The sequence below is a fragment of the Mustela nigripes genome, chromosome 13 (genome assembly GCF_022355385.1).
Source record: "Mustela nigripes isolate SB6536 chromosome 13, MUSNIG.SB6536, whole genome shotgun sequence".
NCBI lineage: Eukaryota > Metazoa > Chordata > Mammalia > Carnivora > Mustelidae > Mustela > Mustela nigripes.
The window spans coordinates 62853450-63056133 of NC_081569.1; the positions used below are offsets into that span (position 1 = coordinate 62853450).

At 36.6% G+C, this 202684-nt stretch overlaps 2 protein-coding genes across 4 annotated transcripts; both read left to right on the forward strand.

Annotated features, from left to right (window-relative positions):
* Positions 1-3905: 3905 nt before the first annotated feature.
* GOLM2 (golgi membrane protein 2) lies at positions 3906-109136 on the forward strand. Of its 2 annotated transcripts, XM_059372715.1 has the most exons (10): positions 3906-4552; positions 36006-36060; positions 42756-42858; positions 44570-44660; positions 48359-48503; positions 49021-49101; positions 65255-65353; positions 67389-67559; positions 98710-98877; positions 107048-109136. In XM_059372715.1, exons 1-10 carry the CDS (start codon positions 4226-4228, stop codon positions 107116-107118), a joined length of 1311 nt encoding a protein of 436 aa, XP_059228698.1. In that variant the 5' UTR covers positions 3906-4225; the 3' UTR covers positions 107119-109136. The 2 variants fall into 2 exon arrangements, with proteins under 2 accessions (XP_059228698.1, XP_059228699.1); XM_059372716.1 differs by lacking the exon at positions 98710-98877.
* A 7864-nt stretch (positions 109137-117000) lies between these two features.
* On the forward strand, positions 117001-200334 carry CTDSPL2 (CTD small phosphatase like 2). 2 transcript variants are annotated; one of them, XM_059372718.1, is made up of 13 exons: positions 117001-117582; positions 144456-144665; positions 164915-165053; positions 166555-166701; positions 171822-172037; positions 176147-176225; positions 176514-176625; positions 179019-179105; positions 189339-189401; positions 189505-189584; positions 192587-192713; positions 194626-194721; positions 195329-200334. In XM_059372718.1, the coding sequence occupies exons 2-13, from the start codon at positions 144480-144482 to the stop codon at positions 195392-195394; spliced, it is 1398 nt and encodes a 465-aa protein (XP_059228701.1). In that variant the 5' UTR covers positions 117001-117582; positions 144456-144479; the 3' UTR covers positions 195395-200334. The 2 variants fall into 2 exon arrangements, with proteins under 2 accessions (XP_059228701.1, XP_059228700.1); XM_059372717.1 differs by having other exon boundaries at positions 117003-117582; positions 166552-166701.
* The last annotated feature ends 2350 nt before the right edge of the window (positions 200335-202684 follow it).

Consider the following 202684-nt stretch of genomic DNA (forward strand, 5'->3'; position numbering starts at 1 on the left):
TTCCTGCCCCTCCCTGTTCTTTCTCTTTCTCTCTCTTTCTCAAATAAAATCTTTAAAAATATATATATATATATTGAGGAATAAGATACAAAATAATCCACTCCTTTGGTCAACTGTAGCACATAAATTTTTTTTTTTTTTTAAGATTCATTTATTTTAGAGAGAGAGAGCACATGTGAGAGAGAGAGAATGGGAGGAGGGGCAGAGGGAGAGAATCCTCAAGCTGACTCCCACTGAGCGTAGAATTCATTGTGGGGCTCCAAAGCACGACCCACAAGATCATGACCTGAGGTGAAACCAAGAGCGGGACCAGGTACACCAGCACATAAAATTTTTTGAGTCAACATAAAATGACATATGCCAAATAGTGTTCTGAGCTCAAAAAAGTGTCTGGATTGCACAAGAGAAATGAACAATGTGATTTTTGCCCTTGAAGAAAACTCCATTTAAACACAAAATTCCCACTATTCAACCTCATTTGTCCCTTTATAATAGATGCTTATTCAAATAAATCTCTTTTGTGTTTTAAAAGACTTTAGGGGCACCTGGGTAGCTCAGTGGGTTAAGCCTCTGCCTTTGGCTCAGGTCATGATCCCAGGGTCCCAGGATTGAGCCCCGCATCGGGCTCTCTGCTTAGTGGGGAGTCTGCTTCCTCCTCTCTCTCTGCCTGCCTCTCTGCCTATTTGTGATCTCTGTCTGTCAAATAAATAAATAAAATCTTTTAAAAAATAAAAATTAAAAGGTTTTCTTTATTTATTTGAGAGAGAGAAAGTGCACATGAGCAGGGGGGAGAAGCGGAGGGGGAGGGAGAGGGAGGGTGAGACTCTCTCAAGCAGACTCCATCTTAAGTGTGGACCCTGAGGTAGGGCTCCACCCCATGACCCTGAGACCTTGACCTGAACCAAAACCAAGAGTCTAATGCTCAAACAACTGAGCCACCCAGGTGCCCCTACCCCTCAAATAAATCTTAAAACATAATTTCTCAGTGATTATACTGCCTTTCCAGCTATGTGAACATATTTGTCTATACATGATAACCTAAAAGATATCCCAAAAGATAGAAACTGATGATTTAAAAATAATTTTGGAGTGTTAGAAATACAGGAAAAGTGAAAATGGTACAGAATTCCTACATACCCCACATCGATCTCCCCCATTATCAACATGCTATATGAGCATGGTATATTTGTGATAATTAATTAATATATTATTAAATGAAGTCCATATTTTATTCAGATTTCCCTCTTTTACCCCTAATGTTTTGGTTTTTGTTGTTGTTGTTGTTTTTCTGTTCTAGGGTCCTATCCGGGATGCCACACTATATTTAGTAGTTACGGCACCTTATGATTCTTTGCTTGTGGAAGTTTCTCAGATTTTCCTTGTTTTTGATGACCTTAATAGTTTGTAAGATTACTGGTCAGACATTTTGTAGACTGTGCCTTAACTGGAATTTGTGTGATATATTTTCTCATAATTAGACTAGAGTTATGAGTTTTGAGAAGGAAGACCACAAAGTGCTATTCTCATCACATCATATCAAGGATATATACTAATAACATAATTTATCGGGGCACCTGGGTGGCTCAGTGGGTTAAGCCTCTGCTTTCGACTCAGGTCATGATCTCAGGGTCCTGAGATAGAGCCCTCCACTTAACTCTCTGCTCAGCAGGAAGCCTGCTTCCCCCTCTCTCTTTCTGCCTGTCTCTATATCTACTTGTGATCTTGTGATGTCTCTCTCAGTCAAATAAATTTTTAAAAAATCTTTAAAAAAAAAAACATGGTTTACCAATTTTGTTATGAATCTTCTGCCTTAAGGAACTGACTTTTACTTCCATTTATTTAATGCCTAACCCAGAACCATCTTTAGGAGAGAACTCATACAGTGTCTTGATGGTATGTGGATTGGGCTCTTTTTATAGGAGAATGGGTTGAAGAGGTAACCACAATGGAATAAAAACTTTTTCACTGGGGGAAGAGTGTGGAAAGAGGACTGATTTTCAAGATTCAGCCCTGCCACCTACTAGACATGTAACTTTGGACAAGTTACTTTTGCATCTGTAAAATGGAATAATGGAACAATAAGTACCAAATAGTTCTTTTAAGCATCTGCAGAAAGAAATGTATGTGAATGTGTTTTATAAAATATTAAGCTTTTACAGGTCAGAATCCCATGTAAAAATGAAAACATTTTTGAAAGAGTGACATCTTAAGCAGTTAACTCTACTTTATAGTTAATTTTCAACTGCTGGCTACACAAAGCAAGGCCATTATGAAGTTGAGGAAAGGATATGTGGGAAGGTTCGTTACAGTCAGTGATTTCCCATTATTGCTTTGTTCCCTCTTGTCAAATTCTGTTTGCCATTTGAGACTGGCAAATGTTTGCCATTTGATCTCATTATTTTTTTTTTAAGATTTTATTTTGTTTTATTTTTGAGAAACCACACAAGAGCATGGGAAGAAGGAGGGGCAGAGGGAGAATAAGACTCTTCCCTGAACTGGGATATGCCTCAGGTGCCCTGATTTCTTTGATCTTAGGAAACCAGAGCAAAAGGCTCAAGTGTGATGTGAACTAAAGATTAATAATTTTGGTGTTACTTGTTTTTCTGTATCTATGACAGAGAAATCATCATTCTCTGAAGGTGCAATAAATCTTCCAGGCTACTCTGGGACCATTAGACAAGTAACTTCATTTTTGAAATGGACAGGAAGCAAAGAATAATTATTTAAAGATGACAAGTCTTCTTTCCTCAAAACCATACCACTCTGACTTGAATGAAAACACCAAAGCTTTTTTGTTCTTGGGGTTTTATGCTCATGGAAGTTCTTGAACCTAAAGTTTGAAAAATAAAGCAATTCCATCTCCTTAAATAGGACAGAGCCAATGGTTTCCAATTTTTTTTTTTTTTTTTATGTCAGGACAAAGGAAACCTGCAGGAAAAAATCAGAATGAGGTGGGAGCTTTTTCTGCATTATTATGATTAATGCTGAACATCTAGTAATGGTTAGCCTGGTATAATGCAAAAAGCAATGAAGTTTGAGAACAGTGATCTGCATCCAAGCTGAACTCTGCCTCAAACAAGATATGGGACTTTGGGAAAGCTTCTGGAACACCCTGTGTCTTGGATTCCTCATGTGTAAAACTGTGTTGAGAGGGAACATGAGAGTAGGCATGCAAAAATAATTTGGAAAAGAGCTGTTATTTCTAACCCAGAGTGTTTCAGCTGTCAGTAACAGCATTAGTTACCATTTATTGAGGGCAGGTTCTGGATATTCTGTTTGGAAGCCTGGCTCAAAGCAAAAGCAGCAGTGAGTTTAAGAAAAGAGCTCACACATTCTTAAATTCTTCTCTTTCTTGAAAGCAGTAACCTTGGAAACCAGGCTGGCACCACCCCCGTCAGTCATAAATCTTAGTTTCTCTTGATTTTTCTCTGTAATGTTTGGGGCACGCTATCTTATGGTCTTTTTTTGTTTACTGTCCACATCATTAGCACAAACGAGAACATCTCTTTTTACTGAATTATGTACAAAACCCTTCTAGTCGCCCTTTCTGCCCGCAGCTCACCTACCGTTTTCACTACAAAACGGTCGCAGCCGCAGAAGTCTTCGAAGACAAAAACTCTCACAAGGACCAGGGTAAGGCTGACACTCTCTAAACCCTGGGTCAAAGGAACCGAGAGCGCAAAAACTGGAGGGACTGGAACTCGGTTCCAAGGGCCAACACAAAGCGCCAAAATTAACACAACACTGCCCAACAGCGATAATACTCGCGAGATAAGAACGCAAAGGGCGAGAGAAACTCACTATCTCGCGAGAAGAGGGGGCGTCGGCGGAAACTAGGCAATGGCCCCCTAAGCGACCCGGACCCAGCCAATGGGCGGAGCCAGAGTTAAATCCGCCCCCTTCCGGCACCTTTCCCCGCCCCCCAACCCTGAGGTGTTGGGCTCCGGGTTCTGGCAGCTGGGTTCTCCTGCTTCCACCCGGCTGGTGCGGGTCGTTTTCAAAGCCTAGGGAACGCGCTTTGGCCGGATTTGAGGAGGGGGGGCGGGGAGGGGCCTGCGGCTTGCGGCCCCGCCCCCTTCTCCGTCTCGCCGGCAGGCAGATTGGCCCGCCTCCTCCTTCGGCCGGCCCTGGGGCCGCGTCCCCCGGGCAACTCAGCTTCTGAGGCCTGAGCTTCTGCCCGCAGGTGTCTGCGCCGAGGCCCCAGGGCACAGCTTAGTTCGACCCCATGGTGGGTTTTGGAGCTAACCGGCGGGCCGGCCGCCTGCCCTCCTTCGTGTTGGTGGTGCTGCTGGTGGTGATCGCGGTCCTCGCCTTCAACTACTGGAGTATCTCCTCCCGCCACGTCCTGCTTCAGGAGGAGGTGGCGGAGCTGCAGGGCCAGGTCCAGCGCACTGAGGTGGCCCGTGGGCGCCTGGAGAAGCGCAATTCCGACCTCCTGCTCTTGGTGGACTCGCACAAGAAACAGATCGACCAGAAGGAGGCCGACTACGGCCGCCTCAGCAGCCGGCTGCAGGCCAGGGAGGGCCTGGGGAAAAGATGCGAGGATGACAAGGTAAGGACGAGCTCTCTCCTTTCAACCCCCATAGTTTCAACCCGGGGGTTGGGGGGCGGTTAGCCCGCCGCGGCTGCTTTTTGCCTTCCAGGATCGCAGCCCTGGAGGCTCCCCTTACCGTCAACAACCCTGTTTCTGTCAGACTTTTCCCGGTTTATCGCTGCCACGTTCTCCACTCTCTACCAGACGAAACTGGCCGTAAGTTCTGGTTCTCTAGAGTGGCCTGTGTATGGATGCCGCCTTTTCTCCAAGCTCAGCTGCTGAGCTGGCAGTAGTAGTCGTCTGGCCTATGTGGCAGCCTTAGGTTTACACAGACACCAGTCTGGAGATTGCCAGATTTGGTGTTGGTATTGTTGCCTTATCCTTATTCCGTGCATACAGATCAATATTAATTTCTTTAATTAATTAAAGAAACCTCTAACTCCTGTTCTTACATATTTTTTAAGCAGTATGACTTTTCTTAAACTGTGTAGGTTGGTATGTTAAGTAGTTGAAGAATCAGATGTTACTACATTTTTTGTATCAAAGGGTTACAGTAAATGGGCTCTGGAGCCACATATGAGCCAGAATTGTGACTTGGACATAGTTAATACAAAATTATGTACTCAATTTGAATTGTTAATGAAATTAGCCAAAAAAGGTAGAATCTATAATTATGTTCTAAGCAACAGAATCTCATGTCAGTGTCGTTGTTGAGAGAATAAAAATGAAAATTTTTATGCTTAAGTGGCTCTTAGGGTTGGTGTTTTATGTAAATGGAAAGCCATACAAAGTTTAAATTTAAAAAGTTTGAGGTTGGACGGGAACTAGACCTGCTACTGAGTAGTCTTTTTTTCTCACTCACCAGCATATTGGAGATACATTATTAATTTATGACTTATGCAACTTCTGTTGGTACAGCAGAGTTGTGAAAATTTCTGGGTAGGCTAAATAGATGCCTTTTTTCTGGACCCTTCTACGGTAATCTTCACATTTTTTGTGTGTGTTCTATTATTATTGTAAGTTTTTATTTTGTATGTCAAAATCTTTTATACCAAGGCATTATAAATTGGAGCTCCAGCTTCCATATTTTCATCTTCCTCCACCTGACTGACTTCATGCAGATTGGGGCCCTCAGGTAACTGCTGCTCTATAACCCTCTTCTTTTGCCCACAATGTAGACGTCCTCTGAGAGGAGCAACACATCAGCAAATTTATATACATGCTACACACTGAACTATAAAGATTGAAAAATTCTCTTGGGTGGAGTATGCAGAAATCTATGAAATTTTGGAGTATTAAAATAAGGTCGTTAGACTTGGCTAGGCATTGCTCTTCAAATTCTCTCCAATCTAAGAGGAAAGATAAGTTTTTTCTAGTCATTATACTCTGTTCCATTTCTTCCAACTACTAGTCTGTGATTATGTTTCAGCATGTTTTCCCTTTTACCTTCAGCCAGGTATAGGTGTCTCCCATTCCAAATTTTTTTTCATTCTACTATATACTACCTTTTTCCAACCAACCAATTTCTTTTTTTCTTTAATTTTTTTTTAAGAGTCATTTTCACTTAAGGATGTCTTTTTCTTTTTTCTTTTCTTTTCTTTCTTTCTTTCTTTTTTTTTTTTTTTTTAAAGATTTTATACATTTATTTGGCAGAGAGAGCACAAGTGGAGGGAGCAGCAGAGGGAGAGGGAGAAGCAGGTTCCTCAAAGCTGGGAGCAGTGTGCGGGGCTCCATCCCAAAACTAGGATCACAACCAAGATGAAGAAAGATGCTTAACGGACTGAGCCACCCAGGCACCCCACCAATTTCTCTATTTTTTTTTTCCTTTCACTGCTAAACTACAATTATTGGTGGTCTAGAAATGCTTCATCTACTTCTTTTATCATTTCCATCCTAACCTTTTTTTATTATGCTTGCCAGCCTTCTTTCCTCCCCTTTTTTGAAGCTGTTGTCTTAAAGGTCACAAGTGACAGTTTTCCTAATCCAATCCAAAAATTTTTTTTTATCAATCTATTTAATCTCTCAGTAGTCTGGTTCTGTTGACTCTTTTTAGAAACCATCTCCTTTCTTGCCTTTATAATAATGAACTCTCCAGATTGCTTCCTACCTTCTTCACTGTGTTTCTTCCAGCTCCCTAATAATGGACTCTGTTCTTGTGCCTTTGCTTTCCCTGTAGAATAGTGTTTCTCAAAATGGTGTTAAACAGAATACTCTCCTAAGAATTGTTTGTAAGTGGTCAGGATTAAAAAGGAAAACTATTTTGGAGGGAAATGTTAAACATTTTAAGTAGAATATACTCTTCTTGGAGTTCATAATGCTTGCTAGCATATAAAGGCTCTCTTGGTAAATAAGCCTATTTGATTTTGTTTAACCTGATCTCTCAGTTAATTTGATCACAGATTACTATTTTCATGGCCTACTTGTTAGCATGGTACAGAAAAATCCAGCGAAGCACAATAGTTTGGGAAATATTACCATAGGTGTCTTTACTTTTGTTTCGAAAATTTATGCGGCTGGCTCATGCATCTAAATCTCTCACTTGTATGTCAGTTCCATATTTTGAGCTAGCTACAGCAACTTTGTTGGAATGCTTGTGCATGTTTGTTCTTGGGGTTGAGGGGGCTTTGAGCCGCTAATAGGCTAGTTTTGGTCTAGACGAGCTGTAGATGAAAGTTCTCTTTTAGAGGTGTTTCCTTTATATATATCCGGGGAAGTATATAGTAGCTTAGAAAACATTTTAAATTTTGAAGACTACAATATAGCTTAGAATTGTGATTTAGTTTCTAGCTATGTGATGTTGGGCAACTTGTTTAACTACATTGGGTTCATTTCCTCATCTGTAAAATGGGGATCATAATACCTACCTACGTATTGTACAGATCTGAGATCACATATATGGATATATCAAACTTAACACACAAATCAGACTGTAGAAAAAACAAAACCCTAAAGCTTTATTATTTTCTATAACTGATGTAAAAATTGCTCTGGGTGGTGATAGTGTTGGAGGAAGAAGTAAATTAGTCAAAGAAAAGTGTCTTGTTCATTTTAAAACAGGTGTGTTCATTTAATGTAGTCTCTTGAATAGAGGCTCTGCCTTTTAGGATTTTTACTTATAGACACTGGTGGTGGCCTGCTCAGTGTCCACTCACACCCCACTTCATTTTTGCAGACCAGCCCTATCTGATCTATATCTTTCCCTTGTGACTCAGGGCTAGATCCCGATAGATCTAAACTGATTATAGTAATTTCATTTTTCTTCCTAGTGATTAATTTAATGAGGGGCTTTTGATGTTGCTGGTGAGTTGTGAGGGGAAGTTTTCCTTGCTCCTTAAAGAATGACATTCTAAAATATTCTTACCCCAAATCTAAAATCCCCAGTCTAATCATGAGAAAGCATCAGACAAATTCATACTGAGTGACATTCTGCAAAATACCCGACAAGTGCTCTTCAAAAGAGTCTCACTTAGGTGTCTGGGTGGCTCAGTTGATTGAGTGTCTGCCTTCAGGTGAGGTTGTGATCCTGGGGTCCTGAGATGGAGCCCAGCTTCTGGCTCCCTGCTCAGCGGGTAACCTGTTTCTCCCTCTGCCCCTCCCCCAGCTTGTGCTCTCTCCCTCTCAAATAAATAAATAAATAAAATCTTAAAAAAAAAAAAAAAATCCCAAAACAAAAAACCCAAGAGTCTCACTTCTGTCAGATGTTTCTTCTGCATGTGATACCTGAAATAGAGAGGTCAAGAGTGCCAGGAGAGTTAACCTGAGGAATGGCTGAGGCACGGAAGGTTATAGGGTAAAATATTGTAATAGAATAATTGGCACTTGTTACTTGAGATAAAAAATGTTCCTATTGTTTGAGATTTCCTTAACTGCATCCTAAGTTGTCCTAGTAACATTCTTATTATCACGGTAGTCTGAGGTGTAAGTTAAGTTTTATATGTTCCCAGAGCAGTGTGGGCAGTGACCTCAGAATTGCTTGTCATTTTGGGGGTCTTCTAGAGTCTTTTTCTTAAGTGTCAACAGTGGTGTTTGGATGCCTGATGAGGCATTTCTTTTATAGTCTTTTGGAGACCATGATCCTATGGAGGCATCACCCCCTATATGCCCACCTCCTTCCAATAGATGTTTCACACCAAAAATCCCTTTGCCCTACTGAGTTGCTTTAGTTAGTATGCATGTGTAGGGGGTGTTGGCAAGGCAGTTCTTGCTCAGGCTTTTTCTTTTCTTTTTTTAAATAAACTTTTAGAGGCGCCTGGCTGGTTCAGTTGGTTGAGCAGCCTACTCTTGGTTTCAGCTGCTGTCATGAACTCTGGGCCTCTCAGAGGGATGGGGTGGGGCCCCCTCCTCAGGCTTCATGCTCAGTAGAGGTCTGTTTCCCCTCTGCCTCTGCCCTTCTCCCCACTCACCACACACTCTCTCTGTCTCTGGAATAAATAAACAAATCTTTAAAAAAATTAAATAGGGCACCTAGGTGGCTCAGTTGGTTAAGTGTCTGCCTTCAGCTTAGGTCATGATCCTAGAGTCCTAGGATGGAGGCTGGCATCTGGCTCCTTGCTAGGCAGGGAGTCTGCTGCTCCCTCTGCCACTCCCTCTGCTCGTGCTCTGTCTCTCAAATAAATAAATAAAATCTTTAAAAAATAAAAAGATTAAATAAACTTTTTATTTTATAACAATTATAGATACATGAAATTACTGCAAAGATAGTGCAGAAAGGGCACCTGGGTGGCTCAGTGGGTTAAGCCTCTGCCTTCAGCTTAGGTCATGATCTCAGGGTCCTGGGATCAAGCCCCACATTGGGCTCTCTGCTCAGTGGGAAGCCTGCTTCCTCCCTCTGCCTGCCTCTCTGCTTACTTGTGATCTTTCTCTCTATTAAATAAATAAATAAAATCTTAAAAAAAAAAGATAGTACAGAGAGTTTCCATATACCCCACACCTAGTTTTATTATTAACATCTTACATTGGTATGGTACATTTGTCATAATTAATGAACCCCTGTTGATACATTGTTATTAACTAAAGTCCATACTTTATTCCAGTTTCCTCATTTTTTCCCTAATGTCCTTTTTCTGTTCTAGGATCCCATCCAGAGTACATTTAGCCTCATGTCTCCCTAAGCTCCTTTTGGTCGTGACAGTTTTTCAGGCCTTTTTTTTGATGACCTTGGCAGTTTTGAGGAGTACTGGTCAGTTGGGTTTTGTCTGATGCTCTTCTAAGGATTAGAAAAGGATTATGGTTTTTATGGTTTTGGGGAAGAAGACCACAGAGGTAAAGTGTCATTTTTATCACATCATATTAGTAGTACATCTCTCAAAATGACTTCTCACTGTTGATGTTAACCTTGATCACCTGGCTTGAAGTGGTGTTTGTCCTGATTGTCTACCATAGAGTTACTCTTTTTTTCCTCTTTTTCCACACTGTACTCTTTGGAAGGAAGTTACTATGTGCAAACCACACTTAAAATGAATGGGAGTTATACCCTTACCTCCTCAAGGTCAAAGTATCTGTATAAATTATTTGAAAACCTTCTGCATGGACCTTTGTCTCTTTTTCCTTAATTATTTAATTAAGTCATTTACTTATATTATATTATATTCTTCTGTGTATCTTATATCAAAGCTGTGTGGTCCAAATGAGCCATGGATATTTATTTTGTACTTCAGGTTATAATCCAATGTCACTTTATTTTTTTGCTCAAATTATTCTAATTTTGACCATTGGGAGCTCTTTGAGTTGCTTCTTGCATCCCTTTGACATAATACCCATTGCTGTGACATGCCCCTTCCTTACTTTCTGGCAATAAAAGATGCTCCAGGTTTACCTTGTAGATTTCCTGCCCCAGTCCTTGAATTAGCAATTTCTTCAAGAAGACTTGGTTTCTTTCATTGAAAAATGGTATTAGAGACAAAGATCTAGGTGCTAGGTGTGCTACTGTCAGGGTAGCTTTGGGAGTCCAGAAATCCCAGCTCCAAAGGAATCAGAAAGGTGATATTGGACATCTTCCAACTTATTGTACTGTCCTCCCATTTTCAATCTGTTACCTCTGTTATCTGAGCTGATAGAACACAGAAATAACTTAAGGGAGCATAAGTTGTCTGGGAAAGTAAGAAACAAGGCCCACTTCTGTGGGATTCCCCCATATTTATCTTATTTTTTGCCATCCTCTAAAGGAGTTTCCCCAGAGGGTTCTGTTAGTTTGCTAGGACTCCCATGCAAAATACTGCAGACTGGATGGCTGAAAACAACAGAAATTTTATGTTCTCACAGTTCCGTAAACTAGAAATCCAAGGTTGAAGTACAGAAGATTTGTTCCTTCTGGAGCCTCTCTCCTTGGTTTGCAGATGGCTGCCCTCTTGCATCTTTGTTAGCACATGATTGTGGTTCTCCCTCCCTGCCTGACCTGCTTTGCACACAAATCTTTAGCGTCTCTTCCTTTTCTTATAAGGACATGAGTCATAATAGATGCCGGGCCCGATGCTAATAGCCTCATTTTAACTGAATCACCTCTTTAAAGACCTTATTTCCAAATAGGTTACATTCTGAGGTACTGGAGTTTGAGACTTCAATATGTGGATTTTAGGGGGAACACAGTTCAGCCCATCAGAAGGGGAATCTATGATATGCACAATACCTTTCTTTCCTCTTTGCATCAGAAAGGACTATCCTTCTGTTTCCTGCGTGTAGGGTATTTCTCTTATCTGACCTTGAATAATTCTTCTGTGTATCTTATATTAAAGCTGTGTGGTCCAAATGAGCCAAGTTAGGTTCTTGCAAATTAAAAGGAGCTGTTAGAATTTACTCCCCCAAATTGTTGTGTTATTACAAATGCAAAAAAAAAAAAAAAGGTCAGTTTTGAGGTTTGGAGCTGAACAATAAATAATCTCTTTTGCTTTTAACAACCACAGTCTTCCCTGAGGTAGTATATACCTGTGGTTAAATAGGGAAAAAATTATGTGCCAGAAAGGAGGATGGGAAGCATATTACCTTTTTACCCAAAAAATATGCTCAGTGTGTGTGTGTGTGTGTGTGTGTGTGCGCGCGTGCATGCACACACACACACACGTGCACATAAAACCTTGGCACACAGTGGATATTTATTGCTGTGGACTCAAATCCTGGTGCTGCCATTTAGTTATGTGTGTAACTTTGGGCAAGTGATTTCTCTCTGCCTCACTTTCCTCATCTGTAAAATGAGGATAATAATAGTTACCTCTTTTTTTTATAAAGTTTAAATAAATAAATTTATTAACATGTTCAGAATAATGCATACCATATATTGAGAAAGAAAGAAAGATCAACAGATAGATAAATTGGTTCAGTAAGTGTTATACTAGCTATTTTTCCGCAGCTACATCCTGTCTTCTTTTCAGGATGTAGAGAATTACTGCCTAGAATTGGTCCCACCTCCAGCCTGCCTGCCTCACCCATTGCCCGTGGTTATTTGACTTTTTTTTTTCCTCCCCCATTTCCTGGTCCTTTTTAAATTAGGCTTCATTGACTCCTCCCATATTTTTCTTAGCTGACTGCCCTGGTGCCTGCCAGTTCCTCTGTGATTTGAGGATCAACCTTCTACAGGTCTTATAATATGCTGCACAAAATAATTCCTGTCTTGGCCTCTGCCTCATCAGTCATAATCTGGCCAAGTTCTAGCTGTAATTTAATTGCTACCTCAAATTATTCATAAACCATACAAAATTCATACCTCCTCTCCAAACTGTATCACTTTCATATTTTCTTGGCCATGCAACCATTATTAAGACTAAGGTTAGAAATTTTGGTGTCGGGGCACCTGGGTGGCTCAGTGGGTTAAAGCCTTTGCCTTTGGCTCAGGTCGTGATCCCAGGGTCCTGGGATTGAGCCCTGCCTCAGGCTCTCTGCTCAGTGGGGAGCCTGCTTCCCATTCTCTCTCTGCCTGCTTGTGCTCTCTATCAAATAAATAAATAATTAATTAATTTAAAAAATTTTGGTGTCATCTTTGATACCTAGCATCTGGTATTCAGTGATTTAACATAAAGAGGTATTCCTTGATCAGATTGAGTTAAAAAACATCTTCGTGGTTGCAGAATAAAGAATTGACTGGAAAGGAAACAGCAGTAGCTTCCTAGCTAGTCTCCTTGCCCAGGTCTGTATTTCTTTCAGTCGGTTCCTACCCTTAAAGCAAATCTGATCTTCCTCAAAACTTACATTCAGAGTGGCTATTTCACTGCATTAATTCTGATGTCTAACTTTTAAGGACTTCCTATGGAGTGGCTTCAGTGGCCTTTAGCTCCCATGATCTCCTGAAATTTGGGTTAAAGATGGAAGCACAGGATATATAAACATTCAATAGGAGACAGATATGATGAGAGAGGAATAGGTGCTATTAAAGACAAGGGATAAAAGTTTGAAGAAGGGGGGCACCTGGGTGGCTCAGTGGGTTAAAGCCTCTGCCTTCGGCTCAGGTTATGATCTCAGGGTCCTGGGATCAAGCCTCGCATCGGGCTCTCTGCTCAGCAGGGAGCCTGCTTCCTCCTCTCTCTGCCTGCCTCTCTGACTGCTTATGATCTCTGTCTGTCAAATAAATAAATAAAATCTTGAAAAAAAAAATTTGAAGAAGGAAGGAAGGGCAGGACAGATCAGTACAAAATGCTAAGTAGGGTCAAGTTTAAGTGTGAAAAATGTTAGTTGATGAGGTCTGTGTTAATCATTTAATGAGAGACAGTTTTGCCCCAAGGTGAATTTAAATTAAATTAAATATATAGGATTGAAATTATAAGGTACAAATATATCATTTTATATTAAATAGTAAAGGCTTCCTGTAGATAAGGTTTGAATTCATCCTTAGGGGAAGGACCTAGTTGGCCAGAGACAAAGAATCAGACATGGAAGGTAACAGGCAACATTGTTCAAAGGAGGACCTATCTGGCCAGGAAGAAATAATGGCAGGAAAGTTAGATAAAGTTATTTGGGAATCAGAAAGAGAACCTTGAGGCAGTGGGGGAAGCTGGAAATAGTATATACCTAGCTAGCTGTGTCTCAAGGGAACCTTGGACTTTCAGTCAAAGGAAATGTTAATTTTCATCCAAGGAAGAAGCTAAAATGGAGAAAATTTAGGTCTTCAGCCACAAAAAAATTAGTTCTTCTTGTTTAATGAAGTCACAATCTACAAAGTTCTCCTTATTACTCAGAGGACAGTATCATACCACACAATTAAGGATTGTTTCTCTTCCTCTATCAAGCAGGTGGAAGGAAGCTCCTGGAATGTCCTTTTACCTTTTCTCTGCATAACTAAATCGTAGCCATCACTTTCTTTTCTTTCTTTCTTTCTTTTTTTTTTTTTTAAGATTTTATTTATTTGAGAGAGCACGTGCAGACCCAATTTGAGGGGAGGGGCAGAAAGAGAGGGAGAAAGCAGAGTCCCCACTGAGCAGGAAGACTGGGTCAAGGCAGACACTTAACTGAGCCATCCGGGCACCCAATGTAGCGATCATTTTTCAAGGATCAATTTATGATCTCTTTGGAACCTCTTGGGGATCACTGTTCCTTAATATGGAAGCAAAAGAAAGTGGAGAAATATGAAAATAAAAGGAGACAAAAAAGAAAAATGGGGATAGGTTTCAAAGATCTTTTTAGTATAGAGTAAGTGCTCAATATATTTTTGTCAGTTTAATTAATATATTAAAGCTGAAAGAGAACAGTACAAGACTAACTATACCAATATACCCAGGAAAAAAAAGGAACTAACATTACTGAATGTCATACTCTGTACTGGACAGGTGTTAACATATTTTATTTCATTAATCTTCTCATTTTATGAATGAAGAAACAGGCTTAAGAGGTAAGGCAGAATTCTAAACTCAGGTCTTTGATTACGACAACCCTTGCTCTTTCCAGTAAACTGTGTTGCCACACAGTATTTTATATGTATGTTTATAAGTATATAAAATTAGGGGTGCCTGGGTGGCTCAGTTGCTTAAACCACTGACTCTTGGTTTTGGCTCAGGTCATGACATCAAACTCTGCACTGGGCTCTATGCTTAGTGGGGAGTCTCTTTAAAGATTCTTTCCCTCTACTCCTGCCCTGTCTCTTTCATGTGTGCACCCACTCCCTCAAATAAATAAATAAATAAACAAACAAATCTTTTTAAAAAAGAAAATCCAAAATTATATAAAATATATTACGTGATATTATATAAGAGCAGTATCTCACCAACAAATAAAATAACTTTAGAGTATTCACTATGTGTATTAGTTGCTTAGGTCTATAACAAAGCACCACAAACTGAGTGGCCTAAAACAACAGAAACTTGGGGTACCTGAGTGCCTCCAACTCTTTGTTTGGACTCAGGTCATGATCTCATGGGTGGTGGGATCAAGTCCCACAGGGGAATCTATACTTAGCAAGGAATCTTCTTGAAAAGTCTCTCCCTCTGCCCCTACCCCACTTTCTTTCTCTTTCTCTGTCTTCTAAAATAAATAAATCAATCTTAAAAACAACAACAACAACAAAAAAAACCAACCCCAAACCCAGAAACTTTAAAAAACCTGCAAAACTTGTTATCTTACAGTTTTGGAGAACGGAAGTCCAAAATTAAGGTGTTGTCAGCATCATATTCCCAGTGGAGTCTCTAGGCGTAAGATTCTTCTAGCTTCTGATAACATCAGGTGTTCCTTGGCTTATGGCAGCAGAACTCTGGTCTCTGTTTCCATCTTCTATAGCTGTCTTCCCAATATGTCTGTATATCTTTTGTCTCTTCACATGGTGTTTTCTTCCCTAATTCTGTTTTCTCTTCTTCTAAAGATGCTAGCCAAATTGGATTAAACTCTGCCTTAATTCAGTATGACTCTGTTTTAACTTGATTACATCTACAGTGGCTCTCTTTCCAAGTAAGGGTCATTCACAGGTACTGGGAGGTTAGGACTTCAACATATCTTTTTGGGCACACAATTCAGCCCATAGTAAATCTAGAAATCAATTTGGAGTGAATTGAATCTTAATAATATAGAATATTTCAATCCAAGTATGTGGTGTTTCTCTATTTTTTAGCCTTCTTTAAACTCTTGCAGCAGCGTTTCATAATTTTCAGTGTATAGCACTCCTATGTATTTTACTACATTTATTTCTAAGTATTTTGTGTACTTGTGCTATCAAAAATGAAATTATATCTTTTGTTCTACTTGTTCTTTGCATAGAAATGTGGTTAATTTTTGTATATTGATTATTTCTGTGCATTAGAGCTCATTCTAGTGTTAATGGAATCCAGGGAATTCTAAGGAATCTACCAGTAAAAAGCCACAATACTCATTAGTAATAGGTTTTTTGTAGCCTGCTTAGAATTTAGAATTCTTTATGTGTATCATTGTATCATCTACATATAATTCCTTTTTTTTTTTTTTTAAGAGAGAGGGAAGGGGTGGGACAGAGGGAGAGGGAGAGATAGAGAATCTTAAGCAGTCTTCACATCTAGTGTGGAGCTTGATGCAGGGCTTGATCTCACAACCCTGAGATCACAACCTGAGCCAAAATCAAGAGATGGATGCTTAACTGAGGCACCTGGGTGCCCCTCTCCCCTTTTCAGTTGCATGATTTTTATTTTTCCTTGCCTTACTACAAAAGCTAGGACCTCTAATACAATGTTAGATAGAATTGGTGAGATTGGATATCCTTGGAGAAAATGCATTTGACAAAATTTAATACCCGTTTATGACAGGAAACTCTAAGCAAAAGAGGAATGAAAGGAAACTTCTTCAAATTCATAAAGGGTATCTATCAAAGCCCCCAGAGCTAACGTTTTATAGTTTTATATATATACATATATATATATATATATATATATGATTTTATTTATTTACTTATTTGACAGACAGAGATCACAAGTAGGCAGAGAGGCAGGCAGAGAGAGAGGAGGAAGCAGGCTCCCCGCTGAGCAGAGAGCCTGATGCGGGGCTATGCGGGGCTCCATCCCAGGACCCTGGGATCATGACCGGAGCCGAAGGCAGAGGCTTTAACCCACTGAGCCACTCAGGCGCCCCCAATTAAGATTTTATAATACATTTGATGTGTGATGGGGATTCAAAGATGAATCCCTTGATACTGGTTTGTGCAGTCTAGCTGATGGTGGCGCTATGACCTGAGGTAGGAACCTTAGATTAGAAGTTAGTTTGAGAAAAGTACAAATTTAGGTAAATTGCGTTTGAGGAATCTATGAAATATCAAGTAGTTATTGGAAATACAAGTCGGGAACTCAGTAGAAATGATGGGTTAGGGACAGATTTAAATCTGTTATGGTTGATAAAATCATAGGAATGGTAGGTTGTGGAGGAACCGGCATATATAGTGCAGAGCTTTGCAGCAGATAAAGGTTTAGTAGAGGAGGAACAGGTTTAAATGGTTGATAAAGATTAGCCAGACAGAAAGGAATGAAAATCCCCAGATACTGTCGTGTCATGGAGGCCAAGGGAAAAGAGTTTTGAGAAAGAGTTGTCAGTGTTAATTGCCATATTTGTTTATTATAATTGTCTCTCCATATTTAGACTGGAAGCCAGGCATGGCTGTATGTTCTGTTCATCTGTGTATTTACACAGTTCTTGGCATAACATTACTTAATAAATGTTTAAGGTTTTGGGGGGCAGGGTCCATTTCTTTTTATCTGCTGTGGTTAGAGTATCTGGCTAATACCCACTTAATAATTGTTGAATGAATGACCAGATCTACATGTTTATATAGCATGTCCTTTTTTTTGCATCTTTTTTTTTCTGTGTCTTCCAACTTTATATTATGAATTTCTTAACTATAAAAATCTAGACTAAAGCATGTAAACATGTACATATTTAGTATTTTACCCTGTAGGTATAATACTTAATAAGTAAATATTTGGTGATTGATTGAGTAGTTTGCACTGGCTCTCAAAGCATGCATAAATATGTGCTAGGGCTACCATAGATATCCATATACCTGATTACACTACTTTTCTGGAAGGCATGGTCAAAATTGTCTGATGTAAAACTACTCATTATTAACTAATTTTCTTTCTAGACAGAATGTATCTTCTCTTTGAAATGTATGCTAGTACATTTATTTTTTTTTAATTTTTAAAGTTTTTTTAAAAGATATTATTTGTTTATTTGACAGACTGAGAGATCACAAGTAGACAGAGAGGCAGGCAGAGAGAGAGAGAGAGAGGGAAGCAGGCTCCCTGCTGAGCAGAGAGCCTGATGCGGGCGGGACCCGATCCCAGGACCCTGAGGTCATGACCCGAGCTGAAGGCAGCGACTTAACCTACTGAGCCACCCAGGCGCTCTGCTAGTACATTTAGATTAGTATTTTGTTCATGTAAAAACCCAAAAATAGGGGCGCCTGGGTGGCTCAGTGGGTTGAGCCGCTGCCTTCGGCTCAGGTCATGATCTCAGAGTCCTGGGATCGAGTCCCGCATCGGGCTCTCTGCTCAGCGGAGAGCCTGCTTCCCTCTCTCTCTCTCTGCCTGCCTCTCCATCTACTTGTGATTTCTCTCTGTCAAATAAATAAATAAAATCTTTAAAAAAAAAAAAAACCCAAAAATATTTTTCTGGTTCAATTTAGCATCTAAAAGAAGAGAAGAAAACCTTGGGATTAATTTAGTGGGAGTATAAAGAAAAAAATCATTATATATTGCATATCTTTAGGGACTTGTTTTGTAAACTGGAAGCTAACTTGAATAAATTCACAAAGAATAAAATGAAATAAGTCCTTTTCCTGACATAGTACTTTTGATTTTTTCAAAGCATGATATATACATAAGTCATTTATTTGGGAAAGTTGAGTGTCTACCATGGGTTATGTGCTAGGTATAGAAAGATGGTAAGATTCAGTACTTGTTCTTAAGGAACTCAATGTAATCAAAGAGATGCGTGTCAAGAAATAATCCAGGGGTGCCTGGGTGGCTCAGTGGGTTAAGCCGTTGCCTTGGGCTCAGGTCATGATCTCAGGGTCCCGGGATCAAGTCCCTCATCGGGCTCTCTGCTCCGCATGGAGCCTGCTTCCCTCTCACTCTCTCTGCCTACTTGTGATCTCTCTCTGTCAAATAAATAAATAAAATCTTAAAAAAAAATCCATAATGCATTTTTTAAATGCTACAGTAGAACTATTTACGAAGGGATTTGAGAGTACAAAGGAATAATTAACTGCTTCAGGAAGTCAAGAAGGAAAGGATTCACTGAAGAATGAATCCTGATGGATGAAGAGTAGTTCACTAAACTTGGAAAGGGGTAAAGTCAAAGAAACATAAATGAAGCCAGGAAAGATTGAAAGTCTGTTGTACCTTCACGGGTGAGGCAGTTTAGTAGGAGAGTGGCATGCAAGGTGGTGAAAAGGAAGGGAATTTGTAGCTGGAGATAAAGCTATTTAGGGTCAGACTCTTTATTATCATTTTTTTGTTGTGGTGGTAAAATATACTTAACATAAAATTTATTATTTTAGGATCTTAGGGATGCTTGTGTGGCCCAGTTGGTTAAGCGTCACTTTTTTTTTTTTTTTAAGATTTTATTTTATTTATTTGACACACAGAGAGAGAGAGAGAGAACAAGAAGGGAGAGTGGCAGGGAGAGGGAGAAGCAGGCTCTCAGGGATCATGAACTGAGCTGAACGCAGACACTTAACCGACTGAGCCACTCAGGTACCCCAAGCATCCAGCTCTTGATTTGGGCTCAGGTCATGATCTCAGGGTTCTGAGATTGAGCCCCACACTGGGCTTCATGCGGGGCATGGAGCCTGCTTCAGAATTTGCTATTTTGACCATTTTTTTTTTTTAATAAGATTTTATTTATTTATTTGACAGACAGAGATCACAAGTAGGCAGAGAGGCAGGCTGAAAGAGAGAGAGGAAGAAGCAGGCTCCCTGCCCAGCAGAGAGCCTGATGTGGGACTCGATCCCAGGACCCTGGGATCATGACCTGAGCCGAAGGCAGCGGCTTAACCCACTGAGCCACCCAGGCGCCCCCTTGACCATGTTTTAAAAGATGTTATTTATTTATTTATTTGACAGACAGAGAGAGAGAGAGAGAGACTGTGAGAGAGGGAACACAAGAAGAGGGAGAAGGAGAGGGAGAAGTGGGTTTCCCGCTGGGTAGGGCGCCCAGTGCGGGGCTGGATCCTAGGACCCTGGGATCATGACCTGAGCCAAAGGCAGACACTTAATGAGTGAGTCACCCAGGGACCCCTGTTTTAACCATTTTTACGTTTATAATTTAATGGCATTAAGTACATTAATGATGACAAATACCCGTTACCACTATCTATTTCTAGAACTGTTTTTATCATTTCAAACAAAAACTCTGTACCCATTAGGCAATTCCCATAAACCATATTCCCATAAACCAGCTCCAGATAACCTCTATTTTACTTTAGTCTCTATGAATTTGTCTATTCCAGATTCTTCATACAACTGGAATCATACCATATTTGTCCATTTCTGTCTGGCTTATTTCACTTAGCATAATGTTTTCAGGGTTTACCCATGTTGTGGCATGTATCAGAACTTAATTCCTCTTTATGGCTGAATAACATTACCATCTTTTTCTCTCTGTGTATATATATCATTCTGTTTATGCATTTATCTGTTGCTGGATACTTGATTTGTTTCCACCTTTTGGCTATTGTGAATACTACTACTACTTTGAATATTGATGTAGAAGTATTTGTTTGAATCTGTTTTTAGTTCTTTTGGGTATTTACCTAGGAGTGGAATTGCTGAATCATATAGTAATTCTATGTTTAACTTTTTGAGGAAGCTCCAAACTGTTTTTCACAGTGCCTGCACAATTCTACATTCTTACCAGCAATGTACAGGGGTTCCAGTTTCTTTTTATCCTCATCAACGTGTTTGTTTATTTTGTTTTTAATAATAGCCATTGTACTGGGTATGAAGAGATACCCCACCTTATTTGCATTTCTCTCTAATGATGTTGAATCTTTTTTCATGTGCTTCTTCGTCATTTTTATCTTTGGAGAAAGATCTGTTCAAGTCTTTTGCCCATTTTTAATTGGATTATTTGTTTTTAGCTAAGTTGAAGGAATTCTTTATTTACTTTAGATGTTAAACCCTTTTCAGGGACACCTGGGTGGCTCAGTCTGTTAAGCAGCTGCCTTTGGCTCAGGACATGATCCCAAGGACCTGGGATTGAGCCCTGCATCAGGCTCCTTGCTCAGCAGGGAGCCAGGTTCTCTCTCTGCCTGCTGCTCTTTCTGCTGTGTGCTCTCTCTCTCTGACAAATAAATAAAATAAAGTCTTCAAAAAAAAAAAAAAACCTTTTCAGATACATGATTTGCAGATGTTTTCTCCCTTCAGTATGTTGTTTTTTCACTCTGTTGATAATATCCTTTGATGCAGGAAAGTTTTTAATTTTGATGGAATCCAGTTTCATCCATTTTTTTCTTTTGTTGACTTTGCTTTTGGTGTCATAGTTAAGAAACCATTCCCAAATCAGAGGTCATGAAGATTTCCCCCTATATTTTCTTCTAAGAATTTTATAGTTTTAGCTGTTAAGTTTAGGTTTTTGATCCATTTGAGTTACTATTCCTGTATGGTGTAAGGTAAGAGTCCAACTTCATTCTTTTGCATATGGTTATCCAGTTGTCCCACCACCATTTGTTGAAGAGATTTTTTCTCCCCATTGAATGGTCTTAGCATCCTTATTGCAAAATCAGTTAACATATATGTGAGGTTTTATTTCTGGGCTCTCTGGGGCCAGACTCTTAAAAGTCTTAAATGCCATACTCTAAGGAGTTCTAGTTTCACCTTCTAGGTGATAGAGAACAATATAATCAAATTTGTATTTTGAGAAGATAGTTACGGGTATAGTATAGAGGATAATTATAGAGGAAAGAAAATGAAATCAGGATCAGTTCAGAAATATGTTGTTGCAGAAGTTTAGGCAAGAACTGTGGATCCGTATTTCAGACAATGGCAGCAAGAATAGAGAATAATAGAGTTGAAAGACCGGTGCATTTGATCTTCATAGCTAAACTCCAGAGTAGGTAGGACTTGTAGTTCCATTTTATAGATGAGAAAACTAAAACTTTTTTGTTAAAGATTTTATTTATCTATTTGAGAGAGCGAGAGAGAACGTGCATGCACACATGCACAAGTTGGGGGAGGGGCAAGAGAGAAAGGGAAAAACAGACTCCTTGCTGAGCAGGGAACCTGATCCTCGGACTCAATCCCAGGACCCTGGGATCATGACCTGAGCCAAAGGCAGACGCTTAACCACTAGGCCACCCATGTCCCCCGAAAACTAAAGCCTTTAAAAGTTATTTGCCTCTGGTCTTTAGTACCTGATGTTGGATCTAAAACCTTGCATCTTCTGATTCCTAATGCCATAGTTTTTTTTAATGTATCATGGTTACTTTCTCAGATGGAGAATTATAATAAACATGGGACACAAGGGATTACTTTTGGCACTGGTCATACTTAACATTTTTAATGAATGACTTAGAAAAAGTTCACAGTCTATAGGTGGCACTCTTTTTTTTTTTTTTTTTTAAGATTTTATCCATTTATTTGACAGAGAGAGAGATCACAAGTAGGCAGAGAGGTAGGCAGAGAGAGAGAGAGAAGCAGGCTCCCTGCCGAGCAGAGAGCCTGATGCGGGACTCGATCCCAGGACCCTGGGATCATGACCTGAGCTGAAGGCAGAGGCTTTAACCCACTGAGCCACCCAGGTGCCCCTACAGGTGGCACTCTTGAAGGGGAAGGGTTATTAACAAAAAGATCATTAACTGAGTTGGGAAAAAAGTTGAAGCATTTAGGAGAAAATAATCCAAAATGTACTTACTTATAGAGTAAGTAGCTCGGCACCAGCAAAAAAGGAATCGGGAATAAAGTAACATGTTAGGAAATTCTTTGAAATTCCCAGTTTATGATTTGAGGGACCACCATGTTAGGTACTGGGAACTGTAAAAAAGATATTCTACTAGGTAACATATGTTGAACACTTACTATGTGCCAGGCAGTGTTGTAAACACTATTTGTTTATCTCAGTCCTCTGAGGCAGATAATATTCTCATTTTACAAATGAGGAAACAGAAGCACAGAGAAGTTAATAAGCAGTTTGGCCAAGGTAATAATAAGTTATGAATTCAGAGTTCAGACCCAGGCAGCTTAATCTTAGAGCTGTTCTTTTAAGCACTATGTTATTGGGCTTTCCATAGTCACGGTCTTTCCTTATGCACAACACTAATCAGTATTAATTACATGAGGGAGGTTTAATAAGGATACAAAGAACAACTGAAATCAAGGAATGAAAGGTCAGTTACTAAAGAACCATCTAAAAAGACCTGAAAGTGCATATGACTAAAAATATGGATAGAAACTTTCCATACCAAATTCTCCAAGGCGGTTTTGTGCTTAGACACATTCTGCTTATTAGTGACCCATTCTGGTAGCCACTTGCCTAATGCCATATGCTATCTTTTACTGTAACTGGAAGAAAGGAGGAAACTATTTTAAAGCTTAGAGGAAAGAGTTTCTTAACAAGTTTTACTTCTTTAAATAGTACTTCTCCCCCAAAACAAAATTCAATAATTGAATAAATTAAATTTCTCAAATGTTAACGGTGCCTGGAATGCCTTCAGTTCAAGATTTGAGTTAACAGCATAGTGTCTGTATTTTCCAAATTGAAAATCAGGACATCATGTCTGAAAAAGAATTTTAAAAAACCCCCAAAACAAAAAACTATTGAGAAAAACTGCATAACATAAAATTGACCACTTTAACCATTTTTAAGTGTATAGTCATGTTAGCAATATACATATTGTTGTGCAGCAGATCTCTAGAACCTTTTCATCTTCAAAATTGAAACTCTATACCCATTGAACAAGCTCTCTTTTTTTCCCTTCCCCAGCCCCTAGCTGAAAGAGAATTTTCTTCATTTGAGAAAAAAATTTAAAAATTATTGCTGTGGCATGAAATTACATGTTTTATTGCACATATAAGGAGTCCCTTTCATTAACAGAAGGAAATTATATTAAATTGGAACCTTTAGAAAATCTAGGACATATACTCACTCAAGGTGCTGAGGACTGAAGTGAGCTTTCTAGTACAATGACTTCTGGGGAATTAGTATCAGAAAACTAAGGACTGATTCTACCACCATCAGTTTTTTCATTTGGAAGTAATGAGTATGATCACTTGAGATAACTTTCGTAGAAAGGGAGGCTGAAACCCAGTTTTGGTCTTCTGCTATGTAGAAGGATTATTGCTGGAAGTAAGTCTGGTAGCTTATTCTGAAAACAACAATATATTCCCTTAAATTCACTCTAATCAGGCTTTTGCCCTCATCATACCAACTGCGGTCTAGTATTTGAGTATTGGCTAAAATCCAGTTATCAGTTCTTAGTCATTATTTTACTTCACCTATGAGCAGCATTTGATACAGTTGTTTACTTTCTCTTCTTCCTTGAACCATGTTCTTCATTTGGGCTTACAGGAAATACTGCTTTCTTTCCACCTCACTAGTCATTCCTTCTCATTCTGTTTTTCTGGTTCTTCCTCAAATAGAATACTCCAAGGCTTAGTCCTTGAACCTCTTTTTTATCTACACATAGTTCTTTAGAGAGTTCACCCTGCCACCTCTTTCAATACCATTTATATACTGATGATTTCCAAATTTATAGCTCTAACCCAGAGTGTTCTCTTAAGTTCCAGCCTTGACATTTAACTCTCTACTCATCATCTTCTCCTGGATGGCATATATGGTTTTGGACTTAACCAGTCCGAAGCCAAATTCCTGATCTTTCCCCTACCTCAAAACTTCTATGCATAGTTTTTCCTAGCTCAGTTAATGGCAACTCCTTCCTATCAGTTTCTCAGGCCAGAAGCTCTGGAGTCATTCTTGACCCTTTCTTAGCCCCACATCCAATTTACCAGCAAATCTCGTTGGCTTAGCTTCCAAATAAATCCAGCATCCAGACACTTCTCTCTACCTCCTTTACTACCTTTACTCTGTCTAAATTGTCACCATCTCTTGCCTAAATTATTGGTGATAACTTAACTAAATTCCTTTCTTCTTGCTCCTTGCTCCTACTTCAGTCTGTTTTCAACATAGCACTATGTTAAAATGCCAGTTAGGTTATATTCCTTACTTGCCTAAGATGCTCCAATGGCTTTCATCTCAATTGCAGAAAAAGTCCTGAGTCTTTCCAGTGGTCCACAGGCCCTAGACCCTCTGCTTCCCTTACATTTCTCTGACCTCTTACTACCCTTGTTGCTCATTTCATTCACACCATGCTGGCTGTTTTGATCAGTTCTTTGATGTATCAGTCATTTTCCTGTGATGATGTTTTTGCACTGGCTATACCTTCTGTCCTGGACCCACTTTCTCCACGTAGCTTCATGGTAACTCTCATTCTTAAAAGTTTTCATTTAAATGACAGGTTTTTGTTAAGGCCTTCCCCCCATTTTCCATCTCTAATGTATTTTCTCCACAGCACTTACCACTTTCTATGCTATTGTATGACTCCTTTGTTTATTGTAATAAACATTACACTTTAAATATTATAATCTTCTAGCAAGAGCAGGGATTTTTGTCTTTTGTTGTGATTTGCTATATCCCCAGTGCTTAGAACAGTGACTTGCATGAAATAGCTGCTCAATAAATATATGCTGAATAAATTAACATAGGAAGAAATTAAAAGCACACTTAAGACCTAAAAGGGAATTTGACAACCCAACACTGGGTAGTTCTGGTAGGAGGTGGCTAGGATATGACTGAGTTAGAGGGGACCTGGAAGTGGAAGCTGTGACTAGGGCCTAATAGCACAAAAAATTGGGAACATGTTGGAAGGATGGGAATAGTGAATATAATGAAATTCTTAGTTATAGAAATTAACATTATGATATTGTAGAATCAGCTTAACTCTTGGTTTTTAATTTGTAGTGGTAAAAAGGAAAGGAAAGGACAGTCTGATGAACTATGGACATAGGAAAAAGTAGTTTAAATTAGAGATGGTTAAAACTAGCTTGACTAGGGGCACCTGGGTGGCTCAGTGGGTTGGGCCTCTGCCTTCGGCTCGGGTCATGATCCCAGGGTCCTGGGATCGAGCCCCACATCGGGCTTTCTGCTCTGCAGGGAGCCTGCTTCCTCCTTTCTCTCTGCCTGCCTCTCTGCCTACTTGTGATCTCTGTCAGATAAATAAAGAAAAAATCTAAAAAAAAAAAAAAAAAAAAAAAAAACTAGCTTGACTATGTCAAGGAGACCATTTTTGATAAATGGATAAAGTGGTTCCCACCTTTTGGAAGGCATTAAATGCTTGGTAGAAGAGTTTTAGATTTCACACTATGGGTAATAGTATTCTATTATTGGATTTCGACTAGAAGAAAGATTTTTATGGAAAACAAGTTTTTGCCAAGATGTTTGTCACTACCATATGGAAATAGATAAAAGTGGGAAAAAGACTGGTGATAGGTTAGATTTCTTCATTTATTTATTCTGTCATAATGTTGAGTGCCTGAATTGTGCCAGGGGATAAGGGGTGACCAATCGAATAAGATCTCTGCTCTTACAGAGGTTCTGTTCTAGTCCACCTAGATGAAAATAGTCCTTGTAGTTTAAGGTGGTTGCCATGAACATTAAAAGAGTTAAGGGTCAGATCTGAGAGAAATTGCAAAAGAAGAATTGTCTGGACCTGGTGAAAGCTTGTGTGGAGTGTGAATGCATGCAGTTCTAGGCACTAACAGGCTGGTTAATAAGATGAAGAGAGGGAAGAGGCAGGAGAACCAAAAGATAAACCGAAGGTAGTGCGGAAGCGGAGAAGGGTTGCTACTTTGTGGAGAAACTATTTTTATTTTTTATATTTCAAGTTTTAAGGTTTAGTGAGGTGTGTAAGTAGAAATGCTTTATGAACTAGAAACGGCAGATGGGGAGGAGACTCTTCCTCTCATACCTTAAAGTCTGCCTTTCTTTCCCTACCAACCTCTCCTTCTCTCCTTTCTGTTTCTTAGTCCTCCATCTATATCATCTTATGTGGCTTAAAATTTATCACTGACTTGTGGTATCTGACTGGCTCAACTGGTAGAGCATGCAGCTCATTCTCAGGGTTGTGAGTTCTAGCCCCACACTGAGTGTGGAGCCTACTTAAAAAAATCAGCTGGTTAAGCATCTGACTCTTGGTTTCAGCTCAGGTTGTGATCTCATGGGTTGTGGGATTGAGCCCTGCTTGGGGCTTCTCTATCAACAGGGAGTCTGCTTGAAAGAATCTCTCCCCATGCCCCTTGCCCCATTGGTGCACACTTTTTCTCTCTCCTCAAAATAAATAAATAAATCTTTAAAAAAATTATCACTCACTCAACATGCTCTTTGTGGTTTGACTGAAGATATGGCTCTACATCTTCCTCATTCTAGGAACTAGGCAGACGGAGCAGCCCCCATCTGAAATATCAGTTGCGATGGTAGAATGAGAGAGTAGTGAATTATGCTCCTTGTAATTTCTTATATCTGGGAGTGATTCATGTTGTTTTGCTCATATTTATACAACTCTTGATCTTGGGATTGTGAGTTTGAGCCCCATGTTGCATGTAGAGTTTACTTAATTAAAAAATATTAAAGTTTGTGAACTTCAGACTTGCATATTCTTGGGAGAATATATCAAAAAGAAATTGGGGGGGGGGGTTGTGCCTGGGTGGTTCGTCAGTTTGTGGAGTGTCTGACTCTCAGTTTTGGCTCAGGTCATAATCTCCAGTTGTGAGATTGAGCCCCTTGTTGGGCTCCACACTCAGCACTGAGTCTGCTTGGAATTCTTCCTCTGCCCCTCTTCCCGCTTGCATGAGCACTCCCCCCAACCCCCAAATGGGTGAATAAATAAAATCTTTAAAGAAAAAAAAGATATTAGAGCTGCCGTTGGACTATATTTGTTTTTCAGTTTCACCTGGACCACTTATCTTTTTCTTCTTTTCCAGCAGACTTGTTCATTCTTTACTACCTATCTAGCTGAGATTCTGTGATTGGTTGTTTCAGTTCAGTTTCTCTCTTGTACGTGCCATTATTCTCTCTTGTACATGTCTATTTTAAGCATAGCTGGAGAAAAAGTATATAACCAGACTGGTACTTGTAGAAATTTATGCTTAGCTGCCTCAAATGGGTTTTCAGCAGCCCTTACAAATTACAATACTCTCTAGACAGCGTTATCTATTCCAACAGCTTTCAAACTTCTACCCTCCTCAAGCCTTCCGCACCTTCTTTCCCCCATTTAAATTCCTCTTTCCCTTCCTATAGCCCAGCAGGTGATCTTGTCTCCTTTTTGACCAAGAATTGGACAGGAACTGATAAATTTTTATTACCAAATCTGTAGGCATACCTACTTCTCTAACCATATGTTTTCCCTCCTTGTTGGGGTTAAAAAAAAAAGTTCCTACTTTCTCTAGGCCCAGCCTCTGTACCTGTTTTCTGGATTTAATTCCCTCCACCTTTACAAAGACCTTGTAATATTATTAATCCACTCTTCCTCTTATATTCAACTTCTCTCTACTTGCTCCTTGGCACTTAAAAAATGCTTGCATCTTTTCTTCCTTTCTGAGTTACATTTCTTAAAAAGAGAATTGTCTTTGTTCACATTTGGATTTTCTCTTCCTACTCCTGATATCTCACCATCTTTTCACCCAGCTCTCTGTGCTCTTGGCTTCCATGACACCAGACTCTTGTTTTTCTTCTCTCAGTTCTTTTGTCTTTTCTGATTTTATTTCTCTAATAGAGAGAGCACATGAGCAGGGGCTGAGGAAGAGGGAGAAGTAGGCTCCCTTGCTGAGCAGGGAGCCTAGTGTGGGGCTTGATCTCAGGACCCTGGAATCATGATCTGGGCCCAAGGCAGACACTGAACTGACTGAGGCACCCAGGCACTCTGTGAAGTTTATTTATGTAGTTGATCTAGTATATGCACAGTGTCATGAGCACAGACTCTTGCGTGGCACTGCTTGGGAGAATATTCAGAATCTACTGTAGGCATATGAAATAGAGTACAGTTTCCTTATATGTAAAATGTAAAGCCTACCTCATAGGATGTTTGTGAGAATTAAATGTAGTATACTTATAAAACACTTAGCACAAGAACCAACACAAAATAAACATTAAAAAAAATTTACACCCATCAGTTTGTATCAATATCCCATTTTGATCCAGCTGGTATACGTGCCGGCCAAAGACATACTATAGATTACTCAATCACTAAACCTGGCTGCTTATCAGAATCACTTGAGCTCTTAAAAAAAGATTTCTGGGCCCAATCCCAGACTACTAAATCACACTGGAGTGAGGTGGAGGAGGTAAGAATATGTATTTCTTACAGCTCTCTAGGTGATTCTGAGCATGATCCAGGTTTAGCAGTTACATTATAGAAGATAGAATTGCCTCTAGAAATCATCTGAGTATGAGATATAAGGAAAAATGTTTCTGGTGTGGAGAAAAAGGAGCCAGAAATGACATCTGTAAAAAGCCAATTATATATAGCCTTTTGGATCAATGGTCAAAGTTGTGCTGATTGCCCAAGAACAGGTCATAATGAAAGTGAAGCACGCACAGCTGAGCCATTTTCAAGGTCCGAGAATGAAAAGAGAAGCAGAGCAACTGAGCTGGTAACAGCTGCCAAAATTAATTCAAAGTAGCCATATGGGATGGGGAAAGCACTAAAAGAGCTTCAGAAAGAGTTGGTAAAAATATAAAGATTAAGTGTTAGGTATTGGAGGAAGAAAAATTAGAGGAAAATAGATGAAATAGCTGGGGATGAGTGAGAAGTGCTATAGGAAACTATCAGAAGATAATTGTTACTAAAGAAAGAGATAAAGAACATATGTCTTGGAAGACAGAAAAAAATGTTTCATGAATGATAGTAAACACATTTTAAGAGATTAATATGGGAAAGGCCAAAGACAGCGTACATAATCAGCCAATTATAGATCGACTTCAAATCCCAGAGAAAAAAGCATTGCAGAAGAGGAGAGGGAAACTAAGGCCTAAGGCAATGAAGTTGATAACAAGGGGAAATAAATGAGGGAGTTTAGAAGTTAAGTTATTGGAGGATAATTAGAATTATACAAACACGAATAAAGTACAATTTAAGGTAGAAAACTATGTATCACAGAGAGTGTGGAGCATGAAGATCTAGGGAGTCATTCAGCAAACATTTACTGAGATGGATGCACAGGGGTGAGTGAGAGACACAGTCACTGTTCTCATGGAATTGTCATTTCTGATAAACCTTGGGAGTAGAAGACAAGGTGACATTCTTATTGGAAGTAGGACGGTGTGTGATAAAAGAATGTTTAGTTTTTGAAAGGATTGAATATGAGGTTCTTACCAGAGGACTTGAGTCAGGCAAGGTATTTTGAGTATTGTGGGTTTTTGAAGGATATGTTGGAATCCAGGTTGGAATCTATCTGATAGATGTAAATTAGGCAAGGGCATGGGGTTGTGTTTGTGTGCACACGTGCATCTGTGTGCATGCATGTCTAACACATACTTCTTATCCCCAAAGAAATTTGATAGAGAAATTATTTGAGATCTTGCATATTGTAAAAAAGGAAGTTTTGGCAAAAGTCTGAAAGTGACCAAAAGGGACCTGTATAGCCAGACAATGAGAGTCCTTTCATAAAATAATGATTAAATAATACTTCTTAGAGTTTATGTACTATTACCTGTCTGGAATATATTTAGGGGGGGAAAGTATTCCTATAGCATTGCCAATTCCAACAGAGTTTTTGTGGTAAAGTGAAATGTCTTTTTCTGATCATGCAATAGTGAGAACTTAAATTAGTTTCAGAACAATTGGGAAGTTTTATCAGAGTCATTTAAAGGTAAGCAAATTCATGTTAGAATACCAGAAAATTAAAACTATGAGGAGGAATAATCAGAAGGGAAGCCAAACTTCCTTTTGAAGGTGATGAGATGGTTGAAGTATTAAAGAAGTGAAGACTCTCAGAGGGTTAAAGCCAAAGGAGTTAAAGAACTGATTAATGAGAAGCTTAAAAGGAAAGGAAGACAGAGTTGAAGAAATTAGTGCAAATAAATCAGAAGCCAAATAGGAAAAGTCTTCATAAACAGACTCAAGATAGTAGAAAACATAAGATTAAAGCCAAAATTAAGTCATTGCTTTATATTAGATTTTGCAAGAATACAAAAAAAGTTTCATGTTAGCTGAAAACACATTCAGATTTCCTTGAAAGGATAACATTGAATGTTAGAAGGATTCTTTATGAAAATATTTTAGAAGCTAGGTAAGAACTGAAGGGGGTGATGAGGTGTATATATGGAGAGAAGAGACATCAGACGCCTATGATATTGCAATGTCAAAAAGATGAACAGATTAGTAGCAGACATCAAGAATCTGAAAGTGAGCAATACAGTAAAATTGCTGTAGAGGGAAGAGAACTTCTGGGTTTAATGATCTACCAGCTGGGCTCTGCTGAGATCTTTGAGCAAATCCTTGGCACCTCTGTTCAAAGGCATGTGGAAGGTGTGATAACTTGCACAATGAAACTACTGTTAATAGGAAGTGAGAGATATTGGGAACTGGTACTTGCCGGTAATACTAAACATTAAATATAAGATTATTGTGAGACTCCTGCTGGAAAGATTGACAGGAATAATAGAGAACATGAGATGCGAAGGGAACACTGTGCCATAAGGGGGAGTGGGGTCTGAGAAGCTAACTGAAAAATTCTTCATGGCAAAGGAATGGGGTAGAAAATTTATTATGCTTGGAGTAAGTAAAGACTTATCTAGACAAGCTATGATTTTCTCTTTAATACCATGTAAAATACATTATTCCAGAGCAGCTTTTGAAATGTGAGGACTTGATATATATGCCATGGGATCAGCATCTCCGTTCTCAAAAAAGAATATTGAAGAGAAAATTAAAATGATAAGAATAAAGCAGTACTGTTCATATAATCGTGTACTATTTTTGTGGTCTGTAGACTGAATTTTCTTTCTCCATTAAATTTTTTTTTAAGTATATAAGGATACAAAAGAGACAGTTTAGGGAAGCTGAGCACTCATAGCCTAGCATTTAAGAACAGCATCTCTCTAGCAATTTAAAAAGCAAGTAAAATAGAGTGTAGAGAAGTTGGAATAACATCATAAAAATGGATAAAAAACAAAGTCATGCTAACTTGTTGAAAACAAGAAAAAAAGATGGTTATGTTCTTTGGGGGGGCAAAAAAATGCAAAGAAAAAGGAGGGGGATCCTGAAAATAAAGGAAGTGGGAAAGAATGTAAACACAGGCTAATTACAAATGATTGAAGAGTAGTTCTTAGTGATCAGCTGCAGAAATTGGTATCAGTTTATCCTGCAACCTCTGCACCTTTCCATCAGTGATCTCACCTTTAGTCCCCTTGGCTTTAATTGCCTTTCATATGCTAATAAGCCTCAACTCAGTGGTGCAGAAGCTCCAGCCTTTTCCAGATCTCTTTTGGGGTGTGTCACAAGTGCCCTCATATTCAGCAGGTTCAAACCTGAAAAAAATCATTCCCCCACTTCTTCCCACCCCAAGTCTATTTTTCTTGCTTCCCTATTGGGGAGTATTCCATCCTTACTCATTTAGTGTCCTACTTTAGAAATCTAAACATTGTGCCTGGTGTTTCTTCTTTTACCGCTGTTATCTAATCAGTCAGCAAGATTATTCATTCATCCTCTTTCATATTTCCCACATATATTTATTTCTCTGTTATTCTATTAGTTTAGACCAGAGGTTGGCAAACTTTTTTTTTTCCATAAAGGGCCATATTGGAAATATGTTAGGCTTTGCAGGCCATATGGTCTTTGTCACAATCACCATAGCTCCAGCCAGAGATAATATGTAAATGAATGGATGTGGCTGTTTCCCATAAAACGTTATTTATAGACACTGAAATTTCCATTGCATTTAATTCACAAAATATTATTCTTCTTTTGATTTCCCAACCATTTAAAAATGTATAAACCATCCTTAGCTTGACATCCCTCCCAAAACAGGAAGCAGGCCAGATTTGGCTCACAGGCCATAGTGTGCCCTTCCCTGGCCTAGACCATCATTTTCTTACCTGAAATGCAACAGTGGTCTCCTTCTCTCCTACTTTCCTTACCTGGTCTCCCTCGCTTGTCTTGTCCCTCTGGTCCATTCATCACACTGAAACCAGGTTGCAAATTGGATCTCTTTACCTTGCTTGAAGTCCTTTAAAGGTTGACCATTGCCATTGGAATTTTTTGGCAAGACCATTCATAATGTGGACCTTGCTTACGTTTGTAGGCATATTTCTTGCTATTTCCTTCTGTCTGTTACAGCTTTTTAGAACTGTTTGAAGTTTTTGTAATGTATAGTATTTTTCACTTCAGAGTTTGGACACATGCCTCGAATATCTTTCCTCCTTACCCTCAGCCCACTTCTACCTGGCAAAACTTTACTCTTCCTCCTGGACATATTTTAGCTATCATCTCCAGAAACTACCCCTCATTCCCCTAAGACATTTCATCTAAGGAGTTAATGTTTCTACTAAGTTTTCCTGTCATGTCTGTAGGACCTAATAATAGCATTTATTTTACTGTATTATAATTGACAAGTTACTTGACTGCCTCTCCTAAATAATAAACTTCTTGGGTGCCTGGAGTTTGTCCATTATTTTATCTCCAGTTTCATATCCAGTCCCTGTAATACCTTTGGCATTTTCATTTCTATTTTTTTGCATTAAAAATTTGACAAACAATTTTTATTTCATAAAACTTTACATTTTAAGATGTACAGGTCAGGTTTTTTTCTCCAGTTCAGTTTGGTTTTTAATAAATTCACAGTACTATGCAACCACCACTAATTCCAGAACATTTTCATCACCACCAGAAGAAACCCTATGTTCTTTTGCAACTGGCTTCTTTTACTTAGCATATATAATGTTTTTAAGGTTCATCCATACTGTTGCATGTACAAGTACTTCATTCCTTTTTATGACTAAATATCAACATCATATTTTAAACTCCATTCTTCAAAGCTACCAGGACTCTAGGGGAAAAAGAGAGAGAGACTCCTAGATTGCCACTTCCGTTTCAACTAGAACAGGTATGCTTTTATTAGTTATTTGTTATGGATAAACTTTCACTTGAAATTTGAAAGTCACTGGCTCTCCGTTTGAAGAGTATACTCTTCTTAGGGCTAAAGGACTTTTTCTCCAATCTTCTTTATCACTGTTTTTTCCCCTTTATTATGTCTTATAACCAAACAGTATTTTGATCAGGACTTCATATGTGCCTCATGCTTGCTTGCTTGCTTGCTTTCCTTCTTTCTTTTTTAAAGATTTTATTTATCTATTTGAGAGAAAGAGAGAGATATCGAGAGACAGCACAAGTCGGAGAAGCAGACTCCCTGCTGAGCGAGGAGCCTGATGCAGGACTCAATCTGAGGACCCCAGGATCATGACCTGAGCACCGAAGGCAGCTATTTAACAGAGTGAGCCACCCAGGCGCATCATGCCTCATGCTTTCTTTGCTCTTTAACATTTCTAATGCAATCCCCTCTATCTAAAATATCTTTTTCTACCAATTTACAATTTTACTTAGCCTTCATAGCCTAAGTCCCTTCCATAAAGTTTTCCCTGATCACATCAACTAAGATTCATCCCTGAATTCCTACAGTAATTATACTGCTTTAGGTGCTGCCTTGTCTACTGATTCCTTGAGGCTGCTCTCATGTTTTCCAGTTGTTTTATATTTTCCCGTCCAGTACCTTGGCATAGTAATTTTTTTAAAATGAGAATGAAAGTGACATGGCCTTTAAAAAAGGAGTAACCTCACTCCTGGGCATTTGTCTCAGAGAAGTGAAAACTAATGTTCATGTAAAAATCTGTACATGATTTTTCATAGCATCTGTATTTGTAATAACTAAAAAGTAGAAACCACAAAAATATATAGTAATTTTTTTAAAAAACAGTAGTACATTCATATCATGGAATACTACTCAGCAATAAAAAGGAATGAACTATTGATATATGCAACAACTATGTGTTATGCTGAGTAAGAAAAATCTTAGAAGTTCACATGTTGGGGCTCCTGGGTGGCTCAGTGGGTTAAGTCACGGCCTTCAGCTCAGGTCATGGTCTCAGGGTCCTGGGATCAAGCCCCGAATTGGGCTCTCTCTGCCCAGCAGGAAGCCTGCTTCCCCCTCTTTCTCCTGCTGCTGCTCTGCCTACATGTGGTCTCTCTCTCTATGTCAAATAAATAAATAAAATCTTTTTTTAAAAAAAGATCATGTTACATGGTTCCATTTATATAAGATTCTTGAAATGACAAAGTTGCAGAGATGGAGGACAAGTTAGTAGTTACCAGGGATTAGATATGGTGTGAGGAAGGAGGATAGATTTGAATATAAACGACAGGATGAGGGACATCTTTGTGATGATAGAGTATAGAGTATTCTGTATCTTGGTTTTGGTGGTGGTTACATGAATCTGTACATATGACAAAATGACATAGAATTAATGCTTACATGTTGTACCAATGTCAGATTCTTGGTTTAGATGTTATTCGTGGTTATATAGGATGTACACACTGGGGGAGTTGTGTGACAGGTACATGGGACTTCTCTGTGTTGTCTTTGCAATTTCTTACAAATCTATAATTATTTCAAACTAAGAATTTTAAAGCTTTCTCTTCAGAGATTGAGGAGGTATTTATCATAATCATTTTGGTACTCATGGAGCTGCTTCTATCAATATGAATCTGTAAAGTTACTCTTGAGGGTGACAAGGGAACCTGTTTGTAGCGATATTTTAGTTGCATTTACCAATTCAATGAAGCCTTTTTAAGCAAGAACTGGTACAGTAGTTCTTTGTGGGTGAATCCTAGCTCTCCAAAGCCTTTTTAAAAAACTTTTTTTAATTAAGTGCTGAGCCTGGGGTGTCTGGCTGTCTCAGTTGGTAGAGCTTGCGACTCTTGATCTCAGGGTCGTGAATTGGAGCCCCATGTTGGGTGTAAAGATTACTTAAAAAAAAAAAAGATTTAAATAAAGTTCTATGCCTTAATTTGAGTCATATTTTGGTATACTTCTAAGTTCTTATTGTTCTTTTATATTGGCTCTTGAAGGGCAGTGAACACAATTATAGGTCCTGTGTAGTATATGTTATCTTATGGGAGCTTAATAAGCATCAGTTATTTTTGATTTGCCATTAACTGATTCAAATAATTAGTTCTTTTCTTAATACAGAGTTAATAAGAGGTCTCTTCTGGTAAGATTTTGAAAAATCCCATTAAGCAATATTCAACTCAAACTTTTAAATGTTTGAAAGTTAATAGACTATATAGTAAGTAAAATGAATATCCTTTTACAAATTTAAAATGAGTATTACAAAATCAGAATTTTTCTCTTAATTCTTTTTGGAAAGGGGTAGATTTGTAGAAGTTAAGAATTTTTCTTTTGCATTTATGATCAAGCTCAAAGTGCATATGAGCCAAAAAAAGGAAATATGAGCAAAACTATATATTCTATAGTAAAATGAAACTTAATTTTTTTTTCAGGTTAAACTACAGAGCAACATATCATATCAGATGGCAGATATACATCATTTAAAGGGTAAGAAACTTAATTGCAGATTAAAGATAAATAAAGTTCACAAAATGTCTAAAATCCTTAAGAATTAAATAGTTAGAAAATGATATAAAATTTTTTGAACAGAGTGATTCCAAGGCATTTATCCTTCTGTCTTAAGATAGAATAAAAGATTATAATGTTGCTTTATATATAATAAATACAAGTTAAAATTTGCATTTAAATCTTGTGTGGTAGACTTATTTCATGCAATGAAATGTTGTTAAAAGAAGCATCAGAGAAAATTGAGCTGTAGCTTCAGAAGCTATCAGATTTCTAGGGAAAAGGTTAAGGGATAATCCCTTTGTACTATTTCCAGCTGCTAAAATAATCCATTCAGGTCTAGAGGAGCTTTGGACAGGTCCTCCATGCTTAGTGTTTTAGATACCCTGGGAATAGAAAGAAACTTAGAACAGAAAGAAAACTTGAAAAGAAAGAAGCCAGGAAGGAAGCATCTGGGGGATTCAGTTGGTTAAGTGACTGCTTTCGGCTCAGGTCAAGATCCTGCATCCCAGGATCTAGTCCCACATCCTGCATCGGGCTCCCTGCTCAGCAGGGAGTCTGCTTCTCCCTCTGACCCTCCCTGCTCTTATGCTCTCTCTCTCAAATAAATAAATAAAATCTTTAAAAATAAAAAAAAAGGAAAGAAATAAAGAAGCCAGGAAGAAACCTGGAGCTGTATGTATATATTCCCCCCTTAGGTGAAAAAATATATCACTAAAGCTTTTATAAAAAATAATAATAGTTAAGGAGAATAAACTCTATATACATTATTCCTTACATTACTTCACACCGTCACTGGCCTTTGGAATTTGGAGTCTGAAGAGCACCCCCCTTCCCTCCCACCCTTTTGTTACAGCACTATATTATTTTAAAACTTTGCAACAATGACTCTAAGATTTTGTATGTGGTTAATAAATGCTTTGTAATTTCAAAAATGTATCTTTATAACCATTTTAATACTCTTTAGGTAGAATTAGATGTTACATTTTTTTTTAAAAGATTTTATTTATCCATTGGACAGACAGTAGTAGTAGACACAAGTAGCCAGAGGGGCAGGCAGAGAGAGAGGAAGAGAAGCAGGCTCCCCGCTGAGCAGAGAGCCCGACGTGGGGCTCCATCCCAGGACCTTGGGATCATGACCTGAGCCGAAGGCAGAGGCTTTAACCCACTGAGCCACCCAGGTGCCCCTAGATGTTACATTGTTATTGTCCTCTTGAAGAAGCTAACCTGAGCTGGCTTTGTAGTTTATTGAAGTTTTGCTCTTCACCTAGCAAAACCATCATTTTGTGTATGTGTGTGTGTGTTGTAACTTGAAAATAGAAATTATTTTTTACTATCTGTGATTTAGAACAGCTTTGATGTTCTCTTAGAAATTTACTTCCTGGGTGGCCATGTCTGTTTTTGTTGCCTTTGTGTCCATGTTTTACTCTTTTTGACTCACAGCAGTACATCAGGAAGACACAGAAGATGCCACTCTGTCAGTGCTGCTTTCTGCTTGCTATTTTCTTAAAAGATTTATTTATTTGACAGACAGAGATCACAAGTAGACAGAGATGCAGGCAGAGAGGGGGGTGGGAAGCAGGCTCCCCGCCGAGCGGAGAGCCCGATGCAGAGTTTGATCCCAGGATCCTGGGATCATGACCTGAGTCGAAATCAGAAGCTCAACCTACTGAGCCACCCAGGCACCCCTCTGCTTGCTATTTTAACAAATGATTCTGTTTGTCATCAAAGTACTTTCCTATTAAATAATCATAGATCAGTTGAATGAGAAGTCCAGTGGCTTCTGCTAGTCAATGCCAAAGTAAATGACAACCCATGTGACTGAGTAAAAATATTTATTTATTGTATTGTGTGCAATGATGTAGATCTTGAGATGTTCAGAAATTTTCTGTGATAATCTTTAGTGGTAAGAAAGGCTTTGATTTGAACTCATAACTGTACAACTTTTGGTCTTAGTGCAATTACTAAAGCTTGGACTCTTAGGAGTGAATATCCTTTTAAATGGATTTTTGCACTTTAGGAAGTATTTCTACTGAAAGAAACTTCAAATCAACTATAAAATTCAAATTGGACTCTTTTCATTGAAATTAATATTGGGTATAATGGAATTAATACACACTAAGACTAAAAAACCTTATGGTAGTTAATATTTTTTTGGAAATGAAAGGAACGAGAGTTGGTTTTTAATCCCTGAGATAACAAAGTAACATTTTAGTATACACCCATTTATCTTGAATAGCTTGCCTTATTTTTATGCCTATTACTGAAAGGAAATTTGAAATAAAATTTTTCTAGAAGTAAATTTATTTATTTATTTATTTATTTTGCCTTAAGTGTTGGTTCTAGGCAACTCATTTCTTAACTACATCTCTCTTTTTTTTTTTTTTTTTAAGATTTTATTTATTTATTTGACAGACAGAGATCACAGGTAGGCTGAGAGGCAGGCAGAGAGAGAGAGAGGAGGAAGCAGGCTCCATGCTGAGCAGAGAGCCCGATGCGGGGCTCGATCCCAGGACTCTAGGATCATGACCTGAGCCGAAGGCAGAGGCTTTAACCCACTGAGCCACCCAGGCACCCAACTATATCTCTCTTGAAGGAGTATGGCCATGCCTTTCTGTAATATACCCTGGTGTTACTGTCAGAAGTAGAACATTCTGCATGATCAGCTATAGACCCGATCTCTTGTTAAGTTACTCTGAGAAACCTGCTGTGGTTTTCAGGGGGAGCCACAGTAGACATAGAGTATCTTTGGGTTTAAAATAAAGAAAACAAGGGGTGCTTCGCTGGCTCAGTTGGGTAGAACATGCAACTCCTGATCTTGGGGTTGTGAGTTTGAGCCGCATGTTGAGTGTGGAGCCTATTTAAAAAGTAAAATAAAATATACTGCAAGAAAAAAGGTAGAATAAAGACAATTAAAAAAATTTAAAAACACGCCATCAGCTGAAGGTAAAATTGAAATATAGGAAAGATTTTTCTTTAGTTTTGCTCTCCAATCTATTTACTTCTCCCCTTTTCAGGTCTTTGTATTAAAGCACCAATTAGCTCCCGGCTTTATAATCCTTTCCCTGTATTCAAACAGAAAAGAATCTGGTAGTTCACATGGACTGGAACTCACTGGTGTTTTATTTTTCTTTGTCAATTATATTTTAAGCCTTTTATTTCCAGTTAGAAATAAAACTTTAGTTCTTTATAAAGGAATTTCCGATGTAGTTAGGGAAAAACTGTATGGGGAGGAGGAGAAGCCATCCCAAATCTTTTTTTTTTTTTTAAGATTGTTTTTATTTATTTGAAACAGAGAGACACAGCAAGAGAGGAAACACAAGCAGCGAGACTGGGAGAGGGAGAAGCAGACTCCCCGCTGAACAGGAAGCCCAATGTGGGGCTCGATCCCAGGTCCCTGGAATCATGAGGGATCATGACCTGGGCCGAAGGCAGATGCTTAACTGACTGAGCCACACAGGTGCCCCTCAAATCTTGAAATCATACTAAGCCTTAGGCTCATTCTGAAGATAAACTTAGCTACTTCAGTTATTTTACTGTGTGGGAGAATAGAAGCCTAAAGACCACCAGTTGAAGTACATTCTCTAGTGGCTAGCTACTTAGTGGTGCTCATTTTTTTTAATTGCAGTAACTTTTCAGTTTCCTGCCTGAATACAGGTTCACTGAACTGGCTGACCATAAGCTACAAGGCTTTTTTGCCTCTTGCTGAGATCTCATTGTCTCTGTAGAATCAACATCCGTAGCTGAGGCCAGAGTTTGTCCTACCTCTAGTCCTCTGTGTCTTAGGAGATGGGGCCAGGGGTCAAGTAATAAGCAGAATGTGTTATTCAGGGATACCTGACATCAAATTTGCTATTTTTATCTGAGGTGGTTGTAACAGGTGAAAAACTATGAAGATCAACCATGTTTACATATTGGAGAATTAATAGAGTAAAAAGAAAGTTAAAATGTGGCTTGACTAAACTTACAGAAACAGAATGGAATGGTGGTTACCAGGGGTTGAAGTTGGGGTTGGGAAAATGAAGAGATGTTGGTCAAAGTGTACAATCTCTCAGTTATAAGATGGGTAAGTTTGGGGATCTAATAAACAACATCGTGATTATAGTTAAGAATACTGTATTGTGTACTTGAAAATTGCTAAGAGTGTATCTTAAATGTTCTCACCACAAAAAACAAATGATGATTATGTGAAATGATGGAGGTGTTAGCTAATGCTTTAGTGGTAATCATTCACAGTACATAAGTGAATTAAATCAACATGTTATACATCTTAAACTTATACAGTGTTCTATCTCAAAAATATATTTTTTAAAGATCTTATTTACTTACTTGACAGGGAGAGAGAGACAGTGAGAGAGGGAACATAAGTAGAGGGAGTGGGAGAGGGAGAAGAAGGCTCCCCAATGAGCAGAGAGCCCAATGTGGGACTTGATCCCAGAACCCTGGGATCATGACCTGAGCTGAAGGCAGATCCTTAATGAGTGAGCCACCCAGGTGCCCTCAAAAAATTTTTTTTAAATAAAAAATGTGGCTTGAATATATAAACATAATTATCAATTACAAACATTTTTATGTGAATCATTAACTTTTCACCCCTGGTTATTATAGTATACAATAACTATTAATATGCATGTTTTAAATGTTTTATTTATATACTTCAGCAAGTGTCCATCTGACTTTAAAATTTTTATTTGTTGTCATTGTCACAGTTATGATTCCACAATAAATTTAGAAAGTAGAGAAAAAAATATGCTCAGAATCTCACCATTATACATGATCACTGGTAGCACTTTGGTATGTTGTTATTCTAGTCCAGTTTTTTACATGTATATAATTACATTATAAATATATTTTACCGCTGCTTTTTGAAAACTTAAATCCCAAGCATTTTTGGAGTGCCTTTAAAGTAATAAGACTAATTTTAGAAGCCTTCCATGAGAAGTAGATGTTATAATATTGGTACATTATGATTAGATATATTTAGTCTTAAGAAATGTTACTTTATATAGAAAAGACTTCTGTTGCCATTTATAAAAATTAAGACTTTCTTAACTACTACTTTTGCTTACTGCTAAGGCTGTTAGCTAATCTTTTTTAAAAAGATTTTATTTATTTGAGAGAGAGAGAGTGTGAGCATGAAAGGGGCAAGGGGCAGAGGGAGAAGCCGGCTCCCTGATGAGCAGAGGGCCTGATGTGGGACTTGATCCTGGGACTACCAGGATCATGACCTGAGCCGAAGGCAGTTGCTTAACCAACTGAGCCACCCAGGTGCCTGAATTTTTTTAATCCTCTGTTTAAGAAACTGACGTTTCTCTTCTCTGGCTGCATTTCTTTTATTTGTAGGGTCATGTGAAGAGGGAGCAATCTACAAAATATGGGGCCAGTGATCGTGGATTAAATGTCAACAAAAGAGTATCTGGGGCATCTGTGTGGCTCAGTCCGTTAAGCTTCCAACTCTTGATTTTGGCTCAGGTCATAATCTTAGGGTTGTGAGATCAATCCTGGCAGCGGTTCCTACTCTGCATTGGGCATGGAGCCTACTAAAGATCTCTTTCCCTCTCCCTCTGCCCGTCCCAGCCTCCCCTTCTCTGGGGAGCAGGGGGCAGGGAAGAGTATCTGGTCCCACTTTTAATCTACTCTTCAGCTTGGAATTTCATGTTATTCATTACAACTAAAACTTTCAGCTCTTGTCCAGAAATTATAAGCTTTGAAAATATAATTATAGTATATGTGGACCTAGCATTAGTAGCAGAACTAGAAATGAGATCCATAGTGATTGGCATTTAAATTGGGAGTCAATGGGCACCTGGGTGGCTCAGTGGGTTAAGCCGCTGCCTTCGGCTCAGGTCATGATCTCGGGGTCCTGGGATCGAGTCCCGCATCGGGCTCTCCGCTCAGCAGGGAGCCTGCTTCCCTCTTCCCTCTATCTCCCTCTCTGCCTGCCTCTCCATCTGCTTGTGATATCTCTCTGTCAAATAAATAAATAAAATCTTTTAAAAAATAAAAATAAATAAAAAAATAAATTGGGAGTCAAATGTGATTTAGAATGAAAAAGAAACCGTGAATTCTCTATCCATAGCCAACACATTGATTCCCTGCTCCCCTTTTATTTATTTATTTATTTATTTATTTATTTAAGTTTTATTTATTCATTAGACAGAGGTCACAAGTAGGCAGAAAGGCAGGCAGAGAGAGTGAGGGGGAAGCAGGCTACCCACTGAGCCACCCAGGCACCCCCCCAACTCCCCTTTTATAAAGCAGATAGGTTTAAAGAGTTAGGGTTTTTTGGTTTTTGTCTTAGTTGCTATTAAGCATCTGACTCTTGGTTTCATCTCAGGTCACGATCTCAGAGTCAAGAGAAGAGCCCCTATCTTGGGCTCCTGCTCAGTGCAGAGTCTGCCTGAGATTCTCTCCCTATCCCTCTCCCTCTGTCCCTCCCCCTGCTCACTCTCTCTCCCCACCACCTTAAATAAAAAAATAAATCTTTAAAAAAATTTTATTGCCCATGCTTGTGTTATAAAAGACAATTAAATGTGGTACTAATTATATAATTTAACTGCCCGAGAGTCTGAGTAAAGAAATTGAGAAGTGTATATAAATTTTTAAAATCCTGTAATTTCTTGATAAGAAGCATTAGAGTGAGTAAATTATATTCCTTTGATTGTTTGTGTGGCTAGAGCAACTGGCTGAACTTCGTCAGGAGTTTCTTCGACAAGAAGACCAGCTTCAGGACTACAGGAAGAACACTACTTACCTTGTGAAGAGGTTAGAGTATGAGAGGTGAGATGCTATATACAACAAATAGTTATAAATCTGGAATATTTGTCCAACTTTTGGACAATATCTTTCTTTCTTTCTTTCTGATTTGTTTTTTTCTTTCATTTCCTTAGGTCTTTTAAATTCCTTTTCTGTTCTATTTCTATGCCTCTTTGAAATCTACTCTCTTTCATTTTGATATGTTAAACACCATGAAAATATCTTTTACAAGATATGTTTAGTCTGCACGTATAGAACAACTCATTGTCAGCCAGAAAATCTCGCAAGGCCTGAATTTCATTGCATTAGATGTGCAAAGACTGACAGGAGAATCTGTGGTTCTCTTTGAGGGGCATCCAGAAGACAAAGCCCATGCTGGGAGGTGTCCCCAGAATGGCTGAGGGATTGAGTTCCAGCAGCTCCTGCTCTGTATTTCAGTCTTCTTGTGTACACCTCTACACTCAGTTGGTGAGGAGGTCAGGGAATGTCTTTCTAGCAATCACTCTTTAAAAATTTGTTATTTCTTTAATCAATTTTATAATGAAAGTTATCTTTTGGATCTGCATACCCAAAACTAGAAAGATGAACCATATTTTAAAGCACCATGTATCCATTTCTGACTTCTACTCTTGTAGGTAATCAATATGTATTTACTTACATACATGTATTTTAACTCGGTAGTATTCAGTAGTTTTCAATTTATAGAATTAGAGAGTTAGCATATTCAAGGGTAATATATTATTCCAGCATGTTAGTGTACAAATTGTTAGTGTACCAATTGTTAATCTCTCCTAATTGCTGGACTGTTGTAGTTTTCCTTATCTTACTGTAGTAAACACAAGTTATAGAAATTTTAATGCAAAAAGGATTTCTCTCTCATGTTATTTCATTGGTATATATTCTCAAATACAGTATTCCTGAGACAAAATGTTTTATTGGTTTTGTTTGTATCACATTTATGAAAAATGGTTGTACTAATTTATAATGTAAATATTTTCCCATACCCCTACCAATGTTGGCTTTTATAATTCAGTCTTAATTTTGCTAGTATAGGAATAAAGTACCATCATATATACATAGAAGAAGTTTAATTGTACTTTTAATGGTTAAAGTTAACATTTTTTGTTTATTTTACAACTATTTGTTTCTTTTTGCATGAATGATGTATTTGTATTCTATGACCATTTGTCCAGTGGAAATTCTCAATCTTTATCTCTTCTGTTCTTTCACGTTTTTCTTGATGGCTCCATTCTATCTTATTTATTTGTTCCTTCCATTCTTGTTCTTCTTATGGTTTAGACTCTTACTGTTGTGTTGAAATGCTATCTTTTGGATGAATCATCTGCTGCTATTCCTTATCAACTCATAATTCTATGAGTTGATAGTAACAGATGAGAAAACATAGAATTATGTCTCATGGTTTTCTCTTCTGTGATGTTTTTTCTCTTCTGTGTTTGAAGTTGGTTTTGATGGTTGTTTCTTTATAAATGTAATTTATAAAAACAATTTTTCATCTTTCTAATTTCTGTTATTTTAATTAGCTTTATAGTATTCTTTATCCTAAATATTCTCAGAATTTTGACTGTGAACTATTTTTATGTCTTTTCTTTGTCCTGTGCCCACCTTCTTGCTAACTGAATGCTTTATCTTTATAAATGTATGTTTTCAACTTCTAGACAACTTTGAGAAGTCAATGCAAGATAATATAGCTTAAAAGAATGACTCTGTGATTTAGTTTTCAGTGTGGACAACAGATCAAGGAGTTAAGAGCACAACATGAAGAAAATATTAAAAAGTTAGCTGACCAGTTTTTGCAGGAACAAAAGGTAAATTTAACAAATACTTAGAATACATTCTTGTTATAAATCTTGTAATTTAGAAATTAAAATATGTACTTTTGTCATAAAGCATTGTGTTTTTAAGTATTCTAGCTTGCCAGTATCTAAAATTGACTTGCAGTGTTTTTATTGCTGAGTAAATTAGACATTTGCAAAAATATAACCTCAACTCTTATAACTAGTTAAATATTTTTTATCTGACTTTCAAAAATAATTTTGCTATTAATATATTTCTCAGATTGTAAAGTGGATATTCCATCAGTTACTTATTTTATGCTTTTGAGAAATAGAAAAATTTGAGACACCTGTTCATAAAGTATTAATCTCTGTTACTTTAAATTCTTTTCTTAAAACACAGAAATGAAACATTAGTCATTTTGATTCATATTTTTGGGGGTGGCAATTTCTTTTATTAATTTATCCATTTTCATTTGCTATATGTTATGAAGGCCCTGCTAGAAATGGAAGGAATTTGAAAATTACTAGACATTAGGACATGCTTTTTTTTTTTTTGCATCCTGTAATCTCATCTGATTAACCATGACTTGTAAAAAGTCTTGGGATTTAAAGAGAGATGGAATAGTGAAAAGTGTTAGCATCTTACCTACAGGACTAGAAGTTAAGGAAACCAAATTTGTTCTTGGCTAACTCACTATTTTATAGCATAATATCGAGGGCATTGTTCTTTCTGTTTCATTTTTTTGAATCTACAAAGTGGAGTAGCTGCTGCTCATCTGCAGTCTGCCTTGAAGAAATGTGAGCATAGATTGCTGGAAGATGACAGTGAGTGACTAAGTGAGCTACTATCTTAGCATAGAGGCATTGAAGGCAGCTAGAGGTATTATTGAGACACAAGATGGCTAGAGGGGCATAGTAGAACACAAAAGAAAGGGATTTGCTGTTGCAATTGAATTATTATAAGACCAATATATAAATAAGGGGATAAATTTACTCTCTTCTGTTCTCCCAAGAAGCACGGGTGAGACCTTTTCCTTTTTTCTGGGCATGTGTGTACTAGGCTATTTTTATCTTATTAGTTAACTAATGTTCTCTCCAGTTTTTATTTACCCTTATTTTGCCCTAAATGGAACAAAGAGGGGAGGAACTTCTTTCTAGGGTAATGCACCAGCCCTTACCCTTCAGGCCAGCTGCTAGTCCTACTCCCTATCCTTCATTCCCTGTTCTACTATCATAATAAATTGATTCTGTGAAATTTCAGTTGTTTTTTTCATTGGAACAAATCTAATGGAAACTCTATGAAACAAACATAAGTTGTATTCAGGGATTTTTCTTTTTAACCAACCACATGCCTACCTTAGAAATTACTGTGATGAAGAGGTCTACAAACTAAATCCAACCTGCTCCCTGTTTCCCTATGACCCATAAGTGAAACATGGTTATTACATTTAAAAATGGTTGAAAAAGGGGTGCCTGGGTGGCTCAGTGGGTTAAAGCCTCTGCTTAAAGCCTTTGGCTCAGGTCATGACCTCAGGGTCCTGGGATCGAGCCCCGCATCAGGCTCTCTGCTCGGCGGGGAGCCTGCTTCCCCCTCTCTCTCTGCCCGCCTCTCTGCCTACTTGTGCTCTCTGGCAAATAAATTAAAAAAAAAAAAAAAAACTTAAAAAAAATGGTAGAAAAAACCTAGAGAATATTTTATGACATTGGAAAATTAAAAGAAATTCATATTTTAGTGTCTGTAAATACCATTTTTTTTGGAACACAGCCATAGTCATTTGTTTACTGCTTTCATGCTATGAAGGAGGAGCAATTGCTGTAGAGCAGAGAAAACGAAGACCTGAGGGCTTAAATGAAATCGAGTATTCTAGATTGGATCCTAGAACAGAAAAAGGGCATAATGGAAAAAGAAGTGAAATCTAAATAAAGTCTGGAGTTCTGTTAATAAGGTACTAATGCTGGTTTCATAGTTTTGCAAATGGACTGTGCTAACATAAGATGTTAACATTAAGGGAAATCCGGTGAGGAGTAGTAACTTCTCTGTAAGTCTAAAATTATTTCAGAATAGAAAGTTTTATTTAAAAAACATTTAGGTGGCCCTCTTACCACATCACCAACATTGCATTTAGAAAGCCATCTAATTTTATTAAGAATATTTGCTATTGTCCAATCATATCAAGGTACTATCTTTAATAATTCATCTTGATTAACTATTTTAAATGGGAAAGTATTTTTGAGCAGTAATTTGTTGACTTTAAGTTTTGCTTTATATTAATTTTTTTATCCACCTCTACAAAGAGTACTATAGAAATAGCCTTATGATATAATATTATAGTTAAATGCACAGAGATACAGCCTGGCTCTTCAGGAAACCTCATGGATTTTCTTACCCTCAGCCTTCCTATTGACATGTTCAAAAATTTCAGTGTTATTCTTTCACTAATCGATTATTAAGCTCAGAATTGGCTCCTAGGAAATGTGGGAGTGAGGAAGACTGTGGTTTGAATCCTTTCTCTGTAACTCTCTATCTTGGTAATCTTGAATAAGCTACTGAACTTCTTCAAGCCTCAGTCTGACTTCATTATTCCCAAAGCTGTTCACTTTACTAGAGGATAGATTTGAAAGCAGTTTGTAAACTATAAAGCACAGTGCAAATGTTTATTGTTAATGTTATCTACCAGCCCCACTGGAATACCTATACCTGATTGTCAAAACACCTTTTCTTCTTCATTGTGACAGATTTTTATAATTTGACTTGTTTTTCTAGATTTCCTTTAGATTTTTTGGTACTATTGTTTTTTATTGATTTCCTTTAGATTTTTTAGTACTATTGTTTCTTATAATGAATTTTTATAATTTGACTTGTTTTTCTAGATTTCCTTTAGATTTTTTAGTATATTGTTTTTTGTAACATTGCATAGTGCTTTAGAGTTGACAAAGCATTTATATATGCATTAAACATTAAGTAGAAGGACCTAGGTGGCAACACAAGTATGTGTATTTAACTCCTTCCTCTCTCAATTTTCTACTGAGGCCACTCAACCAATATGAAAGGCAAAACTGACCCACCAATAAAATTGAGTCAGGCCTAACCAAGTATCTGAAGATTCAAGTTTCCAAAGAGATGATTGGATTAGAAGCATGTTAGAATACACTGACCTGTGTATTGTTCTGCCATTACTTCCTATGCTTGGGTGGCCAGTACACCTAGAAAGAAGTCTGCTGTTTTCCACCCTTGCTGTTTCTGCTTCTGGAAAAGCCTGGCAGGGTCACTAGCCATCTGTCACACTTGAGTGGGCACCCATGTGCCAGCCTCCTGTAGCCCACCATCCTGCTTGATCACACCATAGGCCTTTAGAGAACCCACCCTGCCCATAGCACCTAGAATAATGCCCAGCTGTAGTCCTCCACAGCAACCTACAGTGATCAGCAAGACTATCTTGCAGCATCACTCCCTCAGCATGGCCAAAGAAAATTACCTCTGCCCAACACTTAAGACCACTTACTATAATTAGAGACTTTAAAAATTGTTATTCTTTTATTTCATATTAGGTCTAAAAACTGAACAGAAAATAGTATTATATCCCACATCTCCCAAGTGTTTGGAATTTGGAACCATAGTATATGCTTCAGAAAATGAACTGTTTCAGAACATTTAATTGGTAGTTGTGTCAATTGCTTAATCTTTTGAACTGAAAAATATTTACTATTACCAAATCTTTATTTAACAGCAAAACTCAAACAAGTTTGAATCAAAAGATGAAAATGATTTGGGTATAAACAATCATGCAGTACCTAAAAACATTCCCAAAGTAGCTGAGAATGCTGCAGATAAGAACGAAGAACCATCAAGCAATCATATTCCACATGGGAAAGGTATTACTATTTTGTTTTGTGTTAATAGTATATTAACTTTTTCTACTCACTTTGAAGTGAACATTTTCAGTCAAAGAATATTGCTTGATTTTAGCTCAGTTATGATTAGGTGTCAGTGTTGTTTCAAATTTGGATTTTTTGATAGAAAAGAGAAGAGAGTAAATTGTTTTAGAGTTACAACGGTGTCCAAAGCAAGATATAACAATATGCAGTCAATGTAGCCTATTGCTTTAGAAACTGATTATTACATTTGTTCAAAACCTTTTCAATTATGTAAGGGAACAAAAGAATTATTGGGATGGCTCAGTTGGTTAAGTGGCCAACTCTGAATTTTGACTAGGTCATGATCTCAAGGTCACGGGATCAAGCCCTCTCTCGGGCTCCACCCTCAGCGTGGAGTCTGCTTGAGATTCTCTCCTTCTTACTGCACCCTTTCCCATGGTTGGTCTCTCGTCTCTATAAAATAAATAAATCTTATTAAAAAAAAAACAAATTATATCTTTTGTTACTTGGGCAGAACAAATCAAACGAGGTGGTGATGCAGGAATGCCTGGAATAGAAGAGAATGACCTTGCAAAAGTTGAAGATCTTCCTACTGGTAAGTAAAAGTCATCAGAGTATTTACCCTACCCTCTTTCAGTAAAAGTCACAGTCATTTGAGAAAAGTCATAGATCTCTGGAAGATTATATTTTCTGTTAATTAACTACCCATTAATTGCCAGGACTTGTTTAGGATCCAACTGCTTTGAAAAATCTTGCTAAAATTTTTTTGTGTTGATAAGAGTCAGCCATATTTGAACATTTTCTTAACTCAATTATTGCTCATGACAGTTACCCTGTATTAGATCATCTGTATTTACTAAAAGTCTATATGGCTCATATCTTTGAGACAAAATGTTCCCAGATTGCTGTGTTGTTGGTGTGCTTTAATATGGCATGGTAATACCCTTTTATAGGTTTTTAGGACTTGGCTTGTCCTTTCAGTTAATTACCCCACACTTTAATAGTTTATTCTCTACTTTTCTTTTTCTTCTTTTATGGCCATTGCTGTTCAGTGTCTGCTTCTTTCTTCATTAATGTGTCAGCTTCTTACCATTTCCACTTGAAGTCACTTCTGGGTGACTTCTAGTCTTGTTCAGTGGTTGTTTTTGTTTATTTGTTCACATGTCTCTTTGTTTTTCTTGCTATTTCTGTTTCTTGGTTGTCATAAGCACCTCTTCCTGCTGACTCCAAATTACTGTGGTGAAAAATTGGAAGTAACAGCATGTCTTTTATTCTTCCTGGCTATTTTGATTCCTTTTCCAGTCATAGGGATCAATTCTGTGGTTATAGCTCATTGTGTGTGGCTCAAATTGCCAAGTGTCCAAGATCCAAATGAATGAATATTGGTCCTTTTATTTGTATAGTTTCGTCATCTTTTCAAATTCTTTTATGTCTTTTCTTTTGGGTTTCCACTTCACAGTATATGCCTCTAAAATAAAAGCAAGGACAAGAGCAGTAACAGGAATTTAAAAATACAGAGTTAGTATAAACATGATTTGTTTGTGAAGTAATGAAGTCATCCAGCAGTTCTTAAAGTGTGGTCCTTGGACCAGCAGTATCAGCATTACCTAGGAACTTGCTAGAAGCAAATTCTTAGGTTCCATTTCAGACACTAAATGAGAAGTTCATGGGATGGAGCCCAGTAATCTGTGTTTTAACCAGCTTTCCAGGTGAATCTGATCTATGCTAAAGTTTTAGAACCACTAACTCAACTTTAATTTAATATTGAGAACAAGGACCATGTGTTATTCTGAATTTTGCAGCACTTACTCCAATCCTAGACTTACTGAGCTTTAGCTTGATTAATCTCTTTCACATTGCCCTTGATTGTTTTTTAAGTTTCACCCAAAGTTTCACCAAGGATAAATGGTAGGTTTTTAGTATATAGAAGTACCCTATTCAGATACGAACAAGGGTTGTTTACCAACTTGCATGTATTTTCTTTTATTAACATATAATGTATTATTTGTTTTAGGGGTATAGGTCTGTGAGTCATCAGCCTTACATAATTCATAGCACTCAACATAGCACATACCCTCCTCAGTGTCCATAACCCAGCCATCCTATCCCTCCTCCACTCCCACCCCCCAGCAACCCTCAGTTTATTTCCTGAAATTAAGAGTCTCTTATGGTTTATCTCCCTCCCTGGACCCATCTTGTTTCATTTTTTTCCCTCCCTTCCCCCCACGGCCCCCCCTCACCTTGTCTCTTAAACTTCTCATATCAGAGAGATTGTATTAATATTGTCTTACTCCTGTTGACTTATTTCGCTTAGTGTAATACCCTCTAGTTCCATCCATGTCGTTGCAAATGGCAAGATTTAATTTTTTGATGGCTGCATAGTATTTCAGTGTGTTTGTGTATATATACATTCATACATATGTATATATATATATATATATATATATATATATATACACATATGCACATATGTGTTTGTACACATACATATACCACATCTTCTTTACCCCCTTATCTCTTCATGGACATCTAGATTCTTTCCATAGTTTCCATAGTTTGACTATTGTGGACACTGATGCTCTGATATAAACATTCAGGCGCATGTGCCCCTTTGGATCACTACATTTGTATCTTTGGGATAAATACCCAGTAGTGCTATTCCCGGGTCTTAGGGTAGCTCTATTTTCAACTTTTTGAGGAACCTCTATACTGTTTTCCAGAGTGGCTGCACCAGCTTGTGTTCCCACCAACAGTGTAGGAGGATTCCCCTTTCTCCACATCTTCACTGACATCTGTTGTTTCCTGACTTGTTAATTTTAGCCATTCTGACTGCTATGAGGTGGTATCTCACTGTGGTTTTGATTTGTATTTCCCTGATGCTGAGTGATGTTGAGAACTTTTTCATGTGTCTCTTGGCCATTTTGATGCCTTCTTTGCATGCATTTGTTTTTGATGTCATATATAAAAAAATATATGCATTGAAATTTATAATTTTTAACCTTTTTGTGTATAGTTTTCAAGTTAAAATTATATCATTGCTATTCTATGTATGAGTGTCTTCATTTATTTTCTTATTGGTCCACTATCATAATTTATTAGCTGGCCACCAAAGAATTCCAGAATTAGAATTATATGATATTAAAATTATAGAGGTCTTCAGGATCTTATCTTCACCATTTTTAGGTATATTGTGCTTATCAGACAGTGGTTTTCAGATGTCTTGCATACATGAACCCCTTTAGTAGGGCAAAAATCCTGTCTTGCTACTTTTGCTTGATTACGAAAATCACACAACCATTTCATTAGAATGGAGATGAATAATGATACTTTTGATGAGATGCCAACAAATTCTTGTCTGACTTTTACAGTATGAATTTGCTATCTTGATTCATATAATGGTTGCAGCACTATAGCTTAGAACTGGGAAGAACACAAAAAAATGGTATACGTTTTATGTAAATTTAGCATTAATGCCAAAAATACCTGTGTAAGTAGACACTGTCTACACTGTTAGGGATCTTCTTCTGGATTAATTTTTCTTTATATTTGATTTTCTGTAGTTTGAATGTGATATGCTTTCATGCCGGTTTCGGGGGGGGGGGCACTTATGCTTAGTATTCTCTGAGCTTCCTGGACCTGCAATTTAGTGCCTGACATTAAATTGGGGGAAATTCTTCATCATTATTGTTTCAAGTATTTCTTCTGTTCTTTTCTCTGTTCTCCTAGTATTCCCGTTATGCATTATGTTATACGTTTTGTAGTTGTCTTAGATAGTGGCTTTCCCCCCCCCATTATTCTCTTTGCTTTTTAGTTTTTGAGGATTCTTTTTTTTTTTTTTTTTAATTTATTTGTCAGAGAGAGAGCGCGTGTGAACACAGGCAGACAGAATGGCAGGCAGAGGCGGAGGGAGAAGCAGACTCCCTGCCAAGCAAGGAGCCCGATGTGGGACTCAATCCCAGGACGCTGGGATCATGACCTGACCGAAGGCAGCCGCTTAACCAACTGAGCCACCCAGGCGTCCCAGTTCTTGAGGATTCTTTTGATAGATCCTTTAGCTCACAGCTCTTTGCTCAACTTCGTGTGGTTTACTAATGAGCCCATCAAAGGTACTCTTCCTTGCTGTTACAGTGTTTCTTATCTCTAGCATTTCTTCTTGGTTCTTTCTAGGATTTCCATCTCTCTATTTACATTGCCTATTTGTTCTTGCATGCTGTGTACTTTATCCATTAGAGTCTTTGGCACATTAATCATAGTGTTTTAAATTCTCTGATGCTAGGTCTATCTCTTCAAATTGTGCTTTTTTGCCTTTTGGTATGACTTGTAATTTTTTTCTTGATAGACATGATGTACAAGGTAATAGTTATTGCTGTAAGTAGGTCTTTGGTAATGTGTTAGTGAGGTATGAGGTAGTGGAAAGTCTGAAGTGTTCTTTAGTCCTATGATTTCTATTCTTTTAGAGCAACTCTATGTCTCTGGTCTATGAACTTCACAAGTTTTTTTTTCAGTTTTTTCCTTCCCCTTAGGTGGGACAAGATGGCTAGAGTGGGCTGAAGTTGGGTATTTTTCTAATTGTGGTCACTCGCTCTGATAATACCCTAGCAAATTAGGCTCTATTTGCCTAGTTTCTCCTGAGGGCAGGCCTTGTTAAGAGCAGAGTGCTCTGGTATATTTCAAAATGGTTTCTTTTTCCTTTCCTCATGCCTGAGGGGATTCTACCTACCCCCGCCCCCAATATTTCCTTTGGGAATATAGTTGAGCTCCTGGAGGTAAATCTCACAATATTGTGGGGATCCTCCCTGTGACTGAGTCCCCCTAGAATTTTTAACTCTCTGAGTTACCACACTGAGCCTCCAGTGAGCTGTTCACACTGAACATCAATTACAGTTCAGGTTTTCCTACCCTGCCACTGGCTCCTGTGGCACTTTCTGCTTATGAGTCTTTTTTGCAAGCTGTGATTTCCTGTATTCACCTTTCTGTCTCTCCATTCTTAAGAACAGTGGTCTGCCCTGTGTCCTCTTCTCTTTTATCCAGGAAGGGTTATTGATTTTTCAGCCTGTATAGCTTTTTACTTACTAGGATAGTGTGGCAACTCCTAAGCTCCTTACTTGTAGAACCAGAAACCAGAAGTCCTATAGATTAATTTTTGAACTTCATTAAACTGTTGGTGCTTTGCTTTAAAAAGCATGATAGTTCACGATAGTTACCCTTAATTATTTAGATTTGTATCTTGAGTATAAAGATTATTTTGATATAGTAACTGTTGAAAAGAAACTTTGAGGGCGCCTGGGTGGCTCAGTGGGTTAAGCCGCTGCCTTCGGCTCAGGTCATGATCTCAGGGTCCTGGGATCGAGGCCCGCATCGGGCTCTCTGCTCAGCAGGGAGCCTGCTTCCTCCTCTCTCTCTCTCTGCCTACTTGTGATTTCTCTCTGTCAAATAAATAAATAAAATCTTTAAAAAAAAAAAAAAAAAGAAAAGAAACTTTGAGCTGTGTAGTCAGTCAGATGCACACAGAAAGGAAGGCATTTCATATTTTTGTACCTTGAGCTCCTAGCTTGATGCCTTAGATGTAACAGGGTCCCAATAAATGTGTCTGCTGAATTACCAGAATATCCCCACCTAGATGGGACAGTGGTATCTGGAATTAAACTGCCAGGATTCAAACCCTTTGCTCCCATCTTTTAATAGGTGTGTGATGATCATTTATTTGCTCTTTACATTATCTGTAAAATAAGATAACAACAGTTCCAACCTTGAAGCGTGAATGTGAGATTTCAGTGTGAAGTGGGTAGGACAGGGCTTGGCTTATTGCCACAGCTATATAAATCTTAGTTACTATTGTTATTATTATGATTATTGCATATCATTAGAAACATATTCTTGTCACTCTTTTTACTGAGTGTTGTCTTTTTCTTTCTGAAGTAGTCTATGCTGAAATTCTTAATGCCAGTGCAAGTTCTGGTATATATATGGAGTCCCTAATGGCTGTAGAGGTAGTAACCCCACAGAAGAAGTAGAGAAAAGAACACATCCTTGTCATTTTAAAGTAGATTTTTATCTGTTAATGACTGTTTTATTTATGATAGCCAAGGCTCTTCCAGAAACTATAACAAAGCAGGGCTGAACTGTCTTAAAATAGAGCTTTGAAACAGTCAAGGGGTATATAACATGTGACTATGATTAACATGACATTTCAGCTTCTGAGCTCCCTAAACCATAGAGCTAAACCTCAGTGGATTTTGTTTGTTTTTAATGTTGATTTAAGTTAGTCTCCAAGATTTTATGGAGTCTTAGAATTTAATCCTTTACCACACCCTTACCTGGATATTTACCTTTATGCTGTTTTAGGCACCTGTTATGCTAGACAGCTATATATTTATATCACTAGTTTTTAAAGCTTTTTTAGATTTAAAAAAAATCTAAAAATACAGAAAAACAGGATAATATGATAAATAGCCAAGTACCTACATCCCCCCAAAAGAAAGCCACAAAAATAACATAACATTTTGCCACATTTGTTTCAGATATTTCTGTTATTGATGTTATTATTAAAGAAATAAAACATTACTGATAAGTTGAAGCCTCCTTGTGTACCCTCCAGATCCTATTCCTGTCTCTTCTTCCCCAGAGGTAACTACTATGCTGAGATTGGTGTGTATCAATTTCCATACATGTTTTTAGACTTTTACTATATTTGTAAGCATCTGTAAAACTATAAAGTATTGTTTTGTTTGCTGCCTTAAGCTTTAAATAAATGGTGTCTTATTGTGTATATTATTCTATAGCTTGTTTTTCCTCCCTCAATTTTATGCTTTTGCAACTTACCCATGTCATACCTGTGGCTTTTCAACAGTTATAATTATTTCATTGTATAAATATATCATGATTTATTATTCACATATAATAAACATTAAGACTGTTTTTAGTTTTTTGTTATTTCAGACAATACCACAGTGGATGTTCTTGTTTACATCTTCTTATGCACATGAGACTCTCTGGATTCTAATATTTGAGTAGTATATTGAGTTACAAAGATGAGCCCGCTACTGGCTAGAATACGTGACTAGGGATCTATCTGTCCCAGGCCCTCCTCAGTCACAGAGTTGTGGGGATCAATAGCTCAGCACACTGGTAACGCATAAACAATTCTCAGCATAGTGGTTGCAAAACTGTGTATAAGGGTATGAACTTAAAAGTAGAATGCTTGCATGATAGAATATCTTCATCTTCAGTAATATCAGTTGATACTTCTGCTGGTAATATAGGACAGTATCTGTTTATCCACGTCCTCACTAACATTTGGGTTTGCTATACTTTAATTTTTTGCCATTCTGACAGTTTTAAAATGCTATCTTATTTCAACTTAAATATGCTGTGGTACTAGTGACATTAAGCATCCCTTCATATATTAGCCATTTTGGTTGCTGCCTTCTATAAATTACCTGGTAATCAATTTTACCCAATTTTCTCTTGGATTGTTGGTATTTTCTTTAAGAGTTCTTTAGAAGTATGTGATGCAAATGTTGGTATTTTCTTTAAGAGAGAACTCTTTAAGAGTTCTTTAGAAGTATGTGATGCAAATGTCTTCTCCATGTCATGTGTATCAACAGAGAGAAAAATCTTATTTTTTACATGGAAACTTTTTTCTAGTTTTAAGATCCAGTTACTCTTTTAGTAAAAATTGCCTCTAATGATTTACTTTGGGGAAAATCCTGGTAGATACAAAGATTTTTAGGTTCCTAAACAATTGGAAGTTCTTTTCTAATTAATAACTTAGAAAGAAAAAATTACTTCTTTTGGTTTATACATATATATTAGATAGAGCTACTCTATGTGTAAGATACTTAATTTTCTGAAATAGAGGCTTTTGACCTTGTCTGTATATTGGAATCATTGGGGAGTTAAAATAAAATTATGTCTGGGTCCCACTCCAGAGATTTTGATATGTTTGGTCTGAGATGCAGCTTGGGCACTGAATGTGCAAGTGTTCTGTAGGTGATTGTATTATGTAACTAAGGTTGAAAAACACTTCTCTTGGTGGAATTTTCTAGATCTATACTGTCTAATACAGTAGCAGGTGGTCACATGTATTTATTTAATTTCATTAAACTTAAATAGAACTAAAAAATCAGTTCCTAAATCTAGAGATACTTCAAGTGCCTAATGGTTGCCTGTAGCTAGTGGCTACTGTACTGAGCAGCGCAAGTATAGAACATTTTCATCATTCCAGAAAGTTCTATTGAACAGTACTGCTCCACATGATAATAGTGATTACTCTTGGGAAAGAAGACTGAGGACAGAGATAAAAAGGTAACTTAGTTTTCAATCATACAATCTTTTGAACTTTTTGGATTTTGGTTTCAAAATTTCATAAGGTATAAATTACCTATTAAAAATAAATATTTTTTAAAAAATTAAAGAGAGGTAATTATAGTGATGTTTGAGAGGAGGGAAAAAAAGATTTTTTTTAAAAGATTGTATTTATCCATTTGATTTTATTTATCCATTTTTCTATGGTGTTTAGACTATTTTTCAAAGCCTATTCAGTGATTTTTCATTTCAGACATGTTTTGAGTTCTAGAATTTCTATTTGGTTTTTTTTTTTAGTTTCCATTTCTCTACCCTCTATCCCAAGCAGAGGGAGTGATAAGCAGAAGGAGAGGGAGAAGCAGGCTCCCCGCAAAGTGGAGAGCCTGACATGGTGCTCGATCCCAGGACCCTGGGACTATGACCTGAGCAAAAGGCAGATGCCCAACTGACTGAGGCACCTAGGAGCCCCAGAAAAGATTATGTTCTAAAGAAGCAATGTAGGAGCACCTGGGTGACTCAGTTGATTAGGTGTTCAACTCTTGATTTTGGCTCAGTTTGTGATCTTGAGGTCTTGAGATCCAGTGCTGCATCAGGCTCTGCACTGAGCATGGTGCTTGCTTGGGATTCTTTCTCCCTCTTCCTCTGCTCCTCTTCCCCTCTCTCTCTAAAAATAAATAAGTAAATAAAAAGGAAGGAAGAAAGAAATAATGTAGTTATTATTATTATTATTTATTTTGGTTAAGATTCTTAAATGATTAGAGCTTTCAGAGGAAATATCTATATTTATAAAAATACATTAAAAGTTTTTATCAAATAACTGTAGATATACTTAATTTTTTCTCTTAGGCATCCTTTAAGACAGTAGTGGGACACTATAGCTTTGTTGCTGGTTTTAATAAACCATTTATTGAAACATTATCTTGCTTATTTATATTTTGTCTATGGCTGCTTTTGTGCCAGAACAGTTGAGTACGGCCTCCAACCCTAAAATATTCACTAACTGACCCTTTAAGAAAAAGTTTTCAAAGAAACAAATTATATAAAATTGGGCAAGGTTTTGGGGGGTAGGAAAAAAATACTTAAGTTAGCATAATATCAAATTGTATTACTGGAAATTGCTACTAAAGATGCAAAAACTTCTAATGGTACATTGGTTTATAATTTCTTTTGTTGTCATATTTTATGGGGCCACAATTAAGAAAAAAGGAATCAAAATAGGGTCTTGAATTAGAAAATACCTAGGGAGAGTAGGATAGTTAGTACTCACTGGGTTTGAGGGTTTAAATGGTATCTGTTTCTCTCACTTTTTAAGAACTATACTTAAAAAGTTCTGTGTTTTAGTGGTTATTCCAGGGATTACTGTTTGCATCCTTTCTATAGCAAGGTCTATTTAGAAATAATCTTGTAGTCCTTCATGTGAAATATAGAACTTTACCGAGGTGTGATGCCATTAGCATTGCTTCATCTTCTGTTGTGTATTTTATTTATATATAAATCCTAATACTTTTAGTATTATTTTGCTTTAAAAAACTTTATTTTAAGAACATAAGAGAAATGGGATTGGGAAGGAGACAAACCATAAGAGACTCTTAATCTCGCAAAACAAACTGAGGGTTGCTGGGAGGAGGGGGGTAGGGAGAGGGTGGTGGGGTTATGTACATTGGGGAGGGTATGTGCTATGGTGAGTGCTGTGAAGTGTGTAAACCTGGTAATTCACAGACCTGTACCCCTCGGGCTAATAAAACATATGTTAATAAAAAATAGGGGGGAAAAAAAGAACATAAGAGAAGAATATATTATGGTCTCTTGTATTTACCATATTCATACCTTTTCTAGTGCTCTTCATTCCTTCCTAAGGATTCTAGTTTCTTTTCTTTTCTTTCTTTCTTCTTCTTTTTTTTTTTTTAAAGAGGGAGAGTGAGAGAGAGAGTGTTTGTGAGTTGTGGGGGCAGGGGCAGAGGGAAAGGGAGAGAGAGAATCTTCTTTTCTTAAAGATCTTAAAGATCTATTTATTTATTTGAGAGAGAGAGAGAGAGCAGGGGGAGGGGTAGAATGAGAGGGAAAGACTCTTAAGCAGACTCCTTGCTGAGTGTGGAGCCCCACTCATGGCTCGATAGCACAACCCCAAGATCATGACCTGAGCCAAAACCAAGTGAGAGGCTTAACTAACTGAGCCACCCAGGTGCCCCTAGGTTCTGATCTCTATCTTGATTATTATTTTCCCTTCAGCTAGGAGAACTTCCTTTAACATTTCTTGAAATGCAGATCTTCTAACAACACATTTTCTTCAACTTTTATCTAAAAACATTTTTATTTCATAATCATTTTTGAGGTATGTTTTTACTGAATATAGAAATTCAAGAGACCCCTGGGTGACTGGCTTGGTGGTTAAGTGTCTCCCTTTGGCTCAGGTCATGATCCCAAAGTCCTGGGATTGAGTCCTGCATCGGGCTTCCTGCATAGTGGGGAGCTTCCCTGTACCTCCGGCTGCCTGTACTTTCTCTCTCTGACAAATAAATAAATAAAATCTTAAAAAAAAAAAAAAAGAAATTCAAGTTGATTTTTTTTATCATTTTAAAAATACAATTCCACTGTTTTATAGACTTTGTTGATTCTGAGCTTGCCATCCTTATTTTTGATGTGCCTTTGTATTACTGTGTTTTTGTTTTTTTTGTTTTTTTTTTTTTTAAAGTAAGCTCTATGCCCTTGTGAAGCTTGAACTCCTACCCTGAGAATCAAGCATTGTGTGCTCTACTAACTGAGCCAGGCAGGTACTGATAGTATGCTTTTTTTTTTTTTTTTTGATAAGTGCTTTTAAGGTTTTTTCTATAGCTTTGGTTTTCATGAGTTTCACTAAGATATACATTGAAATGGTCTCCTGGGTTTTTTGTATTTGTCCTGCTTGAGATTCCCTGAGGTTCTTTAGTATGTGGGTTGATGTTTTCCACCAAATTTGGGAAATTTTCAGCCTTCATTCAAATTCAGATGTTATTCAATTTTTTTCTGCCCTGTTCTCTTTTTTTTCCTTCTGGAATTCAAGATACATACATTTCAGACTGCTTTATATTATCCCGTAGTTCACTGAAGTTCTGTTTAGTTTTTTTGCAGTACTTTTTCTCAATCAGTTTGTTTAATGTCTTTGATCTGTCTTCAAATTCATTGACCCTTTTTCTACGGTGTTTAGTCTGTTGTTCAAAACCCATCCAGTGTATTTTTCATTTGAGACGTGTTTTGAGTTTTAGAATTTCTGCTTGGTTCTTTTTTTAGTTTCCATTTCTCTACTGGATGTCTCCATTTTTTCCTTTAAATTGTGTGTGTGTGTGTGTCTGTGTGTGTGTGAAAAACGGTTGTTTACAGTTCCTTGTATGTAGTTTCAGCAGGTGGGTCATCTCTGAGTCTGTTTCTGTTGATTGTTTTTTTTCTTTGATTATGGGTATTATTTCCTGCTTCTTTCTATGTCTAGTAATTTTATTGTGTCCTGTATGAATGCTATAGTATAGAAGTATGGGTTTTGTTTTTTAAAGGGTGCTAAGTTTTATTCTGGCAGAAAGTTAAATTACTGGTGAATGCTCTTGATTTTATGCTGTCAGGACAGGTTAGTTTTTGATTTTGTTTTTCATCTGAAGGCATGACCCTTAACTATACGGTATGATCCCTACTTCTAAAGTAGGCCTTGTAGCATCTCATCTGAATGCCCACGATGGTCAGTAAAGATTCTCTATTGTGGCTGGCCCAAAGATGCATTGTTTCCAAGTGCTTTATGACCTGTTTCTTTTCAGCTCTCAGCCCTGCAGCAGCAAGTGCTTTCTGTTAGCCCCTCTAGAGTCTTATCCTGTGTGTGTATTAGCTGAGGCCTCAGCCAAAGACCCAAGTGGAATATCCATGCAGATCTCTCTCCTCCATTTCACCCCACACGGCTTCTTTCTCTGTAGTATTCTGTCTTAAAAATTCCAACCATCTTAGCAGCCCAAACTCTGATGATCTCTGCCTCCTTTGCTCACTGAGATTGCCCATCTCATGTATATAGCCCTTCTTTCAAGAGTTAGTCTTGTGCTGCTGGTTGTCCAATGCCTAAAAACTGTTGTCTTAAATATTTTTGTCCATATTTTAAAAAGTCTGCGGTGTGAGAGGGTAAGTCCAGTGCTGACTTCTATGTCATGGCTAGCAGTGGAAGTTTGTGTTGCTCTTTTGAAATTATATAAATGGATCTCCAAATATGAAGGATGTGGAGTTCACAGGCCAGGTCTTACGAGCTACATGAATATATCATTTTGGGACGCCTGGGTGGCTCAGTTGGTTGGACGACTGCCTTCGGCTCAGGTCATGATCCCGGAGTCCCGGGATCGAGTCCCGCATCAGGCTCCCAGCTCCATGGGAAGTCTGCTTCGCTCTCTGACCTTCTCCTAGCTCATGCTCTCTCTCACTGTTTCTCTCTCAAATAAATAAATAAAATCTTTAAAAAAAAAAATGAATATATCATTTTAATAGTCTCTTTAGATATGTATCTATATTGCTCAGAGGGTGGGGATGGTTCTACTGGCTCGTATTTGAACAGTTTACAAGCATGTTATATCTGTTTGTATATGCAGAACAAAGGAACATTAAAATGTTGTATCATTGTTTTATATTTAATGTTCATGCTTCAAGATGATTAATATTTTTATGGGCACTTACCAATTAGAGTTTCATAAATTCCCAAAGCATTACTGTAAGTAAACATTCATCAGGATCCCCTGAATATGAGCAAACTATGTATTCATGAAGCTCAATATATTGGCTAGAGCCAGTAGTTCTACATTTCAATGTTTTTGTTTTTTCAGCAGGAATCTTGGATTCTTTTTTCATTTAAGGATTAATACTCAACTTTGACAACTTCAGTATATATTGAACACCTACTATTTTCCGACTTATATCATAATTCTTTAGTTAATATTCTTACTTAGCCTCCAAAACAATCATGCAGGGTAAATGGCATTATTCCTGTTTTTTAGATGAAGACTAGGGCTTTCAGAAGTCACTAACCCAAAATCATACAGTTAATAAATTACAGAATCATGATTTAAGTCCTGGTCTAATTCCAAAGCTTATGCTTTTTATTCTGTCTTTTATTCTCTTGGCTATGCAGCAGAACCACTTTTGGAGCTTTTAATGAACATAGATATCTGTGTACCACCTCCATATGCAGTATGTCCAGGGTGGTATCTGTAAGGCGCTGTGCTTCCAGAGTTGAGGACTGTTGCCTATTAGTGCCATGTAACTTCTCACTAGTCATAGTCACTGGATTGTGATGCCCTGTAAGACAAAAACTGGAAGGTTTGAACATTTTTGAGGTTGTAGCCCTGTTGTTGGAAAAAGGAAATGCGGACAGTTCTATTTTGGCTCTCAGAGTAGGGACTGCAACTGAGGTCCAAGAGAGATGTGAAGGAGGATTAACCCTAAACTTTCTATCATCTTTTATAAGCATCTCAGTGATTTTCTCCAGAAATGCTACTTTGAATTTTTCAATCAAATGAAATGTATATCTTCTGTCATGAGTTTCACTTTCCTCATCTGTGAAAGGCATATTTATCTCACATAGATTTGAAAACTGTTGTCTTAAATATTTTTGTCCATATTTAAAAAAGTCTGGGGTGTGAGAGTGACATGAGATTAGTGCCTGCTTTATACCAAACAGTCAGAAAATAGGAGCTACTGTTATTATTAGTAGTACATTATTGCCTCCTTTGGAATTACCAAATATAGTCCCAGCCATCAGCCCCCCATCCCTCTAACCAATTCTTCCTAATGTTTTAACTGTTATGTCTCTAATATAGATCCTTCTTTCTTCTCTGACCTCCTTTCTAACACTTCTCCCTCACTCCTTTCTTTGCAGTTCCTCAGATATGCTATGCATCTCCTGTCTCAAGGCCTTTGTGTGTACTTGATGGTCTTTGCCTGAATGCTTTCCCTCCATGTTGGTTCAAACATGATTTAAAGTGATTTAGGGACGCCTGGGTGGCTCAGTTGGTTAGGCAGCTGCCTGCGGCTCAGGTCATGATCCCAGCGTCCTGGGATCGAGTCCCACATCGGGCTCCTTGCTTGGCAGGGAGCCTGCTTCTCCCTCTGCCTCTGCCTGCCATTCTGTCTGTCTGTGCTCGCTCTCTCTCCCTCTCTCTCTGACAAATAAATAAATTTAAAAAAAAAAAGTGATTTAAACACTCTGCTTAAATGTCTCTTCTTTGAAAATGGCTCCCCTGACCAAGCTATATAAAGTAGAATCTTCCACCACTCCCTGTCATATCTCTATCTTACTTTATACATAGCAGTTTTCACTCTGACATTTATATTTTATACATATTCTTATTTACTTATTATCTACCCAACAAGAATGTAAGCTTCATAGGGATAGTAACTTGGTCTATTTTGTTCACTGTTGAATCTCCAGCTTTTTATAACAGTGTCTAGCATATAATAGATACTTAATAGATATTGTTGAGTGATTGAATTTTCATACAGATAGCTCTCCTTTATAAAAAATATAAAAGGCAGAACCCGAGTAGTAGGGTAAATACTCTGTGCTACAATTTTATTTCCTGTGTTTTGTCTTTATCAAACTAGGCTTTGTCATTTTATCTTTGGTACTTTTCTTTACTAATGGCTTTATCAATGATATATCTTTTAGTAGCCTAGTTATTAATATTATCTGATGGCAGCATGGTATTTTCTGTTGATTTATCTACTTTCCCCTGGCTCTTAATGGTCCTCAATGGAGAGGACCAGGGTAAAATACATAGAAAGTTAGAAATGCTTTGATATAAATTATTGTTTGTCTTGCCCTACTGCTTAGTACTTCCCTGAGAATTTACTCTATCGTGTAGATGTAAAAAGGCATAACACAAAATTGTTTATAATGACAAACTGAAAGTTATATGTGTTATACGGAGGGTTAATTCATTAAATTTATTATATCCATAAAGTATGGTATGTAGTTGTTAAAAAATGATAATGTTGAACTGTATTTATTAACATACAAATATATTTATGATTTTTAAATGAAAAAATCAGAAAAAAACAAGAAAGCAAGTATAATATCTCATTTTTGTGGAATAAACATTAGATACATGTATATAGAAAAAGAATTTGAAGAACTCTGTAGAAATTGGAGAGTGAGATTAGCACTGTCACTTATCTTCAAGCCCACTAGTAGTTTTCTAGGTCATCATTTGTTCAGACCCTTGGGAGAAGCCTCTAACTGTCATATCCTAGGTCATAATCTCAGGGTCATGAGATTGAGTCCCATGTCTGGCTCTGTGCTGAGCAGGGAACCTGCTTAAGACTCTCTCTCCCTCCTCCAAAAAAAGAGAGAAAGAAAGAATTCATCAGGTGTGTTATATTAGCAAACAACCCCCAATTGCAGTCACTTTATTTATTTATTGTTCATTTTACAGTCTGATATAGGTTGGATGATTATCTTGTAGCTGTCCTCCCAAGTAGTGTCTCTTTCATTATTTGATAACATTTATCTTCTCATGTAGCATCCTGAGTTGCAGCAGAAAAGGGAGAGAGGTTGTGGGTGATTTGCACAGATTTTATTGCCATACCTGGAAGTGGCACATTCAGTTTGCTTATGTCCTCAAATCAGAACCTAGTCGTATGGTCCTTAACTGTAAGGATGGCTGATTTTCCTCTGATGAGATAAGAACACATTATCTCTGCCACCAAAGTTTTAGAAGAATAAAATTTGCCACTAATCTATCTTACAGATGGGTTCTCTGTTTTTTTCTTCTTACCTGTTTCCGCTCTCTCTAGTTTCTTTGTTCTCTTGTTTCTATCTTGTTAAGCTGCCCAGGGAAACTGTAGCGTTAGTGGCAGTGAGTGGAAAATGATTTTTCATTATTGCCTTCATTTCTTAAGGGAGAATAAGGTCCCCACTAGAAGATGTACATCTTTCTTAGTAAAGCTCTTTGTACAAAATATAAATTTTCCCTCTTCAAAAATAAAATGCATTGTTCCATCAGTCATATTTAATTTTTATTTAAAATCTGAGCAACTTAGAGTAGCATATTCTCATTGCTTTACCTAATCTTTAAATGTCGATTTTTATTTGTACTATCAATAGAAAAAGATCTTGCTGTATCTGAAGAGATTCATTTGTTTTTTCATTCATCAAATCTTAGTTGAGCTTTTGTTATGTGCCATTTATTCTGGGTGATGGGGATATAGTGGTGTCCAAAACATATGAGTTCCATCTATTTTATATCCTGGTCAGATTTATTGGTCACCAAAATCTGTGATGGATAGTACAGTGTTTCACTTAATTAAGTTAATTAGTTAATATATCAACTATAAAGATTATAAAATTAAAATAAGCATCATAGGATTAGTGCAGTGCAAATAGATTCATGGTGGTTGGTTTTTGGAAATCATATTGTCAGGAATAATATGGATATCTTTTCTTTTAGCTCTAAGGAAACCCTCTATTTCTGTTTCTCAATATGAAAGTCATCAAGCAATCTCCCATATTCCAACTGGACAACCTCTCTCCCCAAATATGGCTCCAGGTATGAAGTCATATTCTTAAAATTCCATTTGAAAACCAATTTACTGGTCGAGTGTTGTTAGATAGTGAATAAAACATGTCATTTAGTAACATGGTGAAGTAGCATTCATTCTAGTTAATGTTACATATTTCCCAGTGATTGATCAAAATTCAGGAATAAATAATCCTTTAAAAGTACACTTTGTCTGAAGTGTTCTGAAGAGCAGAAGAATTATTTGTTCTGCCTGTCTGGACTATGTTCCCTTTCATCTCTGCCAGTCTGTTTGTGTTTACCCTTTTCAAAATGTGTTGAAATTTATCTCACAGAGTCCTTCTATTAACAACTACATCCATCTGTATTCAACTCCCTACTCCTTACTTATAAATGTATTTGTCTTCTACTGAATATGTATTTCATTTTATAGAAATGTTCCTCTAAAATGAGAATTGATATGATTAAAATTAATTATAGTAAGGATCTAAATCAGGGCTTTGATGAGGAAGAAAGGGAGTGGGGGAAAGGAAAGTTTTATCCAGGAGTTAACTAATAAAGAATCAAAAGTTAGCATGGGGGCCTGGCAGGTTCAGTCGGTAGAGCCTGTGACTCTTGATCTCTGGGGTTTATGAGTTTGAGCCCCAGATTGGGTGTAAAGATTACTTAATAAAACCTTTATGGGGTACCTGGGTGGCACAGTCCACTAAGTGTCTGCCTTTGGCTCGGTCATGATTCTAGGGTCCTAGGATCCAGTCCCACATTAGACTTCCTGCTTAGAGGGGAGCCTGCTTCTCCCTCTCCCTCTGCCTGCTGCTCCCCCTGCTTGTGCTCTTTTTCTCTCCGTCAAATAAATAAAATCTTTAAAAAATATTTAAACAATCTTTAAAAAGAAAGAAAGAAAGAATCAAGATTTAATACTGGCTAACTCAGTCTGTAGAGTCTATGACTCTTGATCTTGGGCTCCTGAGTTTCAGCCCCACATTGGGTGTAGAGATTACTTAAAAATATGAACTGGAAAAAAAAATTAACAGTTCTGAGTTACTGTGTAGATGAAAATGACTTAGAGATGGGATGCCTGGGTGGCTCAGTTGGTTAAGCATCTTCCTTTAGCTCTAGTCATGATTCCAGGGTCCTGGGATCAAGTCCCACATTGTGTTCCTTGCTCAGTGGAGAACCTGCTTCTCTCTCTCCCTCTCCTTCCTCTCCCCTGCTTGTGCACGCACACCGTCTCTCTCCCCCACCCCCAGCAAATAAATAAATAAACGCTTTAAGAAAGAAAAGAAAATGACTTAGAGACCAGAGATTTCTGATAGCAATACAGAGTTTGAAGGGAGAAGAAGATACAGGTCTTTTTTTCCCCAATTTTTAAAAAGATTTTATTTTTTTATTTGACAGAGACATAGTGAGAGAGGGAACACAAGCAGGGAAGTGGGAAAGGGAGAAGCAGGCTTATTGCTGAGCAGGGAGCTCAATCCTAGAACCCTGGGGTCATGACCTGAGTCGAAGGCAGATGCTTAACGACTAGGCAACCCAGGTGCCCCAAAGATACAAGTCTTTTTTTTTTCTTTTTTAAAGATTTTATTTATTTATTTGACAGAGAGATAGAGAGAGCACAAGTAGGTGGGGAGGAAGGCAGAGGGAGAGGGAGAAGCAGGCTTTCTGCTGAACAGAGAGCCTGACATGGGTCTCAATCCCAGGACCCTGGGATCATGACCTAAGCCCAAAACAGATGCTCAACCAACTGAACCACCCAGGCACCCCCAAAGAAACAGGTCTTTAATCCCATTAAAATCTTTGGGTTTCTATTATATATCTCTCTGTTGGATATGTCTATAAAATCAGTACCAGAGATACTTAGCTAGGAATGATTAGTCAACTTCTCATAGCTAAAATCACATTAGCTGTCAGATTTGATTAAAGAAGTTAGAATAAAGTCCCCCTCCCCCCAAAAACCCTGCCTGAGTATGCAGTTTCAAACAACAGTTGTCTTACCTTTTCTAAAGCAGGTCTTGTGAAATTCCTCAGCAAAATATGACTTTGGTTTGATGTTTTTATGCTATAGATTCTCATGGACATCACAATGGAAATGCTGGAACTTCAAAACAGAACCCTTCCAACCCTCTTCAGCGTTTAATTCCAGGCCCGAACTTGGAGAGTGTACCCAGAATTCAAGCAGATATACTAAAGCAGGCTACCAAGGATAGAGTCGGTGATTTCCATAAGTTGAAGCAAAGTAAGAATCAGTTGATGAATGTTATGCTGAAAAGATTTAAATATAGTATGTTTACAAGGATTAGTTAAGATCTTCATTATTATAGTCTCTAATGAGTGTGAAGTTATATGCATATAGAGAGAAGGTGTGATGGTGGTGAAATTAAAAGGAAAGCAAGTTTTAAATGGATAGACATATATTAAAGAAAACTTTAAAAAGCTTCTCTTGTTTTCCATTATTAAATAATGAACTTCAGGTGAGTTGAATTTTTAAAAAATGCTGTTCTTATGACTATAAAATTTTTTGGAGAAGTGAAAAAAGATATGTTTTGTTAGGCTAATGAATGAAAACTTTGCTTAGGAGGAGAAGATAAGTAGTTTTGATAAACGGATTCTGGGAGATATGCAGATCTGGGGAGACAGCCATAGTAGAAGGCTCAATGGTGCTCTCTTTTCTCTTCCCTCCAGTTGCAATTTGCTTCATTTAAGTGTTAGGAGAGAAGTGAAAGGAATTGAACAAATTTGTAGTACCATGTAATGACTTATCACTGCTTAATTGTTTCAGGGGTATCAACTTTAATAAGTGGACAGTAGCTGTTAATCTGCGTAACTCTCTAATTGGCAGGTTCTTAGGAAGTGCGAGAAATTCCAATAGCAAAGTTTGAACAGGACATATCTCTTAGGTCAGTTCCTTAAACTATACTTTTCACTACTTTTGCTTTATAAAGCTTTTTCCCTTCACCTTCTGAACTTCAAAGCTGCAATTGGCCTTTGTTGGCTTTTTATGATGGCTTCTATGGCAACAACTGTTTAGAGCAGTGTTTAGGCAGGTACTTCTGCACAGGTTCCTTGTACAGTGAGGACTGCATAGTGTTATATTTTTTAATCTATTCAACATTTTTATTGGTCTTTTGACAGTTGTTCATATTTCTTCATCTATATGAATATATAGTTTGCATATATTGTTTCCTCGGTCTTCGTTTTTTTTTCCCCCCTAGTGATAGTTTTTATTTATTTATTTATTTATTTATTTATTTATTTATTTATTATGTACACTGGGTGTTATACTTTGCATACGTTTAACTCACTTTCTCCTTCCATGATATTTTAAAGTGTATCCAGGTAGACTGAATGAAGTATCATCTGAAAAACATTTTTTTAAAAAAGACTTGCTTATTTTATTTTTGGACACATGTCAGAAAGAGAGATTGAGAGAGAACGAGTGGAGGGAGAGGGGCAGAGGGAGAAGCAGACACCCACTGAGCAGGGAACCCAATGCAGAACTCGATTCCAGGACCCTGGGATCATGACCTAAGCCAAAGATTGTTGCTTAACTAACTGTGCCACTCAGGCACCCTGAATTTTTATTAAACAAATGTGGCTAATTTTTTTGAAGATTTTATTTGCAGGTAGTCTCTACATCCAGCCTAGGTCTCAAACTCAAAACCCTAAAATCAAGAGTTGCATGTTTTTCTGACAGAGCCAGCCAGGTGCCCCTAACGTTTAAATTCAATGAAGGGTGCTTGAGTGGCTCAGTTGGTTAAGCATCGGACTGTTGATTTCTGCTTGGGTCATGGTCTCAGGGTCATGGGATTGAGGCATGACCCTCTGAAATAAATAAGTCTTTAAAAAAAATACACTGAAAATATTTTCCTCTAAGTCTTGTTGAGGAATTGGCCTGAAAACTTGTATCTGAACAGAAAGAGATAGCGTAAAACAAAATACCTTTATTCAATATCTTAATTCATTTAAGACTTTATTCTAAGCTTATAGTTCATCCTGAAAAACTTTTTATTTTTCCCATATCTGTATTTTTTTTTTTACTGATCTTTGAATAAAGAATGTGATTGGAAAATAATTGCCAGGAAATTATTATTTTCTACAACTTACTTAAAAGAGCCTGTTGAGTTTTAAAGTCTTATTCCAAATTCTTTTCATTGTATATATAGAGTTGAAATCAGTGGGAGCACTGTTTTGTGCTTTACATTAGCATTATCTTTACTTACATTTTAACCTATCAAATAGTTACACAGTTGTCATATTAAATAGATACATACATATACACACATGTATAGGCGCATATATTCCATTGTGCTTAAGCAATAATAAAAGTTCATTTAGCTTAACTCTTTTTTATTGACTATACAAATTATTTCATATTTTCTCATGTTAGTTGTCATGGCTGTGAATATCTTATCTTCAGATTATTTCCTGCTTCTCCTACTTTGAGGGTGTTCCTTTAAAAGTAGTCCCCAAACTGAAATTCCTAGGTCAAAATATCTGACAACCTTCTTTATAGTTCCAGTTACATATTGTCTGTCAGATTGTTCTCCAGAACAGTTTCACTATGTCACTAGAGATTTTAAACTTACTTATTTCCCTGTGGCCTGACCACATTTGGTTTTTAACTCTTTTATGAGACATTTAGAATATAATGATTCCTTAAAAATGTTTTAATAAACATTTACTTCCTAGTAGCTTCTCCATTTTCATGTGAGGAATTTTACTGTAATTATTTCTTGGTATATAATCCATGTATCAGTTTGACCACTTAGCCTGATAACTTTAGATATTGATCCTATATCTTTGTGTCAAATCTTTATATGTAATTTCAGATATTAACCTTTTAAAAATTACCTTTGCCACAGTTTTACTCTTCATTGCCTTTCCTGATATGAGAATTTATTTTATTTTATCATGCAAGAATTTTTTTAATTAAAAATAATTTTTAAACTGTGGCAGAATGCACATAAAATTTACCAAAGTGTACATTTTGTGGCATTTAGTACATTCATAATGTTGGGCGATCATCACAATTATCTAGTTCTAGAACATTTTCATCACCGCAAAAGAAAAACCTGTATCCATTAAGCAGTCACTCCTGGTTCTCTCCTACCCACAGTCCCTGGGAAAGATTAATCTGCTTTCTGACCTGAGGGGTTCACCTATTCTGAATCTTTCATATAAATGGAATCATAATATGTGACCTTTTGTGTCTGGCTACTTATACTTACCATGATGTTTTCAAGATTCAGCCTGTTATACCATGTATCAGTATTTTATTTTTTATGGCTAAATTACATTCAGTTGTATGAATACCTTTTGTTTATCCATTTATCTGAATTTCAGTTGTTTCCACTTTTGGCTATTATGAATAGTGCTGTATGAACATTGATTTGCAAGTTCTTGTTGAACACTTGTTTTTTTGATTCTTTTAAGTGTATATGTAGATATTGAATTGCTGGGCTATATGGTAATTCTATGTTTAGCTTTATGAAGGAACTGCCAAACTATTTTCCACAGTAGCTGTATCATTTTACAGTCCTACCAGCATGTAAGACAGTTATTTCTCCACATCCCTGCCAAAACTTAGTACTTTCTGGGGTTCGTTGTTTTATTTTTCACTGTTGTCATCCTAGTGGATGTGAAGTGGTATCGCACTGTGATTTTCTTTTCTTTTCTTTTTTTAAAGATTTTGTTTTCAAGTAATCTCTGCATCCACTGTGAGGCTCAAACTTACAACACTGAGATCAAGAGTCTTATGTTCCACTGTCTGAGACAGACAAGTGCCCCTCATTGTGATTTCCATTTGCATATCCCTAATGACTAAGGAAATTGAGTATCTTTTCATGTACTCATTGGTCATTTGTATAAATCTTTTTGGGAAAATGTCTATTCAAGTCCTTTGCCCACTTTTTTTGTTTTGTTTTGTTTGACAGACAGAGATCACAAGTAGGCAGAGAGGCAGGCAGAGAGAGAGGAAGGGAAGTAGGCTCCCTGCTGAGCAGAGAGCCCGATTCGGGCCTCGATCCCAGGACCCCGGGATCATGACCTGAGCCGAAGGCAGAGGCTTTAACCCACGAGCCACCCAGGCGCCCCTTTGCCCACTTTTAAATTGGGTTGCTTGTCTTTGTTGAGTTTTGAGCATTCCCTTTTTTTAATTTCTAATTTTTTAAAAGACTTTTAAAATTTATTTATTGGACAGAGACAGTGAGAGAGGGAGCACAAGCAGGGGGAGTGGGAGAGGGAGAAGTAGGCTTTCTGCTAAGCAGGGCTTGATCCCAGGACCTCAGGATCATGACCTGAGCTGAAGGCAGACATCTAATGACAGCCACCCAGGGGCTCCTTGAGCATTCTTTTCTATATTCTGATACTAGACCCTCATCAGATACATGATTTACAGTTATTTTTGCCCATTCAGTGGGTGGTCTTTTCACTCTTTGGTAGTGTCCCTTGATGCACAAAGTTTTTAATTTTGATGAAGTCCAAATTATCCCTTGTTTTGTTATTCATGGTTTTGGTGTCCTATCTAAGCTTTGCCTAATCAAAGCTTATCAAGATTTCCCCCATGTTTTCTTCTAAAAGCTTTATAGTTTTGTCCTTTATATACAGGTTTTGATCTATTTCTTATATTATTTTTAATCTAAGTTTTATATATGATATGAGGTAAAGATCCAGCTTCATTATTCTGTATGCAGGTATTCGTTGTCCCATACTATTTGCTGAAGAGACTTTTTTTTCTCCATTGAACACTTGTGGCATCCTTGTTCAAAGTTAATGTATGAGTTTATTCTGGACTCTCACTTCTGTTCCCCAGATGCCACTACCACACTGTTTTGTAACTTCGTGTTGTTTTGAAATCAGGAAGTATGAGTCCTCCAACTTTGTTCTTTATAAAATTATTTTGGTGATTTGGGATCTCTTACAATTCCATATGACTCTTAGGATCTGCTTGTCTACTACTAAAAAGGCAGTCGGCATTTTTTTTTTTTTAAATTAGCATAAGCTCTATACCCAATGTGGGACTTGAACTCATGAACCTGAGATTGAAAGTCACATGCTCTACTGACTGAGCCATCCAGGTGCCCCAAGACAATTGCTGAATCTGTAGATTAAATTGAGGAATATTGGCATCTGAACAATCATAAGTTTCCAGTACATGAAAATGGGTGTCTTTCCATTAATTAAAAGTATCTTTAATTTCTTTCAGCAATGTTTTATAGTTTTAAGAGTACAAGTCTTTTGCCTCCTTGGTTTATTCTTAAGCATTTTATTCTTTTTGATGTTATTGTAAATTTAGTTCTTTTTCCTTTTCAAATTACTCGTTGATAATGCACAGAAAGATGACTTTTTTCCCTTGGCTTTTGAGGTTTTAATTTTTATGCAAATTTCTAGAAATATGTAATATTTGGTTTCATCTTAAAAATTTAGAATGTGGTATTTTATTTTTATTATTGTAGCAATATAGCTCTGGATCAGTGTTTTTATATATATTATATGTAATTATACCTACATCATAAACGTGTGTGCATGTATATATACACACACACAAAGTCAGTACTTTAAATAGGATTTAAAATTTTTGTGCCTATTTTCTATCAACTGCTTTTGTTTTCTTTAGTTTGTTTTTTCTGTTTTGCCCTCCTTTGCCCATTTTTCCCATCACAACTTCCACCTCTGGCAACTACTTATCTGCCCACTCTTATCTATAAACTTGGGTTTTTTCCTTTTTAAAAAATTTATAAGAGGGGTGCCTGGGTGACTCAGTGGGTTGAGCCTCTGCCTTCGGTTCGGGTCATGATCTCAGGGTCCTGGGATCGAGCCCCGCATCGGGCTTTCTGCTCAGCAGGGGGCCTGCTTCCTCCTCTCTCTCTGCCTGCTTGTGATCTCTCTCTCTCTCTGTTAAATGAATAATGAATAAAATCTAAAAAAAAATTATAAGAGAAATCATGTGGTATTTGTCTTTCTCTGACTTATTTCACTTAATATAATGCCCTTGGGTTACATCCTTATTGTCCCAAATGGCAAACTTTCCTTCTTTTTTATGGTTGAATAATATTCCATTGGATATCCATTTATCCATTGATAGACACTTAGATTGTTTCCAGCTCTCCCTTTAAAAAAAAAAAAAATTTAGTGGAGAGAGAGTGAATGTGCGTAAGTGGGGGAGGAGCAGAGGGATAAGCAGATTCCCCACTGAGCGCAGAGCCCAGCATGTGGCTCAGTCTCACAACCCTCTCATCATGACCTGAGCTGAAATCAAGAGTTGGACATTAATGCACTCAGCCACCCAGGCACCCCTCCATCTGTTGAGTATTATAAATAATGCTGCAGTGAACATGGGGGTGCATATATCTTTTTGAATTAGTGCTTTTGTTTTATTTAGATAAATACCCAAAGTAAAATTGCTGCATCATATGATAGTTGTAGTTTCAATTTTTTTTTTGAGATTTTATTTACTTATTGACAGAGAGAGATCACAAGTAGGTGGATAGGCAGGTGGTGGGTGTGGGGTGGGAACAGTCTCCCTGCTCAGCAGAGAGCCCAATGCACCGGGCTCAATCCCAGGATTCTGAGATCATGACCTGAGCTGAAGGCAGAGGCTTAACCCACTGATCCACCCAGGCACTCCTAGTTTTATTTTTCTGAGGAACTTTCATACTGTTTTCCATGGTGGCTATACCAATTTACATTTCTACCAACAGTGCTCAAAGATTCTCCTTTCTCCACACTTCTCCAGTTATGGCTGATTTTTGTTTATTGATCTAATATCCTGCCCCTTAGCTGAATTTAATACATTAGGTTTTTATTTGTATATATTCAGGTATATCTATCTTGACTTTTATGAGAACCTTCATTTCTTTTAATCATCTATTCTTTATCTGGGCATAATGTACTCTACTCAGTCCAGGTTGTTGTCTCTGCTTCTGACCAACTGATGATAGATCTGAGGTTCCAACAACCCCTCCCGTAAGTGTGATTAATTTGGTAAAGTGACTCACAGAACTCAGAAACATTTTATTTCCTAGATTACAGGCTTATTATGAAAGGATAGAACTCTGGAATAGCCAGACAGAAGAGACATATTGGAAGGTATGGAGACAAGGTAGAGTTTGGCTTTCCTCATTTAGAAAATTCCAAATGTTTTAGGAGCTCTCTGCCAGAAAAGGGATGAAGACAAATACATATTTCTTAGCATAAATCAGAATATCACATATGGATTTGAAAACTGCTTTATAATAATTTGAACTTAGAAACTTTAAAAAAAAATCTAATTTTTTCTCTATTCTTCCAGAATAATTTCACTAAATAGTCCTCAGTAACCTTACTGTAGGGGTACCCAGGTGGCTCAGTCACTTAAGCATCTGACTCTTGATTTTGGCTCAAGTCATGATCTCGGGGTTGTGATATATAGCTGCGGGTAGGGGCTTTGTGCGAATATAGAGTCTGCTTGGGATTTTCTCTCTCCTTCTGCCTCTTCCACCCCCTCCCTCTCTGAAAAAATTTAAAAGAAACAAACAAAAAAAGAAATTGTATTATTTGCTATCTTTAGTCTTTACATCTAAGCCTCCATTTATTCATGCTTTATTGTAGTCTTATGCTTTTCTTTGAATAAATATCTGACTTCCCAAGTTATACTGATGTCCGAATATTTAACTGTTTTCCCTCATTATTTAAAAATGGGATTGTTTTTATGTTTTTAAATTGTACATAATTTACTTTTTGGTATTTCTCATTTCTCACACCTTTAAATTGCTTATTCAATATGTCCAATAAATTCTTTTTATAAAGATTTTGAGAGATATATTATCATGTTAGTTGTGAAAGTGATTTTATTAAATATTTTTCAGAGAGTAAACACTATTTAGTCATAAAGGAAAATACTTTTTAAATATAGTTTTTGCCTTATAGTTTTCTTTCTTTTATTTTTCTACCTTGTAACTTTCTTCTTTACTTTTATCCTTCTCAAAATCATATTTGCCTAAAAAATTTCAAAATAATAGAAAAATGATTTGAAATAAACTTCTAAGATACAAGGAACATGTGGAGATGACCTAATGCCCTATTACACGAAGTATATAGATCAGTGATTAAGAGCATCCATATCACCTGTTAGGATTTCAGATCTTACCCTAGACCTTATTTATTTATTTATTTGTTTGTTTATTAAAGATTTTATTTATTTATTTGACAGACAGAGATCACAAGTAGGCAGAGAGGCAGGCAGAGAGAGAGGGGGAAGCAGGCTCCCTGCTGAGCAGAGAGTCCGATACAGGGCTCCATCCCAGGCCCTGGAATCATGACCTGAGCCGAAGACAGAGGCTTAACCCACTGAACACATCGAGGCGCCCCATAGACCTTATTTTTATTTACATTATAGTTTGAGACTCTTCTCTAATATATGAGTCCCTCATTTCCCAGAAAAGAAAAATGAGGTCCCAAAAGTTTAATTTGCTTAAGATAAATAGTGGAACAGTCAGAACTATTATCTAAGTCTTCAGAACTATTATCTAAGTCTTCAGGTTCACTGTTTTCTGCTTTATCACAGCTCCTCCTCTACCTTTGAAGTTTTAGAAAAATTCTTCAATATTTCCTTTTCTTGTTCTTTTTCTAAGAAGTTCCTAATCATACTTTAAAGCCATTCTCTGCTGTCACCTTTTTGGTAAAGTCCTTCTTCATATTGTTACTAATCTTGACCATGTTAATTACTCCTTTCTCATATTTTTTCAGTCTATTGAACATACGTTCACTAGTGTATTTGCCACACTATTCTGTAATAAACTGCTGTAGGGGAGGAAAAGTTTTCCTTGACCTTCTTAGGGTCTATGATCAGGTCTGAAATTTAAACTGACAAATATTAATAAGAGGAAAGCATATAAATTTATTTAATGTAAATTTTAATGATGCAGGACACTTCATAAGAAAATGAAGACCTGAGAAATGGTTAAACCTGAGTGTTTTTATGCTAGGTCAGATGAAAAGTGGAAAGTTGTAGAAAGATGTAATAAGACAAAGGGTATGAGGTAAGTGTAGTAAGCTGGGGGAAATGTAACAAGGCCTTTTTGTTCAGATTCTTCTTGGTGTTGCTGTATCTTGGATATAAAAATGTTCCTTTCCTCTAGGTCCAGGGAGGACATGAGGGTTTTATGACCTGCTTCAGGAACAGGAAGTCCTTCCTTCACATACCATTTCTCATATTCCTTCAGTTTAAAATATTTAATATGCCAAGGTATTGTATTTGGGGGTGGCATGTCCTGAATCCTGTCATTCCCCCATCTGAAACTTCAAGAAATAACATTCCAGAAACTGAGTTGATAGACTGTCCCATAACCCATTGAACCTGTCTCTGTCCTGAGTATTTCTAGGGAAACGAAAGAAAAATAACAGTTAATGATTGGAACCAGTTTTTAGCCCAGAAGACAGTCAGTTAAGAAGATTTTCTAGATGTTGGACTTGAAACATGTTCAGGTGAAATAAGGACAAGGCACTGGAACTATGACATATTTTTCTGGTTTACACTTTGAATGTCTCTGACAGTGTCATCAAGTGATCTGGTGAATTTTCTTTCTTTTTTTTTTTTTTCCCCTTTTTAAATATTTTATTTATTTGTTAGCCATAAGCAGGAGAAGTGGCAGGCAGAGGGAGAAGCACTCTCCCTGCTGAGCAAGGACCCCACTGTGGGACTCCATCCCAGGACTCTGGGATCATGACTTGAGCTGAAGGCAGACACTTAACTGACTAAGCCACTCAGGCGTCCCGATCTGGTGAATTTTTGAGGTGACACACATAGGAATGCACAAAATTTTTCTATATATGAGCTCTTGTGGTGATTTCTCTGAAGTTTACATTTAAGTTGTCCAGCTTCAGTTTGCATGGCTTTGGGAAAAGGACACTTTGAATTTTTAGTAATTCAAAATCAGAGGGTGAGGAAAAATTAGAAACTAGAAGGATTCAAGATGCCGTCTGGTTAACAAGTAGGTAACAAAATCCACCCCCCCTTTTTTTTTAAAGATTTTCTTTATTTATTTGAGAGAGAGAGTGAACAAGTATGAGCTTGGGATGGGGCAGAGGAATAGGGACAAGCAGATTCCCAGTCAAGCAGGGAGCCCAACACAGGGCTCTATCCCAGGATGCTGGGAGCATGACTTGAGTTGAAGTCAGATGCTTAACTGACTGAGCTATCCAGGTACCCTAGTAAGTAACAAAATCTTAAAGACAATGAACAGGATTAGAATTAATACCCATGAGGGTGTGCTATGGTTTTTTGTTGAAGCATCATTTTTTCCTCTATAGTCACCACCATTTCTATCAAAGTAAGACTAATCTGTTTGCAAAATAAAGCTAGTCTCATTAAAATTGATCTGATTATTTATATAAGTACAGCAACAATAGTGATTGCCCACATAGGTCTTTTGAGTTTGTTTGCTGGGACTTTTCATAAGGAATCTCAGATTCGAATTTTAAAAGCCTTTAGAGGTTAGGAAGCCAAGCCAAGGAACACCCAATAAATAAATACTAACACCTGCAGTCAACCTTAGGTTTGTGAAGCTGGTCATACTGAATTTTAAGCATCATTCTGAAGTATGACATTTAGTCAGATTCTTGGTAATATAACTAAAGTTTCCAAATATGTCCTTATACCAGGAGAACAGATTCTTACTGAAGTTTCCCAAAGAACTATATTGCATGAAAATAAGATTACTCTGTTTCTGAATTTTCTAGTGATCAGGTAGGGGGGAAAATTACTTCATCTTTATTAACAAAGGTATATTTTTACAAATTGCTTTAAGTTATAGATTGCTTAAGAGAAAAGAGAAAAAGTTTTCCTTAAATCTGAAAAGCAAAACCAGCAATGTTGGATAGTTTGTCACGAATCCTGTAACTGTTCATTTACCCGCATTCTGTATTAAAGTGGTAACTTGTTGAGGGCAGAACTGTGTCTTACTCTTTTTTATTTTCCCAGACTTCATATACATAGTAAGCATTTGTTAAATACTTACTAAACTTATTTTATCAGTTTTGGGATTTTTATTTATAGATAGTGACAATCAAAATGATAGCTTGATCATAAATTATATCAATATATAGTTATGAGAATTTCTACTTTTAATTTCTTCATTCTAAAATTCTTAGTCCTAGAACTATTATAGTCACTCTTTTTTATTTTATTTATTTTTAAAGATTTATTTATTTATTTATTTGACAGGCAGAGAGACAGAGAGAAAGGGAACACAAGCAGGGAGAGTGGGAGAGGAAGAAGGTTTTCCACCAAGCAGGGAGCCTGATGTGGTCCTCGATCCCAGGCCCCTGGGACCATGGCCTGAGCCAAAATCAAGAGTTGAATGCTTAACTGACTGAGACACCCAGGTGCTCCTGCCACTGTTTAATTTCTAATCTGTCTTATACTTATTTTATTCTTTGCTATTTGTGACTTGTCACTTTTTTTTTTAAGTTTTTAGGTTTTAAACTTTTATTTATTTATTTATTTTTTTTTTTTTTAAAGATTTTATTTATTTATTTGTCAGAGAGAGAGTGAACGAGAGCGAGCACAGGCAGACAGAATGGCAGGCAGAGTCAGAGGGAGAAGCAGGCTCCCTGCGGAGGGCAAGGAGCCCGATGTGGGACTCGATCCCAGGACCCTGGGATCATGACCTGAGCCGAAGGCAGCTGCTTAACCAACTGAGCCACCCAGGCGTCCCGGTTTTAAACTTTTAATTTTTAGTTTTAGATACTTAAATCTTCATATTTATTTTTCTTACTAATACATTTAAACTAACTTTTCTTGAATGCCTGTTAGGCAGAACCTTATGCATTTATAGCTATAATTTTTCCTGACTAGATATAGGAGGAATAATCTTAGATTTTATTCAATAATCACCACAAATTTTTTGGCACTTTAAAATTCAGTATTTTTTTGTTTTTTAGGTTAGCATATCATATTTTTATTGATATATTTTTATAAATTTAATTTTGTATTGCCACATCATTTGAAAATGGCTATGTTGGCATGTTTCATTAAATTTGGAAGATCTCTTTGGGTTGGTTTAATTTAAAGTGTAGAATATAGGCTATGTTATGACACAAAATATAGTCTAGGGGATATTTCAAAGTATCCTGGAGGCATATTCCCAGGAAGGAGTCAGATATTCTCCAAGGTAGTTAAAACTGAAAATTCATGTAAGACCTACCTATTTGCCAAGAAGGAAGGGCATATCCTGTATATTTAGATGTCTTGAATAGAAAAATCTGTTCTTTTTAAATGTCAGCTTTATCCTGAAAGTCAGAAAGACAGTTACTCAAAACAGTAGGCAATGATCACGCTGCCTTTCTTATGGTTTTTTTCTGTATAGCATGTGTCAGAGTAAGTAGCAGCAGGAGTTCATTTATTTAACCAAGGTTAATGATTCTCCTGAACAACACTGGAGAGACAAGCTAGAGTATCAGAGAGTATATGATTTATATATATATATATATATATATATATATATATGGATTTTTTAAAAAAAGATTTTATTTATTTGACAGAGATCACAAGTAGGCAGAGAGGCAGGCATAGAGAGAGGAGGAAGCAGGCTCCCTGCTGAGCAGAGAGCCTTATGTGGGGCTTGATCCCAGAACCCTGAGACCATGACCTGAGCCAAAGGCAGAGGCACAGATGCCCCTATATATATATATATATATATATATATGAATTTTTAAAAGTTTTCAACCTCTGATCCTCATGGTTTAGTGAGTTCACCTTTGATATATCCACTCTGCTCACACACGATAAACAAAAATATTAAAAAGAGGACTAAAAAGTTACAGGTAATCTCAAAACAATGCTAACATTTCGGTGGTCAAGAAACAAAAATACTAGATAATGAAAAGAACTGAATTATTGCACCTATGATGCTCCGGTCTGGAAATGTAGGTTTCTAGGAATTCAGCTTTTAAAAGCAACCAGAATAATACAGGAGCCTCACTTGTTGCTTAAAGCCAAGACCTGGTTATTGCTCCATTTCACTTGGCCAAGGAAACAGAAAATAAAGCTATTGCTGGCTGTTATCAACAGTATCAGGTATCTGATAGTATCCACTGCTATCAGTATTTAGCAACCTGAAGGCTTACGGAGACAGGAATTTGGGGATGCAGCCTTGTAACCATGCTACATGGTCCTACCACACCATCATTGGTTTTATACTGAATTTGTGCTATCCCCAGTAGCATCATGCAATAGAAACTCTGAAATGTCATTATAAATCTCATTCTAGACTGGGGAACTGGGTAAAAATATCTTTAACCTTACCAGATAATATGAGTTGACATAGAGAAGGAAAAAGAAAAAACGTGAACAAATACCCCACCTACATGGAAAATCAGTCAGCAAACCAAAACTCTAAAATGTATGAAAATATTAATGCTAACGGACATAGCCACCATATCAACAATTGAAATGTGAAAACAATTTTATCTAATAGCCTGCTAGAAACAAAATATGTTTAAGGATGCTCAAAGAGGTAAATAAAGAGATAATTTACTAAAAAAAGAAGAGGGGTGTCTGGGTGGCTCAGTGGATTAAGGCCTCTGACTTCTGCTTGGGTCATGATCCCAGGGTCCTGGGATGGAGCCCTGCATAGGCTCTCTGTTCAGCGGGGAGCCTGCTTCCTCCTCTTTCTCTGCCTACTTGTGATCTCTGTCTGTCAAGTAAGTAAATAAAGTCCAAAAAAAAAAAAAAAAAGGAGAGAGAGAAGAGATTAAGAAAGAGGCAGAGGTAAAGCAAAATCAGATTAAAAGCCAGTTTTATGTTTTAGAAAGTCAAAATATAATCACTGCAACAAAAATCAGTCTATGAGATGCTAGACCATGAAAATAATTGACTGAAATAAGTGATTTGGAAATTTGTACTGAGATTTTTTTTTTTTTAAGGATTTTGTATTTGACAGAGAGAGGAATCACAAGCAGAGGGAGTGGGAGAGGGAGAAGCAGTGTTCCCACTGTGCAGGGACGCTGATGCAGGGCTCAATCCAGGACCCTGGGATCATGACCTGAGCCAAAGGCAGAAATTTAACCAACTGAGCCACACAGGCATCTGTGTATTGAGATATTTATCAGGAATATAGCACAGAATGGCAAAGAGGTAGATACAGAGACAAATACATGTAATATGTATATATGACAGATGTTAAGACAGAAGATATTTGTATATCTAATAAGAGTTTAAGGTAGAGAATGGAGGAAATGGTAGGTAATCAATACTTGAAAATAATTTTGAAGAATTTGAAGAGCTCAGAACTTTTGCAGTTGAATAAGGACATGCATGTGTTCTCAGAACAAATGTGCCTACTGAGTGTCAAGTAGGATAATGAAGAAAATCTTTGCTTTTAGGCACTGTAGGGAAACTTCAGAGTATCCAAAAATAAAGGGAAAAAGTCTTAAATGATACCAGAAGATATAGATTATTTCCAAGGAATAACAGTTACATTGACAGTAGACTTTTCATAAGCAACTCAAGTGACAAAAGAAAATGGAGTAATATCTTCAGTGTGATGAGTGGAAAATAACTACCAGTGTAGAATGTACCAGCTAATGAGGACAAAGAGGATAAAATGAGGACATATTCAGTTCCATAAGACTGAGTTTACATCTCATAAACACTCAACGAAGGATAAAACCTACTCTTTAGTAAAAAGAAAATTGAAGAGTGCTAGTAATAGCTACAAAAAAAATGGGATCTCAGATTGATCAAACCTGTTGGTAAATTTATTGACTTAAAATTATTTTTGTGTTAAGACAACACAAACAGCAAATAAGGGGTGCCTGGGTGGCTCAGTAGCTTAAGCCTCTGCCTTTGGTTCAGGTCATGATCTCAGGGTCCTGGGATTGAGCCCCGCATCGGGCTCTTTGCTCAGCAGGGAGCCTGCTTTCCCCCCTCTCTCTGCCAGCCTCTCTACCTACTTGTGATCTCTCAGTCAAATAAATAAACAAACAAACAAATAAATAAATAATAAGAGAAGGTATGCAGGGGTAAAGTGAAAAGGTTCATGTCCTGCTCAGAAAGAGGATAGAAATATTGAATACTTTGTAATGTTTAAAATATGTATAAATTACGTATGTTTAAAATTTAAGGGTTAAGGTGCCTGGCTGGCACAGTTGGTAAAGCATGTGACCCTTGATCTCAGGGTCATGTGTTCAAGCCCCATGTTGGGGATGGAGCCTACCTTAAAAAATAACTAATTAAAAAAGAAAAACTTAAAAATCAAGGGTAATCACTTAAAAAAATACAATGTACCACTTCCCTCTCTCAGTGGATAGAAAAGGGAAAGGAGATAAATTAGAAAGAAGGAAGAAAATTTAAGGGCGCCTGGGTGGCTCAGTGGGTTAAGCCTCTGCCTATGGCTCAGGTCATGATCTCAGGGTCCTGGATCAAGCCCTGCATCAGACACTCTGCTCAGCGGGGAGCCTGCTCACCCACTCACCCTCCCCCCCCACCTCCCTCTGTGCCTGCTTGTGACATCTCTCTCTGTCAAATAAATAAATAAAATCTTAAAAAAAAAAAGAAAATTTAAAGAAGAAAATCCTAACAGTAAAATCAAAGAAATAAGGTCAAATATTACAAAAACTATAATAAAGATAACCAGGTTAAATTTATCAAAAGAGATCATTAAAGGATATAAAAGCAGAATCTAGCTATAAAAGGTTTACAACTAAATCTTAAATACACAGAAAATATGAAGGACTATGAAAGCTATTTCTCACTTCTTGAATATGTGTGTACAAATCTCTGCTCAAGTTCCTTGTTTTCTGTTCTTCAGAACTTGAGCAAATATTTGTACACACGTATTCATAGCAGCATTATTCACAGTAGCCAAAAGGTAAAGCAGCCCAAGTGATCATTGCTGAATGAATGGATAAACAAAATGTGGTTTATAGGTACAAAGGAATACTACTCAGCCAAAGAAAATAAGGAAATTCTGACATGTTACAACATGGATGAATCTTGAAGACATTATACTGGGTGAAATAAGCCAGTTACAGAAGGACATATACTGTTATTCTACTTATTTGAGGTGTCTAGAGTAGTCAAATATACAGAAACAGAGAATGGTAGTTGCCTGGCCCTGGGTCGGGGAGAGGATATTACTGTTTAATGAACATGGAGTTTTCATTTGGGAAAGATGAAAAAAGATCTGGACATGAATGGTAGTGGTGGTTGCACAGCAGTGTTAATGTATCTAATGCCATTGAACTGTATACTTAAAAATGGTTAAGATGGTAAGTTTTATATAATGTATGTTTTACTGTAATTTCAATAATGATACTCCTTAGTGAAAACTAAACAAAGTTGATGTAAAGTTTGGTGCATAAGCAATGAATTTTGGAACACTGAAAAAAAAATTAAATTTTAAAGAGATACCACTTAAAAAAAAGAAAAAAAAAGTATTAACAAACGACAAAATAGATTTTAAGGGAAAAAGAAAAAGGTTACTCCATAATAAGAGGAACAACTATAAAGATTTATTTATTTATTTATTTTGAGTGAGGAAGAGCACAAGCAGTGGGAAAGAGGGAGGAGGTAAAGGGAGAGGGTGAAGCATACTCCTCTCTGAGCAGGGAGTGTGACTTAAGGCTCAATCCTAGTACCCTGGGATCATGACCTAAGCCAAAGGCAGACACTTAACCAACTGAGCCACTCAAGTACCCCTGCTTTATTTTATTTTATTTTTAAAGATTTTATTTATTTATTTGACAGACAGAGATCATAAGTAGTCAGAGAGGTAGGCAGAGAGAGAGGAGGAAACAGGCTCTTCACTGAGCAGAGAGCCCCATGCGGGGCTCGATCCCCTGCAATCATGACCTAAGCCAAAGGCCGAGGTTTTAACCCACTGAGCCACCCAGGCGCCCCTAGGTGCCCCTATTTTTAAAAAGATTTTATTTATTTATTTTAGAGAGAGCGGGATGGGGGAGTGAAGCAGTGGGAGAGGAACAGGCAGGCTTCCCACTGAGTGCAGATCCCCACTTGGGGTTTGATTTCAAGACCCCAAGATCATGACCTGAATGGAAACCAAGAGTCAGCGGGCTAATCTACTGAGCCACCCAGGTGTCTCAGATCCCTACATTTAGTAGAGAGACTTTTTTAAAGTATACATAGAACAATTACAGAAATTGGCTAGATCCTAGGTCACAGAGAGTCTTGATAAATTTTAGAAATTTATATCATGAATAGTATCTTAAAATCCCTGTATTATAAACTTAAAAGTATTAGTCAAGAACTTTTTTTTGAGGGGGAATGAATAATCAGCACTTTAAAAATTGTACAATAACATAGTACCACACATATCAAAATATGAGAAATACATACAATAAATTTATGGCCTTGAAAGCAGTAAGAAAAAAGCCCTCAAAATTAAATGAGTTGAGGAGCACCTGGGTGGCTTACTTGGTTAAGCCTGCAACTCTTGGTTTCTGCTTAGGTCATGATCTCGCTATTACGGGATTGAGGCCCAAATCAGGCTCTGTGCTCAGTGCAGTCTGCTTCAGATTCTCTCTTCCTCTCCCTCACTTTCTCTCTCTTTCTGTCTCAAACAAATAAATAAAATCTTTAAAAAAAATCAAATGAGTCAAATTCATAATAGTAATAATAGTAGTAGAGGTTGAAGTAGTTATCCTGTTACTACTACTAATGATGATGATACTAATATAATAGCTAACTTTGGAGTGGTTAGTATGTGCCAGTTTTTGTTCTAAAGGTATTTGTATGTATAAACACATAACAAATCAGTGTGTAGATTTTATTCCCATTTTACAGACTGGAAGCAGACACAAAGAAGATTCATAGTACTTTTAAGATTGCTTAGCTAGGGGCACATGGGTAGCTCAGTCAGCTAAGCATCTCCCTTTGGCTCAGGTCATGGTCCCAGGGTCCTGGGATCAAGCCGCACGTCGGGGGCTCTCTACTCAGCAGGAACCTGCTTGTCCCTCTCCCTGCTGCTCCCCCTGCTTGTATTCTCTCTCTGTCAAAGAAATAAGTAAAATCTTTAAAAAGAAAAGAAAAGAAAAAAAGGATTACTTAGCTTGTAAATAGCTGAATCAGGGTTAGACCAACCCTTACCTCAAAGATAAATCTGACCTCACAGAAAGGAGAAAAAGAATAGCAGCAGAAATAGAAAGAATGTAGAAGAGAGGGAAAAAATAGTAATAGCAATCATAAGTGAAGTGGAAAAGGAAGAATAACTAGGAATAAATATAAAAACAAATTAGATAAACCTCTAGTAATACTAATGAAAAAAATAGAAAAGATAAAAATCAGTAATATTCAAAAAAAACAGAGATTAGGGACACCTGGCTGGCTAGGTCAGAGGAGTATGAGACTTGATCTCAGGGTCATGAGTTCAGGCCCCATGTTGGATGTAGAAATTACTTGAAATCTTAAAAAAACAGAGGGTATACTTCAGATCTTTAAATCACAAGAAATTTTTATCTAAAACTTGACAATAAATTTGAAAACTTAGATCAAATGGGTAATATTCTAGAAAATTAATTACCAAAATTGGCTCAAGACAATTTGAAAACCTAAATAAACTAATGACCATTAAGTAAATTGAATAATCAAATCTCATCACACCCCAAAAGAGACTAGTATGACTAATAAGAGAGTTTAGCTAGATAACTAAATTCAGGATCACTATATGAAATCAGTAATGAGATCAATAAAATGAAGTTGGTTTGTTGAAAAGACTAATGAAAATAAGACCTCTAACACAGATCAAGACAGAAAGAGATGGCACAAATTATTATCAGGAATGAAAAAGAGCATCCATATCAGCCCTATGAATAATATTAGAGGATATTTAGTGAGCTATTATTATGAATTACTACCAAAACATTGGAAAGTGTAGAAGTGGATAGTATTCTACAAAAACACCTTTGTATAAAACTGACAGAAGAAGATACAGAAAATCTGAATAGTTCCATGTTTATTTAAGATATTGAATCTGGGGGCGCCTGGGTGGCTCAGTGGGTTGGGCTGCTGCCTTTAGCTCGGGTCATGATCTCGGGGTCCTGGGATCAAGTCCTGCATCGGGCTCTCTGCTCGCCAGGGAGCCTGCTTCCTCTCTCTCTCTCTCTCTGCCTGCTTCTCTGCCTACTTGTGATCTCTCTCTGTCAAATAAATAAATAAATAAAATCTTGAAAAAAAAAAAAGATATCGAATCTGGGGCGCCTGGGTGGGTCATTTGTTTAAGTGCCCAACTCTTGGTATGGGGCTCAGGGCATGATCTTGGGGTCGTGAGATCTACCTAGGGCTCCACGCTCTGGGCTCTGCGTTCAGTGGGAATCTGCTTGTCTTCCCTCCTCTGCCCCTCCCTCGATTCTTGCACACTCATGCTCTCTCTTTAAAATAAATAAAATCTTAAAAACAAAATAGATATTGAATCTGGAGACACCTGGCTCTCTCAGTTGGTGGAACATGTGACTCTTGATCCTGGGGTTATGGGTTTGAGCCCCAAGTTGGGTGTAGAGATTACTTAAAAATAAAATCTTTTTAAAAAGATTTTACTTATTTAGGAGAGTGAGCAAGAGAGAAAAGGAGCAGGGGAAGGGAGAGGGTGAAGGAGACTCCCCACTGAGCAGAGAGCCCAGCATGGGGGTTGATCTGGAACTCTAGGATCATGACCTGAGCTGCAGGCAGATGCTTCACCCATTGAGCCACCCAGGTGCCCTTAAAAGTAAAATCTTTGAAAAGAATAGATCCTTAATCTGTAATTTAAAACCTTGCCTTAATGAAATTTTCATGCCCAAATGGTTTCATGGTTGAATTCTTCCAAATACTTAAAGGAAGAACTAAAACCAATCTATCATGAACTTTTTCAGAGAATTGAAAATGAGGTAGCACCTCTCAACTCATTTTATGAAGCCAGCGTAAGTTGGATGGCAGAACTAAGTATTTTATGAAAAAGGAAAATTACAGGACAATTCCTGCCAACATAGTACATCTAAAAATACTGAATAAAATATTAGCATATCAGATCCAGAGATAGATAAAAATATATACATGATGACCATGTTGTGTTCTCAAAATACAAGGTTATTTAATATTTGAGAAGCAGTTTATGTAATTCACCATATTTACAAAATATATGAGACAGGTCGAGTAGGTGCATCTCAATATGTGCAAAGAAAGCATTTGAAGAAATTCAACATATATTCATGATAAACAGCAAACTCTAAGCAAACTAGGAATAGACAGTAATTTCCTTAATCTGATGAAGACTATCTACAAAAATCCTATAACATCAGTTAATGGTGAACTATCAAAAATTTTCCTTTTGAAATCATGAACACCAACATAACCTCTATCATCACTTATTTTCAGCTTTTCACTGTAGGTCCTAGTAAATGATATAAAAAGAAAAAAAACAAACAGTATAGGGATTTAAAAGGAAGAGATAAAACTGGTAAGTTGATATTATTTGCAGGTATAATTTTATATGTGGAAAACAAAACAGTCTACAAACTATTAAAGTAAATAAGTATTAAATAAGCATTTATCAAAGTTATTAGAAGACTAATATAAAAATTAATTGTGTATGTCAGCAAAAAAAGTGAAATTTTTAAAAGAAAAAATTTTTTTAGATTTTTAAAAAATTTTATTTATTTGGGCACCTGGGTGGCTCAGTGGGTTAAAGCCTCTGCCTTCAGCTCAGGTCATGATCTCAGGGTCCTAGGATCGAGTCCCGCATGGGGCTCTCTGCTCAGCAGGGAGCCTGCTTCCCTCTCTCTCTGCCTGCCTCTCTGCCTGTTTGTGATCTCTCTCTCTCTGTCAAATAAATAAATAAAATCTTTTTTAAAATTTTAAAAATATTATTTATTTGACACAGAGAGAGACACAGCAAGGGAGGGAACACAAGCAGGGATAGTGGGAGAGGGGGAAGCAGCTTCCCGCCAAGGGGGGAACCTGATGTGGAGCTTGAGTCCAGGACCCTGGGATCATGACCTGAGCCAAAGACAGACGCTCAACGACTGAGCCACCCAGGCTCCCCAAAAGAAACTATTTTTTTTAAAGATTTTTATTTTAAGAAATCTCTACGCACAGCCCAAACTCACAACTCCGAGATCAAGAGTTGCATGCTCCACTGACTGAGCCAGCCAGGCACCCCAAAAAACTATTTTTAATAGCATAATACATCAGATTCTTGAAAAAAATCTAACAAAATATTCACAAGAACTTCTATAAGCTACAAAACATTATTGACAGATATTAGATGATATATAAGTAATTCATGTTGATAGATTGGAAGGCTCAGTGTTTTGAAGATGTCAGTTCTTCTCTGATCTAGAATTCCAGTTCTATCCCATTCATTATCCATTTTTTTTTTCTTTTTGGTGGAAATTGGATGGAATTTGGTGGAAATAAAGTTATTCTGAAATATGTATGGTAATGCAGAAGACTTAAGAATAGCCAGGACAATCTATAAGAAGAATGAAACTTAGTGACTTCTACTATCAGACATCGGATTATTATAAAACTGTTATTGATGAGGTAATTAAGACAATATGGTATTGGCACAAGAATAGAGGGTAGACCAGTGGAACAGATTGAAGAATGAAGAAGTTAACCACACATATATAGTCACTTGATTTATGACAAAGTTGATAATATAATGCAATGTGTGAAAGGATAGTCTTTTCAATAACTAGTACTGGGTCATTTCAGTAGCCAAATGGGAAAATATTAACCTTGGCTCTCCTACCTCCACAGTATACAAAATTAAAATCAAGATAGATGGCCGAGCTTTTTCATAACAGGTATTCTGCCAGAAAACAGGTGTTGTGAATACCACCGCTAAACCTAAACCAAAATGGGAAAGGAAAAGACTCACATCAACATCATTGTCATTGGGCATGTTGATTCAGGCAAGTCTACCACTACTGGTCATCTGATCTACAAATGTGGGATCGACAAAAGAACTATCAAAAAATTTGAGAAGGAGGCTGATGAGATGGGAAAGGGCTCCTTCAAGTATGCCTGGGTCTTTGGTTAACTGAGAGCTGAACATGAATGTGGTTATCACAACTGATATCTTCCTGAGGAAATTCAAGACCAGCAAGTATTTTGTGACCATCATTGAAGCCGCAGGACACAGAGACTTTATCAAAAACATGATTATGGGCACAACTGAGGCTGACTGCTGTCCTGATTGTTGTCGCTGTGTTGGTAAATTTGAAGCAGGTTTCTTCAAGAATGGGCAGATCTGTGAGTGTGCCCTTCTGGGTTACACACTGGGTGTACAACAACTAATTGTTGGTGTTAACAAAATGGATTCCACTGAGCCACCCTATAGCCAGAAGAGATAAGAGGAAATCGTTAAGGAAGTCAGTACCTACATTAAGAAAATTGGCTACAACCCCGACACAGTAGCATTTGTGCCAGTTTCTGGTTGGAATGGTGACAACATGCTGGAGCCAAGTGCTAACATGCCTTGGTTCAAGGGATGTAAAGTCATCCATAAAGATGGGAATGCCAGTGGAACCATACTGCTTGAAGCTCTGGATTTCATTTTGCTTCACCTCGTCTACCTGACAAGCCCTTGTGTCTGCCTGTCCAGGATGTCTACAAAATTGGTGGTATTGGTTCTCCCTGTGGGCTGAGTGAATACTGGTGTTCTTAAATCTGGCATGGTGGTCACCTTTGCTCCAGACATTGTTACAATTGAAGTAAAGTCTGTTGAAATGCACCATGAAGCTTTGAGTGAGGCTCTTCCTGGGGACAGTGTGGACTTCAAGGTCAAGAACATATCTGTCAAAGATGTTTGTTGTCACATTGTGGCTGGAGACAGCAAAAATGACCCACCAGTGGAAGCAGCTGGTTTCACAGCTCAGGTAATTATCCTGAACCATCCAGGCCAAATTAGTGCTGGATATGCACCTGTGCCGGATTGTGACATAGCTCATATTGCTTGCAAGTTTGCTAAGTGGAAGGAGAACATAGATCATCCTTCTGAAAAAAAGCTGAAGATAGTCCCAAGTTCTTGAAGTCTGGTGATGCTACCATTGTTGATATGGTTCCTGGCAAGCCTATGTATGTTGAGAGCTTCTCTGACTATCCTCCTCTGGGCCCTTTTGCTGTTCATGACATGGGTCAGTTGGTTGCTGTGGGTGTCATCAAGGCAGTGGACAAGAAGGCAGCTGGAATTGGCAAGGTCACCAAGTGTGCCTAGGAGGCTTGGAAGGCTAAATGAATATTATCCCCAATACCTGCCACCCCAGTCTTAATCAGTGGTGGAAGAATGGTCTGAGATCTGTTTGTGTCATTGGCCATTTAAGTTTAATAGTAAAAGACCGGTTGTTGATAACTGCATTATAAGACCTTCAGGAGGAAAGGAGAATGTTTTGTGGACCATGTTTTGTGTGTGTGTGTGTGTGTGTGTGTCAGTTTTAAGTTGTATGTTTTTATTTTATTCTATTTTATTTAAAAGATTTTATTTATTAGAGAGAGAATGAAAGAGAGAGAGCACAAGATTGGGGAGGGTCAGAGGGAGAAGCAGACTCCCCACCAAGCAGGGAGCCTGATGCAGGACTCAATCTCGGGACTCCAGGATTATGACCTGAGCTGAAGGCAGTTGCCCAACCAACCGAGTCACCCAGGCACCCAAGTTATATGTTTTTACAATCAGTTCTTTTTAGTGGAAACAACTTGACCAAAAATGTATCACCCATTTTGAGACCCATTAAGACAAAAGTTTAATGAGAAAAAAAGATTGCAGATTTAAAATTAAAACTAATAAAACCTCTTGAAGAAAACAAAATGGTATCTTCATAACATGGGATAGGGAAAGATTTCTTAATCTCCCCTCCCCTAAAAAAGCTAACCATGAATTTTAAAAATGATAAATTGGAGTTGATTAAAATTAAGAACTTTTGTTAATCAGAACATCAATCATAAGAGTGAGAAGATGCACATACCCTACAACTTAGTACCTAATATGTACTTAAAAACACTGTATAAGAATATTCTTTGTTTATTACATTAATATTGGAAATGAATATTCATCAGTATGAAAATGGATAAATCATTGTGTATACAATGGAATTATACATATAATGGAATTATATATAGGAATTCATATGAATGAACAAAACCACATTTATCAACATGGATAAATGTAAAACAGATACATTATCCTAACTATCCTAAGATCACCCTCAGGCTTGATGATTCACTAGAAGGGCTCACAGGACACAGAAGAATTATACTCACAGTTACGGCTTAGTACAGTGAAAGGGCAGAGACTGGAATCAGCAAATGGGAAAGGCTCATGAGGCAAGATTCAGAAGAAAGCTGATGTAAGCTTCCCGGTGTCTCCTCCCAGTGGAGTTGCATGGAGATTTGTTTAATCTTTTGAGTGAACATGTGTGACAAAACGTGTGAAGTGTTGCCAGCTCAGGAAACTCACTTGATCCTTGGGGTCTAGAGTGTTTATTGGGGGTCAGTCATGTAGTGCCCACATGTCATGTGATGCCCTTATGACTGAGCTCATACTCTAGCCCTTATATCCTCCACCTAGCAAGAATAAATATACACCATAAGTTGCTTTGTTAGGATAAACTTATCTAATCATACTGGTATAGCATGGCCCAAGGCCTCAGCCATACAAAAATGTTTATCAGGCAGAACATTCCATAGGCTCAGAAGTTCTCTGCCAGCTTCCAGCCAACCACCAGTCCCAAAGACAAACCTTTCTTTGGAATGTACCAGTTTGAGCAAACCAGGCATGGCAAGTTAACTCTTTCCTACCCAGATGCCATGTATTTAAGGTTTAGAGACTGGTGAATCAAAACTACTTATTAATGAATACATAAACTTTCATAGGGATGTTTAACACCCAGTTTAAGATAGAGGTTATCGTTGGAATAGGAGGAGAATACTAGGGAGAGATCCTGGGGAAGTTCATGTATCTGTAATGTTTCTTTTATTAAAAGTTCTAAAATATGTCTAAATTAGACAAAATTCTGCATGATGGAAACATGGATATTCTCCACACTTTTGTGTATATTTAAAAATATTTAATAATAAAAAATAGAAAAATCTGTCAAACTTTTTGTAAAGTATGGAACATAGTACTACATTATAAAGAAAAATTCAGAACAAAAGAAAAAAAAGAAAAAAAATTTATAATGGCGCCTTGCTGGATTAGTTGGTAGAACATGGGACTCTTGATCTCTGAGTTGTGAGTTTAAGCCCCACGTTGAGTAGAGAGCTTACTTTAATTTAAAAAAAGAAAGAAAGAAAAAATTTTCAGGGTACCTGGGTGGCTCAGTAAGTTAAGCATCTGCCTTTGGCTCAGGTCATGATCCCAGGGTCCTGGGATTGAGTCCCACATCTGGCGCCCTGCTGAGCTCCCTGCTTTTCCCTCTCCTTCTGCAGCTCCCCCCTGCGTATGTTTTTTTTTCCTCTCTCTCTCAAATAAATTAATAAAATCCTTAAAAAAACTATTAAGAATATTTGAATACCAAAGCTGAAATGAAGTGTCCCAACTATTTAATGTATGTAAGATTAATGTGCTTGTCATAAATATGTTACCATGTGCCTGGTAAAAAGTTAGCAAATTTTTTACTTACTAAAAGTAATTACTTCTAATTACTTACTAAAAATTGGCAAATTGGTTCCTGCCTCTGGCTCCTTTATTTTAGGCTGGTTCTGAGACTAGTCCAGTAGGTTTGGTGGAGGATAAAAGCAAAAGGTAAAGGAGAAGAGCATTTGACCTTGATGCGAATCAAATTGTTTCTGTTCTCTTCTTCTCCTTCTCCTCATAGAATTAGTCTTAAAAAAATAACAAAAGCATAGCCTGTGGGTAATGTAAAGAAGGGGAAAGAGCAGTTGAACCTCTTTCCATTGGGAATGGGAGTGAAGGAGTGATGAAGGTCAGGTTACTCATATGCTGTTAGACATAATTTCCAGCTACCATGCTTCTTTCATTTCCCTGGTTTCTCTTTACCTTCCATAAGTCCACAGTCAATTAACAGATTCTTTCCTGTGCCTACTACATGCAGGTCCTATACTTTGAGATGTAAAATAAGTATGGTCTTTTTGCCCCATAATGTGCCTCGTAATGAAGTCAAAGTAAGCTGTTCAAAAGCCATTTGGTAGTTTTCCCTATGCATTGCTTGGTGGGGAAAGCCTACAGTAACATTTTTATCCAGTTTGCACACCTCACTCTTCCAGCATTCAAACTCTAACTAATGTCTCAACAGATTATAAATTATCACATGCCAGGGACCCTCAAGGATACTTGAAGTAGTCAAAACTGTAGGTGTCATTTGAATGCATTGATTTCCAAATGAATGGTACAAAGTGGATACCAGGAGTAGATAAAGGCTAGAAAAAGAGGTTGCCGTCCTTAGAGTAAAATTTCCTTTACTTTCTCTCTCGAGTTACTATGACCAGCTCAGATTGATTCATTTTCTTTATAATAGTGATAATATATTAAAAGAAGGACTAGAAAAACATAAAACCTGTTTTTCATACAATATTGTTTTTTAAACAATATTTGTTTTCTCAACAATAGTTGAGAAATTGAAACCTATAAGCAATCCTTGAGCTAATGAAGCAAAAAAGTGACTTATCTTAGTTTGATTTCTATTATGGGATTAAAACTTAGGTTCTCGGGGCGCCTGGGAGAACCGCTGCCTTCGGCTCAGGTCATGATCTCAGGGTCCTGGGATCGAGTTCCACATTGGGCTCTCTGCTCTCCAGGGGGCCTGCTTCCCACTCTCTCTCTCTGCCTGCCTCTCAGTCTACTTGTGATTTCTCTCTGTCAAATAAATAAATAAAATCTTTTAAAAAAAATAATAAATAAAAAAATAAATAAAACTTAGGTTCTCTTGGTTGAAATGCCTTGTTGTGATTGAGAAATGTTATCGTTATTTGTTGTCAACCTTTCGTTTTCTACTGGTATTGCAAGTTTACAGTCTGATGTTTAAGGAGTTTTACAGAATACTTGTCATTCTGTATGAAGTTCTGATGTATTGTTTAAAGTGAACTGAAAAGTGTATCAACAATCTCTTAGAATTTTTTTTTACAACTTGATACCACCCAAAGACTTTTCAGTAGCTAGAGTGTATATTGCTTCTTTCTTCATGTGCTCTTGTTTAAACTGTTGAGATGGAACTAGTATCTTGTTACCGATAGGCTGTAAGTTAATCATTTTCAAGCAGCCACCAGGATGAAAATAATATTCAAGTACACAATTGAATTTTGCAAAAATATAAGGGGATTTGGGGATCCAAACTAAATATAATTACTGTCTTACTCACCTACCTGGGCACAGTTTTAGCATTATGGTTTACTAAGAAATAGGATAGAATTAAAAAATCTTTAAATGGGTAAAATGCTTCAGAGATAAAATACAATATTTAATTCTTGTTGAACATATCACAGTTTTACACCATCATGTGATAACTTTACCCTCATTACTTCCTTTTTCCCTTCTTAAATTCAGTCATTACCCAAGATCACTCCTTCGATTTATAGCTGTTGTCTGTGAATATTCATTTCCTAATAGAAATTATCTTGCCATAATTTAACATGTCATCTTTATATTTATGAATCTTAAATCTATACAACTAGCCCTCACTTTGTTCCCAACAGTCTAGTTCTGTATTTCCAGGCATCTATATTTTCATTTGGACATCTTACTGTAACCCTAAGTTCAGTATACCAAAAGCATTTGCTTTCCCATACATTCTCAGTTGTTCCATTTGGGTGCAAATATCTTTATTTTTAGTTTCCAGGCTAGGATTATAAACTCATTCTTTGAGTCTTCCCATTCCATTGTGCCATGTATTCAGTTTGTCATTTTTAAGTTTATTTGATTCATTCATTCCTAACTACTTTCTGTTATATCTTCCTAGTCTAAGTCCTTAAAACTCCTTACCTGAATAGATAGTGGAGTTTCTATGGTACATGAGCCGGATTAGAATCCTGTTCTCAGAGAGCTTAAAAGAAATCATGACAACTGCCTATTGACTCCTGCATAAAGTCCAGATTTCCTCTATCCAGTGGTAGTGATAGTCTCCGTGTTCAGATGTCACTTTCTAGGTCATTGGGTATAGCACACACAACATTGCTTTCTAAATATTTGTTTACATATTTGTCTCCCTTACTATAATATATAGAGAGATGGTAAGTTTATTTTTGCATCACAGTGCCCAGTGCAATACCTTTCACATACATTAGTGGGTCTTTGTTGGATGAAAAAGCCTTGTAGATAATTTCATGTACTTTGTCATTCATTCTAACATGAACCTTGTGAAGTGGATATAGGAGGCTCTTTAAAGTCTCTAACTTTAAAGGTTTTCCATAATTATTCCTAATTTTCTTGTCTAAACTTCCTCTTTCTACAGTCTTAAATAAATCCAGTCAAATTAATCTCTTTACTGTCTCCTGAATACTTCATCTACCTTCTTAACTTATCCATTGAATATTTCTTTTCTTTGCTCCGTCACGGTCCAATATATTTACCTCTTCTTTGAAACCTTCCCTTCTAGCTCCAACCGATACAGATTTCTCCCTTATATAACTCTTTCTGCAGATATGTTGCCTGACAATCATACAATTTAGCAGCCTGTTATATTTATTATTGTTAGGCATTTTAATTTATTTATTTAATTTTAATTTATACTTCATATCTATTCACTGTTTAATGTGAAGTTTGATGTCCTGACTTGACTGGCAACTGGTTCTTTTTTACTCTATTGTTTTGGCTATCATAGTGTTAGAAACCCTATATGAAGGGTTAGCTCTTTCTCCAAAGATAAAAATTCTGTATGTATGATAGCACAGAATACTTATTCAGCAAAGGACAATGGTGTGGTAATCCGTTCTTTTTTTCTTTTTTCTTTTTTTTTTAAGTAATCTCTATGCCCAAACTTAAAACCTCGAGATCAAGAGTCTCACACTCCATTGACTGAACCAGGCAGGTGCCCCTGTGGTTGATTTTTTAAGCATTCTTTTTATTGATTTTCTAGTTGTCTCTAGCGTCTCATGTCACTAATTGTAGTATTATAATTTTAGGAGTGAATTCACTTTAGTCAGATCACCAAACACCTATAAAGGAAAGAAACTGTAAATTGTTCTGTTGGAATATTATAATAAGTATAGGAGGACGATTTTTTTGGTTAGTATACCATGTCTGATAATATTAACTATATTTCACAGTAACTTTAAACTAATTTTTTAGCCTTCTATATTTTATAACTTATAAAAAATTAAAAAAATTCTTAGAGGAAATGGTATACCTTGAGAAATTTACTGGTAACTACCATATTAAAATGTTTATATATAAAACAGCAGTTTCTGGGACGCCTGGGTGGCTCAGTTGGTTGGACGACTGCCTTCGGCTCAGGTCATGATCCTGGAGTCCCGGGATCGAGTCCCGCATCGGACTCCCAGCTCCATGGGGAGTCTGCTTCTCTCTCTAACCTTCTCCTCGTTCATGCTCTCTCTCACTGTCTCTCTCTTAAGTAAGTAAATAAAATCTTTAAAAAAAAAAATAAAACAGCCGTTTCTTATTGCATAAGGATGATTTAACTACTCCAGGTACTTAGATCATAATAAATATTACATTTAAAAGAAAGGAAAATAGAGGGCACCTGGGTGGCTCAGTCATTAAGCGTCTGCCTTCAGCTCAGGTCATGGTCCCAGAGTCCTGGGATCGAGCCCCACATCGGGCTCCCTGCTCTGGTGAGCCTGGTGAGCCTGCTTCTCCCTCTGCCTGTTCCCCCTGCTGTGCGTGCTCTCTCTCTCTCTCTCCTCTCTCTCGCTGTCCAATAAATAAACAAAATCTTTTTTTAAAAAAAGTAAATACAGATCTCTATAAATCTCCCTTTTTCCTTGCTTACGTTGCTGTCATCTCTTTTATTGTTAGTGAAATAAATAATAACAAAAGCCACCAAGATGTTTTATATTACTATCCTTAGGAGACAAGATGTCTTTCTCACAAATTAGCTTACATATTCTTATTGTTTCTGTTTTTTTTTTTAACTCTTTTATATCCATTTCTTTAACTCTATTTTATCAACTTTTCCTTTTTTTTTTTTTTTTTGTTAAGTGTACATATCCAACCTTACATCTGGAATAGATGTAAGATGACTTTGTGCTCTTTTCACTGTCCCCAATTCCTTAAGTCTCCTGTTGTAAACATGCCCCATCCTTGAAAACCTATGTAAGAATGACCTTTTCTTTAACTATTTTCCTGATTAACTCTTTACCCAGCAAATAGAAATATATTGGCCTAATGATGTGGTGAGCTATTTGTAGACTTGACCAATACCTCCATAATTCTTCCCATTTGTACTTAAACTTTCTTTTCAAGAAAAGAAGTCATTAATTTTTTTTCCTGAATGTCTCATTGCAATGTAATTCTTAAAAATATAATTCAAAAAATTTTAGACTTATCATAGAAAGTTTTTACAGTTTTTTAAAGTCTTAAATTCTTTCATTATCAGTAAGTTGCTGTTATTTCATTTTAGGGATTGGAATAAAATTTACTTTTATGATACTTAAATTTAATGTCAAATTAGAGATTAACTTGTGTTTGTGAGTCAGATCTTAGGGTGCCTAACATTTTTATTTTCAGTATTTAGTTATTGAATAGCTTACTACAGTAGGTGCTATTTCTATTGCTCTTTTTTATTTATTTTTCTGAATTTGTAACAGTCTCACATAGATCAACTTAAGCTTTCTTAAGCTTAACAGGACTTAAAAGTCTTGTTTAGGATATGGGAAATAATAAATCAGAATTAAATGGGGTGTTTTTTCAAAACACATACCACTAGGAATTCTGATGGTTTATTCTTTCTGCCATCTCTCCTTAGAAATCCAAGACTATAGTGAGTCACTGTCACTGAAGAAACCTGAGATAGCCCTCAGTTGTGTTAGCTTAGCATCCAAAAAGAAACTAATCTGCATAGTACTTGTTTATTTTTACAAAAAACATTATCAAAATTATTCATAGAAAGTGGTATTTTATAAGCAATAAATGACTAGAGATTCCAAATATGTATTGTATCTAGTAATAAAATTATTTATTATTCTTCTAAAGTGGTAAATTAGACAAATAGTTATGTTGGAAAAGTTGTCAGTTACTAGGAAAACAGCCCTGAAAATATTCAAACCTTAAGTAGCAAGTACTAAAATTAACACAAAAGAGAAATTATTTTTAAAAAAGTTTTCAATCTTCATTCTTATTTCTTTTTTTGTCTTGGATAACTTTCACAAAATTTATCTTTTTTATAACCCGTACCCTCAAAGTTGCCAGGTTTCACTTGTCTACTTTCTGGTCTGCCTCCAGTGTAGGTCCCTTCTTTTCTTCTCTCTTTACTCTTGAATTAATCCTCTACCTACTTCACAGGCCGATTCTTTGATGAGAATGAATCCCCTGTTGATCCGCAGCATGGCTCTAAACTGGCGGATTATAATGGGGATGATGGTAACGTAGGTGAGTACGAGGCAGACAAGCAGGCTGAGCTGGCTTACAATGAGGAAGAAGATGGTGATGGTGGAGAGGAAGACGTCCAAGGTGAGCGTGGGCCTGGCCTCCATGCTGTGACCGTGAAAACCACCTCTAAATTTTTTGGTTGAATTTGTGTAGAATTTTTCCCACTTCCTAGTGGCATTACAATCCTAATACAAAGAGATCCTCTGTGGTTTTTCAGTTTTATTTTGAAAACAATTTTATGATAGTCATATTTATAAATCTTAATTATTTTATTTAAGTATTTTCATTTTAGTTATCTTGCATATATTATTGATACAATTTGAAACTCAAGAATATTCAGAAATTTTAGATTTAAATTGCTTGAAATAGCTCTAGAGTTAATCTGAGGCAAATACTCCCAGTAAATAATTCTTTTCCAACTTCTCATTTGAAAACATTTCATTATTCCAGGTACAAATATAGACCAGACAACCTTTTTGTTATAAGGGAAGCCCCAAAAGTAATGGTCTCCTCCACAATGAAGATGATTTCACTACTGATTCAGTATAGGAAGGCTGTTTCTGAAATTTTTTCTGAGCAGCTGAAAATTTATTTTTAATGGTTTGTAAAGATTTGTCTGCTTTATGTTTAATACACAGATTCAACGCATTTACCTTGTTAACTGTGTAACTTCTGAGCTTTTAAGTTATTAAAAGTTCAGAATTTACCTGTGTGCATGCAGCCCTCCCCATGCATGCGTATCAGAGTATGTTGTATTATTCCAAGTTTTTAGGCTTGTTTTTTGCCTGCTAATATCATTTAGTAGTATTTGTGGAACTTTTTCTGTTTTCTGTAAGAATTGATCATGAATATAATGTCTGACGTATTTGATTTTATAAAGTGATGCATGAAATATTTTCCAATGTAAACTGTTTTGATTTCCTTAACTCTTTTTTTTCTTCCTTTACTCTTTTTAAAGTAATCAGATGTTATTTAGGTTCATGACAAGGGTTGTTTTTATAAAAACTCAAAATATAGTTTTCCTAGAATACTGCGTAGTTAATAGAAAAAGGGAAATTAGAGACTCAGTCTTCCATGCAGGCATTGTTTCAATAGTACATTCTAGTTTTGGAAGAATGGTTGTTGTAAATAGAAAGAGATAATAATCATTCTAGGAATTATTTAAGGATGCATTAATGAGAACTCAAACACTGTTTGAATAAATTACACCACCTTTTCTATAATATCCATTTTTCATAAATTCTACCATTTTTTTTCTTATTGCTTTGTGATTTGCCTGGATTATATTTTTTTGCAGTTATTTATAACATTGTTTCCAGGCATTTTCGTGCATGTACATTATATCACCAGTTAGATTGTAAGCTCTTAGAGGGCAGGAATTTTCATTTCTTTTGCCTTGTATTTTGTTTTTATCCTTTTCTGCCTTCACCTTCACCCATCTACCCCTCACAAAGTACTTAGCATACATAGGGCCCTGAGTAAATGTTAACTGATAATTTTATGCTTTTTCATTGACTTTTTATTTTATAACTGTGACTAGAATAATAACCTTTTAACGTCTGGTCTTACAAACTTAGTTTATACTTTGTCTAGTTTTCATTCATAAGAGCTGCTGTCTATCATGTCACTGGATAATTTTGAGGTTTTTATTAGAGCAAATAATTTCAACTATAATTGAAAAGCATTTCTTATGTTTTAGGGTATCTTAAAGTTAATGACTTTTGTCACAAAATTTCAGTTATTTTGTATGGCTTTTATCCATAGTAAGTACATTTATCTTCAGTGTCCTCTCTCTCTCTCTCTCTCTCTCTCCTGTACCCTTCTCCTTCTCTCACCCCTAGTTCTCATTGCCATGTTAGGTCTCCAGTACCCTAATGCTGCTCTGCTGCTTTTCCTTCCACAAGGAAATAAATGCACCAGGTCTAAGGAATATGAGGAAATAACCTAAGATGATACTCTCATGAAGTAGGGAGGGGGTTGTTAAATTTTAGGGTTTTCTCATTTTCAGGTGAAGCTTACTTGACCTGGGGGTTGCCACTTTTTTTTTTTTTAAGATTTTATTTATTTATTTGACAGACAGATCACAAGTAAGCAGAGAGGCAGGCAGAGAGAGAGAGAAGGAAGCGGGCTCCCCGCTGAGCAGGGAGCCTGATGTGGGGCTCGATCTCAGGACCCTGGGATCATGACCTGAGCTGAAGGCAAAGGCTTTAACCCACTGAGCCATCCAGGTGCCCCAACCTAACTTTTTTTTGATCCTATTTTGGGGTTCACTAGATTACAGCAGCAGGAGGATGGGATACCTTTATCATAGGGAACAAGGATTCAAGAACATCAGCTGCAGCAAATGAAGAGGGATAAGTTTGAGTGAACTGACTAAAAAAGAATATTGTAGACCCAAATAATTTTAAACATGCTTTCGGGGATTCTTTAGGTGTAGTATTAACTGTCCAAAAAGTGGGAAGGGGAAATTATAGGTGTTCCCTTGTTTATCAATAATTTGGATTCTTAATGTTTATTGTTAAGTTAGAATATTTAGAATTTCAAACCATAAATGACTCTTTTTTTTTTTTTAAGATTTTATTTATTTAGGGGCGCCTGGGTGGCTCAGTGGGTTAAAGCCTCTGCCTTCGGCTCAGGTCATGATCCCAGGGTTCTGGGATTGAGCCCCACATCGGGCTCTCTGCTCAGCAGGGAGCCTGCTTCCTCCTCTCTCTCTGCCTGCCTCTCTGCCTACTTGTGATCTCTGTCTGTCAAATAAATAAACAAAATCTTTAAAAAATTTAAAAAAATATATTTTATTTATTTATTTGAGAGAGAGACAGTGAGAGAGAGCATGAGCAAGGTAAAGGTCAGAGTGAGAAGCAGACTCCCCATGGAGCTGGGAGCCCGATGCGGGACTCGATCCCAGGACTCCAGGATCATGACCTGAGTTGAAAGCAGTCGTCCAACCAACTGAGCCACCCAGGCGCCCCCCATAAGTGACTCTTAATCTCACAAAACAAACTGAGGGTTGCTGGGGGGAGGGGGGTTGGTAGGGGGGTGAGGTTATGGACATTGGGGAAGGTATGTGCTATGGTGAGTGCTGTAAAGTGTGTAAACCTGGCAATTCACAGACCTGTACCCCTGGGGATAAAAATACATTATATGTTTATTTAAAAAAAAAAGAATATTTAGAATTTAAAAGCATTTCTTCGTAGTTTTAATGTAGAAATAGTGGTTGGATTTCCAGGCCAGTTTGCATTTGTAGCCAAAGCAGGCAGTAGAATAGAAGGAATTTCTTTTCTAAGAAATAGGCATTATTCTGAGTTAGGAGACCAGCTGTGTATTGCTTATCAAGTCACTTAAACTCTGTGGGCCACAGTTCTTCATCTGTAATGTGAGTGTTGAGCTACAATAGATGGTCCTTCTCAATTCAAAAATTCTGTGGTCACATTCACAGTGGAAGGACTATATTGAACAACAGGTATCGTGGAAAAATGAAAAATGTGTTTCAGATTTGAAACACACCTTCCTCCAAACCCAGGAGAGAAAGTGGAAACTTCACTACCACCATGGAGACTGCAGCTAGAGAGATATCAAAAATTGAAACATGATAGTAACAGATGGCTCCTACACTTTGTGGTGAACCTAGAATAATGTGTGGACTTGTGGAATCACTATGTGGTACACCTGAAACTAATGGAACATTTTATCAACTATACTTCAATTTAAAAAAACTGAAATATGCACTTCAGAAATACTACTAAAGTTCTAGCATTAGGGGCTCTTTTCTGCTTTTTCTAATATTAGAAGTAGTTTTTTCTCAGTCTGTTGGGTTTTTAAGAGGATTCCAATTGTGGTACTGAGATTCTGGATTCAGCTAAGGACATTCTAGCTTTGGTGCCACAAATTCTAGATTATGAAAGGAGATTTTGGCATGATCTCTGCCATTAGAGAGCTAGAGGATTCCAGTTTTACCTCTGATGCTTGTTCATATGTATTGATCCTTTGGGACAGTACTACCTGTAGAGTGTTTCCTTGTAGAATTAAATGAAGCCTGTTTTTCCTGTGTTTATAATCCTGGTTTATTTTGATTTTTTAATTCCTGTTTTCATGAAGCATTCTTCAAAAAAAAAATTAAAGAAATATTACTTTATTTGCTTTAGTGTAAGACATTCTTTTTCCTGCTTTTAAGTGACCCAGTGAATAGATTAACTCTGGAAACTGTATACATCTGATGGATATGTCTTTTAATTCATCTTATTGTAATAAGGGGATGGAAGTTTGCAAATTCTCTTTACTCTTATTTTTAATCCCATAGAAGTCCCAAGTTTGCTTAGTAGAATATGACCTGCATATAACAGGGTATATTTGTGGAAGGAAGCTTAACATAATGCTTAAGTGCTTGGATTCTGGAGCCAAATTGACTGGATTTGATCGTAGCTCCACCACTTATGAGCTCTATGACCTTGTGAATAACCTAACCTCTATACCTCAATATCCTTATCTGTAGAATAGGGATATACTTACCTGTTGTTGTGTGGATTATATGATTCACATATTTGTTCAGTACTTAGGACAAGTCTTCTGCACTGCAAGCACTACGTGTTTGTTGAATAATAATTTTTAAGAAGTAAAAGCAAACAGAATATTTTTCTTTGGATTGCCTGCTTTAGAGGATAACTGCACTTTGGCCTGTGGATTAATTTGTACATTTTAGTGGAGTCTCACTGCCTTATTACCCCAAGATATTCTTGCTTGGTATAGCTTGCTTTATGGAGGTGGTCGTTTCTTGACTTCAGAGGGAATTTAGGAATTATTTAATAAATTATGAATGTTTTTCTGTTTCCTTTAATAGTCATTTTGTTGTTAATGAAGTATTTATGTTAATGAAGTATTTATAGATGTTGCTGCTTTGTAAAATGAAATAAAATACAATTATATTTAGTGGTTCTCTAATCTGTATCAGATTTGGTAAGGTAATTTCATCAGACTTTACAAATACATGCAAAAAGTTTGTGAATAGAAATTTGAATTTTGGTTAAAATAGCTACGCTGAAAATGTACTCTAGTTAACATAAATAATAGTTCAATGTAAGAAAAATTCTAAAAGTCCTGTGGAATTTTAAAAAATAATGTGAAGGCACCATATTAAAATTTGATTTAAAGCATAACTTAATAGAATCAACAAACTCTTTATATTTATAGACGACTTTGGAAGTAAATGAAGGCAGTAAAGACTACCTTCATATGCACTATTTTATTTTGAGATAGGAAAAACAGTTGCTATCTGTACTCTACTGAGAAGGTAATTAAAGGTCTAAAGAGATTTGGAAACTAGCTCAGGTTTGTTCATAAGTGCCTGGGTCAGGACTAGAATTCAGTTTTTCTATTCCTAGAGTTTTGCTCTTATTTTCTCTTTATAATCAGCCACTTAAACATCCTCCAGCATATCTCCTTTTTCCTTTTAGTAACTTTCCTGTTAAATTTCTAGGAATTCTCTTTTGTATAGCTGCTTTCCCCGCTGCTCTCCAGTGATTAAATCTTTGTTTAATTACTGAAGCCCTGAAAGATGTATTTATAGCCATAACGTGATGTCCTATAACATAGATCCTAAGGAGAGCTTTCTGGAGAGGTGCCAATGACTATTTTCCTTTTATTTTATTTAATTTATTTATTTTTTTCCAAAAGATTTTATTTATTTGTCAGAGAGAGCTCACATACAAGCACGGAGAGTGACAGGCAGAGAGAGAGGCAGGCTTCCCGCGGAGCAGGGCACTGAACTCAGGACTAGATCCTAGGACCCTGCGATCATGACCTGAGCTGAAGGCAGATGCTTAACCACTGAGCCACCCATGTGTCCCTATTTTCTTTTTCTTTCTTTCTTTTTTTTTTAAAGATTTTATTTATTTATTTGACAGATAGAGATCACAAGTAGGCAGAGAAGCAGGCAGAGAGAGGAGTAAGCAGACTCTCTGCTCAGCAGGGAGCTGTGTGGGGCTGGATCCCAGGACTCTGGGATCATGACCTGAGCTGAAGGCAGAGGCTTTAACCCACAGAGCCATCCAGGCTCCCTAACCTATTTTTCTTTTAAAACCAAAGATAATTTTGGGGCACCAGGGTGGCTCAGTCTTTTAAGCGCCTGCATTGGGCTCAGGTCATGGTACCAGGGTACTGGGATCCAGTTCCACATCTGGCTCCTTGCTCCACCGGAGGCAAAGGGCAGGGGAGAGGCTGCTTCTCCTTTTCCCTCTGCCTGTGGCTCCCGGTGCTTATGTTCTCTGTCATATAAGTAAATAAAATCTTTAAAAAAAAAAAAAAAGTGCTCGCTTCGGCAGCACATATACTAAAAAAAAAAAAAAGTAATTTTTAAAGTATAAAGAGTTCTATGATAAGAGATTGATTAGCATATTTTCAAAATACGGATGTGTTTATGGATACAATTTCAGCCTTTACTTGTAAAAGATTTGAGCTTATCATACCTAGTGGATTACCTATTGGAGATGTGAGATCATTTTGTTAGTTTATGATGCAAAATGGTCGCCTACAATTCTATGTGAGAATTTCTATAAGTTTAACAGGAAAGTTATTGGAAGGAAAAAAGAGTTCATTTATTTGGCATTTTTTTATGAATAAACATAAAGAAGAAATAACACATGATTATGTGAAGTTCATACATACTACATACACCATATGGCATCTTTCTTGGACAAAATTTTACTATAGGATATGCTAGAGAAGCTGAGAATAGAAAACTTACCAAATCTAAAAGAACAGATTTCAGAAAGTTACAGTATACACGTGAATTTGAATTCTAACCTATAACTCTTTAAATCATATGAAATTATATTTCCAGACAATTATGATAGTATCACCTCAGTCTATCAAAAACTAAGCTGTTGGGTAGTTGGTTTTTTATTTTATTTATTTATTTATTTGAGAGGGAGAGAGAGAGCACAAGACGGGGAAAGTCAGAGGGAGAAGCAGACTCCTTCCCAAGCAGGGAGCCCGTTGAGGGACTTGATCCCAGGACTCCAGGATCATGATCTGAGCCGAAGGCAGTTGCTCAACCAACTGAGCCACCTGTTGGGTAGTTGTAACTGTCGACCAGAAAGTATGAAAAATCATGTTTTAAGGCTGTGGAGGAACCAAAACATGTTATTAAATATGTCATTAAAGCCTTATACTAAGAAAGAAGCCTTTTGCTTTGATTAAATACTTTTCATTCTTGTTCTAACATAAATTTTGTGTTCTGAACAGTCTTATTTCAAAACCTGTAGTTTATAACAAAATTAGATAGGGATTGCTACTGGCAGATAAGCTAACAGTAATGTGGAGTGACAGGTGATAACCAAGAACAACCCAGAAAAACCTGTCAATGGCTTAAATAAGTCAAACTCCAAGGTATTATAAGGAGTTGCTTAATATAGTTACTCATAGTGGCCTTGAGGGTCTTACTAACAATATTATGTAATAATTTTTTTCTTTTTGATAAAGAAAAAGTTAAGTTTTGGTTAGTATATTTCACTTAAGAAGTTGCTGGTAAGCTCTTTGCAGAGGAGCAGAGAAGTTCACTATAATGTTAAGTACTGGGATTCTGAGTGATTTTTATTTTCCTATCATTTATTTTCTAATTCTTATGTGATGAGTATGGATTCATTTTGTAATTAGAAAAAAAAAAAGCTGTTTTTTAAAGGCATGAAAATGTATACAGAATGGTTTCTACCAAAACTTTAAAGGACTACTTCATCTAGTGGAAATAATATACTTGTGGGTTCCTGAAGTTTTGCTAACTATATCTAGCTCTACTTCTTTCTAATTACATATCTGACTACCATCAAGATTTATTAAAATTAAGTAATCTTCGGGGCACCTGGGTGGCTCAGTGGGTTAAGCCTATGCCTTCGGCTCAGCTCAGGTCATGATCTCAGTGTCCTGGGACTGAGCCCTGAATCGGGCTCTCTGCTCAGCAGGGAGCCTGCTTCCCCTCTCTCTGCCTGCCTCTCTGCCTACTTGTGATCTTTCTCTCTGTCAAATAAATAAATAAATAAAATCTTTTAAAAAAAATTAAGTAATCTTCCAATATACTGGAAGACAGACTTTTCACTGTTAAGCTAAGCTACTAAGAAATAGAATGCTTTTTAGAAGGCATAAAATAACAAGCAGAAATCTACCCTAAGACCAAGAAAAAAAACTGAGGCATTGTTTAATTGGTTTTCTGCAAATAATTTTTAAAATAAATGTTCTTGATACATAACTGTTTCCCTTACAGATGATGAAGAACGAGAACTTCAGATGGATCCTGCAGACTATGGAAAGCAACGTTTCAATGATGTTCTTTAAGCCCTAAAGGAAAACTTCAGAAAACCTAAAGTGCTGTAAAATGGAATCATTTCTACTTTGTTGTTTTTGACTTTTGTTGTAAAGATCAGTTGTAAAGATACATGAGATAGATTTAAGGAAAAACTTTAATGAAGAAATGTACCCATGTACATAGGTGAACTTTTTCATATTGTATTATTAAAGCAGAGATTTTTTTGGTTGTATTACAGTTGAGCCAAAAACAAAATAAGCAAAACTGTAATCTTTGCGTTTAAAATGAACTAATATATATTTTATATTTTATTGAGCCCAATTCTTTCCACAAATGAACAGATAGGAAAAATTGGTTGTACAGTTTATATGTTGCACATAGCATAACCCCAGTGAGAACAGTTACTCAGATGAAAAACTTTTTATTCACTAATATATTCTTGCTAGCCCAACAACTGTTCTGTTCTATCTACCCCTCATCTCATGCTTTTCATGGAGTTATACCTAGAATAGTTACATAAAAGAGGGGTTGGAACCTGAAAGCCAAACACTGGGCAGCATGTGTGCAAAATCATTTCCCTCCCCTACTTCTTTTATTTTATAGAGTGCTGATGTGTTCCGGCAGATTAGCTTTCAGCTGGTGCTTGATGGAAGTTGAGGTAACCTACAAAGACATATTTATGAGTTATACCTTACTTAATTCATGAAATTGTGAAATGCATGATTGACAATATACTTTCAATTTTTATTTTTTCCGCATCATACTAGTACTGTTTAACTGTCATTGGCTAAAATTTTTATATTTTCAGAGTCCACGTTGGTGAAAATATTCATTATTTAAATGCCAGATTCTGAAAGAAGATAAATCAACTTTGAAATGAATCTGTAATCAGTATTTCAAAGCTTCTCTGGTAGTTATAGTGATCTTATTTGACTAGAATTTTTCAGAAGTACTAAATAAGGAGTTTTAACAGGTTTTTATTAATGCACAGATAGGTAGAAGTACAGTGAGGTCTACAGCCATTTTATTAAAATAGCTTAAAAGTTTGTAATAAAGATGAAGAATCTTTGTAATTAATATGTTAAGAACCCATAAACCTCATATTTGCTAGACTTACAAAATTATTTTAAATCCATTTGTCTTTTCTGACACTATTCCATAAAATGCATAAGCTAGTTATAGTTAATCCCTGCTTTTGGATTTAAATCTTTTAAATTTTCTCCCCCACCACAAAATAAAAGGTTTGATCATAAGGAGAAATTTAAGGTTGTTAACTCTGCTTTTTCAGAAAGACTTCTGTTAATTGTACATAAACATGAAATCCACCACCACCCCTCACTTTGTGCTCAGGTTCTAGTAAAAAATTCAGATTTAAAGAGGTAAAAAAGGTGTTCACTTATTAGTGGTGCAAAAATTCTTGGACTTCAGTTTGAAATTATTTACTAACCAGGAAAAGATAGTGATTTACTAAAATTATTATTTCTACCAAATCAAAGTAAGCAATTCATGCCTTTGCTGAGTGTACTCAGGCCTATAATGAATAGGTATGCTAATTCACAGAATTTTAAAAAATGGAGTTAAAGGGAATTGATGTACACTATTTGGGTATTAGGGTGGGAAGATGAATCTAAAACATACTTCTAGTAATACTTTATATTTAATACTGTAAAATCTTTACAAATGAAAACCATGAAATTTCCTGCCTTCGTTTGTCATAAAAACAATCACTTAATTATATGGTAGCTATTACTTATACAACAAAATTTCTTTAATTAATCTATACATTTTATAAACAGAAATCTTGGACCAATTGATAATATTTCTGACTGTATTAACATTTTAGTGCTATAAAATACTATGTGAATCTCTTAAAATTCTGACATTCTACAGTCTGTAATAGACATGCCGGTTTTTATAATATTTTACTTCTGCCTTAAGATTTAGGTTTTTTACATGTATTTTTGCCCGGAATTAAGTGTTAATTTGATGGAAACTCTGCTTTTAAAATCATCACTTACTGGGTTCTAATAAATTAAAATTAAACTTGTTTTACTATTTTGCTGATTCTGATACATATACACATATCACACTCATGTGATGCAAATAGCTACACTTTAACACTAAAATTTGAGCAAATTTAGAATACATTTTAGGCTAAGCTAAATGAGAATGGCAGAAAGATTTATATTGGGGTTGTTTATTGTAGTGCTAGTATATTTAACAAATGCTGAATGCTTCCTATGTGCCCAGCATTGTCTTACATAATAATACTGTAATGGATAAGATAGACCAGGTTTCTGTTCTGATGGAGCTTTGAAGTTGGGAGCTGTCAGACAATATATAAGTAATTACATGAACCAGTTAGTTTTAAATAATGATAAGAACTATTAAAAAATAAAGCAAAGTTCCAAGGCTTCAAGGTGTCTAAGTTTCTAAATAATTAGGTTTCCACTTAACTGAAACATTATAATTGTGAAGCTAGAGTATCATGAGCAAGGAGAGAGAAATGTGACTGAAGAGGTATGGAAAGGATATGGGAGGCAGAAGCTTGTAAGTTCAGGTCACTTGCTACTGACCCATAAAGAGAAAATGTAAAATGAAGTATACGTGGAGGGATGATTCTGGGGAAATGTAAATATGACTTCAAAATCATTTCTAAAATATGTAACTTTATCTTTAAAAAATCTCAAGATTGTGTGCCTTTTTTACTTGTCCTGTATATGCCTGTAACAAAATTTGCTAGAATGAGGAAAGAGAATCTGCAAGAAGAAAAAATAAAACAAAAACTGCATAGTTATTGAGGGGAATAGTTACTTCCCATAATAGCCAGCCTTGGAAACTTCTGTTCCTTTACATACATGTGTGACCCTGTAGTTTCAGTAAGATAATCAAACTGTGTGACATATTCCCAACATCTAGGTTATTGAGTCTTCACATCAATATTCACTTTCAATTGGGCTATATCCAATTCCTTTTAAGACTCTCCTCACTAAGGGTTCCAAATGAAAATTAAACAACTATCCCAAAGAAAGGGGGAAATTTAATGGCCCATGTGAGCAAATGGCATTAAGGACAGGAATCTCCTGGATCTGTGGACAGTTGACACAATTAAATGCTGCTCACTTTGTTTCATCAACTCCCATTTCTGCCTCTGCTTGTTATTTTCTTTCATATAGACCCAGCTTTCCCCTCAAACCTCTAACCATGACTTCCAGCAGCTCATATTTTCTTAGTTGGTCACTTGCGAGCAGTTGCTCCTCTATCCTTAATAACACTCCCAAACAATCTGAGGGAAGGGAGACTTTTGTTTCTGGCTATGACTGAGTAATTTGACTAGCTCTCCTGAATTAGTAGCAACTATGAAACTGGACAGTATATATGAAGTGACTGTTTTGGGGTAGCACAAAACTGAAACTTTAGAAATAAGGGAAATTAAGCAGTTGACCCCCACAATCACCCAGCTTCTTGTGGTGTCAAAAGGCTGAGCTGAGAAGACAGAAATCATGGTGGAGAGCAGCTGAAGCAGCTAGAATCAATGGTGTGGGCATCAAGAGAGAGTTAAATGGTTGGAATCAATGGGGTGAGCATCAAGAGGAAACTATACAAAGAGGTAACCTGAGAAATCCTTGGGGATGTCCACAAATCCATGGCTGAGGGCTGAGCTATACATAATTAGAGCAAGACCACCTAATGCTTACCAGATAGCAGTTGCCACAGAGTTGAGAATGGAATGTAGATACTAGAGGTCAAGAAGTGTTGGCCTAAAAGCAGTAGTCAGGGTACCAAGTTTCCGGGCCTGCCAAGGTAGAGATTATAACAGTTGTGGCATCAGGCTGAAACATTAGAAAGGTTGTACCTTGGGAGTAAAGACCATGCCATAGTGTAAGAACTTCATAGACCTGCCCAAACATGCTCTGACAAGGTTATAAGAGAGATTATATGGAGATTGAGTCCTGCCTGCCAAGTTAGAACTTAATGAAAGTCCTTGGGCTTCTCATAGATAAAAACTAGTAACAAAGTGTAAAACCGAGCCTGTAGTTGTTTAAATGATTACTCACTAACTGAAGAATCTCCTAAAACAAGAATCATCACTTTTCAGAAGATAACAGAATCCAGAACCTGTATAACATATATACAATGTCCAATACTCAATAAAATGTTACTAGACAAATACTTGAAATGTGTTCCATAGCTAACAAAATTAGATGGTTATTGTTATGTTAATATAGGTTTTAAAATTTATGTTTAAAAATCAAATGGAAATGTTTTATTTTTTATTTTTTAAAGATTTTATTTATTTGACAGACAGAGATCACAAGCAGGCAGAGAGGTAGACAGAGAGAGAGGAGGAAGCAGGCTTCTGGCTGAGCAGAGAGCCCAATGCGGGGCTCCATCCCAGCACCCTGGGATCATGACCTGAGCTGAAGGCAGAGGATTTAACCCACTGAGCCACCCAGGCACCCCAGATGAAAATGTTTTAAATGAGTGAACAAATAGAGGATCTCAGCACAGAAATGAAAATTATAAAAAACCTAATGGAAATTCTAGACCTGCAAAGTATAATAATTGAAATGAAAAATTCATTGGTTGGGCTTAATTGCAAATTGCAATGGTGGTAGAATGACTGTGAAGACATACAAATGTACTTTAGGTATTTGAAAATAGAGGGTTAAATGTTGAGATACCCAGAAATGTGGATTTGGGGTTCATTCAATATTTGGTGAGTGCTCAAGATGTCCACCCCACCCCCTAACACATAAGCCTAAAGATTCCATTATGAAAGAACAATGATCATTCTTTCAATTAGTTATTGCTTACCTAATATATATGGAGAATCGTTTTGAGTACTAGGGTTACAACAGTGATAAAGTCTCTGCTTTCATGGAACTTATATGCCAGAGGGAGAGATCATTATTTCCTATACTCATATTGATAAATTCAAAAGAAAAGTCAGAATAAAGGAATAGTGATGGAGGAGTGCTATTTTGAAAGATTTTACTTATTTTAGAGAGTGGGAGAGAGAATGCAAGCAGGGGGAAGAGCAGAGGGAGATAATCTCCAGCAGACCCCTTGCTGAGTGCAGAGCCTGATGCAGGGCTTAATCCCACAACCGTGAGATCATTACCAGAGCTGAAATCGAGAACTGGACATTTAACTGACTGAGCCACCCAAGTGTCCCTAAGGGCTGCTATTTTAGATAGGATCATCACGTGGTAAGAGAACAAGCCACGTGAATATCCTGTGCAACACTATCCAATAGAAATATACAACAAGCTACCTATGTAATTTTAAATTTTCCAGTAACCACATTTTTTTTTAAAGATTTTATTTATTTATTTATTTATTTATTTATTTATTTATTTGACAGAGAGACATCACAAGTAGGCAGAGAGGCAGGCAGAGAGAGAGAGGAGGAAGCAGGCTCCCTGCCGAGCAGAGAGCCCGACGCAGGACTCGATCCCAGGACCCCGAGATCATGACCTGAGCCGAAGGCAGCGGCTTAACCCACTGAGCCACCCAGGCGCCCATCCAGTAACCACATTTTATTTTTATTTTATTTTTATTTATTTTCCCTCCCTGGCTCTTCCCTCCCTCTCTCTCCCTTCCTCTTCCTCACTTCCTCTCCCTCTTCCTAGTAACTGGATTTTAAAAAACTGGTGAAATTTTTATATTTAACCAATATATCCAAAATATTACCGTTTTAATAGGTAATCAACATAGAATACTGCTAATGAGACATTTTATATTTTCTTTTGAACTAATCTGAAATCTAGTATATATTTTACATTTATAGTACATCTCAGTTTGGACACTAAATTGTCATTGGAAATATTTGATTGGTATTTAGCATTATTAAAATTTATGTTTGAGTATGTTCACAATACTTATGTTCCATGCATACTTAAAAGTTTTCCAATAACTGAAACAAGTATTACATTTTTTCAATAGACTTTACTTTTTAGGGCAGTTTCAGGTTCACAGCTAAATTAAGTAGAAAGTAGAGAATCCCCACATACTCCATTCCTGCATACGCATGTGTATATGTGCACACACACACAGCTTCCTGCAGCAGTGTAAAATTATTTGTTAAGATTGATAAACCAACGACTGTACAAATTATCAACCAAAGTCAGTTTACATTAAGATTCATATTTGGTATTGTAAATTCTATGTGGGTTTGGACAAATGTATAATGATGTGTATCTATCATTATAGTATGCAGATTAGTTTAACTGTCCTAAAAATCCCATGTGTTCCACTTAACTCCTTCCTTACCCCTACCCTGGCAGCCACTGACCTTTTTACTGTCTCCATAGTTTTATCTTTTTCAGAATATCATATGATTATAATCAAACAGCATATAGCCTTTTCAGATTGGCTTTTTCCACTGAGTAATATGCATTTAAGATTTCTTAAGATATGCATTTATGCATATGCATATTTAAGTATATGCATATTTAAACATATGCATATGCATAGATGCATTAAAATTTCCTTTTAGCTGATTACTATTACATTGTATGGATATATCACAGTTTACCATTCACCTATTGAAGGACATCTTGGGTGATCCAAGTTTTGGCATTTACGAATAAAGTTGCTATAGACATTCATGTGTAGGTATTTGTGTGGACTTAAGTTCAACTTCTTTGGGGAAATACCAACAAGCAATTGTTTTTATTGTAAAATACACATAAAAAGTAAAATTTATCATTGTACATTTACATGTAAAATATACAATTCAATGGCATTAAGTACATTAACAATATTATGTAACCTTCGCCATTAACTAGTTCTAGATAGAACTGTTTCATTATCCCAAATGGAAGCTCTATTAATTATGCAGGTATTAATTTTAAAGTTTAAGCTGATTAGGGGCACTTGGGTGGCTCAGTGGGTTAGGGCCTCTGCCCTCGGCTCGGGTCATGATCCCGGGGTTCTGGGAATGAGCCCTGCATCAGGCTCTCTGCTCAGCAGGGAGCCCACTTCCCTTCCTCTCTCTCTGTCTACTTGTAATCTCTGTCTATCAAATAAATAAATAAAATAAATAAAATCTTAAAGTTTAAACTAATTAAAATGAAATAAAATTAAAAATTGATTTCTACAGTCACACTGCCACATTTCAAGTGCTCAGTAGCCACACATGGCTTGTGGCTAGGGGCTGTTGAATAGCATAGGTCTAGGGGAAGAGAATTAGAAGCAGAGAAACAATAAATACAAAATCCTTGATACAGGAATATATTTTTTCAAAGAACAGTTAGTTGGATGGTATGGCGGGAATCCAAATAGCAAGAGGTAGGGAATATAGTAAGGTAACCAAGAGTGAGCTAATGAAGGGCTTCACGTGTCATAATAAGGATTTTAGATTTTAAGGGTGATGGAAAATTTATAAAGAGGTTTAAAATGATCAGTTTGGGTATGTGTTAGATTGAAGGAGGTTCAAGAATGGAACAGGAAGACTTAGAGTATTTCAGGTCAGAGATGATGGTTCTTGACCTAGGGAGATGGCTGGGGTGATAAGTGTTTGGATTCAAGATATATTTTCAAGGTTTAGTTTATTGCACTTAAAACAGAAAGGATGAAATATGAAAAAGAAACTGCATTCTATAAGGTGGAAAATACTAAGAGAGAAGCAGGTTTGAGAGAAAAGAGCTTAGTTTTGACAATGTTATGTTTCACTTGATCATTGCCATCAAGTCACTGCAATATTAGAGCAAAATGGCAGTCTGATATTTCAATATTTATTATATTACTTCCTTAATGAGTTGTAGTAAGAGTGATAAAATTTATCTCATAGAGAATTAATATAGGAGTGGATTGTGAAGTACATATGCCTTATCAGATAAATGGTAAATATAGTCCATATACTGTGAAATAAGGGTCTCTTTGAAGGATTCTGTTGAATATCCAAGATACTTCTTCTACATTGCTTAGTAAACATCGTATTTCATTAATGTTTTCATATAGTAATAGTTACATATAGTTTAGAAAGGATGAATGTCACTAGGTTTTTGCATTAATTTTTTCCCCTATGGCTACCACTTTGCATCTTAACACACTTCAGTTTTTTTAAAGTTCATATTTTTAAACCTTTATTTTATTCTAAAATCTTGGACAAGATTTTTACTGAAGCTTAATGACAATAACAACCATCAGATAAGGAGCAACGAAAACACCCTGTTAAGTGTTTCCCATAAATCTCATTTGATCTTCACAACAATCCACTTAGATACTGCAGAAAACTGTCTAGTAGAGACTATTAGATGTAAATAAAGGTAAAAATCAGAACATAATACAGTTATCCTCTGTGAAAAAATGCTGTTAAAATGTTAAATAAATTGCAAAGACATTTCAACTTGCTACCAGCAGCCTTACTAAACTTAACATCTAACAATAACAACATTGCCACAGGAGACAGTTGGATATGGTGTAATGAGCAGAAGGAGAGCTTGACTCCTGATTGTGTTTCTTAACTAGTGGATTATTTTTTTGTATAGGCATCTGTTTTTCCTTTTTTCTCCCCTATCCCCACCATCAAAAAATTTCAATGGTTTCAGCTGAAGAGTTGGGGGACTAATATCACCTATTCTACTTATTTCATAGAGTTGTTAGGAAAATCAAATTGCATTTAAAAGCATTTTATAAATAGTATAATTAAGTTTTAGGAGAGAACACTGGGAAGTTACTACTACTGGCAACATTTTTTTCCCAGAAATATTTCCAATTTTTATCTAATTTAAAAATTATTTTGGTAATCAATTGGGTAATTGTTTAGTCTGTATTCTATTGCTTTCCATGATACAGACTGGATAATCAGTAACTGTTGATTTCCAATTAGTTTTTCAGTAATCTATTATTTTGTGGACTAATACCAGTTCTGCACGCTGTTAGTCAATGTCTCATTCAGAGCATTCTTGTATTATGAAGATACCGGGTGCAAATGAACTCTGGATCTGCAATACATAAAGCTTTCAGGAGACAACCCACCTGCTCCACACCTTGAAAAACCAGATTCACAAGGGTTTTCTGCTAACCTTCGTCTCATCTCTCTCCACTATCTTCCCCTCAACTCCTGTATCCCTGGTTCACAGAACTTTTCCCCTAACTGATCAATGCAATCTCATTTTTGGATTTTTCCATTTGTTTCCATCCGACACCCTTCCTTTGTAACATCAAATCCTCATGTCATCTCATGAAAGCCCTCCCAGACCCCCAGTTGTACGCCTGTCAAAACTTCTTGTGGTCATTCTAACACATTGTATTTAAATTGTTTACATGTCTCTCTCCTTCAATAGACTGTGAACTCTGGGAAGGCAGGGTCCGTGTCTGCCTTGTTGTATCCCTCGCATCTAGTATGGTCCTCATACTGTTTTTTCAATAAATAGTTCTTGATTGAATAATGTGAATGGTCCGGAGTTTTAGTAAACAGATGATACTCTTCCAGCCACTACGCTTGGTATTCTGATATTCTACTAGGGCTGGACGCTTGGATTGACACATTTTCACCCCGTGAGGCTGATGCTAAATCTTTAGACCCAGGCATGCAGGTAGGAACCCATTTGTCTGAATGATCAGACTTCTTGGCAGAACCACCGTCGACATCGTTTGAAGTCGTATGACAGATCCACAAGCGACTGCAATGCTCTCTAGGCAGAGAGTTGGAAAGAGGACCTTTAAAGGGCCACTGGGATCCCTGAAAAGATGGAAGGACTCATCTCACCACGGCCTCGGGCAGCGCTCTCTGCACGCTACCTTCTCCAGCGCGCCAAGGCGTTAGTCCCACCCGGTCCCACTTGGCTCCACCCACCTGGCGCGCCTGAGTTACTAAACCCTAGCGGCCAGGGTGAGCGACGCGTTCCTAAGCCCCGCCTCCGGGACGAGGGCGCGCTCCCCCTCCCACCTGCCTAAGCAGTTCCGTTAGCCGCGGGAGGAAAAACCGTCCTTCGGTTCCCCGCCTCTTCACTCCCAACGCTTTACTCCCTACTCCCCCTGCAATCACTACACAACCAGCTACGGAGGCCCCTAAAGTACAAATAACCCCCAGGCCCTGGCGTATCCTGATTGGTTTTGTCCTTGTTCCTCCATTCGGTCCCAGGGGCCTGCGTTCAATTTTTGTCGGGAATCTGGCTTGTGTGCTTCTTCTGGCGGCAGGAACTCCAACGCTCTTCACGGAAGTAAAAATTGTTTGTTTTTTGTTGTGGGTTTTTTTTTTGTTTTTTTTTTTTTGCCTCTGAGGCCTCCCGCATTCCTTCCCTCCCACCACGCGGAATTGTGGCGGGAGGGGGAGGAGGAAGTCAAGGCGCCTGCGCGGAGAGGCCGCTTTCCATCCGGGTCTCTGTCCGTGCGGTGCAGCAGGTCGGTAGGCGGGAAATGGCGACTGGCTGAAGGAGCTGGTTCTGTTGCTGCTGCGGGCTAAGCGGGAAAGACACCACACATTGCGCAGTCGGGACCATCGCCGGAGCCTGAGGACACTTCTCTGTCGTCACAGTTAGGTAATCCCCCTCGTCCAGACACTGCCGTTGCTTCCAACCTTAGTCCTCCTCCTCTTCCAGGGCCGTCTGCCGGGGTCTCCTCCCCTTCTTAACCCGGTTCTCCAGCGGCTCCGGTGCCTTGGTAGGCATGCACTATTGGCGCCTTGTAAGTGCGCCTTGTGGAGCCGCTCTTCTCTGGACTTTCCCCTGGGAACAGAAAGGGAGCTCACTTCCCGCCAGCTTCAGCTCCCAGGCTGCGGCCTGTGTTGTGATTTCTGGGGTTAGATTTCACTTTGCTACCCACCCCCACCCCGATCTCGCGTTCCTAGTCCCAAACCCTGTGGTCCCTCCCGGTAATTGGGTTAGATCAGCTTTTCTAACCTTGGCCCACCTAATGTTTTCGGTATTTTATTCTTTCTAGTAGGGCGCTTTTAGGGGGGCGTTGCTCTTTCTCAGTTTTTATAAACATCTTTTAAGGATCTGGAATTAGAAATTTCATCAAGTTCTGTTTATCTTCTGTACTGATAAAATGTTGAGTTGACATTGTTACTTTCTCGAATCAAGAGTGGTAGTAAAGGACAGCCCATGTGGAAGGCCTGTGGTTTCTGTAGTGGTCAATTAAGGGTGAATGTTACCGGCCGTAGTATTCGACGCTTTCTCTGGGTGTTAAATGACTATGTGGATGTTTACTCTTTCATTCTTGACTAGAATTCTGTGGTAAATAATTGCATAAGTAAATCGTGTTTATTTACTTCTCACCCTAGTGGTGGCTGGATGTGTGAATGATGTTAAGCACTTTAGAGTACCTTAGGGAAGCCTAAAGAGATACTGCTCGTAAACTGCCCTAAGATCCTGAAATGAAATGTACTTAGTAAATGTTCCTCCAAGGCAAGGATTTATTTTTCTAGTGCCAATAAAGCGGTACAGTGATTACTGCCCAATATGGGTATACAAATTAGTGGTTTAAATGATAGATTTATCTTAGTAGTTTTCAGATTGTAGATTTCTTTATATACAGTTTCCCCATTCTTTGCCAAGTTTTTAATTTTCGTTTGTTGTCCAAATGTAATCCTTATAAAAGCAAGAAAACTGCTAGTTAAAGCTAGTTTTATAGCCCCCCACTTTTAACCTTGCAGACCAGTTGTCCTAAAGAGAAGAAATGAGGAGGTTGTTGGTGTTTTCAGAATTTGTTTTCCATCTTGCAGAATTTGGGGCATTGATAGGTTTTTTTCCCCCCTTTAACTAGTCAAATTAATTTTTTAAAAATATGGTTCATGTTACACATCAGTTGACGTTTATAACTCAAAGGTTTTCAGTTCTCTAGGTTCAGTTTAGAAGACTTCACTAATGTTAGCATACTGGGGTTAAATTTCAGTGATAAACAAGAGCATGCCAACTTCATTATAGTTGTCATTTGGTAGATTCCCCCCCAAGGTCATAAAGAAAGTCAAGGCAAAAGTAGCTCTTAGGTGAAGCAGTCTTTTAGGATTGACTTGAACCTCATACTTGTCTTCTAAGACCAAAAGAATAGGGGATGGGAAGTGAAGGTGAGGGCATATTGAATACTTGCTGAGCCTATTTGTTTAAAGAACAGGGCCAAATATGTGACTTAAAGTAATGTAAATTATTGGACGGGTGTAGGTTTTATCTCTATTTTAATGACCTTTTTGGGTAGTTGATAAAGCACCGTTTTAAGTAAAATTTGATTTATAGATAGCTGAGTTAAGGAAATAGATTTTGTAATTGTAAATAGGTAGTAAATCTATTAAATAGATTAAATAGATTGTAAATTGTAAATAGATTTTGTCTTCAAGAATTCCCCCAAATTGTTTTAATTCTGCATTCATTCAGTACCTGTGCTCTTTTCATACTCTTCTCAGTATGGGTTGAAAGGTTGTAAGAGCTCTAAGTGGTATAGTCTTTAATCTCTGTGGACTTGTAGCTGTATAGAAATTCCAAATAGGATTGTACAGAAAAATAGGATTGGTATGTTTTATAATATTCTACATAATGTTTCCAGCATTTCATTTGAGCTAGTAATGCTATTCTTTTTCCACTGTTAAGAAATGAAGAATTGGGGAAATTTTTTCTCTCCCAAATTTATTTAACTATTCTCATGTTTGAGATTTCTGGTCTAGAGGTTTCTTCACAAGATTATTGCAGAACAAAATCTATACAGTTCTGGTTTAAAAAATAATAACTTGGACCTGTTGTTCAGAAAGATGTACTAAGCTCTAGACTTGTAACTATAGAATTAATTGCAGATTGAATGAAATGGTATTAAATTATCTTGGTCATAGGAGACTGTACTTTGGATTAATGCAATAAAGAATAAAGTGGTTTGTTAGAATTTGAAATAAACAGTCTGTAATTATATTTGAAACTTACCAAGCTGTTGTGAAAAGCATAAAGCAGAAAAGACACTAAGTCATAAATAGCAAATGTTCTGAGAAGGTCTCATATATGGTATGCTCAAGTAATTATTCTGGGTAGGTTAAAAAGTTATCTGACCATTTTAGGGGCACCTGCTTGACCCAGTTGATAGAGCATGCAACTCTTGATCTTGAGGTTGTGAGTTCAAGCTCCACATTAGAGGTATATAGAGATTACCTAAAATTTTTTAAAAATTAAAAAAAAATTACCTGACTACTTTAACTGGATTAAATACAAAGTGTCATTTGCTCTGCTTTGAAAATGAGAAAATTTAACAGATATAGGACTTATGATAAAGCCATACAGTTGTAGTTTTAGTTTTCACTTATTTGACATTTCTCATGAGGTATATATCTAAGCCAGACGTATAGTCAGTACTGGTTGTATAGGACTACATTAATTTTTAGTTTAAACTGTGTTAAATTGTAACTGAATCTACATTACAGATAGATAGATTAGGTGGTTGACTGTAGTATGAGAATTGCCAATGCCAAACTTTGTGTCTCTCCTGTGTTATGGAATTCTTTTTAAAATGATCTGTTTAAAATCATAAATTCTCTGGAAGAGAAACTTTAAGCTATTATCTTTTATTGGCAATATTATCCCATATTAGTTTATCAAATAAACTTGCTGATACCACAAACAGGTGAGGGTTCAGAGGCAGTGGCATGTAGAAGTAACCTTTTAGGTACTCACTGATCAGGAGAGGTGTGGCATATAGGAACACTGTCTAGCAGAGAAAGGCATGGTGGGGGTTGAGTTGTAGTGAGAAGCTTGGGTTTCTTGGGGTCCTTTAGGAATCTTGTGAATTTGACAGTAATGAGGGGTGAGACTAAGTGTGGTCTAAAGAAGAATGGTAGAACCATAAAGATAAATAGGCTTGTAGGCTTGGCCAGCCCTTTTGTTTGTTACCCTCATCTGCAGGTCCCCCAGTTAGTATGGTATTTTTAGAAGAGTGAAGGGAAACTCTGGTATGCCACTAAAAAAAAATAGTATTGTAAAATTTTTACAAAATGAGTCTTTTAACTTTATTATAAGGTCACTATAGGCCATTTGAGTATATTTTGGATCCCCTATTTTATGGTATTCATAAACTCTCCTGTATTAATTTAGAGAGATTGTAGGAAAAGAAGTATGTCTAGATTAAACATGAATCATCAGCATACTTTGGCTTGAGGTTCTAGCAATCAGGTTTTTGTAATATGTGTTTACTACTTTAAAGAAACATAAAGCTGTGCTATTAGAAGGCTCTTAAATACTTCAGAAATAATTGAGATTAATATTTAGTAGTAGTTGCTTATATAGTGTAGGAAGAATTTTTTTTCTTTGGACTAAGTACTTCCATATCGAGAAATTCTTCGGGGGACGGGGAGCGCCTGAGTGACTCAGTTGGTTAAGGGTCTGTCTGCCTTTGAAGCAGGTCCTGATCCCAGGGTTCTTGCTCCTTGCTCAGCAGGGAGTCTGTTTCTCCCTTTGCCCCTCCCTCTGCTCATGCACTCGAGCTCTCTCTCTCTCTCTCTCTCTCTCCAATAAATAAAATCTTTAAAACAAAATTTTTGGGAAGTAAAAAAGCAGAGCTGTGGCTAAAAGTAAATAAAGGGAAGATTAAGACCCTGTTAGCAGCATAACCTGATATTTTAAGTTTCTCGTGTTGACCAGTTTAAGTAATCTTTAAGTAGGAATTTAAAAGAATGCCTTATTTTTTTTTTTTTAAGATTTTATTTATTTATTTGAGAGAGCACGCATGAGCAGGGTGTGGGGGAGGGCAAAAGGAGAGGGAGAAGCAGATGGGGGCTCAGTCCCTGGACCCTGGGTTCATTACCTGAGCTGAAGGCAGACACTTAACCAACTGAGCCACTTATACCACTTATACCACAGGTGCCCTGAGTATATTACTTGTTAAAAATATCCAGAACATGTATCTTTTTAGTTGAGAAAAAAACTACAGTTATTTGTTTTAGTAATAATTGCTTTCTTCCTGGTATTCCCCAAATATGTATGATTAACCTCTCACTGATATTACAAGTGTCTGCTTTAGTGTATTTTGTTAAATAAAATAATTATACAATCCTTTAATTTTCTGAGGTACTGATAAAAATTATTTGAAAAATATTTACAGTCACATTTCAAACAATCATGCACTTTTTCCTTATTAGGACATAAGGAAATATACCTTTTTATTTTTTAAGTCACAGCAAACAAAAGGTATTTCTGTTAGAGAATTACGATTATACCTTGCCTTTGACTAGTCACTTATTTATTTACTTTTAAAGATGTGGGACTCAAACTCATGACCCCAAGATCAAGAGTTCCATGCTCTACCTACTGCCAGCCGGGTGCCCCTATTCGTGATTTAAATAGAAATTCACTCTGGGTGCCTGGGTAGCTTCAGCCCATAGAATATGTGACTCTTGATCTTGGGGTTGTGAGTTCAAGTCCCATGTTGGGGGTAGAGTTTACTTTAAAAAAAAAAAAAGTTCACCCTTCTTCATAGAGCTTGTCTTTAGTTTCTTTCCATCAAAATGACTAGTTTTTATGTTGTAGATAGTATAAGAATAGTAGGGATTATTTGAGATACTATAAATGTATTTTGGGCAAAGGCCTTGGTGTTTTTACTACATAATTTTAAAGATTTTTAGTTATTTTCCTTTTTGTCAACATCTCATTGGTTCTTTATAAATTAATGTTTTCTGCAGGTTTCAGATTTCTACTGGCCTGAGAGTAGGTTTAAATTTTCTTTAAATAGAAGTTTTAATCAGAGAGTATAAATAAGTAGCTGTATGTTTCCTCTTTCCCAGTTTTGGTGAGAACTACTTAAATAAAAAGCACTCTGGAAAATACTGCTAAAATTAAATTCACTTTTTTAATTTTCCAATTTTCCTTGTTAATGTATCTAATAAGTACATTACAATGTAGATGTATACAGGTGACCCAGCAAATTAAAAAGCAAAAATGTTGGAATATATAAATGTTCTCCAAAGGAAGTAATATGGAGAAAAAATGATAGAATAGAGTGACAAAATTCATATGTGCTTTTTGAGGAAAAATAGAAGTTTCTCATGAATATTATGGTACTCAATTATTAAGAATTCAGAAATTTTAAAAAAAGAATTCAGAAATTATATTTTTGCTAGCACATTATGTTATAAAGTCTAATTTAGGGAATTTCTTTCATAACCATGTAGTTGAATGCCGTTTTTACAGGATGCTTAAAGTGTATTTATTGAAGGTAGTTAAAATTGAAACAATCTCCAGATTATTGTTCTGTTAAAGATTAGGTTAAAGAAATAAAAATGTTCTCAGCAGAACATAACTACCTCATGCTCTCCATAACATACATTGATTTTGCCCCAAGGATATTTCTACTGGGGAATATACTAGGTTTTAAGTTGGGGTACTGTTAGTAGTATTTTAAAACATATATCTGAAAAACTGTGCCTTAGTATTTTCAGTGATTAACAAACTGAATAATGTTCTCTATTCTCATAGAGTCTTTTAATCATCACTAATTTAACAGTCCACATATTTTGTTTCTCCAGAGAAAAATAATTGATCATGGATTTAGAAAAAGCATTCTTTGTTGTTATTGTTCATCAAAGAAAACTTTGAGAGGAAATAAACAATTTTATTAACGTAACTCAGAAGCTCTTTTATTTTTTGTATTCTCTCTGTATTTTGAGAAATGCTTTTGACTATAAGTTTATTAATTTTTGTAGTTTCTGAGGAGTCCTGTAATGTTAGCTAACAGAAAAAGATGAAGTCAGGGGTGCCTGGGTGGCTCAGGTCATGATCCCAGGACCCTGGGATCTATTCCTGAATCAGGCTCCCTGCTCAGTGGGAAGCCTGCTTCTCCCACTCCCCCTGCTTATGTTCCCTTTCTCGCTGTCTCTCTCTCTTTGTCAAATATGTAAATAAAAAATTAAAAAGACCCGTCAGGGGCGCCTGGGTGGCTTAGTGGGTTAAAGCCTCTGCCTTCGGCTCAGGTCGTGATCCCAGAGTCCTGGGATCAAGCCCCACATCGGGCTCTCTGCTCAGCAGGGATCCTGCTCCCCACCCCCCCACCCCCACCCTGCCTCCTCTCTGCCTACTTGTGATCTCTGCCTTTAAAATAAATAAATAAAATCTTAAAAAAAAAAAAAAAGACCAAGTCATGTATAAAAAATAGTAATAACTCCAAAGACCACCTATCTTTATCACACACTTTTTTAGAGAAGGATTTGAAGAAAACTCTCCTTGTATTAGAATTGATGCTTATATAATACCCTCTACTTAACTCCTTCTGCTCTAGTTGACTTTTGACTTTTATTAGGTGATAAGTGAGAGAGACAGAGAAATCTCTTCCTTCTCTGAAGTCTTTTAATGAAAGCTTAGGGAAGTAGTGGAGATTAAAGAGGACAGTTGTAATACCTGAAGCTGTTGATTTCAGCTTAGTCAGGCTAGAAATATAGACCTTGAAAACCAATGCTGACACTTTTGAAAGTGTTATTTGGTATCAGTGAAGGTAGTGATTTTAAGCTTTTTCTTTCATAACATAATTTTTAATATAAATTTAGTAGTGATACCGTTTGTAATAGTATAAATTTAACAAACCCATAGAACTCTAGAGCTAATGGAGACCAAAGGGGTCATCTAGTCCAGTAAAGTCTTTGTTTTATTAATGATGAACTATTTTGAAGTTTTTTAAACATGTAGTAAATATTTGTCTTAATTAGGGTGCTGTGGGATGGACTGTGGACTGTATGTAATACAAGGATGAAAATAGCTCAGATGAATTAATGACTCACTTCCCATTTTGGCAGCCTTTTTTTTTTTTTAATTTACATGTGGTGAAATGCACAGATCTGATGTCCGGTAACAATTTCTGCTGTTGAGGAAATGAAATGCTAGAATGATTGTATGACTTAATCATTGCCTGATCAGTGTCACAGCTAACTAATAATAGATTCGGGACTGGTACCTCCCTGTTACCCCTTCAGTATCTCCCTGAGGAGGCTATTCCATAACATTGCATGCATTTATTCTTTATATAGTTGGCATATTATTTATATTTACCTAAATTTTATGGGAAAACCAGACTTTTCCTTTAAAGTTTGATTTCTGATGTTTTTAGTTTTCTTTATATTTATTACCTACTTTTATTTCCCTCTTCTCTGCTTTATTCAGCAAATACTTGTTTAAAGGATGTACATCCATTTAGTACTGGCTGATTTGTTAGGAATCCTTTATATATGTAGTGTGCTCTTTTGTTGTTTTGATAGAAATTTGTGAACTCAAGACCTCAGTAGCAAATGATTGAGTTTATGCTTGTAACATTATTATAATCTTAACGCAAGATAATTTGTAACTGTAATTGTTTGCTTCATATATTGCTTGGAATCAGGAATTTTGTGAAGAGGAAGGAAATCTTATGAGGAAGGAACATTTTTAGTTTTATTTATAGGCCTCTTTTTGTGAGCAGGAATTGATTGCTGCAGTGAGGATTGTTTATGTTTTAATGACATAGTTTTTTTCCCCCATTCTCTCGTCTCTGAGGAAAATGAGAAAAATTATGGTTCAGTTCAACAGAGATTGGGTTTTCTTTTGTACTAGGTTACTGGAGTTACAGATAAGATTTTTGCGTTCAAGACTCTTACAGTCTAGGGGCGCCTGGGTGGCTCAGTGGGTTAAGCCGCTGCCTTCGGCTCAGGTCATGATCTCAGGGTCCTGGGATCGAGTCCCGCATCGGGCTCTCTGCTCAGCAGGGAGCCTGCTTCCCTCTCTCTCTCTCTCTGCCTGCCTCTCCATCTACTTGTGATCTCTCTCTGTCAAATAAATAAATAAAATCTTAAAAAAAAAAAAAAAGACTCTTACAGTCTAGTGGAGCTAAAGATATTTGGATTATTTCAGTAGGATTTGTGGAGAGTTTAAATAGAGATACTCATAGGTTTACTTTAGGCTTAGGGATGTGGAGGTGTTTACTAATCTTACCAGGGTGCATGTTACTAGAGCTGAGCTTTCAGTGATGAAGATAAGAATTAGTTTAGTTGGAAGAATGTTTGAGGTAGAGAAAAGCAGAAGCGAGATACAGCACATTGTGGACAGGAAACTATTTAATCTTCGGGGCACATACAGTGGGGCAGCAAATAGCAATGAAAAAACACTTGGGGGAGGTGTATTGTATAGGGTTTTACATATAATACCAGGGTTTGATCTTTATTTTGAAGGTAGTTAATGAGAAGGAGCAGGCAGATTTGTGGAGTGTGGAGGAATGGATTTAAAGGGGGACAAGACTAAGAAATGTTTCAGAGATTAAATAATAAGGATGTGGTGATTGACATAGGAGACAAGAGAGAGGAGGAATGGGTGGGATGTCTAGGATGATTTCTGGTTAGGTAGATGGTAGAAGCATTACTTGTGATCAAGAATATAGGAGGGGCTCCTGGCTGGCTCATTCTGCAGAGCGTGTGGCTTTTGAACTCGGAGTCAAGAGTTTGAGCCCCACATTGGGTGTAGAAATTGCTTAAATAAACTTAAAAAAAAAAAAAAGGAATATAGTAGAAAATATATAGTAGGAAGAACAGGTTTGGGTTGGATGTGGGGGTTGGGTGGGAAAGTGAGTTCAGTTTTGGGTAAGTTGAATTTGAGGTGCCACATGATGAGTGTGTTGAGAAGTGTTGAGAAGGCTGCTGGATGTGAGTCTGAAATATAAAAGGGATAGAGAAACTAGCAGAATTAATTTTGTAATTGATAGTGAACATTTGGAATAGGCTTTCTCTGCCCCCACCCACTTTGCCAAACCTTTTAGCTGGCCTGCAGGTAAATAGAAAGCAAACTTCATTGCCTAGTTTTAGATTGCTGAGCAATCAGCTTTTTCTGTTCCTGTAATGAGGTCTGGTTTAAATGTTGAAAAAAGGGGTGCCTGGGTGGCTCAGTGGGTTAGGCTGCTGCCTTCGGTTCAGGTCATGATCTCAGGGTCCTGGGATCAAGCCCCGCATCGGGCTCTCTGCTCAGCAGGGAGCCTGCTTCCTCCTCTCTCTCTCTCTGCCTGCCTCTCTGCCTACTTATGATCTCTGTCTGTCAAATAAAATAAATAAAATCTTTTATAAATAAATAAATAAATAAATAAATGTTGAAAAAAGTGGAAACGTTTTACATTATATACTCCCTCATCCCCCACCCCAAGGTCATGAGTTCTTAGGCTTAACATGTCATTGCCCCCATTGCTATGTTTGTTTTATGACGTAATTTACTTAAATTGTGCCATTTTCATTCATTAATTGTGGATTTATTTCCCTAGTGTACTCATTTCCCAATCTTTACTTGTTTTATTCTGTATTACTTATAATAGAAAAGAACATATTTAGTGGAACTCCACAGAAGACCTAGAGGATATATTAAATTCTAACATAAATAAAATTACTGGGATGAAGCAATATGTGCATGTTCAGAACTCTTTCCTTTATATTTTAAGTTTAAATAATATTACTAGGTTATAGCAGGTGTAGTATTGGCAGTTTCTTACTGGTATTTGGCCCAGTTAATATGTATCATTTAATTTTGTTATTAGGATGATGCTGACCTCATAAAATGAGTTGAGAAGTGTTCCCTTCCTTTTTCTAAAAGAGTTTGTGTTAATTCATTGTTTTGTTTTTGTTTTAAATGTTTGGTAGGACTCTTCAGTGAAGTCATCTTCACCCCTGTATTGGACACTTTTCCTATAATTTCAGTTTTTTTAAATAGATATAGGACTCTTCAGGTTACCTATTCTTTTTTTTTTTTTTTTTAAGATTTTATTTATTTATTTGACACATCACCAGTAGGCAGAGAGAGAGAGAGAGAGATAAGCAGGCTCCCCGCTGAGCAGAGAGCCTAATGCAGGGCCCGATCCCAGGACCCCGAGATGACCACCTGATCGAAGGCAGAGGCTTAACCCACTGAGCCACCCAGGTGCCCCTAGGTTACCTATTCTCCTGTGAGTTTTGTTGGTTCATGTTTTTTGAGGAATTTGACCATTTCTTCTGAATTGTTGAATATATGGGCATAAAGTTCTTTGCAATATTCCATTATTGTTCCTGTAATGTCTGTGGGATGTGTAGTGATTTTCACCTTTCCATTCCTGATATTTGTAATTTGTGTTTTTTTTTCCCCCTCAGTCTTGCTGGAGATTTATCAGTTTACTGATCTTTTCTAAAAATTAACTTTTGATTTCATTGACTTTTCTGTTTTCGTCCTCAATGATTTTTGGTTCTGTTGAATGCTTTGTCTCTTGACAGTGGGATATATATTTCTTCTTTGTGTGTCTTGCAGTATTTTTTTTTTTAAGATTTTATTTATTTATTTGACAGAGAGAGATCACAAGTAGGCAGAGAGGCAGGCAGAGAGAGAGGCGGAAGCAGGCTCCCTGCCAAGCGGAGAGCCGGATGCGGGACTCGATCCCAGGACGTGAGATCATGACCTGAGCCGAAGGCAGCGGCTTAACCCACTGAGCCACCCAGGTGCCCCCTCTTGCAGTATTTTTATCAAATGCTAGATATCATGAATAGGACAGTAGAGACCGGGCTTCTTAGTGTAGGGGTCTGGATTAGTTGAGTTTTGGTTTTGTTGTTGCAAAAATTTTTTCTTTGCAAAGAATATTTAAAGTGCACCATTGATTTCAAACCTCTCTAGTGGTACTTTGTCCATTAGCTAGAAATTGAGGCATAAAAAAGTGTTTCTTAGTTTTTGACTTTCCTTGTGCATGTCCCCTCTATGTGGACTATAGATATTCCTGATTCTTTTCCAGTGGGAGATTACTGTTACGTTAATCTGTGCTCGCTCACCTGGGGGTGGAATCAGGAATATGTCTGTTGTCCTGGTCCAGTCTCAACGTAGGGTAGGCCCTATGTCTCTGGACGTCAGGAATGGGGCTCTGTCAGTGATAGCCACTCTGTGCTAAATTAGGCCTTTTCAGGTCTTGTTTAGAAATGTGTTTCCCAAGCCTTGCCTTAGTGGTAGGAGATCTCTGAAGGCAGTGATACTAAGATTCTGGGCCCAAAACTGTTTCCTGCCCCCTCCCACAGTGGTCAAGGGGTTTTTCTTTGACTCTACCCTTATCCTTAATAATGTCTTCACTTACGCCTTGAACATGACTGGACTGGCTGCTCTTTCCCCAGCTTTAAAGTTTTCTTTCCTTAGGGGAGAAGAATCCAGTTAGGGCTTTGATATTTTTCCCCTGGTAGAAGCTGCTCTTCTCTTAAGCCCCGCTCCACAGAAGATTTTTTCTAATCATATGTTCCCATATATTGTGAGTACCTGGTGGAGGTCTGTGGCAAAGATACTGCAAATATAGAGCCCTATTGTGTCTAGGGCTTCCAGGAGTACTACATTCTATGCCAGCCCACTTTGCCTTAAGGAGTTTATTAACAAATTTAGATGAATTATTTTTACCTGCTTTTTTGGCCCCACTGTCTTTTCTCATGCTCTGCTGTAGGTGAGCCAGAGCTTACATTCTGTCTTTCCTAGGAGGGAGTTGTCTTTTCTTGAATATTTATTTGGTTGTCCTGTGACCTTAGCTCTCTGATGGGTTCAAGAAAAGTTTGATTTTGTAGTTTACCCAGTTTTTTAAATTGTTAGGCTGGTAGCATTTTCCTCAAAACTTTCTGTTGTGTAGGCAGAACCCAATTAATGTATAAAAATGGATCTTTAGGCAAAACTCCACAATTAGAGGAGCTTTCCTGTCTGTCCTACAAATTTTTTGTTCTCAGGTTGCTTGGGATAAACTCCCTCTGCCTTTTCCATAGTTTAGTCCCTGTTGGGGGGTCTGGTGCTGCAGGGTCCGCCTGATGATAGAACACTGTAATCATTGCTCTGACAGCCAGCCAGGGCAGAAGGTTGAGGTGCCGGATGGAACATGCAGCGGGAAGAGCAAATTTTTTCCTCTTCCCTAAGTATTGTGGTTACCCCCAATCTACCTTATGGTTAGCCCTTCCTTTACAATTTTTTTATCTTTCCCCCAAACCTATCTTTCTCCCAATCCTGCTTATCCTGTTATGAAAGGCCCAGAAAAACCAGGTAATATTAAAATTTTTTTGTCCCAAATTTAGATGAACTGTTTCGGTACTTTATATCTGACAACCCCACCATTTTTTGGTCTACGGGTTATTTTGTCAGTTCTTAAAAGTAGTAAATATATAAACAGCAGAGTATGGGGGCAGATTTTACTTGTCCCCTTTTCTGTACTTTCCTTTCCCCTTTTCTGCATTTCTGTTCTTCCCCGTGTAGTTTGTTAAAAAGTTAAAAAATAAGGGATTTTGTTTTCCTATTCCAGAGTCCCCATCTCTCACTCTCTTGGAATCCTTTACCTTACATTTTCATAGTAGCTCAGAGAAAGGGATTAGATGGAGACCTGTAGGGTTCCCCACCCCCCTTTTAGTTGTGGTAAAATATAGAAAACATAAAATTCACCTTTGAAACCTTTTTTTTTTTTTTTTAAAGATTTTATTTATTTGACAGGCAGAGGCGGGTGAGAAGCAGGCTCCCCGCCGACCAGAGAGCCCCATGCAGTACTCGATCCTAGGACCCTGGGATCATGACCTGAGCTGAAGGCAGAAGCCTAACCCATTGAGCCACCCAGGCGCCCTTAAATTATTTTTAAATGTACAGTTCAGTGGTACTAAGTACATTCATCTTGTGCAGCCATTACCACTGTTTATCCATCTCCAGAATTTTTTCTTCTTCCCAAGGTGAAACTCTGTATCTGTTAAATAATAGCCCTCTTTCCCTTCCTTCCTCCAGGCTCTGGCAACCACTATTCTACTTTTATCTCTATTGAATTTGAGTAGGTATCTCATGTAAGTGAAATCATATATTATTTGTCCTTTTGTGACTGATTTATTTTCCTTAGCATAATGTTAACAAGTTTCATCTATGTTGTAGCATATTGCTGCATTTACTTCCTCTTTGGGGCTGAATAATATTCCATTGTATATTCGTATTGCATTTTATCTGCTTACCTGTTTTTTTTTTTTTTTAAAGATTTTATTTATTTATTTGACAGAGAGAGAGCACAAGCAGGGGGAGCAGGAGAGGGAGAAGCACGCTCCCCACCTAGCAGGGAGCTGAATATGGGACTCCATCCCAGGACCCCGTGATCATGACCCGAACTGAAAGCAGATGCTCAACTGACTGAGCCACCCAGGCACCCCTCCACTTCTCTGTTGATAGACACTTTTGCTTCCACTTTTTGGCTATTGTGAATAATGCTGCTGGTAATATGGCTATACAAATGTCTGTTTGCTTTCAATTCTTTATAGAGTATATATCTAGAAGTAGAATTGCTAGATCATACAGTAATTCTATTTTAAATTTTTTGAGGAACTGCCATAGTATTTTCCACAGTGACTGAACCATTTTGCATTCTTATCAGTTCACAAGAGTTCCAATCTCTCCATATCCTTGTTGACACCTCTTATTTTCTGGTTTTTTATTATAGCCATCCTAGTGGGTGTGAAGAGGTATCTCATTGTGGTTTGGGTTTGCATGTCCCTAATGATTACTGATGTTGCATTTTTTTTTTTTTTAAAGATTTTATTTATTTATTTATTTGACAGAGAGAAATCACAAGTAGATGGAGAGGCAGGCAGAGAGAGAGCCCAATGCGGGACTCGATCCCAGGACCCTGAGATCATGACCTGAGCCGAAGGCAGCAGCTTAACCCACTGAGCCACCCAGGCACCCCTGATATTGCATTTTTTGATGTGCTTATTTACATATCTTCTTTGGAGAAATATCTGTTCAAGTCTTTTACCCATTGTTTAAAAAAAAAATATTTTATTTATTTATTTATTTGATAGACAGAGATCACAATTAGGCAGGGAAGCAGGCAGAGAGAGGAGGAAGAAGCAGGTTCCCTGCTGAGCAGAGAGCCTGATGCAGGGCTCAATCCCAGGACCCTTGGATCATGACCTGAGCCGAAGGCAGAGGCTTTAACCCACTGAGCCACCCAGGTGCCCCTCTTTTACCCATTTTTGAACTGGGTTGTTTGATTATTTGTTGTTGTTGTTGTAGAAGTTTTTCAGATATATTCGGATATATAATATTCAGATATTAAGCCCTTATGAGATACATGGTTTGCTTATATTTTCTCTCATTCCATTGATTGCCTTTTCACTGTTGATTGTATCCTTTGGTGCATAAAAGTTAATTTTGATGTAGTTCAGTTATCTTCTTTTTCTTTTGTTGCCTGTACTTTGGTGTTACAGCCAAGAAATCTTTGCCAAATTCAGTGTCATGAGCTTGTCCTCTTTTTCTTCTAAGACTTCTATAGTGTTAACTCAAGGTCTTTGATCCATTTTGAGTTAATTTTTGTATATAATGTAAGAATCTAGTTTCATTTTTTTATTTGGATGCTCAGTTTCCCCAGCACTAGAGATGGATAATTTTACTATCAATAGGCTTGGTGTAGAAATATGGAAGGAATATAGTTTTCCACACTGTTGGTATAATTGTTTAGGTTCAAAATTTTTTTTCAAAATTTATTTTTAGAGAGAGGAAGGGAAGGGTAGATGGGGTGGGTGTAGAGAAAGAGAGAGGGAGAGAGAATCTCACGTAGACTTCCCAATGAGAACAGAGCCAGATTTGGGGCTGATCCCAGGACCTTAAGCCAAAACCAAGAATCAGACACTTGACAAACTAAGCCATCAAGACTCCCCTAGGTTTTTCTGTTCAGTTACACTGTGGGTAAAAATATGCCATAGGACCTACACTGGAACTGTAATCCCCATTTGTAACACTATTTCTATGAGAAATTTTATTTTGAGCTTCCAACTGCCAATTTGTAAACACAGCTGTTTGTAAGTTAACCCTATTTTAAGGCTTTGTATAGACAGGGGTTCAGCAGGAAAATCACTTATGAATGACTGACTATGTATTTAGAAAAGAGCAGAGGGAAAAACAAACTTGAGAGGCTAATGGGAAATTAGAATCATTAAAATTTTTTAGTTTCTTGGTGGTAAATAAACCATTGTCGCTTATTTTTATTGAAATTGCATGGAAATTGTTACTTAGAACACTTCTGCCATTTTTTCCACCTCATTTCCACTTTATGTTGTTGAAAGATTAAAAGTGAAATAATGTATTAGAAAGCACTTAGGACAGTGCCCTGCACCTAGTAATTAATAAAGGACAGATGTTTGTTAATATATTTAACTTTTTCCATGTTCAGGTAAATGTGGGTACTTTATTTTTGAAAAGGATAAGTTAAGGGTTGGTTTTCTGGAGTGGACAGGAGACTTACTAGAAAACTAACACAATACTTTTTACAGTGCTTTGGTAGTGTGGTTGTTTAGATTATGTTTCAATATTCAGGTAAGATGGGCATTTGAACCTTTATTTTAGGATTTTATTTTATTTTTTATTTTATTTTATTTTTTTAAGATTTTATTTATTTACTTGACAGATAGAGATTACAAGTAGGCAGAGAGTCAGGCAGAGAGAGCGAGGAGGAAGCAGGCTCCTTCTGAGCAAAGAACCCGACGTGGGGCTCAGTCCCAGGACCCTGGGATCATGACCCGAGCCGAAGGCAGAGGCTTTAACCCACTGAGCCACCCAGGCACCCCTACTTTAGGATTTTAGTAATTTGCAAGAAATGCCAAGAGATTAAATTAGCAAATATTTATTGAGATATTTGAATATATAAGTGTTTTTTGAAGTATTAAATATAGTTCCATTATTTTGAGGAGTTGGGGCAAATAATGCAAATATCTTCCTCTAAATTAAGCCATAATTGGCAAATAAAAAAGTTATATAAAAATCTTTAAGTTTTAAAATGAAAAAATTTCAAGCTTTGGACTTACAACAAGGAAAGTTACGCTTAGCCAATTGCTAGAGTTAAATTCTTTTTAAAAATTCTTTATTTTGTTTGTTTTCTAGGTAGGTTGTGGGCCCAGTGTAGAGCACAGTGTGGGGTTGAATTCATGACCCTGAAATCAAGACCTGATGTGAGATCGGGAGTCAGAAGCTTAACTGACTGAGTTACCCGGGTGCCCCTAGAAATTCTTCTTTATTAAATAAGGGAATTATTGATAAATTGCATTTTTTTTTTAAGATTTTATTTATTTATTTGAGAGAGAGAGAAAGAGGTCAGCAGGAGAAGCAGGCTCCTTCAGGGAACCTGATGTGGGACTCAAACCGGGGACTCCAGGATCATGACCTGAACCACCCAAGCACCCAAGTATATTGCAGGTTTTATTCAATTCACTTTAAAAGTTTTTTTGGTTAGACCTCATTTAACATTTTAAAATACTTGTATGGGGAAGTAGTGGACTTGATGTCTCCTTAAGTATTTGAGCACATTCTAGGTTATCTTTAGACAGGAAGACTACCTGAAAGATTACTGCTTTGGTTGGGGAAGTTGAACTAAAGTCTTTTTCAACTTTCGCGTTTTGATCCTTAGAGGAAAAAATGAGGAAAGGGCATACATAGGCGTTTAACAAAATGGGAACTAAAGGTAGTCCATACATATAATTAAAACATTTAATTTAACCAGTCATTATGACAATTTAGTGTCATTTTTTACTTTCACTTAGCAAACATTTTACAAATTAAAAAATTCTGATGTGCAAGATTCAGTATGTGGATAGGTGGGGCCCTCTTTGGTCTCTGTTGTGCCTGTGTACTACCTTAGCCAGAAATGTGATTGTCCAAACACCCCTGCAACTTCAAGCTATTAGAGCTGTTGGCCCTCATAGTTTGCCTGCCATAGAAATTATTACTTACACCAAAACTGTTACTTATACTGGTGACCACTGAGTGTGGTCATTGCCCAACTGCTTTAAATCTTGTGAGTCTCTTTTTATGGTGACCTCAAAGTTGGCGGTCCTCTCAGCCTGACAGACCATCTGAGTTTGGAGGTGGAGGATTCAGGAATAGAGCAGCCCCGGATAAGAATGACACAGACTCCTAAGGTTCTTACTCAAAGTTGAGCAGTTTTATAAGCATTCTCAGAGTGTTAAAGTGTCTTGATTGGTTTCTAGAGTACTGAAATGGTGGTTTTTGTTATTTTGTCTAACTGAGTGCTTGCTTTTTGGGGAGATTTATTGACCATAGTCAGAATTCCAGGGATTTTATTTTTAACTTCCTCTCTGTCTCTTGTCTTCTTGTTCCATACTGTGTCTAGGTTCCTGAGGACCCAGTAGATGACAGACCTGGAATTAGAAATCTAAATACTAAATTAGATTTATCTCCTAATAGTCTCACAATAGCAATGCCAGTGCTATTATCCTATATATGATTATTGAAGCCATATATATACCCTTTGCTGTGTTCTTCCTATTCCCCCCTCACTTTTTTAAGTAGGTAAGTATATTTACATTGTCAGAGAATATACATACTATATTTTCTCTCTTTCAACCTTCATTTTATTTTTGCTGTATGAGTAACTACATGTTGTATGTTTGATAGTCACCATTAGTTCTTGTGCAGTATCTGTATCAATTGGGTTTTCTCAAATGCTCTGATTTTTTAGCAAGGGCTCCATAGGCCCAGCATTCCTAGAGTTTTTGCTCATTGATAATAGTTTTTGGCCATTATTCTTGTTATCTTTGTTGGATATATGTTCTTTTCTTGACTATTTTAAATATGTTGCTCCATTCTTTGGCATAAAGTGTTGCTATTGAAAAATTTAGAGTAATGTTTTTTTCCATTATAAAGTCATTTATAAGGCATGTCTACATCAGGGTTCTGCATACTGCTGCACATGGGCTAATTGCCTGTGTTTGTAAACACAGTTTTATTGTATGTAGCAGCTATGCTCATTCACTTACATACTGTTTTTGGATGCTCTTGCTATGCAGTGCCATAGACAGTATTGAAACCAATGAGCATGGTCTAGGCTGATATTGGAATTTCATTTAACCTTCACCCTGTGGTCTGCAAGCCTAAAATATTTACTGTGTTTTATAAGAAAAAGTTTGCCTACATCTGGCTTAGATGATAAAGGATTTTTCCCTCTTTAAAGTTCAGTAAAGTTCTGTAATTCGTATCAGACTGTTTCTTCACATTTGCTATTCTCCGTTCTGTTTCTTTCAATACATGGTTTCAGACTTTTTCTATTTCTGGAAAGTTCTCTTGTTTTTGAGTATCTGATCTGTTTTTCAGTATTTACCAGTTTCTCTTGAATCTTTTTTTAAAGTAATCTCTTCACCTAACATGGAACCTGAACTCACAACCCTGAGATCACGAGTTGCATACTTCACTGACTGAGCCAGCCAGGCACTGCTTGAATCTTTTTTAATGTGTGAAAATATTCTTTCTTTTTTGTGTTCACTTAATTCTTTGTTCCTTCTTTATTGGCCTATTTCTGAAATGATTTTTTTCTATTTTTTCACTTTATTTCCCTCTCTTCAAATCCTGGTTAAGTGGTTTAGTATCAATGTCTTTAAGGTTGCTTGGAAATAGTATGTAGTTGTGATCTGTTTTTGTGGACTTAACTTTTATAGTCTTATTGTCTGTAGAAAGTTAGGGGTTTAAAAAATTTTCTTTCAGTATTTTATTTATTTTTTTAAAGTGGGCTCCACACCCAGTGTGAGGCTCGAACTCATGACCATCCCCAGGGTTAAGAGTCAGATACTCATCAACTGAGCCAGCCAGATACCCCCCAAAAGTTGGGGGTTTTATTCTGCTCTCTCTCTCTCTGTTGTTGCTTCTCTCTTTTTTTTTCTTATCACTGTATGGGATCTGACTAATTTCTGTAACTATTTATTTATTTATTTATTGACAGAGATCACAAGTATGCAGAGAGGCAGGCAGAGAGAGGCCCCACTGAGCAGAGAGCCTGATGTAGGGCTTGATCCCAGGACGCCAGGACCATGACCTGAGCCCAAGGCAGAGGCTTTAACCCACTGAGCCACCCAGGCGCCCCTTCTGTTACTTTTTAATGTGTAATTTGTTTTCTTGAACTTTTAGGGGGACTTTTGGCTCAAGACAGTTTTTTGACTTACTGAAGCTTTCTGTTACTTTCTATGTTCAAAAATATGGAGGATTGCTCTCTTGAGGTTGCTTAGTTTATGTTCCTCTGCTTCCCTTTTCCTAGATTTTCTCTTTGCTTTTCTCATTTGATCCTGTCCTACTCTATTTTGACTTAATTCAGTTTTCTCTCAGTGTTGAATCCTGTTGGTAGCTCTGGTAGTCCAGGTTTTTGTTGTTGCTTCTCTCTTTTAATGGAAAATATCAAACATATGTACAAAGTAAACAGAATGGTATTATGAAGTGCCATATGACCATCACTGGGTTTGAGTACTACTAACATTTTTGTCTGTCTTTTAGATCTGTATCCCCACCCGCTCCGACTTCCTGCTACCCGGTATTGTTCATAAAAACTTTCTGCACGTGTTTATTTTGTTAAAATTTACATACTTGGAAATAAATAGGTTTTAGCTCTAAGTTTTGACAGATAGATCCACACTCCATCACATATATGTCATTTCTTTTCCCCAAGACAGCTTCTATTCTGATTTGTTTCTCCTAGATTATTTTTGCCTCTGACAGAATTTCTCTATTGGTGTATTCAAATATGTATTCTTTTGTGTCTGCCTTTGCTCAGCATTATTTCAGGTTCTTTCAACTTGTTAATGATAATAGTAATTGTTTTCTGTTTTTGATTATTAATACATGAAAACACCACAGTATTTGCTTTTCTGTCTCTTTTTCCAGTTTGAGGCTACTGTAAATAAAGCCTGTCTAAACATTTTTGTAAAAGTATGGTGTGGACCCTTTGCATTTCTCTTAGATAAAAACTTGAAGTGAAAAAAATTATTGGATCAAGGGATGAGGTGTTGTTGAATAGAAATTTACCAAAAACCTAACATTCCCACCAGGAGAATATGAGAGTGCTTGTTGTTCCACACCTTTGCTACCATTTATTATTGTCAGTCTCTTTAATTTTTGCCTTTCAAGTAAATGTGGATTAGTATGCTATTTTAATTTCAGCTTCTGCTTCTGATGGTGAATTATATGAGCATCACTTCATAAGCCTTTGGCCAATCATTTAGCTTTTATGAAGTGTCTTCTCAGGTCTTTTTAATTTTTATGAAGTCTAGTTATCTAGTTTTTGCTTTTGTGGTTTCTCCTTTTGTGGTTGTTCATACAATATGATGTCCTCTAGATATAGTTTTACTTTTTTCTTTCTAATGTGAATTTCTTTTACTTCTTCTTTATTTGTCTTTCTAATTCCATGGCATAGATCTCCAGTAAAATGTTGAATAAAAGTGGTGAGAGTAGATAACCTTGTCTTTTTCTTGACCTTAGGTGGGAAGCATGTAGTTTTTCATTATACAGTATGATGTTAGCTGGGGGTTTTTGTAGATGCCTTTTCTCAGGTTTAAGAAGTTCTCTTCTATTGCCAGGTTTTTTAGTATTTTTATTGTGAAAATGTGTTGGGTTTGGTCAAATGCTTTCTTTTTTTTTCCCTGCATCTTTTGAGATGATCATATGGAATTTTTTATTTCCTTAATAAGGTGTATTATCATTCATTTTTCATAGTTAAACCAGCCTTGCATACCTGGGATAAATCCTACTTTGGTCATGATGCATCTTCCTTATTCCTTTTTTAAATTTTCTTTCTTGCTTTTTATTTATTTATTTATTTATTTTTGATGTGTATTCCTTTTATAAAGCTGCTGGAGGGATGCCTGGGTGGATCAGTCAGTCAAGCATCTGCCTTCAGTTCAGGTCATGATCCCATAGTCCTGGGATGGAGTCCTGAATTGGGCTTCTTGCTCAGCAGGGAGCCTGCTTCTCCCTTTCCCTCTGCTTGCCTCTCCCCCCGCTTGTGCTCTCTCTCTCCCACTCTCTCTTTCTCTGACAAATAAATACAATCTTTAAAAATAAAGAAAGGAAGAAAGAAAAAAAATGGATAAGATGAAGAAAAAAAAGTTGTTTTTTTTTTTTTTAAATCTGCTGGATTTAGTTTGTTAGTTTTTTGTTGAGGATATTTGCATCTATGTGCCCAAGGAATACTGACTAGTAGTTTTACTTTTTTTGTAATGTCTTTGTTTGACTTGAGTATAGAGTAATACTGACCTCATAGAATGAGTTGGGAGGTGTTCCTCAGTTTTTTGAGAGAGTTTGAGAAGGATTGGTGGTCTTTAAACGTTTGATAGAATGCACCAGTTAAGCCATCTGGTACTGGACTTTGCTTTGTAGGTGGTCCCTGCACCCCTCAAGATTTTATTTTTAAGTATTTTCTATACCCAAAGTGGGGCTTGAACTCACAACCCAGAGATCAAGAGTTGCATGCCAGCCAGGCATCGCTGTGAGGTTTTTTAAAAAAATCATCACTAATTCATTCTCTACTTATTATGAGGCTTCGGATTTTTTTTTTTTCCCTTGAACCTGTTTTACTTTTGTCTTTATAGGAATTTATCCATCTCATCTAGGTTATCTAATTGTTGGTGTACAGTTGTTCATAGTATTCCCTTAAAATTGTTTTTATTTCTGTAGGTTTGGTATTAATGACCCATCTTTCACTCTTGACTTTGATAGGTTGAGGCTTTTTTTTTCCTTGGCTCATCTAATTTAAGGTTGCCAATTTTATTTATCTCTTCAAAGAACAAATCTTTGTCTTCATTAATTTCTTTTTGCTTTGTGTTTTTTTTTTTTTAAGATTTTATTTATTTATTTGACAGAGAGAGAGATCACAAATAGGCAGAGAGGCAGACAGAGAGAGAGGAGGAAGCAGGCTCCCCGCTGAGCAGAGAGCCCGTTGCGGGGCTCAATCCCAGGACCCCGAGATCATGACCTGAGCCAAAGGCAGAGGCTTAACCCGCTGAGCCACCCAGGGGCCCCTGCTTTGTGTTTTAAATAATCTATTTGACTTATTTCTGCTTTATTCTTTCTTTCTTTCCTTCTGCTTGCTTTAGGTTTAGTTTGTTTTTCTCTTTATAGTTTCTTATGCTGAAGTGTTTGTTATTGCATTGAGGTCTTTTTTCTGATAATAATCATTTACATAAATTGTCCTCTGAGCACTGTTTTGGGAGCATCTCATAAGTTTTTGTATGTTGTAATTTTGTTCATTTCTTCCAGAAGAATTTTCTTTTTCTTTTCTTTTTTTTTAAAAGATTATTTATTTATTTATTTGTCAGTGATAGAGGGAGAGAGAGCGAGCGAGCACAGGCAGACAGAATGGCAGGCAGAGGCAGAGGGAGAAGCAGGCTCCCTGCCGAGCAAGGAGCCCGATGTGGGACTCAATCCCAGGACGCTGGGATCATGACCTGAGCCGAAGGCAGCCTCTTAACCAACTGAGCCACCCAGGCGTCCCTCCAGAAGAATTTTCTAATTCCCCATGTGATTTCTTCTTTGACACAGTGCTTACATATTTAGTTTGCTGTTTAATTTGTGCGTATTTGTTAATTTCTCAGGTTTCTTTCCTTGTGATTTCTAATTTCATTCCAGTGTGGTTGGAAACCTTATACTTGTATGATTTCAGTCCTTTTAAGGTTATTGATACTTGTTTTGTGTCCAAACATGTAGTCTGTCCTGGACAATGTTATAGATTCTGCTGAGTGGAGTGTTCTGTATGTGTCTCTTAGGTCAAGAGACTTGTTCATGTCTTTGATTTCCTTATTGATCTATTCATTATTGAAAATGAGGTATTGGGGCACCTGGGTGGCTCAGTGGGTTGAGCCTTGCCTTTGGCTTGGGTCATGATCTCAGGGTTCATTCATTGTACTGCCTTTGTCTGAGGTGCAATCGCTAAGACCACTTTAAAGAGTAGAAGGTAGCTATATAGACTTGATTTGCTCCCTGGCTTTATCCAGAGGTTTTTGTCCCGCTGTCCCTGATGAACAAAGCAAGTGAATACCAAAGCCACACTCATGATAGCCCCTTCAGATTTCCAGAATATGTGTTTTTCCATCAGAGCTGAGTGGCAGCTTTTGAATTCATTTCTGTTAGATGAACTGCATGTGTTTTTCTCCACATACCCTGTGGTACCACACTTGGGTCGTTGTAGCCTGCAAATTAGAACACAGAACACATTCTTCTGCCACCACAAACACTTCGACCGGTCAGCACTGTGCTCACTGATGGCTTCTCTGCCCATGCAAGGGCCTCTGCTTAGCAGAGCTTGAAGGTGAAAGCTCAGAGGAACCAGGAGAGGTGGCCATCGTAGGAGGTTGTGCCAGTAGGCATGGAATGCTCATTGTCGCACCTGTCAGGACGGAGGACCTGCTTGACTGGCCTTGTGCCATTGGCAGCCCTCTGGAGGTTCAGGGTCAGGGCTGTGAAATGTTGGAATTGCCTTTTAGGGCAAAGGCCTTACTGGCACATCTCCATGGCCATGGCAAGAAAAGACAACATGCCTTTGTTGGATTGGGCTGTGAACTTACTTGTTTGCACCGCACAGCCCTCAGGAAAGGTGTATGCTCTGGCACCATGTCACCTCCAGGGCTGTCCCTCTTATGGCCATTTTGCCTCCCAGAGGCCTTTTAAAAAGATCTATCAAGTACACCTTTTACAATTCACTAATGGAATGGACAAAAACCTACTTTTCAGCTCCTTCTTTGAATGTCTTTCTTTCAAGTAAATGCCCACTGGTTATTTTTGAGTTTAAAGGACCTTTCTCCTAGTCTTTCCTAGAACTGTCTTCACTCTTTTCATGTGGAGTGATCTAGGACTTTATATATACACTATGATATGTATACTTACTTGCCAGACTTTTTGATTCTCATGGGCAGAGGTTATAGTTTTCATTCTTACCATTCTAGTGGCAGGTGACCGTAAGTATTTAAATTTTAATCAGCCAAACTTCATAAGACTGGACTTACTTATAGGCCTCTGGTCTTTTGAGATCTACTTTAGATCAATGTATTATTTCATAAAGTTTATAATTTCCATTTAATGATTCTCAGCTTAAGATAGATTAATTCTTAGGTTGTTTTTTTTTTTTTAATTTTTTTATTTATTTATTTGACAGACATAGATCAGAGAGCGAGGAGGAAGCAGGCTCCCCACCGAGCACAGAGCCCGATGCGGGACTCGATCCCAGGACCCTGGGATCATGACCCGAGCTGAAGGCAGAGGCTTAACCCACCGAGCCACCCAGGCGCCCCCTTTTTTTTAAAGATTTTATTTATTTATTTATTGAACAGAGAGAGAGAGAGCTCACAAGTAGGCAGAGAGAGAAGGAGAAGTAGGCTCCCCACTGAGCAGAGAGCCCGATGTGGGGCTCGATCCCAGGACCCTGAGATCATGACCTGGGCTGAAGGCAGAGACTAGCCACTGAGCCACCCAGGTGCCCCTTGGGTATTTTTTAAAAGATTTTATTTATTTATTTGACAGACTGAGATCACAGGTAGGCAGAGAGGCAGGCAGAGATAGAGAGGGGGAAGCAGGCTCCCTGCCGAGGAGAGAGCCCAATGTGGGGCTCGATCCCAGGACCCTGGGTTCATGACCTGAGCCGAAGGCAGAGGCTTAACCCACTGAGCAGCCCAGGTTCCCCAATTCTTGGATATTTTTGAAATAACTTCAAAAATTAACAGAAATTGATTAAACATAGTTTTGAGAAATTCCCTTCTTGCATTTTCTATATGGGAATTTTCCTTTTCTAAGGCATGCTGTACTCAATAACTAAGGAATTAAGGCAACATTTATCCACTCTAAATAGGGTTTTAAAGTAAATAATACATGCCTTGAATGATAAATCACTTTAGAGGTTAACATGGACTCTAGGAGAAAAGGCAGTATTTTTTATTTTGGGATGGCAGCTTAAAATTGAGCACCATTTGCTGCTAGGAAAAAAGCGGTTGTTTTATTTAGGGACTCCTCTGGTGAATCCTTTGAATTTGAGTTTTTTTGTTAGAGTAGATTATATATATATATATATATAACTTTCAAAAAGTTTCTTTTTTTTTTTTCTCTGTGACTGTTAACTTTGGACATTGTGTAAAGATACAATGTCTTAAGCTTCTTAATTGGTCGGTGAAGACCCTATCCTTTGCAAGGAATTTCTGCATCCTTAGGAGTTTAGAATGCTTAAGTGGAGTTAGACTTTTCTGTGAATGCATTCACTGTTGTGAATAGCATTATTGTTCTCTGCACTTTATATAGCCTTTTCTAATTCCTTTTCATTTTGAGGCTCAGGATGCTAAGGTGAATATATTCTTTATACAGGTGAAAAAACAACTGACTGTAGTTTAGCTATGATTGAAATAGGATTAGAATTCACATTTCTTAATTCTTAGTGTGGTAATTTTTGTATTTCTACTTCAGATTCTAATTTAGGGTATGTACTTAACCACTTCTGTGTCTTCCTACAGTTTTGCCAGCCATTAATTTTCTCATCTATAAAGTGAGAGAGTTCTAACTAAATTGCCTCATATTTTCTTTCTAACGTGAATTCAGTTTTTAAAGTTTCATTATGTGTGGTAAGATCGATTGATCATAATAAATTGAATTATCCAACTGCTCTTTTTACACTTGTATGATTGTTGATGATTAGAATCATGCTCATGGAGGGAGGCGCCTGGGTGGCTCCGTAGGTTAAAGCCTCTGCCTAAGGCTCAGGTCATGGTTTCAGGGCCCTGGGATGGAGCCCTGGCAGCAGGGAGCCTGCTTCCCCTCCCACCCCCGCCCCCAGCCTGCCTCTCTGCCTACTTGTGATCTCTGTCTGTCGAATAAAAAAATAAAATCTTAAAAAAAAAAAAAGAATCATGCTCCTGTAATTAATTCGTTCATTGAGGGCTTTTCCACTACACTGTGAGAAGTCAGAACCTTCCATATGTTGTTTACTATTTACTAGGTGCTCAGCCTAGCTCAGTGCCTTGAATGTGGTCAGGTGCTTAATAAATACTTGTTGAGTGAATGATTCAATGAAAGATAATGTCAGCAGGGGTGGAGGCAGTATAGGCCTGTGAAAAGAGTATGCCCACTCTTGGTGTTAGTCTTTTTTTTTTGGGAGAGGGAGAGAGAGGGTCTTTTTTTTTTTTTTTTTTTTTAAGGTTTTATTTATTTGGTGGAGAAACACAGCAAGAGAGGGAGAAACAGGCTTCCTGCAGAGCAGGGAGCCTGACGAGCCTCACATGGGGCTTGATACCAGTACCCTGTCATCATGACCTGACCCAAAGTCAGCCGCTTAACAACCGAGCTGTCCCGGTGCCCTGGAGAGAGAGAATCTTAAGCAGGCTCCATACCCAGCACAGAGCATGACATGGGGCTCCATCTCACAACACTGAGATCATGACCTGAGCCAAAATCAAGAGTTTGGTGCTTAACTTTTAAGACTGACTCACCCAGGCACCCTGGTGTTACTCCTATTTTTATTTTAGAAGTTGGGGGGAAGGTTACTTGGGATAATGTGTAAAACTTTAAAGCAACCTTTTGCTTAAAATGTTGCTTCCTCATTTTAATCCCCTAGAGACTTGGACCAAGAAATTTTTCTTATATAAGCTGGGCCACATTTTGGTGGGCTAGGTCTAATTGTAATAACCCTTGTTATTTTTCTCTTACAGTTTTATATGTGGCACTCATAAAAAATGAGGCTGAGAACACGTAAAGCTTCTCAGCAGTCAAATCAAATCCAAACACAACGCACTGCTAGAGCAAAGAGGAAATATTCAGAGGTCGATGATAGCCTGCCTTCAGGGGGAGAAAAAACACCGAAAAATGAAACCGGCTTGTTGTCTTCAATTAAAAAATTCATTAAAGGAAGCACACCCAAGGTAATGGTTTTACCTTGTACTTACATCATTAAAATTAAAGTTTAGATTGTTTTCTTTAGGCATGCAAAGATGAGAAGTTTAATATTGCTAGTAGATTAAGAAATGTGTACATTTTGATGTCATTTTAAGAGTAATATGAAAAATATTTAAAGAATTCAAGAAAACATTTATTCTACTTAACTGATCCTTTTAGCCTTTTTTCAGCATAGTATCATGAAAAGTAAAAAATTTTTCCATATTTATGTGAGTTCTCTCACTTTTATTTTTTTCATTTCAAAGAAAAGTTAAATTTTCTTGTTAATATTAATACAGTGTTTAGGGAGGTGATTTCTCTTTCTGATTTCTAACACTTTACAGTGACAATGTATTACTTTATTCAAGAGGAAAAAGTTATTAAAGAAAAAATGGACACTGACTAAGAGTCACATTTTCCACATTCATACTTTGGACCAACTTGATCTGAGGAAACTCGTTTATCCCTCTGAACCTCAAGAAGACAGTAAAATGGGACTAATTCTAACTGCTTTATCTGTTTCAGAGTTGTTTTTACATTAGATGGCAAACAGAAAAAGCAGTTTGAGAAATTTTAATATACTCTATATATAAGATAGCGTTATTGTTATTCATTGTATGTATTCAAGTAGACATTAATGAAAAATGGAAGATTTTGGTTAAAAAAAAAAAGTCTGGATGGGTGGGTTTTTCCTCTGTCTTCTGATTTCTAATTGTATTAATGTGGCACTATCGTATAACATATCATGATTTTTTTTTCTCCTTTAGTAGTAAGATACATCTTTGTTGGTTAGCAGATTTTTGCCCATATCAGCTACACATTCAGGGTTTTCGTATAGAAATTACTGTCAAGTTTCTTTCTTTTTATTTTTTTTTAAACCAAAATCTTGCATTGTTCATTAATGTCTACTTAAAGATGTTAAATAAGATAGGGCTACTAAAAACCTGTTTGCAAACTTATGTCTGTTCACTAATTTGGGGGGCAAGAGTTTTCCTGCAGCTTCAAATTCATTTAATTGTACTGTTAATCATTCAGATTTTTTTTCCTGTAGGGTTATTATGAAAATTAATATTGGAATGTCTTGCTAAAATCAGGTGCACTGTCATCCCCTCTCCCCCGCCCCCTGTTTACTAACCCTGTGTTAGAAGTAAATTAAATGATTAGTTTGTCCTGTGTTATTCCTATTGAGATTATACTGGCTTCTGATTGTTATTTCTTTCTTACCTCATTGTCATTAAATCATCTCTTTGATAATATATTCTAAAGTTTTATTGAGAATCTATACAATGCTTGCTTATGTTCAGTATCTTAAGTAGTGTTGTCTTTTTCAAAATTTGGGTAGGGTTTGGCAGGTAATGTTTATTAAGTATATTTATTCATTGCTTTATACCTTTTATCTCCTTAATTCATATAAGTATTTTTTGGTAGTTTATAGAAGAGAAAAATTTAGGCTTAGTGAATTTAGGTAACTTGCATATGTCAGTAACAATAATAAGTGTAATAAATGTACAGGAATAATAAAAAAATAATAAAAACGAATAATAAAGAATAAATGGAAGGTAATTACTACCAGTTATTGAGCAATTAGAATGTGTCATACAGTGTTCTCAGTGCTCTAAGTGTAGTAACTTCTTTAAACTGTACAAACAAAGGAAGTAGCTTGTATCATCTGTGTATTACAGGTAAGGAAACAAAAGCACAGGAAGATTAAATAACTTGCACAGGGCTACTTAGTTTTAAGTGGCAACACTGGAATTGAAACCCAAATACCCTGGCTTCAGAGCCTACACTTTTAACCCACTATGCACTTTTGCCTCTACAATAAGTGATGATGCTGAGATTTAAATCCAGGTTTATTTGATTCTGATACTTACGTTCTTTGTCCTATACCATTTTGTCTCAGTAGCTAGGTAACGTCTTAAGAGCATCACCCATCTTGTGTAAGGAAAACTCTTCATGATGAAAGCAAATAAGATTGAATCTCTTATACTACCTTCTTACTTTGTTGTTTATTTATATTCTGTCATCATTTCAAAGCTTCCTGAAACTTACTCTTTTTATAGGAACTTTTTTCCGCAGTACTTTATGCATATATCTTCATCTCCTTTAGTCTGAGTAGATGATAAACTACATTTCTTATCTCGACAAGTGTCCTTTTAAAAACCAAATCAGTTAGACAACTCCCTGTGCTGCCTTTTTTGTTTCTTTAATACTGTTCCTTTTTGTCTGCTTTTGGACTTTTAAAGTTACATGGCTAGAATTGAACTTTTTAGACAAACCTTCTTGATTTCTCTTTTGAGCTGTAGTCGTTTCTAAGGTATCTAACATGGCTTTCATCCCTGTTTCAGGAGTCTGACTTTTTGAAACTTGCTCGTGTTGTATCACCCTACTTTACTGCTCTCCTGTTACTATTACGATTTCTAGGATCAGTGGCTCTTAGTGCTTGCCATTTTATCACCACTGACCCGTTTTTATATTTTTATATCGTTAACAAGTTTTAATCTGTATTCTAATCTTAATTTTGTATAAATTAGCCACGAGAGTATATAAGTAAACCAAACATAGGTTGTTAATTTATGAATATAAGGGTTTGTATAATTTTGCCCGGACTGTGCATAAGAAAATACCAAGGACTGGGTGGCTTAAAAAACAAATTTTTTTTACAGTTCTGGAAGCTAGAAGTCCAAGATCAGGGTGTCATCAGGTTGGTTTTTTTCTGAGGCCTCTGTCCTTGATTTGGACGGCTGCCTTCTTGCTGGGTCCTGCCATAGTTACCTCTCAGTCCTTTGTGTAGTCTGTGTTGTAATCTCTTCTTATAAGGACACCACTCAGAGTTGGATTAGGGCCTACCCTAATGATGCCATTTGAACTTAATTACTGCTTAAAAGCCATATTTCTAAATATGGTTATATTCTGTGGGTTAGGGCTTCAACATATGAATTTGGGAATTGGGGGGAGGGGCATGACACAAATTCAGCATATAACAGTGTGAATGGAATCTTTGGTCTCTTTCAAAACCAGATTTTATGATTCAAATGTTTATCACTTCTCTGATTTCAGAATATGAAATTGTCAGTAAGAGCACTCAAGAATTGTTGACATGCAGTCTTTCTGCTTTATAATGAGATTTTTTTGAGAGAGAGAACGAGTGGGAGGGGCAGAGGGAGAGGGAGAGAGAAACTAAAGCAGACAGACTGTGCTGAGTTTGGAGCCATATTGGTGCGGGGGTGGGGGAGGGGGGCGGCGCTTGATCTCATGACCCTGAGATCACAACCTGAGCAAAACCAAGAGTGAGACACTTAACTGAGTATGCCACCCACACACTCTAGCATGAGATATCTGATACATATTTGAAGTGAAGACCTCACAGCTAAACTATATATGCTTTATATCAGAAATCTCTCTATACCTTTCCAAATAGGTGGTTACTAGAGTTTTCCCATAACAAAATGATCTTTTCCTCTGTTCTTATCTAAATACTGTTGTGCGGGCGCCTGGGTGGCTCAGTGGTTGGGCCGCTGCCTTCGGCTCAGGTCATGGTCTCGGGGTCCTGGGATCGAGTCCCGCATCGGGCTCTCTGCTCAGCAGGGAGCCTGCTTCCTCCTCTCTCTCTCTCTGCCTGCCTCTCTGCCTGCTTGTGATTTCTCTCTGTCAGATAAATAAATAAAATCTTAAAAATAAATAAATAAATAAATAAATAAATAAATAAATAAATAAATACTGTTGTGCTCTTGCTGTTAAAGTTTTATTTATTCATTTGAGAGGTAGAGCCAGCATAAGAGGGGTTGGGGGTTGGGGAAGAGGGAGAAGCATACTCCCCACTGAGTGAGGAGCCCTACACAGGGCTTGATCCAGGATCCTGAGATCATGACCTGAGCCAAAGGCCTGAACCACCCAGGCACCCTCTTCCTTACCTGTTATATTAAATTAGTGTTTTAAGATCTTCTAAGTATAACCCTTAGAAAGAAATATGTCTTCCACTATAGTCATACGTGTGAAACAAAACTCACGCTTAGTATATTTGATATGTCTGATTTTTCTTCTCTTTTGTTTCTTATTCTCCTTTTAAAGGTGATTTTAGGGGCACCTGGGTGGTTCAGTCGGTTAAGTATGATGCTGGGATCTTGGGATTGAGCCCCACGTCAGGCTCAGGCTCGCTGCTCTGCAGGAAGTCTGCTTCTCCCTATCCCACTGTGTGCTCACTCAGTGTCTCTCTCTCTCTCAAATAAATAAATCTTTAAAACAAATAAAGGTGATTTTAATGCTTTAATTTCCGCATCCACTGATGGGTTGTATCCCTTGGTTTGAAAAATGTGGTTAGATGAAAACTTTGTTGTAACTCTAACCTTTGTACTACTACCAAGCTTCATGGTTTTATTGGGAATTTTCTTCCTTCCTCCCAAAGTTAATATAAGTCAATCTCTCTAGATGTGTTCTTCAACAGCTAGATTAATAAGTACTTTACCATTTATTATGGCATGAAAAAATTAGAAGTTCAGATTGGATGCGTATACATACATAATCATAAAATAGACCAGATAACTACAGTTTTACTTATTTTACCTAATCTCTAGGTCTTTTATTTCTTTTTCTTTCTTTATTGCATTAGTTAGGGCCTCTAGTACGATGTTACATGGAAGTGGTGAGAAGTAACACCTTCTCTTGTTGCTGATCTTAGAGGAAAAGAATTTATTTACAGTTAGGTATACTGTTAACTAAATGTTTTTCATAGTTATCTTTCATTCATTTGAAGAAGTTCCCTTTTAGTCCTAGTTTGCTAAAAATTCTTAACATGTTGAATTTTCTCTAAGACTTTTCTGCATCTTTTGAGTTGTTCTTCAGATTTTCTTTTCTTTTCATGTGGAGTAGAGCAGAAATATTTTTTAATGGAAAAACCAAACTTGTATTGCTGGATTTGCTTTACTGTGTTTTTTTCGAAGGGATTTTTACATCTGTGTTCATGAGGGCTTTGGTCCGTAGTTGCCTTGATTTGTCATATTTTCAGATTTTGGAACTAAGATTATTATGCTTGGATCATAAGGCAAGTGAAGAATTGTTCCCTCTGCTTATTTCTGAAAGAACTTATATTGTCTTAGTATTATTTTATCCTTAAATAAGTTTTTTTATCCTTATTTTTTATCCTTAAATGAAGTTTTTGTGAGAGAGCTTTTATTGTAAATTGGATTTCTGTAAAATATACAAGGCTATTTAGCTTTTCTGTTTCTTGTTTCAGTCTTGGTCGTTCAAGGAATTGGCTCACTCATTCAAGTTGTTGAATTACTTGGTGTAAAGTTTCGTGATATTTACATAAATATCAGTGTCTAATGGATCTGTAATGATGTATATCTTTTCATTCCTGATATGGATAACTTACAATTTATCTTTGTTTTGATCTGTCTTGCTAGAGCTTTGTCAGTTTCATTACTCTTTCAAAGAATCAACATCTTTGTTAATTTTCATTTTTTCTATTTTCTATTTAATTGATTTCTACTTGTTATTTTTAATATTTTCTTATACCTTCTTTTTGATTTACTTTTACTTTTTTAGTTTCTGGAAGTGGGAGCTTAGATCAGGAATTGGTAAACTTTTTCTGTAACTGTTTCTGATATATATTTTAGGCTTTGTGGACTATATTGTGTTACAGCTACTACTCTACTCTTCAGGTAATACATAAATGAATGAGCATAACTTTGGACACAGATTTGAATTTCATATAATTTTTCATATGTCATCAAATAAGGTTGTTCTTTTGATCCTCCTCCATCCCCATTTATAAATATAAAAAACCATTTTTGGAGCTCCTGCCTGGCTCATTCAGTAGAGCATGTGACACCACTTGATCCTGGGCTCATGAGTTTGAGCACTGTGTTAGGTGTAGAGCTTACTTAGAAAAAGTAAAATCTTTGAAAACAAACAAACAAAAAAACCATTCTTAGTCTCCTGGGCATACAAAAACAGCTTGCTGGAGTTGGCTTCTGGATTGTATAGTTTGCCAGCCCCTTGCTTAGATCACTGATTTTACACCACCCATCCCCCAATAAAAGTTTTAAAGCTGTGAATTTCAAAGTACTAATTTCCCACATGTTCTCATTATATATTCTTTTAAGTTTTTATTTTAATTACAGTTAATGTACACTCTTAGATTAGTTTCATGTGTACAATACAGTGATTTAACAATTCCATACATGTATTACCTGGTGCTCCTCTGATTATATTTTTATTAACTTTTTTGTGGGTGTGTGTGATTTATTCTCGATGCATGGATTATTTGGAAATTTGTTATTTAATTTCCAGATATTTGGGCATTTTAAAGATACCTTTTAATTGTTTATTTATAATTTATTATCAGTGTTATCTAGGAGTATACTCTGTATGATTTCATTTCTTTGGTCTTTTTTGGTATTTTCTAGCATATAGTCTATCTTGGTGAGTGTCACATGTGTATTTGAAGAAATGTGCATATTCTAGAATTTTTCAGTGTAGTATTCTGTAACTACTAATTAGATTAAGTTGGTTGATAATATTTCAGTCTTCTATATCTTAAACTTGTTTTATCAGTTACTAAGCGAGGGATGTTAAAATCTCCAACTATTATTGTGTCTTTGCCTTTCAGTTCTGCCAGTTTTTTTCTTTATGTATTTTGAAGTTCTCTTGTTAGTTGTATACACATTTGTGATGAGTATAAATTGTTCTTGTTACCACTGTGAAATCTCTCCTTTCTAGTAATACTTGCTTTGAGGTTTACTTTGCTTAATATAGCTATATAACTTTCCTAGCATTTTCATGATTATAATTTTTTCCCTCCCATGTGTAAATATACCCTGTGTATTTATATTTAAATTGACATGTTTAGTTTAGTTAGGTTTTTCTTATCCTGCCTTCTTTTTGTTAAACCAGTTATCTTTTAGAATTTCATTCTATCTTTTGTATTGACTTTAAAAATTAACTTTTTGAGTTATAATTACACACAACAAAACACACCTATTTAAGGTATATATTGTCATGAATTTTAACATATTTATGCACTTATGCCCAAAAAAGTATCCTTATAGTCTTTGCAGACAGTTTCAAGCATCACCCTAGACAACCATCAACATACTGTTATTATAGATCACATAAATCTTTTCTAGAGTTTCACAATTGTAGTCCTACAGCATTTCTTGCATTTTTCACTCAGCATAAAGCTTTTGAACTCACTTGTGTTATTGTGTGTATTCAATACTTTATTCACCCCTCTGCCCAGAATTCTATTGTATGAGTATACTAGATAACATATTTTGTTTATCCATTTGGATTGCATATGTTTTATGGCTATCCTGAATAACGGTGCTATGAATATCTGTCTTGAGTCCATGCATGGACATATATTTAAGTTGGATAAATAACTAAGATTGGTATTGGTGGATCATACAATAAATGCATGTTTATTTTTTTGTGGTAGCTTTATTGAGACATATAATTAGCATATAATAAAACTCACCCATTTAAGATATAAATTTAGTCTTTTAGTATATGCACAGAGTTCTGCAGTTGTTACCACAATCAATTTTAGACCCCTTAAATCATCTTCAGTGGCTGTCACCCATCAACTCTCCCTTCCTCCCTTGCCCTGAGCAACCAATAGTTGATTTTCTGCATATAGGTTTGCCTATTCTGGACATGTCATATAAATGGAATTCTACAACATATAGTCTTTTATGTCTCGCTTCTTTCACTTAGCATGTTTTCAGTGTGCATTTGTGTTGTAGCATATATCATTTCGTCATTCCTTCTTATTGTGAAATAATATTCTATTGCGTGGATATTTTCCATGTTATCAGTTGATAGACATTTGGGTTGTTTCCACATTTTGACTGTCATTAAATGAGTACTGTGAGGGGCGCCTGGGTGGCTCAGTGGGTTAAAGCCTCTGCCTTCGGCTCAGGTCATGATCCCAGGGTCCTGGGATCGAGCCCCGCATCGGGCTGTCCGCTCCACGGAGAGCCTGCTTCCTCCTCTCTCTCTCTCTGCCTACTTCTGATCTCTGTCTGTCAAATAAATAAATAAAATCTTTTAAAAAAAAAATGAGTACTGTGAACATTGACATACGAGTTTCTTTTGTGGAAATCTATTAACATTTCTCTTGAGCATATACTCAAGAGAAATACAGAATGATATGATAATTCTGTGATTAGCTTTTCAAAGAGCTGTAGATTGTTTTCCAAAATGGCTGCACCATATTATAGTCCCACCAACAAAGTTGAGGGTTCCAGTTTCCATGTCCTCAACAGTAACTTATTTATGTATTTTTAGTTTGCCCATTTTAAATTGGGTTTTGGCATTTTATTTATTTAAAAGAATTTATATATTTATTTGACAGAGAGAGATCACAAGTAGGCAGAGAGGCAGGCAGAGAGAGAGAGGAGGAAGCAGGCTCCCTGCTGAGCAGAGAGCCCGATGCGGGACTCGATCCCAGGACCCTGGGATCATGACCTGAGCCGAAGGCAGTGGCTTAACCCACTGAGCCACCCAGGCGCCCCGGGTTTTGGCTTTTTATAATTGCATTCTAAGAGTTCTTCTTTAGATACAAATCCTTTTTTGACATATGATTTGTAGATAGTCTCTCCCATTCTTTCAGACCCCTTTGAAGCACAAAAGTTTTCAGTTTGACCAAGTTCAGTTTATTTTTGGTTATTATTGCTTATATTTTTGGTGTCATTTCCAAAAGCTATTGCCAAAATCAAGATTTGGTAAAGTTTTAGCCCTGTGTTTTCTCTAGAATTTTTTCTTATAAGCTCTAAGTTTTTTTTCTTACATGTTTTAGAGTTTTAATTCTTATTTTCAGCTCTTTCATCTATTTTGGATTAATTTTTGTAGGTAGTATATGGTCCAACTATTTTTTTTTTTACATATTAATGATATCCTTTGGTCCTAGCACCATTTGTTGAAAGACTGTTTAACTTTTAAGAAACTGCCCAGTTGTATTCCAGACTATTTGTACCATTTTATATTCTATCCAGCAATGTCTGGCAATTCCAGTTGCCCACATTCTTAGCAATATTTGGTATTGTCAGTCTTTAATTTTAGTCTTTCTATATGGGTGGGGTGGTTATCTCATTGTGTTTCTATTTTGCATTTCCCTGATGATTAATGAGGTTGAATATCCTTTCATGTGCTTATTGACTATATAGGGATTTTTGTGTTTGTGAACTGACAGTTCACATTTTTTCCACCATTTGTGGAGGGTGACTTCTTTTTTCCTGTGATTTCATTAGTAATTCCTCTTGAGCAAGTGATTCTTAAACTTTTTGATCTCGGGCTCCTTTACTTTCTTACACATTATTGGAAACCCTAAAGAACATTTGTTTATGTGGGTTATATGAAAATCTATCTCATTAGATATGAAGCTGAGGAATTTTGAAAATGTTTATTCATAATTCGATTATAAACTCACTGATATTAATACAGACAACATTTTAACTTCCTAAAAACAAAAAGGAAATTAATGGGAGGCATGACATTATTTGTAATTTTGCCAATGTCTTTAATGATGGCTTCATACATAATTTGTTATTAGTGAAGCTTTCTTTTTTAAAAGATTTTATCTATTTATTTGACAGAGATCACAAGTAGGCGAGAGGCAGGCAGAGAAAGGGGAGGAAGCAGGCTCCCTGCTGAGCAGAGAGCCAGATGTGGGGCTTGATCCCAGAACCCTGGGATCATGACCAGACCTGAAGGCAGAGGCTTTAACCCAGTGAGCCACCCAGGTGCCCCAGGTGAAGCATTTATAGAAAACTGTACTCACATGTATTTGTTAAAGGAAGGATTATTTTAATATCCTTTTAAAATAATTGTGATATCCTATTGATACTATACCAAAGCTTAACAAATGTAGTTTCTTAGGTTCTTGTTCCAAGATGGAATCTGAAAGAGCTGCAGTGATCTTTTTGTTAGTCTATCATGCACCTGGAATGAGTGATGTACCATGTATGATTTTCTAACACTATGCACTGGTTATTTAGAAGATACTGGTTTACTGAATTATGTAGCTATTCTACATATTAATATATTTCATTATTCAGTATTTAAAAATCACATTTATGAACATCCCCATTGATCTCAGTAGGATAGTTTGTTTTTATTTATTTATTTATCCATTTATTTATTTGAGAGCGTTATTTGAGCAAGCCGAGCAGGGGAAGGTAGAGGGAGGGGAAGGAATCTCATCGCTGAGTGCAGAGCCCAATGCTAAGTTCAATCTCAGGACTCTGAGATCATGACCTGAGCTGAAATCCAAGAGTCTGGTGTTCAGTCAACTGAACCACTCACATTCCCTGCAACAGGATAGTTTTGGGAATCTGTCAAGCTCATGGTGCTGGGTCCAACTTTTCTTTTCTTTTTTTGAAGATTTTATTTGTTTATTTATTAGAGAGAGAAAGAGTGCGCAAGTGTGGGCTCGCATACCTAAGCAGGGGGAGTGGCAGTGGGAGAGGGAGCCTGATGTGGGCTAGATCCCAGAATCCAGAGATCATGACCCGAGCCCAAGGCCAGCCACCCAACCAACTGAGCGAGTCAGGTGCTCCTGGGTCCAACTTTTCTAAAATTATGACTTTTGCTTGAAAGCTCTCACATTTTATTGTTGGCAACAAAAAGTTTTTCTTGAAGTGATAAATTTGCTTTGTTCACTTTTCAGAAAATACCTACTTAAAAATAGATTTCCATTGGAAAAGGGGTCTAACTCTGCTTATAATAACTTAAACACTCAGTTGCTTTTTCTTTTTTTCTTTTTCCTTTCTTCTCCCCCTCCCCCCACCCCTTAGGGAGTGAGGGGCAGAGGGAGAGGGAGAGAGAGAGACTTATAAGCAGGTTCTGTGCCCTGCATAAGCCTGAGGTAGGGCTCAAACACACAACCCTGAGATCATGACCCGAGCCAAAATCACAAGTTGAATGCTTAATGGAATGAGCCACACAGGTGCTCCAACTCAGGTGCTTTTTCTCAAGACAACTGTGGAAGCACAGGTTTGCAGCCCATCATACAGTGTTAAGACATATTTAAGAGTTGAGATTTAATTAATTTCACAGCTTTATCAGAAACATTCTTAAGTCAAACTGGCCTTTTCCCCCCTCTAGTGCATGGCAATAAATAATACAGTGATTATTGGGTATCATTGCCTTAATTTGTGCTAAGTGATAGTAGTTGTATCTATGATTGCTTTTGTATAGTCAGCACAAATATTCAACAGAAGTTATTTCAAGGTAAACTGAGATGCAAAAGAATTATTTACCACTTGTGTTTGTTACCATTTACAGTAAAAATCTTTGATGATTAGTTGATGCTAGTATCAGATATAGTCAAAACAGAAAGTCGGCCATATCCATAAGGCAGAAATATAACACTGTAGACCAGATATTAACTCATTTCCTGTATATGCAGATAAGTTATCATTTCAGTTCCACTTTATCTTTGGGAAGTGGAAGAGCCTGTTTCTTTCACTGACTTTATCCAGCAGGGTTGCAGCAATGTCTGCTGTGCGGGAGTTTATAAGTCTTTCAGATATTATGTATACTTTTTCAGCCAATGTAATAAGATAAATTACTCTTTAAGATATTTCATTGACTTTTTAATTTTTAGTTTGAAAAACTGTAATGATTATTGGCTTTTAAAGAATTCATCATGTATACATTTAAAGTACATTTAAATTCCTTTTTTTAAATGCTGAGTGTTCTCAAATGATAGTAAACTGAATCGGCAACATAACTTTATTTGGATATGTTTTATTACATAAGGCATGAGAGGACAACGTAATAGTATTTTTGCAGCCAAAGGGAAAATAGCTTATCATATTCTCATTTGTAATTTATAGTTTGATTCAGATTCTTTGGAGTAGTTTTCCCCCTTTTTTGAGTCAGAATTTGGATATGTCAGTTTCTTTTTCAATGTGATAATGGATTGAAACACAAATAGTCTGATCTCCCTTTTATATTTTTATTTTTTAAAAGATTTTATTTATTTGTCAGAGAGAGAGAGTGAGAGAGTGCACAAGCAGGGGGAGTGGCAGGCAGAGGGAGAAGCAGGCTCCCCACTGAACAAGGAGCCTGATGTGGAATTCGATCCCGGGATCCTGGAATCATGATCTGAGCAAAAGGCAGACACTTAACTAACTGACTGAGCCACCCATGCATCCCTAATCTCCCTTTTTTATTCTAATGATCCATTCTTAATTATAAAGTTCTAAATACTCTTAAAATATTATTCAATTTCAAAATAGCTGTTTAAATATAATTATAAAAACCAAATTTGATATTATTGCAAAGCAGAATACTAAGAGTACTCTTATTGTATTTCCACAAATATACATATTAAAAACTTTTAAGACTTCAAAATAATAACTTACTGGATCATAATGAGGCTACAGAGATTATAGCATGTATGACTATTAAAGAGAGCTGGTAAGATCACAGTAGTACTGGACACCAAGATCTTTCATATTTCCTCATAATTGCCTTAGTGGTATTCATTCCTTACTGCAGGTTTAGGATCCCATTTGGTATTATTTATTCTATGCCTGAAGAACTTCATTTAGTATTTCTTGTATAGATCAGCTGGGAATGAATTCTGTTAAGTTTTCTGTCTCAGAATTACTTTAAAGTGAACAGTTTTAAAAAACTTAATATATCGGTTACCAATTTTCTTAGTTTTATATCTGTGGATACTGAGCCTATTGTCATTACATACCATCTTTTAATCCTCATGTATCTTAGTTTTACAGGGTTTGCATATGTTCAGTATATTTAATGCTTATCCTCAGTCTTCATGTCATCATCTGCAGTTATTTTTGTTGTCTGAAGCTCATTTTCTAATAGGTGCCACAGAAAGCACTCATGGGAACAATATTCTTGCATGTTGGTAACAGTGCTCTTTGGACATCTGGGTGGCTCAGTCGTTAAGCTTCTGCGTTCTGCTCAGGTCATGATTCCAGTGTCGTGGGATCAAGTCCTGCTTCAGGCTCCCTGCTCAGAGGGGAGACTGCTTCTCCCTCTCCTACTCCCCCTGCTTGTATTCCCTCTTTCACTGTCTCTCTCTCTGTCAAATAAATAAAATCTTTTTAAAAAACAAAACAAAACAATGCTCTTTAAGGTTGAAAATTCAGTTTTGCTGCATATAAAATAACTTAGCTAGGCTTTTCTTGATTATTTTAACTGTTACTTCATTTTCTTCTGGCATGAAAAGCATTGCTGTTGAAGTTTGATGATAATGTAATTTTTTTGTTTGTTTGTTTTTTAAATAATTTTTGTCTTGATCTCCGTAAGATTCTTTTTTTCTTTAAATTCTATGAAGTTTAGGATGTATCTTGTTTTCTGAGTTGATAGTTTTAGTTAGACATATCTTTGAATATGTAATTTAAAATCCTTTAAAGATTTATTCGAGAGAGAGACACACACACACAAAACAGAGACAGTGGCAGTGTGAGCAGGAGCAAGAGGGAGAGAGAATCTGAAGCACACTCTGTGCTGAGCACAGAGCCTGATGCAGGGCTCAGTCTCACAACTGTGAGATCCTTACCTGAGCCAAAACCAAGAGGCAGACACTGAACTGATTGAGCCACCCAGATGCCCCTAAAATCTTTCCTTTGAGGAAAATCTTCTAATATTTGTTCTTTTGCCATGCTTCTTCAGGGACTACCTATTTTTTGTTAGATCTTTGTGTGTCTTCAGTATTTGTAATATTTTGAGGTCTTTTAAAAATTTCCCTATTTTATCTTCTATTTCTTTTAAGGCATAATCAATTGTTTACTCAATTTTCTGTACATTCTAATTCAGTCTTTATTTCTGATACGATTTTTTTGTTATTTTTAATTATTTTGTTTTGTCTTTATGATTTGAATTTTTCTAACCCATATGTCTCATATTATTTTCTCACTGAATCTGGTGTTCTGAAATAGAAGGTTATAATTTTGATCTATATGCATATTTTTCTAACATGTATTCTTTATCTGTAGAGATGTTATTTTACTCCCTGTATTTTTTTTTTTTTTTTAAGATTCATTTCTTTATTTGACAGACAGAGATCACAAGTAGGCAGAGAGGCGGGCAGAGAGGAGGAAGCAGGCTCCCCACCGAGCAAAGAGCCAGATGTGTAGCTCCATCCCAGGACCCCTGGATCATGACCTGAGCCGAGCCAAAGGCAGAGGCTTTAACCCACTGAGCCACCCAGGCACCACCCCCCACCGTATATTTTATTACAATAATTTTTGTGTGGATTTAACATCTGTACTTCCTTGTTGCTTATTTTTGTATGAGATTAGTTTTTTTAGAAGGTTTTGTGGCTTAGGGTATCTTTTCCAACTGTTTTGGTTTTTGTGTAATGTTAAAAAATACAGTGATCGCTTTTTGAGTTTTTCTATCTCTTTAATTTCTATCTCTTTAAACCCAATATTTATCTGAAACTTCACTTTCCTTTTTCCCCCCTTTTGTATTTTTTTTTTTTATTTTTTTAGGATTTTATTTATTTATTTGACAAAGAGATACCACAAGTAGGCAGAGGCAGGCGGGGGCAGGGGCGGGAAGCAGGCTTCCTAATGAGCAGAGAGCCCAATGCGGAGCTCGATCCCAAGACCCTGAGATCATAACTGGAGCCAAAGGCAGTGGCTTAACCCACTGAGCCACCCAGGCACCCCCTCCCCTTTTGTATTTTAAAGTAGACTTCATATCTAGAATGGAGTCCAGTGCAAGGCTTGAATTCACCACCTTGAGATCAAGACTGAGCCAGGATTGGGAGTCAAACACTTAACCATCTAGCTAACCAGGCCAGGTACCCTCTTTCCTTCTTTTCTGTTGTGACTTTGCTGCTCAGTTTTGATTCCATTCCCAGCAGTTTCTCCTTAGTATATGGCTTATTCTTTTTTTTTTTTTTTTTTTTGTAGATTTTATTTATTTATTTGACAGACAGAGATCACAAGTAGTCAGAGAGGCAGGCAGAGAGAGAGGAAGGGAAGCAGGCTCCGCGCTGAGCAGAGATCCCGATGTGGGGCTCCATCCCAGGACCCTGGGATCATGACCTGAGCCGAAGGCAGAGGCTTTAATCTACTGAGCCACTCAGGTGCCCCTGTATGGCTTATTCTAGAAGAGAATCATAGTTGGTAATTTTCAAGAGTTCATAGGAACTGTTGTTCCATTCTCACCATGGACCCCTTTGCTGTTAGATTGTCAAGATAGCAGCTTTCTCTCCTCATGAAATTGATCTGCCATGATTTCTTTTGAATACCTACATTTTAGCTATTTTGGGCTCTCTTGTTCTCAGGTTTATCATACACCTTGTTGATCCCTTTGCTTTCTTTTGCACTACTGTATGTGGGTGCTCAGGTGCGGTGGCTGTTGGTTTGTCCTCATCTGCTTGGAATTTAGGGGAGACAAAACCTTGTCTCCTGGTTTTCTTGTGAATTCGCTGTTGGTTTCTTTTTTTTTTTTTTCTTTAGGTCTCTGTGTTTCCCTTGGGGTTCGGAGACATAAGAACACTCTTTTCCCAAGATTTTCCCCTAAATGCCTATTTTAGGGACAACTTCAAAAAATATGAATTCCAGAGAAGACATTGCAGGGTTAATAAATTTATTAAAGCATCCTGTACAGTAATGTGGGAATCTTATTTTCCCTAGTTCTTTAAAAAGTTATGCCACATTCATAAAGTCTCCAAATTATATAGTTGAATGTTCAAGAAAGACCAGGATTGGAAGATGAATTGTCTTTCAGAATTGGAGCATCATTAGACATTTCATTGCATTATTCTGAAGACTAGGATTTTATTGTCAATGACTACAGATCTTTTAACCTTGATATTAATAGGTTCCTCTTCCTACTTAGAGATGTAAGCTAAAATATTTTTACCTTACGTATGTATTTACATGCTTTATTTTTTTAAAGATTTTATTTATTTATTTGACAGACAGAAATCACAAGTAGGCAGAGAGGCAGGCTCCCTGCCGAGCAGAGAGCCCGACACAGGGCTTGATCCCAGGACCCTGAGATCATGACCCAAGCTGAAGCAGAGGCTTTAACCCACTGAGCCACCCAGGCACCTCGTACATGCTTTATTTTTTTAAAAACATTTACTTAGAGAGTGTAAGCAAGGGTAGCAGCAGAGGAAAAGAGAGTGATCCATTTGAGCGCAGAGCCTGACACTATGGGGCTCGATCCTAGGACTTTGAGATCATGACCTGAGCTGAAATGAAGAATTGGAGGCTTAAGTCACTGAGCCACTCACGTGCCTCAGATATTATATGTATCTGTTCTGTTCTACAAGAAATGTGTCTAGTTCTACAACATTAGTTAGCTTATAGATTCTTGATAAATAGGGGAACAGTGTCAGTATAACATGGGTATTGTATTGCTTTCTACATGACTTTTTCTTAAACTAGACAAAGGGATCCTGAATAGAGGGAGTTGAATTTTTTTAGATTTATTTATTTATTTGAGAGAGAGAGAGCAGAGATAGCACAAGTGTAGATGGATACGGAGGAGCAGAGGGAGAAGGAGTCTTTTAAGCAGACTCCATGCTGAATGGGTTCAGCTCAGTCTCAACAACCCTGACAAGAGTCAGACATTTAACTCACTGTGCCATCCAGGTGCCCCAGAAAATTGAGTTTTATATTTCATCAAGAAAGTAAAAAACTTTAAATTCAGCAGTAGAGAAACAAAAGCCCCCCACCCCCAAATACACACACACACACACACACACACACACACACACACACACAGGTTTTTAATTAGAAGTGATAATTAGCAGTGGCAGGGAAGGGGGTTCCCTCCTAGAGAAGTATACTCTGGTCTAGCAGGGACTTTTCTCATGTGGCAGTCTGCATTTCCTTTTGTGTCCATGTTAGCTCTACTGTCTTAAAGCTCCACTTCTCAGTTCCCATAAGCCCTTGTTTCTCTTTCTTTGTTTTTATTACCTTTTATTAAGCCCTGAGGTTGCATCTCGGCTGCTGTTAGCTGCCTCACTAGGGTGTCCAGGTTATCTCTGGAGGTGTCCCAATCATTGTTTTTGTTAGTGCTGTGGTTACAGAGTTAACGGGGCATTGACTGATCAGCCTTGTATACCCCTCTCTGCCCTCCTGGACTAATTATTTTTTCCTTAAGCCTTGTTATTTTTAGCGTTGCAGAAAGCAGGATTTTCAGAAATGTAAGTATTTGTGTTATAGCAGATCTATTAAGAGGCTTCTTCAAGAAGATGCTGGAGCTTAGTGTGGTTGGCTTTGTAGCATTATTTCTGTTCTTGAAGGACTTCATAGAGTACTGTTTTCTGGCTATGGAGAGCCAGTGTTTGGGATATGAGAGTTACTATTGATTTTAAGATGCAGGGGAATGGGCCTCCTGGGTGACTCATTTGGTTTAAGCGTCTGCCTTCAGCTCAGGTCATGATCCTGCGGTCCTGGAATTGAGCCCCGTGTCGGGCTCTCTGCTCATCAGAGAGCCGGCTTCTCCCACTCCTGCCTGCTGCTCTGCCTACTTGTGCTCTCTCTTACCTCTCTGTCAAATAAATAAGTAAAATCTTAAAAAAAAAAAAAAAAAAAAAAAAAAACAATTCAGGGGAATGACAAATAGCAACCATTTGAAGAATTTTGTTGTAGATCACTGAAGCATTATTTTGTGCTGTAAAGACACTGTTTTAACAGAGATATCAAGGGATACCTGGGTGGCTCAGTCGGTTAAGCATCTGCCTTCAGCTCAGGTCATGATCTGGAGCCCTGGGATTGAGGTTCTTTGCTCAGCAGGGAGCCTGCTTCTCCCTCTGTCTGCCCTGGGCGTGCTCATGCTTTCTCTCTCTCTCATACAAAAATAAACTTTAAAAAACAAAAACAGAGAAACAAAAACAAAAACATTAGAGAAACTGAGTAAAAGTAAAATTCTGTATGATATGATATGGAATGATGTATTTTGATATTATCTTTGTTTTGCTTTGTTTTGTTTTTTAAAGATTTTATTTATTTATTTATTTGACAGAGAGATCACAAGTAGGCTGAGAGGCGGACAGAGAGAGGGGGGAAGCAGGCTCCCCACTGAGCAGAGAGCCTGATGCGGGCTCGATCCCACGACCCTGAGATTATGACCTGAGCTGAAGGCAGAGGCTTTAACCCACTGAGCCACCCAGGCACTCTGATATTATTATCTTTGTTTTGATCTAAGTAGGGAATTATTTTTTAGGGAAGTTTAGCTTTTTAATAATCTTTAATATCTTTTTTTCCTTCCAAGATTTTATTTAAATTCAAGTTAGTTAACATACAGTGTAGTACTGGCTTCAGGAGTAGAATTAATCCAAATAGGCAGTTGTAATTGTAGCCATTTACAATACCAAGGTTTGTTTTAAAAATAATAAAATAATATTCAACCTTTAGAAAATGTATAGCAGCATCTTATTTGCTCTGATACAAAAGCAGTGGATACAAATTCTCAATACAAATAAAGAAGTTATTCCTGTTGAATAAGAATAATGATTATATATACGGATTATATTTAATAATAGATTTAAAAATCTAATTCTTACCAAAAGATATCAGGTAGTCTCATTAAAACAGCTGGAATTGGGGCACCGGATTTCCTCAGTTGGTAGAGCATGGGATTGTCGATCTTGGGGTTTTAAGTTAGGGTCCCATGTTGGGTATAGAGATTACTAAAAAAAAAACAAAAAAACAAGGAGTTATATGCCAGTATGACAGTAATGTCATTCATGTGGTAGATGATTCTAGAAAACTTTTATAAATGAGAAAAATAGATGTACAAATGAAGAAAAATCAGTATACTTTGACAGTATACTTGGCGTATAGTCCTTTAGTCAGTACTGCAAAAACAGTCTTAACTGGTGATGTCGATTTCTCCCATATAAAAGGAAATGAATAGGGAGCTTTATTAGGGAGTAGACTCTTTAGTATTAATTTGGGCAGTTAAAGAATGGTGTGGCATGGCAGGCCCTGTTATTTTTGGTAATATGTGATATGCCAGCAAATTCCAATGGGATTCTCTCTCTTATCCTGAGTGCTCAAGGAAACAACCACTGTTCTTTCGGACCAGTTTAAGAATAGGGGAAAATTGCTGAAAACTCAGAGGAGATTGTACAATTGAGTATTTCATTAGCACAGTTTATTTTTTTAAATTTTTTAAAAAGATGTTATTTATTAGAGAGAGAGAGAGCACAAGAGGAAGGAGGGTCAGAGGGAGAAGCAGACTCCCCACCAAGCAGGGAGCCCAATGCGGGACATGATCCTGGAACTCCGGGATCATGACCTGAGCCAAAGGCAGATGCTTAACCAACTAAACCACACAGGCGCCCAGCATAGATAATTAAATGGACCCAGGAGAAAGGATCTGAATTATAAGGATGCTCTAGTTATATTTGTGTATTATAAGTACATTAATAATTAACCTCTAACATTGTCAGATTTTTCCTTTGTTTTTTAGCACTGTTGGATATTATGTAGTTCTATTTTGTTTCTTCTGGATGTGGAAAAGAGAAATATATTACACATATATATATTTTTTAAAAAATTGAGGTATACTATAACAGCATTATATTAGAGGTATAATATATCAGCATTATATTAGATTTAATGTAAAACAGAATGATTTGATATTTATATATATGTGTTGTAAAATGATCATCACAGTAAGCCTAGCTAACATCTGTCACCATAGTTAGAACATTTTTTGGTGATGAGAACTTTTACAATTTATTCTCTTAGCAACTTTCAAACATGCAGTACTGTATTAACTATAGTTTCTATGCTGTGCATTACATTTCTATGATTTATTTATTTTAGACTTAAAATTTGTACCTTTTGAGTCTGTTCACCCATTTTGCCACCCCTCATCACCCACCTCTGGCAACCACCCGTCTGTTCTCTGTATCTATGAGTAGAGTCTTTTTTCATTTGTTACTTAGATTCCACATAAAAGTGAGGTCATGCGGTATTTTAACTATCTTCCCATAGCACATCCATGTTGTCCATCCATGTTGTCACAAGTGACAAGATTTCATTCTTTTTAATGGCTGCATAATACTCCTGTGTGTGTGTGTGTGTGTGTGTGTGTGTGTGTACACATCCCTTATATTCCTTATCCATTCATCAACAGATAAATACTTAAATTGTTTCTGTTGGCTGTTGTAAATAATGCTGCAATGAACATGGGGCTACATATCATATTTTATAAGTATAATCTAAAGGCAGAATGCCTATGCTCAATGCATGTTTTTTCCTCATATCTTAAGGAAGAGAGAGAAAATCCTTCGAAACGGAGTAGGATTGAACGTGATATAGATAATAATTTGATCACATCAACACCAAGAGCAGGAGAAAAGCCTAACAAACAGATATCTCGAGTAAGACGGAAAAGTCAAGTAAATGGAGGTTTGTTAATATTTAGATATTGTTCTATTAGGTGTAAGCAGAGATCTTACCTGTCATATTTATTTTCTGTTTTTAAAAATTGACTCTAGAGTTTTCCCCTTATTTTTGTAATCTTTGTATTAAGTATCAGCATGAAATAAAATAAAAATTCATCTATCTAGTATAAATCTATTTTGATGAGTTAAAATAAATAAAGGCAGAGCAGCAAGTTTTATGCTGTTTATCAGAAAAATGTATATGGAGCATCTTTGACCTCTAATAAATTTAGTTAACTGAGTTAATGTATCAAACTTAATGTATTGAAATACGTATAAAGAATTTATTTCTGGATCATGGAATTTCATAGCTCATAGGGGACTTGTATCACTTGGGGCAGTGGTTCTTAACTAGGGTTGGTTTTGTCCCCAGGGGACATTTATTAATATCTGGAGACCTTTTTGGTTGTCACAGTTTGTTGGGAGGTTACTACTCAGATCTAACAGGTAGAGGTTAGGGATGCTGCTAAACATCCTACAATGCACAGGACATCCTCCTTCAGTAAAGAATTATCCAGGCCCAAAATCAGTAGTGCTGCTCTTGATAAACCTTGTTATAGGTCAGTATCTTATAATATTGCTGGGAAGCTCCTCAAAGTGAAAAAGGAGAAGGAAGGATAAGCAGAGAAAGCTATGAAAAACAACACTTTAGAGTGTGGATTACTGCTTTTTAACCATTCCTGGTTTAAACACCACAACAAGAATAATTCCTTACCTCTTTCCCCTCAATTCAGTGTTGTATCTCTATTGTTAAAATTAGGGAAAAAGAAACAAAAGACCTATTTCAAAGAAGGAAAGAATGTGGTAGATACCAAGTGAAGTTGCAGAAGGTCAAGGATGGTTAATCAAAACACATTTGTTTGAATTTATTTTTATTGTATATTTTCTAAAAATCCATTAAATTTTTTTTATTCATAAGAAACTAAAAAACCAAAAGACAAAAAAACCTGTTCTTAACCACTCTGAAATGATGCCTGGGTATGCATAAGTAATAGACACTGCTGTACACAGTCTTCTACTTCAGTAGATCTATGTTGCCTCTACTTATTTAGCCGTTATTGTTACTAATAGATTGGTTTTGTGAAATAGGCAGCCTCCCAAAATGTAAATAAGGACAGGATCTTGCATTTATGTTTTTGATGTAACTTGCTTTACTTACAAAGAATTTATTTCATTTTCTGTAACACTGTGGATTTTGAAGCCTTTCATTCTATATACTTATAGATGTCAGCATGCTTTGTAGCAGTTACAAAACATTATAAATAAACTTGTTATAAAAATAATTTGATTTATAATTTATTTACCTCAGGATATTTTTAAGTAATCAGCTTTCTTAACATTAAATGTTAATCAGTTTTTATGAAATATTTTGAGGCAAAAAATTATTTTCATAGTGAATTGTTTAAAACATTCCTTAAAGTCATGTTTTCTAGATTGCAACCTTTTTCTTGTTTCTTTCTTAGAAGCTGGTAGTTATGAAATGACAAATCAACATGTAAAACAAAATGGAAAATTAGAAGATAATCCTTCCTCTGGCAGTCCTCCAAGGACTACATTGTTGGGGACCATATTTTCTCCTGTCTTCAACTTTTTTTCACCAGCAAATAAAAATGGTAAGTAGAGGGGCGTCTGGGTGGCTCAGTCATTAAGCATCTGCCCTTCGGCTCAGGTCATGGTCCTAGGCCCCTGGGATTGAGCCCCACAACTGCTCCCTGCTCGGTGGGAGGCCTGCTTCTCCCTCTCCGACTCCCCCTGCTGGTGTTCCCTCTCTTGCTGTGTCTCTCTCTGTCAAATAAATAAATAAAATCTTTTTTAAAAAATGGTAAGTATAAGCTATATTACCCATAATTTGGGTCTAAAAAATTAATAGTTTTCCTAGTTTTTTTAAATATCTGTTTGATTTTACTGGCATATTTTGTCAGCATCTTAGGTTTGTTTTCAGCCTCATTAAAAATACACAGCTCCTGGGGCACCTGGGTGGCTCAGTGGGTTACGCCGCTGCCTTCGGCTCAGGTCATGATCTCGCATCCCGGGATCGAGTCCCACATCGGGCTCTCTGCTAGGCAGGGAGCCTGCTTCCTCCTCTCTCTCTGCCTGCCTCTCTGCCTACTTGTGATCTCTCTCTGTCAAATAAATAAATAAAATCTTTAAAAAAAAAAAAAAAATACACAGCTCCTGAAGAAAAAAAAATACACAGCTTCTTAAACTCCATTTTTTTGTGTGTGACTGAGATAAATTTAGGTCATGTTTAATTCTGTTGAAGTATTTCACTACCTGAAAAGCTAAATGCTAAACTTTGGGCTAGAGAAGAAGTAAGTAATTTCTTTCATGTTGGAAAGATTTCTGTAATCCTTAGTGTGTACCTGGAGAGAATCCAGAAATATTCTCAATATTCTAGATTAATAAAGTAGAATTTGTTGACTATTTTAAGTGAACTGAAACTAGGTGATTTTCTGTAACACATTTTTTTTTTAATCATTTGTAACACATTTTGTCATTCATCATTTATCATCAAAGACCCGCTAGGGATCTTTAATTTGGATAATTAGTAACTACTCTAATGCAAATGAATTGAATGTTTTCATTATACAATGCCTTTGCCAAAGATTGAAACTTGGATTGTTTCCCAACATACATACATTTTTTAAGATTTTATTTATTAGAGAGAGCATGCACACGGGCCCTAGAATAGGGAGAGAAAGGGAGAGAATCTGAGAAGGGAGAGAAAAGGAGAGAGCCAACTACATGCTGAGTATAGAACTCAGTGTAGGGCTTGGTCCCACAACCCTGAGATCATGACCCAAGCTGAAACCAAGAGTTGGCTGCCCAGTAGACTGAGTTACCCAGGTTGTCCTGCCCCACATATATTTATTAAAGATTTAACTTAGTGTCCTATATTTTTTGATTAATTCTTAATTTCATAAATGTTGATTTAGTCTCTGGATTACATGAGGGTAAGAGATTATGTCTTTATTTTTGCATCTACCTAGTTGTTTGATATAGCATGGGGCACATGGAAAATAGCCGTTAAATGTTTGTTGCCTGATTATTTAAATTCTAGTCTGAATTATGTTTCTGGATAATAATATAATTTTTAAAAGACAGAGTGGTACACTATAAAATCTAATTGCTCTGGGAGCTAAAAATAATGCATGTTGGCACATGAAAGAACTTGTAAAATCCTGTAGTAGAAATAAAACAAAAAACTACCTTTAACTTTGTTTAACCTTGTATTTTCTAGACATGTGTTACTCTAAAAACCCTTTTCTGTGGAAAATCAATTAATATCTTGTAAAACTAGTGCCCCTTAGAACGTCTTTGGAAATAGCTGGTGTGGTGGAAAAAGAATGGGCATTGGAATTAGAAAGATTTGTTTTAAAATTCCAGTTCTGCCACTCTTTAACTGTGTTACCTTGGTCCAGTTCTTCAAATGGAGCCTCTTAACCATGAGAGAGGATAATTATACTTAAGTATGGGATGGGGTGATTTGAAGATTTCAATTCATTCAGTTCAATATTTGCCATGTCCCAGCCATTGTACTACTAGTCCCTGGAGATTCAAGGATGATTAACACATGGTCCCTGCCCTCAAGGAGCTTGCTTTTTTACAAGACGGAGAGAGATGCATAAATAGGTATTATAAATGTTTATAAGTGCATTGATAGAGGTATGGGGCAGTGGGATATTCAGAGAATGGAGTTAGTGGAATCTAACAATAGTCTTTATAGAAAAACTGAAAGGTGGTAAAGGGCATTCCAGTAAGAATGAGCAGCATGAGGGAAGGCATAGTGTGTTTGAGAAACAAATTAGTTTGTTACAGATAGATTTGAGGAGTGCATAGAATGGGTTAAGATAGAGTTACAAATTTGGCAAATTAAAGCTAACATGGTAAGATATTTTAATTTTATCCTTAGTGAAAGATGTTTGAAAGATTTTGAACTGGTGAATAATATGAACAGATTTGTGTTTTCCAAAAAGCTCTTTGGCAGTAGTGTGTTGGCTACATTCTAAAAGGTTGTGTGTGGGATAAACAATTAGAGTTATAGTCCATGTGAGACTTCATGCAACCTTAATGGTGATATTAGAGAAAAGAAGAAGGATCAGAGATACAGAATGGACACATTTTGGGCACAGATTGGAGATGAAATAAACAAGAGATTAAGAGGACACAAGGTTATTTTTTCAAGAGCAGGAAGTTATGTTTTGGAAGACAGATAATTGAATTTTATTTGGGCCATGCTGAGTTTGAGATGCCATGAAATAGCCAAATAAAATGTCTGGTAGCCATTGTCCTTCTGGTGTGGTGTGGAGCTTAGAAATCTGGGCTTAAGCAATAGTCTATTGTATTATCAGTTTACAGATATTAAAATACCTATGGTCTTTTCATAATAAATAATAAATTTAAATAATAAATGGTCTGTATGTTTCAACGAACTAAGATCTTGGAGAAATAAGTGTTTGGATGGCAGAAGTTGATGTTTGATAGTTACAACTTTTTCTTTGAAGGAGATGATGATGACATGTGCTGAGATTCCTGGTGGCCAGGATTGAGGAGAACAGTGAAGGTTTAGAGTGTTTGCTTTTGGGTTAATTTAAAGAAACACACATAGTAGTAAGCAATAAGTTACATTGATTCAAGAGGGATTTCTGTAATGGATAACAGTGGAAAGACTGTCAAGACTGAGCAAGGATCCTGAAGCTGCTGGTTTGAGAGTGGTTTAAGTGAGATACCATGAAATCTAACTAAATGAGAGGGTGGGAATGAGCTGTTGAGGGATTGTTTAGAATGAAAGAGACCGGCTTTTATCAAACTTGAAGATCACATATAATAGGAATATGAGATAGATAATTAAAAGATTAGGTTATGGTAGGAGATTGATATATTTGAACTTTAGTTTTCAGAGATGAACCTTTGCTTAGTGTGAATGTCCAGGTTATGGTCATGGTAGTTGCTTAAGAAAGCAGTATAAACGAAGAAGGAGCTAAAGAGGGTAAGACCTTTAAGGATTAGTCTTAGGTGAGTCATTGATAATCACCTGTAGTAACCACTAGGTGATGTTTAATAGAGCTTTGAACTGGTAGCTAGGTGTTAAATTCCTCTGATTGAGAGAGGGTGCTGGCTGCAGTTGGGATATGTCAGCAGTGGGGATAAGTGAAGAATTATATAGCTAAGTGACATCAGTTTCAAAGGAACAGACATTTTTTGCAAATCCAGTGGAAAACCATTGATCTCGTAGCAGCAATGGAAGTAAGTGAGTTCTTATTCAGTTAGTATGTTGTGGGAAAGATGTCAGGAAAAGAGGATTTTTGGAAAGGGGTTGAAGCTGTGAGGGAGAAGGAGTATGGGAGGTTGATCTTATTGAAAATGACATTTGGAGCATTCCATAAAGAAATAGAGTTGGGGGGAGCCTGGCTCAGTTGTTTAGCGTCTGCTTTCGGCTTGGGTCAAGATCTCAGGGTCCTGGGATCAGGCTCCATGCTCAACGGGAAGCCTACTTCTCTCTCTCCCGCTCCCCGTGCTTGTGTCCTGTTTCCTCTCTTGCTTTGTCTCTGTCAAATAAATAAATAAGATCTTTAAAAAAAAAAAAGCAAGTTGGGTTTATCTCATAGTGGAAGAAGAATTGGGCAACACAGTCATTTAGGTGGTGGTCGAGTATGATGAGGAAACTAACTTCAGTCTTTGTTACTAAGATGGAATCTTGTTAGGAAATTGTTCTTATATCTCTGAATAAAAATGGTCCGATGATTAGGGGAACAGTTAGCTCATTCTTGGATAACTACATTTGGCTTAAAAATTACAACTGCCTACAGTGGCTAGGATGTTTATTTAGTACTGGAAGAATCAGGAGTTGTTTAATGGAAATAAATAATGGAAAAGATAATGGAAAAAATACATATATAATGCCTAGCTCATAGTAGGCATTTAATAAATGATATATACTTTATTGAAAAGTTCTACAGTCACCAATACTGTATTGTATACTTCAAAGTTGCAGAGAGACTAGATCTTAGATTTTCTCACCACGGAAAAATGGTTATGATATGGCAGGATAGAGGTGTTAGCCTCAGGTTAGGTTGGTAATCATAATGCAATATATAAATGTATTAAATCAACATATACAGTTGAAACTTACACAAGGTTATATTGTCAGTTACATCTCAAAAATGTTTAAAAGTTCTAAATTATGACTGTGGTTTGACTATAAATAGGTGTTTCTAAACTATTTGAACACTCTTAAGAAAATTTAGTTCACCAATATCCTTCTATTTTATAATAGTCTTTATTCCTGATTATTTGAAATGTTTGGAAAAGACTCATTAACAGTGGTATCCTCACCTCTATCTCTGTTGTATTTAATTTTTCCAAATATTTGAGTTTACTTTTCATTATTTAATTTCACTTTTATTAAAATATTTCACCTACGTTATGTAAATTTAAGGGTAAACAAGTTGATTTGATACATTTATATATTGTAATATGATTGATTGCCTTGTAACAGTAATTAGTACCTCTATCACATTACATAATTACCTTTTCTTTTTAGTGGTTAGAACAATTAGGTTTGAGGATTATGATACAGTATTTGTCTATATTCACTCTACAGTGCATGAAGTCTCTAGGGCTTAGGTTGACTTGCTGTAAGTTTGTACCCTTGAAAGCATCTATGCCTCTCCCCCAACCCCCTGTTGAGTTTTTAAATGATGGTTGTGAGCATACTGAATCTCGATTATAGGAACATCAGGATCCGATTCCCCAGGACAGGCTGTGGAAGCTGAAGAGATAGTAAAACAACTTGATATGGAACAGGTGGATGAGATCACTACCAGTACTACTACGTCAACAAATGGAGCAGCTTACTCAAATCAAGCAGTTCAAGTGAGGCCATCAATAAATAATGGTTTAGAAGAAGCAGAAGAAACAGTTAATCGTGATATCCCACCCCTTACAGGTGAAGAAAATTCCTTTTCTTAATGCATCTTCATGAATAATGTATAAAAATTCAGTATTCTTTTCTTTAATAGATCAAATACATAAGTTTTTCTTTCTTGAACATAAAATGATTAAAATTGGAATTAAAACTTTCTCCCCCAAATCTGGTCATTTTGAAATTGAATTTTTTTTAAAAGGTTGCTTTGAGGGATGTCTGGGTGGCTCAGTTAAGCATCTGCCTTTGGCTCAGGTCATGATCCCGGGATCCTGGGATCTAGTCCTGTGTCTGGCTCCCTGCTCAGCAGGGGGGAGCCTGTTTCTCCGCCTGCTGCTACCCCTGCTTGTGCTTTCTCTCTCTGACAAATAAATAAAATCCTTAAACAAAAAAGAAGGTTGTTTTGATTGAGCATCAGTCATTTTACAGTTTATTTTTACTACCTGACTACTTAGAGAATTTTAATACAAACAGCAAAACATACACTCTTGATATAATTGTACCAGTCTCAGACTTGAAGTTCCCACCTTCAGGCAATCGTATACCTTCAGATTTGTTGCCTATATAGATGACATCCTCCCAAAAGAAGCTTCTTTTCCTAGATCTTTCCCTACATCCAAACTTTGCAGCCTAATTCTGGATCCTTATAAAGGCCTAACATACTTGTTAGGAGCCTGAGCCAGTTGTCATGGAAATGTAGAACATATGAGATCAGAATTTATTACCTCTGAGGGCTGTGATATACAGATGTATAAAGCTAAAAGATGAAACTGTTCCATCATGCTTAAAAGCAGAAATAAAATTTAGGATGGTCATCTTTACCCAGAGGAATAAGATTTCAGGGTTTTATTTTAGATTTGTCTTTTTATAATGCCAGGCATTTGAGAGACCCTAGCCATTTATTGGTTCAGAAATGTAGTTTGGTGTAAGGAAGTAGAATGATGTTCTTCCCTTGAATATAAAGGGAAACTTGAAAAAATAAAAGAGAAAACATTTAAAAAATGCATACAGTTATGAAACTTCTATATAGCACAACCCAATAATACCAATATGAAGAGAAAAGTGACATAACAGGAAAGATTTATTTTAAATTGGTCTAATAAAAGATTAATTTCTATAATGTTAAATTATGTTATTTTTTTTTTTTAAAGATTTTATTTATTTATTTGACAGAGAGAAATCACAAGTAGATGGAGAGGCAGGCAGAGAGAGGAAGGGAAGCAGGCTCCCTGCTGAGCAGAGAGCCCGATGCGGGGCTCGATCCCAGGACCCTGAGATCATGACCTGAGCCGAAGGCAGAGGTTTTAACCCACTGAGCCACCCAGGCGCCCCAATCATGTTATATTTTTTAAAAGATTTTATTTATTTATTTGATAGAAAGTACAAGCAGGGGGAGCAACAGGTAGAGGGAGAAGCAGATTCCCCATTGAGCAGGAAGCCTGATGGTGGGACTTGATCCCGGGATTCTGGGATCATGACTTGAGCCAAAGGCAGCTATTTAACTGACTGAGCCACCCAGGTGCCCTATAATATTATATTTTAAGAATAATAATGAATCTGTGGAATCAAAATGGATTATGCACATAGTTCATTCTTGGGTGGATAAGATTTACAAAGGAGTCAACTCTTCACCTATCATTTTATGCTCATTCCTTTTCTGGTGTTTGGGCAAATAGATTTAAGTCCAGGCCTCTTGTTTGATGTTTGTTCATTATTTTTGTACTGCTTTATAATCCTTTGTATTTATTTTTTTTTGACAACAGCGAAAACAGAGAAGGGATTTCTATAATGTTAGTGGTTTCTGGGGGGGGGGGGGTGGGAAAGAAAATTTGCTCCAGTTGTCTCATTCATTTTTCCCCTAACATTTATCGAACACCTATTTTCTGTGATGGACATTATTTATAAAGATGAATAAGATAAATGCTCCTTGACCCTGAAGAGTATATGATCTAGTTGATGAGCCAAGTAATCAAACAAATTACTGTACAGTGTGGGGAGGGATATTAAAAATAAGTGCACAAAATGATGAGGTGGCACATTGCATTTACTCTGCATCATGACAGGATAGAAGAAAAATTTTTGCTGATGTTAAAAGATGAATATGAGTGACAAAGATTATTACTATTACTTTTCTTTAACTTCAGGAACCTAGCCAAAGAGAATAAGAAGGAAGGAGATTGGCTCTGTTACTTACTTAGCTCTGTGACTTTAGTCAACTTCTAAGATGGTTTTCTGACCTTTAGAAGGGGAAATAATTCAGGGTTTTGAAAACTAGGTGGGGTGAAATAAAAGTGCACTCAAATATTGCTTCCTTTACCCCTTTCTCTGAAGATAATAGGAATTTGAATCAGAAGTAGTTAAAAGATATATTTTATATCACCCCTTCTGCTAATGAACTGTTATTGGCATAAAGTTGTTAGATGGACAAAAATTATGCTTTACATTTATTGTCCTTCACTAAACATATACACTATGTTAACAAGGTAATACATACATAAAGAATTAATACATGATGGGGCACCTGGGTGGCTCAGTCATTTAAGTGTCTCTTGGTTTTGGCTCAGGTCATGATCTCAGGGTCATGAACTGGAGCTCCATGTCAGGCTCTACACTCATTGCAGAGTCTGCTTGAGAGTCTCTCCCTTTTCTCCCCCCACCTCCTGCTGCTCTACCCACTCATGCATGCACTCAGTCTCTCTCTCTTTCTGTAAAAGAAATAAAATCATTTAAAAAAGAATACCTGGTAATATCAAAAAGGATTTGGTTTTTGTCCTTTGACTATTATCCACCAATATTGCATTCCTATAGATAGATTATAGAAGTTTTTTTGAGTTCCCACTGTCTTTGTCCTTTTGGACTGCAAAAACAAATTACCACAGACTAGGTGGCATATACACAGCAGAACTTTATTTCTCTGTTTAGGATACTGGGAAATCCAAGATCAGAGCACCAAGCAGATTCATTACCTGGTGAGGGCTTGCTTTCTGGTTCATAAACAGTTGTCTTCTCGTGCATCCTTACATGGTAGAAAATATTTGAACTCTCTCGAGTCTCTTTTATTAGGGCAGTAGTCCCATTTATGAGGGTGGATGACCTCATGACATCCTAAAGTCTCCACCTTGAAATACCATTTTGTGGGGATATAAACATTCAGACTGTAGCATCCATCTTGAACTTTTATCTCGGAGACAGTACCTCTAACTTAAAAATCTTGTATTTTGTCCTCTCCTTGAATTTGTTATAATTATTGTCTTAGAAAATTCCCAGCATAATTTCTTTTTTTGTAAGTTTTTTGTTTATTTAAGTAATCTCTGCACCCAGCATGGGGGTTGAACTTTTGACCCTAAGATCCAGAGTCACATGCTCTTCCAAGTAAGCCAGCCAGGCTCCCCTCTCGGCATTATTTCTGATGCTCTATCATTTGAATTTTAATTTAAATGTAGAATGGACCATTTGTCATGGAGTATAGAATTACTTCATGATTATTTTTAGGTTGCTTGTAAATTAGGAGTAAAATAAAGCCTCTTCTAAAGCAATGGTTTCTATACAGAGCAGCGTTTTGTAACTTTTTAAAAGAATTTAGACACCACTGAGATTCCTGTAAAAATGTACATACAACATTTTTTCATTAAGTTTTCAAGGGAGTTTCATGAACCTCTTAAGGAGTGTCAGTGTTCATAGATTTCAGGTTAAAAACTACCTCTGGCTGTAAGGTCAGCACAAATATATACTGATTGCTTGTACATGTACAGGGTAGTTTGCTAAGTGTCACTGGTTACAGGAGCCCCATGAAATATTTATGGTTATATATATAAAACACAATTCAGCTAGAAACTGAAATTTCATGGAGTGTATGTTTGTGATAATAAGTAGTAAATTTTCTCTTGGCTGTGAGGGATTTTAATTCTGCCAGCCATGATTTAGCTTGCCATTTTACCTGTAATGGCAATTTTTTCTTTTGGGTCTGGAGTTAGATCTCTGTGTTAATAAATTTGCTTTGCATTACTATTTGTAAATTATTTCATTTCTTGAACCTAAAATACACAGGGCTTCAGGAAAATCATATAAAAGGGTAAAAATATATACTTCATAGTGAGTAAAAGTAACATTTTGTTTTTCATTTTATTAAATAGCACCAGTAACTCCAGATAGTGGCTATTCATCAACTCATGCAGAGGCCACCTATGAAGAAGACTGGGAAGTATTTGACCCGTGAGTTTTTTTGTTTTTTTGTTTTCCTTTTCCTCTTGGAGCAGAATGAAAGACAGTGGACGGGTGGCTGAATGGTATATTGGAAAGAACATGTAACTTGTAGGTATTAATACTTTTACTGAGTTACTGAAGTACTAATATTTTCAGTTTTATTTATATTTCACAGGTTTTGGTTACTAGATTAAAAGTGTATTATTTAATTAAAGATTTAAATATAAGCTGAATTTAGTAATATGTTTTATATTTATAAAATGTAGAAATGAGATTTTCTTAAAATTTGATTTGTAGGTATTATTTCATCAAGCATGTTCCACCACTGACAGAAGAACAACTAAATAGGAAACCTGCTCTTCCATTGAAAACAAGAAGCACACCAGAATTCTCCCTAGTTTTAGACCTGGTAAGTATATTATATGTACTGGTAGAGAAAATAAAGGAGTTAAATTTCTTTTTTAAAACACTAGCCCAAAATACCTGGAAGGATAAAAGTGAATGTGAATAATCTTAAACATTTACAAAACATATTGTGGATGTTGTGAAATGTTTTTATTTGAAGCATAGTCTAGTGCCAGGGTCCTCAATTTGGTTGTCATCAGGTACTCTTTGAAAATAAATTAGGCTTTCATTTTTGAAATTAGTTCTTTCCCCCGTATTTCTGAGACCCTTGTGATTTTTTTTTAAAAAAATTTCCAGATAAATTCTACTTCATTTCATGCCTAGATTTCGTCTTTTTTCAGGTGGGGGTGGGGGTGGTGTCAGGATTATGTTTTTTTTGAAAAACCAAATATTATCTGGGTCCCATTGAATGGACCTTATGCAAGATTATAGCCCTTTTTCTCTTCTTATTTTTGTGCTTTATCTAATACCAATGACTTTATTAATAGACTCCTAAAAACATGAGCTCTTAATGCTAATAAAACCTTTAATGTGCTCTCTTGGTATGTTAAAGATTTATGTTTTAGGGTACCAGAAGAGCTTTGAGAACTGAACACCTACCTGTTACATAATATTGGGAAGCATGTTATTATTTAGCCTTTGTTACTGGTATCCTATAATTGGAAATGTGGTTTATTTCTCATAAAATTTTTTTCTTGAGGAAAAGTTTATTATTTGAAATTGTAACTAGCATGTATATTTCTTTTTTGAGAGTTTAATACCTTAGCCTTTGTCTAGCCAAAGTGACGTAAGAGAGCTCTCCAGAGGTCCTAAGTATTAGGTATTTATTAGAGGATAAGTAGCAAGAGAAAATTTTGAAACTGATGATGAGTAGTGTAGATTTTTTTTTTTTTTTTAAGATTTTATTTATTTATTTGACAGAGAGAGATCACAAGTAGACAGAGAGGCAGGCAGAGAGAGAGAGAGGAGGAAGCAGGCTCCCTGCTGAGCAGAGAGCCCGATGCGGGACTCGATCCCAGGACCCTGAGATCATGACCTGAGCCGAAGGCAGCGGCTTAACCCACTGAGCCACCCAGGCGCCCAGTAGTGTAGATTTGATGTGCAAGTTAGTGAAGGAACTGAAAAAAGAGCTTTTGCTATATTTTTGTGTTAGGAGTTGATGTGGTCATGATAGCAAGCTTGACCATATAATTTTTAATCCAGTGTGAAGGTAAATGGAAAAGATAGGACTTGGCTGAGCATAAATGAGTAATTTTATAGAAGTAAATGAAGAAGGATCAAAATTTAGATAATCTATAGATGAAGAAGTAGTAGAATTAGTTATTATGCAGTTGAGGAAAAGAGGATACCTTTTTTTAAGATGCTAAGACAATACCTTGAAATGTATATAGACTGATATGCTATTAAAAGAAAATGAGGCATATCTAGAGTATTTTTTGCTCTTTGCCTCCCCAGAGTTAACTTTAGGTTAAAAGAAACACTCCAGCTAATAAGATGTGGAATCACAAGGTATGAACATTTGTGTTTCATTTTAATTCATTGTAAATGCATTGGAAAATTTTGGGGGTAGTCATTGGCAGCTTTTTATTTTTCCAAAAAAAGTGTTTTTTCACTTAACTACAAATAGAACTGTTTTTTAATCATTATTTAAGAAATATAAATATTGGCACATATCTTAGATGGAATGATCCTCACCTTCTTATCCTCTTAATAGCAAACAGGGTGTGATAATCAAAAATGACAAGTCTTCATTGACTGCTAATTTAGTTAAATAATGTTTATGTCTGAAACATATTCAACAGATACTGAGGCATCCATTTTATAATATAAAAATCTTTATAAAAGGTTAAAGGATAAGGAGCTATGTGAATAGAATATATGTACTTTTAAATATAATTAGATTCTAAACTTCCATTGGCTAATTGTTAAATAAAAGGAGTATATATTTATTTTACTTAACAGAAAGTTGGCAGCTGCAGAATTCAGAACACTGGTTCTCAAACTTGAGCATGCATCGGGATCACCTCAAGGGCTTATTAAGTAAAGATTGCTGAGCTCCTCTTTATCCCCCTCTGAGTTTTTGAATTATCACAAGTGGAGCTGGAAGATTTGCATTTATAACTAGTTAGAATATTGCATTTCTAACTAGTTATTTATTTGCATTTCATTGCAGATGATGCTGATACTACTTGCTGGTCCAGGGACCATACCTGAGAACTGGCTTAGAAAATTCTATCCCAAATTGCTATGCCACACATAGGAATGTATGATAAATAGAAATTCCACATATGAATGAGTACTTTCATAAATGTGTTTGGTGGTCATGGGTACATGAAATTATCATTTGAAATTTCTTTAAATATCTTGGTTCACTTGGTATGTGCTTTTTATTTTAAGGATGAAACACTAGTACACTGTAGTCTAAATGAGCTAGAAGATGCAGCACTTACTTTTCCAGTCCTTTTCCAAGATGTCATTTATCAGGTAATTAAAAACAATTTATAAATTGATTTGGCCTGTTAGACAATGTTCTGAACCAAGAAATCTTTTGTAATTTTGTGTGTGTAAAGTTCAGTGTGTTTTTTCCTAATTGATTTCATCAATATATTACTGATTTATTAACACAGAGTAGCATCATGCCAAATAATTACATAAGACATTAAAGTTACCCAAAAATGTCAACTTTTTAAACCAGTGATCTCTGCTCATTTCATAATCTGTTTGCCAGCAGGTGGAGGCAGGAGCACTGACAATTATAGATCCCCAAGAAGAACTTTCCAGGTTAACACCTGGTGTTTTGTTTTTTGTGTGTGGTTTTTTTTCCCCCCCAAAAAATCCAGTTAGTATAAAAATTTATTCCTTGTTGGTCATTTTTATTTCCTTTTGTAGTGATATCATTTGTAGATTGCAGTTTGGTATATCTACTTTATATTAATCCTAGAATTCCAGGACATTCTTCCAGTTACTGCTTTAAAAAATCTGGGTAAAATCATTTCTACCTCATCTGTGTTGGTGGATAGGTAACCATGCAAAATGCAAATATTATTTACATTTCACTGAATTATGTGTGTTGGCCATAGTTTTTTCTTTACGTTTGAGATTTTCCTGTCATAAAATTTCAATTTATTTATATGACTACACTTTGAAAATTGCAAAGTGCGTTTCTGTGGTGGTGGTGGTGGTTACTTAATTAAAGCATTACCTTTATACACACCAGTTGTTGAAGGGTTGGGAAAGGGTCAAAAAGTTTGTTCTTTGTCAAGAGGAAGCCAACCCAAGGATTAAATAAAGCTGCAGAACATTTACTGTGTGGATGATGGAAAGGAGCTCATGGTTGTTTGTGCTCTTAATAGGCAGTTAGAATATGGGTGTAGTTTTCTTGGCACATGATAGTTCCTGTCTGTTTGGAATCAAAAAATTTCAGAGTTAAATAGAAGTTTGTGGTTCGGGATCTGCTTTACCTACTTTATCTTATAATGTCATAAGAGAATTTATTTTAGCAATTATTGTTAGTTCTGGTTTAACCTAGATAGGCATTTCAGGCATGCTAATATTTGAGCACTATATTCATTTCCCTTCTGTGGAAGCTTGTTTTAGTTCTGGCTTTTGATTACAGAATGAGCAAAATATACATTAAAATAAAGGATTTTAAGATTTTTGTATTTCTTTTTAACTAGATATTATTTGGCTTAATGTAATCTTTTTTCTTAATAAGACATTTTCTGCCAAATGGGTTGTTCTTGTTTAGTCCACATCTAGGACAGGAGTCTTGTGGCAAATATAAATAGTTCAGTAATACCTCAGTTCTCTCTTTTTAGCTTGATAACTTCGTTTTTTGTTCAGGCTCTGAATTTGGAAAGGAAAGTTGTTATTTGAAACATATTAAATAATTATTTTTGGATGACTTCTTAAGCTTTCAGATTTGAAATTTGCTTCTTGCAGACAATTTTGGTTTGTTTATATCATTTTTAGTAGTGAAGTAAGAAACTTGGAAAGTAGATGAGTTTGATTCTTCCCTGTTATAACATTTCTTTTTATTGTGACCATACAGTTGAATTTTTTCTTGCTGCTTCCACCATTTCTGCCTTCTCTCTCTTTTTTTTTTAATAAAGTTCTTATGATTTCTATGTTGATCAGGATAGTTGTCTTATTTTGAAGAAAAGTCTTCTAGCAGTACATAAACTAATACTTATAAACACCATCCATGTACTGCATCTACCTCTGGAATTCAAAGAACTCTTTTTCTTACATATTCTGAATTACACTTTCTGAAACTGAAAAATAAATATTCTAGCCTAAATTAGGAGCAGTGAGCAGGAAGTTTGAATCTTATAAGTTACAGAGATGATTGCATTTTATTATGATGATTTATTAGCTATTCAATTGTGTACAGAGTTTAGTCTCCCTTCAGTAAATTTTTGAGGATGTCCATAGTTACTATTCGGTATAATCCCTTGGATTTCTGGTTTTGGCATAGCCATTCTGTCTGCTTTTTTAAAAAATAACTGAAGAAATCTTGGGTTAGGGTTCCCCTAGTTTTCAGACCAGCAAGCTCCCTTTAAACAGGGAATGATGTCTTTTAAACTTTCAGTGGTGTTGTCTCCATCTACTGGCAAAGAAGAAATATACACAAGGGTCTGAGATGATCTAAGAGATTTTGGAGAAACCACATTATTAGGTAAGATGTAACTTACATATTTAACCACTGCAATATAATGTGGCCCACTTAAAGGTAGAAACCTGTAAAATACTGTATATACTCTTAAAAAATAATTTATTGAGATGAATTCACAACATAAAATAAACCATTTTTAAGTGAACAGTTCCATGGCATTTATCTATATACTCTTGAATATATCAGTTCCATAGCATTTACATAGCATAGTATATACTCTTAAAAATAAACTGGTAATGTTAAGGTAGGATCAAATTCTTCATCTGAATCAGCACCAAGTAAAGTATCCTCTTGGGACTTATTTTACTTTGGGTTTCTTTTTATGGTAAGTTTGTTATGGTTGGCCTATATCTAATTTTAATTCTACTTGTTTTTCTTTCTTTCAAAACAACTTAAGTGTAATTTTTTTTCATTTACTTAAGTGTAAATTGTTTTACGTATGCTTTAATAATCATCTATGTTAGGGGTTGGCAAACTTTTTCCTGAAAAGGGACAGTTCTTAGTATTTTAGGTTCTGCAGTCTCTGTTCTAAATACTTTTTCTGCCATTGTAGCATGAAACTAGTCATAGACAGTAAGTACATAATCAGATAAGCGTGGCGTGTCCCAGTAAAACTTCATTTTCAAAAGGAAGTGACGGTTTGTATTTGGCCCACAAGCCATAGTTTGGTGACCCTTGGTCTAATAATTATGAGAGTATATACAGTAAATTTACATACTCAAATTCTAAGTGGGAGTAAGTAATCAAATGTTCATCAGAATTCTTAATAATGTATAGAGAAATTAAAAACTATAATCTGGTTGTGGGCTTTCTTAGTTTTTTTCCAGATGAAAGTTTAAGGAAAATTTAAGGTGATCCCTACTCATATTTAAAGATTGCCTGCCTTAATGGTATATACTCTCTTTAATTGATAAGTAGGACTCAACTTACTTAATCCAGTTCTCAGAATTTTTGAGCAGGTCGATTATTCAAGCCTCAATTTACTACATTAAGTGTATTTGAACTACATTTCTCTGGGGGATAACAAATCCTAAAAGATAAAACTCAGAATTTGATATATGTTACTGCTGACACTATATGGATAGACAGATTGTGGTTTGTGTAGATGGAGGGAATAAGTCATTCGAAAGAACTGAGTTTTTAAAGTGAGGATATGGCACTCATAAAGCAAAAGTATATGGATTTTTGTTTGAATGGGTCTTTTTCCCCCCTTTAAATTGGTTGTTTTTCCCTAAATTATTTTACAGAAGTTAGTTATTGGGAAAATGTATTATTCATAGAATGGTGCAAATGCATTTGATATCTGGAAAAACAAGTGCATGATCATTTCCAGTGCACATATTTAATCTTTATATTTAGCTTATATTGACACATTGTCAGGAAATCCATCTCGTGGTGTTACTCAGTTAAGAGGTCTCCACTGTATTTAGTTTCTGTTCCTGCAGATCCACCAATTCAAGACTCTAGGTCATCTCACTCCCTCTTCCATCCAGAAGATGACTTCTATCCACAAGCAGGACTGAATCAAAAGACAGATTTTTCACTTAGCTCTTGAGCTGAACCACCTCCTCAATGACCTTCCTCTATCTCCATCAAGAACTGGAGCTCAGTTTTTTGAAGATGTAATAGAGCTACTCAGCCCAAACGTGGCTAATTGAAGACAAAAAGAAGATGCCTCATATGTTTCACCACAGTACAGCCAAACGTAACTGTGCTGTCCAACTCCTCATTCTGTAAAGTATGGCAGGGGCATCTGATTTTTGACTCTGTTCACCAATAAGACTTTAGCCAGTCAGTGGCTTTCTGAAGATCAGTAAAATCATCAAACTTTGGGTCAGCTGTCCAGAAATCAGATTGTGGTAAGCACTCAAGGAGAGATAGGTTCCGTAGGGAGCTACTTGCTAAAGGGTACTTTGTTTTATTAGTAGAGGTTGCTTGTATGGGAAAAGTTGGGGGGAGAGGTGGGTGGGAAATCTATGTTTAGCGAAGCTCCACCTCTTCCCCATTACTGTAGTTTGTTTTCTGGCAACCTTATAGCATAGAGTAATTTTCACAAGATCTCAAATATTTTGTACTACAGAACAAGAGGAATAGAGGATCAGTGGCTTCTTTCTCCTCTTTATAGTCTTTCGTAGAAAAGTCAGCATTATTTTTGCTTCATGAAGAAAAAGCAATCATGTAAATGAAGAATTTTGTAGTAAATATCTAATCAAGTTTTTCCTTCTCTCAGGCTCTGACTTAAATTGATATTAACCAAGAGGCATTTTATTTTGAACTTCACAAAGCATAATTTTTGTTGTACAAAAGTAGTATGTATAATTGTGCCCTAAATAAAACATTTGGGGCCGTGGACACTTAGTTTGGAGGATTAAAATGACAATATTATGATAATTAGTTGCAGGTTAATATTAAAAAGTAATTTTAAAGAAACTTTCCTTATTAGTAAGTATAGTTAGTCATTGGTACTAATTTTTTCATTGTAATTATTCATTACTGATTTTTAAGGTTAAAAAGAGAGCTGAAACCTACAGTTATCAATTTCTCAAAGATGATAAAATGTATTTTATGAGGAATTCTTTGTATTCTTTGTAAATGTATCTTAAAATTAGAGGCAGTTTATTTTAAAAATGCATGGAAAATTCTTATTCAACAGCTGAAAACGTTCTGCTAACGGGAGAGGAGAACAGTTGATTGCTAAGCATATTAAATTGTTTAGACAGTTTAGAATTTGTTTTTAAAGGCAGCATTTTTGTTTTACTAAAATGACCTTTTTTTGCTTTTAAAATGATTAAATTTCATGTAAATATAAACACAGCAATAGTTTATATATATATACACATACAAATAAACAGTGTATATATATGTGTATATATATATACACATAAAAAATATATATGTATGTATGTAATGGCCAGTTTTTACTTGAAAATTTTGCTTCATTGGAAGTTTATCTGTATGAATACCATAAGCTTCACTTTATCCCATGTAGACTTTATAGGAAAATCCCTTTTCTGATTTATTCCTATTTCGTATAATGTTTTGAACAATCTTTTAGTTAGGGGTTTTGTTTTTACTATTTTTTATTTTGATGTTTTAGTATTTACCTATTCATTTCCGGATTGATCTGCCTACAAATACTTTCCCCAGCAATCTACTTCTTGTTGGAACTGTGTTAAGCAAAGGATGACTATAATGTCACTCAGTGGGTTATGAATTTGAGGTCTCCGCAGGGCCTGCCTGAGCAACCCTCTTTACAGAAGGTTTTATCTCTAGGCTCTAGTATTGATGCTAAGAAAATGTTCACTAAGTTAAATAGTTAAGCTTGATACTGATGCAATACACGATTTAAAAGTATAGGTTGCTGCTGTACAGCTTTCTCTTTTGAGTTGAGGTTATCCAGTTCTGCCCCATAGAATCATACTCATTCCAGCTATTCTCCTTGTGACTGATTACTTTTAAATAATAGGGTGGATAGTAATAATAGTTGTTGGCAGTCTCAGTGTGCCAGGCACTCTTCTAGGTACTTTACATGTATTAGCTTATTTAACCCTCACAACAACCCTATGAGGTAGGTACTGTTACTTTACCCACTTTAAGAGACTGAGGTGTATAGAAGGGTTAACAACTTGGCAGAGTCAACTTTTACACCTATGGTGTCTACTAATGTTTAGATTTTTCAGTTACTTGTAGCATCTCATTCTTCACATTCCCCAGCTTTATTGGTTTTCTACTGCTTTAAAGTCTTACTGCTGATTATAAAAATAGTATTTACCAATCATCTTTTTATTTAAAGGTGCCATACTCTTACGTAGGTGAGCCCCACTGAATTAACTCTTTTGTTTTGTTTTGTGTTAAACCTATACCAGTATAGAGCTTGGGGTCATGAGTTTGAGTCCCATGTTCAGCATGAAATTAAAACAATTTCAAAAACTTTATCAGTATAGCAATAAATTCAAAGGATATCGTGGAAAAATTTTTAATAAGATATTTCCTTTTAAATATGGTAAGGTTGTATTATCTTTCCTTACAGCCATTTAGAAATATTTTTCCTTGGGCATCTGGGTGGCTCAGTCAGTTAAGTGTCTGCTTAAGCTTCCAACTCTTGGTTTTGGCTGGGGTCATGATCTCAGGGTCTGGGATCCAGCCCCACACCAGGCTTTGTGCTCCGTGCAGAGTCTGCTTGAGATTCTGTCCCTCTCTTTCTTCCCCTTCCCCTGCTTGAGCTCTCTCTCTAAAATAAAGTAAACCTTTTTTTTTTTTAAAGACATATTTTTCCTTAAAAGATTTACATGTAAGAATTTTTTTTTCTTCACTTGCCTACAAAGGCATGGCTGCTTTGGGTGTTTTCTTCTTCTCCCTCTTCTCTTCTTCTTCTTTTTTTTGGTCATGCTGTTAAAGTTATCTATGAAATTAGATAAGGTTTGGGACGCTTGGGTGGCTCAGTTGGTTAAGCAGCTGCCTTTGGCTCAGGTCATGATCCCAGCGTGCTGGGATCAAGTCCCACATCGGGCTCCTTGCTCCGCAGGGAGCCTGCTTCTCCTTCTGACTCTGCCTGCCACTCTGTCTGCCTGTGCTCTCTCTCTCTCTGACCAAAAAAAAAAAAAAAAAAAAAAAAAATTAGATAAGGTTTGGTAAACTAATAGAAATTACTCAGTTTATATAGATTGACATCACATACTTAGTCATGAATACGACTGTCATAAAATACTTGTAATCAGTTTATAATTAGATTGTTATTTTGGTGACCGCTTTTATTATATCTGGTTTTGTTTACCATTTATGGCCTGGCTAGAGTATGTATATACACAATTATAGGATGTTCTCACTGTCTTAATACCAAAGTAAGTACAGGTTGTCAGGTATTATTCATATGAAGGAATGTTGATGTACTGTTAATGTAATGTTTTATTATATATATTCATTACTTTTCTATATAAAATTTAAATTTTAGTAAAATCAATCCATAACAGATTATATACAAGATTAGGTCCTTTATCACTATTTTGCAGGTATTATTCTAGTAGATTTTATTTTTAATGTTTTGTATTTTGAACATATTCATAAATCCATATCTTTGCATAGTAGTGAGTCCTATTCGAGATGTATCTTTGGGTACAGTATTTTTATATCATTGTTTCTTTGTAGCATTCTGCATTATTTTTAAACTTTTGGCTTTTTCATGTTGTTCAATGGTGGGAAGATTAAAAGTTTGTAAAGAGTTACAAGTTTGAAGAAGGATGGTTAGTGAAATACTAAATAGAGAAAGAATGTGGAAAATAGGAAGTAGGCAGCTCAGGACAGGAATCTTTATGATGAGAAAGTTAGGAGAAGATAAATGTAGTTAAGAATATCTGTGGAATAGATTTGGAAGCTTTCTGTAATGCCTCTGTGCATTTGTGTATTTCTGTATCTCTGTGACCTCACAGGATAAGTAATTGTCTCTTTGTATTATACATATCTTAAATTGTTTTCTGTTTCCTACTAGATAGTACTTAGTGTTTGACTTTTATATCTTTTTTGCTTTAATATATCCATCCAAATGACTTAGATTCTGCTGGCCTTGTGTCTCAATTTCTGTTTTTCTTTCTGAGATTTTGCCTTTGCAGCACAAAGCATAACTTCCACCCCTGCTCAGATAATGTTGTATCTTTCTATATTCTTCTTTTCCACTAACCACCTTAGTTTTGTGTATACATTTTAATACTGAAATACCTTCCTGTTCAAATGGTGAATCTGTTTTGAGGATAGGAACTTCTATAGCTAACAATTAATTCTATTCTCATGTAAGGAAACAGTCTAGCAATATATTCCCCATCTTTAGGGCCACATCTTCTCCTATAAACAAGTACATTTTGAGAGTGATGTCAAATTTTAAGATGTATTTTTATATTAAGAATGGTCAAAGTAGTATAGTATATAGTAGCATACATTCTATGTATAATGAAATAATAGTTTTGACTTAATCTGGAAGTCATGTGTAAGAAATTAAAAATGTCACCTTTGTATGGTGCTCTACTTCCTCTGCTTGGATAATATCATTTACATAGAAATATTCCTCTAAAATAAAATGGAAGTATGTTAGGGTTCAGAGGAAACAAATCCCAAATTACAGAGACCTTACTTAGTTTATAGTATGGAGCAAGTGATAACAGAGATTCTGAGAACAAAAATGCAAAAATAAAGTATTTTGGTAATTAGGACTAATGGTTCATAGTTTATCATCCTTGAGGTCATTGGAAAAAAGTATTGACTAAATTGATTTTTTTTCCTTAATCATCACAAATCTATTTTTGAAAAGACACATAGTTAATAAAAAATGTTATTTCCAGTTAAGACAGTAATATATCTGAAATCTGTCAGTTACCTGGGTTGGCCACAAAGAATACCAAATGTTTTTAGGATGAAAAATGTTAAAATTAATTAGAAGAGCAGCTTTAGTTAAATTTCTTGTGCCTCATCCTAAATGATAGTGATTGGATACCAAGGATTTGGTTGTTTTTATTTGCTCTAGGGGTAGGGGTATATGGCTTTACTTTGTTTTGATTAGTCAAGAGATTGAAATAAAATGCCTAATAGGGATTCAAAGCAAGTATACTTTATCATTCTAGCCTAGAGGTAGGAGTAGTGATATTCTTAGCATATTAATAATTGTTCAGAATTTGTCTTCTACAAATGATTAGTTTTTGAGGAAACTCAGTAGTTGTCCTTATGTAGTCATATAGGCTTGCTTCTCTTTCTCTGTTTTGTCTATATTGCTTAACTTTGGGTAATTCTATTTCATTTACTCAACAGTTTTTGTTTCTGTTTTAAATCAAGTATTTACTGTATATTTGACATTGTCTTCTGCCCAGAGGGCCCTGGATATAAAGATTGGTAGTACAGTGGTCACTACTTCCTAGAATCCTTTGCTTGATTTCCCTGTTCTTCCTCAAAACATTCCCAAAACGAAATTTTTATTATTTTTGTATGGATGTCTATTAATGACAATTAAATTTCATGAAGCCTAGATTTTGAATTTGTAGTTACTAGTGGGTATGCACCAGTGAATCTGGTGCATACATCTTCTATAAATATTTGTTATTCATGGTGTTTGAAGTTAATAATCACTGTGGAGTATAAAGTATAAAATTGTCTTTATAAAATTTTGTCACAAAATTAATATAATTTAAAATCTTCTCTAAATCCATTTTAGTGGTTGCTCTTGGCTTATAATTCTGTTCTTTTTGAATTCTGGAGTGTATTACAAGAGCTACATTAAATGTAGGCAAGAAACAGACAAACATAAATAAGAAAGGGCAGTTCTTTGGACGAGATCGGGCGCGTTCAGGGTGGTCTGGCCATAGACAGTTCTTTGGGTACTATAGTTTTTCCTGATATTGCCAGTAAGTTTTGATAACTGGTATTAGACTGTTATATTTTCAGTCTCAAGTAGCCTGGTAGTGCTAATTTAGATGCCACATCTAAATCAGTAAATGTAGAAAAAGACTGAATTCTGAAAAATTCCAGTTATTTAAACCCACCAATCCAGACTTCTCTTTCTTGAACATTATTTATCTTTATAGAGATTGAAAATAAAGGTATTCTTAGCAGATGATTGTTATGAAGAAATTCTGAATATAGAGGAAGGTCATTGAGACAGGTCAGCTAGAGGTGGACACAGCCTGCCTAATAATTGGATGGATGCTACCTGGCTGGAAGATGGAGCTGATTGGCGGATCAAAATCTCAAAGGGAAACCTTCAGTTTTTAGTTTGAATGTTTACTAAAATAATATTTCACAAAGTTCTATTACATTATATGGCGCCATTTAAATATTAAAAAGTAATATCACAATGACTGTTATTTCCCTACCAAAAGATTGTTTTAAGTGATTTTTGGTTTATGAAATATATTTGAGTGGTACTTAGTGAACTTTTCTATTACTTTAAAATATGAACTTCTTAATTATAATATATTCAGAGTTAGAACACAACATCTCTTATAAATAAGTTGTTTCTACTCTGTATGTTTATTTACTAAAGTGTGTCTTTGTTATTTCTTCAGGTTTACGTGAGATTAAGACCATTCTTCAGGGAATTCCTGGAACGAATGTCTCAGATGTATGAGGTAAACATGCTTAAGCTAATTACATAATATTTTTATTTTATTCAATACAGTACCCATATTTAGATCATGTATAATGATTACTTCTTTTCCCCTGAATTTGTAGATCATTCTTTTTACTGCTTCTAAGAAGGTGTATGCAGACAAGTTACTGAACATACTAGACCCTAAAAAGCAACTGGTCAGGTAAATTTAATTAAGAAATAGTGGAAATGTCTGTCACACTGATCTATGAAATTACTTTGATTCTATTTAATTTTGATGGCCATTTTCAGTTGGCTGTATATATAGAGATTGGTTGTGTTGAATGGTGAAATGAATTTTTTTAAGCCCCAAACTCTTTAAGAGTTCCAAATGATATAACTCCAGACAGACTTTCTTTAAAGGATACAAAGATCAAATGTATATATTCATTCACAGTCCATCTGTATCCTCACTTTTTTTGGGACTGGGGGGAGATTGGGGGTATGTGGAATTTTTCACTGTGTGCATGATATTTTCACTTCCTTATGTCTCTGAGATAATGCATGTTATGTCCCCTGTTTAATGGCATAGAGAAATAAAGGTTAATTTTAACAGAAAGGATAAATTAAACTCTTTTGCTTTTTTCAAGAGCAAATTTGTCCTCCATGGAAAGAAAACATTACATGACTCTAATTGGAAATTGCAGTTGGTTTAGTCACTCAAGTTATCCTGATCTGGACTCAGTTCCTTGTGTGTGTCCTGAGCCAGCAGATGCAGTGTGTTCCTGGTTAGGTGGGAGTGCCTTGGGTAATTTTAAAACAGTTTGAAAATTAGTTCCATTGTTTGTTTCAACTGAAGTGAGATATTAAGACTGTTAGCAGTCTTGCTGGATTCTTTAAGATGCCAGAGTTAATCTTTTTTTTTTTTTTTTGGACTAAGAGCTATAAGAGATGCCAGAAAAGGCTCATGAAAACTTTAATACCTGGGAGTTCATTTTCTTGAATACTCTCTTCCATATTTTTTTAGTGGAAAATCCTAATTTCTACTGTTAATGGTACCTTTGATATTGAGTGGTTGCAGCTATGCGAAAAGCCATTTTCTGATGTCTATACTTAGATTTTCTTTCTTGTAAATAGAACTGTGATTTTTTTAATCTAAAGGATCAGAATTTGCCCTTGTCACTTTCCATTTTATCTTCCATATAAGCAAGCATCAGATCAGAAATGAAAATGATGTTTTCTATTTATGAAAGTATAATACATGCTCATTTTACCTAACTTTAACAAAAGTACACAAATGATTTTGCTTTGATGACTTCATTCATTCTGAAAATTTCTATTCAGCACCTCCAGTGTTCCATGCAACAGTGGTGAGCAATACCAGCCTTTCCCTCTTAGAGATTTCAGTTTTAACTGGGGGGCAAGTCATAGTCATGGAACTATGATGTTACAAATTAATGCCCCTCTTTTAAACTAGTTCTATAAAACTTAAATATTTGGGAGTTTAAATTTGTTTTATGTAGTTGTATTTGAATAATTTAAAACAGGAAGAACTTTTTGAATAGTAGATTGAATTCATTAGAATGCTAAAGGGAATTATGTTGAAGACAAGGGAGACTCAGAAATTCGATGATGTCTGAATCTCATGTGTCCAAATGCAAATCTGATGACTGGCAAAAGTAGTTCCTTTGTAAAACTGCAAATACCTGCTACTGACTGACTGTCAGACTCCTGAATAACTGGAGGAGTTTTATTGTAATTTAATTGAAGTAATCATTAGTATCCACATACATATAGTCATTTGTCTCCTGTCTTGGGTGAGTTTGCTGTTATTGGGGAAGAAACATTAGTAGTAACTTGCATTATGTGCTGCACTGGCTTCTCCAGTATCCTCATATGTAACATAAATGTTCATACAAATAAAAATGGAATCTTACAGGCCCAACCAGGAATGAAAATTCTTTTGTCTGGTCTTAACCTTTTCAAAGTAGGATGGTCTTTAAACCATACAGAGGTAGATCATGGTTTAGTTAAAAGTGTTCTTTATAAAAAGGGAGGAAGAGAACTATTTTTAATACGTTTTGTCTGGTTAGAAAACTGTCATCACCACTGGCACTGGTGTTTTTAAGGTTGAGTTTTGTTCTCAGAGCTATGGCAAGTTTTGTTGGTAGAAAATGCCCCTTTCTTGAAATTCCGTAATTAAAAATAAGAGGTATGAGTAGACCCTAGCTGCTGAAAATTGTTTAGTGGGATTAAGACACAAGGAAGCCAAATTTACCAAATTATTAACGTATACATTTCAAGGTGATCTGTATTATTAGTAATATTTGGAGACTAACATTTTGAGTGCTAAATGAGATGATATAATTTTGACAGTTTTATAAGTATTATTATACAGCCTTTCATAGCTTTTTAAAATGATAACAGCATTTTTCAGTTAAGTATCATTGGTAAAACATTAGTTTACATTTGTAATACTTAAATCTGAATTCATCATTTCATTCAATCCTTGTTTTTTCAAATGATCATCTACACACTCAACTAAATTAAAAGAAAGATGGGTGTTTGGGAAAAGTTGAAATGATGGAATGTTTTGGCCTCCACACCTTTTCTCAAAAACTATAAGGGAAACTAAAAACATTTTTTAAAATGCCAACACAGAAACATTCCTTCTTATATTTTCTATTCTGGCATGTACAGGGATAGGGAGGCTGTGTGGTCTTCTGGTTAGAGCAAAGGACTGGGAGCCAGGAGGATCCTGGGTTCCAATGCGGGGCTAACCACTGACTTACTGTGTGACCTTGGGCAAGTCACTTGACCTCCTTGTGCCTCAGTCAACCATCTGGAAAATTGGTTAAAAAGCAGGACCTCGCTGACAACCAGATGCTGCATCTGAACTGAGCTTTCCTGGGTAAATAAATTACAAAAACAATTTACAGAGTTTTTAATCCCTCTTTATAATTTAATATAACATTTTGGGATAAGCCGAAGTTCTTAAAGGCATGGTAATAATTGGTTGTAAGGTTTCAATAATTGCTAACATTTTTAAAAAGTAAAACTGTAGCCCAAAGCTTAGGCTCACATTTATATTTGAATTTCCTTTGTGAGAGAAAATAATAAGGCTTAAAGTATAAAGCCTATGGTATGTGTATGTATGTTTCAGTATATGTTGTAATTTTTAGAGATTTTTTTTCTTAGTTAATTTGTTTTTATTTTTATGTTTAGGCATCGGCTTTTCCGTGAACATTGTGTTTGTGTACAAGGAAACTATATAAAGGACTTAAATATCCTTGGAAGAGATCTTTCAAAGACTATAATAATTGACAACTCACCACAAGCCTTTGCATATCAGGTAGGAAGGGAGGGTTGCTAAACAAATTCAGAAAAAATATATATGTGTGAGAACAAATGCTGCCAAACAGAATATGATAGGAGAACAGAATTTTGACTGGTGAAATTTCTGTGTTTAGTATTATCTTTCAGAATTAGAAATGCCAAATTGTTATGTTCCATGTGAGAGATTTTCTTTTAAGATTTTATTTATTTGACAGAGAGAGATCACAAGTAGGCAGAGAGGCAAGCAGAAGAGAAGGGGAGGGAAGCAGGCTCCCCACTGAGCAGAAAGCTAGATGCGGGCTCCATCCCAGGACCCTGAGATCATGACCTGAGCCGAAGGCAGAGGCTTAACTTACACATAGCCACCCAGGTGCCCTGAAAATTTTCTTTCAATTAAGTACAACACAGATAAAAATCTGGGTAGTAGGCCTAAATAAGAAGGGACTATAAAATATATATCAGGGCCTCTGGCTGGCTCAGTGGATTAAGCCTCTGCCTTCAGCTGAGGTCATGATCTCGGGGTCCTGGGATCGAGCCTGCATCAGGAAATCTCTGCTCAGCAGGGAGCCTGCTTCCCCCTCCTTCTCTGCCTGCCTCTCTGCCTACTTGTGATCGCTCTCTGTCAAATAAAAAAATAAAATCCTAATATATATATATATCAGTTAATAGTATTCTTAGCAGTTGTTAAGTAATTGTAAACATGTTTGAGAATTAAAAATACCTCAGTCATGTTCTGATATGTTTGCTTTGATATTCTGAAATAATTTCTTAGACTATTTTGTCAATATGTTTATATGCTGTGTCAGTGTTTCTTTGAAATATAACTTGGGGGAGTGCCTAGATGGCTTAGTTGGTTAAGCATCTGCCTTCTGGTCAGGTCATGATCTCAGGGTCCTGGGATAAAGCCCTGCGTTGCGCTCCCTGCTCTTCCTGGAGCCTGCTTCTCCCGCTCCCTCAGCCTGCTGCTCCACCTGCTTGTGTTCTCTCTGTGTCAAACAAATAAAGTCTTAAAAAAAAAAAAAGAAGACCTTTTAAAGAAATAAAACTTGAACTAGAACTGAGGCATCCTTGCAAAATGTTTTACATTATGAATATGTTCATGTGATAGTTTGAGATTTCCTTCACAATAAATCTGGACAGAATAGGGATGGTGGAAATTGGGTTGGGATGTTGATAGAACGAGTAAAAAAGTAAAAAGATGAAAAGCGAGAAAAGGGAAAAACTGCATATGGTATTGAAATATGTTCAAAATAGGTCACTGCTCACATTTTGAAATATGTTTTTTAAGAATTTCTTAATGGTTCCTGGATAAAATCATTTCAGTTGTCCTCCATCTTAAACACAGATTTCTGCATAAATGTTAAAGACAACCTAGAGATTATTTACTATGAAACAAATATGGTTTGCATTCTTGTTTCTAGACTCCTCTTCAGTGAAATACCATTGTATCTGTTTGCTACATTAATGCTGTTTCAGATTATCCTGCTATTTGTTGGAATAAAATGAATGTGATATAATCCATGTGTAAAAATATAGGCTTTCTGGTAGCATTCTTTTTACATTGGCTGTACTCCTTCATTCACAGTACCTTGCACTGACTAATAGTAGCTATTTCTTGAATCAGTGAAGTAATACTTTTAGTTATGTTAATGCAAAACTTGTTTCAATGGATCTTTCTTGTATAGTTTCATATATACTAGGAAGACATTACGTGGAAAAACCAGTTGGGCTTTGATGTATTCCCTAACATCTGGTCTCTTGCACTGTTGAGTTGTTGGAATATGACAGGCATAAACTTTGATGGCATTCCTTTTCAGAGGAACTTATTATATACATGCGTTTCTTAAGTATCTGTTATTTCTCTTTCAGGCTTTTACAAAGTAGGCAAAATGTAAAAAGAGGATTTAATTATTTATTTATCGTTATAGCTATCTAATGGAATCCCTATAGAAAGCTGGTTTATGGATAAAAATGACAATGAGCTCCTAAAATTGATTCCATTTCTGGAGAAGCTTGTAGAACTGGTAAGTATATCTTAAGTTTCTTTTGTTGCCTCAACTCTACTGAAACAAACCTTTTTAACACTTTATATTGACATTTTAAGTCAGCTTGGTATGAAATTAGGGCAAAGTTGAAAAGGATTACAAGCATTTTCTAACCTTTTAAATTATATTAAAATCATGCTCATCAATATTTAAAAATTTGTAGATTGGGTGTTTTTATTTCACTGGGCTTCTTGCAAGTCACAACTAGTAATATCAAATTGATTTCACTTTGCTTTTATAGTTCAGGTCTAGAATTCATGCTTATGCTACTGAAACTTTATTCTGGCTTTACTTTTTTCCTAATATATCAAGTAGAGTTCAGTGGCTTAACACTTCTGTCTTTTGGTTTTGCCCTTTAGTGCATAATTGTTCTTTACAGAATTAAAACCTGAATGACAGGTTTGGTTTTTTTAGTCTAAATTTAATTCTTAAGTTAACTGCTTCTTCATAGTAGCTTTATATTGGCCAAACAAAATAATGTAAGTTGTAAAATAAACTGTGTATTTCCTCTGCAAAGGAAGAATGTTATGAGAATCATATTTTTGAAATTTACGTGGCTTTTAAAAATGTCTTTTTCTCCACACAGAATGAAGATGTTCGACCTCACATCAGAGACAGATTTCGCTTGCATGATTTGCTGCCCCCAGATTAAGTACAAAGACTTGTCAAATCACTGAAGGGGGAGAGAATGCAGGACCCTTTTGGACTAAGACAAAAACATTGCCATTACTGTTGAAATTTTGCATTTTTGTACCCCGTCTTGCTTTTCTTATCTTTGGTGCCCAATAATAATCAAGGGTTACAGAAAGAGACTTTATCTCAGATTGAATACATACAGTAGGTAGGCTAAAACAGAAGAGTCTTTAGAACTAGTGCAACTCCAGTGAAATTTTTTTATGTACAGGACATCTGCAGTTTATAAAGAATTCTGTTTCTGCCACCAGCAGTTTGACCTGTAGTCACACAGGATTTTATGATAATAACAGAGATGAAAATGGACTTTTATTTTCTCTCTGTTTGGTGCTCTAAGTGGGTTTGTAGCCACTTTTCTGTTACTTTAAGATTCTCATTTCAACAGGAATGGCCAGTAAAAGTTGTTTTATTTTTCCTGTTAAGGTTTATAACCTTTTTACATTTTTGACCTGTATTAGATTAGATTTTCATTATGCATTCCTTTTAGTTAAGGCGCTTCATAGTTTTCTGGAAATAGTCAATTTTTAGTTTTTTATTATACATTTGAATGGCCGTTTTCCTGCTTTGTCTGCCTGCATATTGTATATTTGTTTAAAAATATTCTCTACTTTTAGTCCATGTAAGTTTCATTTAGAAAGACATGCATTTATATTTTGTTTCTGTAATATTCTACTGTAGGTGAAATCTTTTAAAAAAAAATCAAAGGACTGGGTAGATAAGAATATATGAATGACTAATATTCAAAAGATTTAAACCATTGTGATGGCATGTGTTCCCAAATGGTAATATCTTGCAGTGGCACACAGATTTAATGGATAAAGGTATACCTCAGACTTCACTGTGCTCACCAATCTTTGAGGAGAATGAGTTTGGTCACCTGTTGGGCTTGATTTGGTTACTGCTGCCTTTGGTTTTCTCCAGGAATGAAGTATTCAGCACAGTGACTCAGTATTTTTAGTTATTTTGCATGGGCTGGTAGTACCTCTGTTATGCTCTTGGTTACAATCAATTTAAAACTCTGTGTAACAGTCTTGGTACCTTACAGTAGCTATGCATAATCCTGTGGCACAGTAAACTCCCAAGCCACCAATGCAGTTAATATGCTCTCATAGTGGTTTTCTATGCTATATGAAAATAGTCGTCAAGCCTTGGTTCTCTAATGCAGCTACCACAAGAGGTTGATATTTTTATAGTGGCGTGTAATCTCCTTTTCGGGAGGCTTTTTATGGAAGGTAGAATTTGTAAAAGTTAGTATGCTTTGCCTCTCGACTGCATTAACATGCCACAGGCTCAGACTGTTTTTGTGTAAAGGATGTCAAAGAACGGCACTTTTTCTAAAGAGAAGTTTGATATTTTGTATGCTTGTTAAGAAAGTACAGTATTGGAAATTAAAGGTGGACAACTGATAATTGAGGAGTATGTCACTTAATTTTTTATGTATATTACCTGTTTACTTGTACAACTTATTGTACAAATTACATGCAGCTTCATTTTCAAATGAATCCTTAAAATAAGGAAATCTTTTTAGGAAAACATTTAATTTTTGTATTTTTGATTTTAAAGGCATGAGTTATGTCAATTTTCAGTGTATTAATGAAGATTTTAACTTTTCATCAGGTTGAGTGTTTTCTTACTATATTATCTGTTGTGTATGTAGTTAGCATATTGTGTCACTGAACTGTTTAAAAAACCTAGCATGTAGAGCAAGCCTGTTTTGTGGAAAATCCTTATTCATTAAAAAAATAATCATGGCAGATATTCTGCAAAAAAAAAAAAAAAGCAAAGCATTTGCAATTCAGAATACTGGTTTTTTTTTTTTTTATTTGTTTGTTTGTTTTGGTTGTTTTTGTTTTAATTTAAAGAAAGGTATTTTGCTTGCAGGAAAAAATACTCCAGATTCATTTTAATGAGAATCTTTGAAATGTATTTATCTTTAGGGCATCTGGGCATCTTTATGCTGTTTGTCTTCTGTCTTTCTTGAAATAAAATGTACATACGTTACCTTTACATATGCTCTTGCTCAAAATTGTGAACCTAGTTACATTTCTCCTTGCTCCCCTTTAAATGCTCAAACAGTAAAACCCAAAACCTGTACAAGTTCTAAGCTTTCAGCATGCATTACAATTGCTGAAAGCTTTTCTGATTAAGTAAACACAGTCTCAAAGGGCTTTCCCATAACTGAAAGGGAAATGTAAGCACCTGTAATGTTATGCCTATGGGCACTTTAAAATAAACACCAACTTTTAATCATCTTTTATTAATGGTAAAGGTGTTTTTAGTCCCATGCTGGGAGAGTTCTTTAAGTCAACTGACAAAGGAATCTAGCGTAACAAGATTCTGTAAAGAAATAAAGAGAAATTATATGGCCTGAGAGAATTTCTTGAGACCAATTTATTTTTCTTCATTATTCGATTTCAGTCATTTTAAATTTGTTGTTAATAAAAAATTTAAAATAATTTATGAAGAGACAGTTATCCAGTTTCCTTTCACTTGAATGTTTTACCTTCTCATTACCCCTTTTCTTTAGCTTTTGGTAAATGTTATCTTAAACACTTCCATTTAGTTAAGTGGAGGTGTCTATTTTGTGAATTGAGATGTGCCCAACTGCTTCAATTCATGCAGGAAACATTAACTCTTTAAAAACTGACCGTAGGAAATGCAGGAGAGACAGATACCTGATAAGACACAGCAAAAGTGACCTATATACACATTACATATCTGAAGTACATACTACAATTGTGATATTTCCAGTGATAAATGTCTGGCTTTTAAGACATTCTTTTAAATATTTGTATTATTGTTAGGATGTTTAAATCAGTTGTGTTTTTTAATTCTGTGTAATATATGTAGCCCTAATCAGATTTATATCACCATATTTCTCTGAGTCTTAAAAGAGTTGATAACGATTTGAAACCATAATTGTTTTATATTAGCTAGTATGTATATTTATTTACCCAATGGCTTTATCTTGTTTCCCAAAATTCGGGGGTGGGGGATTGTTGAAAGCATTGTAACTTCTATAAATGGCTATTTTCTTGTACCTGTCAGTGAAATGGATGTGTACATTTTTTTTTTTTTACATTTCTCTGGTTTTTCTGGTTTGTTTGGTTGTTATTGTTGGTTATTTCTGTTTTGTTTTTGTTTTAGTGTTAAACATAGAATGGTTTAAAAAAGTTATCTTTGGCCAATGACTTTTTCAGCCAGATAGTACTTTCATTCAGCCTTCTAAAGAAGTTCGTTTTAATTGTTTTGTCCAGTCAACTTGCCTGAAAAACATAGAGACTTCATCTCATCAATGAAGAAAGCATTTCATTATTCCTACAGATCTTTACAGCGAGCACAGAATTCTTCATAAGGACCAGATCTCTTCCACATCTTGTGTCAATCACATAAAGCTGAAATGTAAAGGACACTGAAGCCTTCATTTAATTGTACTAACATGATGGTGTTATATACCACATCCTTAGATAGTTAAGGTTTTCTGAACTGACTTCTCTTTGTCTTCCTAGGTATTTATTTGTTACCTCTTTTAATCTTGTGTATCTAAATTAACTTAGTTAATAGTTACCCACTGAATAACTATGCCAAGCAACTAGGAAAGAATGTTTATTTTATTTCCCCTTATAGGGGAAGAGTGGACTGGGAACAAAAATGTATGGGCCAAAAGGCCTTAGGTTGTCATTCATTCACTTTCTTATTCCTCTCATGAGCTATATTTGAGTATAGTATTTTTTCAGTGCTCATATGCTTGATTGTGTCATTACTTTTACTATCTTCTGAAAGTGAAAGCCTGCTAGGAACCTGTATAAAACACATTTTAAAATTTCAGATTAAGAACCACAAAACTCAGTATCTTGTATTTAAATGCCACTTAAATTATTATTGGAATCCAAGTCTCACTCACTAGGATACATTTTTATAAAATGTTTCTCTGTATCTTGAATTGAAATTACTTGCCCAGAGGCAAGAGTTCTGGGGATATATGTTTTGAGAAATTTTTAAAAAGGGGTAAGAGAGCAGCAAGTTTACAGTTAGTTACTTTTTGGTTTTGTTATTAGTATTTTAAAATATGTCAGTGGTTCCCAAACCTCACCATTAGAATTACTCTGAAGAGCTTATGAAATACAGATTCCTGAGGCCTAGGCCCTACAGAATTGTCTCAGTGGATCTAGAGTGGGGCCTGAGAGTTCTGTGGTTTTTTTTGTTTTTTTTTGTTTTTGTTTTTTTGTTTTTTTAAAGCTCTCCAAGTGATTCTAATAGCCAGCTTTGGGAAATCACTGTTTTAAGTAATGTGGCAGTGGTTTGAGAATAGGCAACTAAATAAAGGTTTACCGGATGTCTCTGTGGTAGTTTTTTGTTGGTTTGTTTTGTTTTGTTTTGTTTTAAACTGGGATCAGATTTCACAACTTACTCAAGATACATGGAGGAATAATAAAGAAGATTCAGGCTACTGCTCATTATCATTCTTGTCTCATACTTTTTTTAAGAGTTTGAATTTCTAGCACTTGGAATAGTTGATCATATATATAGCTGGAGGACATCCCTGAATGAGACCATTATATATATTAACTGTAAGATATTTCACTATTTTTTTATTTTATAAATCTTTGTAGAAATAAGCAATGAAATACTATCATCTTTTGAAATGGGATTTTTCAAGGTAGTGTCCTTTTGGCATTAAGGTAGGGGGGAGTTAATATTCTCTCTGCCTTTTTCCATGTGAATCAATATAAAAGTCATGGATATTTAAAAAAAAAATCTCAGTTTAATTTCTACATATTTACTATGCAGTATAGCCGTGAACAAGTAATGTAGACTTAGTTTTCTCATCTTCAAATGCCCTGATCACCCTACCTCACAGGGTTGTTGTGGGGATAAATAAAACTTTTATGGAAACACTTTTCTTTGATGATATTTTATCAGCCATTAGAAACAATAACAGCTTATATTGGTATAGTGCTTTTTTTGGTTAGTTACATGATTTTTTCACATTACTTTCCTCTCTGATATCTTCAGGACATACAGGTAAGGTACACAGAGTAGGTTACAGACACAAGGAGTCAATTTCTGGAACTACTGTTTGAGGAAGTAGAATAAAATCTGAATAAAGGGGCGAATTTTGAGAAGCAGATATGATAGCAAATAACCAGATCATGGTGAGCCCAAGATGAGGCAAAATAACATGAACCACATAGTTACAAAACAGTACTCTGGTTCCACCCCAATCTCTCTGGTGAGACTTTTTTCCATCTTTACTGAGTAAAATTGACATTGTATAAGTTTAAGGTGTACAGTGTGATGACTTGATACATTGTGAAATGTTTACCACAGTAAGGTTAGTGGACACATCCTTTACCTGATTACCATTTTTATTAGGGTGAGATGAGAACATTTAAAGTCTAGTCTGATAGCAACGTTCAAGTACACACTTACTGCACTGTTAGCTATAGTCAGTGTGCTGTTAACGAGATCCCCAAAACTAGATCCTCCTACAACTGGATGTCTATCCTTTGACCAGCATGTCTTCATTTTCCTCACCCCCTGGCTGTGATGGAATATTTAATAACTATTTTCCCTATGCTGTAATGGAGTTTAATGCACATACATGTTTGAGAATCACTGCAGTACCCCTACTGTCTTTAGAAAGAAATGACTGGACTTAAGGTGAATAGTTGACTTGGGAGTTTGGTTAGTAAAAGGATCATTCAGAGAGAGTCTGATTCCAAGTCCACAAATGCTGGTTAACTTACCAGACAAAGTTTTCTGAGCCTTGTTTTCTGTGCAAAAGGTGCACCAAGATCTACCTTTCAGAATTACAAAGATGAAACATGTCAACACGTTATAAACCGTGAGGCAATATACAAATAACTACAACAGTGAAAATGCTAAAGCAGCTAGTTCTCTTGAGGATATGCAGGAGATAATATGCAGTGTCTGGGGAGATGTCTGAAACTAGAAGGGGCAGGAAAGGGCAGTGGAAAATCACAGTATTGTAATACCACATGTCCTTGCTCTTTTGAGGAAAACATGGGCAGTAGGGTACACTCAAATGAAGACAGGAAGTAATAATGGAGAGGTCACCTGTGTTAACGTATTTGATGAAAATATGCTGTGTGTTATGGAAAAAGTGGGTGATGAAAAAATGGTACTGAATGGTTTGAGAGATCTGGTTCAGTAGTCGGGGTAGTGGGGTTGATAGAAATGATTTGCCAAGTTAGAAGTTTCTTAATGGAATAACCAAATGAACTAGATAGAGCTTTTAGTAGCTACCACATAATGACCTTTAATGTTATGTTTGATAGATGGCAATATTTGTTGAAAGTAACTATAAGCAGCCTTCCTAATGACAGTAAAAGTCATTTTAAAACATCATCTTATGTGTTAGCCACTATTCCAGGCTCTATGAATGGTGGAAAGAAGCAAACCTGACACTGCCCTTAAGCTTACAGTCTAGTATGGAGAACTGACAATAATGTTTGGACAAGGGTCACAGAGGAGAAGAGTGGCTTTAAGAATGCCAGTTACACAATCTCGTCTGGAGTCAGGCTTGGGTTGGCTGAAAAAGCATTAAGTTGAGATCTGTAGAATATTTATTAGAAAGAATGTAAAGCCAGGCTTGGCTGGGGGGCGGGGAGGAGGCGGCGTAAGGATATAAAATCAAACAAGGGAGTATATGATCAGATTTGTCTTCAAAAGATCACTTTGGCTGACATAGGGAATAGGGTGGGTGGGTGGGACAACAGTTAAGAGTTATGTAGAAATTGACCTAATTCACACAATGTAATCTCTTCCTCTAAGACAAATGGTTAATCCACTGGGTGCTACCCTTTAGTGGACAGTGTGAGGGCAGGAGATTAGTAAAGTCCTAGGAAGAGTATGGGTTGTCCAGTTTACGGACAGGAATAGGAAGGTCCTCTCAGATTTTACGGTACCATATAAAACTAAGTGAAGAAAAATATATAGGAGTTGAACAGAGACAGATGCTGTCACTTCATGTCTTAGAAAATCCTTGGGTAGGCTTTTAGGGAGGACTGAGGGCTAAGAGGAAAAACTCAATTCCTTTTTTTTTTTTTTTTAAGATTTTATTTATTTATTTGACAGAAATCACAAGTAGTCGGAGAGGCAGGCAGAGAGAGAGAGGGAAGCAGGCTCCCTGCTGAGCAGAGAGCCCGATGCGGGACTCGATCCCAGGACCCTGAGATCATGACATGAGCCGAAGGCAGCGGCCTAACCCACTGAGCCACCCAGG

What these genes read in the sequence shown, in the direction of transcription:
- GOLM2 (XM_059372715.1), top strand. Translation starts at nt 4,226, where the DNA reads ATGGTGGGTTTTGGAGCTAACCGGCGGGCCGGCCGCCTGCCCTCCTTC. An exon ending in AAGAGGTTAGAGTATGAGAG is followed by an intron (nt 42,859 to 44,569) that starts GTGAGATGCTAT and finishes TCTGTGATTTAG; the next exon opens with TTTTCAGTGTGGACAACAGA. An exon ending in AGTTGAAGATCTTCCTACTG is followed by an intron (nt 49,102 to 65,254) that starts GTAAGTAAAAGT and finishes CTTTTCTTTTAG; the next exon opens with CTCTAAGGAAACCCTCTATT.
- CTDSPL2 (XM_059372717.1), top strand. Translation starts at nt 144,480, where the DNA reads ATGAGGCTGAGAACACGTAAAGCTTCTCAGCAGTCAAATCAAATCCAA. An exon ending in TGATATCCCACCCCTTACAG is followed by an intron (nt 172,038 to 176,146) that starts GTGAAGAAAATT and finishes TTTATTAAATAG; the next exon opens with CACCAGTAACTCCAGATAGT. An exon ending in CCTAAAAAGCAACTGGTCAG is followed by an intron (nt 189,585 to 192,586) that starts GTAAATTTAATT and finishes TTTTATGTTTAG; the next exon opens with GCATCGGCTTTTCCGTGAAC.